Raw genomic sequence first — 205867 nt, 5'->3', positions numbered from 1 at the left:
TCTTGAAAATTAGGTTTTTAGATTACCTTACACCTTACATGTAGAATTTTGTAAAATCTCTCTTGTGGCCTGCTCTAGCCTTCTGAAAACTTTATCTTTGCACAGGATGAATTCTTTTCTGAGTGAGTAATCTGACTCCTTAAAGAACAGTGTAAAACTGATAGTCATTTTGTATTGCTTTTTGGTAAAACATTTACGAGAAATAATATCTGGGAAAGTATTTTAAACTTAAGTGAGGCCTATGTAATTTAGAGTTATGGATTATTTGGTCTGTATATGACACAAGGAACAGGTGAAATTCATCTTACATAAGATAATTCAATCGAAGGTTATATACTATTATATCTATGTAGTTAAAATACTTAAGAAAACATGGCTTATAAGGATATTGAAGCTCACAATACATAAGCAAAATGAAAATGATTTTATCAGTTTATTAAAAGAGATTTCTTAACTATAAGTGCTATTCATTTCATTTGACTATTCAATTTACTTTAGAGAAAACAACTATAATTTCATTAGTTTATCATTAATTAATTAAATATGTTCATACTGATGGAGCACCTTAGTATATGTCAGGCATTATATTAGCTTTGAAAAGACAGAGATAAAAACACACAGTGCCTGTCATCAAGGAACTTACGTATAATGAAGAGAGAAATATAGCGGGTACCGTATTTTTATGCCATGTGCTCAAGGAGTGTTATTTACTTAGCTTTTAAATTCTAGAGCCCATTTTGCCTAATGGTAGAAAAATAAATCCTGTCAATTCCAGGTGGACTGAATCACTTGAGGCTTTCTCCAGTGATTTCAGGTTTATACTCTTCTCACGGGGACTGATCTCAGTCAGGAATACGTATGGAGAAAAGCAGAGTTTGATCCCCAGCCTCCCACTTTTCTATGTGGGAATCCAGTGAGGTGTAGAATTCTGTCTGATCCCTGGGCATTATCATCCCTCCATGCAGACATCTACCAATGTGGCTTCATTCCTGTTTGGCCCCAGAAACACCATCAATTCAGTTTTGCATGGCAGCATCCCCTCTTCATGACCATTAGTTACCTCAGGTTTTGTCAGCTCTTTCTCTCAGGTAACTTTTGTTCCTGTGCTTAGGGCAAAAGGGAAAACAAGCAAGTAGCGACTTTCCAGAGTCATTCTGGGCTGTAATTGGCTGACATAAGTCCCATGTCCCAGGCACCCCACATGGCCATCTCTGTTCTACTGTTTCCATCCCATGGAGCATAATGTGTTCTGTGGGCTTCAGACAAATGAGGCACAATCCCTGCTACATTAGAATATTTCAACTTCTTATCTTTCTGCCTTTTTAGCTACTACTGAGCAGGCAAGCTATGTAGGGGGCCCCTTATTAGAGACCCCAGTTGGGTTGGGTTCCCTTGCTTCTTCACAAGCTTCTGTTCCAGCGCCCAAAGAGTTTAGCTTGGCTCTCTTCCTTTTGTGCCAGTAGTAAACTGGATCCACAAGTTTTCCTCTGAAATCTTTCCTGTCTTATATATAATGTGTTAGTTTGCTTGGGCTGCTATAAGTATCACACTGGGTAGCTCACACCAACAGAAATTTATTGTCTCACAGTTCTGGAGGTTAGAAGTCCTAAATCGAGGTGTCAGCAGGGTCATGCTCCTTCTGAAAACTGTAGGGATCCTCCCTTGTGTCTTTCAAGCTTCTGGTAGCCAAGACATTCCTTGTGACAATATAACTCCAATCTCTGTCTCTGGCCTTTCTGTAGTGTTCTCCCTGCATCTCTTCATATTGTCTTCCCTCTGTGCACACCTGTCTCTGTGTCCAAATTTCTCCTTTTTATAATGACACAAGTCATTTTGGATTAGGGTTGACCCTAATGACTTCATTTTAACTTGCTCACCTATATAAAGACCTCATTTCCCAATGAAGGCATATTTTGGGTCACTGGAGATTAGTATTTCAACATATTTCTTTTCTGAAAGTGTGTGGAAACAATTGAACTATACATTAAGACTCTTTCTTTCTTTCTTTCTTTCTTTTAACATCTTTATTGGAGTATAATTGCTTTACAATGGTGTGTTAGTTTCTGCTTTATAACAAAGTGAATCAGTTATACATATACATATATCCCCATATCTCTTCCCTCTTGCGTCTCCCTCCCTCCCACCCTCCCTATCCCACCCCTCTAGGTGGTCACAAAGCACAGAGCTGATCTCCATGTGCTATGCGGCTGCTTTCCACTAGCTATCTATTTTACATTTGGTAGTGTATATATGTCCATGCCACTCTCTCACTTTCTTACAGCTTACCCTTCCCCCTCCCCATATCCTCAAGTCCATTCTCTAGTAGGTCTGTGCCTTTATTCCTGTCTTACTCCTAGGTTCTTCATGACCATTCTTTTTGTTTGTTTTTTAGATTCCATATATATGTGTTAGCATACGGTATTTGTTTTCCTCTTTCTGAGTTACTTCACTCTGTATGACAGACTCTAGGTCCATCACCTCACTACAAATAACTCAATTTCATTTCGTTTAATGGCTGAGTAATATTCCATTGTATATATGGGCCACATCTTCTTTATCCATTCATCTGTCAGAGGACACTTAGCTTGCTTCCATGTCCTGGCTATTGTAAATAGAGCTGCAATGAACATTGTGGTACATGACTCTTTTTGAATTATGATTTTTTCAGGGTATATGCTCAGTAGTGGGATTGCTGGGTCGTATGGTAGTTCTATTTTTAGTTTTTTAAGGAACCTCCATACGGTTCTCCATAGAGGCTCTATCAATTTACATTCCCACCAACAGTGCAAGAGGGTTCCCTTTTCTCCACACTCTCTCCAGCATTTATTGTTTGTAGATTTTTTGATGATGGCCATTCTGATCGGTGTGAGATGATATCTCATTGTGTTTTTGATTTGCATTTCTCTAATGATTAATGATGTTGAGCATTCTTTCGTGTATTTGTTGACAATCTGTATATCTTTGTTGGAGAAATGTCTATTTAGGTCTTCTGCCCATTTTTGGATTGAGTTGTTTGTTTTTTTGATATTGAGCTGCATGAGCTGCTTGTAAATTTTGGAGATTAATCCTTTGTCAGTTGCTTCATTTGCAAATATTTTCTCCCATTTTGAGTGTTGTCTTTTCGTCTTGTTTATGGTTTCCTTTGCTCTGCAAAAGCTTTTAAGTTTCATTAGGTACCATTTGTTTATTTTTGTTGTTTTTATTTCCATTTCTCTAGGAGGTGGGTCATAAAGGATCTTGCTGTGATTTATGTCATAGAGTGTTCTGCCTATGTTTTCCTCTAAAAGTTTGATAGTGTCTGGCCTTACATTTAGGTCTGTAATCCATTTTGAGTTTATTTTTGTGCATGGTGTTAGGGAGTGTTCTAATTTCATTCTTTTACATGTACCTGTCCAGTTATCCCAGCACCACTTATTGAAGAGGCTGTCTTTTCTCCACTGTATATCCTTGCCTCCTTTATCAAAGATAAGGTGACCATATGTGCGTGGGTTTATCTCTGGGCTTTCTATCCTGTTCCATTAATCTATATTTCTGTTTTTGTACCAGTACCATACTGTCTTGATTACTGTAGCTTTGTAGTATAGTCTGAAGTCAGGGAGCCTGATTCCTCCAGCTCCGTTTTCCTTTCTCAAGATTGCTTTGGCTATTTGGGGTCTTTTTTGTTTCCATACAAACTGTGAAATTTTTTGTTCTAGTTCTGTGAAAAATGCCATTGGTAGTTTGATAGGGATTGCATTGACTCTATAGATTGCTTTGGGTAGTATAGTCATTTTCACAATGTTGATTCTTCCAATCCAAGAACATGGTATATATCCATCTGTTTGTATCATCTTTAATTGCTTTCATCAGTGTCTTATAGTTTCCTGCATACAGGTCTTTTGTCTCCTTAAGTAGGTTTATTCCTAGGTATTTTATTCTTTTTGTTGCATGGTAAATGGGAGTGTTTCCTTAATTTCTCTTTCAGGTTTTTCATCATTAGTGTATAGGAATACAAGAGATTTCTGTGCATTAATTTTGTATCCTGCTACTCTACCACATTCATTGATTAGCTCTAGTAGTTTTCTGGTAGCATCTTTAGGATTTTCTATGTATAGTATCATGTCATCTGCAAACAGTGACAGCTTTACTTCTTCTTTTCCGATTTGGATTCCTTTTATTTCTTATTCTTCTCTGAATGCTGTGGCTAAAACTTCCAAAACTATGTTGAATAATAGTGGTGAGATTGGGCAACCTTGTCTTTTTCCTGATCTTAGTGGAAATGGTTTCAGTTTTTCACCATTGAGGACGATATTGGCTGTGCGTTTGTCATATATGACATTTATTGTGTTGAGGTAAGTTCCCTCTATGCCTACTTTCTAGAGGGTTTTTATCATAAATGGGTATTGAATTTTGTCGAAAGCTTTCTCTGCATCTATTGAGATGATCATATGGTTTTTTGCTTTCAGTTTGTTAACATGGTGTATCACCTTGATTGATATGCATATATTGAAGAATCCTTGCATCTCTGGGATAGACCCCACCTGGTCATGGTGTATGATCCATTTAATGTGCTGTTGGATTCTATTTGCTAGTATTTTGTTGAGGAATTTTGCATCTATGTTCATCAGTGATATTGGCCTGTAGTTTTCTTTCTTTGTGACATCTTTGTCTGGTTTTCGTATCAGGGTGATGGTGGCCTCTTAGAATGAGTTTGGGAGTGTTCCTCCCTCTGCTATATTTTGGAAGAGTTTGAGAAGGATAGATGTGAGCTCTTCTCTAAATGTTTGATAGAATTCACCTGTGAAGCCATGTGGTATGGGACTTTTGTTTGTTGGAAGATTTTTAATCACAGTTTCAATTTCAGTGCTTGTGATTGGTCTGTTCATATTTTCTCTTTCTTCCTGGTTCAGTCTCAGAAGGTTGTGCATTTCTCAGAATTTTTCCATTTCTTCCAGGTTGTCCATTTTATTGGGATAGAGTTGCTTGTAGTAATGTCTCATGATCCTTTGTATTTCTGCAGTGTCAGTTGTTACTTCTCCTTTTTCATTTCTAATTCTATTGATTTGAGTCTTCTCCCTTTTTTTCTTGATGAGTCTGGCTAATGGTTTATCAATTTTGTTTATGTTCTCCAAGAACCAGCTTTTAGTTTTTTTGATCTCTGCTATCGTTTCCTTCATTTCTTTTTCATTTATTTCTGATCTGATCTTTATGATTTCTTTCCTTCTGCTAACTTTGGGGGTTTTTTTTGTTCTTCTTTCTGTAATTGCTTTAGGTGTAAGTTTAGGTTGTTTATTTGAGATATTTTTTATTTCTTAAGGTAGGATTGTTTTGCTATAAATTTCCCTCTTAGAACTGCTTTTGCTGTATCCCATAGGTTTTGGGTCATCGTGTTTTCATTGTCATTTGTTTCTAGGTCTTTTTTGATTTCCTTTTTGATTTCGCCAGTGATCTCTTCATTATTAAATAGTGTATTGTTTAGCCTCCATGTGTTTGTATTTTTTACAGATTTTTTCCTGTAATTGATATCTAGTCTCATAGCGTTGCAGTCAGAAAAGATACTTGATAAGATTTCAGTTTTCTTAAATTTACCAAGGCTTGATTTGTGACCCAAGATATGATCTATCCTGGAGAATGTTCCATGAGCACTTGAGAAGAAAGTGTATTTTGTTGTTTTTGGATGGAATGTCCTATAAATATCAATTAAATCCATCTTGTTTAATGTATCATTTAAAGCTTGTGTTTCCTTTTTTATTTTCATTTTGGATGATCTGGCCATTGTTGAAAGTAGGGTGTTAAAGTCCCCTACTATGATTGTGTTACTGTCGATTTCCCCTTTTATGGCTGTTAGCATTTACCTCATGTATTGAGGTACTCCTATGTTGGGTGCATAAATATTTACAATTGTTATCTTCTTCTTGGATTGATCCCTTGATCATTATGTAGTGTACTTCCTTGTCTCTTGTAATAGTCTTTTTTTTTAAGTCTATTTTGTCTGATATTGCTACTCCAGCTTTCTTTTGAGTTCCATTTGCATGGAATATCTTTTTCCATCCCCTCACTTTCAGTCTGTATGTGTCCCTAGGTCTGAAGTGGGTCTCTTGTAGACAGCATATACACGGGAGATTAAGACCTTTCAAATTTAAAACACAAGAATCTGATGATCCTTTTTTCTGTTTCCCATGACAATTCCACTTAGGGAATAATAGCCTTGATATCTGGCCAGAATTTTGGGGGAGGGCTGCAGGAAGAGGCTCTGGTAATAGTGAAGAAATTTAATAACAACAATAAAAAAATATTTATTTAGTACTATGTGCCAGATGTTGTTTTATGCATTTTGCATATATTCATTTAACCCTCACCCATAGAAGGTATTATTACTTGCATTTTACAGGTGAAACAATGAAATATCGAAGGAAGTAAAAGCACGTCAGTTAGTACTTCACATTTCTTAACCACACAGGCAATTATAAGCTAGTAACATAACTGCTATGATACAAATATGCACCAAGTGCTGGAGGAGCATAAAGGAAATGAACTTCTACTAATTTAGTCCACTGCTACTCACAAATTCAGTTAAAATTCAAGACAATTTACAGTTTTGCTGTGTAAGTTTTCTGTCATGAGATATTTCTATTTTCTAGGAACTTTTACCGTTTTCTCTTGTCACAGCCAAATTATCCCTTCACTAAATGCTCATTAACTCTGCCTGTCCTTAGCGCTCCATACTAATTTCTCCACTAGTAATGATACTTAGAAGCCTTTTCATTCTGATGCCCACTTTTGGGTATCCATATGCTCGAGAAAGTTCCTGGTAGTATTTTCTGGGGAACTGATGTTTTCAGGTGATTCTAGGCTATGTGTGTGTGTGTGTGTGTGTGTGTGTGTTTGTGTGTGTGTGCTTTAAAGTATAAACTTTTCTTAGGACAATGAGGGATAATTATCATGGAATGAAATTGGTGGAAGAAAAAGAAAAGCAATTAAGTTCTATAACAAATAAATGGAATAATAAATTTAACAGAATTATATAATTATAATAAGTATGAATTACAAATATGAATTATACTAAATTTAACAGATAGAATTCATACGTTATCATGGAAATATATATCTTATCTGATTCACATAGTCATTGCTAATATTTTTAATTGTTCCAGTAGATCTGCCAACGAGTAACAATTATTATTCCAAATATCCAAACCTGATTTAGCAATTCTCTTTTAAAGTTTCCTAGATATCTCCCTCTCATTATCTTCCTCCCCTACCTTACTATTTGGAATGGTGGTTCCCTGGGCCTAGACCAAACATAAAAACTAGACCAAACATAAAAACTAATAAATCTGAAAAATCAAGACAATGCATGGAGCTAAGATAAATATGTGATTACTATATTTAATATCCTAGATGCATCTAGGAAGTGAGAGTTGGATACCTTGGGGGAATAATAAAGTATATAAAGATCTCTCATAAATTATATATATCATAGATAAAGCAGGGGAAAATCATTCGACAGTTTGGAAGAAAATAAAGACATCTTTTAGAAAGTTGAACAAAACACAAAGATATAAAATGTGATAGAAAAAAAAAAGTTAGAGTATCAGTCCCTAAAGTAAAATAACAAGTAGATATATAGTACAAGACAAATTTCCAGAAATGAAAAGGCTCACCAAATGTTCACTTGATGAAAAAGAGCACACATTGAGATACATTATAAAATTTCAAAACATCAAAGATAAAAAGAACTAACAAGAATCAGATCACCATCAGACTTATTAACAATAACTCTTGGTAGGAAGCAAGGAAGAAAGGCCATCAAAACATGTAGGGATATAGTTTTATTCCCAGCCAAGCTGGAAAATCAAATAAATCTTGTATGAGAAGCAAAAAAAAGGTATTTCTGATTATCTAAACTCTGAAATTTTAACCGCTCTATATCCTTTTTTAATGTTATTTGAGCATACAATCCAGCCAAGAAAGAAAAAAAAGAGGGAGGGAAGAGAGGAAGGAAGGAAGGAAGGAAGGTCAAGGAAGAGAAAGACATGACATCCAGAAAACATCCATGAATCTACCTAGTTGGGTAAGAATATCCTATCCCAGGATAACATTTTTGTGGAGGCTGAAAATGCTGTTAGTCCACGTTGTAAGATGGAAACAAAGGAACATCCACAAAAGAAACCTAATTTAAGTATCCAACATAAATGGGATGATTAATTCCTTTTTGTTAGGCTGTTGCTGTGATGGATTGCATTATCTGTTTTTTTTAAATGCTTTTTTATTGTGGTAAAAGTCACATAATATAAAACATACTACTTTAACCATATTTAACCGTACAGTTCAGTGGCACTACGTGCATTCGCATTGTTGTGCAACTCTCACCATCATCCATCTCCCGAATTTTTCACTTTCCTAAACTGAAACTCTGTCCCCTTTAAACATTAACTCCCCATTCGCCCTCTCCCCCAGCCCCCACCCCCCAGCCCCTGGCATCTACCCATGTACTTTCTGACTCCATGAATTTGACTATTCTAGGTACCCCGTATAAGTGGAATCAAACAGTATTTGTCTGCACCTAATACATATTGGAATACATTTTGCATTAATTGATTTTTGAATGTTGAACCAATCTGGACCACATTTTAATGACTGATTTGAACAAACTGAGGAAAACAAATGATAAAACAAATTATTGTGGCAATATACCTCATAGCAAAGAGAAAATAAATGAATATCCATGAAGAAACCTTTACCTTTTGTTTCTAAAGAAATTCTTTTATGTGTGCAGGTTTATCATTTTAAATACAAAAAAGAAAAAGGAAAAGTGACCAGAAGGGTGGTATCATTTTCTATAATTCTAAGCTTCATTGTGGCTTTTGGGCTTTCCTTCTGCAGATGGAATGACAGATGAACTTCAGGTCTTCAGGAAGTAGATCTTGAGGTTTAGGTGAAATAGATACTAGCTACAAATATAGGGCTTCTGGAACCTCAATGGTATCTGACCATGCTTTGTAAATATATTATATATGCATATTAACTGTGCATAAATCACAAAAGTTCAGAGTTAGAATAGAGCTATAACCTCCAGTTAGGACCTTTGAGTTGGTCTCTATTCCTTCAGCCTCTAGTTCCTCGAGATCTTTGGAAACTTTGTGGGTAGAACTATAACTTTACTTGGCTCTAATTTGATATCATAAGCATCATAGCCAAATAATGCTTTTTCATAATATCTATAAACTTCATGAAAAAATTCACAGAAACAAGCCTTATTTTCCTGTTTCCTAGACCATTATTTTCAAAACAGTGTTTAGAGGAACACTCTTGTCCTGCTGGTACCACTCTATACCCACCAGAATGGCTAAAATTTTAAAAGGCTGCTAATACTAGTGTATTATAGCAGTATATGGTCCGCAGTATATGAGTGTAAACTCTCATATACTGCTGATCAGAATGTAAATTATTGTAGATTTTTGGCTTGTGTTTCCCATGAGGTTTTGAGATAGCAGTCTGTACATGTACAAGATTGTTTTAAGTTCCTGGTCTCTTAATTTCTAATGCATTCCCAATATCCTACATTTGTACTCTCCTCATGAGTTCTGGTTTTGATATCATATTTATGTGTGGATGATTTCCTACCTTTACTTTATGTTTGCCTTTACTGATGAGCTTTCCCATTCATAATTTTCGTGATTCTAGTTTTGGCCTTTTCTTTTCCACCTAGAGAAATTCCTTTAGGATTTGTTGTAAAGCTGGTTTGGTGATGCTGAAGTCTGTTAGCTTTTTCTTGTCTGTAAAGCTTTTGATTTTCTCCTTCAAATCCGAAGGCAAGCCTTGTGGGGTAGAGTATTCTCGGTTGCAGGTGTTTCCCTTTCATCACTTGAAATGTATCATGCCACTCCCTTCTGGCCTGCAGAGTTTCTGCTGAAAAATCAGCTGATAACTTTATGGGCATTCCCTTGCATGTTATTTGTTGCTTTTCCCTTGCTGCTTTTATTGATTTTTTTATTTTTTTTAACATCTTTATTGGAGTATAATTGCTTTACAATGGTGTGTTAGTTTCTGCTTTATAACAAAGTGAATCAGTTATACATATACATATGTCCCCATATATCTTCCCTCTTGCTCCCTTGCTGCTTTTAATATGTTTTCTTTGTCTTTAATTTTTGTCAGTTTGATTAATATGTGTCTTGGCATGTTCCTCCTTGGGTTTATCTTGTGTGGGACTCTATGCTTCCTGGACTTGAGTGTTTCTTTTCTCACGTTAAGGAAGTTTTCGGCTATAATCTTGTAAAAATACGGAACACTTCACAAATTTACGTGTCATCCTTGCACAGGGGCCATGCTAATCTTCTCTGGATTGTTCCATTTTTAGTATATGTGCTGCCGAAGCAAGCACCAAAATGTAAATTAGTATATCCACTTTGAAAACCTATTTGGCATCATCAGCTAAAGCTGAGCATAAGCATACCCTGCGCACTAATGAGTTCTGCTCTTAGGTATGTACTTGATAGACATGTGTGCAGGTATACAAGAATGTCTGTAGCAACGTGAGTGAAAACAGTTCCAACAAGAAAGAATCCAAAGAGCCATCAATAGGAGAATGGATAAAAGAATTACAGTATGTTCTTGATCTATAATACTGTACAGAGATGAAAATGAAAGAACCACAGCAACTCCCTGAAACCTAATGAATTTCACAAATATAACATTGAGCAGAAAGACGGTAGACACACATAAACAAAACATTTTGATTCTTATTATTACATTTAAAAACAGGTAAAATGAACACTAATATTAGAAGTAAGAATAGTGAATCCTCTTGAGATAACGTAATCTTTGGCAAGGATTAGTTGAGACTGGGGCCATTCTGGAGGCTGGTAGATCCTGTTTTATGACCTGGGTGGCAGTAACACAGGAATTCACTTCATAATAATTCATTGAGCCAGACATTTATGTGTGGTATACTGAAATTTAAAAAAAAAAAAGATACATCAAGGGTTTGACAGCTGTCATGTTTCAGGGGAAGAAGGGAATGAAGGGTAAATGTATGGATATTTCAGGATTTGCTCTGTATATTTCTGTTCTGTTTGAAACTTGTACAATTATATATGTGTGCATTAGTAGTGCAATTTAAAAATACATTTAAAATATTAAAAGTACACTAAATGTGTACCTTCATACTGTTTATATTTATTTATTCCTCAGTTGTTCCCTTTTAAAGTTGAGTTTAGAATAGATCTTTCTGCTATTCAAAGAGATCCTGGAATATGTCTTTTACCAAAAGGTCTTATTCATGCTGATACTCAGCTTCCATGCTTCTGTCTTTAGTCACCTTAATGGTAAAGTTACCTACCACTGTGCTTGCATTTATTTTTATTAATTATTATTTTATCAAAACGTAAATTAATTTACATTTTGTTTTCTGTCCCTTTACACCTCTGTAGTCCATTTTAGATGAGAATCTCCTGCTAATAAATACTGACACAAACTCACTTTTACCAGTGCTTGATATATATAAGGTGTTGTAAATTATACAAAGGAATAATTTCTTTGTTCTGAAAGAAAATAATGAAATACTTTCATCTGGTCCATCTTTTTTTCTTTATAATGTCTCTAAAAGTTGAGAAGTGTAGATATTTTTCACATCTTTTAGCTGAGAAAAATTGGTACAGAAAGACAGAAATTACATGGTGGTAAAAATTGTTCTATAAAACAGGATTATTGTCAGTTTCAAGTCTACTCAGTAGACAATGTGATTTTATATGAAGGACTCAAATATTCCAGATATAACAGCTGTCAAAATATTACTTAGGTGTGCTTCAGTTCAGGAATATTAAAATATTTTTTATCTTTATTATAAAACAATAATGCAATAAAAATTCTCCATTTCCAGGTGGTTTCCAAATATAGATTACCCTTCATGTTGTCGCTATACAGCTGTGTAATTACAGTTTTCTAAAAGTATCTTGGGCCACTATGCCATTTTAATTGCTGTTCCCTCAGCTTGAAATTACTTTCCATTATTGCTTTTCTCATACCCATTTGCCTTCCAACCTGCCTGCCAACCTGCCCAGTTGCTATTTATTCTTGAAGACTCAGTTAGGATAATGAACTTGATATCCTGCTCTGCTCTTCCCAAAAAATGACTTATATACCCTCCTCTGCATTCCCCAGATTATGGGTAGCACTATATTATATGGTTGTACTATGTTATGTCATATTATATGGTAGTATTTTTCATACTACACTATACATTTTGGCTTATTTGTTTCCAATCATCCTCTTCAACACTCTCCTAAATAGACTATGAGTTCCTTGAGAGCAAGTACTCTACTTTTTTATATCCTTTTCTTTGTTACTTAACACAATGCCTGGCAGGGAGTAGGTATTCAATAAGTATCTGTTATGCATAGGATGGTATTGTGTCACTATGTATAAACTGGCGTATCATTTACCTCTTTCATTTAGAAAGCCAGTAATGAGAAAAGCTTTGCCATCTAATACCAGAGTTAGAACAAGAATCTACTCTATTTTTAGAGGGTAAGCAAATTTACTTCACCTCACCAATAGTAGTAACTTGTAGGAACCTATACTTAAGTGCAAAGTATTAACTATAACCTTTCAATATTACCATTCATACTGCTATACACATTGTCAGAAGTGAGAATGTGTCATCCATTCAGATGACTAAATATTCTTAAACGCTTGTAAATGCCCATTATTTACCAGGGGATTTCATTGGGAAAGGACAGATGTGAAGCAGATAAGGTCAGGTATTGGAGATACGCTCTGCTTCTCTCAGGAAAGATCGTTGGATAATCTGTTTAATCATATGCACACATGCTTTCTGCTCTAGGGCTTTGTGACTAAGCAACAGACCTTTTTTTTCCTACACAAACTTTGTTAGTGTGACACTGTCAGACTATGGGATCCCCTAAGCTAAAGGGAAAAATACATTGTTGTTTTTTCCATGAGACCTTAGCATCTGTTGCTGATTATAAGCAAGCAGTTAGACAATTCACTTATACAATTTCTCATTCTATCTTCCAAAATTTGGTACATGTGAGTAACTATGTCCCAATCTATGCAGGATTAGGTTAAGATAAGAAGAATTATATTTTTGATTTAATATACTATTTTTTTATTTTTTGAAAATATTTACTTGAACTTACATTAAATTTTTGCTGTTTGTTTAGCATTATTTAATGCTAACACAATAAGATAGGAAACATGCATAGACGATATGTCTAAGTCTAGAGGGTGTAATCCTTTATAAGCTTGTTTTGTAAGATATATTTTTATTCAGTTTATCTGTTTTAAGAAGTGAATTTAGCTGAAAAAAATAACTCCTCACAGTTTGAAAGTTCACTTTATTAGTGGAGAAAAGAAACTAGAGTTATTTTTTAGTCAAACTAATCACAATTGAAATTATTGTGTTTATATTTCAGAAAATAACTAAGTTTACAAAGATAAATAGGTTAATGAAACTTTCCAATGTGCTGTGGGCAGAAAGAAGGGTCATTGAAAACAATGTGAAGGTCAGGGGGTGTGGGAGGAACTGGGAGATGCTGATGAAGGAGAAACTGCAAAGGAAGCAAGGAGCTGCATTCTTAAGGTACTCCATCTACTAGAAAGAAGCCAAGAGGAAAGGCAGGGAGAAAAATGACGTGTTATTGTTGTAAATCTGGGAAAAAGATGATGATATGCATAAGTCAATGGAAGTGGAGATAGATAAAAGTATACAGATTTGAAATATATTATAAAACTTACATTGTATATATGAATCTTAGTCTATATGCAGGTGTATGAAAACCTAGATTGATAGTAATTTCAACTTCAGTAAGTAATTACTAGGGCACCTCCACTAATCAAAGTTCCAGACTCTTGTATAGGATCAAGGCAGAAGGTAGAGGTGAAGAGTTCAAGGATTCATTTATTCAACAATATTACTGAGCATCTGCTGTTTGCCAGGAAATGTTCTTGGTGCTTGAAACATATCAATCAGTAAACAAAATGAAGATCTCCACTTCATGAAGCTTATATTTTTAGCAATGGAGAAGATATAGGCAATAAACAATTATCATAACAAATTAGTAAATTATAATATGTTAGAAGATGATTAGTGCTAAGTAAAGTAGTTAAAATTAAAACACAGCAGAAGGGATTAAGATGTTGATAGGGTGGTTTCTTGTAGTTTTGAGTTGGGTGTTTTCTCAGAGTCCCTTGTACATCCTCTTCTTTCTCTAGCCTGATGTTTACCTGGGCCAGGTTTCCCTCCTTTGGACTTAGAAGCAAACACCACAATATTCAAGGTGTGGGAATCTACTTTCCTGAATGGCTGCTGAGTGGCTAGATGATGCAACCCAGAAATGCAGGGAGTTAGCTCTCCATGGCATCAACCTTGACTATATGAGTAAGTCTAATTGAGAGTCCACAACCTAGGCAACCTAGGCATTCAGGAAATACCACATTTCCTTACATTCTACAAACCTATTTAGATTTTGATGCCCCATCCCACTGAAGTGGCAGGAAATTCAAACTCTTATTTTCAGGACTTATTTCCTCCTTCCCCCATCACCAGAACTGAAGTTTCCAAGGTCTTATCCAACATTATTAGTCTTCTATCCAAACAGTTTACTTCTCAGTTTTTCATTGGTTTGTCTATCTGTCCTTTCACCTCTCTGATATTTTGGCATACAAATATATAACCATAAAAATGTAATGGCTTATATTTAGTGGGCACAGTAATTGTTACTATATTAAGTGCTTCACATGGATTTTTTTTCATTTGGTTCTCACAACTTTATGAGTTAAGCGTTGGTGTTGTCCTCATTTTAAAGATGTAGAAATTGAGGTTTCAAGAGGTCCAGTAACTCGACCAAGATCATATATCTGGTGAATTTAGGATGGGAATGTCAGTGGTTACTGAGCTTTTATTCTTACAGTAGAGGATTTAGTGGAAGAGCTGATTTGCTCTCTTTTTAGCATTTATTATGTGTAAACATGTAGCATGATTGTTAAATATCTTAGATCACCTAGTAGATTGTAGGTTTCATGAAAGCTTAAATATTTTGCTTATCCTTGTAATCTCTAAATTTTCTGATGTGGTCTTTTGTACACAATAGTTTATGTTTGAAATAACTATGGAAAAAATTGGACAAAACCATACAATAAATTACAATAAAATATCTCAGAGAAATGATTATCTCTTTGATAACAAAAGAGGCAATGTATTTTGTAATGCTGCAGCATTTCTAATCTGAGACCTAATTAAGCAACTTGAAAAAAAGTGCTAAAATTAAGAACCACAGACAGCAGGAGTGCTCATATCAGAAATTTTTAATTGCTAAGTGTGGAGACAAATAATAAACAAAATGGTGGATACACACTTATGAATAATGATTCTCAAAATTGACCCAAATGAAAAAGGGAGCAATGGTACAATTGTTGAGAGTACAAATCCCATAGGGAAATGCTAATTTTGATATAGTGTTTAAGTCTAGAGAATGGAAAAACAGAGAGGTAACTTTAAGCATACAGAGTTTGGTTCTGTGTAAGAAAACTATAATTTACCATAGATCTACTCAGTTGTATGGATGTATCTAAACAATTTTTATCTTGCCCTTGATAAGTATCATTAAGCATCCTTTTAAAAAAATTTTATTGAGGTATAGTTTATACACAATATTATATGTTTCAAGTGTACAACATAGTGATTCACAATTTTTAAAGGTTATATTCCATTTATAGTTATTATAAAATTTTGGCTATATTCCCTGTATTGTACAATATATCCTTGTAGCTTATTTTTTAAAATTTCTTTATTTTATTTTTGGCTGCATTGGGTCTTCGTTGCTGCTCACAGGCTTTCTCTAGTTGTGGCGAGCAGGGGCTACTCTTTGTTGCTGTGAGTGGACTTCTCATTGCGGTGGCTTCTCTTGTTGCGGAGCATGGGCTCTAGGTGCATGGGATTCAGTAATGTGGCATGTGGCCTCAGTAGTTGTGGCCCACGGGCTCTAGAGCACAGGCTCAGTAGTTGTGGCACACGGGCTTAGTTGCTCCGTGGCATGTGGGATCTTCCCGGACCAGGGCTTAAACCTGTGTGCCCCCTGCATTGGCAGGCAGATTCTTAACCACTGCACCACCAGGGAAGCCCTGTAGCTTATTTTATACACAGTAGTTTGTACCTCTTAACCCCTCACCCCTATCTTGCCTCTCCCCCCTCCCTCTCCCCACTGGTAACCACAAGTTTCTCTCTATATCTGTGAGTCTGTTTCTTTTTTGTTACATTCACCAGTTTGTTTTATTTTTTTTAGATTCTACATATAAGTGATATCTTTCTCTGTTTGACTTATTTCACTTAGCATAATATCCTACAAGTGCATCTACGTTGTTGCAAATGGCAAAATTTCATTCATTTTTATGGCCGAATATTATCCCACTATATATATGCCACATCTTCTTTATCCATTCATCTGTTGATAGACACTTAGGTTGCTTCCCTATCTTGGCAAGTGTAAATAATGCTGTTTTATTTTTAGTTTTTTGGGAAGCTCTGTACTGTTTTCCACATTGGCTGTACCACTTTACATTCCCACCAACAGTGTTCCTTTTTCTCCACATCCTAGTCAAAAATTTGTTATTTGTGGTCTTTTTGATGTTAGCCATTCTGACAGGTATGAAGTGATACCTCATTGTGATTTTGATTTGCGTTTCTCTGTTGATTAACAATGTTGAGCATCATTTCATGTGCTGTTGGCCTTCTGTATGTCTTCTTTGGAAAAATGTCTCTTCAGGTCTTCTGAGCATTTTTTATTCAGGTTGTTTGTTTTTTTGCTGTTGAGTTGTAGGAGCTGTTTATATATTTTGGATATTAACCCCTTATTGGTCATATCATTTGCAAATATTTTCTCCCATATTAGTAGGTTGTCTTTGCATTTTGTTGGTGGTTTCCTTTGCTTTGCAAAAGCATTTAAGTTTAATTAGATCCCATCTATTTATTGTTGCTTTTATTGCCTTTGCTTTAGGAGACAGGTCCAAAAAATATTGCTACAATTTATGTCAAAGAGTGTTCTACCTATGTTTTCTTCTAGGAGTTTTATAGTTTCTGGTCTTACATTTAGGTCTTTAATCCATTTTGAGTTTATTTTTGTATATGGTGGTTAACTAACACTAAGTATCTTTTAAAGTCTTTTGGAGGGCAACTGCATTCTTATTTTTCTTGCAATAGGTTATCTCTAGCAACACAAGTTGTTGTTGTTGTTATCTCTATCTGGGAAAGAATAGTACCTTTACTTCCCTTGCAAAATGTTCCTCCAGCTAGAGATGTTAATTTGCCCCAAACTGGCAATGTGTAGTCTTGTAGAAAAATCTTTCCCTCTGGGCTTCCCTGGTGGCACAGTGGTTGAGAGTCCGCCTGCCGATGCAGGAGACACGGGTTCGTGCCCCGGTCTGGGAAGATCCCACATGCCGCGGAGCGGTTGGGCCCGTGAGCCATGGCCGCTGAGCCTGCGCGTCCGGAGCCTGTGCTCCGCAACGGGAGAGGCCATAACAGTGAGAGGCCCGCGTACAGCAAAAAAAAAAAAAAATCTTTCCCTCTGCTACTCAGCAAAACAGGTGGCCTTGGCTTTGGTCCCTGTTGCTATGGGTCACTGCACACCTGGACCCATTTGTTCAGCTTCAAGTGGAGCAGGTGTGATGAGGATTGGCTATCCTGTGGGACAAAAATGGACTCCGCACAGCGCTTTGCTCCTGTGACAGGCAGCCTTGCTGAGTGAGTGGGCTGGAACGGGCTATGGTAGACTCAGGAGGGAGCCAAATAGAAGGGCTGATAATGCAAACACTGACTTTAGAATCTAAAATAATTTGTAGCAGTAAGTAGAGCCTGGCAGCTGTTCACACAGAAGTTAAATGCTGGTTAACACCATGGCAGGTGCTCTGCATGGGCTGGACAATTGCAAGCACTTGGATAAATATTGGCTGTTGATTTATTCTCACTGTTTCAAGAGTGTCAGTTTCCCAGCCTTCAGATAGATACTACTAATTTACTTCATCTAGCCCCTTTATTTATTATTTAATTTATATTTAAGAACACAGCAGAGGAAGTCACAGTCATGTTAGAGCAAGGCTGCAAGTCCCTTGGTCTGGGTAGGTTTGTAAACATAAATAAATAAAAGTGTACAGCCTGATTAGCTCTATCTCTTAGAGGTAGAAGCTTCAAGGTAAGAATTATGTCATTCATCTTGGTAACTGATTATTATGATGGATCAGAGACATGCTCAGTGTGTTTTATGTGAAAATCATGTAATATCACTGTTAAAGGAACATTGAGATAGGGAAACTCACCTTCAAAGTTCAAGGAATTATTTGTGACAGTAATTTTGATGTTTTTAAATATTGAAGTTTGAGTTATTCGTTTGCTTAACAAGTGTTCATTGAAAAGTGGTTGGCGGGACATGAGTAAATAAAACACAGTCCCTGACCTCAAGGAGTTTATGGACTAGGGAGGGAAACTGACAACACAACAGTTTCAACACGATGCACATCTACAGATGGATGTACACACGGGCTGTAGAAAACCTGACTGAAACTGCTCGTCAGAGAAAAATTATTCCTCCATTTTATGTGAAATAGAAAAAAACAGCTTCAAAAGTGGGATAGCTGGGTTTACAATGTGTAAATGTTTTGAAGTCACTCACCTCACACAGAATGGTCTCTGTGAAGTATATTAACGAGTGTTTCTAGAAAACTATTTCAGAAGAAATCATGTGGCTATATTGACACCATGTGCATTTTAGAGCTCTCTGGATTGTAAGTGGCAGAATCCTGATTCAAAAATACTCAAGACAAAAGGAGCAATAACAGGCTCACAAATCAAAACTTGTGGGAGCTAGAGGTGCTTTGGACACATCTGGGTTCACGTCCTGAAGTAATGGCATCTGGAAGCTTTCCCTCCATCTTTAGTTTTCTTCTCTGTGGCCTTCGTTCTTAGGCAGGCTGTCTGCACATGGTGTACTCCTGCAGGACTGGTTCCATCCAGCCAGGTTCAAGAATAGTGAGAATGAGAACACTTCATTACCAAGTGCACCAGCAAAAATCCCAGGATCAGCTCTGATGACCTTTGATTGGGTCAGGTGCCCAACCCTGAACAGTCACAGAGACCAAGAGGATAAGTTGCTCCAAAAGGTCAAACTTGGGCCACGTGCCACCTTTAGAGAAGGGGATAGAGGCAGCTCACCCAAATCAGGTGGGCTGAGAGCAGGTGAGAGGTAGTTACCTGTGGAAAATTGAGGAGTTCTTATTAGAAGTGAGACTGGTTAGGCAAATCAGCCACCGAAACCCATGGATTTCTGTTTAATTAAACTTTTTATTTTGAGATAATTGTAGACCCACATGTTTTTAAGTGTTAAACATTTAAAGATTAAAAAAAATAATGTCTATTTGCTCAAACTTCCTAAGCTACTCTTTCAAAACCCTTTGTTTTAATAAGTTATTAAAGAAAATTTCCAATTTGCATTTGTAATCAACATCTCTATTTTAGAACAGGGAAAGAACCCTAGGTTCCAGGCCTAGCTTTGCTAATAAAAATCTGTGTGGTATTAGGCAAAACACCTGAACTTTTTCAGGCTCCATGTTCTCAACTGTAAATGTAGTAATTTTTGTGGCCTCACTTCCCTCACGGGATTGTTGGCAAGATAAATAAAATGACAATATGGTTTTAAACCGTAAAATATTACTATATTTCTTCACAAAGTTTATTTTTGAAACACATATTTTTACTTGATTTTGTATACAGATTTCTTTCCACTGTATTATTTCTATCTCCTATATACACATGAAAACTTTAGAAAAATTAATGTCTAACGTGATAATTTAGCTTCCTATATTTTCCAGAAAATTAAGACTTGGATTTTTTTCATACTTCTCTAGATTCTTCCAGTGGCTTTTTAGTGCTTGTTTGTTAGTCATCTAAAGTTAGCCATACTTATTTGATTGTTTGGAAGCCTTTGAAATAAGGTAATCATTCTGTTCGTAGCTAAGTGGCTACTAAAATGCCTGAACAAATTAGATGCAACAACTCTCATTCAGGAGCTTTAGAAATAAGTATCCTCATAGGAATTGTGACCATGTAAATACTAGGCCATCAATTTGTGTACAGACTATTCACAGTCAAATAATACATTGAACAGGCCTGGGCTCACAGAGTATGATATCAAAGGCAACTCTATTTTTATCTTCACTGTTTTCAAAAAGGAATACAGTGGAAGAATTTCTTCCCCTGCTCATGGTTAAAATCTTGGGCATGCTCAGTATTTTTTCTTGCCACTCTTAAGTAATACAAAGTCTTATAGACTCATTTTGTCACAAACTTAATCTCAATTTACTAGCTGTATAAATAACCCATTTAGAAAATAAAAATTTGAACTTGATTTAAACTTAAAATTTTCTCTTTCTGGTGCAAATAAAAATGCAGTCCTCTCTCTCCCCTCCTTAAGATTCTACCTCTCCTCCCCCAGCATGCCACTCTTGGGTCCTGACCCTTGCAGAATTAAAGATGGGAGGAGATGGAAAGTGGAAGAAGGAAAGTTCTTACTTGGCTGGTAAGGCTGTAAGACAACTTCATCATCTTGACGTCTTAGGAACTGCCAAATGTTTAGAGGCAATTCTTCTTTCAATAGTGATTCTTAGAGGGGGTATTTGACTACTTTTCCTTTCACAAGGACAATGCATTTTTATTCCCCTTGAAAAATGCTCCTCCCTAGGCTTATGGTTTTCTGGAGACCCACTTCATCCAGGTTATTTGTCCACATCTTATTGCCTTTTCAGATGGACAATTGAAAAGTTTTAAAACTGGTTCCAGATTGATTCTGTCTTCCATGTGGAAACTCTTGCATTTTTCTGCCTAAATTCTACCAAAATTTCTGGAGATGGACTCCAATCCCAGTACAGAAACCACCTCTCTTTTGTTTTGCAAAAGCAGCATGTTAGATTTTCTTGTGTCCTATGCCTGATTAAATGCTGGGGACTTTTATTAAGCTCCATGATTGATGCCTTTGAAAATCTTATTACAGTACTTGAGGTGAAGATGGGCTACCTCCACTCTTCTCTCTTGGTGGAAGGTGTTTTGGGGATTAATTAGTAGAAGTTTAAAAATAATTCCTCTTCAAAAATCCCCTCTAATTTCCACAGACCAAGTTTTGTCCCCTTGAGGTGGGTGCAGGGTTGTGAGAATAATGAAACTTCATTCAGGTATGCATGTCTGGAACCTTCTTTGGAACACAGCATTGCATTTATTAATTCTTGGTTCTTTGGTTGAAATTTCCAATTTAAATATTGTGATTCACCTATTGTTTAATCCACACTCACACTCATTTCACCTCTCGAAATCCTTTGTAGTATGCTGTTGCATCTGTATAAGGCCCCACTGATTCATTTACTTTTCAACATCTCTGTAATCTACTGAATTTTCTACCAACAGAAATGATCAGGCACTACAATGATTTTGTCCTTGCTGGGTTCTTCTGTTTGAAGAGTGTCCTTGTAGATTAATTGAACTAGCATTGTTAATATCATCATTGACAAGCAACATGATGATAACTGTCAAAAATGTAATTTGGGTTTTTTTTCTTTAAAATTGAGTGGCATGAACAATTCTTCTTCACTATTTAGAAATCTGTTCTACAAATTCCAACACTTTTGATAGTAACTTTAAGAACAATTGAAGATTAAGGAAGTAGCTTTTATTTCTTAAATTAGTTGCTAATTATCAGTACTGCATGGTAAAGAGCCTTGAACAACAAATAGGTAACTCGGCAAGCAAGAAACAGCCATAATAATAAACCAGAGTTCTCATCTCCTAAAGTATCACACCCAGAATCTAGAGTCGGACATAACTAAAACCACATAATCAATTAAACTTTTGATCACCCCTAATGATCTAGACAGAGATGATCTGCCAGAAAAAAATATATCTTCTAATTATGATGGGTTGGTGATGTGGAGAAAGATGAATGATTCAACGTATAAACAATCTCTGATCGAATACACATACACAATTTTAACTAGAGAGGAATACTTAAATAATCTCTAGAAATTTCAGTCCTACAGTTCTATGCATCACTACACAATGGCAAGCTAGCTGCTGAAGAAAAAAACATTGAAAAACTCCATTGTATAGGTCATAAATTTGGAGGAAATAAATGAGGTGACAAAGCAAGGTTGCCTGCCATGTCTCTTTTACAAGTTGGAAGCATTGCATTTAGGGAACATGTTATGTCTGTTGGACAACCTTCATGCAGTTTTTAATATGGAGGTCAATTGCAGGAAGCATTGATGGTATTTTCCTGAGGGTTTAATTCACAGGGAGTGTCCTAAGCATTAGCAAAAGCAAAGCCCAGGGCGTGGTAAGAGCAAATAAAATGAGATTGCCATTTAATAAAACAGACTTGTAATTGAGTACAAGAATTTCAAGTGCTAGAACTAAAACTGCTTTCTGAGAGCTATCGCATACCTGATAATGTTTTCCCTGAGCACTGCAAATGAAAAGGTTTCTTTAATATAGTGCTATTCCATTTATGTTTTATGCAGACTTAGATCAATCACATTAATAATCAACATCATTTGGAAAGAAAAGATGTTTACTAAGCGAGCCTTAATTTATTGATTTATTCTTATGTAGGGCCCTTAGCTGCCTATGAAAAAGACTGCCCAGTTGTGTTTTGCCTGCCACGAAGCAGGCATTTTAGAAGCAGCGATGTAAAAATTAGTTGGGATTATTTGACTTCAAGTGACAGAATATTCAACCATAATTGGCTTAAGCGGAAAGAGAGTGTATTGGCTTATAGGATTGGGAAGTCCAGAATGTGATATGGCTTCGGGCAAGCCTGCACCTGGAGATCAAATGAAATCATCTGGACCTGATCTCTCTTCCAGCTGTCGCCTTTTCTTTTCTCACTATTGGCTTTATTCATAGATATTCTCTCCTCTCTTATGCCAAGATAGCCTCTAGGAATTAAATGTTTATATGCTCACAATTCTAGTCCCGTTCCAAAGTTTTGATATTTTGATCCGTTGGTTCTGATTGAGACTAATGTCCAATCTTGGACCAGGCTTGGTGGCCAGAGAAATACAGAAGCCAACGGCAGTGACAGAGTTACATGGACTACAGGTACCAACAGTTTGATCAAGAAGGATCTCTAAAGAGAAATTGGGGTGTGAGTATAAGCAGATGAGGAGAGTGTGCAGAGTTGCAAGTACAGCAAGTATCCACTATAGATTTTTCCCGCTGGTCACTTCTAGAAGAGATTAGTGAAGCAAAAGGAGAGTGTCTTGTGGTGACATCTAAAGGCCACTAAAATTGCTTTCCCCAGAAATGGTTCCTTTAAAGATTCTGTCTTGTAAGGAATATGTCTGTGGCAACTGAAGACCCAAATAAGTGGACAACCCTTCTTTCTAGCCCAAATTCAGATAAATGTTTAGTTAACAGTCACTCAAAGACAATCTCACTCTTGGGCAGTGTCTTCTTAAGTCTTGCTCTACCTCTGATTAAAAACAATAAAACTTAACTTGCAATTTTAAGGTGTTTTCCTATTTATCATGTCATTTGAAATATCCCCCAAGCGTTTTATATTTCATTAGCTAAACTAAATTTGCTTTGCAGAAAAGTGATATACAGAGAGCCAAAGAGAATGATCTCTACAGCGTTTTAGTTTAAAATTTATTCTAAGCAGCCAGAACTCTACATTTTTATTTTTCAGATACAGTTTTATTAAGCCTGATTCACCTTATCCTAAACTTATACCTTTTATATCCAAACCAGAGCTTTATATTTATCTCTATTAACCATTCTGTTTTTGTAATATTTAACTTATTTTTCCAACATACTGAGATAGTTTGTGGTCTAATTTCTCATGTAATAAACTCATTATAACCTCTTCATTCTCCTCTCCTTATTTCTCTGCCCATCCCATCTTCCATGGCTTGGGGTTAAAGAGAAGCTTCAATGGTTTCTTCATCCTATGCCATAGTCCTCTCTACTCTGTTGGTTTCCCCAATGCCAGACTTGAGTGGCATGTACCCCAGCAATTCTGGAGCCAAGATTTATGATCCAGTTTTAAGTTGAAGATGGTGAGTGCAAACTGGGAAAGAACATAGGAAAAAGGCCTGTAAATATTTAACATCTGGGTACAGTGTGACAGAGGAAGGGAAACAAAGATATTAAGTTTGGATAAGAAGGGAAGAAGATTAAGGGTCATCTATATGTTGCACTTGGCCTGTGTATTCTCTTAGTCTACTACCAGAGACAGTAAAAAAAAAAAAAAAAGTGATAAATTCCTTGTTTAATCCTTGACTACTGCAGTTTGAGGCTACTGCTACTATCCCTCAGAAATCAATTTCCCTGCGGTTACCAGTGTCCTAAAATTACCAAATACAAGGACTGTTCTTCCATTACTTGATGTCTCTGTATTGTTTTGTACTCTTGACTTCTTTTGCCACATAATTCTACTCACTGTTGTCTTTGGTGAGATCATTCATCTTAAAGACGCTTCTTCTACTTTGGTAGTCTTTGGTTTCAGTCGTTAGTCATCCAAGCCAGAAACTGATAGACTAAACTTAGACCTCATGTATATTCCTTTCCCAAAGCATTTAATTTAACTTTTAAACAACTTTATTGAGAAATAATTTGAATGTTATACAATTCATCCATTTAAAGTATACAGTGCTATGGGTTTTAGTATATTAACAGAACTGTGCAAGTATCATCACTATCAGTTTCAGAACATTTAATCATCCCAAAAAGAAATCCCATATTCATCAATAGTCACTTTCCATTTCCCCTACCTCTTCATCCCTGCATCCCCAGCCCTAGGTAACCACTAATCTACTCTCTGTCTCTATCGATCTACCTATTCTGGATGTTTCATGTAATACAGTCATACATTATGTGGTCTTTTGTGACTGACTTCTTTCACTTGGCATAATGATTTCAAGATTCATCCATCCTGTGGCATGTGTCAATATTTCATTCATTTTAGTTGTCAAATACCATTTCCTTGTAGAGATAAACTACATTTTATTTATTTAACAGCTGATAGACTGGTTTGTTTCCACTTTTTGGCAATTCTGAATAATCTTGCTGTGAGCATTCATGTACAACGTTTTGTGTGAATGTATTGCTTTTTTCTTCTCTTTAGCATATATGTAGGAGTGAAATTACTGTGTCATATGGTAACTCTCCGTTTAACTTTTTGCGGAACTGCCAGATTGTTTTCCAAGATGGCTGAACCAGTTTACACTCCCATCAACATGCAAAGGTTACAATTTCTCCATATCCTCAACAACACTTGTCTTTTTAACCTGTTGCTATTGTTGTTATTATAATTATTATCATTGCCTTCCTAGTGAATGTGAAGTGATATCTCATTGTGGTTTTGATTTGCATATACCTAATGATTAATGATGTTAAGCATCTTTTCCAGCACTTATTGGCTATTTGTATATTTTCTTTGAAGAAATGTCTATTGAAATCCTTTGCTGGTTTTTAAATTACGTTATTTGTTTTTTAGTTATTTACGTGTGAAAGTTCTTTTCCTTTTTTTAACATCTTTATTGGAGTATAATTGCTTTACAATGGTGTGTTAGTTTCTGCTGTATAACAAAGTGAATCAGCTGTAAGTGTACATATACCCCCATATCCCTTCCCTCTTACATCTCCCTCACTCACTCCCTATCCCACACCTCTAGGTGGTCACAAAGCACTGAGCTGATCTCCCTGTGCGATGCAGCTGCTTCGCACTAGCTATCTATTTTACATTTGGTAGCGTATATTTGTCAGTGCCACTCTCTCATTTCTCTCATTTTGTCCCAGCTTACCCTTCCCCCTCCCCGTGTCCTCAAGTCCATTCTCTATGTATGCATCTTTATTCCTGTCAGAACCATTTTCTGTTTTAGATTCCATATATATATGTTAGCATATGGTATTTTTCTCTTTATAACTTACTTCACTCTGTATGACAGACTCTAGGTCCATCCACCTCACTACAAATAACTCAATTTCATTTCTTTTTATGGCTGAGTAATATTCAATTGTATATATGTGCCACATCTTCTTTATCCATCAATCTGTCGATGGACACTTAAGTTGCTTCCATGTCCTGGCTATTGTAAATAGTGCTGCAATGAACATTGTGGTACATGACTATTTTTGAATTATGGTTTTCTCAGGATATACGCCCAGTAGTGGGACTGCTGGGTCATATGGTAGTTCTATTTTTAGTTTTTTAAGGAACCTCCATACAGTTCTCCATAGGGGCTGTATCAATTTACATTCCCACCAACAGTGCAAGAGGGTTCGCTTTTCTCCACACCCTCTCCAGCATTTATAGTTTGTAGATGTTTTGATGATGGCCATTCTGACTGGTGTGAGGTGATACCTCATTGTAGTTTTGCTTTACATTTCTCTAATGATTAGTGATGTTGAGCATCCTTTCATGTGTTTGTTGGCAATCTATATATCTTCTTTACAGAAATGTCTATTTAGGTCATCTGCCCATTTTTGCATTGGGTTGTTTGTTTTTTCGATATTGAGATGCATGAGCTGCTTGTATATTTTGGAGATTATCCTTTGTCAGTTGCTTTGTTTGCAAATATTTTCTCCCATTTTGAGGGTTGTCTTTTCGTCTTGTTTATGGTTCCCTTTGCATGCAAAAGCTTTTAAGTTTCATTAGGTCCCATTTATTTGTTTTTGTTTCCATTTCTCTAGGAGGTGGGTCAAAAAGGATCTTGCTGTGATTTATGTCATAGAGTGTTCTACCTATGTTTTCCTCTAAGAGTTTTACAGTGTCTGGCCTTACATTTAGGTCTTTAATCCATTTTGAGTTTATTTTTGTGTGTAGTATTTGGGAGTGTTCTAATTTCATTCTCTAGCATGTAGCTGTCCTGTTTTCCCAGCACCACTTATTGAAGAGGCTGTCTTTTCTCCATTGTATATTCTTGCCTCCTTTATCAAACATAAGGTGACCATATGTGCGCAGGTTTATCTCTGGGCTTTCTATCCTGTTCCATTGATCTATATTTCTGTTTTTGTGCCAGTACCATACTGTCTTGATTACTGTAGCTTTGTAGTATAGTCTTTAGTCAGGGAGCCTGATTCCTCCAGCTCCATTTTTCGTTCTCAAGATTGCTTTGGCTATTCGGAATCTCTTGTGTTTCCCTACAAATTGTGAAATTTTTTGGTTCTAGTTCTGTGAAAAATGCCAGTGGTAGTTTGATAGGGATTGCATTGAATCTGTAGATTGCTTTGGGTAGTATAGTCATTTTCACAATGTTGATTCTTCCAATCCAAGAACATGGTTTATCTCTCCATTTGTTTGTATCATCTTTAATTTATTTCATCAGTGTCTTATAATTTTCTGCATACAGGTCTTTTGTCTCCTTAGGTAAGTTTATTCCTAGGTATTTTATTCTTTTTGTTGCAATAGTAAATGGGAATGTTTTCTTAATTTCTCTTTCAGGTTTTTCATCATTAGTGTATAGGAATGCAAGAGATTTCTGTGCATTAATTTTGTATCCTGCTACTTTACCAAATTCATTGATTCACTCTAGTAGTTTTCTGATAGCATCTTTAGGAGTCTCAATGTATAGTATCATGTCATCTTCAAACAGTGACACTTTTACTTCTTCTTTTCTGCTTTGGATTCCTTTTATTTCTTTTTCTTCTCTGATTTCTGTGGCTAAAACTTTCAAAACTATGTTGAATAATTATGGTGAGATTGGGCAACCTTGTCTTTTACCTGATCTTAGTGGAAATGGTTTCAGTTTTTCACCATTGAGAATGATTTTGGCTGTGGGTTTGTGATATGTGGCCTTTATTATGTTGAGGTAAGTTCCCTCTATGCCTACTTTCTTGGAAAGTTTTTTATCATAAATTCGTGTTGAATTTTGTCAAAAGACTTTCCTGCATCTATTGAGATTATCATATGGCTTTTATCCTTTAATTTGTTAATATGGTGTATCACGTTGATTGATTTGTGTATATTGAAGAATCCTTGCATTCCTGGGATAAACCCCACTTGGTCATGGTGTATGATTCTTTTAATGTGCTGTTGGATTCTGTTTGCTAGTATTTTGTTGAGGATTTTTGCATCTATGTTCATCAGTGATATTGGCCTGTAGTTTTCTTTTTCTGTGACATCTTTGTCTGGTTTTGGTTTCAAGGTGACGGTGGCCTTGTGGAATGAGTTTGGGAGTGTTCCTCCCTCTGCTGTTTTTTGGAAGAGTTTGAGAAGGATAGGTGTTAGCTCTTCTCTAGATCTTTGATAGAATGTACCTGTGAAGCTGTGTGGTATGGGACTTTTGTTTGTTGGAAGATTTTAAATCACAGTTTCAATTTCAGTGCTTGTGATTGGTCTGTTTTTATTTTCTCTTTCTTCCTGGGTCAGTCTTGGAAGGTTGTGCTTTTCTAACAATTTGTCCATTTCTTCCAGGTTGTCCATTTTATTGGCATGTAGTTGCTTGTGGTAATCTCTCATGATCCTTTGTATTTCTGCAGTGTCACTTTTTACTTCTCCTTTTTCATTTATAATTTGTCGATTTGAGTCATTTCCCTCTTTTTCTTGATGAGTCTGGTTAATGGTTTCTCAATTTTGTTTATCTTCTCTAACAACCATCTTTTAGTTTTATTGATCTTTGCTATTGTGTCCTTCATTTCTTTTTCATTTATTTCTGATCTGATTTTTATGATTTCTGCTAACTTTGGGGATTTTTTTGTTCTTCTTTCTCTAATTGCTTTAGGTTTAAGGTTAGGTTGTTTATTTGAGATTTTCCTTATTTATTGAGGTAGGATTGTATTGCTATAAACTTTCCTCTTAGAACTGCTTTTGCTGTACCCCATAGGGTTTGGGTCTTTGTGTTTTCATTGTGATTTGTTTCTAGGTATTTTCTCATTTCCTCTGATTTCTTCAGTGATCCTTGGTTATTTAGTAGCATATTGTTTAGCCTCCATTTGTTTGTGTGTTTTACAGTTTTTTCCCTTTAATTGATATCTAGTCTCATAGCACTGTGGTTTGAAAAAAATATTTGATACGATTTCAATTTTCTTAAATTTACCAAGGCTTGACTTGTGACCAAGATATATCTATCCTGGAGAATGTTCCATGAGCACTTGAGAAGAATGTGTATTCTGTTGTTTTTGTATGGAATGTCCTATAAATACCAATTAAGTCCAACTTGTTTAATGTATCATTTAAAGCTTGTGTTTCCTTATTTATTTTCATTTTTCATGATCTGTCCGTTGGTGAAAGTGGGGTGTTAAAGTCCCCTACTCTGATTGTGTTACTGTTGATTTCCCCTTTTATGGCTGTTAGCATTTGCCTTAGGCACTGAGGTGCTCCTATGTTGGGTGCATAAATATTTACAATTGTTATATCTTCTTCTTGGATTGACCCCTTGATCATTATATAGTGTCCTTCCTTGTCTCTTGTGATAGTCTTTATTTTAAAGTCTATTTTGTCTGATACGAGAATTGCTTCTGCAGCTTTCTTTTCATTTCCATTTGCATAGAATATCTTTTTCCATCCCCTCACTTTCAGTCCCTATGTGTCCCTAGGTCTGAAGTGGGTCTCTTGTACACAGCATATATATGAGTCTTGTTTTTGTATCCATTCAGCCGGTCTATGTCTTTTGGTTGGAGCATTTAATCGATTTATATTTAAGGTAATTAGCAATATGTATGTTCCTATTACCATTTTCTTAGTTGTTTTGGGTTTGTTTTTGTAGGTCTTTTCCTTCTCTTGTGTTTTCTGCCTAGAGAAGTTCCTTTAGCATTTGTTTTAAAGCTGGTTTTGTGGTGCTGAATTCTCTTAACTTTTGCTTGTCTGTAAAGGTTTTAATTTCTCCATTGAATCTGAATGAGATCGTTACTGGGTAGAGTAGTCTTGGTTGTAGGTTTTTGCCTTTCATCACTTTAAATATGTCCTACCATTCGCTTCTGGCTTGTAGAGTTTCTGCTGAAATATCAGCTGTTAACCTCATGGGGGTTCCCTTGTATGTTATTTGTTGCTTTTCCCTTGCTGCTTTTAATATTTTTTCTTTGAACTTAATTTTTGTTAGTTTGATTAATATGTGTCTTGGTGTGTTTTTCCTAAGGGTTATCCTGTATGGGACTCTCTGTGCTTCCTGGGGTTGGGTGACCCTTTCCCATATTAAGGAAGTTTCCAACTATAATCTCTTCAAATATTTTCTCAGTCCCTTTCTTTTTCTCTTCTTCTTCTGGGACCCCTATAATTTGAATATTGGTTCATTTAATGTTGTCCCAGAGGTCTCTGATACTTTCCTCAATTCTTTTTATTCTTTTTCTTTATTCTGCTCTGCAGTAGTTATTTCCACTATTTTATATTCCAAGTCTCTTATCCGTTCTTTGCCTCAGTTATTCTGCTATTGATTGCTTCTAGAGAATTTTTAATTTCATTTATTGTGTTGTTCATCATTGTTTGTTTGCTCTTTAGTTCTTATAGGTCCTTATTAAATGTTTCTTGTATTTTCTCCATTCCATTTCCAAGATTTTGCATCATCTTTACTCTCATTACTCTGATTTCTTTTTCAGGTAGACTGCTTATTTCCTCTTCATTTGTTTGGTCAGGTCGGTTTTTATTTTGCTCCTTCATGTGCTGCATATTCCTCTGTCTTGTCATTTTGCTTAACTTACTATGTTTGTGGTCTCGTTTTTGCAGGCTGCAGCTTCATAGTTCCCATTGTTTTTGGTGTCTGCTCACAGTGGGTAAGGTTGGTTCAGTGGGTTGTGTAGGCTTCCTGGTGGAGGGGACTGGTGCCTGTGTTCTGGTGGATGAGGCTGGATCTTGTCTTTCTGGTGGGCAGGACCACGTCCAGTGGTGTGTTTTGGGGCATCTGTGAACTTATTATGATTTTAGGCAGCCTAAAATCATATGGGGATGGGGTTGTATTCCTTTCTTGCTAGTTTCTTGGCATGGGGTGTCCAGCACTGGAGCTTGCTGGTCGTTGTGTGGAGCTAGGTCTTTGTGCTGAGATGGAGATCTCTGGGAGAGCTCTCGCTAATTGATATTATTTGGGGCCAGGAGGTCTCTGGTGGTCCAATGTCCTGAACTTGGCTCTCCCACCTCAGAGGCTCAGGCCTGACACCTGGCTGGAGCACCAAGTCCCTGTCAGCCACACAGCTCAGAATAAAAGGGAGAAAAAAAAAGAAAGAAAAATAAAATAAAATAAATAAAGTTATTAAAATAAAAAAATTATTAAAATAAAAAAATTAATTAAAAAAGAAGAGAGCAATAAACAAATCCACCAATGATAACAAGCTCTAAAAACTATACTAAAATAAACATAAAAATCAGAAACTAGTCTATTGCAGACAGCAAACCCCAAGTCTATAAGTTGCTCCCAAAGTCCACTGCCTCAATTTTAGGATGATTCATTGTCTATTCAGGTATTCCACAGATGCAGGATACATTAAGTTGATTGTGGATATTTAATCTGCTCCTGATGCTGCACGGAGAAGTTTCCCTTTCTCTTCTTTGTTCACACAGCTCCTGGGGTTCAGCTTTGCATTTGGCCCTGCCTCTGCATGTAGGTCACTCTCTGACATCTGCTCTTTGCCCAGACAGGACAGGGTTAAAGGAGCAGCTGATTAGGGGGCTCTGGCTCACTCAGGCTGGGGGGAGGAAGGGGTACGGAATGTGGGGCAAGCCTGCAGCAGCAGAGGCCAACGCGACGTTGCAACAGCTGGAGGCGTGCCGTGTGTTCTGTGGAAGTTGTCTCTGGATCACGGGACCCTGGCAGTGGCGGGCTGCACAGGCTCCCCTGATAGCCACAGCTCGCGCCCCTCTCTGCAGCTCGTTTCGGTGGCGTTTTGAATCTCCTCTCCTGGCACATCCGGAAACAATGGTCTCTTGCCTCTTAGACAGGTCCAGAGTTTTTCCCGGACTCCCTCCCGGCTAGCTGTGGTGCACTATCCCCCTTCAGGCTGTCTTCACGCAGCCAACCCCAGTCCCCTTCCTGGGATCTGACCTCGGAAACCCGAGCCTCAGCTCCCAGCCCCTACCCGCCCTAGCGGGTGAGCAGAGAAGCCTCTCAGGCTAGTGAGTGCTGGTCGGCACCTATCCTCTGTGCGGGAATCTCTACGTTTTGCCCTCTGCACCCCTGTTGCTTCGCTCTCCTCCATGGCTCTGAAACTTCACCCCTGCCCACCCACCGTTTCCACCAGTGAAGGGGCTTCCTGGTGTGTGGAAACTTTCTTCCTTCACAACTCCCTCCCAGAGGTGCAGGTCCCATCCCTATTCTTTTGTCTGTTTTTTCTTTTGCCCTACCCAGGTACGTGGAGAGTTTCTTGCCTTTTGGGAAGTCTGAGGTCTTCTGCCAGCATTCAGTAGGTGTTCTGTAGGGGTTGTTCCACATGTAGATGTATTTTTGATGTATTTGTGGGGTGGAAGGTGATCTCCACATCTTTCTCCTCTGCCATCTTGAAGGTCCTCCATAAAAATTCTTTACTTATACTAGATACAAATTCCTTGTTAGATCTATGACTTTCAAATATTTTCCATTCTGTGGGTTGTGTTTTCATTTTCTTGATGGTATTCTTTGAAGAACAAAGGTTTTTAACTCTGATAAATTTGAATTTATTTGTATTCCTTTGTCACATGGTTTTTTGTGTCATATCTAAGAAATTATTGCCTAACTCAAGGTAATGAAGGTTTACTTCTATGATTTTTTTCTAAGAGTTTTATAATTTTAGTTCTTAAATTTAGGTTTATAATCCATTTTGACTTAATTCTTCTATGTAGTGTAAGGAAAGGGTCCAACCTCATTCTTTTGTATGTGGATATCATCATTTTGTATGTGGATAGCATCATTTGTTGAAAAGACCAGTGAATTTTCTTGGCACCCTTATCTTGTTTTTAAATATTGTACATTATAAAATTTTAATGTCTCTTTTCTACTTTTGTTTCCATTCTGTTGCCTCTGCCTTAGTAGGACCTTATTAGTTCTCATTGGGATTACAGAATATATATAGTTTATTTGTGATTGTATGTATGTGTATGTAACTTCATCCATATATATCACCATGTTTTGTGTGTGGTTCCTAAATTTTTTATTCATGAAACAGACAACTTTATTCCATAAAGATTTATCTGTTATAAAAGAAGGCAGTCTGAAGAACAATTCTTCAGTTGTTCACAAACTGTGAGACTGAATTCTTAGAAACCATCTTCTATATTTGTTCTTTAGGAAACAAGTAAATGATTAGGAGAGGACTGAATATCTGAAATGAGGAAAGTGATCTTATTAAAGGGAAAGAGAGAATCTGGGATATGGAAATGAAATTGTATGAAGCAATGAAGAGTGAGGATGTGGCAAACTTTGATTTTCCTGTATGTATTTTGTTTTCGTTTTAAAGCATTAGATAGTCTTTTGAGTAAGAGGCAAGTACAGTTGACCCTTGAATAGCATGGGGTGGGGTGGGGGGCAGTAGGGGTGCCAATCCTCCCTGCAGTCAAAACTTCCCACATAACTTTACAGTCAGTCCTCCTGCCCTCTGTATTCCCAATTCCACATTTGTGGATTCGACCAACCAGGGACTGTGCGGTATTGCAGTACATATTTGTTGAAAAATTCTGTTCCTAAGTGGACCCATGCAGTTCAAACCCGTGTTGTTCAAGGGTCAACTGTAAATGAATCTGTTAATATTTCAGAAGGGTCTATTTGGGAATATTTAGGATGTAGTCTTGCTGGAGAACTCAGAAATGAATAGATTTTGATCCCAGTTTTGCTAAAAATGTATTTCTTTCTCTAGCCAAAAATATAGTTAATGTGAATAGACCTTCTTTATCATAGTCTATGTATCATTTGTATGAATACCATAATAACATTTATAGAATGTCTACACTGTGCTAAGCATACTACTTTTTTTTTTTAGCTAAATACTCACAATCTTACTAGGTAGTTACAGGTGGTTATCACAGAGGAGCTAAATGATAGTAGAAAGGTTAAGTAAATATTTGAACTGAGATTTCACCCAAGGCTTGTCTTGCACCAAAGCCCACACTTTTCCTAGCCTAGGCATACATCAAAATATTGACCATATACTTGTTCTACTATTACGTGTCAGAATCAATGCAAAAAATGCACTGTTTATAAAAAAGAGGCGATGTGGGCTGAGGTAGTCAGGACAGGTTCAGAAAAAGGTAACTGTGGAGTCGACCCTTAGGAGGAGGATGGAAGAGAAAAGATGAAAAGAAAGGATGAAAGAGAGATGGTGAAGGTGTTCTACCATAAAGAATAGCATGGCATAAGAAAATAGTCTCTTAAAACATTCGGTCTGAGCTTTATAAAAAATTTCTTTTTTGATTCATCTCTTTGGGACAAATGTTCTTGCCTGATTTAATAGAAATGGTATTTTCTCTGCAGATACCTTTGAGCCATACTCTGAGATGCAGAGATATTTCTTGTTGGAACCAGCTCTGCCAGCATGCTTGAATAAGCAGAATTATCCCTCTAAGCTATCTGAAATGGAGCTGAGACACCAATAAGCAAATAACAACACACAAGAATGGAAAAGACAAACACTTATTCCATCCAACTAGTGCTTACATTAATCTGACTAATTAAAGCATGAGTTAGAACTATTTACTTGTGCTTGTTATAAAAGAGAAGATATTAAATCAGCTCTTTACCCTTTGAGACACACTGTGATTGTTGGCATTCATTCTGTTTTTAACCTCATTGCTTTCTTCTTTAAAAGCAATGGCTTACTATGTTTTCTCATGTTTCCTACTAGTTGAAGCCAGTCTAGTGCATAGCCAAAGAGGTTTTGTTCATTTCATTGATGACCAAACTCAAACAAAAGCAGGGTTTTAATATTGAAATTAATCATGAAATTTGCTATCAGACAACCTTATATGCATGCACATAAGACAGCTATCCAAATGACAGCAGCAACATGAGGATCATCCTTTACTTTTTTGAGGACTTTTTTCTGGGGATTTGGGTTTCCATTTGGGTTTTATCTAATCAACTTTCCCCTTAAAATTTTCATAAGCATGAGGTTTATTTCCAATTTCCTATCTGTTTGCTATGGGTTTCAGTGGAGATAAATCATTTTTATCGAATCAGTTCTAAAGAAGGATGCTTCAGGATTCCTTGAAATACATAAGAAGCTTAAGAATCTAGTCAAAATTGCTCATAAAATAGACTTTTGTTCAAGGTCTGATCCTGGCTTAGTTCTGGCTTTGACCTTGCAATGTCTATCTGGAACGGACTTACTGAATTTATGAGTGGGACTTAACATGATCCTCTGTGTTCATAAGTGAGTCTCCAGCCTGTTCAAAGGACTAAAAAGTGTTAATAGTTTTATAGATGCAGAAATGAAAGAAATAGAGTATAGAAGTAACTTAAAATTGAAATCAGTGTAAAATGAAATTTAACTTGTAAAAAATTGATTATGACATTGAGTGCTATAAAGTTGAAAATGTTTGACTAGAAAAGAAATTCTTAGTAAGAAAACAAATATGCAGAGTAGTAGTTTAAATATAACATCAGGTTATGCTTAAATAAACATCAAGTTTATCGAAAATTCAGACTGGATGGAAAGCAAGAGAGAAAAGTGCTTTAACTGGTAATTTAAAATATAGGTTATAGAAGCTATTTTAATTTAGAAGCTATTTGACCAAGTGATAAATTCATAGAGCGTATACTCTAACGGGCTGGGCAAAAAAACCAAAATAGGTCTTGGTGGAAAGTTGTATAAGTATACTGGTAAATATATTTTGTTGGTTTTTCACCTGAGAAATCTTTCTTGATCTCCTTCTTGCTTCCAACCTGGGAAGATTTATTAGCTATGTCATCTGTTATGCTTGCCTGTATTATGAAATGTATCCTACTCTGTGCTAATTTTGGTTTCATTTTTCTCTCATCTATTAGAAGGTGAGCTACTTGAGGCAGAGTTTTTGCCTTGTTCATCTTTGTGTCCCTAGCACCTAACATGGGGCCTGCTAATAAATGTTTGTCCAATTGAATGGGTCTACACAATGGTCTGGATATGCTCAGACATTTGGTATTACCTTTATTTAAAGAGACAGGGTAGGTCTGAATTTTTTATCCTGTCTTTTTAAGTCCACATGAATAACATACCTAGAGGTGCAAAGGAGGTGGAGGAGAGCCCAGGGAGCTATTTGTAGAAAGAAAGCATTTCTCTGATCCTTTGCTTCTGCCCACAGTGTTAATAACACTTTGTTCAGCACCCACACTGTCAATTTCATTCCAGCTGGGACTCTTCTGATTAGCAGTCTGCCTTTGTGTTCCCAGAGACAGACTAAGGGGAGGGACCGAAATGACAAAATTAAATAAATATGATATTACTGTGTGACAGCACCTTATGGCAGTGCCAAGGGAGAAAAACAAAGAAGCTCAAAGGTTCTCCTGGGATTGTTATCCAGCACTGCCTACTGATAATTTCAAAGTAATTTTGTAGCAGTTTGTTGTTTCAGAAGTAATTTCCCAACTTCATTTGATTGGTCTTTATATATAACAACCATGTGAATTGGGTGATAGAGCTATAATACTGTATCTAAGACAAGGGAGAAGGGAGTGATGAATCTACTTTAGATGGTTGGCCAGGTCTGCACAGAACCTGAGCTTTACAAGATTAGTAGATTACCAGGCAGATGATGGAAAACAAAGAAAGTTCTCAGTGGAGGTAACAATGTGCAGGAGGGAACAGAGACATGAAAATGTATATTGTTATTGGGAATATCCAGTAATATAGAAGCTAATGGTACATGGCAGAGAAGAGGAGGCGGTAAGGCTGCAGAGGTAAGGCAGGCATAAATCCCATCATAAAAAGATCTTGCTTGCCATCCTTAGGGGCTGGAACTTCATCCCTGGACAGTAGTGAGCCACTGAATATTTTCTAGCAAGGGACAGTTATGATTAGTTCTGTGCTTAGTAAAAATTATTGAGAAACACAATTGCTTATGATTAGAACAGAGGCATGCAGTATTTTTCTGCTTCAAAATAATGCTGTTCACACCTGAGGCCCAATCCCATAATTCTATTACCAACATGCTAACTGTAAATCTAACTTTCTTCCCTCTTAAGAAAGGCTCTCTGAATGAAAGTTAATGGGACTCATACTATTATGGAGACAATCTCAGATTCACATTAAATTATATAAAAAAGTAACCATTTGTGGACTTCCCTGGTGGCACAGTGGTTGAGAGTCCGCCTGCCGATGCAGGGGACACGGGTTCATGCCCCGGTCCGGGAAGATCCCACCTGCCGCGGAGCGGCTGGGCCCGTGAGCCATGGCCGCTGAGCCTGCGCGTCCGGAGCCTGTGCTCCGCAACGGGAGAGGCCACAGCAGTGAGAGGCCCGCGTACCGCAAAAAAAAAAAAAAAAAGTAACCATTTGCAACTTTTAGCCCATTATCATTATTCACAAATTAACCATAATTCTCTTTACAGTTAAAATACTGTGTCTGATCAGACAGTAGGAGGAAAGCAAAAGAGCAATCAGAGTGCTAGATGGAGAACCAGGAGAGAAACCTGGAATTATTGGCACATGGCAGAAAACCTGAGCTTTGTTGGTGTAGCCACAACTGCCATTAAATTTGTCCCGATAGCAAATCTCCCACTCTTATATTTTAAGCCTTCTTTGCTGGTACTGTGTTCTAAACTTATAAGGCTGGATGACTCCTAGCTAACAAGTGTTAAAAATACAGACTGTAGTCTGTGGATAATTTTTTAATGTGTGGGTAAAACATTTTTCTCCTTCAAAAAATTCAGTTGAAGAAAACCTTTTATGCTATTTCCAAGCACATACACAAATTTGAGAGATGTGAGATAAATTATCTGCAGTTATTCTGATTTGTGTTTTTCTTTCTTTTGGAATCTATGGGTAAAAACTATTATGTTAGGTTCCACATCATTAGTTTATTCCAATAGAACTTTAGAAGTGAGGATGGAGGATTAGAGAAGTAGTCTCTTGCAGAGATCTTTTTATCCCTTCAGGGCAAGTGAGCTAGATTGGTCCCTGCTTTTATAGCTAGAGGAGCTTGATAGGCAAATGTTTCTGATTGTATGTTCTATAGAATACTATCCCCAGAGATAGTCCAAGGAAAAATGGGTTTTGTAGTCCAATGTTATGGCAAATTCTTATTAAAATCTCTATTAAAGAATCATAATGGACATTACTGTTTTAAGTATCTTGAGAAATACTTTAGTAAAGAAATAATTTCTTTAATATTTTTAATCCAGTGTGATAGACTGCTAGTTTCCCCTCCCCCACAAATATGTTCTTGCCTTTTGCCATAATAATAGAGTTTAACCTGGGAATGTGGCCACCCAACACCTTCCATTGAAATTAGACATGGCGATGCAATTGAGTTCTTGCCAGTGGATTGTAACTGAGGGATATATGTACAACTTCTGCATTTGCTCATTCTCCACTTCCTCACTTCTTCCCATGGGCCAGAATGTGGACATGAGTGTCAACCAACCTCAACATGAGGATGAGGACAATACCCTAGGGGAGAACAGAACAGCAGAATGGGTCCCTGATGACCTTACAATGTAGAGCCTGCTTTCATACTCTAGATTCTTATGGGAGAGACAATTTTCTGTCCTGTTTGAACCAGCATATAACTTTGTTATACTATCTCAGCTTATACCTTATTATACTCAACATTACTTAAACTATTTTTGACCCTAGAAACTACCTTCCCTTTTAGGGGGGGAAATCTATTAGCATCTTGAAAAACTAAAATTCTAGGAAACACACTTCAAGCAACACTGGACCATGCCAACAGATTCTTTGATACTGATTTCTTAGTCAATACCACATGCTTTGAGGCATGTCTTGCTCTATGATTTTCCTCACCATTCTCTATTTCCTGATTGGCACTACTCTAATTGATGGCCCAAGACCAAATTCCATCTATCTAATGGCTCTTCAGAATCCTCCACTGGATCCTCTGGACCTGGCCAGGATACAAGGAATAAAAGAGTTTGTCAAGGATCACATGACAAGATTGAGGGGCCAGGCCTGCAAGAGATGAACATCACTCTTGCTTACTTTGTTTTGGTTATAATCACATTGTGCTATAAACTGCCAGGGAACTGAGAACTGTAGCTTAGTTGTGTGTTAAAGAAGAAAATGAAATGGTTTGGTGAACACAGAGAATTGTCTCTGCTACCCTGGAGTTTGAAAAATGTCAGAGACTCACTTCCTAAATTCAGCTCTTCGTAGTTGCATTCTCTTTTGGAAATACATAGAATGCTTCCACATGGAGCAGCAAAAAGAAATGAGACCACTTTTGCTATAATTCTCATGAGGAACTGCACATCCTTTCCATGGTGAAGGACTGTTTGGTTTAGTGGAAAGGAAACTGGTTGGGGGATGAGGTAGGTGAGAGGGCTTCTAGTTCTCTCTTGAAGTGATATCTTTGTTTAGTCATCTGTCTTTTCTGAAATGTAAATCTGAGGTATAAATTGGTTTCCTGATCTCTAAAACGAGAGGTGTTTAGATATATGCCCTGGTAACAACATCTTGTTATTTAAGAGCCAAAGTGGGTTATAGAAACCAGCTATTCCTACATCAGTACAAAAATCCATTTGACAACATTTCTGACAGATGTTCAAATTCTGTGGAACTCAGAGAAATTCCTGTCTCCAAGAAGCTCTTTCCATTGTCATATAGCTATTATTAAGTTCTCTATTATATTGACCAAAGCATAATGGTAAAAGCAGGTAGAACTTAGAGATTTGAGTCCTTCCTCTTCACCCGAGTTACTTGTGAATCTATTGACAATTCCTCTGCATTATTCACCTTTCCATATCACCTGCCTTCTTCATAATTGTTTAAATACTATATATCACCACTAGACTCTCTCATCTGCAAGTGTTTGTTCTTCTTTTTGTCCACTCCTCTAATAACCCTGCCCACCATTCCTGGGGAACATAAAGAATCTGAGCATTTGATATCCTCTGACAGCTTTTTCTTCCTCATGTATAGGTTCACTTTGTATCTCCACATTCATATCTTTTACTTTTGGTTCACCATCCTCATCTGCTCCCTTTGTTCATGATAATGTGAATTCAATCTTTGCTATAAAAATGGTTTAATATGCTGTATCTGACAATTTTGCCCCTTCATGTTCATAGCCGTGTATGGAAACTTCTCCCTGTTCAGGCCCTATTCGCCTTTTATCTAAGAAGGAGAAGTGTTAAATGTCTCCAAATATGCAGACATTTTTCTCCCACATCTTCTATAGACCTCAGTGGGTGAAAAGGTAATGATCAAGATGAGAATTTCACGCCAATCCTGGCAGTACAATAGGACCCTCTTGTGTACATGACCACAAAACATGGAGAAGGCTAGATGAAGTATTTGCTCTGAAAGATCCTGGTTAAATCAATATATCCTGGTCATTTCTAGGGTTTTCTAGTTACCGATGATGGGTTAACTGCTGATTTTCCCACTGTTTGTCACAATTACTGATCTTAAGAAGCCAGAGTTTCCTATAGCCTTGACTAGAACCAAAACCTTCCTTACCTAAAGATCCTCTTGACTTCTGCTCTACAGGCTGGCTTGGAAGTACTGATGACTCCAATAGGCTAAGAGGATTTTACTCCCCCAGGAAAAATTCTTTCCATTCATGTTTTTCCAGGTAACTGATCCTGCTTAAGTAGTAAGATCAACTAACTGGTGAAACTCCTTTGAAGCCTGAGAACTTTCCTTTGAGATCATTTTCTTGAACGCAGCCTGTGTCACTAACTGACCCTAGCTGGTTTGAAGAACAGTTATGACATTATACCCACGCAGTTGCTGAGCATACCTGACTGGCCTATTCAAGGGCCTCTATACCCCTTCCTCCAACACTGACCTTACACTGTTTATCTCGGATTTTGGTGGTGTTGCTTGACTCCTTCAAAGGACAGTTTAAACTACTACTCTGATTTTAATACTCCTTTCTACTTTAGCATCTGAGTGACAGACTACATGTCTAAAACAATGTTTGTCTTCCCAGAGAACTCTGTTGCCAGTTAATTTTTAGAACAAAGAGATACGCACTGTAGACAAATACAAGGAAAGAACGTGCTGGCTGTCTACTGGGTTTATGTGCATTATCCAATGATGCAGGATGCTGGAGGAACACAATGTGTTGCTTAGGTGTCAAAGTTGTTAATTCTGTAGCGTTTAATTTCTAGGTGTTCTTTCTATTCCTGACATCTCTTATCTTCTATGAGTCAGTGATTTGCCTGACTCAAGAAAGCACCTTCCCAGTGAAATACAATGTGATAGAGGTAACTTTAGAAGTAATTGGTACATTACACTGTGATGAGCATGGGTCAAGGGAAAAGATGTGCAGTACATCTCTCATCTCCAGAATCTTACCAGACAGTACTTATCCCCACTGTAAGGTGAACCTGGAAACACTCAGAAATTTCTCCAGACTTCAACATCTTCTGCCCACTCCATCCATAAAACAATCAGCATCTTTTAGGCCCCATCACTCTGAGTTCACTTTTCTTACTTGCCGTGCTGGAATTTTCTTATTTGACTCTGGTCCCTGTAACTTGTTGCAGTGTAGTACATTCAGTAAGGGAGAGGGCTGTTTCTAGTAATTAAAGCTTCTCTTGCCTGCCCTTCCCTAGTTGAGCCTTCATGCTTTATACAGATGAGTAGCAGGGCTCTCTGCCCAACGAAGCCTGCAGAATTCTAATCATCTCTGATCTCTCCACTCTGTCCCATCATCCATCCAAGTGAGTTCTTTCTAAAATTTGTTATTGGACTTAATTAATTGTAGTTCTCTACCTTGTGTTATTTGCCCCACTGAGAGGTGAATTTGTCAGAAAATAAAACTAAGAATTTATCAAATGCAGTTTTTAATAAAAATTTTATGCTGATAATTACCATTATTAGTAGTAATAATAATGATAAGCTTGGGGAAAAAAGCACTGTGAAATGGCTACTATAAGAACCACAAAGAAGGATTTGGAGTTTATGGTCAGTCTTCTGCCTATCAGGCCATTTTTATAGGCACCAAGTAACCATGCTTTGGCTTAGGGTTTGGAGAGTGTCATCATGTCTAAATGGTTCTTCATCGTGTTGGCTGAGTTTTTGCTTCAGGACAAAAGCACACCTTCTGATTAGGGAAGTCAGGACAACCTGATTATACTTTCCTTACTGTCAGCAGGGAGCCACCCACCAGAATTTATGTATTTCTAGTGTCAGTAACAGGATCATGTGAGGCTTTTAGCACATATGAAAACTTCTCGTTCAGTGGATCATGGAAAGCGGCACTCTTTCAGAGAACTATCTTCTAGGAAGAGATGAGACTTTCACAGAATTCCAGGGGTTCTGTACTTTTCTTCTTTTACCACTCTGCCCTCTTCTCCTGCTCATTAATCTCTTGATGATTTATTTTCTTTAATCACTCTTGCTTCTGTTTCTTTTCCTGTCTTTCTGTATTAGTCCTTCCATCTATTATAAACCCATTACTGGCTCTAAAATACAGTAGTAAGGAGAAACACAGCTGAAGATTATCCTTCTTTCCCACTTCCATCTTGCTTTTTTGGCTTGCATAACTGATGAGACCTAGAGCTGAGAACAAAAAGCACATGAATTCTAAAGGTTGCTGGAATAATTTCCTCAGGGTTTCTATCTCCTGAGTCTCAAGAAGGATTCAAATAGAACCCAAACATTGAGAATTGAGGTCTGAGTTGGAGTTCAAGAAACATCTTTTGCCAGCTGAGAGATTTTTAGCTTTATTTTCTTCATCTTTATTAGGGAAAAAAAGAAAACCTAGTTCACAGGCCTGCTGTGGTAATTTAATGAGATAATCTATGCAAAGTGCTTGGCACACTGCTTGGCACATAAAAAGTACTCAATAAACTTTAGCTATTGCTAAATTATTTGTAATACCCCCTTTTTCAAAAGTTTATGGCAAATATTCTATCAGATTTTGTTTATGGAAATTATACGCTTTTGCCAGCCTAATTTTTATCTCCCCTTTATTTATTCATCTATCATTTGATAACATACTAGTAAATGTCAGTTCACACTAATGGAGATTAGTGTGATAAGCTACCCTTTTCATCAGTATTAGAAGTCTTTGAACATGGTGTGAAAAAGTTTCTACCTTTTCTAGCTTGAAGGTCTGTGATGCCCTAATGATAATGCTACAAGAGAAACATTAGATATGGAGCTCAACTTTTTAAAACTGTCCTGACTAAAACTATATAAAGTAAATTGTTTTTTTCAATAGTCTGCTTGGTTGCATTTCTTCAAAGTGGATATTTTACATGGGAAAAAGTGATGCGAGAAAAATATAAAATATTTCTGTACAAACTAGACTCTTAGTCTTCTTAGTCTTCCTTTACTTCTTGAATTGGACAGATGTTTAAAAAAATTGAGTGAGTGAGAAGTGGTAAAGAGTGGCAAAATTAAATCTTAATCGATGTCTGCAACGTAACGGAGTGAAATAAGACTTACCTACTGTAGTAGGGTTTTTCTGAGAAACAGAACATGTATGTGTACATATATATACGATATTATAACATATTATTAAAACAATATTATATATAGGAGCTACATAATATATCATATAATACATATAATTATATAGTATAAGTATAATATATAAATATTTTATATACAATGTACTATATATTTAAATATAAAATATGTAATATATAAATGTAAAAAATATTATACACACATGTAAAGCTGGAGACCCAGAAAAGCCAGTGAAGTACTTCAGTCTGAGTCCTAAGGCCTAAGAACCAAAGGAGCCAAAAGTGAAAATCTCAGTTGAGAGCAGAAAAAGATGAGAAAAGCTGTCTTAGCTCAAGCAGGGAGGCATTTTTAAAAAAGGGAGGAATTCCTTCTTCCTTCACCTTTTGTTCTATTTAGACTCTCAACAGATTGAATGTTGCCCACCCACTCTGAGGAGGACAATCTGCTTTACTGAGTCCACCAATTCAAATGCTAATTTCATCCAGAACCCTAACAGATACACCCATAAATAATGTTCAATCTGGGCTCCTTGTGGCCAGTTAAACTGACACATAAAATTAACCTCCACACTTGTTTTATCCCGTAAAATTTAAAGTAATTTTGAAAATCAAGCCGCCAAAATAAAACTGTAGATTTTATGATTAAAGCAGTGCCAGAGAGATATATCATTAAGAAATTATGTGTTGTTTCTTTGTTGTTGTTAGCCAAATGAACATCAACTCAAGTTGATTTTAGAATATACATGTGTATATATTCTCTCAGACAGATAGGTATAGATACACACACACACACACACACACACACACACACACACACCATGGGAAACATTGCTTATATTTTTACAACTTATTTTTAAGTAGCTAAAACTATTCTAGATGAGAATAAACATTTTTTAATAAAAAATAAAGTTATAATAGTCTTTTCAAAGTCAGTTCAAGGTCTCCTTCAAAGTCTGGGAAAGCATGCTAACATGAAATGAGTTGTTCAATGATATTTTAGCAAGATTTTTTTCAGAACTTATGGAAAATAATTCAAAAGCTTAGTGGTCTAATTTCAACATTTATGTAATTAACTCAATTTATTTATTGAATAACCACTATATTTCCAACTTTCTGTTTAGATCCTGGATGATAGTTTAATCAAAGAACATGCTATTTACCTCATTGATTTCATACTCTGTGACAGACATATTCATAAGAACATAGAAATTCACACATAAATATAAATAACATTTCCGTGATGTATTAATAAAAATGCATATTCTGTGTCTAAGATATTCATTCATTATTAGGGCAGCTTTTATGTTCCAAGTACTGTTTTATGAACCAGGTTTATAGCAGTGAATGAAACAAACATCTCTGCCTTCATGGAGTTTACGTTTTCCATAGACGAGGCAACAGTAAACAAAATGTATAGTATGTCAGCTGCAGGGAAAAATAAAAACAGAAGAAGGGTTAGGGTGTACTGTTAGGGGTCAGGGCTAGCCTCACTGAGGAAGTAGCTCTGAGTCTTGACCCAGAATGAGAGGGAGTGAGCTATGAGGAGCCCATGTAAGAGTATTCCAGGCAAGGAGATCAAAAGTTGGGAATTTCCTGAAGAAGGAGAATTGCTGCCATGTTTAACTGCAACAAAACCAGAAAGGTTGGAGTAGAGTGAGTGAAGGCAAGGGTAACTAGAAAATAAATCAGAGTAGTAAAGAGGCCCATTAGACTGTCCTTGGCTTTATTCTGAGGGAGAATGGTGGCCACTGGAAAATTTTGAGAAGAGTACATTGTACGACTTACAGTTTAGTAGGATTACTCTAGTTTCTGTGTTAAGAAGAGATTGTAGCAAAGGCAAAAGAAGAGGTAGAGAAAGAAATAAGTTAAGAAGAATTTCATAAATACAAAATAGAAATGATGCTAGCTTATGTCAAGATAAACTAGTGAAGTAGTGAATTAGATTCTGGATACATTTTGAAGTTAACAGTACTCACAAACTGATAACGTGGAATATGAAAGTAAGAGTCAAAGGTGACATAAAGTTTTGGTCTAAGTAATTGAAAAGATGGAATTGCTATTAACTGGAGATGGAGAAGCTCATTTTTGACATGTTAAGTTAAAAGGGCATGAAAATGATGAATGGCATTTGAATATACTAAGTCTGAAGTTCAGGAGCCAAGCTAGAACAATAATTTGGGAGTTGTCAGAGATTGTTTTCTGGAGCCTGTCAATGTTCAGAGCTAGGACAATGGAGGGAAAATCAGCAAAGGACAAAGAGAAGAAGCAGCCATATATAGATGAACTACATTATAGGATGCTGCCAAGCAAAAGCAAGGGGAGAAAGTATTTCAAGAAGAAGGAAGTAAGCAAATGTTTCAAATGCTTTTTAATACTATAATTGCAAATGCACCATTGGATTGAACATGAAGAAATTGGATCTAATGCAAACAAACATTTAGTTAGTTCATCGTTTTTTTGGTTTGGCTGACCCTGGCTAGACTCAATTGATCTTAGGCTGGATTTGCTAGTTCACTTGCATCAGCTGCCAGGTCAGCTTGGGACTAGCTCTTCTTAGAAATTCACAACTGGGAAACTGTCTCTGCTCCATGTTGTCTCATGTCCTCCGCTAGGCAGGTGCAGACTTGTTCATATGGTGGTCAGAGAGGGCGCCAAGAGAGGAAGCAGAAGTATGAAAGAAATTTTGAAGATTACACTAGAACAATGTCACTTTCATTACATTTTATTGCCAAATCATGAGATCAGCTCAGATAAAAGAAAAAATTTTGGAGATTAATCCTTTGTCAGTTGCAAATATTTTCTCCCACTCTGAGGGTTGTCTTTTCATCTTGTTTATGGTTTCCTTTGCTCTGCAAAAGCTTTTAACTTTCATTACGTCCCATTTGTTTATTTTTGTTTTTATTTCCATTTCTCTAGGAGGTGGGTCAAAAAGGATCTTGCTGTGATTTATGTCATAGAGTGTTCTGCCTATGTTTTCGGCTAAGAGTTTGATAGTGTCTGGCCTTACATTTAGGTCTTTAATCCATTTTGAGTTTATTTTTGTGCATGGTGTTAGGGAGTGTTCTAATTTCATACTTTTACATGTACCTGTCCAGTTTTCTAAGCACTACTTATTGCAGAGGCTGTCTTTTCTCCACTGTATATTCTTGCCTCCTTTATCAAAGATAAGGTGACCATATGTGCGTGGGTTTATCTCTGGGCTTTCTATCCTGTTCCATTGATCTATCTTTCTGTTTTTGTGCAAGTACCATACTGTCTTGATTACTGTAGCTTTGTAGTATAGTCTGAAGTCAGGGAGCCTGATTCCTCCATCTCCGTTTTTCTTTCTCAAGATCGCTTTGGCTATTCGAGGTCTTTTGTGTTTCCATATAAATTGTGAAATTTTTTTGTTCTAGTTCTGTGAAAAATGCCAGTGGTAGTTTGATAGGGATTGCACTCAATCTGTAGATTGCTTTGGGTAGTAGAGTCATTTTCACAATGTTGATTCTTCCAATCTAAGAACATGGTATATCTCTCTATCTATTTGTATCACCTTTAATTTCTTTCATCAGTGTCTTATAATTTTCTGAATACAGGTCTTTTGTCTCAGGTAGGTTTATTTCTACGTATTTTATTCTTTTTGTTGCAATGGTAAATGGGAGTGTTTCCTTAATTTCACTTTCAGATTTTTCATCATTAGTGTATAGGAATCCAAAAGTGGGCAGAAGACCTAAATAGACATTTCTCCAAAGACAATATACAGATTGCCAACAAACACATGAAAGGATGCTCAACATCATTAATCATTAGAGAAATGCAAATCAAAACTACAATGAGATATCTCACACCGGTCAGAATGGCCATCATCAAAAAATCTACAAGCAATAAATGCTGGAGAGGGTGTGGAGAAGAGGGAAGCCTCTTGCACTGTTGGTGGTAATGTAAATTGATAAAGCCACTATGGAGAAAGTATGGAGGTTCCTTAAAAAACTAAAAATAGAACTACCATATGACCCAGCAATCCCACTACTGGGCATATACCCTGAGAAAACCATAATTCAAAAAGAGTCATGTACCACAATGTTCATTGCAGCTCTGTTTACAATAGCCAGGACATGGAAGCAACCCAAGTGTCCATCAACAGATGAATGGATAAAGAAGATGTGGCACATATATACAATGGAATATTACTCAGCTATAAAAAGAAACGAAATTGAGTTATTTGTAGTGAGGTTGATGGACCTGGAGTCTGTCATATGGAGTGAAGTAAGTCAGAAAGAGAGAAACAAATACCGTATGCTAACACATATATATGGAATCTAAGAGAAAAAGAGAAAAGGTCATGAAGCACCTAGGGGCAAGATAAATTGATTTTATGTCCCATAATCTCATAGTCCTCACACTGGGGGTATTGTGTCCCCAGGAGCATGTGGTGGCATGCCTGGAGGTCCATAAAATCCCAAGATAAGTTAGGCACATCTTCCTAAAGGGTAAACTTTACATTCAAAATAATGGGATAATAATTAATGTTTCAAGAAAAGTGTTTAAATGTTACATAAATTATTATAAAGTTTCCATGATTTTAAAGATAAAGTGAAGCTTCAGTGATATTTCATGTTTGTGGCATCTCAGATTCTAATCTTATGAGTTCAATCTTTTTTGACCATTAGGAGTGCTTTGCTGAAAAATTTAAAAGAAATTATCATAACTTATGTGCCCTGAGGGATTATAACAGTATCCTGTTTTTGCAGGAAACTTATGAGAGGGAATAGTTTGAGTGTACATATTTAAATAATTTGATCTGCCAAGTCACTTTAATTTTTTAGTTGTGCAATGTTATTATGTATTTTTAAAATAATACAAATATATCTTAATGATATTATAGAAATAGAAGTAAGGTAAAATTTAGAGAACGAGGTTTGTTCTTCTGACTTGCTTATTAATTAACTCTGAGCGAATTACTGAAGAGTAGACTTAAGTAATTTCATCTATTCATTGTGGGAAGTTATGCTGGAACAATCTGCATAATATAACATCATCAAGAATAAAATGAAATATTATGTGGAGGATCCAAAGAAAGTGTGACTTATAATCATATTTTTATTGAATAGATTCATCTGCATTATGGCTTCTGGTCAATATGTATACTATATATTCTGTGGATAAAATATTACTTAGACATTTGTATCTTAGATACTGTCACTTATTCTGAATTATATAGTACTGTTAAAATAAAATTTATGTGAAATATTACAAAGACAACATTTCAGACCAGTTTAAGACCGAGAATCTTTGAGTTCTGAAAGTGGTTTTCAGCACCTCGGACAGCGTCACAGTGTTTCTGCGGTGGCAGCGAGTGAAAGGCTTTGGAATATCAGACTAGTAGGGAGAACTTTAGTTCATACATATGTCTTCAAATTTAAATGGTATTGTGAAAATGTTGAAGAAGGACAATCTATATGTTTATTTCAAAATTTAACAATTAACCAGGACTTCACAATTAACCATAGAAAAAATAAACGAATACATATCGAGCACATAATATGCTCAGTATAACTGATGTTATTTACTAAATGCATTCTTATAATAATTTAATTTTTCTCTTATCCTTCTAATAAGATATAACTACACACTATAGGGTACTACAATTATCAAATTTCATGTAGCATGTAATTTGATATTTGTATATTTTGAAATATCTTAAAAAGCTTGAGTCAACTAAAGATCTTCTAGTTTGCCTTTTATTAATTTCACTGTCCTGCGTTAACTTCAATCCTTTAACACCCCCAAATAACATTAATAACAACAACATAATGCCGAATTTCTCTAGTAGCAAAAACTTATATATCTCCACAAAGTGGTGTTCAAGAAATATAAATTTGACATCCAAAATTATTTTGTAGGAGATATATATTATTTTTGCAGATGGCAAATAAAGTTAAATAAGTTTTTAGGTAAGCAGTAAATTTTTGATAATGCTATGACAAGGTTCCATTTAATTTAAATACAATGTAAGTAAATTGAAGTAAATCCCAAAGTAGGACTACAAATTTTAAAAAAAATCATACGCTAATCCTTCTGAAATGTTTACTTTACAATTAATTAAGGTAGTTGATTTCAAATACAGTGAAATTATGGGCTATAACCACATCAAACTTACTAGATGTGGCATTGCCAAGGGATCATTAATGAAAATGATTCCACTTTTGGCCAGGAGATGGAGCTGTCATGTAAGATGCTGCCTTATATTTATTTATTTATTTTTTAAATTTAGCATGCTGCTTTCTAACAGACAGTGGGTACCATTGAGTATGTGTCAGAACAGAAAGCTAAGGCAGAAACAGAGAGGATGCTGCGGTCATTCTTTCTTGTTTTTTCTCCTTCAGTGAGGATGGAACACGTGAGATTTTACTTTCTGCTCTAGTGGAAATTCTGAATAACTGTGTTGGAGAATATTGTATTTAACACATACGTGGATTCTGATCTATGATTTACAATTCCCTTTATTTCAGGTAAGCCAACATGATTCTATCTTTGACCTTTCAATGAATTGTTATTTATGTTAATGATGACATTTAAAATGTGTGCTTTGTGAGCTTAGATTTTGATCTAAGAGATTAAAAAGCTGTAATTCTGGCTGTTCTGCATCTTTAAATCTTCTTAGACTGAAATGAGCTCTGACTCTGACATGCTGTATTTTAATATTTCTTTGGCTTTCTGGCCTTTAGTGTCTATCTGTGGCCATATTTGTGTACCTTTTGAAGGTAAAGCTTTCAAAGTGAAGGATAGATCTTCCTTTCACAAGGCAAACACTGCTCCTTAATGGGGTGAACAAATTGTAGAAATGTAATGAAGCAGATTAACATGGCAGTTCCTTTGCCAAAGCCCAGGGCTGAGCCTTCTAATAGCAGCCTCCGAGGCACGCCAACATCTTGAGCCCAAAGGCCTTCTGAACAATTCCTGCCAGTAATGATGGTACAGATTATTTATGCTTTTTTCCCTTTTAGGAAAAATATGTAAGTCATTTCTCCCACATGAGTGGAAGATTTATGTAATGTGCTTAGTAGACTTGGAATGATGGTACAGACCCTGCCTCCTCCCTCCAGTATGGATGTGAGGAGTAAACTGAAAACAAATTAATTGCTGAGAAAATGAATTTTTCTTAGATTGTGGTGGATTTGTGATGATAGGACTGTGGGCATTTAAAATAGTTGATGTTGTATAAGATGCTCACATTTAAAATTATTTTTCATCATGTGACATTAGCTGTGCTAAAGAGTGGAATGACTCAGGAGCTGGAAATTGCATGCAACTGCCTTGCTTTTCTGCTGCTTCTCATGCTTTCCCCTAAATTCTCTTTTTGTTATTATAAAATTAACAGGAAGAAAGCAATATAGAAATCCTGTATTTAAAAGTCCCAACTGTCATTTAGATGAATTTATAATGAAATTTAAAAATATTTAAAAATTATTTTGGTAAGATTGTTTTTAAATATCTCATTCCTTCCTCTTTCGAAAGAGCAGTGTGTCTGTATGGATGTGTGTGGTGCCGGTGGTGGAGGTGGCAGGTGGAGGGTGCAGAAGGATGTTTCTATCTTACTCATCATTTTTTCTGTAAATTGGTAGTTGTGCTGTGTCAGAGGTTGTGAAAGCTATGGAGAATGATTTTACAGAATGGTTCAAACCACCAAGAAAAAAAAAATTCATTCTTTGACATTTGGAATCTATAAAGAGATTTAAGTTCCATACGATTCTATATACATGAAAAAATTTTAGGAACACAGATTATTAGCATTTATCTATCTCATTATTTAACTAAAAACACTTATGGCTGAGAGATTAAGTGGAATTCCCAGAGCCACATAACTAGAATCATAGGCAAGACTAGAACGCTGATTGGCAGACAGTGTTCAATCTTTCATAGCAGTAACACAATTTACCTCTAGTGTGAATATATCCAAATGGCATATACCAGGTGTGCTGATATTGACTCTGTGTGTGTGTGTGTGTGTGTGTGTGTGTGTGTGTGTGTCTGGGCAAATTTTGTGCTCAATGGTATATTATATACAGTGTTCAATTTTCTCAGGGCTCTTGACAAGGCATCCAAGAAAACTAAAACAACAACTATGGAGATTCTCTGTTTCTTAGTATTTTTCTTTCCCCATTCAATGAGGTATGTTATTCTACTCTATGCCCATGAATGATATGGGTGGTCACATACTAGCTCCTAACTCTATTCCTCCTACCTAATAGAACAGACTATAAGTATGGTCGACCGACCCCTACAAGAACATCCTCTCATGCCCTCGCCTTCCTTTTTTTTTTAACCTCCTGTGCACAGGCTGCACCCTACTTCTTCAATATCTTGAGGGGAAAAAAGGAGATTAAAATATGTCACTTTTACATACAACATTTACAGAGTACCACAGACCTGCCAAGAACTGTCCATGGTACAGATTGAGATATAAACAAAGGTACATAGTTTATCTCATGGAGTTTAACATGGAAATGTGCATGTACAGATAGTACTATAGCTCAAAATATTATAAACATCAGAATGAAAATGAAGAAGGGTGGGAAAGTGAATGGGACAGATATATGAGCACCTATCTGGTGCCAGGCACTATGTACATCCTTAGATTCAGAATAAGCCAACAGTCACAATTTCTGTCCATGAGGAAGTTAGAGCCCAGAGAAAATGATGTTAAGGGGATATGATAGTTAAATTATATCTTTAAGAGTGAGTTGGGTATAATTTAATAAAAATATAAAGTTGTTCTTTCCAGGCACAAAGGTGAGGCAGGCAAATACAAAGAAATAGTGAACTATTGGACATTATATAGGGAAATTATAAAGAATGGTAAATAATCCAATCTGTTGAAGCGTGAGAGTGTTGTATTTTTTTCCCTTGGAGCAGTAAAAGTAAGGATAATGAATCTGGCTTTTGATGTTATGCTTTTACATACTAACACATACTCTCACATAGAGATGTTCTGGAAGAAGGTGAAAATTTTACATCCAAGTATCAGATTAGAAGGTAAAGCTGAATATATGGATGTATGAAGCTCTGGCAAGAATTAGGTCACACATAAATGAACATCAATAGGGAATAAAAGTGGAGTGAAGATGACTGGGATATAACTTTAAGAGTAGGTGGAGTAAAACAAGTTCAGAGAGAATATTAATTGATTGTAAAAAAAAATGGGATAAATTAGAGTAATAACAGTGTCATAGGAGACAAAGCAGTTAAACTGACTACCAATAGCAAACCCATAGAGTGATTAATAAGAGAATAAGGTAGGAGCTGATGGACTTTGTTATTATTAGGTCATGGATGGATTTTAAAAGAAGAGGTTTAGTAGATTTGCATAGACATGGGCTTGGACAGAGGACTAAATGGGAAACAGAAAGCTGAAGAGTGATTTTAGATTTTAAGACATTTATCAGTGAAAGGAAATAAAGATAACATTTTTTAATCCTGAGGGGTAAAGTTCGATTTTAGTTAGGGTTAGAGAAACCTCAGCCCCTTCACAGAGTAAGGATATAAAGTCAGTAGAGAGAAAGTGAAGAAAAAAGAAACAAAAAAATAAATAAAATTCCTACAGGAGACAAGACAGGGAAGGTTCAAGAATGTTTTTTTCTTTGAGACTGGAAGAAGGGGTAGGAGATGATATAAAGGAAAGCTAATATAGCTCACTTTAGATGCCCTGTTCTTGGAAATTAAATCCTTGTCTGTAGGATAAAATATCTCTTCTATTTAAATCAGTTGGTTCCTCAGAAAAGGCTATTTGTGGCATATGGACTTTCTGGAAGAAATAATTAATCCTCAGTATCAAAACACTTTCCATCAGAGAATATTTTAGTCACATTAATTCTTGATTTGGCAACTAATAACATTGTTTCACAGTAAGCTTATTGTACCCGCTTCAGTTATCTGTTTCTTAGTCGGAATGACCTGTTTAAAAACAGGTTCTGGGCTTCCCTGGTGGCGCCTGGTTGAGAGTCCACCTGCCCATGCAGGGGACACGGGTTCGTGCCCCGGTCCGGGAGGATCTCACATGCCGCGGAGCAGCTGGGCCCGTGAGCCATGGCCGCTGAGCCTGCGTGTCCGGAGCCTGTGCTTCGCAACGGGAGAAGCCACAACAGTGAGAGGCCTGCGTACCGCAAAAACAAAAAACAAACAAGAAACAACAGGTTCTATTTTGAACATGCATAAGATTATACCAACACATATCTATTATACGTATCTAGTTAGTTTGATTAGTAAGGGCTGGTTTGCCAACATCTGCATTAAATATTCAAACTCTTGCCTTTTCCTTCCTCCATTTCATAAGTACTCTCACAAGGGTGTGTGTAAAGAGAAAAGAAAGTCAATTTAATTACGTTTCCTTCCCTTAGGGCGAACTAACCTCCTTTATAAAGAAGTTCTTTCTTTCTCCCTTTCTATTGACAGTTCCAGAATCCTCTCACATCTTTCCTAGAGCCCATCTCTTCTAGGCATTCCGTTGCAATCACATGCCATGGGACAGGAATGTGAAGCCTTGAAGAAGGCACAGGCATGATGAAGAATCCCATCCTTCACACTGAAGCCTCTGAAAGAGCTGCTTTCTCGGGTCAGATTAATTCAGTTCAGTTTAGAATTGCTTGGGTAGAATATTACTTCCTTGTTTTAAGACCTGACTCTATTGAGTTATATGGTGAGCCTGACAGGCCATACTGAGAACAGAAGCAGACATTTAGGTGGCAGTACAGACACAGATGACTTACCTTCCCTCAGGGCTGACCTTGGGCAACACTGTAAAGCAGATTTCACCCCTGCCCCTCCTGTGTTCTTTTCTTCCCTCCTGTCTTCTTCTTTCAGGGCTCACCTTTAGATATGTTCCTAACTACCTCATTCAGCTTCTAAGCTTTATAAATGAGAGTATCATTGTCTAGCCTCAAATTTGCAATTATTAAAATATTAAGACAGAATTAAATTTTATTTGTGTTTGCTTTTATTCTTTTGTTACTAAAAAAATTGGGGTTACTATTGCCAGCTGTGGAACTCTTAACCCTTATCCATTTCAGAACTTGATGTTTATTTGTCTCCATATTTTCTTGACCAGCAGCGTGGGCAGTTTGGGGGGCACAGATGGGATAATTGGTGATTTGAAATGGTAACCCTAATTCAAGTTCAATTCCATTAACACCCATTGTCATGGACAATGCTTGGCAGTAGAGGTTCTGAGGAAAGTGCTAACTATGCAGCAGCAAACCTAGTGTAACCAAACTCAGGTTGGGCTGCTTGTCGCTGAAGAATTCAATACTGAGAGACAAGTATTGGGTAAAATGAAAGATAACTATTGAGGAAACCTTCAATCCTGGGGAGAAGGTGGACTCTTGTCTCAGAAAACCAATTCCCCAACTCCCCAGGTTTTGTTCAGAGATTATATAGGGAAAAGAGGAAAGGGTTACCTCCTGGGAAGGGGGTAATCTTTTATTTGTAGAGATGATTGTCTTGATCATGTGGTTCCAAGTAGCCATCATGTCTTGCTTGTGATCTGAGCCACAAATTTCTGGTCAGCTAGTCCTTCTGGTTCCAACCGGTCTGGGGTCTATGGGGTTGTGGTCAGCAAACAGTCAACTTCTTCCACCTGGTGGGGTTTTCAGTATCTGCAAAACAGCTCAAAGGACATGGCTCGGAATATTATCTCTAGCTCTTGAGGAAGAACTAAAGGTCCTTCCTTGACTTTGTTTAATGGCTAAACTGATATTATTTTGTCTTGCTTGACAGTTTTCCTTTCTTTCTGCATTTTCTTACTTCTCTGATTAAATTTATTCTTTGGCTGAAGTTTTTCTACAGACAAGAGGCAGGTGTAAGACATCATAAGGGGCGGTGGTAGTCTGTCCCGGGAAGGCCCCATAGGATCCTGCACAGTTACACTAGGTCATCACTTCTCAACTCAGTGTACTTTCAAGGGATTGAATTCTATCTTTTGTTTGTTGTTAATTCCCTTTGAAAAATACTTATTTTATAATGTTGTAATTTTATAATAAGTCATAGGAAACACAAGGCAGGTCTTAGAATAATATTTTTCAGATTTCTGTTCTAAGCAAACATGCTAAAAGGTACACATCAAGATCTTCTAAAATTTCTATTAAAAAAGCTTTTCTAACAAAGTTCACAAATACTTTTAATATCAACTTCATATCACTTTCAGATGCTTCCAATAGAAAAAAAAAAAGAAAAACCCACTACTTTTCCTATTTGTATCACCTTTTGCTCTATAAATTATTAATGCAATTTGCTCAGTGTGCTTTAAATACTGATGATGGTTACAAACAAGCTTATTTCAAAGGGAAACCAATTTGGAAAATAATTCAAGTGATTTTAATATAAATTTTGTATTTTAAAATACTGTGGATTTGGATTTTGCTGGTACCTACGTCACATGTCTTATGTCTAGAATACAAGTTTAACATGCTTTTCTCTAATGTTTAAATATAACAAAGTAAGATATATGAAAAAAATTATTTGCTATGTTGGGAAAAGTTCTTGCTTTAGGATTCAAAAAAGAAGAAAGGTCATCATTCCAATGAAGGCAACTAAGCTTTTTTTTTTTTTTTTTTTTGCGGTACGCTGGCCCCTCACTGTTGTGGCCTCTCCCGTTGCGGAGCACAGGCTCCGGACGCGCAGGCTCAGCGGCCATGGCTCACGGGCCCAGCTGCTCCGCGGCATGTGGGATCCTCCCAGACCGGGGCACGAACCCGTGTCCCCTGCATCGGCAGGCGGATTCTCAACCACTGAGCCACCAGGGAAGCCCGGCAACTAAGCTTTTAATCATCAAAATGTAATTTCATATTATACTGATTTTAAGAGCATTAGAATTTTATATACATTTTAATGATAATGATGAATACCGTTAGCTATATAGTAGTGCCTACCGAAATATTTCTATGTAGGAAAAGATGGCCTACATCAAGAACATGAAGTGAAATCATATTAAAACTCAAAAGTAAAAGCTGTTCGTTTATCTCCCTGTAATATTAACATATTAGTGTGTTCTTTGCCTTATTGCATTTGGGTTTAGAGAAATTCGAGTGGGTGGAAGCAGAGGTGGAGGTGACTTTGAAAATCAAAAGTATAAATTTTTCCTGGTGATATTACATTAAACTGTAAACTAGGAATGTATCACAAATGATTAACAATTCCATAGCAATGGATATTTAGGGTTATTACCACTTTTTTTTTTCACTATTATAAAGAATGCTGCCCTGAACATCTGGATATATTTGTCTTTATCTACACATGAGTTTGTGTAGGTAGGTCAAACATCCTGTTTGACATTTCCACCCCTTTGATCATATTGGGTTGGCCAAAAAGTTTATTTGGTTAGTGAATACATTGTTCAATAAAGTTCTTGGTGAAAACAAAAAGTGTCTTTTATTTTTACTTAAAACCAAATGAATTTTTTGGCCAACCCAATAGTCCAGATAGTCAGTAGTCCACATTTCCACCACAAACATTGTAATAGCTGTAATCTACTTTCTTTTACAGAAGGTAGACCCACTATAAAATTTTGAAGAAAAGTAAATAGAAAAGTTCTAACACTAGAACAAGATGTTCCAGGCTCATCTTGTATTCCCTGCCCTAGTCTTATAATCAGCCATATCTGTAAGGAGCACTGTTGCTTTTTATTGGAGAGTGGTGTTGGAAACCAAGATCTGGGCACTGGGTGGATTCAACCTTTTTTTTACACAATTAGAGTAAACTGAAAATTGGAAAAACACCAAATGTTTTATAATAGAATTGTGGAAGTGGCTTCAAATTTGCTGGGAAGTTTGGTCATTCTTTTCATCTCTCTTTGTTAAAGGCAATTTCCTATAATTTATATGTCTCCAGTGAATCACCTGCTCTTTTCCAGGCAAAGATCTAGAGACTTGAGATATAATGGAGAACTACACAATACTCCTGTCATCAAATTCCAGTTGATACAGAAAATAAATTATTTTAAAATGTAAATGAACAAGGTAATTTCTGAGTAATAAATGCAATGAACACCAGTAAATAGAACAATATGAAAAAAGGACATGGTTGCAAGAGGGGAGGACAATTAGCTTTGGCTGGTTAAGGAAGGCATCAGTGAGGAGGTGGCATTTGAGTTGAAATAAATTTTCAGCCAGGAGAAGATCCAGGGCTGTGTGTTTCAAAGAGAAGGAACTGTGAGTGCAAATACCCTAAGGAAAGAGAGGCCAAACCTTATAGGAATTTGTAAATTATTATAAAGGTTTAATTATTATTTGAAGTGCAACTAGAAGCCATCAGTAGGATTTAAGTAGAAACTGACATAATCTGATTTGTGATCATTCTGGCTCTTTGTGGAGAATGGATTATAGGGAAACAGGAATGAAATTAGAGAAATCCTTAATGAGATAGTTTACTCTCCAGGTGAGAGGCAGTGCTGGTTTAGACTAGCTGGTAGCAGTGATGATGGAGATGTATGAGCAGAGTTCACGGAATCTTGTGAATATACATAGTAAACCTGACTCTGGGTGATGAAGCTAGAGATGAAAGAGCCAGGGTTAAATTTTTCTGTGGGATTTCAGTGAGAGTGGAAGAAGCCTTCAGGGGAAATCCCCATTTCATGAGCAGTCCCAAGTCGACAAAAGACTCAAGGACTCAAACTTTTTGTTTCTTAAAACTATCGATGCAGCACTAATTGCACAGTTTCAGTTTTTGAGTGTGGTTTCGGTGAAACTTCTGCTGGACCACAGTGTCCATTTCTTCCTCCCATTAAATTTAAACTAATTTGAATTTTCCTTTGCCAGTAAGGGAACATATGCTCATTAGAGTCCATTTAGAAAACACACATGAAAAAACTAAAGGACATATATATTCCTACATTTTATACCATAAATATTTTTATTTGTTACTTGGTTAGTTCTTTTATAAACATGTGCTCATGCTGTACTCCCTTTTTAAAAAACTGCTTTTTGTTTTCTTTGTTCTCGTATGCAGTCATTTTTATGCCTGCATATTATTCTATCATATGACAACATCAAATTTTCTTTAGCAAAAATCCTGTTGTTGAGCACTTGGATTTTTTCAATATTCCATTGTGACAAATATTTCAACAAGCAGTATGTAAGCTAAAATTTTATATACATTTTTAGTGTGTTCTTATGATAAATTTTTAGATATTGAACTGCTTGATTAAATGATATGCACATTTTCAAGGTTCTATTTGTGTAATTGCCACATAGAAAATTTGTGTGATTTACATTTTCCATAAGCGTTGCATACAAATGCCAATTTCTTTGTAAGCATGCTAATACTAGGTTGAAGCATTAATTTTTTTCAAATTTGGTAGTTGAAAATATAATGCCTTTGCTAAATTGAGAGTGAAGTTAAAATTTTTGCCTGATTTTTAAAAAAAATGAGACTTTGTGTCTTTCTTTTATGAATTGTTTTCTCATATCTGTCACCCAGTTTGTCTTTTTTTTTTGGCCGTACCACATGACTTGTGGGATTTTAGTTACCCAGCCAGGGATTGAACCCGGGCCCTTGGCAGTGAGAGTGCAAAGTCCTAACCACTGGACTGCCAGGGAATTCCTGTCCAGTTTGTCTTATTGTGATCATATTTACTGATTTATATGAGGATTTTTAATGTGTTTTAAATACAGCATTTAAAAACAAATTCTCTATCATAGCAATTGTTTTCCAATTCATAGTGCCTTTTATTTATTTTTATTGGGGCATAGTTGCTTTACAATGTTGTGTTAGTTTCTGCTGTACAACGAAGTGAGTCAGCTGTATACATATATCTCCTCTCTCTTGGACCTCCCTCCCACCACCACCACCCCCATCCCACCCTTCTAGGTCATCAAACAGCACCAAGCTGAGGTCCCTGCACCATACAGCAGGTTCCCACTAGCTATCTGTTTTACACATGGTAGTGTATATATGTCAGTCCCAATCTTCCAATTCATTCCCCTTTCCCCCTGTGTCCACATGTCCATTCTCTACGTCTGCATCTCTATTTGTGCCCTGACAATAGCTTCAACTGTACCGTTTATTCTAGATTCCACATATATGCGTTAATATACAATATTTGTTTTTCTCTTTCTGGCTTACTTCACTCTTATGACAGACTCTAGGTCCATCCACATCTCTATAAATGACCCAATTTCATTCCTTTTTATGGCTGAGTAATATTCCATTGTATTTATGTACCACATCTTTATCCATTCATCGTCGATGGACATTTAGGTTGCTTCCATGCCCTGGCTATTGTAAATACTGCTGCAATGAACATTGTGGTTCATGTATCATTTTGAATTATGGTTTTTCTCAGGGTATATGCCCAGTAGTGGGATTGCTGGGTCATATGGTAGTTCTATTTTTAGTTTTTTAAAGGGCATCCATACTGTTCTGCATAGTGGCTGTATCAACTTACAGTCCCACCAACAGTGCAAGAGGGTTCCCTTTTCTCCACACCCTCTCCAGCACTTACTGTTTGTAGATTTTTTGATGGCCATTCTGACTGGTGTGAGGTGATACCTCATTGTAGTTTTGATTTGCATTTCTCTAATAATTAGTGATGTTGAGCATCTTTTCATGTACCTCTTGGCCATCTGTATGTCTTCTTTGGACAAATGTCTATTTAGATCTTCTGCCCATTTTTTAATTGGGTCCTTGTTTGTTTGTTTTTGATATTGAGCTGCATGAGCTCCTTGTATATTTTGGAGATTAATCCTTTCTCAGTTGCTTCATTTGCAAATATTTTCTCCCATTCTGAGTGTTGTCTTTTTGTCTTGTTTATGGTTTTCTTTCCTGTGCAGAAGCTTTTAAGTTTCATTAGGTCCCATTTATTTATAGTTGTTTTTATTTTCATTGTGCTATGAGGTGGATCAAAAAAGAGCTTACTGTGATTTATGTCGAAGAGTGTTCTTCCTATGTTTTCCTCTAAGAGTTTTATAGTGTCCAGTCTTACATTTAGGTCTTTAATCCATTTGGAGCTTATTTTTGGGTATGGTGTTAGCGAGTGTTCTAATTTCATTCTTTTACATGTAGCTGTCCAGTTTTCCCAGCACCACTTACTGAAGAGACTGTCTTTTCTCCATTGTATATTCTTGCCTCCTTTGTCATAGATTAGGTGACCATAGATGTGTGGGTTTATCTCTGGGCTTTCTATCCTGTACCATTGATCTATGTTTCTGTTTTTGTGCCAGTACCATACTGTCTTGACTACTGCAGCTTTGTAGTATAGTCTGAAGTCAGGGAGCCTGATTCCTCCATCTCCATTTTCCTTTCTCAAGATCGCTTTGGCTATTCGGGGTCTTTTGTGTTTCCATACAAATTGTGAAATTTTTTGTTCTACTTCTGTGAAAAATACCATTGGTAGTTTGATAGGGATTGCATTGAATCTGTAGATTGCTTTGGGTAGTATAATCATTCTCACAATGTTGATTCTTCTGATCAGAGAACATGGTATATCTCTCCATCTGTTTGTATCATCTTTGATTTCTTTCATCACTGTCTTATAGTTTTCTGCATACAGGTCTTTTGTCTCCTTAGGTAGGATTATTCCTAAGTATTTTATTCTTTTTGTTGCAGTGGTAAATGGGATTGTTTCCTTAATTTCTCTTTCTGATCTTTCATTGTTAGTGTATAGGAATGCAAGAGATTTCTGTGCATTAATCTTGTATCCTGCAACTTTACCAAATTCATTGATTAGCTCTAGTAGTTTTCTGGTAGCATCTTTAGGATTCTCTATGTACAGTATCATGTCATCTGCAAAGAGTGACAGTTTCACTTCTTTTCCAATTTGGATTCCTTTTATTTCTTTTTCTTCTCTGATTGCTATGGCTAGGACTTCCACAACCATGGTGAATAACAGAAGTGAAGGTGGGCATCCTTGTCTTGTTCCTGATCTTAGAGGAAATGCTTTCAGTTTTTCACCATTGAGAATGTTTGCTGTGAGTTTGTTGTATATGGCCTTTATTATGTTGAGGTAGGTTCCCTCTATGCCTACTTTCTGGAGAGTTTTTATGATAAATGGCTGTTGAATTTTGTCAAAAGTTTTTTCTGTGTCTATTGAGATGATCATATGGTTTTTCTTCTTTAATTTGTTAATATGGTATATTACATTGATTGATTTGTGTATATTGAAGAATCCTTGCATCCCTGGGATAAAGACCACTTGATCATGGTGTATGATCCTTTTAATATGTTGTTGGATTCTGTTTGCTAGTATTTTCTTGAGGATTTTTGTGTCTGATGGGTCTGTACTTTTCTTTTTTTGTGATTTCTTTGTCTGGTTTTGGTATCATGGTGATGGTGGCCTCGTAGAATAAGCCTTGGAAGTGTGCCTTCCTCTGCAATTTTTTGGAAGAGTTTGAGAAGGATAGGTGTTAGTTCTTCTCTAAATGTTTGATAGAATTCACCTGTGAAGCCATCTGGTCCTGTACTCTTGTTTGTTGGAAGATTTTTCATCACAGTTTCAATTGCATTACTTGATAGGTCTGGCTATATTTTCTATTTCTTCCTGGTTCAGTCTTGGAAGGTTGTACCTTTTTAAGAATTTGTCCATTTTTTCCAGGTTGTCCTTTTTATTGGCATGTAGCTGCTTGTAGTAGTCTCTTATGATCCTTTGTATTTCTGCAGTGCCAGTTGTAATTTCTCCTTTTTCATTTGTAATTTTATTGATTTGAATCCTTTCCCTTTTTTTCTTGATGAGTCTGGCTACAGGTTTATCAGTTTTGTTTATCTTCTCAAAGAACCAGCTTTTAGTTTCATTGATTTTTGCTATTGTATTTTTCATTTCTATTTCATTTATTTCTGCTCTGATTTTTATGATTTGCTTCCTTCTAAATTTGGATTTTGTTTGTTCTTCTTTCTCTAGTTGCTTAAGGTGTAAGTTTAGGTTATTTATTTGAGATTTTTCTTGTTTCTTGAGGTACAATTGAATTGCTGTAAAATTCCCTCTTTGCACTAATTTTGCTGCATCCCATAGGTTTTGGGTCATCGTGTTTTCGTTGTCATTTATTTCTATGTATTTTTTGATTTCCTCTTTGATTTTTTCAGTAATATTTTGGTTATTTAGTAGCGTATTGTTTAGCCTCTGTGTGTGTGTTTTTTACAGCTTTCTTCCTGTAATTGATTTCTAATCTCATAGCGTTGTGGCTGGAAAAGATGCTTGATACGATTTCAGTTTTCCTAAATTTATCGAGTCTTGATTTGTGACCCCATGTGTGATCTATAATAGAGAATATTCCGTATGTACTTGAGAAGAAAGTGTATTCTGCTGCTTTCAGGTGGAATGTCCTATAAATTAAGTCTATCTGGTGTGTTGTGTCATTTAAAGCTGTGTTTCCTTATTTATTTTCTGTCTGGATGATCTGTCCACTGGTGTAAGTGGGGTTTTAAAGCCTCCCACTATTATTGTGTTACTATCAATTTCCCCTTTTATGGCTGTTAGCATTCACCTTATGTATTGAGGTGCTCCTATGTTGGGTGCATAAATATTTATAATTGTTATGTCTTCTTCTTGGATTGATCCCTTGATCATTATGTAGTGTCCCTCCTTGTCTCTTGCAACAGTCTTTATTTTAAAGTCTGGTTTATCTGATATGATTATCGCTACTCCAGCTTTCTTTTGATTTCCATTTGCATGGAATATAATTTTCCATCCCCTCACTTTCAGTCTCTATGTGTCTCTAGGTCTGAAGTGGTCTCTTGTAGATAGCATATATATGGGTCTTCTTTTTGTATTCTTTCAGCCAGTCTGTGCCTTTTGGTTGGAGCATTTAATCCATTTACATTTAAGGTAATTATTGATATGTATGTTACTATTACCATTTTCTTTATTGTTTTGGGTTTGTTATTGTAGGTCTTTTCCTTCTCTTGTGTTTCCTGCCTAGAGAAGTTCATTTATCGTTTGTTGTAAAGCTGGTTTGGTGGTGCTGAATTCTCTTAGCTTTTGCTTGTCTGTAAAGCTTTTGATTTCTCTATTGAATCTGAATGAAACTCTTGCTAGGTAGAGTAATCTTGGTTGTAGGGTTTTCCCCTTTCATTATGTTAAATATATCCTGCCACTCGCTTCTGACCTGTGGAGTTTCTGCTGAAAAATCAACTGATAACCTTATGGGGATTCCCTTGTATGTTATTTTTTGCTTTTCGCTTGCTGTTTTTAATATTTTTTCTTTGAACTTAATTTTTGTTAGTTTGATTAATATGTGTCTTTGAATGTTTCTCCTTGGGTTTATCCTATATGGGACTCTCTGCACTTCCTGGACTTTGGTGACTCTTTCCTTTCCCATGTTAGGGAAGTTTTCGTCTATAATCTCTTCAAATATTTTCTCAGACACTTTCTTTTTCTCTTCTTCTTCTGGGACCCCTATAATTTGAATGTTGGTGTGTTTAGTGTTTTCCCAGTGGTCTCTGAGACTGTCCTCATTTCTTTTCATTCTTTATTCTGAAAGAATATGCTATTCTGAAAGAATAGCATTCTTTCATTCTGCTATTGATTCCTTTTAGTGTATTTTTCATTTCACTTATTGTGTTGTTCATCACTGTTTGTATGTTCTTTAGTTCTTCTCGATCCTTGTTAAACATTTCTTGTATTTTGTCTGTCCATGCCTCCATTCTATTTCTGAGATTTTGTATCATCTTTACTATCATTACTCTGCATTCTTTTTCAGGAAGGTTGCCTATTTCCTCTTCATATATTTAGTCTTGTAGGTTTTTACCTTGCTCCTTTGCCTGTAACATATTTTTCTGTCATCTAATTTTTTTGATGCATGGGGCTGTGTTCCTGTCTTGCTGGTTGTTTGGCCTGAGGCATCCAGCACTGGAGTTTTCAGGCAGTTGGGTGAAGCCAGGTCATGGTACTGAGATGAGGACCTGGACTCACGGGATTCCTCCCTTCCCCTGAGGTGTCCAAGGTCCCCCACCAGCACCTAGTAGGTGCCCTAGTTGTGAGGAGATGTGAACTCTATGTCCTCCTACTCTGCCATCTTGACTCTGCCCCTCTGTAGTGTCTTTTAATATTTTATGTATGCAGAAGTTATACATATGCTTTATTTATATATGTTATATATATACTTACCTATATTACACATTATTTATATATGTGTAAAATTTTGATGCTCTCCCATAGTTGGGTAACAGAAATACTACTTATCTGAAGGTTATGTAAATATTCAGCATTTTAAGTGTTCTATTTTTTTAAGTTTTAGCTTATCTAGTGTCTTATGACAATAAGTAGTGTGAGCTAGGGATCCAACTTTTTGTTCTTTCATAATCTTTATATTTTTCTTCCAGTTTTATTGAGATATAATTGACATACAGCACAGTATAAGTTTAAGGTATACAGCATAATGATTTGACTTACATACATCATTCAATGATTACCACAGTAAGTTTAAAGGACCTCTATCATCTAATATAGACACAAACTTAAAGAATAGAAATAAAATATTTTCCCTGGGATTAAAATTCTTAGAATTTACTTTCTTAACAACTTTAATCTATAAGGTACATCTGTGTTAATTATATTTATCAGGTTGTACATCACACCTCTAGTACTTATTTATCTTATAACTGGAAGTTCATACCTTTTTTTTTTTCTTTCTGCGGTACGCGGGCCTCTCACTGTTGTGGCCTCTCCCATTGCAGAGCACAGGCTCCAGATACACAGGCTCAACGGCCATGGCTCACGGGCCTAGCCACTCCGCGGCATGTGGGATCTTCCCGGACCAGGCACGAACACGTGTCCCCTGCATCGGCAGGTGGACTCTCAACCACTGCGCCACCAGGGAAGCCCAGAAGTTCATTAATACCTTTTGACTACCTTTATCCACTTTCCCTTCCCTCCACCCCCTGCCTCTGGTAGCCACAAATCTGACCTCTTTTTCTCTGAGTTTTCTTGTTTGTTGTTTTGGTTGGTTTTGAAGTATAATTGACCTAGAACACTATTTTCGTTCCTGGTACACAACATAGTGATTTGTTATTTGTGTATATTTCAGAATGATCACCATGATAAATCTAGTTACCATCTGTCACCATACAAAAATATTACATAATTATTGACTATATTCCCCATGCTGTACGTTTCATACCTGTGACTCATTTATTTTGTAACTGAAAGTTTATACCTCTTAGTCTCCCTTGCCTATTTCTCTCTTCCCCCCAGCCCCTCTGGCAACCACCTGTTTGTTTTCTGTATCTATGACTCTGTTTCTTTTTAATTATGTTTTTTCAGTTGTTTTGTTTTTAAGATTTCACATATAAATGAAATCATACAGTATTTGTCTTTCTTTGTCTGACTTATTTCACTAAACATAAACCCCTCTAGGTCCATCCATGTTGTTGCAAATGGCAAGATTTCATTCTTTATATGGCTTAGTTATATATATATATATATATATATATATATATGGCACATATTCTTTATCCATTCATCTATTGAGTGAAACCTAGGTTGCTTCCATATTTTGGCTATTGTGAATAATGCTGTAGTGAACATAGGAGTGCACATATCTTTTCAAGTTAGTGTTTTTGTTTTCTTTGGGTAGATTCCCAGGAATGAAATTGCTGGATCTTATGGTAGTTTTATTTTTAGTTATTTGAGGAACCTCCATACTGTTTGCTACAGTGGCTATACCAATTTAGATTCTCACCAGTGGTGCACAAGTGTTCCCTTTTCTTCACATCCTCACCAACACTTGTTATTTGTTGTATTTTTGATAATAGCCCATCTGATAGGTATGAGATGACATCTTGTTTTGGCTTTGATTTGTATTTTCCTGTTGATTAGTGATGTTGAGCATCTTTTCATGTGCCTGTTGGCCATCTGTATGTCTTCTTGGGAAAAATGTCTATTCAGGTCCTCTGTCCACTTTTTAATTGGGTAGTTTGGGTTTTTTTGATGTTTAGTTGTATGAGTTCTTTGTATATTTTGATATTAACCTCCTACTGAATGTGTCATTTGCAAATATCTTCTTTCATTCAGCAAGTAGCCTTTTCATTTTGGTGATAGTTTTCTTCACTGTGCAACAGCTTTTTAGTCTTATGTTATGCCTCATTTGTTTATTTTTGCTTTTGTTTCCCTTGTCAGAGGAGACATAACCCCCCCCAAATATTGCTAAGACTGATGTGAAATAACATACTATGTTTTCTTGTAAAAGTTTTATGGTTTCAAATCCTACATTTAAGTCTTTAATCCATTTTGAGTTTGTTTTCATATATGGTGTGTGAAAGTAGTTCAGTTTTATTCCTTTGCAGGTAGCTGTCCAGTTTTCACAACACCAGTTTTTGAAGAGATTGTCTTTTCCCCCATTGTATATTCTTATCTTCTTTATCATAGACTAATTGCTCATATAAGTGTAGGTTCATTCCTGGACTCTGTATTCTGTTCCATTGATCTATGTGTCTGTTTTTCTGCCAGTACCATACTGTTTTGATGATTGTAGTTTTGTAGTATAGTTTGAAAACAGGGCACATGATAATTCCAGCTTTGTTCTTCTTTCTCAGGAATGTTTTGACTATTTGGGGTCTTTTGTGTTTCCTAAAAATTTTAGAATTATTTGTTCTAGTTCTGTTAAAAATAACATTGGTATTTTGATAAGGATTGCATTGAATCAATAGATCATCTTTGGGTAGTATGGTCATTTTAACAATATTAATTTTTTCAATTCATGAGCATGGCATATCTTTCCAACTGTTTGTGCTGTCTTCAGTTTCTTTCATCAGTATTGAATAGTTTTCTGAGTACAGGTCTTTTACCTCCTTAGTTTTATTCTTTTTGATGTGATCGTAAATGGGATTGTTTTCTTAATTTCTTTTTCTGATACTTTGTTGTTAGTGTATAGAAACACAACAGATTTCTGTGTATTAATTTTGTATCTTGCAGCTTTACTAAATTTATTAATGAGTTCCAGTAGTTTTTTGGTGGCACCTTTAGCATTTTCTATTTATAGTATTATGTCATCTGCAAGCAGTGATAGTTTTACCTTTTCCTTTCCAATTTGGAGTCCATTTATTTGTTTCCTGTCCAACTGCTGTGGCTAGTGGTGAGAGTGGGCATCCTTGTCTTTTTTCTGATCTCAGAGGGAAATGCTTTCAACTTTTCATCCTTGAGTATGATGTTAGTTGTGGGCTAGTCTTATATGGTCCTTATTATGTTGAGATATTTTCCCTCTATACCTACTTTGTTGAGAAATTTTATCACGGATGTTGAATTTTGTGAAAAGCTTTTTCTGCATCTGTTGAGATGATGATATTATCTTTAGTCTCATTTGTTAATTTGGTGTATGACAATGATTGATTTGTGGATATTGGACCATCTCTGCATCCCTGGGATAAATCCTACTTGATATGGTGTATGGGGATCCTACTTTTAAAATTAATGATTAGTCAGTAGTTCCATGACAATCTTTTCCAGTAAGATAACTTTTATCTTTATTTTAAAAAGCCATTGTTATTTTATGTTAGTTTTTAATATCTAGTCTTGAGCCTTGTCATGGGCATTTGATTCCATATCAATGACTAATTTATTTAATTTTACTTAAATATGAAACTTTACAATATATTTTAATATATAATGAGAATGGGTCCCCTGTTATACTTTTTTTCCTCAAAATAGTCTTTGTAAGAAATCATCTTTTATATTATTATATCAATAAAGATTATAAAGTTTACTAGTACCCAGTGTTAGTAAGAGTGCAGAGAAATGAGCACTTTTTGGAAGAAAACTTGACAGTATTTACCAACATTTAAAAGATGCTTATCGGGCTTCCCTGGTGGCACAGTGGTTAAGAATCTGCCTGCCAATGCAGGAGACATGGCTTCGAGCCCTGGCCTGGGAAGATCCCACATGCTGCAGAGCAAGTAAGCCCATGCGCCACAACTACTGAAGCCCGCACGCCTAGAGCCTGTGCTCTGCAACAAGAGAAGTCACGACAGTGAGAAGTCTGCGCACTGCAATGAAGAGTAGCCCCTGCTTGCCACAACTAGAGAAAACCCGCGCCCAGCAATGAAGACCCAACACAGCCAAAAATAAAAACAAATAAATTTATAAAGAAAAAAAAAGATGCTTATCTATTTTTTTTTTTTTGCGATACGTGGGCCTCTCACTGTTGTGGCCTCTCCCCTTGCTGAGCACAGGCTCCGGATGCGCAGGCTCAGCGGCCATGGCTCACGGGCCTAGCCGCTCCACGGCATGTAGGATCTTCGTGGACCGGGGCACGAACCCGTGTCCCCTGCATGGCAGGTGGACTCTCAACCACTGCGCCACCAGGGAAGCCCCAGATGCTTATCTTTTGATCCAACATTTCTACTTCTAAGAATTGGTTTTATAGATATTCTCACACATGGTATTCATTACAGCAATGTTTGTAAAAAGCAAAACCTGGGAATGACCTAAATATCCATTAAGAGGAACACATTTTATCAGTTTTAGTGCATCTATATAATAAGTATTCCATAGACATTTAAAATAATTTTAGGGCTTCCCTGGTGGTGCAGTGGTTGAGAGTCCGCCCGCTGATGCAGGGGACACGGGTTTGTGCCCCGATCCGGGAAGATCTCACATGCCGCGAAGCGGCTGGGCCCATGAGCCATGGCCGCTGAGCCTGCGCGTCTGGAGCCTGTGCTCTGCAACGGGAGAGGCCACAGCAGTGAGAGGCCTGCGTACCACAAAAATAAATAAATAAATAATAGTAATTTTAGACTTTCATATACTGATATGGAAAAATGTTCAAGACTGTAAAGTGAATGATGAATATTGTGCAGTGAAAAAAGCAGGTTTCATAACAGTATGTATGGCATTATCTCATCTGAGGGAAAAAAAGAAAGGAAAAGAAAAGGGTTGTAATTTCATATATATAGGTATATATTTAGAACTATTTTGATGACTCTACAAGGTATGTTTTACAGTGGTTATTTTGAGGGAAGACTTGTCTGGGAAGATTGGTATGTAGGATATTTATTTTTACTTTATTTTCCTTTATTCAGTTTGCATTTTTAATAGTAATCATGCATTTCTTTTGTAGGTTAAAAATACAAATAAAATATTCTTCACTATTTGCATCTGACAAGAAGATAGTATTTCACCTTTGATGTATAAATGTTACAATTCATACAAAAGTATTTTTCGTTGTGCCTCCGTACTGACTGGATATAGATTAATAATCTTTATCCTAAGTGAGGTTCTTCAGAGGTTTTTATTTTGTGTATGCTTTATTCTTTCTCTTTTTAGCATCATAAATCTATTCAAAACTAAAAGCCAATACAGGATAAAATATTGATTCAAAATATTTCTACATGTGGATATACATCTTCTTAGGAGTTTGCACAAGTATATAATCCTTTGAAAATAGGAAATTAGCTCCATCCTCACTGGCACACTTTCCAGCATGACCTCTGCCTAAAATCTTGGTAATTTCAGTTTGCCTACAGATAGCCTTTCAACACATTATCTAGATGCAAACCTAATTACCAACTTAGGTCTCTAAGCTTCCTAAATTCCTTTCCTCCAATGGTTGTGTTCTTTACCCTCCCTCAGGGCCTCACCACTGTGGTTTTATCTTAGATCTCTTCTTTGCCAGTATCTGTGACCTGCCTATAATCTCTACTGCATGCATCTTGTACCATTTATCTTTCTGGCTTGTTTCATCTTTAACCCCAGCTTGAACCATCCTTTAACCCAACCGGGACCCCAACTCATTGATTTTATTACACTTTCACTGTTCACTTATTTAATGTCCTCTTTCCTTTTATTAAATAGATTAAATTCCATGGTCATTCATAATAATCACTCCTTACATACACATGTAACAAACTCCCCCTCCCTCTTTTTTTAATTGTCTGGCAAAATCCCCATCCTATTTATATCCAACTCTCCCCTTACTCCATGCTACAACCATGTAGCTGGACGCAAGCACCCACTTCAAGGGGGCCTTGATGCTGCCTAGCAATCATACCACAATTCCCTGGACCACTCACTGTCCCAGTTTCCTGGACTTGGATTTCATACCGTCTCTTCTCTCCTCAAACCACCAATACTTCCTACTTCATCTTCACTCTCAGTTGACCACGTTTTTTTTCCTACATTACTAAGAAATTTGAAACAATCAGAAGATATTTTTTCCTTCAAGACTTTCATCACTAAATGCACCTCCCTACCAAGTTCTGCACCCACATACTCTGACTTCCCACCTGTTCCCTTAAATCAGCTATTCCTGCTTCTACCTAAGATAATCCCTGCATCTGTGCGCTAGATCCTATTCCTTCTTACACTACACAAGGGCATCACTTCAGCAATTTTTTTCTCTCTCCCCTACACCAGTAATTTTAGCTCCTTACTATATCATCATGCAAGCTTTCATTATTGCTCCTATACTAAAAAATTTTTTCTTCATCAGCTACTTCTCTGTTTCTGTCCTCCCCTTTGCAAAAGTACTTATCGAAAGTGTTTCTGTATTCTGTGTCCATTTTTCTCCTCCCATTCCCTTCTAAATCCACTTTAGTCAAGTTTTCACTCTCACCATTTTACGAAAACAATTCTTGATAGGAATCCAATAACCATCACATTGTCCAATAGTCCATTCTCAGTCTTTGTCTTAGTTCGTCACATCGCAGTATTGGACACAGTGCATCACTGCATTCCCCTTGATACACTTCTTTCCCTTGGATTCCAGGACAGCACACGATCTTGGTTCTTCCCGTCTCATTGTTTACTCCTCCACATCACTTTGCTGTTTACTCTGCCTTTCCAAAGTTCATTATTTGCGAGTATCCCTGATTCAGTCACTGATTCTCTCTTTTTCTCTACCTTCCTCGCTTTCTTGTGATTCATTGAGTCCCACAGCTTTAAACACTATGTAGATAGTCATAACTTCCAAATGTTTACCTCCAGTTTTCTGCTGAACTAAAAACTTATGTGTCCCACTGCATATTTGACATATAGATTTGGATATTTCTTGGATATCTCAAAGTTAACGTGCCCTAAACTACGTTTCTGAACTTCCCTCTCCTTGACCAACCTGCTCTACCGCCAGCCTTCCCTATCTTACTTCTTAGGGAGGTAATGCCAGTCTTACTTATCCTCAGGTTAAAAACTTCAGGGTTACCTTTGAGTATTCTCTTTCTCTCATATCCCATATCCAGTCCCTAAGGAATTCTTGTTGATTTCATCTTCAGAATATATCCAGAGACTGACTACATCCTGGCATCTCCACTGCTACTACCCTGGTCCAAGCCATCACCATATCTCTCCTGGATTTCTGTCTTACTATCTTCAAACTGGACTTTTTTTTTTTTAAGATTTTTTTTTTATTTAAATATTTTAATTTTTTTACATCTTTATTGGAGTATAATTGCTTTACAATGTTGTGTTAGTTTCTGCTGTATAGCAAAGTGAGTCAGCTCTATGTATACATATATCCCCGTATCCCCTCCCTCTTGCATCTCCCTCCCAACCCTCCCTATCCCATCCCTCTAGGTGGCCACAAAGCACCGAGCTGATCTCCCTGTGCTATGTGGCTGCTTCCCACTAGCTACCTATTTTACATTTAGTAGTGTATATATGTCAGTGCCACTCTTTCACTTCGTCCCAGCTTACCCTTCCCCCTCCCCGTGTCCTCAAGTCCATTCTCTACATCTGCGTCTTTATTCCTGTCCTGACCTTAGGTTCTTCAGAACATTTTTTTTTTCAAACTGGACTTTATTCTTCTACTCCTTCTACTCCTTCTCCTTCTATTCTCAGCACAGCAGACAGGAGTAAGCTTATGCCACATCTCTGCTCAAAATCCTCTAAGTAATGCCAATTGCTCTCAGACTAAAAACTACCTTATAATTTCCGATTGAATCTGGTCTCCATTCCATTATTTTTCTGACCTCATCTCTAATTTCTCTTCCCCTTATTCACGTTTACTCTTTCTTGAATATTGCAGGAACATTCACATCTTTATTGAAGGCTTTTGCCTCAGATATTTGCATGACTAACTCCCTCACCTGCTTCAGATCTGTGCTCAAATGGCATCTCTAAATGATGCCTATTCTGATTATACAATTTAATATCTCTTCTCCCTTCCCCTACTCCATTCTTCTGATCCTCCATACTCGGCTGCACTTCCTTTTTGCTTTACTTTTTCCTTTCATTTCCTTTCCTTGCTTCCTTTCCCTTCTTAAAACTGACAACTTCTAGCACCCTGTATAATTTCTATCTCCTTTGTCAATAATATAAGCTTCAAATGGGCAAAGATTATTATCTGTTTGGTGCAGTTTATCACAAGTGCTCAGAATGGTTGCTGACATAGAGAAGTAACAAAAATAGTAACTGTTGAGTAAATGAATGAACCTTAGAAACTTAAATTGTATTCCTTTAAGCATGCTGAAAGGGTAGTGTGTTTCCTCTTTTACTTTTATTGAGCTGATTCACACAAATGCCCAGAACAATCTGCCTGATTTTTCATTCAGTATTTATGTCAGTAAGAGTGAAATGTATGTTAATGTTATAAAATCAGGCCTTCCAGGAGAGTAAACATACCATAAATACTGGCTGATGGACTTTTCCTGATTTATGTAACATTTAATATGTTTCTCAAGGGGCTTTATTCTCTGTTTATTTGCCACTGTTCTAGATTGTGAGCTTCTCAAAGTCAGGAGGTTAATCTTCATTTCCATCTCTCAAGCACATAGTCCAGTGCCTGGCACATAAGACATTTTTAAAACATACTAGATTAATCATAGACTGAAAATACTCAAAATTTAATAATGATCCAGTGTATGCTATGTGTCCTGAACTTTCTTCACGTGGATTCCTTTAATTTTTGCAACAATCCTGAAGAGGAAAGTTTAAGTTTCATTTTTACAGATGAGATAAAACTGTTGTTTGTCCCAGGACTCCATTCTTTCTCAACTATTGCAGTATCCTCATTGTGTAATCTTTAGTGACCATATCATAGAAAGTTAAATATATTCCCTTGTTTAGAGATGACTAGAAGTAATGGTTGCAATGTCAAATGTATTGGGAATGTTTTGTTTTTGTTTTCAGTTGGAAACAAATCTTTAGCTTTGGATAACATATAGTTAATTTTATTTTGCTCTTTTAATAAGTTAGGAAAATTGACTTTATATTTTGTCCTTTGAATTCTGTAACCGTTACAAAATTATTTACTATCTTAATTTATATAAACCACCAGGATTTTTTCCCATCTTATTGTGATATAACTGATATATAACATTGTGTAACTTTAAGGTATACAACATGTCGATTTGATACACACATATATTGCAAAATATTACTAATGTAGTGTTAGCTAACACCTCCATCATGCCACATAATTGCCATTATTATTTTGTGGTGAGAACATTTAAGATGTACTCCCTTAACAATTTTTGACTATATAATACCTTATTGTTAACTGTAATTACAATGGTGTACATTAGATCCCCAGAACTTGTTCATCTTCTAAATGGAAGTTTATACTCTTTGACCAACATCTCTCCATTTTCTTCACCCTCCAGGCCCTGGTAACCACCATTCTACTCTCTGTTTCTAAGAATTTGGCTTTTTTAGATTCCACATATAAGTGATATCATACAGTATTTGTCTTTCTCTGTCTGACTTACTTCACTTAACAGAATCCCCCAAGCCATTCATGTTGTCTCAGACGGCTGGATTTCCTTCTTTCTCATGGCTGAATAATATTCAGTTATATATATGATATATGCAACATCTCCTTTATCCATTCATTCACTAATGGACACTTAAGTTGTTTCTGTGTCTTGGCTATTGTGAACAGTGTTGCAATAAACAAGAGAATGCACATATCTCTACAATATTCTGTTTTCATGTCCTTGGATATATACCCAGAAGTGGGATTGCTAGATTATATAATAGTTCTATTTTTAGTTGTTTGAGGAACCTCCATACTGTTTTCTATTGTGGCTGCACCAATTTACATTCCCATGGATGGTGCATGAGGGTTCCTTTTCTCCACATCCTCACCTATACTTATCTCTTGTCTTTTTGATGATAGCTATTCTAACAGGTGTGAGTGTTATCCCATTGTGGTTTTGATTTACAATTCCCTGGCGATCAGTGATGTCAAGCACCTTTTCATGTACCTGTTAGCCATTTGGATGTCTTCCTTGGAAAAATTCCTATTCATGTCCTTTGACATTTTAAAATCAGATTGTTTGATTTTTCGCTATTGAATTGTATGTGTTCTTTATATTATTTTGAATATTAACCCTTTATCCAATATATGGTTTGCAAATACTTTCTCTCATTCTGAAGGTTGCTGTTTCATTTCGTTGATTGTTTCTCTTGCTATGCAGAAGCTTTTTAGTTTGATGTAGTCCCACTTATTAATGTTTGCTTTTGTTGCTTGTGCTTTTATTGTCATACTGCCTAAAAATTGTTGCCAAGATGACTATCAGAAAGATTTTTCCTATTTTTTTCTAGGAATTTTACAGTTTCAGATCTTTTAAAAAATTTATTTATTTAATTTATTTATTTTTGGCTGCATTGGGTCTGTGGTGCTGCACACAGTCTTTCTCTAGTTGCAGCAAGCAGGGGCTCCTGTTCATTGCGGTGTGTGGGCTTCTCATTGCGGTGGCTTCTCTTGTTGCAGAGCACGGGCTCTATGCATGCTGGCTTCAGTAGTTGTGGCACACAGGCTGAGTAGTTGTGGCTCGCAGGCTCTAGAGCGCAGGCTCAGTAGTTGTGACTCACGGGCTTAGTTGCTCTGCGGCATGTGGGACCTTCCCGGACCAGGGCTTGAACTTGTGTCTCCTGCATTGGAAGGTGGATTCTTAACCACTGCACCACCAGGGAAGCCCACAGTTTCAGATCTTATGTTTAACTCTTCAGTCCATTTCAAGTTAATTTTTGTGTGTGGTGTAAGATAGGGGTTCAATATCTTCTTCTGCATCTGATCATCCAGTTTTCCCAGCACCATTTATTGAAGAGACTATCCTTTTCTCACTGAGTGTTCTTGAGTTTTTTGTCAAATATTAGTTGGCCTTATATGTGAAAGCTTATTCCTGGGCTCTCAATTCTGTTACAGTGGTCTAGTGTGTATTTTTATGCCAGTGTCATACTGTTTTAACCATTGTAGCTTTGTAGTATAGTTTGAAATCAGGAGATGTAATTTTTCCAGCTTTATTCTTCTTTCTCAGGGTTGTTTTAGCTATTCTGGGTCTTTGGCATATGGTGCTTCCAGAGAGGTACTTTTGTTTTTGGATAGATGCAAAATTATTTTTGTTGTGGGGGAAGGGAAATACAAGGGACATCTTATGCTGACATATTGCTGATGGGGCTTCATTAAACCAGTAGGATTTAATTGAAATTACCCAGTTTAGCTCTCCTAAAGTGTCTTCATGCATGTATTCTAAATCTCAGCTTAGGTATTTGTTTTTGTTAAATGCCTAGTATATGTCTTTATTACTTTATTTATAGAAAATTCTAACATAAATATGCCAAATTTCTATTAGAAAATGTATGTTTTTCCACTTAATCATCCTGAAAAATATTTCCACTGAATATATTTCTGTCCTCAATAGATTCCAGGTTTCCATTGAAAAAAACAAATTTATAATATTCCATGCTTCAGAAGATATATGTGAACTCTTGTCCTAATTAGATCTAACTCAAATGTCACTTCCTTTATAATGCTCTCTCTGATGTTTTCACATACAGCATCACATTTTCTTCTGTACTTCCACTGCATCCTGCAGCTATCTTTACACTTGTCATAATGTGGACTAGCCAGATATATGTGCACCTGGGTCATCTCTCATGTAAAATTGTTTACTGTTTAAGGACAGACATGTGTATTATTGATCTTCCTCACACCATGAGGGGTTCCTGCTATCAGCATGACTTGTTACTGATGATGGAAACCTTGATCACTTGGATAAGGTTCAGCCAATAAATTTAATCTCTGGTTCCATGTAGTTCATCATTTTTCCATGAGCTTCTGCTTTCTCAGATTCCTGACCTTGGTTAAGTCTTCAGGAAAATTCTGGTCATTACTAAAGACCAGAAAGAGTTATAAATGAAATAAAATATGATTTAATAAATCAATATAATACATTTTACAACTCGAAACATTCTAAGAAGATTTGAGTTGATTTAGGCTATATTTCAGTAAATACCATCTTAGTTTTTATGACAGTGTTTCTAGCAAATCAAGTGTTCTTTACAACAAGTAACAGAAAAAGACTAACAAAAATGTTAGCAAGGGGAAAAAAGGGAATGTATTGGCTAAGTATAGGGTAGTTCACAGACATAGCATAAGAAAGGACACATACTGGGATGTTCCAATATATAGATGGTAAGAATCAGTGGAACATTAGTAATTCTGGAAGGGGGTAGCAGAAAACAAAATAAAACAAGCTATAACAAGAATAAAAGAAAAAAGCCAATGGGATGTGTATTCTTTTTTTTTTCTTTTCTTTTTTTTTTTTGCAGTACGCGGGCCTCTCACTGTTGTGGCCACTCCCATTGCGGAGCAATGGCTCCGGACGTGCAGGCTTAGCGGCCGTGGCTCACGGGCGCAGCCGCTCCGCGGCATGTGGGATCCTCCCGCACCGGGGCACGAACCCGTGTCCCCTGCATCGGCAGGCGGACTCTCAACCACTGCGCCACCAGGGAAGCCCGGGATGTGTATTTTTACATTTAGATTTTCAAAGAAAGCATGACATTTTGTCTCAGGAATTTTATGCAAAGTGCTGCATGTGTTGGAATGTTTGGTGTCTTCCACCCCAGTGATTCTCTTACCTTGCATTGCGTAAATTAATCCATGACCTCATAGCTTAGGAAATGAAAATTGATCTAGATTGAATAGAGAGATTAACTTCTCTAATGCATTTTTTGAGTTATAATATAAATTAATATGTTATTTTTACAGTTAGTGGTTCCTGGAGAAAAGAGGGCAGATTAAAAGGAGAGAGAGAGAGACAACTTGAAAAGTCCATGGTTTCTAGTATGTGATTTTCAGTTTGTAAGCTACGAACTTTCATAGCCTTTTATGGTACACTGTATAATGACTCCAAAGGTATCCATGTCCTAATCTCAGGATTCTATAAATGTTACCTTATATGGCAAAAGGGATTGCGGATGTGATTAAATTAAGGATCTTGAGGTGGGAAGATTATCCTGAATTTTCTGGATGGACCCTAAATATAATCACAAGAGTTCTTATAAGAGAGAGGCAAAGGGAGATTTGCGTACAGAAGAAGTAGGAGATGTGGGAATAATGCAAGGTAGAGTTCATAGAACCAGGAATGTAGGTGGCCTCCAGAATCTAGAAAAACCTCTGGAGAAAGTGTGGCCCTCCCAGCACCTTGGTGTCAGCCAGGTAAAACTCACATCTGACTTCTGACCTTTAGAACAGTAAAGGTGTAAATTTATGTTGTTTCAAGCCACCAAGTTTGTGGTAATTTGTTACAGCAGCCATAGAAAACTAATACACTTTGTTATTAAGTATGAAATGACTAGGGCATGCAGTAGATTAGAATCCTTAATGCCAATAACCTGTATTTTTTTTTTCTATGTGAGTCAATTTTTGATGATATAAAGGAGGGGAATACATCAAATATTACCAGTGAGCATCTGTTATTTATTCCTTAAGGGCTAATTTGAGATGCATGTTGTCAACTTTATAGACAAAGGAAGACTAATTTTCAACTTTACCAATGGCTATCAGGTGAACTGAAGGCATAGGTTGGGTTATTCATATTCGACTTTCTTACTGTCAAGAAGTAAATTTGGGGCATTTGTGGTTTGCAGTGGCAAATAGACATGGTAATGATAAGTCATAGTCACACTTCTAAACAAAAAAGATTGCTTGAAAAATGATGATGGGATAGTTGCTGTGCTGGATACATATCATTTGTTCCTCTACTCTTCTAAACCATGCTTTGAGACCTGGGAGGTTCTTTGCTGGCACTGTATCAAGAGGCACACTTGGCCTGTGGCTTCTGGCAGGGATGGCCAAAGATGGGCACCAGCAGGGATTGGAGAGTTGGAAGAAAATGAAGTTAGGGTGTTTATTTCTCACATATCTCCCTGTCAGATTGCCATGGTAGAATATGAAGGCCATAGCTCTTGCCAAGAGGCCCCTACTCCCTCTTGATTGCAGGAATCACTTCCTTCTCTTGCTTCCTACTGCCCCTAGCCCTGCGGTGGTGACCATTGCTTTGTTGGTTTTCCTTAACCCTAACATGCCTTTGTGAATAGTCATTTTTTGTTTTAATCTCTTCAATTAAATTCTCTTATGCCATCTATTATTCTGTCAAGAACACAGGCATACCTCAGAGATATTGTGACTTTGGTTCCAGACCACCATAATAAAGTGAACATTGCAGTAAGGAAGTCACATGAATTGTTTGGTTTCCCAGTGCACTTACAAGTTATGTTTACACTACATTGCATTCTACTAAGTGTACAATAGCATTATGTCTAAAAAATGTACATAATTAAAAGCAACTTTATTGCTGAAGAATGCTAACCATCATCTGAGCCTTCAGTGAGTCAAAATGTTTTTGCTGGTTTAGGTCTTGCCTCAGTATTAATGGCTGCTGACTGATCAGGGTGGTTGTTGCTGAAGGCTGGGGTGCCTGTGGCAATTTTTAAAAATAGAGACAAGTTTGCCACAGTGATTGACTCTTCCTTTCACAGCTGACTTCTCTGTAGTAGGCAATGCTGTGTGATAGCTTTTTACTCACAGTAGAACTTCTTTCAAAATGGCAGTCAGTCCTTTCAAACCTTGTTGCTGCTTTATCAATTAAGTTTATGTGATACTCTAAATCCTTTGTTGTCATTGCAACAGTCTTCATAACATCTTTACCAGGAGTAAATTCCATCTCAAGCAACCACTTTCTTTGCTCATCCATAAGAAGCAACTCCTCGTCCACTAAAGTTTTATCATGAGACTGAAGCAATACAGTCACATCTTCAAGCTCCACATTTATTTCTAGTTCTCTGGCTATTTTCACCACACCAGCAGTTATTTTCTCCACTGAAGTGTTGAATCCCTCCAAGTCATCATGTGGCGTGAAATCAACTCTTCCAAACTCTTGGTTATGTTGATATTTTGGCCTCTTCCCATGAATCAGGGATGTTCTTAATGGTATCTAGAATAGTGAATCCTTTCCAGGTTTTCAATTTAGTTTGCTCAGATCCATCAAAGGAATCACTATCTATGGAAGCTGTAGCCTTACAAAATGTATTTCTTAAATAATACGACTTGAAAGTCTAAATTACTGCTTGAGCCATAGGCTGCAGAAAGGATTTTGTGTTAGCAGGCATGAAAACAACATTAATCTCATTGTATATCTCCATCAGAGCTCCTGGGTCACCAGATACATTGTCAAAGAGCAGTAATATTTTGAAAATAATCTTTTTTTCTGAGCAGTAATTCTCAAAAGTGGACTTAAAATATTCAGTAAACCATGTTGTAAGCAGATGTGCTGTCATCCAGGCTTTATTGTTCCATTTCTGGAGCACAGACAGTAAATTTAGCATAATTTTTAAGGGCCCTAGAATTTTTTAAATGGTGAATGAGCATTGGCTTAAAGTCACCAGCTGTATTAGCCCGTAACAAGAGAGTCAGCCTGTCCTTTGAAGCTTTGAAGCCAGGCATTGACTTCTCTTCTCTAACTATGAAAGTCTTAGATGTCCTCTTTCTTCCAATAGAAGGCTGTTTCGTCCACTTTGAAAATCTGTTGTTTAGTGTAGCCACCTTCATTAATAATCTTAGCTAGATCTTCGGGATAAGTTTCTGCTTCATCTTGTAATTTGATGTTGTGATTATAACTTCTTTCCTTAAACCTCATGAACCAACCTTTGCTAGCTTCAGTCTTCTCTTCAGCAGCTTTCTCACCTCTCTCAGCCTTCATAGAATTGAAGAGAGTTAGGACCTTGCTCTGGATTAGGCTTTGGTTTAAGGGACTATTGTGACTGGTTTGATCTATTCAGACCACTAAAACTTTCATCATATCAGAAATAAGGCTGTTTCACTTTCTTGTCATTTGTATATTCACTGAAAAAAAAAACCTTTTAATTTCCTTCAAGAACTTTTCTTCTGCATTTGCGACTTGGCTAGTTGGCACAAGAGGCCTAGCTTTTGGCCTGTCCTGGCTATCAACATGCCTTCCTCACTAAGCTTACTTATTTTTAGCTTTTGTTTAAAGTGAGAAACGTGATTCTTCCTTTCACTTGAACACTTAGAAGCCATTGTAGAGTTATTAACTGGCTTCATCTCAATATTGTTCTGTCCCAGGGAATAAGGAGGCCTGAGGAGAGGGAGAGAGACAGGGAACCATCGATTGGTGGAGCAGTCAGAATACACACAACATTTATCGATTTAATTCATCATCTTATATGGGCGTGTTTCTTGGTGCCCCTAAAAAATTACAATAATAACAGCAAAGATCTCTCATCACAGATCACCTTAACAAATATAATAATAAGGAGACAATCTGAAATATTGCAAGAATTACCAAAATGTGACACAGTGGCACAAAGTGCTGTTGGAAAAATGGTGTCAATAGACTTGTTCAACACAGGGTTGCCACAAACATTCAATTTTTGTAAAAAATGCAATATTTGTGAAGCTCAACACAGCAAAGCATAATAAAATGGGGTATGCTGTATTTACTATAATATAGGCACTAGTGAAACAATTCACATAAATCAGATTATTTTATTCTCACAATGATCCTGTGAGTTAGGCACTATTATGACCACATTTAAAATATAAGGATTCTGAAAAACATAGAGTTTAAATAACTTGATGGTCACATAGATAAGAAATGTGTAAACCAAAATTGAATCTAGGAAATTTGACTCCATAGTTGAACTTAGATGTGGTAGTAAATTAATATGCTTTAAAAGATAATCTCGTATATTTGGTATCTATATAAATCCCATAAACAAGAATAAGTACAGAAAAAAAATAGAATAAATAGAAACAAGACAGGAGATTTAGTTCATAGGTAATAAAACTAAACACATAAGACACAGAGATATGGATTTAGAAATAGTCTGAACACGCTCTGCATATCTGAATGCTTCAGGATGTTATTCAGTATCTTAATTTTTTTGAAGAATGGAACTGGGAAGGACAGCCTTTTTTACAGTACACAAAGAAAACCTCTTATTAATATAAGTGTATCATAAAATTAATTGAAATAATGTATTTGCTGTCTGATTATTTTTTCAGTGATCAAAAGCAGATGAATTAAAGGTGAAAAAAACTACTTAAGTCCCTAAATATTTGTAAATGTAAAATCAGTAAATGCATTTAACTTATTATCTCCCCAAATTCACACTCCCTGTTTATATATACATATACATTTATTTATTTTATTTTATTTTTAATTTTTTTTAATTGACATAGCCTCTGACAGTGCTGTCTGATCCGCATAATACTTATCTGAGTGATTTGTGGTAATACCACTGATAGTCCACTTATAACCTATATCAGGGGTCAGCAAACTACGGCCTTTTATAGCCTCTTTTGTTTAAAACAGTTGGGAAATAGAGAAGAATATTTTGTGATATGTAAAAATGATATGAAATTTGAAGTTTAGTGTCCATTAATAAAATTTTATTGGAATGTCCATGCTTATTTCTTTATATATTTTCCATGGCTGTTTTTCATGCTACAAAGACAGAGTTGCATAGTTGCAGCAGAGACCACATGACCCACAAAGCCTGAAGCATTTACTAAATGGCCCTTATAGGATCTGAGTTGCAGACCTCTTGGCCTATATACTCACATTGCCGTCCAATTGCAAAGTGTAGGTGTTTGATAGTATTTAAACTTTTGGATGAATGATCTTATACAGTGAAATGTGTTGGTATACCTGTATTACAGATATAACCTACTAATTTTACCATTTTTACAGTTGCTTCTTTTAGCCTAAGTATATAATTTTGTCTGTAAATAATTATGATAATTATATCTACTCTTTTCCAATACTTCTAATCAATGGTTGCTCTATTTAATTCTAAATATTGTTTTCTTCTAATTACTATTGGCAGATTATCCTGGCAAAAATTAATAGTGAAAATTTCTAGCTTTTTCCTTACTTTGAAATAAATATTTATAATATTTCATCACTAAAATATATTGACATCAGTATCCATAGTGATGTAATTGTATTGATGCAATTTTGATTTGAGACAGATAGACATTATCATGTAAGGATGTTTATTTCTCTGACAAAAAGAATATATAATAATTTACAAGTAAATGTGAGACATTAAATGCCATTTTAGCATCTGGATATAGTTCATATTCTTTATCCCCTGACATAATATATTTCATGAATATATTTTCTTATATTATTTTTAATTGCTATTTTTGATGTTGTTTTTTGGTGTGTTATGAAGTAGCTGATGAATTTTATTTAAGATTTTTATATCTGTATTCATTAGTGGTGTTGGTTGTAGATTGCATTTTTGGTAAAGTTTTACTATCAAGCTTATATTTGTTTCTTAAATCTTTTGAGTAATTTACTGCTTTTCTATGCTTTGAGTCAATTTAAAAATGTGGAAATAAAATGTTTCTAGATACTGTCAATATTTATTTTCTAGAGGATATCAATAACTCTTCTGTAAAACAACACCTTAATTGTTATTTTAAAGTAGTTTTACATATCTGTTCAATTAATTCCTTTACAATTTGCCTGGTCAAGTTTTCTACTTCTTACCTTATACTATTTTGACAATTTCATTTTCATACATGATAAACATTTCATAGAGGATTTTAACTATTTATAAATTTTAAAATAAGTTTTAAAAGTTTAATGTACTGTAGTCAAGGAATGTGGGTTAGGTCCACAAATTCTACCTTCTAGAGTTTGTTAAGGTCAGATATTTTGGCTTGTATAGTTGCTTGTTTGTTTTTTGTTGCTTTGTTGCTGTGCAACTGATCAGTTTAGGAAATTATAAAAGAAATTTTTCTCTGTACAGTACAAGGTTTGGTACCTAGTTATTAAAATAATTATTTTATTCAAATCTTCAATGCCTTTATCTTGCTTTTATACTTGATCTCTCAAAAACTGAGAAATGAATTGATGTCTTCTAAAATTGTGTTGAATTATGTTGAATTTCTAACAGTTCTGCATAATAACATACTACTATTAACTTTACAAATTTATGACTAGTACAACTTTATTGGAAGATTTACCTTTATAAATATAAAATTACCTTATTTATCCATTTAAGTTATTTTTGCCTTGAAATATATTTTGTCTCAAATAACATTGTAAAACCTACATTTTTGTTTGTATTTGCCTGATATATTTTTGCCTATTTTTTAGTTTTAATTTTGGCAATTTCTTCTATGCTTCTTTTAAATAAACAGCATCTGTTCAACTTTTGCTTTGTGATCTAATTTGGTTCTTTTTGTTATTTAATATGAATAAACCAATTCACAACTTATTATCAAAAGTTTTAGGTATATTTGGTCTTTCTTCTGATAACTTGTTTTGTGATTTCTACTCTTATTCTTTAATATTTTTCCTGATTTGTCTATTGGACTGTATCAGCTATCATTTTTACTTTTTTCTTTTTTTCTCCCTCTTGTTTTTTTTCTAGTTATTTGGAATGCATACATGGCCTTGTTTTCATTCCATTATTTTAAAAGAAATTGCCAGCATCATGAATGAAACAGTATCTATTAGTTACTTCCCTGTATGATAAAAATATTTATTTTTCCTTCCCTGTACAACTATTTCCTAGTGTGTTTTTTAAAGTTAATCTGGTATTTTATACAAATTTACAGAAATGTTCTTAATAAGTGTATTGTTTTATATCCATGTTGACATGGATATACATATAGTGATTTACATATAGCCCTGTGGTTTAACTCTGTGTCCTAACTGAGAGTTCTTTTATACACAATTTTGACATATTTTTCGCATCATCTTCTGTAGAGCTGAAGTGTATCTTAAAATCATCTTTTCATGAAGGATACATTGATGATATATTTTCTTACCTCTCGACGTGTGAGACTGTTTCTCATATAGGCATGACAATTTCAGTTGGTATACAAATATTTTTCCCTATAATATCTTGTTCTTTTATTCTCTGACATCTAATGTGGGGAAGATAAGATACAGCCAGAATTTTGCTAGTGTTTTTCCTCTTCTTGCAAATTAACCATTTTTTCCTACCAGAAATTTGAAAGATTTGTATCTGTATCTTTTAACCTTCTCTAGCCTAACAGAATATGTCTAAATTTGGGTTTATTTTCATTAATGTATGTGTTATTTGCTGGTCCCTTTTAATGTTCGGACGCTTTTTGATATAAAATTTTCATTCTTTCTTGAGATTAGAAATCGTTGCAACTACCATGTTTGCTTTAGTTTCTCCTTCTGAATTGCTAGCTTTAATTATATCATCTTCTGGGCTTTTGTCTTGTACATTTTTTATATTTTTAATAATCATTTCTATCTCATTTTCTCCTCGCTCTTAAATCTGTGGAAATTTTTTGAGTTTGTCTTTTATTTAGTGGATTTAATTTTCAGCATTTTCAAATCTCTTGTTTATTATTCATATTATACATATAAATTTAGCTATTTTTGGAAGTATCCTTGCAGTCTCCAATTGGACTCTCTTGTTGTTGGCTTTACTTTCATATTTAAATTGTCCTCTTAATTATGGCTAATATTCCATTGTATATATGTACCACATCTTCTTTATCCATTCATCTATTATTGGACATTTAGGTTGTTTCCATGTCCTGGCTATTGTAAATAGTTCTGCAATGAACATTGGGGTACATGTGTCCTTTTGACTTATTGTTTTCCAGGGTATATGCCCAGTAGTGGGATTGCTGGGTCATATGTTAATTCTGTTTTTAGTTTTTTAAGGAACCTGCATACTGTTCTCCATAGTGGGTGTTTCAATTTACATTCCCACCAACAGCGCAAGAGGGTCCCCTTTTCTCCACACCCTCTCCAGCATTTATTGTTTGTAGATTTTTTGGTGATGGCCATTCTGACTGGTGTGAGGTGATACCTCATTGTAGTTTTGATTTGCATTTCTCTAATGATTAGTGATGTTGAGCATCCTTTCATGTGTTTGTTGGCCATCTGTACATCTTCTTTGGAGAAATGTCTATTCATATATTCTGCCCATTTTTAGATTGGGTTGTTTGTTTTTTTGATATTGAGCTGCATGACCTGCTTGTGTATTTTGGAGATTAACCCTTTGTCAGTTGCTTCATTTGAAAATATTTTCTCCCAGTCTGAGGATGGTCTTTTCATCTTGTTTACGATTTCCTTTGCTGTGCAAAAGCTTTTAAGTTTCATTAGGTCCCATTTGTTTATTTTTGTTTTTATTTCCATTTCTCTAGGAGATGGGTTAAAAAGGATCTTGCTGTGATTTATGTCACAGAGTGTTTTTCCTATGTTTTCCACTAAGAGTTTTATAGTGTCCGGTCTTACATTTAGGTCTTTAATCCATTTTGAGTTTATTTTTGTGTATGGTGTTAGGAAGTGTTCTAATTTCATTCTTTGACATGTAGCTGTCCAGTTCTCCCAGCACCACTTATTGAAGAGGCTGTCTTTTCTCCATTGTACATTCTTGCCTCCTTTATCAAAGATAAGGTAACCATATGTGCGTGAGTTTATCTCTGGGCTTTCTATTCTGTTCCATTGATCTATATTTCTGTTTTTGTGCCTGTACTATACTGTCTTGATTACTTTAGCTTTGTAGTATAGTCTGAAGTCAGGGAGCCTGATTCCTCCAGCTCCGTTTTTCTTTCTCAAGATTACATTGGCTATACAGGGTCTTTTGTGTTTCCATACAAATTGTGAAATTTTTTGTTCTAGTTCTGTGAAAAATGCCATTGGTAGTTTGATAGGGATTGTATTGAATCTGTAGATTGCTTTGGGTAGAAGAGTCATTTTCACAATGTTCATTCTTCCAATCCAAGAACATGGTATATCTCTCCATCTATTTGTATCATCTTTAATTTCTTTCATCAGTGTCTTATAGTTTTCTGCATACAGTTCTTTTTTCTTCTTAGGTAGGTTTATTCCTAGGTATTTTATTCTTTTTGTTGCAATGGTAAATGGGAGTGTTTCCTTAATTTCACTTTCAGATTTTTCATCATTAGTGTATAGGAATGCAAGAGATTTCTGTGCATTAATTTTGTATCCTGCTACTTTACCAGATTTGTTGATTAGCTCTAGTAGTTTTCTGGTGGCATCTTTAGGGTTCTCTATGTACAGTATCATGTCATCTGCCAACAGTGACAGTTTTACTTCTTTTCCAATTTGGATTCCTTTTATTTCTTTGTCTCCTCTGACTGTCATGGCTAGGACTTCCAAAACTGTGCTGAATAAGAGTGGCAAGAATGGGCATCCTTGTCTTGTTCCTGATCTTGATGGAATATTACTCAGCCATGAAAAGGAACGAGCTTGGGTCATTTATAGAGATGTGGATGGACCTAGAGTCTGTCATACAGAGTGAAGTAAGCCAGAAAGAGAAAAACAAATATTGTATATTAATGCACATATGTGGAAACTTGAAAAATGATACAGATGAACTTATTTGTAGGGCAGGAATAGAGACGTAGACATAGAGAACAGACATGTGGACACAGCAGGGGAAGGGGAACGTGGGGCGAATTGGGAGATTAGGTTTGACATAAATACACTACAATGTGTAAAATAGATAGCTAGTGGGAACCTACTGTATAGCACAGGGAGCTCAGCTCGATGCTCTATGATGACCTAGATGGGTGGGATGGGGGTGGGGTGGGAGGGATGTCCAAGAGGGAGGGGATATAGGTTTACATGTAGCTGATTCACTTCATCGTACAGCAGAAACTAACACAACATTGTAAAGCAATTTTACTCCAATAAAAAAAAATTTGTCCTCTTAATCTTAGAGTATATTTCAACATTAGCATATCCTCTTTTGTAGTAATTTTGTTTCATAAGGAGGTATCTGCACCGATTATTACAAACATACACCTTACTTTAAACAATTATATGTCTGGAGATTTTTCTCTGTTCATTCATCCTTACAGAGAAAATTCTATGCTGTATAGTATTGGAATTTGTGATGGTTCTATCAAGTATTATTGGTTTCCTCTAATTATCTAGAGATCCTTTAGGCAGAAGAGAAAGCTTTAAATTCCCAGTTGTTTTAACTTTGCCATTTGAACGGTCCAGTGGCCCAAGGAAAACAAGAGCTAATCACAGCAGGGACAGTGTAAGCTTGGCAGCCAGGATCGAATCTTGGGAAATAAAGCATTATTTCCTGAATTCAGTTGTCTTCATGGGGAGCAGTATTCCTGTTATTTGTCTGGCATGGCTGCCTGCACCTGTTGTAAGCTGTGCAGAGACTTTGCCATCCAGTGAACATCCCAGAAATATTGGTGAAATCTGCAGTGTCCTATGATTGCTACAAAACCTACTCTTCCTCCAACCTTTGCCACAGGCTCCAGCAGTGATGATGCTGTTCTATGGACACATTTTTCATTTATTTCTGAGTGAAAACTGATCTATCTTATGCCCGCAGTTCTGCATATGTTTGGCTTTCCTTCAGTCTGCTGCTGGTGGTCTATATCTAGAAAGACGCTTATGGCATGTGCAGATCTGTCTTCCTAGTTTCCAGAAATGATACACATTTTCCCTCCTCAACTCGTCTCAGAGTGTGCAACGCTCTTTTCACTTGCATCTGACATTTGAGAGGGTGGTGCATTGAAAGGAGAGGAATTCTGTGTCTGTGATTGAGAGACTGTTTCACCCAAAGTAAGTGCCTTCAAAACCTAAGATTAGTCATGAATAAAGGAAAGAGATATAGTAGAAGTATTCACTGACTCTAATAAATATGTATAGTTTCATTAATAGAAAACAATTCCCATTTTTATTATTCAGTTCAAATAACTTTTGTTCCTTTTCTTTTTAAAAATCTCATAGCTTGTTTCTCTTCTTTAGAGATAACAAATCATTACCAGTGAAAAGAGGACTGGACTGGGAATCAGAAAAACAGAGCTCTGGGCCAGATCTGATACTAACTACCTATACTCTTAAATTCTATAAGCTTCAATTTTACCACCATTAAAGTGAAAAAAAAAATGGACTACATTCTCTCTGAAGTGCTCCATAGTTCTTCTAGTTCATATTAATAGAACCATTGATGATGACATGTTCAAAAAACTATAGAGTTATAGGTGGACAAGGTTATTTCTTGTTTAGAAGACACGAGGTTCCTCTCAACTCCACGTCTGGAATACTAGTAAAACAGAAGTTATGCAGTAGGTAAACAGAGTGCTGTAAATGATTTATACTTGGCTTTCCCCTACTAACTTTCTCGGTCCTATTGATTTTGTATCACTTGCAAAAATAAAGTATGCTGAATTACCTGAAGTAGGGGTACATCTTTGAGGTGAGAGTGATTCGGGGGATACCTCATATGGACCTTTTTTTTGCTGCAAATTATCCTTAATAGAGAATATTGCTATGGTTCCTTCTTCACATGCTTGAGCATCCCATCATTTTATCACTCTGCGTCACTGCGTATGATGTTGAATGTGTTTTAGCTGTTTGAAAAAGAGAAAAGTTATGATCTTTCCATCTTACTAAAGTGTTGATTTGTAATAAATTGTAATTTACTATCACTAATACTGTTTCTTTGGGTATTGCTTAATCTGTACAATGAAAAGTGGCTTTTGAGTACTATAGTTATCTCTCAAACGGAATGGCTTCTGTTTTTTTTTTTTTGCGGTACGCGGGCCTCTCACTGTTGTGGCCTCTCCCGTTGCGGAGCACAGGCTCCGGACATGCAGGCTCAGCGGCCATGGCTCACGGGCCCAGCCGCTCCACGGCATGTGGAATCTTCCCGGATCGGGGCATGAACCCGTGTCGCCTGCATTGGCAGGCGGACTCTCAACCACTGCACCGCCAGGGAAGCCCAGCTTCTATTTTTTTAAACTGATAATGAAAAATATTGCAAGCGAAAAAAAAAGTTGCAGTTCAAAGTCTTAAATCAACTAGTGTTTTATCCAGATGGCTATCCTGTTTGGAAATGGTAAAAATGTACAGACTACGGTTCACAAAATACTGAGGTCTGGATGTTTTGCTTTTCTGTGTGTATGTCTTTTATGTTCATCTCTAATAATGATTGGTACTCTTTTAGCATGCTCTTCCACCTTATCCCTTAATGATGAAGCTGCATTTTGTTGAATTTTTAAGTATTGGTGGCTTTTTTTTGTTTCATTATTGGCCTCTTTGGTGAAGCTTTAACTCAACTTTCCTTTAAATGAAAATTCCTTTATTCACTTTTTATATTGATTGACTGTTTAAAATATTCTTTCTTAATACTATTTTCATGTTCAGCCAGGCTAACAAAATTCAAATAAAGGGAAAGATTATTTTTTTACTTTTTTGTTACATTTCATTCTACTATAATAATTTTTCTAATATTTTATATTAGTAAAAGATAAATCTAATTTTTCAACTCCTTTTTCTGGAAGACTATTATTTTTTTCCTTATTATAGAAAAAACAGTCTATGATAATCTAATGAACTGTGGAAATATCCACTTACTCTTAAAAAACATATGTATCTTATATTAATAAAGGTTATGTTTATTAATCATTCAAACTTCACTCCATTTTTTTTCTTTTATGAAATAATAAGAAATATTCATTCTTCACAGTTCAACATCCAGCTGACTTGGATTTCTTCCTGCAAAAGATTCCGCACTAGTATCCTTGATTTTACTCTTCCTCTTTCTCCAATATCTCAAAGCTGAATAATTTTTCTTTAATAAAGCTTTCATTCTTTTCCCTCTATAAATTTGGGATGGCTTCACGTGCAATTAGACTTTAAAGATGAAGATTAGTGAGGGCTGGGAAAACCAGAGAAGTTGTCTACCTCCTGTGCATCAAGTCCCCTGGACAAGAACCCTGGAGTCATTTTGAGCTTCTGCAGTTCTCCTCCACCAATGTGAAAACTTAAAGCTTTACTGAAGCAACCTCAGAAATGCTCAGATCATCTCCTGATCCCATCGCTTCTGCCTCATTTTGACATTCGTTGTCTTTCATCTGGGCGCTTACAATAGGCTTTTGTCTTACCTTGCGCCCTAAAAGGCTTCACACTCCAGACCTCTTCCACACTATCAGAATAATATCTAAGAAACAAACCTGGTTGGGTTGCTTTTCTGAATAATGTTCCCCAAGAATTCCTGTGCCCTTAGTATAAAGTCCAGATTGCTTAACTTGCACTTGAACTCTACCCCATGGACTTTATACTCCAGTCCATATACATCCAGTTCTACTGGATACAAAGCCTGGGGAGATGGCAATGGTCACAGTCTGACCTGGTATAGTAGACCTAAAATAAAATTTTGAAATCTTAACACTGTAGCAGGAAATAGAGCCATGGCTAACATTTTACAGTTTACATAGATGTTTTTAGTCAGCGTGCATGGTTAAGAACTTGGACTCAGACATTAGGTTGCCCCAGTCCAAATTCTGACTTTTCTAGTTAGTCATCTGTTCTTGGGCAAGAAATAAACCTCTTTGGACTTCCTTGTGTGAAATAGTTGTTCCTACCCCATAGGTTATTGTGAAGATTGAATTAAATAATACAGTGTACATGTAAAACATTTAGAACAGTACTTGTCCTTAGTAAGATTTCAACAAGTATTAGCTTTTTTTGACTAATTTTTTAAAATGTTGGTTATTATGATGTTCCATTGTGTTACATTTCTGGAGAAGTCAGATAGTAAATTTTTCCTAATTTTAAGCTTAAATTCATCTCACACAAGGACATCATATCCTCTTTTATTCAAATGGGGAAAAAATGCTAATATAATAATGACACTATATATGTATGAATTATTACCTAAATTTATGTTTTTTTAAAAGTCTCCTCCATTTCTCTATTTTTATTATTATATCTTATTTCTTTTGTAAATAACCAAAAAATCTGCTTCTTATCAGTGATAATTTAAATGACCTTATTATTCTTTCCTGTATTTTCCAATCCAAATCTTTTCTTCTTTTTTTAAAATCAATATCTGCACAGGACTTTACTCAGAAGATTGAGGTGATCAGATGAATTTGATCTTCTCTGTTGTCAATCTTAATTTAACTGTATTTTCATCCATTTACTTGGACTTTTCCCCATACTTAATGTTATTCTTCTTGATTTCAAAGCTTAATGATTTATTCTTTGTTCTTGACCCTGTCCTATCCTCATATTCCAAGAGAAAGTCCCCTTAAGCAAGTACTCTCTCCATATCTTTAATTTCCTATTCTTCATTAACTCCTTTTGTTCTGCCTTCGAGCAAGCATAGCTCTCTCTTACATTGAAAAATGATGTGCTCTTTGGTTCTATTTTGTCCCTGTTTTTCTTCCCTTGAAAGTGAATTTCTTAAACAAGTTTTGTGTACCAATTTCCTTTATTTCTTTATAATGTACTTGTTGCTTATCTACTCTCACTACTGTACTAAAATTGTAATCTTACATGTGTATTAGTTTAGTATTTTCATATTAATATTTTATAATATTTAAGATATTTTATAATACACACTTTTCTTCTTAATATTTCATTTTCCTTCTTAAAAACTTCAGCAAATTGCACTGACCTTTGGCATTCTATTTGACACCTTCCCTGCTCTCGCCTCTTATATCCTTCCCTGATTAGATCTGCAATTTGATCTAGGCAAGACCTTCCACTTCAGTTCAATTGATCTTTTCATTTGCTATTGCCCTGACCTGTCTTGTTTTCTCTTGTAGGTCAGAGCCAAGCCCTGCTTAGGGCTGAGCCTTTGATTATGATTTCCCTTCCCATAGGAATGTCCTCTTCTTCTGGTACAGCTTTTAAAGCTTAGCCTAAGTTCCACCTCATCTAAGAAGCTTTTGTTGATCACTTCAGCCCTCAATGCCTTTAACCTCTTATAAACAGAGAGGGATATAAAATGAATTCTTTTGGGGTGAGAGTCAAAATATGTAAGTTGCACTCTTGTATCTGTTGTGTATTTGCTGTGGCCAGTGACATAGCTGACTAAAAACTTTAGCTTCTTCATCTATTAGATGAAGTTATTCATACGTCCCTGATCTACCACCTAGGGTTGTTGTAAGTGATAAATACATAACATATATACAAACATTTTGTTAAATTAAAAAAAATCTGTCACAAACAAATCAACTTGTTAGCTGTATTGTTTTTGTACATTTTTCTCTTATACTGTTACTGTACTCAGTACTGTCATTTAAATTTCCATGTGTTTATTTGGACTAAATTAGGTTTCAAATTCTTTGGGCGGGGCTGGGGGGGCAAGGAAGATTGATAGTGATATGATCAAAGACCAAAAAGAGCCAACTCCCAATGATCTTAGAGCTAATTATCTTAGGTGCATAATTGGCTTGTACTTCCCTTTAAAGTGTGAATCCATGTCAGAGGAGCTTATAGTCTTATCTCGACCACATGGAGAGAGTAAATTGAAGATACCTGATAGAAACACTCTATCAACTGAAAGAGGGTCAACAAGAGAGTGAACAAAGATGGTTAGCTTGCCTCAGCTCACCCAGATCTGGCTTGGTGTAGTCACACAGACTTACTGGAAAACAGGAGGTAGAAGAAAGGCAGTAGAACTTGGGCTCATCCCATTTTCTTTAGTTGAAGTATAATTTGCATAAAATAAGATATGAATTAGTTTAAGTCTTGACAAATGTATTCCTTGTGTAACCACCATCTTGATCAAGATGTAGAACATCTCTATGCCCAGAACATCCCCAATGCCCTTTCCTGGTCAATTCCTTCTGCCTCCAGAGACAAACACTGTTCTGATTTCTATCACCATATCTTAGTTTTGCCTGCTCAAAAACTTTACATAAATGAAACCGTGAAGTATGTGGTGTTTTTTTCTTGGCTTCTTTCACGCAACACAGTGTTTTTTTTTAGATTCAGACATTTTGTTGCATATATAAGTAGTTCATAACATTTTGTCAAGTGGTACTCCATTGGATAAATACACCTTTATTTATTTTTTCATTAACCTATTGATGGATATTTGAGTTGTTTCTTAGTTTTAGCTATTATGAAAAAGGTGCTATGAACATTCCTGTATAGGTTTTTTTCACTTCTCTTGAGATTCTCAGCAGACTGGATAAAAAACAAGATCCAATGATATGCTGTTTTTAAGAGACACATTTTAAGTATAAAAATACAGACGGGTTGAAAGTAAAAGAATGGCAAAAGATATAGCCTTTAAACACTAAGGAAAAGAAAGCTGAAATGCCTATATTAATATCAAATAAAGTAGACTTCAAGACAAGGAATATTAATACAGATAAAAATGGTCATTTCATTGGGATAAAAGGTCAGATTTGTAATGAGACATAGCATTCTTAAATGTGTATGACAAAATCATAACATTCTAAAACAGAAGAAAAAAATGACAGAACTAAAGTGAGAAATAGACAAATGCACAATTATTTTTAGAGATTTTAACAGTCTTCTTTCAGTAGTTGATAAAGCAAGTAGAAAAAGCCTGTAAGGACATAGGAGACAAATAGTATTATCAACTACCAAACATGAGGCTCAAATTGACAGTTATAGAATATTACAGTCAACTACAGAATATACATTCTTTTCAAGTGCACATGGAACTTTCACCAAAGATCATATGCTGGGCCATAAAATAAGTCTCAATCTATTTGATTATTTGGCTACAGTGGAATTAAGTTAGAAACCAATAACAATAAGACATCTAGAAAAAGTCCTTTTTTTTGAAAAATTAACTCACTTTTAAGTCAATCCATGAATCAAAGAAATCATAAGGAAAATTAGGAAGTGTTCTATACTGAATGACAGACTACAACATGTTAAAAGTTGTTAACTATAACTATAACTATTAACTATAATGTTGTCTCAGGAACTGATTAATCAAATTTACATTTTCTTCAGAAGAATTGGGGAAGAGAATGGGCAGAAAAGCAGACTAAAGGCTTAGAATTATAGGGATCAACCCACCATCAGCCAGTGTTTTTTTTTTTTTACTACAGTTGTTATTGAGTCACTGTACCTTGATTGAACTAATAGGTAATATCCTTTCAATGTCAATAAAAAGAATGCTAAATAAATGTTTTGGCAATTTCACCCTGATAAATCCCATACTGAGATGTGTATGGTGCTTCCATTTCCATCCAATGAAACACTAGCAGAAATAGTCTGGATAGCGTTAATATTAACAGATTATAACTAAAGAGTAAGTTAGATGGTGATTAAAGAGTTGAATAGACAACCAAGGAAAATTGAGAAATCTCTGTTCTGAGATCTGAGACAAAGCCATCTGTCTCTGATTTTAGTTCAATCCTTAATGAATATAAGTAGTCTGACTAAATGATCTCTTGGGAGGCCCCCTTCCAAACACAAAACCTATGATTTTAATTAGCATTGGTTATGGTGCCAATACAAGGAAAAGAATTTGCTCAGTGCCATAAAGAAAGTAGGGGTTTAATTCTAAATATAAATCATATCTTCTAATTTGCAAATTCTTTTATTTGGAAGAACATTTTCTTTATAGAACTCAAACCATTCTCTCTCTCTCTCTCTCTCTCTCTCTCTCTCTGTATCTTTTATGAGAAACCAAAAGAACATTCAGTTTGTAATTTGTGATCATGATTCGAACTTTTAAAAAAATGTGTGTCGTTTCTTGCCCTTTGATAATTTCCAAGTGATGAGGCTGCTTTTACAGATCGGTCCTTGCTTTTAATGATTTCAGTATATTTTGGTTGGGAGTGAGAAAAATAAATGGGAAATGTCATTCATGAATATGAGCCTGGAAGTGAATATGTAGAAGGCAAATGATCACTTTATTGGGGAGAGGCGGTATGTTTTCCTGAGGCTTTTGCCCTTTTCCCTTTTTAAGCCTGCTATTTTTCCTGTTTTAGTTTGCAGATGAAACTGGTACAGCAATATGGTGGGAGGGAAATCATGTGACCTGACATATGTGGGCTTCTGCATCTATGTGCATGGATAGAGAGCTGTTCAAAATCTAACCATCTTATGAGTTCTAACCATACTTTTATAATTCACATACATGGAGTTATGTAGGGAAACTTTTAAACATAGAACGTAAGTGGTCATTTCTTTTTGTTTAAAATACCCTTTCTCCATTCATTTCTACAGGCAAATTTAATGTTTTAATAATATGAAGAAAAATAATAAAATGAGTAAACAATGTTATAGGGCTCTATAGTTCAAAAAATGGTTTACTTTAAATAATCTAATTTCATCCCAACAGCAACCTTATGGATTTGATCAGGACAGGAATTATCCTTGTTCTAAAGAGAGGGGGAAAAGAAAGAAGAAATAGAAATAAAGAAAGAGAGAGAGAGAAGGGAGGGAGGGAGAGAGGCAGGAAGGAGCCCTTAAGGCTTGAGGGAAGAGTGACTAATTCTCTATTTGTTTTCTCTAAAATGTATTAGGAGTGATTAGAAGCCAGGGAATATGCTAGTGAAGATAGCTGCCACCATGTTGAATAGACAAATGCATTAGCAGCACACTTTTCATACATAAAAACAAACAAACAAAAAGTTTTGTAAGCAATACCTGTTTCACAGCTGTGATTTTAATTGGTGCTATATCTTTTCATTGGTCTATTTTAAAACTGCATCACGGTCCCAAAGGAATATCCCTTTTCTAATCTTTTAAAATTTCAACAAATATTTCTAGGCATTAAGGATAGGCAGCATTTTGCTTTGCCTGCTTCTCTGATGTTGAGCTGTTTCTAGCTGCTAAATTTGGCTCCTGTATACTCCGTATCTATCCATAAGGCGGTTCTTGGGTCCACTCTGCAGACGGCCATCCAGGTTTAGATTTTTCTGAGGCACCGGGCGTGGCTATCCTGCTTTTAACATCCCCATTTTGTGCTCAGGCTAAGGACATTGAGTGGCAGTGAGCTTTCCTTCATTTCTGGTATGATTGTTGCTTCTCAGGTTCTGGCTTGGGCTCTGATCTTGACATTTATGTCACAGGTGTCCCCGGTGAAACTGCTGGGAAAGCAGATGGCAGGCCTAACTGAGGTTGGCAGCATCTGCTGCTATGCTCACTGTCCCTGCTACCTGCTCCACTTTCTTCTTCCTGTTGATATGTGTTGCTTTGCATGGTCATTTCATTCTTTCAATGTTATTTACCTTTCTTTAGGCCTTTCCAAACCTGAATACCTTTTTGCAACTCTCGATGCGTTTGCTTTGCTTGCGACCCTGTCATCCAGGAAGGCTCATGACATGGCTGGCTTCTGTGAGTCCTTCAGGGATTTTGCTTGAATGTTACTTCCTCAGCAAGACTTTCCTTGACCACTCTATTTCAAGTTACAACACACCCTTCTTCTCCCTCACTCTCTACCCTGTCTTTTTTTTCTCTCTCTCTCTTTCCTACATTACCTTTTTCCATAGCAATTACCACCACCTGCTATATTCTATAATTAATTTTCTTGTACATAATCTGTAGTACTAGGATACATAAAATATAAGCTTCATGAGGGCAGAGATTTGTCTGTAAGCATCTGGAAGAATGCTGGGTTTTAGTGAGCGCTTAAAAATTTTTTTGGTAAATGATAAACTGGATTGTAAATTGCAAAAGATCAGACTTCTAGCTTTATATTTAGTCTTATTTATTCTGCTTCATACGGTGTTATTTGTAAGAACTTGAAGGGGTCCTAGCGTCTGTCATACAGAGTGAAGTAAGTCAGAAAGAGAAAAACAAATACCGTATGCTAACACATACATATGGAATCTAAAAAAAAAAAAAATGGTTCTGAAGAACATAGGGGTAGGACAGGAATAAGGACGCAGACGTAGGGAATGGACTTGAGGACACGGGGAGGGGAAAGAGTAAGCTGGGACAAAGTGAGAGAGTGGCATGGACATATATACACTACCAAATGTAAAAGAGTTAGCTAGTGGGAAGCAGCAGCATAGCACAGGGAGATCAGCTTCGTGCTTTGTGACCACCGAGAGGGGTGGGATAGGGAGGGTGGGAGGGAGATGCAAGAGGGCAGGGATATGGGGATATATGTACACATATAGCTGATTCACTTTGTTATACAGCAGAAACTAATACAACATTGTAAAGCAATTATACTCCAATAAAGATGCTTAAAAAAAAAAAAGAACTTGAAGCGTATAGGGAAAAAATGGAATAAGTAGCATCTTGTGTGTGTGCTGGGTAATTTACTTATCATCTTCAATCCTCATTATAATTCAAGTACTTTGTTCAAAGAACCACAGCTAGAAAGTAGCAGAGTAAGGATGCAAACTAGTTCTGTCTGGCTCCAAAGTTACTGCCTTTTCTTCAGAAGCCTGGTATACACCAAATAATAGTAAGTCAGTTAGAGCTCCTCAGAATGAGTGATGTTGCATAAATCAAGAAGATGAGTGCCAAAAAAGTTTGGTGGGAAAAAAAAGAACCTGAAATTAGCTCCCTAGAAAATAAGCAACAACCCCAAAAGAAGGAAATCCCAAACTATTTAGAGCCATAACCCTCTTGGCTTAAGTGCCTGGACCTCCAAGGTAACTAATTTTTAAAAGGAAGACATGTATGTGGACACATATTTGCTGAAAATATATTTTTTACCATGTGAACTCAACAAAGACAAATAGATTCATTCTTTATCCTAAAAAGAGGCAAGAAAAACTTCTACCATTGCTTTTCAGTGTTTTCTTATTGCATTCCAAGAAGCAGTAATTGATTGTATTTTTAAAACAAGCCAGATTTTATGTTAAGATCCTTTTTTACTGTGTCTTCTTTCTGACCTCTTTTGGTCTAGTTATGCAAATGCAAATTAAGTCTCATTTTTAATTCAGTTCCACATATTTATGAAGAAACCACATGATGCAATAAGCACTGGAGAAGAAGGTGGTTAGCAGGTCCAGACAAACTCCCTGCCCTCATGCTGCTCATTACCAAGCAGCGGCAACCACTGATCGGGGAGACAAAATGTTTTTATCACCATCTTCTGGATGTTGTTATCTCTAATCCAGAATTTATGTAAAGTACCATAATAACTAATTTAATTTTGTCTCCATTTTTCTTACTTTAGTAAAAGATAATTTGATGCTCTGGTTTTTAGGCAATCATACAATCTGGAGGTTGGAAATATTTTTGGAATTGTTTATTCCAATTATTTGCCCAGACAAGCATCCTTTCTACAGTATGAGCTTGATATCTCTGGTAACTGAGAATTACTTCTTATTAAAGAGTAGCTGTTTTGCTTTATGCAGGTCTAAGAATTTGAACATTATTATTTATATCGAATCAGTTTTTTTCCTATGACATTCACATGCATCTTAGATCTGTTCTCTTGAGTCACAAGAGCCTGTTGTACATCCAGGCCCCCTTCAACATCACAGCTTGTTCAATACTGTCTCTTTGAGATCTTTTGTTATTCATTTCTTTTATTGGGTATCTACTTTGTGCAAGGTATTGCTTTATGAACTTCAAGAGTTACAAAGAGGAGAACATCATCCACTTATCTCAAGGCAGTTACATAAATATAACAAATAGTGTGTAAAAACCAAGTGTTATTTAGCTCAAAAAAGTGAAGGACATAACAGGATGGAAGGATGTGGAAGTATTTATGGAAAATGCAGTATTTGAGATTTAAAACTGCTATTGTCTCATCAGGTTGAATTGGTAATATAGTGAATGTCAGGTCGTGAAAACGGCGTAATCAATTGCTTGGAAGTGAAGGTTCAGAGATCACAGTGCAAGTTTAGGAAAACTTGAACAAATTATTTTGTCTTTATGACAGGTAGGGGTAGAGGTTGACAGGATGTAAGACTGGAAAGAAAATTCGGAGCGTCCTTTAAATGTCAGGCAGGGGAATTTGTACTTTATGTGGATGGTAATGGAGAACCCTTGACGATACTTGGATGAGGATGACAAATGTAAGGCTCTAGTTTCATTAAAACTGACCTAGAAATAGTAATTTAGGGACAAATTAAAGCAAAGGAAAATGTATATAGAGGTATGCATTAAGAAGTAAATACTGCACTGTTTTTCTACCATAAATATAATGGAAATTCAGAAAATGAAGAAGAAATTTCTTAACGTTTTCCAGAACAATGGCTCGTGAAGAATTGATAAGATTGTGAAAAGTAAATAAATAAATGTTGAACTTCCTGGGCTGATGAAATAAGCTAGAGAAACAGAAACAAACATATCTGTGTATATGTGCACAAGTGTGTGGTGTGTGCATGTGTGATGGAGAGGAGAGGCAGTGACGATAGTAGTCTGACTTTAGGTTAAGGGCACGTATTAGGAAAGGTGAGGTCAGCTCAAACTATAGAGGTGCCATAAATGTATGTGGTCACGTATAAAGTTCTATATAACTGAAACAACGACCACAAAATCAGAAACCTAGAATTAGTTGGTGTCATGAATTATCCCCAAAAGGAAAGAAAGTGTACTCAGTAAAAAGACCAAGAAAGCTCCTGAATAAATATAGGGTTACAACTGTTAATTCGTCAGTGATTTACTGAACGGTTTATCTCAGGTGAGTACTATGCTGGACACTGGAAACCACAAACAAAAATGGGATAAGATAAGGAAGATGGGATAATGGAGAGAGAAGCTTTACAGAAATAACTTTAATAAAAATTTCAAATGACAAACAACAGCACTAAGGTATCTCTGAAAAAAGGAAAAGAAGCCAGCATTTACTAAGCATCTGCTATGTCCCAGTCATAGTGCTTAGTTTGTTCTTATAAATTTATTTCATAAAACTCAAAATGAGCCTTCATGTCTACTGATGAGAACACTGAGGTTCAGAGTTTAAAGCTTATTCCCGCGGAAGTCAAGCGAACCCCACAATAGCAAGATTATGAAGGGGAAACTGAATTACCCTAGTGGGTCACCGGTTTGTTTAATAGCAGTGAGCTTAGTGTACCCTACAAACATCTTAGCTATAGATGGGGATCCAGTGACTTAAAAAAATCAGACTTATTTCACATTATCCTTTTCAATTTGTGTATCAATGGTACATTTCTCACTCCTGAGGCAAAATGGGACAATGAAGTATATTTGAATTTGAAATCAGACACATGTGAGTTTAAATGCTGGCTCTGTGTGACCATGTCAGGTTACACAGCCTATGTAAGCCTGGATCACCATCACATTAGAAAAGTGACCACAATACTACTTCCTTAACAAAATATTACAAGAATTAAATGTGGCAACTAATAGCAAGAACCAGGTAGAGTGCCAGAATTTAGGTCATGCTAACATGATGTGAAGAAACAAATCCATGGTCTCTTACGCACTCATTCTCATTTCCAGTTCTTTGTCTCTCTGAGGCACACACATGTGCGCGCACACACACACACACACACACACACAGGCATGCACAAATTTTGTATCTAGGACACTTTGGAATGTAGCTATCTTTTGAGTATCGTTTTTCATTCCAAAGACCTGCTCCTGGCTCTGCCTGATTGTTCTCTCCTGGGGAAGATGCCCAGACATTCAGATTTACTATCCCACTTACGAGGTTAGAGGCCACTTTTTTCTCCCCTATAAAAAAGGATGAGGGCTGAGGGGGACAGTTTTAGGTAGCAATCCTCAGTGAAACAGAAGGAAGGAAGAAAACTGAGCTGGAAATATTCAAGCCTTTGGAGAACATGGAACTGTCTCACTCTCATGGGGAGGACCATACCTTAGGAAATTTCCTTCCTTAGTTGACTCTTAAGATCCAGAAGTAGAATTCAATGATTCTAGTATGATCAATCCATCAAAAACAAACTAGTATGTAATCAGATTAGAGGTGAACTTCCAGTTGATAAGTCATTTTGGCAGGGTTGAAGTATTTCACGGATGTGAACATGCATTTAATATATCTGAAGATAAAGGATGTAGAAACAAGTTGCCACCCTACCTGCAATAAAATGAAAATGCTTGTATAAAAATGGAGGCATGTTTTCATATATAATTTATTTTTTCCCAGGAAATTTGATGAAAGTGATTATTGTTACCTTGAATGATATTTCCCAGGGATCACGATAGCACTGGAGTACATCTCTGTTAAAGAAAAACAAAATGTGTTTAAAAAGATAACAGTCATTTAAAGGAATATCTATACTTCTATAAAGAGTGTTGCTCAACAAATATCATATGATTATAAAATATTGAAAATAAGGTTTTTAAAAAGTGTTGTAACTAAAACTAGCATTTAAAGAAAAATGACATTTTATCTGAACAGTACGTACTGAGCATATGTCTTTTATTTTCTGTTATGCTCTTTTTCTAATCTGTAGTGAGAAAACATGTAAGTCTGGTAGTTCAGAACTTTCTCACTCTTACGGAAATTGTTAGTTATGGAAATGAGCTAGTGGATCAAGGTTAAAGGAAGAAGGATATGCAAAAACACAGTAAGTGACAATCAAAAAGTTCATGAGAAAATAGACTCAAACCTATAGATTAAGGAAACTAGAAAATACAGAAAATTAATCTCCAGGTAATACTTAGCAAATCTTTCCTTAGCTTATGTTTCCAGTATTACTTTAATGTGCTGAAGAAAATTAAAAATTACAATTTTAAAATAGGATTAAAAGATCACTTTCAGAAAAAGATATTCCTTAGTCTTTCTCAGCTTTCTTAACTCTTAGGTACAAAATCGTCTAAGGTTTTTGAGCACTTATCCACAATCATCAATTATAAACTATTTTATAGTTATTTCCTTATCCATAAAATGTAATAAGCCACTAATTTTCTTAGTATAAATTTAATTTTAGAGTACTTATTAATATAAATGTGAATCTTTGTGGAAAGGAATTGAGTCATATACTATTATTTCTTTGTTTTGTTATTGCTCTTTCATATCACTGTAATACAACTTTTTGTAAATATCAGCATGTGTAATAATATCGTTAATTTTTCTTTTATATTTTAATTTAGAAAATTAATGTTCCTCTTTTATAAGTGAGACAAATTTTAAAAACAAGACATCAAAAGGAAAACAGAAGTGTCATTGGAATTTAGAAATCCAATTCTTAATATTCTTTCTAACCACTTAAAATTATATTGCTTGCCTTTCCCATTATTTATGGGTCTTCCAAATATAGTGTCTGGCCTTAAAAGTTGTACAAAATCTTCTGTCTGAAAAGTAGTACAACTGAATGAAATTTAAAAACCATGTAACATATGTCATTTAGCATTTTCATAAAATGTCAGCATGATGTTAACAAGGGTCAGGGCAAATGCAAGAAAAACTAATATGTTGACTTCTGAAAACATCATCCTGGGAAATCAGAAACAAGAGACCGTGATTCTTATCTATATTTTACAAAAGACATTTTGAGACGGAAAAAATAGTCAGGTGTTGTTCATCGTATGTCTTGGATGTTTTGGTAAAATATTTTGTGTTCACCATTTTAAATATCCTAAGACACATTCACTGGCTAGGATCAATGGGAGAGAAAAGGGTAACCCTACAATTAATGTAAATGCACATAACTTGGTGTGTTCCTGTTACTGAGTGATTCCACAACCCTGACTGTTCATAGGTTTCAAGTAGGATTTCCTCCCTAGTCCAGGATGAGGCATTGGCTTAGGAGAAGCCAATCAAAGCACAAAGCATTGCATCACCCTGGACAGCCTGATTACTTCATAATGAGCATGTGACCCAACTGAAGCCAGTGAGATGCTCTGAGAGTTTTTCTGGGTCTTTGTTCCGATTGGATTTAAATCTGGGAGATTGGGAGGCCAGAGATGCTATAGCATCTTACTACAATGAGGAATGAAAAGCTATCACCATAGAAGTCAGAGCCAAAGGATACAGTATGATTAGGTGCTGGTAACATCAATTGGGCATGCCTATAGCTAGCCCTAAACAATAAACCTTGACAATGAATTCCCATGTTGCTTTCCTTTCTTTCTTTTTTTTTTCTTCCTCCCTTCCTCCTTTTCTTTTTTTCTTCCTTTCTTCCTTTCTTCCTTCCTTCCTTCCTTCCCTCCTTCCTTCCTTCCTTCCTTCCTTCCTTCCTTCCTTTCTTTCTCTCTCTCTCTCTCTCTTTCTTTCTTTCTTTCTTCCTTTCTTCCTTTCTTTCTTTCTCTTACCTAAGCCACTTTGGGTCATTCTTTTGCTTCTATAACCAAAACAGACATGCTAGAATGAATTAAAAAATTCTTTTTGGCTATATCTTATTCTTGCTTGTTTCAATCAAATACCTTTTCTAATGAAAATGGTGAAGCTAGAAAATATGTAATAAATATATTGACTTAATCATTATGACTGTTTCTGATTATAATTGATGCCACTTACTGATTTTTATTTAATCTTTATTTTAGGATTTAGTTCCATGAGGTGTTTTCATTCTTTGTTTTTGTTTTTATTTTGTTTATGGCTGAATAAAGCTCACAGATTTTAAGTTTGAATCCTGCCTGTGTGATCTTAGGTAACTTTTCCTAACCTCAGTGTATTTCCTTTCTTCAGTTTTCAAATAAGGATCATGAAAGCCTTTATCTGATGGAGTTACAGGGAGGATTAAATGATATAGTGCATACAGACTCAGCCTGGTCAGTGACAGGCACATAGTTAGCCTGCAAATCTTAGCTATGTTATTAAACTAAGTATTGGCATCTAGTATCTCACTGGCTTTCATTTTTTTCTGGTTTCTTTTCAGCCGCTTAAATTAGAGATAAAATAATATTGGTGTCCCATTAGTTTAGTTTTATTTCTAGAGAAAGTTAACTTAGATAGCACAAAGGCCACCTCTTTGTTGAACTATCAAAGCCCTTGATTGGATTTCAGATACTCTGGGGCTGAGGCTAATGTTAAAGCTCATGTATGTAAGACTTTCATTAATATAATTGCTGTTTTATGAGTTTTTATTTTTAACCCTTCTTTATTTACTTTCTTTTTACTTTGAGTTATTTGTGTCGATTCAATTTGGCTTAGCAAATAAAAAGCATGAATGGAAGCATTATCAGTTAACAAAATTAGTAATTCAAACCAGCTAAGTCTTAATGTTCTGTTCTAAGAAAAGCTTGTAGAAGATTAGAGCTCCATTACTGAGAGCTTTGGGCTGCTTCAAACATGCTTCTGTGTGTACACTGAGGGGTTTCTCTTCACAGTTCCCCGCCCTCTAGTGGTAGTTATAATAATGCCATTTTGTAGTCCCCGCACAGGAAATGCCTGTTCTTACTTCAGTTACCAGAATCCTTTCACAGGAAGTTAGGTGTGGTCTTTGAAGGAGAATTAAAAAAAAATGAAAAAAAGAAAAAAAGCATGATGGAATTTTAGCTGCAGTCTTCATGGTGCCAGCTTATCAATCCTAAACTCTGGGTGTAAAAGATTCTGCAGGGGTAATGTTTTAATATTCTTATTATGCTTATTCTCTGTGATGCTTCTTTACCTTTACAGTAGAATCCTTGGGGGAATCTGCAGAGGACCACTTTCATTTTGAAGCTGCTGTCTGCATGTTTTAGCATGTCTCTTCTATTAGAGCATCCAGGCATGGCAGGTTCCTCCTTGAAATGTGCAGGGACCTTCTTCATGCCTATGCCTGTCACTAGGCCTAAGGGTCTCTGGGGATGGGTGAGGAAAATGAGGGAGGTATTGGAGGCTCTGTGATACTGAGAAGGCAGTCTTCTAGCTGGTGGCTGAAAGGTCCTGGTCTACTTCAAAAAAAAAAATGTGGAAATGGTACAGTAACTTATGTTATTTTAGATTTCCCTGTTTGATCTAGCATATCTACAGAAATGATCTGGATGTGAATGAATTTTACTTTTAGAAAATGCACCTCATGTAATTAAATGGTAATTCTCATTCCTGTAGGGTAAGGGTTAAAATGGATTGATATTTTAAAAGAAGGAAAAACAGATAAGTGATTGTATATAGATGGCATTCTGGAGTCAAGATTTTGGTTGTATTATTTCAAAAAGCATAGAAACTCTTGCCACTGATTCAGAGATAACGTTTGAAATGATTGGTGTGCTCTCTTGAGCTATATATGTTAGCCCAGTAAAATATGATTAGAATACAGTAAAACTCCATTTATGTTATCACAAAGACCAGCATAATAGGAGTTCATGTAAAAGATAAACTATCTTAAACTTACTATTTTTTTCAAGTCCAAATCTGCTACGTGGATTCTTAAGAAATGGGCACTGTTTGAGAAAATGAGCTATCTCTACAGTATTTCCTAAGGTACTGCAAATTTGTTAATCTAAGAAGCAATTACACTAGCTAGCAGCAGGTTGCTAAACCAGGGGGTCCAAGCTCCAGACCTCTTGACGTGGGTGACTTCCTGCCTGGTTTGGCAGGAGCTGGGTCCCTTCCTGTGCAGCTTCCGAGCAGTTCCAAATGCAATCCGGCATTCCCTGCTCCTTCCCGCTCCCTTGCTTTCAAGCAGTATCTACCTATGTTTCCACAGCCTGGCATTTCAGGATTTCCAGAGCTCTTTACCAGGTGCGTTGATTTTGAATAAGCTCTTTGAGGTGGAAAAGTAGGCCAAAGGGAACATGGAAAAAAATGGAGAGATACATGCAAGATCTTTGCACAGCCCAGGTTCTGCAATTTTTGATAATTATTCATCTCTTGTTATGGATCTCGGATATTTTTTTCAGAAGGGATGCTGAAAAAGATGGCTGCCAAAATATTCACACAAGTGAAACAGCAAGCACAAACCAGTATTCTCCATTTCTGAGCTCTGAGTTGGATATTTTCACTTAAAACATTTTGGGAGTGGGAGATTAGATTACCTCATAGACACCTACTGAATGTGAAAGATAGATCTCCATGCAAGCAGATGAATGCATGCAGGAGAATCCCCCGAGTGCCAAGTGCAGCTTCCTTAGTAAAATATTACAGATAGCTTGGTTTATATATTTTATCTCAGTATCATGTAATTGGCCACAGTCACATTTTATCCTAATGACCGTTGCTTTTTTTCCCTCTCTGTCTCTCTCTCTGTCTCTCTCTCTCTGTCTCTCTCTCTCTCTCTCTCTCTGTCTCTCTCTCTCTCTCTCTCTCTCTCTCTCTCTCTCTCTATCTCTCTCTCGTTTCCATAGCACTTTCTTATGCAAGGAGCTAAACAGTGATTAAAGGAGCAGGATGAAAAGATGGCACAATCAGTGCTGGTACCGCCAGGACCTGACAGCTTCCGCTTCTTTACCAGGGAATCCCTTGCTGCTATTGAGCAACGCATTGCAGAAGAGAAAGCTAAGAGACCCAAACAAGAACGCAAGGATGAAGATGATGAAAATGGCCCAAAGCCAAATAGTGACTTGGAAGCAGGAAAATCCCTTCCATTTATTTATGGAGACATTCCTCCAGAGATGGTGTCAGAGCCCCTGGAGGACCTGGACCCCTACTATATCAATAAGAAAGTGAGTTCTTAGTCAAGTTGCCTTTACTTCCCCTACTTCCTAATTGCTTCCGGGCTAGGGCCAGGGATGTCAGGTGAAGAATGTTGCGCCTCCTCCCCTCTGTCTGAAGTATCATTAGGGTACTAGGTAGGCTTGACCATGTAATGGCCCCATTACCCTAGAAGCCTTTTGGAAGCACTCATTTGAACCCATGTCCAGGACAGGCAGAGAACTGAAGGGGCATCCTGCAGTGGGGGAAATGAGGAAGGGCAAAAGTCTGTTTACCTTACAGTGTGGTGAAGCAGAAAGTTAAGACAAGGAGTATATTTTTTTATGCATTAAAAATATTTCCAGGAGTAGTATCCAAATTCCTCTTTACAATATCTAGCTCTACATAAGGTACTTTGATCTTCAGCAGGTTTATTCCTTCACACCATAAACTTTGCCCATTCCATGGCTCCCCCCAGAAGAAATAAAAGCAGGTGGCTTTTAAGTGCCCAAAAAAGAGTGTGATCAAACAACACCTCTGGAAAACCCTGAAGTTCCTCTGAGAAAATTTTTATCTAACAGAAAAATGAATCAAAGCCTCATTTTTGAGCTCTTTGTGGATTATAATTACAGTTTTAAAATACTGATATTAAAACTTGATAAGGATGCTAAGTATTCCTATGGCAGTGACTACAGATTTTCTTTATGTTCTTAAATCCTCATATCACTTATGAAATTTAGGAGAGTTTATAGAGAAAGTACACAGCATCATGTCATATGTTGGTAATTAGTATATTATTATATTATTTTATAAGACAATATTTCTAAAAAGTTGTCTCACTTTTTTCTTAAAATATTCTTAATTTTAATACTAAGATTCTAAATTCTGTTTTATGTGTTTGTTTTCTTTTTCAGACGTTTATAGTATTGAATAAAGGGAAAGCAATCTCTCGGTTCAGTGCCACCCCTGCCCTGTACATTTTAACTCCCTTCAACCCTATTAGAAAATTAGCTATTAAGATTTTGGTACATTCATATCCTTTTTTCAAATAGTCATTTAATATGATTTTGCTCTTTGACTGACTTATTGAGTTGGGAATTTTTCAGAAATATGCGTGGTTGGCAATGTTATGTGCTCTTTCTTTCTTTTTCCCTCTTACTCAACAGTTCGCATTATTGCAAAATGGGATCATAGGTAAGTGAAACACTTTGCCCCATCTTCCAAGTATTTCTTCTTTCCCTGACTTACTACTTCTTTCTTTCTTCTTTCCTCCTCTTCTCCCTCTGAATTACCTACTACATCCAAGACTTCTTCATTAATTTTGACAGTATTACCAGGCTCTCCTTTTATAAGTCTTCAAATTTTACAAGGTTATCTATGTAATGGGTAAATTCTGTGAGTTAATTTTCTTCACTACTTTACATTTGGAAAATATATGCATAATCTGAATTATACAATTTTATATCTTTTTCATCTGAATTTTACTACTTTCTGCTTTTCATTTTAGCATTTGAAAGCTTTGAGTTATAAATGTTTATAATTGTGATGGAATACACATTAGCCTTTCAAATGTCACTTTTTTGGGTCACTTGTTCCTATGTTTTATTCAAGTCTCAGGTCCTGCTACAATTATCTCTTTCCAAAGGTTTAATTTCTATTTATACATATACATCCTCATTTCATGCTTCATTCTCCTCATGAAGTATCTACTTCCTAGAGATGGGATTGATGACGCCTTGGTGGGAGATGGTGATTTGATTTACTCCTGAAGGTAAATAGAGTAGTTGTGAATGAGAAGTTTTATTCCAGGCCAGGGACAGTGATCTGGCTGACAGCCAGCCCTGCAACAACCAAGGAAGCAAAGGTTTGCAAGACTGGCTGTGCTACGCAGAGGCATTTACAGGAAGCGCACAGAAGCCTTGGGATGAGGAACTGATATATATCAGGACCTAGAGGTAAGGAAGGGGAAACTGAAAGTTAAGCAAAGTCTCAGGTAGGACAACTTTAAATTTTGTTTCCTAATTAGAAAGAGTCATTGCCTGCAATTTACAACATGGTCAGCCCAGGGCTTGGCTTTAAGGCTTACAAAGTAAAAACTTAACTTCCTCTAGCAGGCCCAGAAAATATTTGAATTAGATATGGTAGGGAATTAGAAAAGATAAGGAATTCAAGAGATGGGATAAGCTTGGTACAGGGAAGTCATCTAATTTCTGGGTGGAGGGGCTGTAAAGCATGTCCCCAGACTTGCCTGGCATTGTGGCAAATGATGTCTTTAGAAGCGTGGCATTCTGGAATTAAGTTTCCTTTTAACCTCTAGGTCATTCCTTTTCCACCCCCGCCCCCAGTTTTGCATAGACATCAACATATTTTAATTTCATACGTTAATTTCATGTTTTAACATTTAATAATTTCTTGTGAGTTTTTTTTAAGCAATAATGATTCCTTACTTCTGTTTTTCAAGTAAGAGAACCCAGTTGTACAGGGAGAAAAAATGCTTTGAGTTAGCTTTAGGAATGAATAATGAAATTGAGATTCAGATTTGAGTCTCTTGAACTATAAATTATGGTCCATTATTATGTTTGAGTATTTATAATCTGGGCACTGAATAAATCTTTCCATAAATTATTTATTATATTTGAAAATAATTGTACATCCCTATATAATCACAATTTATACATGAAATTATGTGGAAAATTCAGACTTAGCCCAATGCTCTGTTCATAGTAAATACTGAGAGAGTACATATTGAATAAATAAGTGACAAATGAGTCAAGAGGTTAAATAATTAGATGCAAAACAAGTGACAAAATGGAAGGTTTGAAGAGGTCAGAAAAATCTGTTTTTCTTGAAACTGAATGATGAAATAAAATTAAGAATGCCCAATGTTAAAGGAAAAGGCAGGATTTTTTGTTGTTTTTGTTGTTTTAAAACTTTTGTGGAGAGATAGTATTTTTTTTGAAAATCTATAATCTCCACTCCAAAAAATTCTATATTAGGAGACCCAGGAGCCCTAACTTAATGCCGTTTGGGAAAAGAGACTTCCAGTGGTAGAGGATGAGAGCAGTTTTAGAAGTTCTGATCAGAGACTCTGGGCATTGAGGACCGAGTTTATGGTGGGGGCTATTCAGGAATCAAGATACAATTTAATTTGAAGGTTTGCACTTGCTTCCCAGTAAAAAAGAAAACCTCCAAGGGGCAAAGTTGTTAGGAGACCTGCAGTGGTGCAAGTTGAAATGTGAAGGCAGCCAGGTAAATCTAAGATTTGCCAAACTGAACGGTTGACTCTCCCAGAACCTTACAAATGGCATATAGTTACAGATTTCTTCCAACGTAGAAAAAGTAGATTCTTAAAAATCTCTGATTGCCTGAATTAAAATACTATATTTCAGATATCTCACCTTGGAGTAGAGATATGAGAAAAGGCAGGTAGACTGATAGACACATTCTTCAGTCTTTTGGTGATAAGGCACATTTGCCTAGAGATCCTAGTAAACTTTGATGTAAATAATACTGTACAGTTTGCAGGTGATTTTCCCAGTGATTTTGTCTTATTCCTCACAACGCAAATCCTAAGCTCAAATCCTGGTTTTCTGACTTCAAGTGTCTTTTGCTATAAGATAACAATGCTTGAGGTTGGTAATGGTGGGTCTTGGGCACAGTTAAGAGGTTGTTGTGTATTTATTATCATTAGTTTATAATCCAGAATATGGCCAGTCACAATCAAGAAATTTGTATTTTAAACCTAGATTGGTATCTCTATTTCCACCGAAAATCCTGACTTATTTCTCAAAGAGTTGTTATCTTCATTAGGAGCTGTTGCATATCAAATTAGCTTTGTTTCTTGATTTTGGCAGAAAAATCTTAGCTTACTATATTTTTGTCAGGGTATATTTTGAAAACTGAAAATGCTGTTGATGTGCCCATTACCTTGTTTCAATAGTTAAATAAAATATGGTTATATTTTCTAGATAGTAAACAAGTAAAAAATAATCCATATTCCTAAAATTCCCTATCAGAATTTTCAATGTGTTTCATGTCAGTTTTTATTATTTTACTTTAATAAGCACACTTTCCTTTACTTTGCATTTGTTACTCATTCATTTGTTCATTTGCAAATATTTACTAAGTACCTACTGTGTGGCAGATGTTCTTCTAGACACTGGGATGCAACATAGAGCCACACCTAGTCCCTGCTCGCATGTGGTTACATTCATGTGTATGTGTGTGTTTGAGAGGAGAGAGATAATAAAAATAAATCAGCTAGTGATAAGTGCTATTAAGAAAAATAAAGCAGTGTAAAAAGAGAAGAGTGGCAAGGTCCTGTTTTAAATCATATGATCAGGGAAGTCCTCTCTGAAAAAAATAGCATTTGAATAGAGAGCCAAAGGAAGTGAGGGAGTGAGACATGGAAATCTGAGGGGAAAAGGGAATAGCAAATATGAAGGCAAAGGATAAAAGTGGAAGTGTACCTGGTGTGCTCTAGAATCAGCCATGAGCCCAGAGTGCCTGGAGGAGAGTGGGAAAGGCAGAGAGTAGGAGAGGATGAGGTCAGTGAGAGTGAAGGTCGGAGCTGAAGTTGTAGGCTGTGGTGAAGACACCAAATTTATGCTGCATGAGATGGGGAGAGATGACTGGAGGGTTTTCAGCAGAAGAGTGTCATCACCTGACTCAAATTTGAGAAAGATCACTCTGGCTGCTGCGTGGAGAACAGGCTGCCTGGGGGGAAAGAATGGAAGCAAGAAGATAGATTGGGGGCTTACTGCCATTATGAAGGCAGGGGACACCAGTGGCTTGGCCTTTGGTGGAAACAATGAGGGTAGCAGATGTCATCAAATTCAGATGTGTTTTTCAGAAGAGCTGAACGGGATATGCTGAGCAGTTGGACATGGGGTGTGAGGGAATGAGCAGAGCTAAGGAAGACTCCAAGTGTTTAGTCTGGTCAAGAAAGAAAAATGTAGTTACTTGAGCTTGGGACAACATTAGGTGGAGGGATATGCTGGGTAAAATCAAAAGTGTGGATTTGAACATATATTTTTTTTTTGAGGGGTCTATTAGACATTCAGTGGAGGAGTTGAGAAGTTAAATGGAAATACAAGTCTGGAGTTCAGAAAAGGGTTGGGCTGGAGGTATAACTAGAGATGTCAGTGTATGGATGGTATTTAAAGTGATGGCAAAGACCTGAAACACTCCAAATCACACAATAATGCAGAACTACCTATCATTCATAAGTGGTAGGAAAATACACAGCTTTTGGTTTCAGAAAACCTGGATTCAACCCCCACCTCTGAGATTTACTTACTGGCTCCATGACCTTGGGCCAAGTTACTCCAACTGTTTTGAATCTCAGTTTCTCCATCTATAAAACTGCAATCGTTATTTATACATCAGTAATAATAACTACATAAGTACCTGACACCATGACTAACACTTGGTAGGAACATGATAACTGGTAGCCAGGACAGCTATTGTTGGTAGTAGTAGCTACAATTCTAGGAGCAGCTGCTGCAAGATTAGCAAAGGAGCACTCTCATATTGTTTAAGGAATTCCACAAAGAATTCTGTACAAATCTCTACTGTCTTGAGGCTTGATTTTGCAAACAAAATGTTTATACAGCACCAGAGTTAGGAGCTGTTAATCGACCAAAACATAATGGGGTCAGTTCCAGCCTTCTCATTTTGCAGATGAGTTCATTGAAGCCCACACATGTTTAGTCTTTTTCTAAGACTACATTTTATATAAGTGGCAGAGCTAAAATTTCAGGTTAGGTCTTTTGCAATTTCCATCTAACAGAAGAAAACTGATTTCTGAACCCTCGGGTATAAATAATGTACTAGGGGCATTGCCAGTATCTCTGTCTCTGTGTATTTCAAAGGTTATTTTCAGTGGCTCCAACTTACTATTTCATTAAATAGAAAGCGAGCTTTTTAGCTCATCCCAAAATTATATGGTATCTATGTAGAAATTAAAAAATCACGGTTTTCATCTATGTAGAAATCAAAACCCCAAAATTATATAGGTCTAAGGGAAAGGAGGGTAAACAGCTTATGATTTCTATTTTTTCTGCTTTAATGCTCAAAAGTTATCACATAGTTAGGAATTTGTTAATAACAAAATTAAACAACTCAAGAGTTAACATTATGTGTGTGTCACATATATATGTGACATTTAGTCAATATTTCTGCTGTCTCACAAATACGCATCAATATGTAGAAAGGCCTGTCTTACTTTGCTTTGAATTCTCCATTTTTATGTTAGAAAACCTCTTACATAAAACTATCTTCTACCTCTAGTTCGTATATATTTTAAGTTGAAAATTTCTCTGCAACTTCTCTGGATATTATGTATTATTACAAAGCCCCTGGACAGAACAAACGATGTCTTCTCCTTAAGAATAACAAAGAAAAAAAAGAATAACAAAGAAACGCCCTACATTTTTATGTTAAATAAACAAATGATTAATAGTAATAAAAATGACTGTATCCTCTAAGAAAAGTATTAGTACTCTTATCTGCATTTACACAAGAAAAATGAGCCTTAAAGAATTAACTTGCTGAAGCCCATGTGTTTGGTAAAGGATACATCTGATCCACAGTTCATCACTTTAAAACTCATGCTGCTTCATCCTACCTACATGGATATAGGGGTAGACATCTAGTTTCCATGTCAAAAGTTACATAAACCATTTTCAGTATAAACTTGAAGTCTTTCCTCATCTTACACACATAGGAAATATTTTAGACTTGCCAACTGACAGGTTAGTATCAATCAAAAGTTTAACACATTTTTATTAATACCTGGTATAGAGAAATTAATAGATTTTAAAATCCTTTTTTTCCTGATATTATATGAGGTTAACTACCTCTATTTTATTTTATATACAAAGTCTCTTAAGGAAATACTATTCTAGGATTCATTGTTCTTTCGAAAAATGTACTTTAGTTGATGTCATGGAATATATATTTAGAAAATAAATATATGCATTTTGTTACTAGTTCTAACCCCTTGAAATCTACCTTGACATGGAGTTTCTATACTTTTTCAATGTATGGTATCACCAATACCATGTCTACATTTTTTTCCGTATTTGTATATTTGTTATCATTATCTGAAATCCTACTATTTCAATCACTCACAAACTCGGAGAATCTTAAAGATATGTGACTGATAAAATACATTTATAGTGATTTTAAAAAGTAATGGGTTTTGAAACTCTCTATTTAGAGATTATCTATTAAACTAATAGCATAAAAACCTGACTCTAGTTATCTCTTATTTGGTTTAAAAGCAAAATAGTTTTATTTGCTTTCCTTTTTGAGCATCTGTCAGGATCTTTAACTTAAGCATATTTTTATTATTAAAATGATAGTCATACAATGTGAAAAACATGAGTTTGAGTGTAATGATTTATTAATTTTGACTTACTGGGTAATATTCACTCTTTCTATTATTTATTAATATTTGAACATATTTTTTACGTTATTATATGTACTTAATTTTTACCATTATAAGGAGTAAATATTTTTAAGGGTCATAAAACCATGGCTTAGTCTGTTATGTGACATAAATCTCATGAGGCTATCAATTTCCACTTTATATTTATCCAGTGTTCTCTCTTTCAAAAAAAGTGTAGAAACTTGTGAACTTGATATATGTGAAAACAAATTTCATGCTGTATTTCTGATCCATATTAATAAATATATCATTAAAAAGGGAAAATTTACTTCACTTAGTAATAAACAATCTTCCGAACTGACATCATTCAATAGTCAACGGACACTGCAAAATGGCAAGGGTATGGTGGTGAACAATAGAGACATGGCCCTCGTGAAGGTGACTGCCTAGCAGAAAAAAAATCAGTGTTAAAATTAGTCATTGGAGGAATGGTATCAGGTGCTACAAGTATGTATTACTGATAGACCTAATCAGGAAATGTGCTATTGTGCACAGCATTTTACTGAAAATAACTTTTAATCTGAGTGCTGGAGAAAAAGTTGGAATTGGCTAGGTGAAGTAGAGAGCATGTCCAGGGAAAAGAGGTGATATTTGCTAAGATCCTGACTTGAAAAAGAGCTTATTTAATTCCATGACCTAAAACAATTGCAATAATATTGGACTGGGGAGAGTGGAATGAAGAGTAAAGAAGCTGAAATTGGAGAAGTAGAGAGGAATTAGATCTCCTAGACCCTTCACTCTTTGTAAGATATTTGATCGCCATCCTAAGGTAGTGGAAAGCTATTGAAATTACTTTTACAAAGGTCATTTGGTACAGTATGCAGAAAGGATTGAAAGGAGTCAAACATGGATTCAGAAAGACCAGTTTAGATGAAATTGCAGTAATCTAGGTTAGATTTGATGGACACCTGGGCTATGTAGTGATACGAGGATTGGGGGAAAAGTTCACTGAATCCAGGCATAGCAGGTAGAATTGACAATATTTGGTGTTAAGTTGAATGTGGAGGTTTAAGGAAGAGAAAAATGCAAGATCACTCCTAGGTTCCTGGCTGGATCGTGAGCCATTTTCTGTGATACAGAAATGTCAAAGGGGCAGTATTTTAGAGGAGCAGAGGAATAGGATGAAAAGATTTTTAGTTTAGTTTTAGAACTGAAAAAATTTGAAGTGTCAATGAAATGAGTAAACATAAATGCAGATGTAATATGTACAATTGGGTACCATGGACAGTTGAGTTCAGAAGAGAGGGCTAGTCTGGAGAGAAATACTTGAGATCAGTGGGCATGTAAATGTACTTGGAGCTATGTATGTTGATGAGCTTTACTAGGATAAATATAGCAGGAGAGGGAAAAATGGCTTGGATATCCGATGTCCTTTTCAAAAAGGGAAATATAACTTTTCAAAGGTTACAAAAAAATTGTCCATGAGACATGAAAAATCAAGGGATTGGGACTTCATGAAAGCAAAAATAAGAGAACATAATGAAAGGGGGAAGAATCATGCTTGTCAAATGCTGCTGAGAGAGCAAGTCAAATAAGAGCTCAAAATTATCCTTTTGTTTTCAGGGACAAAACATGAAGATGTTTGTCTTATTTAGAAAGAAAACTGGTAGGCTAAGGAAGTGATAGATAAATGAGGGAAAGTAAAGATAAACATCTCTTCCAAGAAGTTTGGCTGTGAAATGGAAAAGAGAAGTAGTTAGTAGTAAGTAGTTAGAGGATTGTGGGTTATAGGAAAGTATTTTCTTTTTTTCCTCCAAGATGAGAGAGACTTAAGCAAGTTTGTGCTGATAGGAAGAGGTAGATAGAGTGGGAAGTGTTAAAGGTAAGAGAAGGAAGAGATAAGAGATTTCTGAAGTGTTCTGGAAAGGTAGAAGGTGTCCAGAGTATGAGTAGAGGGATTGAAAACTCCCCCCATTGAAACAAGAAGGAGGAAAGGATCTTATTACAGAGAGGTTTGTCAATTTGGGGGTGGGAAGTAAAGATATGGCATTCTGATCCTATCTCTTCTCTCAGTGAAGTAGGAAATAAGGTCATGAGTTTGAAACGGGGAGGGAAGGAAGAAGATTGGAGATCAGAGAAGAGTGGAGAATATTTGGAATTGTCTTTGCAGAGTAGGAGGTGCAGTGAAGTGGAGAAATATTTAGACTGTGTTGAGTGTGGGTGAGGCTGGGAACCATGTATTTTGAATGGCGCCAACCGACCAAGGGGAGTCATTTTCTCCAGTAGAGCCTAGCAGCCTAACAGACACAGAGGATCCTCTAGTTTTATATACTAATAGCAAGTCATCTTTAATTTTGTCTTACTCTTTGTTTCTTTGTAGCAATAAAGGAAAAATGTTTCTTCTTTGAAATGGTGTTTTTCTGTGTTCTCTAGGTTGTAGTGCCCTCATGTGGCTGATCCACACCATTCACTTATGACTGTTTTCATGTGGATGCATTTTAACAAGCTGAGAATCAAGCATGTGCCTTGCATCACTGCCAGTCAAAATGAAAACTCAATGATTGCTTTGACTAAAGTCAGTTGCGGGTGCAAAGAAGCTTCCTTTATAGATTAACACATAATACATAACACAACATATAGATAACACACTATTCTATTTTACTACACTTAAAATCGTGCTGATATTTTACTATGTGTAAGTAATGTGAAGATTTATAATAAAAATAAAGAGTGAGGGCTTCCCTGGTGGCGCAGTGGTTGAGAGTCCGCCTGCCGATGCAGGGGACACAGGTTCGTGCTCTGGTCCGGGAGGATCCCACATGCCGCGGAGCGGCTGTGCCCGTGAGCCGTGGCCGCTGAGCCTGCGCGTCCGGAACCTGTTGCTCCGCAACGGGAGAGGCCACAACAGTGAGAGGCCCGCGTACCACAAAAAAAATAAATAAATAAAAATAAAAATAAAGAGTGAGAAGTGATATTAATAGCATTTATTCACTGGAATTTTTATACAGTTTCTAAATCTATATTGATAAAGCTCTTGTTTTGCATAAGTACAGCTGAATTCTTCTTGTGCTTTTTATTAACTATGAAAGAAAGTTATTTCAAGTATTACTACTGAAAGTTTTCTTAAAGAGCTTTTGTTGCTGTTTTTCAGTATAAAGGAGAGTGAACTGCATTGGCTATGTCTACACAGGCAAAGTGGGGTAGAGTGAAACAAACCACATGTTTCTTATAAGTAGTGTTCTCTATGATTTAGGAAATTAAGAAAGTAATTTATTGAGTATCTACCATGTACAAGGCACATTAAGTTGTAGGAGGTTTAATATATTTTAACTAATTTGATCCTGACAGCAATCCTGTGGAATGGTTATTCTTTCTCCCTTTTATAGCAAAGTGAACCAAGGCTTAGGGAAATTATAAGTAATTTGGCCACAGTTACAAACCCAAGAAATGTCAGTACTAACACCAGCCATCTTCTCTTACTATTCAGAATTTAACGAGCAATCACTGTATATTATATATTCCACTTAGAAAGAATTTTATTGAAGATATTCCACTCAGATGACCCTTAGGATGGAGTTATAATGCATTCAGTTACAGTCGGCCCTCCCCATCCATGGGTTTCATATCCATGGGTTCTACATTCGCAGATTCAACCAACAGTAGGTGGTGTACAGTGTTCAGGATCCATGGTTCCTTGAATCTGAGGATGCAGAAACCATGGATACAGAGGGCCCACTATGGGACTTGAGCATCCGTGGATTCTGGTATCCGCTGCAGGTCCTGGAACCAATCCCCCACGCATACTGTGGGACGACTGTAATTATTGGTATTCTCTTGTTGAATTTTTGTCAGAGTTTTCATACATGCTGAGCTTGCACTTCAGTCGTTGAGTCTGTCATTAAAGAAAGAAAAAAACTTAAATTGATAAATTACTTACCAATGAGCTAATTTCTTTTCATTTAATCTTTTTCATTACTAAAATCACATAAGTAGCCTCCAAATAATTGATGGCTTGGCCTGACATGACTTGGTTATGGAGTTGTTAAAATTACAGAAATGGAAAAAGCAAACTCAATAATAAAATAATAAGGGCATAAAAGTTCTAAACTTCATGGTGGTGAAAGACATAATGGTGTATGAAAGTGAAATTTTCCACTGAATTTTGTCTTCCTTGACGGTATTCTTCTACTTTATTCAATGTGCTCATTATGTGCACTATTCTTACCAACTGTGTATTTATGACCATGAGTAATCCTCCAGACTGGACAAAGAATGTGGAGTAAGTAGAAGATTTTTAAAAAATCTTGCAATATTGTTGTCCCTTTATGTGCATTTAACATCTTGAGACCTCATCAGTTTCTTTAGCAAATCATACTAGCTACTACAAACCAGTTAGACAGTGATTCAAGTTCATTTCAACCACTGATTTTCTGTAGGACAAAGCTTGCACTGGCTCATTAAGTTGCTCCAATTACTGCACTGATTTGACTGCCAATATCTGTAGCTCTTTATCTTCCTTATGAGTCTCACACTCTTTCAAAGGTAATCAGTGATTACTAATATCTGATGATAAAAATTATACCTAGTTTGTATGTTCTTTTCCTCATGGCTATCACCTTTCTATGTTTTATTAGTATATATTTCATTGCTGTTAATGATGCACATTTTATTAGACAAAAAAATCTTCATTTATTTTTGTTAATAACTATTTCCTTAAATTTGACCAAAACTAGTGTATTTCGGGTAATATTTTCATATAGAACCATATTATTTGGGCTTTCAGATGAATTAGTGTAGCAAGTACAATACTCATTTATAGTCAATGAGAATGTCTTTCAGAAGGTAATGTTTCTTTCTTCCTTAAGTACTACCTAAGGTCTACATTATAGGGAGACCAATATAGAACTATATGGAAGCCTCTAATTTGTATTTGTTGTTTTTCTCCTTTAAGATATGTACATGTAAATTACCTACTAGATCTTTAATGTGGGCTTGGCTATTTTCTCTCAGGTACACCTTTACAGGAATTTACACTTTTGAATCACTTATAAAAATACTTGCAAGGGGCTTTTGTTTAGAAGATTTCACATTTCTACGGGATCCGTGGAATTGGTTGGATTTCACAGTCATTACTTTTGCGTAAGTATCTTAATACATTTCCTATCCGGGAAGAGTAAATCATTAGTGGGAGCCTATACTGTATTTCTCCTTGGTGGTTTCCCTTAACAGATCAAGCATTTTTCTTGGTTATTATGTGAATTTAGGATATTTTTCTTCCAATCAGATTGTGCACTTTGGAGAAATTAGGGACTATCATAGTAAATTACATGGCTTTGATTTCAATTAGTGCTGTAAAGCAATAAAATAAATTTCCCAAGTAACAGAGATTATGATTGATGACAATGCCATTTTTCTCTTAATTGGGAAATCTGATGGCAACACTCATTGAAGCTGAAAGATCTTGATGAAAGACCAACTTAGACTTAGATTTCCCTAAATTCTGAATAACTCTGATTTAATTCTACAGGTATGTAACAGAATTTGTAAACCTAGGCAATGTTTCAGCTCTTCGAACTTTCAGAGTCTTGAGAGCTTTGAAAACTATTTCTGTAATTCCAGGTAAGAAGAAACTGGTATAAGGTGGTAGGCCCCTTATATCTCCAACTGTTTCTTGTGTTCTGTTATTGTGTTTGTGTGTGAACTCCCTATTACAGATATGTGACAGAGTTTGTGGACCTGGGCAATGTCTCAGCGTTGAGAACATTCAGAGTTCTCCGAGCACTGAAAACAATTTCAGTCATTCCAGGTGAGAGCTAGCTTAAACACCGAGGCTGACTTTAGCAGCATTGGTGCTACAATCACAACTTTTGTGCGTAAGCCTTGTTGCTTCTCACCTATTGCAAGTAAATTTGTAAAAAAGCAAGAATCAGTACATCATATTTTGGGTGGATTTGATTCTTTGCTTTTACTAGTTGCTTTCTTTAAAATGATCTGTTCTAAATCAGCCTTTGAGTTTAACAAGTTTTTGCATGAGGCATTTGCAGTAACAGGCTACATGGTTTGTGTCCTGTAACATCAAGCTTTCTGCATAGAAGCTAAACTGTAAGGCATTCAAACTGCTGCAGATTTGACCAGTTAGGTCTAAAACTGGTAATTTTCTTAACTTCAGATAAATGAAAGAGCAAGGGATAGCATGAGTGCTGCATGGGGCTCAGTTTTCAGATGTCTTCCTTTTTTAACCCATACTCAAGCTTGCAGAATTCACAAATATATAACCTCATAACTCAGTGACTTCAAGATTTCTTACTACTTTATTCATATAGATTTTTATAAAATCAATAAGAGGTTAGGGAGTAAGACATCTGCAAATAAAGGCAAAAAATTTATACAAGGTTGATGTTTAAGCATGAATAACAAAACCATTTCTTTTGCTCTAAGGAGTATTTGGAAATACACTTTTGGTTTATTTCCATTCACGGTTTTCTAATGAACGTACAAATTCTGCTTTCATTCATTTTCACCGGCTAGCAGGCTTTTCGTGAAAATGTTATTCGATCACAAACATTAAACTAATATTGTTGGCATTCTGCATGACATCTTTATTTTCCAGGACAAGCTCATGATGTTTTTGTCTGTGAAGTAGCTGTCGAATAGTATATTTAAATTCCTCCCTTTGATTTTATGTGTAGGCCTGAAGACCATCGTGGGCGCCCTAATCCAGTCAGTGAAGAAGCTCTCAGATGTAATGATCCTGACTGTGTTCTGTCTGAGCGTGTTTGCACTAATAGGATTACAGCTGTTTATGGGCAACCTGCGAAACAAATGTTTGCAATGGCCCCCAGATAATTCTTCCTTTGAAATAAACATCACTTCCTTCTTTAATAACTCATTGGATGGGAATGGTACCACTTTCAATAGGACAGTGAGCATGTTTAACTGGGATGAATATATTGAAGATAAAAGTAAGATATACTCTTTTGACCATTAAGCTGTTTAGTCCTTTAAATATTAAAATATATACATAGTGAAAATTGTCTCAATTTTGATGTGAACCAAATTACTTAGACCAATTTAAGATAATATATATGATACAGAAATCAAATGGTATCTTACTCCTTTTTCCTTATCTTTCAATCAACGCGATAAAAGTTACCATTTGAAGATGTGTTCTTTTCCTAAACCAGTCTTGACAGCAATACAGTATAATGCTTTATAAACAAAAATATTCATTTGTTGGGGATTGATCAGGAGTTTTCAGTCATCTTAATAAATAAATCAGTAGTTTGAACTATTCAATGTATTTTGCTGAAATGGATTATTAAGAAGACTGAGGAAAAAATAATCTGGCCCTATTTGGTTTGACTCAATGTATGTATTGAGTGCATATGATGTATCTGGAAATGGAGAAACTAAGATGAAATCTGAATTTGTGTACTCATCAGAAAGTTAAGCAACCTCAGTCCAGCAAGTTACTTATTGATGAGAAAGTGTAAACTCAAAGCCTACCTTTATAATATTCTTATTCCAGTTTATCTCTTTGGTATTAATCATTGTGTTAGAGTTGTTTATCAATACAGTTTGATTTTATTTTATAGATGGACATCAGAATATACTTATGATTTAGTATAACTTCTTATCATTGAAGCCTGCCCCTCTGTCATTGGAATGTCCAAGTCCCTCCCTCTCTTTTTTTTTTTTTTAAATTAATTTATTTTATTTATTTATTTTTGGCTGCGTTGGGTCTTCGCCGCTGTGCGGGGCTTTCTCTAATTGTGGAGCACGGGCCCCAGGTATGTGGGCTTCAGTAGTTGTGGCACATAGGCTCAGTAGTTGTGGCTCACGGACTCCAGAGCACAGGCTCAGCAATTGTGGCGTATGGACTTAGTTGCTCCGCGGCATGTGGAATCTTCCCAGACCAGGGCCCGATCCCATGTCTCCTGCATTGGCAGGCGGACTCCCAACCACTGTGTCACCAGGAAAGCCCCCCTCCTTCTCCTTGTGCAATTAGCTAGCCTACTTCCATTGATCTCTTGATTATCAATACTCCATTGGTATACTTAGTCTGAGGTATCCTTCATGGTTTTTAGAACCATGTGAAATTTTATCACTTCTCACATTATATTAATGTTTTATGAATTAGTATTCTCATGAAGATTTTTACTGAAGAGATTAAGATTCTTTGGACAAGTGAATAAATAAAACAAATGATTTCATTATTTATGAAATTTCCCATTTATTAATGTTATAATAACAGCACAGTGACAATCTTTGCACATAAATCTTTTCTCTATTTCTGATTGTTTCCTTCAGATAGATTTCTATTAGTAGAATTTTGGGGGGTTAAAGGGTATGACGACATTAAGGCTAGGGAGACATAGTGTCATATTGCTCTCCAAAGAGGTCAGACCACTATATACCTCCTATAGCAGTGGCCATCTTACTGAATTCTCATTAATATTGATTATTACCATATTTTAACATCTTCTGATAGAAGGAAAAGTGTATCCTCTTTTTAATTATTAATGTAGTAGAATCTAAAATTGTTTATTAGTATCATTAGCAAGTTATATATTTAATGTAATGTGAATTATCTGTTGACATTTTTACCTGTTATTCTATCAGGTGATAGTATATTTTGGGAAATTCATAAGATCTCTATAATTTATCAAGTATGTTAACATTTTGACTTTTTTTGGCGAATATATTCTCCAGCTTGTTTTTTCTTCTTATTGTTTGTTTTTGATCCCTAAGTGATTCTAATTTTTAGGCAATCAAGTCATCAAATTTGTTTTCTTTTTTTCTATAGTTAATATTATAAAATGCTTCTGGATTCAGAAATAATAAAAATTTTTACCTAGATATTCTGCATGTAAAACAGCCACCTATATATTCTGCATTTAAACAGCCACCTGTATAGTCTAGATTGAAAAGAAAACCTACATATTTTTATATTATATTAATGGACTTGTCTTTAAATCTTTAATCCCTAAATATCTAGAATGATTTTTTGATATATGTTATGAGGTAAGGATCTAAAATTTTTTGTGAAACTATGACCCAGATTGACCTACATAATATATTAGGGTATTCCTTGAATATAGGCTTTTAAGTATTCCTGAAAACTATAGTAAAATTTTTTTGTGGGGGTTATGTGTGTGTGTGTTTTTTTAATATATATGTGTCTGTATGTTTTTGTATGTGAATATGTAAATATGTATGTTTATATATGTGTATGTTTCCTGAGATCATCTTTGCAACTTATTAAATTTATATATAACGTATTCCTTAAGAATAAAAAAAAGTATACTTAGAAAATACATATCTCCAAAGAAGCAAATTTATCTTGAAAGACAGTATTCAAGCCAAAACTCAAAGCAAAACACTTACTTACAGTATCATGGAAAGAGCAAACAGCTCAGTCCACTTTTCACAAGAAATTAAGTTAAAATTGGTAGGGAAAACAAAGGTCTGAATCTAGTTTGGGTCCAGGCAAAGCATAGTTGTAAAATAAAATGTTATTTCATGGCAGCATTTAGAAGCAACAGGGCTTTCCTATCTCTCACTTTTTGTGCCAAACAGCCTTAATTTGACAGCTATTTTTTGAATTATCCCAAGCAATTTGAGTTTATATTTGCAATAAATTCTGATAGAGAATGCTATAATAGTTATTCCTTACCAAAAAATTTCTTTCTAAATCAATTTTCTAAACATTTGTTTAATCAAAAATGTTTTTTGATATTTGTTTAATATTCAATTATTATTAAAATATTTTCATTTAGCCCTATATGCATTTATCATTTTATCAATTTCATCATGGTTTAAGAAAAGGTAAGCTTTGTTACCTAGGCACAATGGCTGAAGTGTTTTGAGGTTTTTTTTTTTAATGATTCTTTCTATTCTTTGCTCTTTTAAATAGGTCACTTCTATTTTTTGGAAGGGCAAAATGATGCTCTGCTTTGTGGCAACAGCTCAGATGCAGGGTAAGTGATGTTTTGTGTTGAGTCTCAGTCCACACTGTTGCATCGGCCTTAATAACCTGCTACCTTCCACCCATCCAGCCCCCGCTTGCTCCTCATTCAAAGCCCTGCGTAAATTCCACTTCACGCTGACTCTCATGATAGCTGGGATAAGTGTGGATTCTCACCTCCTTCACACACTCACTCATACGCAGCAATTATTTTTCCATACTAGGTCACAGCTAATCTTGCAAATTAGTTCAATGGAAAATATAGGGAAAAGCAGTACATATACATAAGAAGCTTAAGTTAATAGAATTCATAAGCATGTTCTTTTATAAGTGTGATATTCTATATAAGCTAATGTGGTCTCCATGGCATAAAATGTAAGATATCTGAAGATAATGTCAATATCTGAGGTGTGGTGAGTACATGTTTAGCATATTTCAGCAAAGCGGTTAACAGCATAGACTGGAGAGTTTACATGAATTCAAACCCAGACTTCACCATATAATGTCACCTCTCCTTGCCTTGATTTCCCCATGTGATAAATAGGAATAATTATAGGGTGGCTGTGAGAATTAAATGGATTAATGAATGTTTAGCTATTACAGCATTCAATAAGTACTTTTAATTATTATGATTGGCATCATGTGAATGCTTATTATTAAGAAGTATTGTACCTGGAGCTAAGGCAAGGAGGAAAATTCAGAGAAATAGTTACCTTTCTCTAGTTGACAAGATTTTAGAATCATAGACAGAAATCTAATGTTCTTTCTGTGGAAGATGATATTGTGGACATTAGTAGCTAATACCTGTAGCAAAATTCCCAATGGTATCAGCATCAGGCTTTTTATTTGGCTCATGTGATAAAGATTGTGCTGCCTTTATCTCCAGATCTTATAAGTAAAACAGACTGATTTTAACTCTTTCTCTGTACTATATTAAATGTTTTACATATGATTTCGTATTCAATGATTGTAAGTTTGGGAGGCAGGTTCTGTTATTAGCCCTTTCTTACATATGAGGGTTCTCCAAGACTAGCAAGTGTGGGAAACTTGCCCAAAGTCTCACAGCCCAGAAGTGTCAGGCACAATATTGAGGCCAGATCAGCTTGATCATTAAGGTCATACTATGAAATCTTCACTCTGCAGACTCATTCATTCCTCTCAATGTGCCCCCACCATCTTTTCTTTAGCCCTCTTGCCTACCTCCACATTCAGCACACTTCTGCCTCTAGATATCTTCAGTGAAAATCAAATTTTTCCCTGTAGACTTATTTTTCTGCTCATGTTCACAAATCCCAGAAGATAGTAATCATAATATGATTGCTTTTATATGGAGACATGATAAATATAATAATGACAATCATGAATCACAGAGGAATCCACAAATAGATTTAGCGGATTCTGTTGTTATGTAAATCAGTCCACTTAAGTGCTGGGTTGAGCACTGGCTAAAGTGAGAGAAATCTGCTTTCCCTGGTGTCTCATAAAATGGATATTGGCGTCTATAAAAACAGGAAAGCCAGCCATCCAACTTATAGTTACTGACTTCCTCTCTTTCCTTTAACCTAATAACAGCCAGTGTCCAGAAGGATACATCTGTGTGAAGGCTGGTAGAAACCCCAACTATGGCTACACAAGCTTCGACACCTTTAGCTGGGCTTTCTTGTCCTTATTTCGTCTTATGACTCAAGACTTCTGGGAAAACCTTTATCAACTGGTGAGAACAGATAAAATGATTCTTCTGGGAAGCATGAAATACTGAGATCAAGAGAATTGCTATAATATACTTTATTACTTAGAGTGTGAGCTCATAACATCCTGTATAAAATTTAACAAAATATCTCTTCCATTTTTGCAGACATTACGTGCTGCTGGGAAAACATACATGATATTTTTTGTGCTAGTCATTTTCTTGGGCTCATTCTACCTTATAAATTTAATCCTGGCTGTGGTGGCCATGGCCTATGAGGAACAGAATCAGGCAACGCTGGAAGAGGCTGAACAGAAGGAAGCTGAATTTCAGCAGATGCTTGAACAATTAAAAAAGCAACAAGAAGAAGCTCAGGTATAGTAGCAAACTTCGAGCCTTTTTGTGTTTGTTTATCTCAGCTCTCTGACCACACTGTCGAGATCAGAGTCATTTAACACACAAAATCAGCAGTGGTAACTGATGTTCGAAACAAGTCATATGTATTTGGTAAGTGTTAGGAGCCTGTTTGGTTATTAGGAGATTATTATTTTGTTTTGATGATTATTTACGGTCAATAGTAATGGCATCCAAACATGATGAATTATAATGAACTTTGTTGACCTTTTTTTCTCCCTTGTGACCTTTTATTCACTCAAGCTCACAAAGTAGTTATACCTACATGCCTTCAGTCGAAGTATTAATCTTCTGAGGAAGCAGAATTCAGTTATAATTGCTTCTTCGTTAGTGTTGCTAGAGGTGGGAAAGGTCAGAAAACCAGGGTCAAACTGAGAAGATTACTTCATAGAGTCTGGAAGAAAGACAAAGACCTATTTAATGTTTATTTTCTATTTCAAGTGTTTAAATGCAAGTTTGTGGATTGCATAAGGAAAACACTGGTACATAAACATACTAAATCATTACATTCTTTGCCTACCACTCTGTAAATACTGTAATTTGGACTGTTGAGGCTTCAAAATAAGGCAAGAATTTCTCTAGTTATGTTTGTTTGACTTAATGTCACTAATCCAATTGCCTATATTCGTCTTTTCTTGAATGTAGAGTACAGTTCCCTTTTAACACAGAATATCCTGAATATCAATATGTAATAAAGATCAGATAAATAAAATATACGGGGCTAACAGCAACAATCCTGAGCACTTTATCTTTCCAATAACTGAACTGTTGAAATTTACAATATCAATATGTAATAAAGATCAGATAAAATATACTGGGGTAGCAGCAACAACATTGAGCACTTTTTCTGTCCAGTAACTGTATTGTTGAAATTTACAAATTCATTCAGATGCCATGATCTGGGATTTTCTTATATACAATCTATAATCTGCTTTTGTTGTGCATTTCTTAGTGAAATAATCATTTTAAGTCAAAGAGAAAAAAAGGTTTATTGAAACGAAATACTTGACTGAATTAAATTTAATAATTTAGACTGGCACTAAAAGTCATTGTCAAGTGGAAGTGTGATGGATCAGGTTAAAATAGGAAACCTTTAGGGCTTCCCTGGTGGTGCAGTGGTTGAGAATCCGCCTGCCAATGCAGGAGACACGGGTTCGAGCCCTGATCTGGGAAGATCGCACATGCCGCGGAGCAACTGGCCCCGTGTGCCACAACTACTGAGCCTGCGCTCTAGAGCCTGCGCTCTAGAGCCTGTGCTCCGCAACAAGAGAGGCCGCGATAGTGAGGCCCGCACACCGCGATGAAGAGTGGCCCCCGCTCGCCGCAACTATAGAAAGCCCTCGCACAGAAACGAAGAGCCAACACAGCCATAGATAAATAAATTAATAAATAAATAAAATTTAAAAAAAAAGGAAACCTTTAGTTCTTAAATTCTTTCCTTCTTATGATATTGTTTAAATCACAGAAAAAATCATTATGATATTTGAGTATCGTATTTATCTTATTAGATAATTAGAAAGTGTAGTGTGAGGCTACAGGTTGAAGATCTTCATTAAAGTCACATGTATCATCTTCCACTTTTCTTTTCATTTTAATTCTTTAATCGGTCTAACGACAATGCATTGTTTTACAAATACATACTAGAATGGAAAATCATTTTTCAAAATCACATATTCATGATACCAAAATTAAAGTAAGCAGTAACATAGATAGAGTTTTTCAAAGTGTATATACAACTACCATCTCCCTTGAACCCTTCTAGGCAGCAGCTGCAGCAGCATCTGCTGAATCAAGAGACTTCAGTGGTGCTGGTGGGATAGGGGTTTTCTCAGAAAGTTCTTCAGTAGCATCAAAGTTGAGCTCCAAGAGTGAAAAAGAGCTGAAAAACAGACGGAAGAAAAAGAAACAGAAAGAACAGTCTGGAGAAGAAGAGAAGGAAGATGGGGTCCACAAATCTGAATCTGAAGACAGCATAAGAAGAAAAGGTTTCCGTTTTTCCTTAGAAGGAAGCAGGCTGACATATGAAAAGAGGTTTTCCTCTCCACACCAGGTAAAAATATTAGATTATGTAAATTGCATTGTCATAACAAACACAATTCTTTTAAGATTTGCCAGAATTTGTTTAGATAAAACTGCCTTCTTCCTGGATGGCACAATGCTTTCAGAATGGTAATGATCATTGAGTGTTTTGGTTATTACCTCAAGGAATTTGTGAGTTTTATGACTTTTTGGAATTCAGGAACGCATTTTTAGAGCATAGATCCCACTGGGCTTGGGAAGGCTTGTGATTCTGAGACTTCTCAGGGCAGTTTTCTACATGAGGAATAATCAGCAGATGATTACTGTCCCTTCTTAGCTGTGGTGCCTGGACCCAGTGAATTGTAGGTTTTCTGAGTGACAGGTTCCTAAAAGTGAAGAGTGGATTCTTTCAGACCATCTGTGCAGTTGTTCCCCTGCATGTGTGAACTTCATATGAGGAGTGTATTCTTCGTGTCCTTGTTTCAAGGGAAACCGAAGCAAAATTTTTCTAAAAATGTAATCAAAAATTTTAGGTAGACATGCACTGAAGAAGATTTATGACACTAAGTAAACAGTTGTGCTTAATTGCTCTTGATTATCTTTGTCTCATGTTTAATGAGACTTGCATGAAAAGAATATCTTGGCTTACATAGTGTAGAAAATGATATCTAGATGCTTCTGGCTTATGTACCAACACAAGCTGCTGAAACTTTGAAATTTAGGATCCTTAATTGTCTTTGAAATTACCAAGAGAATTACCAGAAATACAGTTTTTCAGTAGTGAAAGCTTAATATCCATACAGTTAACAGTCACAGTTTGAACAACACCGATAACAGTGATAATAGCTAACACCTAGGTGGTGCATTTCTACTTGAAGCCACTCACTGCAGCCCTAGGGTTGTACTATAATCTTCATCCCCAATCTGCAGATGTGAAGACAGGGGAAGGCTGGTATTCTTCGCTGAGTGCCTGTTTTGTGCTTGGCATTCTTCTTACTCTACCATAATTAATGTTAACAGCTCTGCATAGTACTACTTTCACTATTTTTTAGGCTCAGTGAAGTTAAATAATTGCCCAATGTCATCTGGTTATTAAAGGTTGAAGCGGCATTCAGATTTGGCCTGACACTGATACCCTTGAACTTTCTACTGTATCAGGCTGACTAGAAAGAATATCTTTAAAAAAAAATCTTTTTTTTCCCTGGCAGTCCAGTGGTTAAGACTTCACCTTCCAATGCAGCCAGGTGCAGGTCCGATCCCTGGTCAAGGGACTAAGACACCACATGCCATGTGGCATGGCCAAAAAATTTTTTTAAAATAATAATAATAAAAGAAATTAAAATATTTTTAAAAATCTTAAGAAACTGTTGAGGAAATTTACAATTTGATTTCATTTAAAAGATACGTATATTTAGGATTATACATGCTCTTTGTACATTTTTTAGTATACACAGTCTCACATAGCCTTATGTTTAATACATATAAATTTTTATGTCAGCCTGATTCATTCCAAGTCCAGGTAACATTATAAGATAGGATAAATTAAAGGCTTAGTGAGGTTGAATTCAAATTTGAAGTAGAATTTGTTTTTAAATAAATATCAACATTTACTTACCCCTATTCATGTTGTTGTCACAATCATTATGATTACATTAGTGGAGATACTAATCTTAATAAATGTGAATTTTTAAAAATCAAATCCCCTTTTTAGAGCATTGTTTATTTTGAAGGAAGGGAAAAGGAGAAGGAGGGAAGGAGGAAAGAAGGAAAGTAACTTACCTGAGGAAAAACTACCTAAATCTGAACTGCAAACCAACAGATACCACAGAGTTATTCCAATTTGCTTCATTTCAAGTCCTATAGAACTAATTCTAGGCAAAATAGTAAAGTCTGAAAATGTTAGGCTCTATCCCATCTGTTTCTGTAAATTTTGTCCAAAGACGTAACATTTTCCCCATAGTGTCTTCTTAAAACCTCTGCTTCCTAGTTGGGCATTATAGGTGATCACTCATACAACATGTAATATCTGGCTCAAATTGATATTTGTTTCTGAAGTGGTGTGTGTATAAAAATAGAACTAAAGATTTTTATCTGATAAAGAAGTAGACAAGTAACTAAGAAGATGGAGAGGGCAATGGAGAGGCACAGAGAGAGAGAGGGATAAAGGAAGAAGAAGAAAGGGAGGGATGCTGAAATCATATTAATCCCACTTTGCAAGACCCTGTAAGTACTACTGAAAATAGTGAACCAGGTTCTTAACCTGGGTACAGTGATGAAGGGTCCATAGCTTTTGTTAGATTTTTCAAGGGCCTAAGGCCCCAAAGTATTAAAAACTATTGTTTTGTAGTGACATGATAGGCAACTGTGTTGGTAACCATTTCTACTTTCATATTGAAAAAAATATAATGTATACTTTTATCATAGGATTATAATTTTCTCAGTAGAGTAGGTGGATTGTATGAAATATTTTTTAGACTTCAATATGACTTGTTAGTGTGGGAGAAGGGAAAGAAGAAAGTCAAGATTGCAATCTCTAATGACGTCTCAGGACAACCTGAATATTTTATTTTGAAGCCTTTATAAGATACTGTTGACTTTCTGAAGTTATTATTTCCCTCCATATTTGTGATAAACGAGGAGTTTTTAGAGATCCATTTGGTATGGCAGATTTTTTTCTTACTGTCCATCCTCTATTTGTGGCATAGCATTTGATTGCTATGGATTTATGTAATCAATGTAAACAGTGGAAGTTGATGCTAACGGATGGGAAACAATCATTTTTCATATAGCTGCCATATGTAAACTATGCTCTTGTGTGGCATAATTCACCTTTGAACTTTGAGAAACACTGTGTGCAATTTAATAACATTTCTCTCCAGCCCTTCTATTGGCTCTAATTGAGGGGATTACTTGTAGTTAAAATAAAAACTCTTACTAAGAGTGGTACGTATACATAATTTCTACTTTATTTCTTATTGCCAAGCATTTCTTATCTGGCTTCTTTTTGAGGTAATGATAACCAGTAGGTCAGAAATTCTGTAACTGTTATGTCCTTATAGCTAATTTAAAGTCCCTTGTGAAGGGAGAGAAAGGAGACATGAAAGAAATTGGATAGTGTAGGAGAAGTTTAAAAAATACTCGTATTGGGGACTTCCCTGGTGGTCCAGTGGTTAAGACTCCACACTCCCAATGCACAGGGCCCGGGTTTGATCCCTGGTCAGGGATACTGTGTGCTGCAACTAAGACCCAGCACAGCCAAATAAATAAATAAATATTAAAAAATAGAAAAAAAAATAATACTCATATGGAAACAATAAAAGAAAAGAATAATGAAGTTGATAACAGGATGATAAAACATGGGTATAGGAAAAGAAGAAATAAGTTTTGCTGTGGGAGCAGATCTGTATTCTTAGATGTGTTTCTGTAAATAATGAATAAGATCATATAACATAAGATAGTGTTTAAAGATCATAGACATTTTATAGATGTTTATAGATGTTATTGAGAAAATCATTCTTTAGCTGAAAATAAAATTAAATGTATACTTATTAGTCAGGGAATGTTAAAAATATATAGGTACAAAATAATAATTTTAGTTAGCTTTAAATCCTTTGGAGATAAAAAGATGAAACTAGTAATGGTTAAATGATAAAGTTGGTATTCTATTAATAATCATAGAAATCCAACTTAAGCCAGCTTAAGCAAAAAAGAGGATTAAATTATATAAATGATATCAATGAGTAGCTTTAGGCACAGCTAGATGCAAAGGCTCAAAACATGTTATCAGGGCCAAGTATTACTCCACATCTCCAGGTTCCTCCAATATGCTGATAAGATGCCCACCATGGCTCCAAACTTACATTCAATATTTTTTAGCAACCTCAATCGAAAATGCACCTCTTTCTCAACAATTGTACAAGAAATTGGTGGCTGTCAAGGGACCATGCAGGGTCTCCTTCCCATTTTCAAACCAGGCTCTATGGCCAGAGGCATGGAATACACTCATTGACTAGACCTGGGCCATGGTCTTGCCTGGGGGGCAGTTCTTGGAGATAATCGGGGTACTGTCAACAGAAAAAGAACAAATGGGTATTCGACAAACAGAAACAAGTGCTCACTAGAGTGAGGTTGTAAAAATAGACTAGTAATAAACAGGAAATGATTCGTTGTGCTCAATGGTACTATGTTTGAGAATCAAAGTAAACTGAATGATAACAGTGACATTGTAGTCATCTAGAAAATTGTCAAATGGTTTTGACCAGATACTTAGTGAAGACCAGGTTTGTAAATATGGTGCTCTTTAGATTTCTTGAGACAGAAGAGTGAAAATCAGGGAATGAATCGTACAGTTCTTTCAGCTAGATTTGTTTAAATTATTCATGAGGACTGTTATAAAATATGCAAAGGGAAGGAGAGAAGTTGCTCCTTGTACTATAATTAAACAGACCTACTAGCAAGATTGGTTTTATTTTCCTTGGTGGTGAGATCTGCATCTGGGTGTGGGCACTAGTGAACTCTTACTGGTGTAGTTTTGGCTTCAAAGGATCAAAACTTAGTTGTGTACTTAATTGCTTTCCACTGGATTGTTAAATAAGAATAGTTTCTAGAGAAGGGTCTAGCAAAGATTTCAGTTCTAGGTGCCAGAAATGAGACAAAACAGTCTTTGGGGGGGGTACTTATGACTATCTGAAGTCATGGGTAAAGTAGAAGAAAATGGTAGAAAATGAGAGCTCAGAAGATGAAAATCAAGGAAAGGAGGAAAAGGGAGAGCAAAACAAAAGACCTGTACCTTGTAGAAAGTGCCAGAACCCCACCAGCAGTTGCCACAGGAGCCCTTGCTTCCACCTGTCCAATGCCTTACCTTTGGTGAGTCAACAGCTATGAAATGAAGAGTCCAGGCTCATATTGTTCAGGACACCAGCACTTAATTCTGTTCATCTGTTTTTTGTTTGTTTCCTTTCTTGTTATTGATAGTCTTTATTGAGCATCCGTGGCTCCCTTTTCTCTCCAAGACGCAACAGTAGGGCGAGCCTTTTCAGCTTCAGAGGTCGAGCCAAGGATATTGGCTCTGAGAATGACTTTGCCGATGATGAGCACAGCACCTTCGAAGACAATGACAGCAGAAGAGACTCTCTGTTTGTGCCGCACAGACACGGGGAGCGGCGCCCCAGCAACGTCAGCCAGGCCAGCCGCGCCTCCAGGGTGCTCCCCGTTCTGCCCGTGAACGGGAAGATGCACAGTGCTGTGGATTGCAACGGCGTGGTCTCCCTCGTCGGGGGCCCTTCTGCTCTCACATCTCCCGCTGGACAGCTCCTGCCAGAGGTGAGGCCAGTGAAACCTGCAGCTGTTGGCGAGGGAGCTGTGGCTGGTTGCAGGCAGGAATGGGTTTCGATATCCACACGTGTGAATTTTACGGAGTCTAACGTTCAAAGGCCGAAATAAGTTATGAACTTATTTTGTCAAATTGTTCAATTCAGACTTTTCTCAAATGAATTAAAAACGTAGGTTGGGTCTCATAGACTATAATTAGAAGTATTCCTTCATCATTATTACTACAGAATGAAACTTGCCAAAAAGTATAGCAACAATTTATCATGCATTATGATTAGTTAATATAAGCAAAGTAAATGCAAGAAGTGATATAAATACTTATCTTAAGGATCTTGTTATCTCTGTTCCTTTAAAAGAAGAACTTGATACTTCCACTTGAAGTAGATAGTATTACTAAATACATCTAAATCCTGCAATGCAACATTCTTCCTCTTGGAAGTTCAGAGTGCTGTAACATTTTTAGCACCCAGATGACCATTGTACATCTGTGTGGTAAAGAAGCCACTCGAAGTACCTGGTAAAGTCATGTGTTGTAATTGTTAGGGCAGATTTCAATTTTTATATTACCGTCATGAATTTTTTAATTAACATAGTGGCCCTAAATCATGCATATGAAAAAGGGTTTCAAGTAAATACCAGACACTTACAGGGATATGTTATTGACATTTCCTTTGTAAAACATAGGTGCTTTTTAAGTTTGGTATTAAATAAGATTTCATTTGCCAATATAAATATATTCTAGCAATGTCATTAGTTATACTTTATAGCTTACAGAGTCATATTAAAATCTTCTCAGTATGATTTTTTTTTTTTACACAATTCTACTCATTATAGTTGGACGAGCTCTTTAAGCTACATTAAAATCATATGGAGTCAGCTTTCAGTCACCTAATAGAGGAGATTCTTACCTTGGATTATAGACATAGCCACTGATCTTCACTTTTTTCACATAGCCTCTCCCCACCACTTTCTCCCAGAGAAATGTCCAGGTATCCTGGAGTCAGATCAAATCATGAAAAAAGTAGAACTCTGTTGTGAAAGAAACTGGAAGAATGCAAAGGGAATGTCAACTTCTCTTAAAAAATAATCATGGCTAACTATGTACTAGATACTGTCCAGAACACTTTACATGCATTAATTCATTTAGTCCTCACAACAGCCCTTTATCGTAGTTACTAATATTATCCTCATTTTATAAGGAGGAAACTGAGGCCTGTGCATGGTGGAGCTAGGGTTTGACCCCAGGTATGCTGACTACTGAACCTACATTCTATGCGTATTGCAATATTACCTCCCATTAATTTTCTTAAATGGAAAAGAAGACATGGCCAAGGAAACAAAAACTTTCATTTTAACCCAGTGTATCTCAAAATATATTTCATCCTCAGACTACTTACATCAGAATTCCGTGGGATACTTTTCAAAGTGGAAATTCCTCATTTCCCCCTCCCTCCACCCCTGGCAACCACCATTCTACTCTCTGCTTCTCTGAGTTTGATGACCACAGAGTCCAAAATTTCATTTATGCAAGATAAATAAATTCTGGATATGTTACTATATAGTGTAGGACCTAGAGCTAACAATACTGAATTGTAAATTTAAAATTTGCTAAGAAGGTAGATCTCATGTTAAGTGTTCTTACCCCAAATAGCAACAACAACAATAATAAGAGGAGTAGAAGGAAACTTTAGAAGGTGATGGAAATGTTTATGACCTGACGGTGGTGATGGTTCATGGGTGTATACTTATCCCCAAACTCATCAAGTTGCGTACCTGAAATATATACAGCTTTTTACATGTTGATAATACCTCAATAAAGTGGTTTAAAGAAAGAAATGGAGATTTCTGGGCCCACACTTACTCAGACCAAAAGGCTGAGGAGAGCAAGATCAGGAATTTCTTCTTCCTTGAAAAGTATCTCACATGGTTCTTACACATAATAACGTATGAGTATCACTGATGTTGATAAAGGTTAATTGAACAAACAAAAATAAATCCACAACTTCTTTGCATAAATACAAAGAGAATGTCAGTCTGTCAGAAGATATTTAGCATTTATCAATAATTACCACAAAATCCTGTCATATCAGAGAGGGTGGGATAAATCTCTGAAGGCAAATTGGGGCAGTTTGAAACAAAGCCTAGTGTGATCTCTATTTCCTGCTGCCTTGTGTCCATCCTTCAGTGCTACAGTCAGGTGTGAGGCAGGGCACTGCAACATGAGCTGCAACATATGGTGTCACATGAGCTGAAAGTGCAGGCCAACGAAGGGACTTTGCAAGACTGCAGACAGGAAAAGAGAACAGAAAATAAAGAGCTGCAAACAAATGCCACCCTCCAAAGCACACAATATCCTACACTTTACACATAAATTCAACTGAAGCAATGTAACTTAAGAAAGAATTTCCTTGGTAATATTAGAGATTAGAGATTAGAGATTTTGGAATCTAGCACTAAAAATTAGACAGATATAGGATTACACATATAATTTTATATAGAGCAGAAGTGACTAGATGACCTTTAAGTGACCCTATTTTTTCTTTCTTTCTTTCTTCCTTCCTTCCTTTCTTTCTTTTCGTTTTAACATCTTTATTGGAGTATAATTGCTTTACAATGGTGTGTTAGTTTCTGCTGTATAACAAAGTGAATCAGTTATACATATACATATATCCCCATATCTCTTCCCTGTTGCGTCTCCCTCCCTCCCACCCTCCCTATCCCACCCCTCTAGGTGATCACAAAGCACAGAGCTGATCTCCATGTGCTATGCGGCTGCTTCCCACTAGCTATCTATTTTACATTTGGTAGTGTATATATGTCCATGCCACTCTCTCACTTTGTCCCAGCTTACCCTTCCCCCTCCCCATATCCTCCAGTAGGTCTGCATCTTTATTCCCATCTTGCCCCTAGGTTCTTCATGACCATTTTTTTTTTAGATTCCATATATATGTGTTAGCATACAGTGTTTGTTTTTCTCTTTCTGACTTACTTCACTCTGTGTGACAGACTCTAGGTCCATCCACCTCACTACAAATAACTCAACTTTGTTTCTTTTTATGGCTGAGTAATATTCCATTGTATATATGGGCCACATCTTCTTTATCCATTCATCTGTCAGAGGACACTTAGCTTGCTTCCATGTCCTGGCTATTGTAAATAGAGCTGCAATGAACATTGTGGTACATGACTCTTTTTGAATTATGGTTTTCTCAGGGTATATGCCCAGTAGTGGGATTGCTGGGTTGTATGGTAGTTCTATTTTTAGTTGTTTAAGGAACCTCCATATGGTTCTCCATAGTGGCTCTATCAATTTACATTCCCACCAACAGTGCAAGATGGTTCCCTTTTCTCCACACCCTCTCCAGCATTTATTGTTTGTAGATTTTTTGATGATGGCCATTCTGACCGGTGTGAGGTGGTATCTCATTGTAGTTTTGATTTGCATTTCTCTAATGATTAATGATGTTGAACATTCTTTCATGTGTTTGTTGGCAATCTGTATGTCTTCTTTGGAGAAATGTCTATTTAGGTCTTCTGCCCATTTTTGGATTGGGTTGTTTGTTTTTTTGATATTGAGCTGAATGAGCTGCTTGTAAATTTTGGAGATTAATCCTTTGTCAGTTGCTTCATTTGCAAATATTTTCTCCCAGTCTGAGGGTTGTCTTTTTATCTCGTTTATGGTTTCCTTTGCTGTGCAAAAGCTTTTAAGTTTATTAGGTCCCGTTTGTTTATTTTTGTTTTTATTTCCATTTCTCTAGGAGGTGGGTCAGAAAGGATCTTGCTGTGATTTATGTCATAGAGTGTTCTGCCTATGTTTTCCTCTAAGAGTTTGATAATGTCTGGCCTTACATTTAGGTCTTTAATCCATTTTGAGTTTATTTTTGTGTATGGTGTTAGGGAGTGTTCTAATTGCATTCTTTCACATGTACCTGTCCAGTTTTCCCAGCACCACTTATTGAAGAGGCTGTCTTTTCTCCACTGTATATTCTTGCCTCCTTTATCAAAAATAAGGTGACCATATGTACGTGGGTTTATCTCTGAGCTTTCTATCCTGTTCCAGTTATGAATATTTCTGTTTTTGTGCCAGTACCATACTGTCTTGATTACTGTAGCTTTGTAGTATAGTCTGATTCCTATAAGTCAGGGAGCCTGATTCCTCCAGCTCCGTTTTTCTTTCTCAAGATTGCTTTGGCTATTTGGGGTCTTTTGTGTTTCCGTACAAATTGTGAATTTTTTTGTCTAGTTCTGTGAAAAATGCCAGTGGTAGTTTGATAGGGATTGCATTGAATCTGTAGATTGCTTTGGGTAGTATAGTCATTTTCACAATGTTGAGTCTTCCAGTCCAAGAACATGGTATATCTCTCCATCTATTTGTATCATCTTTAATTGCTTTCATCAGTGTCTTATAATTTTCTGCATACAGGTCTTTTGTCTCCTTAGGTAGGTTTATTCCTAGATATTGTGTTCTTTTTGTTGCAATGGTAAATGGGAGTGTTTTCTTAATTTCACTTTCAGATTTTTCATAATTAGTATACAGGAATGAGAGATTTCTGTGCATTAATTTCATATCCTGCTACTTTACCAAATTCATAAGTGACCCTATTTTTTCCTTCCAACTTTGTCTTTCTCTGACAATGCAAAATATTTTAAATTCTGAGAGGCAACTTTTTGATTTAAAGAGCTTTAGTTTCAGAGAGGGGTTATTTCTTTTCTCATTAATTTTACTTTTCTTTCACAATAAAATTAATTTTAGAGCAACCTAAATGAATGTTTATTCCCATTAATGACAGTCCTATCAATTGAGTGGAAAGTCTGCTTTTGATATGTATGCATTAGAGGCATGCAGGTTAATAAAATAATGTTAAATATTCATAGCACAATGAAGTAGATGAACAGGACTCATATTACTGTTTTAGAAATAAGGAAAATCCTCAGAGAACTAAAAGTGACTTCTTATTTATTATTAGCACTCAGACCCACATTAGGAATGCTTGAGTTTTGCCCTTTTTTCCTGTGACCATTAACTTCATTATTTGAGCTCCTGCCATAGGAATAAATTTCTGCCCATATTGAAATTCTGTTGAGTTTATTTTGGAATAGAAACATGTCAAGTCATTACAACATTGCTAAAAATCAAAGACCCTCCCCCCCCAGTCTGATGTTTTGCCTTAAATTAGAGTTTCAATGCCAAGGATGGGTTGTCTTGTAAGTGTAAGACAAAGTTATAGATAGTTCTAAAAATTAGTTTTATTATTAAGGATGTTGGGAAATGTTACCTGTCTATAATGAACAGAAGCATTTTAAAGTGGAATTCTCATTTTAGGAGAACATATTAGGGAAGCCTTTAAAGTTCTTTTCATACATTAAACCACATGAATGTATATACATAAAGATCTAATAGCTCAACCTGTGAGTAAATCAAGGAGTGATATGCTTCAGTTTGAAGTCCTAGATAGGACTGGCTGAAATGCTAAAAGGTTATCTATCCTGTAATAGGCATGATCCCTCCAGCCCAAAGCTCCAAGATGGAAGAATTAGAAAAGTCCATCTTGATCACAAACCCAGGCATCCCTGAAAGCTGAGAATATCATGGGCTTTTAAACACTTCCAAGAATGATGATTCCAGCAATGTCTTAATGAGCTGTTTACATCTGAGAAAGCATGGTGAATACTTAGTTAAGTAACACCTATTACAGGAACACTTTGGATTTTGCTACCCTTAAAAATAATAGTTATTTCATATGAAATTTTTTTTAGGGCACGACTACTGAAACGGAAATAAGAAAGAGACGGTCCAGTTCTTATCATGTTTCCATGGATCTGTTGGAAGATCCTACAGCAAAGCAAAGAGCAACGAGTATGGCTAGTATTTTGACCAACACCATGGAAGGTATGTCAAAAGTCTTACAGCACAATTACTTTGCGGTGCTCTGGTAATGATGAAAAAAACTCTCATAAGTTCCAAGAAAATTCTTCCTGACTTGACACCAAATCATCATTATGTCTTTTACTAAATAAAAGTAAAATCCATGTACAACACATGGATTCTATTGTCTCATACAGATTTTTACATTTAGCCTCCAGGAATCTACTGCAAATTCAAGGTATACTTGGAATACCACTTTGGTAGATTAAGTTCTAAGTTGTTGAAGCTTCTTATGTGCATGACATAAAAAGGAATGTAATGATAAATGTTTATTTTTATGGTGATGCTAACCCATTTAAATTGTATTAACTGCTTGAGACTCAAGCTATAAACTCTTTTGATTTAACCAGATGTATAAATGAAAAAATGAGAATTAGGGTTTGATATTAACCTCTTTGAAGCAAAGTTTTCAAAATTTTGTAAAACTACTTTTGTCTCTCTCTGATCAGATATTACAATATCTCAGCTTTCTCTTTAGTTGCAGATTATATGTGAGTAGTGAATATATTGTTTAGAGGTCTGGGTCTTATAATTCCAAAATAAAGACTTTGAGGACAGCTTGATTTGCGATCAATCATTGGCTCTGTGTGTTAGCTTGAGACTCTACACTTGTTTCTTCATCAGTAAAGTGTGGATAATGACGTTTAGATTAAAGTTGTTGTAAAGATTAAATAACGCCTCATATATAAAGTACCTATGTATGTAGAAGCACCTGGCATGTAGAAGACAGTCAATAAATATTATTATTGGTTGTTTTATTGTTGTTTTGTTAATTCACATGTTTGTGCCTTTCCATACTGTAAGTGAATTCAAACATCATCAACTTCAGCTACTTGGAAAATACTTTCATGTAAAATGTATTCTATCCTCCTCCCTTGCTGTCCTTGCCCCTTCTCTCCTTTTCTCTTTTATAACCCCTCCCTTTTCTTCCCCTCCGAAGTGTGTGTGTGTGTGTGTGTGTGTGTTTGTGTGTGTGTGTAGATGTGTCAAAGGAAAAAGAAAGATGGAGAATGAAGGAGAGAGCGCGAACATGTGCTTATGCCTTTCTTCCTGTTAGTTATAGTTTCTCTTGACACTGGATAGATTCTTGCAATAATTATTTTCCAGTCTGAAGGCAAAGATCCCGTGATACAAATATCAGTACCAAAAGCCTAAAAGTCACAGCTAGGAAAATCTCACAGTGTAGATGGCCTTACATATCACAGCCATGTCAGTTACTGCAGGACCCAATTTTCATAATATCCTAATGCAATATCAGAAATCTTTTCACTGATTTCTATGGAATATTAAACTCAGTACGTTCTTCCCCAACCTCGCCTGCGTTAGCTTGCACTCCCTCTCCCCCCCCAGCTGCCAGTAGCTTGCTCCTCCCTGTCCCTCCAGGTAAATCTTTTGAAGATTCTCTGGTCTTCTGCTCCTTGCCATAGCAAAACCACTGAGAGGAAGCTGCCAGTGGTTCTGCTACCGATGTCAGCAGCATGTCTGCTCCCTAAAGCGAGAAGTAGAGAAGGAGACAGGGTAAGTCTAAATTAACAGTCCTACTTTGAACTTCTGATAGGATTAAGTTTGGGCTAACTTAAGAAATTACTTAAAAAACATCAACCCACCACCACAAGATTGGACTTGTCCACTAATTAAGATACGGAGTTAAAAATGAGTGCACCCACGTCGCCCTCCATGCAAATGTGTCTCATGGACTTGCTTAGAATGAAAAGGATGTCCTAGAGATAAGTGTAACTTAGGAAGCAGGAGACTGAGTGTTTGGTTTTAATATCTGCAGAGCTTTTAACTTTATATTTATGTGGGGAAAAATGGCTGAGTTTTCATTCTGTTTTTCATTGGTTGTGTAGAATGCAAAGCCTACTTTTTTTTATTTGATTATATCTAAACATTTTGAATCTGACATTAATCAAGGCTTGTTGTTAGCAGTACATAGCATATACATGCAACTAGTGCTGTCTTTAATATAATCCTTTTTTGTTCCTAATAACAGTGGAAAGGTGTCTTAGGTTGACATAATCTGTTTATTTGGAGATCCTTCCTTCTATGTCTAATCATAGTTTAGTTCACCTTTCCTTTTTGGAACCAGGCTTTTTGATCCAGGCTGGCAACTTTTGTTTTCCTTCTTTTGAACTACAGCTAAGTCTCCATTGTCCAGGCAATGAATGAATGGCCTCCTACTTAATGACACTGTAGGAGATAAGGAAAAATGAATTGTTTGCTTTTCAAGTTTTTTAAATGCAAAAACCATATGGAAATGTTTCCAGGTCAAATCCTTGGGAAGGTGGTGGGAGGGTGAGGTACAAGCACTGAGGAATTGAGGGGAGCCAGCAAAAGATCTAAACTGGGCTGTAAATGATTTTCAGTGTGGATAACCCACCCAGGAAAAATGGAGATGTGGCTGTAGTTCTCCCTGAGTGCTTTGTTTTGTTTCAAAGTGTGATATTCTTTTTTATTTTTTAGCATGAATAATTGAACGATTTTATTTTAGAATTTAACAACTCTGCTCCACTTTTTCCTGGTGTCAAGACGAGCAACACTGGCTGCATTTTGAACTTTTCTCTGATTTACTTTTTTCCACACAGTTTCTATTTGCTTCTCTTTATCTGCTAAATTACAAGTAACGTTTTAAAAAATACTTATTCTGACTGTACATAGGCAAAGAGCTTTTTCAATTCTCTTTTGTTATTTACTGTAAGTAGTAAAGCCTTTTTACCTTCAGTATAAATACGAGTTTATTCAGGAGTCTTAAAAGCTTCTACAAAACAGTGCATAATAACTATATTTATATTTTTCTTCTGATTTACAATTCAACTATTGTTTACTGTTTACAAAATTACATTTAAGAGAAAAGGAAATAAGCTGGGTGCTTGAAGAATTTCAGTATATAAAGAGACAATTGAAGAATCTACATCTCATGGAATTCTGTTAAAAATAATGAGGAAATTAATTTACTTTAGGGAAATAGTAAACTTTATAATATTGGTAGTGAATGTTTATCAGCAAAGCAAAAATCACTACCTATGGTCATGTTTGTCCATTGCATAAACTCTCTTGAAAAGTTTAATTCTTAGTAAACTGTACCAGGTTTGGAGGGATATTCCAGTTGCCACAGTAGTAATACTAAAGTGACCAACCAGAGTCATGCTATGGATGAACAAAGAATCTTTTCCTCTATTTTAGTGCTAATCGGTGATGGTCTTACATTTGGCAGAGCAGGTAACAGAGTGCAGCAATGATATTGGCAGAAAACAACAACTTCTGAATTCTTTTCTCACTCAAGAGTTGATTAAGAGAGAAATATACCAAAGGAAAAGAGCAGTCAATTACCCACTTCCTAATTCTCCCAAATTCTTTGCCATTATTTACTAAGTTTCAGTATTTACAGTATCACCTTATAGATCTGTGCATTTCTATCTTTTCTCTCCTATTATTTAGTTGAAATTCTTTTTGAAATCATTGTATTTTTTAAAAATAAATGTATTTTTATATGAAATTTTATATCATAGGTTTGGTGTGATAGTTACACATTTTAATATATTAAAATAAATGCATACCATTAAAATTTATGAATTCTACGTATGTTCTACCTAAGCTCCTCTTGTATTTTACCAGTAGTACATAAGTCCCATTTTGTGAAACAGTGAAGTTCTCAGTTTCTTAGGTTTGATATTTCCTCTTCTTTTGTGCCATCTAGTTAAATTAAGAAATACTGCTGAGTTTAATATACAGGCCTATATCTAATTAGGCTTAACTAGAAACTTTTTAACTAAGACTGGTGACACTGACAAAACTATCTCATTAAAATACACAAAGAACATATCTAATCCAAGAAACTGAGATTCAGCATGACTGATAAAGGTTTTAAAGACATCTCCTGAGAGGTGTTCTTTGATAATATATGTCTTGCTCTATCTGGAACATAGATGAGCTTTAAGTATACTTAACACAAGTTCTACCCATTAATTTCTGATAGCCTTAAAGATAATTAGCAGACTATTTAATATTGTAGATAGAATCTTGGAAACCATGTTTAACCAAGATAAATTTGGAAAGTTTACTAGCCTTTCTGTGCCCACACTTTTTATGACAGCTAATCCATTGTAAGTGCTTTCCTGCTCAACCATCAGATTAACCCATAATGCCTTTTAACAACTTTAGATTTTTTAAAAATCACTTTCAGTTTAAACCAAAGGCTGCTAATAGGAAGGAAGCAGTTTTCATAAGTATTCTAACCTTTTTCTTCCAGAACTTGAAGAATCCAGACAGAAATGCCCACCCTGCTGGTATAAATTTGCTAACATGTGTTTGATTTGGGACTGCTGTAAGCCATGGTTAAAGGTGAAACATCTTGTCAACTTGGTTGTGATGGACCCTTTTGTTGACCTGGCCATCACCATCTGCATTGTCTTAAATACCCTCTTCATGGCCATGGAGCACTATCCCATGACGGAGCAGTTTAGCAGTGTGCTGTCAGTCGGGAACCTGGTAAGGCTCACTGAGGGTTACTCTACCCATTGAAAGAGTTCATGATTGCCTTAATGAATTTCACATATCACTCTCAAATTAAATATGACTTAATTGTCGTATATACCTGAACAGCAAAAGTTCAGCATCACTTTTTATAACAAATATATACTGCTACACTTTAGCAGTGGAAGAGATTCAAAGATTTTATGTATAGTTTGATTTAGAATTAAATATAAATTGCCCATTCATTACAAAGATTATTATGAATTATGGAGGATATTGATTTATGGTAAAATCCTAATGTGTTTCTCAGGTATTTAGAATAGATTCCTTCAGACATGTCTACATTTGCCAAACAAATTATAAAATATGCCAAGTCAGATAATTTTGAAATATCATCTGTTCATAACTGAAGATGGATTTTTAAGAGAGGAAACATCATAGAGGTTATTATTTCTGTTTGAATTTGTCCTATAAACTTAAGAATTTATAAATGATTAATTTTTGCATACATTTTTACTTAAAATTTTGTATTAACATTCATGGATACATGGTAGAATGATAGAAATGAAAGTAAAGTGGTCTTTTACAGAGAAACAAAATGAATAAATTCAGGCAACAAAAGTATATTAATATCAATATGAGGCTTATTAAGTTCTCATGAACCTCCCAACTTGATAAATGAACATATAAACAGGTTCTATATAGATAGTAAATGATATATTCTGAAGTATAATACACAATATTTTTAGACTCTGAAGTAACCACTATTTTTTTATTATAATCCAGATAGCTCTTAACTGATAAAGTTAACATATATATGCTGACCACTTATTTTGTACCAGGCATTGTATTAAATGGTTTATGTAAAATCCCTCTCTCTAGGTTCCCACAAAGTCAGTCCTCAGGTAGATACTATGAATGTCTGCATTTTACAGTGGGAGAAACTATACCCATGAGAAATTCACAGAGCAATGGAAGCTCTGAATACTGTATCAGAGACTCTAAAAGATATTTCGGAGACTATTTTAAGCTCTGGCCAAAAATCACAAAACTTTAGGAAAGAACAATAACATTCCCTAGTCTAAATTTTTTCACATATATAGGAATCACTTCAACATTATCTACAAAAAGTGAGCAAGAGATGAAAGAAGCGTTATGGAGGTGGATATTAGGAAACAACTCAAATGGGCTTAAGCAAAAATAAAGATAATTCATTACTTCAAGTAACTAAAGTCCATTTGGGCATAGATCCACATTTTAATCTGGCTAGATTCAGGTTCTCAGTCAATGTCATTGGGAGTTAGCTTCTTGCCAACTTTTTCCCAGTATGTTTTTTCATCTCTGGCTGGGTATTCTATTGATGGCAACAGTCTACCAAGTTTTATCCTGACACAGCTCTTTAAGCAGAAGGATTGTGCCTCCTAACTAGTGGTTCCAACAAAAGCCCAAGAATTGAATATCATTGGCCTGGTTGGAGTTACATGACCATTTCTAAGTCAGTCAGTTAATCTGATTCTAGGGTTAGAATGCCCTATTTGGCCAAACCAGAACCATGTCTTATCACTGGAAACAGAGTAAATGAATACAATTATGAAGAAGAAAATTAGGTCTACCATTATCAGAAGAAGAGAGAGTGGATGCTGGAAAGACGTAAACAACAAATGGACAGTTCAAAATAGGACTTGTCTTATGTGTTAAGGAAGATAATGAAATAGTAGAAAATATATAGACAGGGTTCACATTCTTCTCAAGTACATATGGAATATTCCCCAGCATAAGCGATAGGTAGGTCATACAACAAGCCTCATTAAACTTAAAAAGATTGAAATCAAAGTATTTTTTCTCACAAAAATAGAATGAAATTAGAAATCAATAAACAGGAATTTGGAAAATTTATAAATATATGGAAATTAAAAGCAGACTTGTAAATAACCGATAGGTTAAAAAAGAAATCACAAGAAAAATTAGAAAATACTTCGTGATGAATGAAAATGAAAACACACCAAACTGAAATAGTGCCTAGAGGGAAATTTATGCTGTAAATGCCTATAGTAAAAAAATAATACTTCAAATCCATAATCTATATTTTCATCTTAGGAAACTAGAAAAAAGAAGAGCAAACTAAATCTTAAACTAGCATAAGAAAGGAAATAATAAAGAATAGAGTGGAAATGAATGAAATAGTGAATAGGAAAACATCAGAAAAAAATCAACAAACCCAAAAGTTGATTTTTTGAAAAGAGCAATAGAAATGACAAATCTTGAGCTATACTTACCAAGAAAAAGAGAGAAAATTCAAATTACTAAAAGCAGGAATGAAGAGGGGACATCACTATTGATCTTACAGAAATAGAAAGGAGTATACAGAGTACTATAAATAATTGTACCAACAAATTAGATAACCTAGAGGAAATGGAAAAATTCCTAGAAAGTAACAAACCACTGAAACTGACTCAAGAAGAAATAGAAAATACGAAAAAACTTATAACAAGTAAAAATTGAATTAGTAATCAAAAAATGTTCCCACAAAGGAAAGCCTAGGCCCAGATGATTTCTTTGGTGAATCCTACCAAATATTTAAAGAATTAACACCAATCCTTCACAAATTGTTCCCCCCAAAAAAAAGAATAGAAGGAAATACTTCCCAAGAGTTTGGAATTTAAAGCTGACCAAGATGGAGAAATTGAACAAAGACTTTGGGCTTGCCTTTAAAACTCCAAAGGGGTTACACTTAAGGAGTAAAGGCTATGTCAGAGAACCAGAAGATTCAACTAGGACAAAGAGCAAACCAAAATAGCTGTGCCCTACTTAAGTATTAAACCTAACTACCATAAGTTCAAAGTGGCCAACCTATAATTTAACTTCCTGCTAGGACAAAAATCAGTACTTTTTAGAGGAAAATAATTGACTCAAAACTCTCTACATTATTCACATCACATAAAAAATTACATGATATATGAAGAAATAGGAAACTGTAACTTGAGTTGAGAGAAAAAAATACTCAATAGAAATAGATCCAGAGATGGCTGAATTACTAAAATTAGCATTAAAGGACTTTATAGGACCTATTATAAATACATTTAACAAATTGAAGGAAAAAAATGGTCATCAAGAATAAACAGATGGAGAATATGAGCAGAAAAAATGGAAACTATATAAAAGAATTATCTAGACATTTTAGAACTGAAAAGTACAAATTCTAAAATGAAAAATTCACTGGATGAGTTTAAAAGAAAATTGCAGATGTCAGAAGAAAGTGTCAAACTTGAAGCAAACCAGTAGAAATTATCCAATTTGAACAGCAGAGAAAAACTTACAGGAAAAATGAACTAAGTCACACTAATCTGCAGAATAACATCAAGTGGTCTAATATTTACATAAGGGAGACTCAGAAGGACAAAAGAGAGAATGGAACAAAACAAATATTTGGAGAAATAATGGCCAAAATGTTCTCAAATTTGATGAAACATATTAACTTAGACACCTTAATATTAAATTGTAAAATTTCAGTGAACATCAACAAGGATAAATATAAAATTAACTACATTGGGCACATCTTAGCCAAGCTGTGAAAGCAAAAGAAACTTTTAGAAGCAGCCAGAAGAAAAATATATATTATATACAAGGAATTAACATCTCGTCAGAAACAGTTCAGGCCATAAGAAAGTGGCCTGATGAAAAAAAGAAGTTAAAACATTATTCTATGGTGAAATTATCTATCAAAAACTAGTGTGAAATAAAGAATTTTAATATAAACAAAACCTTAAAAAAGTTGTTACACCGGAATTATGCTGCAAGAAATGCTAAAGGAAGTTCTTCAGGCTGAACGGGAAGAACGTATTAGATGGAAATTTGAGAATGATGGTCACTAGAAATGAATAAATGTGGGTAAATAGAAAATACTGTTTTTTTCCCCTTATCTTAATTTCTTGAAAAGACAACTGATTATTTAAAGCAAGCATTTATAGCATATGTAAGTATAAAATATATGAAAATATTAGCACATGTGATTGGGGTGGCCAAGATTTCTTGGAAAAGAGACAAAAAGTGCTATACATTATTTAAATATTTATAGAATATTCAAACAATAGAATTCTACTCAACAATAAAAGGAGGAAAAACTGGTAATACATGCATGGGTGAATTTCAACTTGAAGTATTCAAGAGATATTTGGAAAAGTTAGCAAGACTCTCATGTTTCTGAGCTGGCCACCGAGGTAGAGAGCCATTCCATTTACTGAGTTAACAAATATCAGAAGAGAAGCAAGGTTGTGCAGAGAAAGTGATGAAATGAATTTTGGACCTGTTGAATTTGAGGTACCTGTGAGACAGTTATCCAGTGGAGGTGTTGAATAAGGAAATAAGGATGTAGTTCTGGAATTCAGGGGATATGCTTGAATGGGAAAATAGATCTCAAAATGTAAAGTTATTGTAAAAAGAAAATTAGATTAAGAAGGTTGAGGACAGAAAGACCTCTGAAAAAATCCAGTGTTGAATGATTTGTTGGAGAAGGAAAAGCAACTGAGAAGTATCCAGGGAGATGTGGATCACTGAAGCCAGGACAGAAACTATTTTAAGGAACAAGGAACAGACAACGTTGTGAAAAACTCCTAAAGAGGCAAGCAAGATAACTATTAAAAGTTCAATTGAATTTATCAATGGCAGTTTCGGTTATGTTGGTGAAATTGGTTAAAGCAGTTTGTGCTGCTGGCAGGTCAGGGGGGTAAGTTAAAGAAATGGAACTAGTGAGTACAGACAAGTACACAAACTCTTAAGGAAGTTGGGCTATGAAGAGAAGACAGATGGTGGTAGCTAATGGGGGAAGTAGAATGCAAGGAGAGTTTCTTTTATGATGCTGGTGGTAGTTTTAAGGTGGAGAGGGACTGAGTATCTGTTGATACTTGTAAAATCCCAAAAGGAAGCAGTCAGTAGCAGGAAGAGGTTGAAACTACAGGTTAATTGAGAAAGTGAATTCTTCAAGAAGTCCAAAGAAGATACATAATTGCAGCTGCAGAAATTAGAGCAAAGCAGTGACATGTCTTTAATTTTTAACAGGAAAAGAAAAAGCAAAGTAAGGTGTGGTTGTAAGTAGTTTGGTAGATATAAGGAAACTGAGTAAGTTCAGGTTGACTGACTTCCATTACCTCTGAGATGCAGAAGTACTGAGAGTGGAGAATAAAGAAAAATGGTTGAAGACACGTGGAAAATTTAAAATAGTTGTAGAGGAAGAAAATGGAGAATAGAGACTGCTGCTTCTCTTTGGCCAGGAAAATAATTTTTTTTTTAAAGCATCCTTAACATCTATAGGGCTAGTGGTGACCTTGTTTATTACAGCCAATATAAAGCCTTTTTAGCACCAGCCTTGCCTGCAGGGCCAAGGGAGGGAACCAAACTATTAGGTAATTATTTGGTGAGTTTTTGGAGGGCTAGGGAGAAGAATATTAATTTTATTGTCTTAATTCTTGTATTCTTTATCACTTGATAAACCTTAAATATAGTAAACAATTAAATATTGATTTGAATACAAACCATTTGAGGATACTAATTTCCTGGACCCAAACCAATTTGTGTGTGTGTGTGTGGTACGTGACCCTCTCACTGTTGTGGCCTCTCCCGTTGCGGAGCACAGGCTCCGGATGCGCAGGCTCAGCGGCCATGGCTCACGGGCCCAGCCGCTCCGCGGCATGTGGGATCTTCCCGGACCGGGGCACGGTCCCGTGTCCCCTGCATTGGCAGGCGGACTTTTAACCACTGTGCCACCAGGGAAGCCCCCAAACCAATTTTTAAAACTCAGAATTGAATTGTGATTTGTTGGGACTAAATTAAATTGCTCAATAGTTATTTATGTTTTCAAGAGTCTTCACTTGTGTAATAAACATTTCTCCCTTAGGTCTTCACTGGGATCTTCACAGCAGAAATGTTTCTAAAGATAATTGCCATGGATCCATATTATTACTTTCAAGAAGGCTGGAATATTTTTGATGGTTTAATTGTGAGCCTTAGTTTAATGGAACTTGGTTTGGCAAACGTGGAAGGATTGTCAGTTCTCCGATCATTTCGACTGGTAAATTAACTGAGAGTAAACATAATGTTTTTATAAATAATTTAATTAGTAGTCACTCCTTTCTAGAAAAAAATTACAAGATGTCCCATAGCTTTAATATTATTTGAATATACTTCTAACAAAGCAGCTGGTAATTTCTTCTTCCTCATAGTTTTAATGCATAGATTAAGTTTATTCAAATGAACAGGCAATAGTTCTGTCCTTAGTAATTGAATGGCAAGGCTAATGGGGAGAGAGAAAATGGAGGTCATAGATAAACGCATATCAAATTAAACAACAGAATATGTACCTCTCAGCTATATAGGGTTTGCTTACCCATGATAAGGCTTGGTTGGGGCTTTGGGTGGGCTCATCTTTCTACCAGAGGCTAAGGGATCATGGAGTTGCCCACTTTGCCCCCGTAGAAGCCAAGACCCGGGACTGGGTAGAGTGTACAGGGAAAGAAGACAGAGCTCCTATACATCTGCTCCTTCAGCCAGGTCAGGAAGTCACCAAATACACTCTCTGAGAAGAGTTGCCTGTGTTATACTTTAATTTTAAAGAAAGGGTCTTTCATTTGATCTTTATATTTCAAAGTTTATGGATCTTTTACAGATGAGACAAAATATCACTTGACACATTGCCATTTGAAGTTTGGTATGTTTTATTGTGCTGTTTATTTGAGTTGGCTCTAACTTTTTGTGATTTATTTTGAAACAACAGAGGTTGTATATAGTTAGTAAAGACAGATTCTTATAGGCAACTTATCTTAACAGTGATTAGTTTCAAGACTTTGTTGTGAAGTCTGTTTAGAAACTCCCTTACCACTTTCAAATTTGTGTTAAGATCCTTAGAGCTGTGATTTCCTTTCCTAGTCTTCATGGATAGCTGTAGATCTTAATTTGAAGCTAGAAGGATGCAAAAAAAAAAAAAACAAAACAAAATTTAGCAATGATAATATAACAAGTAAATATGGGCAACTACTTTTAAGAAGCTTAGTAAATCTTTGTGATAATGTGATGCAGTTTGGGGAGATAGAAGGCATAATATCATCAGTGTCTTGCTTAGTATATCAGGCCCTTTTGCATTAATTATTCTCTGGGAATAAATTAAAATTTTTGGTTCTTATATCTGCTCCTTTGGGTCACTTAGTTGCCGTTAAATAATGCACTACTCTTGACCTGACATTTACTGAAGCATCGGAAATAAAATGCTGCTGCTATTTAATGGTAAATGGTACTCTAGAGGCTTCTAATACAACCAATGTGTCAGGCACAGTAGTGGAGAGCCATTCCACACTATAATGAGTTGATTAATTAAATCACTGAAGACATAAAGGTTGACAAAATACAGCTTTTTACTCAAGTCCAAGTATTTCTTCCTTGAATATAATAAATCTCCTTTAAAATACAGCCTAATATTACAGCAAGCTACAGATATAGCAGTCCAGAGATTTAAAGAAATTAGTTGGTTTTTCTCTTGTACCTTATATAAATGTTGTTTGCACTTGTGCATTTCAGCATTATATTTCAAGTACACTGAAAAATATATCCACTTTGGGCTTTTAAATAATGAGAGCCTCTACTTTTCTGAAAGAGTCTTTTCTAATTAATCACCACTAATGTTAGATATCCCAGTTCCTTACAGAAAAACAAAAAGAATAGTATAAATGCTTATGTAAGATTCAGGAATATTTAGTGAATCTTATTCTTTGAATGCTGATGAAAAACTGTATAATTATTTTATTTACAATATAAACTATTTCAAAATGAAAAATATCCCATGGTAACAAACTAATACATTTGCCAGATAAGAGTTTGGCACATGAATAATCCATCACCTAAAATTGAGACACTGTAGACTTTTCCTATAAACAAATATGCAGATTCTTCAGAATGCAGAGCAGTAATGGCCTTCTTGCTTTTGTTTCCAGCTCAGAGTTTTCAAATTGGCAAAATCTTGGCCGACTCTGAACATGCTGATAAAGATCATTGGCAATTCAGTGGGGGCTCTGGGTAACCTCACCTTGGTGTTGGCCATCATCGTCTTCATTTTTGCCGTGGTCGGCATGCAGCTCTTTGGTAAGAGCTACAAAGAATGTGTCTGCAAGATTTCCAATGATTGTGAACTCCCGCGCTGGCACATGCATGACTTCTTCCACTCCTTCCTGATTGTGTTCCGAGTGCTGTGTGGAGAGTGGATAGAGACCATGTGGGACTGCATGGAGGTCGCCGGTCAAACCATGTGCCTTACTGTCTTCATGATGGTCATGGTCATTGGAAACCTGGTGGTATGTGGTAAAACATTTTTCTCATTTTCAGTAAAAGACAATGTAACCATGAAAAAGTATGTTCAACTGAGGAATGTTTTGAATGTTTTTTTTTTAAATCAATTCTCAATTTTCATGATGGCAGGAGTCAGGTATAGCTCAGACTATTGAAATCCACATGAACTCTTTTTAAATATTTCCTTATTCATTATTTTTATTTTTTCCAATTTTATTGAGCTATAATTGATATGCAACATAAACTCTTAAAATGTCTTTTGAACCAAAGCTGTTCTTCATCTCTGTACCTCTTACTGATCATGGAGAGGGCCAGTTTTGGCTTTTATATTTCAGTTCTTGTACTAAAGCATGGAAGTGCCATGAAGAGCAGTCATTCATTTTATTTGTAAGTACTAATAATAGTATCACTTGAAAATGTTTCAAATTTGGGTTCTCTACAAGTTGGAGTTTAAAAAAAATAGTGATAATCTCAGTCCATTAAAAGCACATAAGGTAATTGTTGCCTAGAAACTACAGTATGAACAAGTAACACTGACTCAAGAATCACTTGTTTATCATTTCTGTGTGAAATGAACCATGTCCAACACATCTCTGCTGAGTCCTGGAGGCATGGGAAAGATGATAGGAAGATATATATGGCATTGTGATATGACATTTACCTAAACAGGAGTAAAAATAGGAACTAGTAAGTGAAAAAATGTGAAAGTGAAGTGTTATATGTCAAGTTCACAAGATGGAAACTTTCCTTTACAGTGGCAAGGATGATCAGGCAAGGCTTTGTCAAGGAGTTCAGACCTGAAATATCTTTACTGAGATGTAAGATTTAGCTCGGTAAGAAGAAAGGTAGACTGTCCCAAGCCAGGGAACAGTGGACCCAGTGGTTGGGGAAGAAAGGACAGTAGATTCTCTAAGAGGGATCAGGCTCTTATACTTTAAATATAAAGTTATTATACTAAGGTGCTTGATTAGGCCCCAGTCTAGTGGAATAGTCATAACCAATATTTTAAAGTATACAATTTATAGACTTAATTTCCTTTCACATCAAAGCAACTTCCAATTCCCCAGAGGAAAAGAAAAGGGAGGGGGGAAAAAAGCAAAAGATTATCATTTATTTCTATTTATCCCAAGATTTCAACCTTCTCAGTATTAGCTTAGATAATTCTGACCTCTTCTTAAAATAACAACAAACATGAACAGTGTACAATCCAGAAATATGAACAGTGGCCTAAAACAATAAACATTTATTAATTGTTTCATAGTTTCTGTGGGTCTGAAATTTGGGGGCACCTTATCTGGGTGCTTCTGGCTTTGGATCTGTCATAAGGTTGCTGTCAAGATGTTGGCAGGGAACTCAGTTATCTTGACTAAGACAGGAGGATCAGCTTCTAAGAAGGCTGACTCTCATGGCTATTGGCAGGAGGTCCCAATTCCTCTTTGTTGGCTGTTGGTAGAAGGCTTCAGTTTTTCTCCACATGTATCTCACCATAGGGTTGTTGATTATTTCATGACATGGCAACTGGCTTCTCCCAGAGCAGGTGACACAAAACAAAGGGCAAGGAGAAAGCCCTCTTTATGTTCTAATCTTGAAATCACCTACTGTCACTTCTGCCATATTGTATTCATTAGAAGCTAGTCACTAAAAAGAACTCACACTTAAGAAAAAGGGATTAGGCTTTCACTTTTGAAGAGAAGAGTATCAAATAATTTATATACATAAATATATACATATATATATATATTTTGGTTTTGAACATGCTGCGTGGCATGCAGGATTTTAGTTCCCCAACCAGGGATCAAACCCGTGCCCCCTGCAATGGAAGTGTGGAGTCCTAACCACTGGACTGCCAGGGAATTCCCCTGTAGATTTACTTTAAAGCCACCACAATTCCAAATACAACTTGCTTGCTTTCAGAAAAGTGCAATATTGCATAGAACAGAAAGAAATGGTCATAGGGTTAATAGAAAAGAAACAAAGAAAAGGTCATAGGTTTGACTTTAGGTTTGATTTGATTTCATTTATATATTTGGCATACATTGGAAGAAAAGAATAAAAGGCAGAGAACAGAACCCTTTATGACAACAATGAGTGAGCAGATCAGACACAAGCAACAGGGAATTCATAGTGGGAGTAGTAGAAAGTAAATTTGGGGCCAAACTGTGTAGAGTTTAATTTATGAAAAGGCTGACTTTGCATAACAAAATTGGAGTTTTTCTGTAGGCAATTCAGAGCTACAGATGGCTTTTTATCAGGAAAATGACAAAGAGCAAGTGGGATTTTGGTAGAATTCATGTAGCCAGAAAACACAGAGTGAACTTAAAGAGAAGGAAACTCAATATATCACATGTCATCTATTACTTTACTGAAATAAGACACATGTCTCTAACTGTATGGAAGATTCAAGTTGAAAGAGAATTTCAGGAAGTATCCATACCTATGGATGACATTTAATATTAATTTGGATGGCTGGATATGCATAAAAAGATATAGCCTATAAAAGAATAATTTCCATCTATTGGCATAAATTTAAATTCTGTACATTTAAAAAAAATTTTTTTTTATTTTTGGGTGCATTGGGTCTTTGTTGCTGTGCGTGGGCTTTCTCTGGTTGCGGCGAGCCGGGGCTACTCTTTGTTGCAGTGCACGGGCTTCTCATTGTGATGGCTTCTCTTGTTGCGGAGCACGGGCTCTAGGCACACGGGCTTCAGTAATTGTGGCACGTGGGCTCAGTAGTTGTGGCTTGCAAGCTCTAGAGCGCAGGCTTAGTAGTTGTGGCGCATGGGCTTAGTTGCTCCACGGCATGTGGGATCTTCCCAGACCAGGGCTCAAACCCATGTTCCCTGCATTGGCAGGTGGATTCTCAACCACTGTGCCACCAGGGAAGCCCTAAGTTCTGTACATTTTTTTAAAAATTAAAGAACCTCCCTTTTTTTTTTTTACTATAAGTTAAAAAATAGTCCTCCTTTTGTGATATCTTGGATATTTTTTCTGGAGTAACTAGGTAATAATAGTATCTGTCATGTTTACCACTATTAAGGAAATGTGTTCATATCACATTTGCTTAAATAAGACTGACTGAAACTGATGCAGTGCCTCCTACAATCCTTCCTTCTCATCCTCACCAGAAAGGATAATGTCCCCCAAAGACAAGCTGACATAACTTCCTGTTAACACATATAAACTTCTGTATGGTGCTCCACCACGAGAAGTGTGAGTAACCACGGCCTAGTCCACAGACAAGACGGAGGTTTGGCCACAGACTGCTTTTCCCCAGGCTATTATTCTTGGTTTGCTAACACTATGGCCAGAAATCCTTTTATAGGTTCAAGGCAAGTGCTGCAGAAGGAAAATACAATTTTTTGAAGATTACCACTTCTAGAAGTAGCCACCGCAGTCTCGTCTGTGTCTAAGAGAAGGTGGAGCATTAGCACACGGGAGGGATGTGAAAGTTTTGGGTTCTTCTCACCAATTAGGAATCAGGATGGAGGGACTTCCCTGGCGGTCCAGTAGTTAGGACTCCACATTTCCACTGCAGGGGGCACGATCCCTGGTTGGGAACTAAGATCCTGCGTGCCTGTGGTGCGGCCAAAAAAAAAGAAAAATAGAATCAGGATGGAGACAGTATTGATACGTGCAATATATTTCAATCCTGAACCCCAAATGGAAATTATTATTCCAAGAGACTGGGGGACGTGTGAATCATTTTCACTCAATGAGCTATCAGGTCTGCCCATAACCACGTGTGAGACAGGTTTCCAGGTTTCAGTCCCTGAGTAAGCTAGTTGAACTGTATTCTCTTAAATTGCCTTTGATCACAACCAACACCTTGGCCAGTTGTTATGCAGATCAATCCCCTGTGGTAACAAAGGAGCCCTAGAAATGTTTGCTCACACAAACATTTCCAAGAAAAAAGATAAATTGAAAGATAGTATAACAGAGGGTAGGTTGTATCATAGTATTAATAACAGTGATAATAACAGCTAAACTTTCTCAAGGGTTTACCATGTGCCAGTAGCTTTGTGAGAGCCACATGGATTTTCTAATTGAATCCTTACAACAATCTTGTAAGCTTAGCACTGGGAAAATTGACAGAAACTGGATTCTTACCCAACATTATAATTCTAATGAGAAAGGGGAGCAGGCCATATAGATATAACAGTAAATGACACAAGTAGATACCTGTTCCAATGCTTTGAAGAGGAACTATAAGTTGGATCTCACTCTGGGAAGGTTGATTGATATTTGTCAAGAAAAAGTTCCTAATAGAAAAGTTCATTAATAAACCTTAGGAAATCAAATCTAGAAAAAAATTATGGTACCAAAATTGTTTTATAATGGATAAAACCCAAATGTAGCATTTAATTTTTTTCTCTTGCATCTGTTTTTTCATCCAAAAAGTAAATTCAAGGCAAATCACAATAAAATATAACTTTATTGGTAAATTTCTGATGTGAAGGAGCAGGTCTTAGTATGAATACTAGCAGACGTGGTATAGCAATTGAAAGATGTCAATATAGACTCACAGAATTATGTGCAGTCCTTGTTGGGTCTTATAGGTTTTCACCTTTCTTACCACAATTGGTTAGACTAACTCGTACTGGTTAGACAAAGGAACTCTGAGCCTCATTAGCTTATTGGAAAGATAGGAATATAGCAAGAATGCAGCATCCTTTTCACTGGAGTTTTACTTAAAATTTTTTCTAGGATTCCTCTTCTGTACTATTTACTTTTTGTCTTTGGATCCCTTCAGGGCCATATCCTTCTTTTTTGTTCTGTATGCTTGAATAGTCAGGGACTCGTGAACATTATCAATCAAATTCTGAAAAAAATTATATTACTTGGTCTTGTGCCTATGGGAGTACTCTGTTCCTTAGTAAATTACCTCTTTTTGAGTGTACACAGTGGGTTTATGGTCACTAATCTTTTCACTCACTCATATCAGTGGGTCCTATTTTTGGAGACCCAAGTTATAGACTAATTAGTGGTCTCTAACCATTTCTTTATAGTATTTCCAACCACTGTATAAATCTAGTGGCCATTATTTTCTGAACCAAAAACTGGGAACTTTGATCTAGCAGTAGTATATATATTTTTTAAATAGACAAGTTATCCAAAGTGCAAAAATTAGTACAAACACATAAAAATAAAATCATATTTAAATATATTGGAATCATCTTTGGCTTCAGGAATAAAACTATAAAAAATTATCAGTGTCCTGGAAAACCCAAGTTACATGGGGAAAATTCTTAACATCCCAATAAAAGGTTTTTTTCTTTTTCACTATATAGATATCTAGATAGCTAAAATTTTAAATTTGGAATTGAACTTAATATAGAAGTTTTACGCAACAGTGGTTTCAGTAATTTTGCAATGACTAAAAAGGAATTAGTGTTAATAGTATTGTTTTATATTGGCCAGGTGTTTATTTCATTCACCTTTTTTTTTTTTTCCAGGATAGTTTACCATAAACTAGAAAGAATACCTATCAGCAAAAAGTGAGGTGTAAGAACAGTTTTGGAAAATTTGTAGTTCGGAGGAATAGAAACAACAGAATGTTTCGATCACCAATTTTCCTATTGTGTTTTAGGTTCTGAACCTCTTCCTGGCCTTACTCTTGAGTTCATTCAGTTCTGACAATCTTGCCGCCACTGATGATGATAATGAAATGAATAATCTCCAGATTGCTGTGGGAAGGATGCAGAAAGGAATTGATTATGTTAAAAGAAAAATACGTGAATTTATTCAGAAAGCCTTTGTTCGAAAGCAGAAAGCTTTAGATGAAATTAAACCTCTTGAAGATCTAAATAACAAAAAAGACAGCTGTATTTCCAACCATACCACCATAGAAATAGGCAAAGACCTCAATTATCTCAAAGATGGAAATGGAACGACCAGTGGCATAGGCAGCAGTGTAGAAAAATATGTTGTGGATGAAAGTGATTACATGTCCTTTATAAACAACCCCAGCCTCACTGTGACTGTACCAATTGCTGTCGGAGAATCTGACTTTGAAAATTTAAATACTGAAGAATTCAGCAGCGAGTCAGATATGGAGGAAAGCAAAGAGGTAGGAATTTCTACGTCAGAAGATATTTTGGTGTTATGTATGCTTTAAACTATCAGACTTTTAAAAATTATATTTTCTTTCTGTAAGAAAATAGGAAATATCTATTGACACAATTTCTATGGCAAAATTGGCGATAGATAAATTAACAGTACCTTAATATATAACTAGACAAATGATATGTTGACTCATTTTTTCAAATATTCACCATTTTGAATTATTGATAATATGAATATTCAGATTAATATGAATTTTTGCAGATTTTAAATAATTTTTGATTTGTGAACAGTGCCTCAGTTTATACACTTTCTTCCTTATAATTCTCTCACAATGGTGGTTTTTTTGTATGTACTAGAACAATACTTGGTGAGAGGGCAGTTCCAATTCTCATTTTGCTACGTTCTTGGCTCTTATGGAATAATTTATAAACTGTGATCTTATTTAGTTTTCACAGGCATATTTATTAATGGAAGTATGATTGGTATATTGACTTGATATTTACATATAGTTTCATGTTTCCTGAAGTAAATAATTTTTTAAAGGAAGTGAAGGTAGTGATGAAGAATCAGGTTGAAAATGTTTTTAACCCTACTGAACCCGGTACATGCTCTCTAAACAAACAAAAAGCCTTGATACATTATAGAATGTAAAATTCTAAATTTACCAACTACAATTAAGAGTCTTGGTAGTTTAAAGAATTCTTTGATTTACTAGAAGAGTATAAATACCAGGATATGTTCCTGGTTTGTTTATAGGTTAATAAGCACAGAGTTGGGAATAAAGAGAAGGAATTAAAACCTTGATGTTTAACTACACAAAAATGAAGACAGAATTCCCAACAATTAAAGCTTGCATAAACAAATAAAAATAACAATGAAAAACAAAAAGATTCATTCTTTTTTTGTCATTTGAAGTGATTGGCAGGGAACAAAAATACCTCTATTATTATTCTCATCCTAAGAAAGATGATTTGGGGGAGTTTGAGATGCTGAAGGGTACAGTTTAAGTAGTGCAACAAAGTCACAAAAATTAGGGATCAGTTAATAAAATTATGAGCAAAAATATATTTCTAAGAAAGGAACCTTAGATATTTCAATCAGTATTACTATATTTATTCTATAAGATTACTGAAGAAGACGCTATTTCCATTTGTTCTTGTTTGTAAGATAGGTAGTATTGCTAATTCAGTGATTACATAGAAGTAGATGTTAAATGTGAAATTCAGAGAAAGTTTAAATATAGGTACTAAAATTAGCATATAGGTAACAAGGCCATAGCTACTAGTTTCACAAAATAACAGATGAGATTAAAGGGGAAAATTTTAAAACCTTATAGCCTTGGACAAATAATTGCTATAATTAGTTGAACTCAATTGTTCACTAATAAGATCATTATTTTAAAACTGACTAATATCTTAAGATCTAGTTAATAAAATGTTGGATAATAAGCATATTTGATTGGGCTATGCTGAAAGGGTGGGGACTAACTTCTGGCATTGTATATTACTAGAAACTAAAGTCAGCATTTGGAAGATGGAATTTGGTCATTAAATTTTAATATATATTCCCCTCTCATTATTTTGACATTATACCTAATAGCAAATATCTCCCTTACAGTACAGAAGTCAATTTTTATTTTTAGCTAGTAAAAAATATATTAACTAAGAATGAATTATGGAGAATCAAATGTTGAAGCCATCAGTCAATTTAAACTTCCGGCTGAGGATCTTTTGAGGTATGGTTAACTCATCATCCAGTCTTCCTAATTTTCAGAAATTTTAAAGCCTCAGACTTCTCCAAAGGAGCATGTATTTTGCCTCATCTCAAACCATTGTGTTTGACATTAGAGAATTATCTAGTTAAGGTGGGACTTATAGAAGGAAAAATCCAAACTCTTCCCAGTTTCTCTTGTTACCATTGAGCTTTTTCATCTGTTTTCTGTTTGAGTTAGGTACTCCAAAGTAATATATGTGAAGTCAGTACTTTGGAATTGGAGGCAGAGAACTGATCTGCCAGTTGAAAGTAGACAGAATTATTTTATTGCTTTAGCTGTAGAGTCCTTTCAATACTTTCCCATCATAGTGATTGTTACTTGTGTGCTAAAATTTATTATTTGGTGAAATTTTTAATTATGGCTTTATATCAGACTTCCTAAATATAAGCTCACTGACAAATAAAGGATTAGAGCAATAGTCTAGGAAGGGACTATGTGCATGTTTTAATTTTTTGGTATTTTACCTTGTAACTCTATACTAGAAAACAAAAGAGAACTGACATAATTATTCAAGAATTGAAAATATTCCCACCTCAGATATCTTTTTAGTGTTCTGCCTTAAAGTTAGTTTTGTCTGGTCATTTTCTTAACTGGTAGGTTTGGATTGTGCTGTTAAATATCACATGTGGAGTAGTAATAAATGGAATAAGGCTAATTGACATTCTTTTCTAAATGATTTGAAAAATTAAAGGAAAAAAACGGAGCACCTTTTAATTTTTGGAATGCCTAATGAATTCCTTTTTATAGGGCAGACTAACCAAGTGGACCCAGAGGTTGTTTAGGTGTTTGAACTAAATCCTCTTCTATTTTATCTTTGCCAAATTTGTGTGATTCTTTGACAGCTTTCTGTAGATTCTCTAGAGTATATTATTTTAAATTCATATCTTAATTATATGTTTTAACTCATGTTATTTTGACTATATATAATGTAATTCCTTTCATACTTTGTGATTTTGAATGATTGATTTTTCTTATAGAGTTTTAATAATGTTGAAGCCGCAATGATTATTTTTCAAAGTGAAATTTACTAGTGCAATATGGTGACCTTCACTGCTTACCGTTCTTACTTCTCACAGGGGTAAAATCAAGCTGGAGCCATCAAGAATGCAGCTCTGGTGTTTTTTAACCAGCCAGAGGCTCGTGCCACCACTTTTATCCAGGTTACCTAAGCAAGTTGTACATATATAAATATAATTAGTTTCTAAATGAATTTTGACTGGCCTGCATGTTACTCAGCTACATTCCTTGCCCATCCATTGGCAGTAAAATAAAAACATGCACAGCTGCTCTTATGCTGAGTCATAAAGCATGGTCAGGCAAGTCTGGCAACCCTAACTTTTTTAAAAAAATGAGTTAGCTGCTAATTTTCTTACATAGATTTTTATAGAAATTACATTCAGTGAAAAGTAAAAGTGCATGCCTTTATGAATTATTTAGTTACCATTTAACATTACAGAGTTTTGAACGTGCTAAGGGTCTAAAAGGAGAAATATAAGATACTCTTTGAAAAACTCTTGCAGAAAGCTTTCTCTCCCCTGCCCTTTCCTTAAATAAACAAAGCCCCAATGAGTGTACTTTGTTGGTATTTTTTTGTTCAGTGTCATATTAAATTTTTCTGAAGGGTAATCTGCAAATTAAAGCAATCCCTTATTCATGTGCAAACTTCCTAAAGGATGTTTTAATGTGATTAGAATGTAAATGAATTGGAATGTTATGTTTTGGCTGCTACCAGCATGGGTACAATTTTTATCTGCTTCATTTCAGAGAAAATGCCATCTCCCTATTTAGCAATTTACCAAAAGTTCTTTGTATTTAGAATACAATTCCCTTGGAGAATCTGTTGATATTTACCCCTAAAACTCTTGAGAATGAAAGAAAAGGAAATACATTTTATACACCAAAAGAAAGGAAGGAAGCAAGGAAGGAAGGAAGGAAGGAAGGAAGGAAGGAAATAAGTGTTATAGGTGGTATATTCATTCTGAAAAGAGATCTGGAATCCACTTTCTTCATCGTGTTGCTCCTCTGTACTTGGTGTTTTTGTCTCTCTTTTATTTCATCCAGACCTGCTGGGAAACTTTCTCTTGAAGAATATTATTTAAATATATCATGCACTGCAAATTCATATAGGAAGAGAATCAGTGTGAGCTTTTGCTCCTTTCGTGTTTATTAAATGAAGGGACCTCCTAGTCACGCAACTAAGGCAGTGAATGTAACACCTTTCTATGGGCTCCATTTGGAGGACCTTTCATTTCCTGATGTTGAAATCACAGTTTTGTGCTAAAATATGTTAACCAAATTGCTCAACCCAACTTAGTTATTTTCAAGAAATGTTAATTAAATGTTTTGTCACTTAGATGCAGTTTCCTCTCCTTCTACCATTAAAATCATAAAACAACCCTAACATAAGCATATTTGCCTCTTTGGAAGGAGCAATAATCATGTCATTTTGGGAACATTCTTTTATATCTTAGAACAAAATATTCAGTCACTGGCACTCTACATTCATGAAAGATAATGCCTTATATTGGAGGAATGAAACCAATATCATTGGTCATATAAAGTGAGACCCAAGGTAAAAAATGCTCACAACTAAACACAGATACATACTAAAAACATATACACAGGGACTAGAGAGAATTATTTTTTCCTATTATATGTTAATTCTTCAGAAAAGTGTGAGATTTGACTCCTTAGGATAATGGCTTGTTTTTCCTAGTTTCTTAGAAAGAGGTAAGTTAGTTTTCTTATTCTCTGAGTATCATTTTCCAAGTTCCTGTGTAGAGAGGTGTATGAGGGAAAGTGACAATCAGGAATATCATCTACCAGTATTTAAGAGATTTAGCTGGAGTAAGTGTGGTGGAACACAAACTAAGTAGAACTGATGCAAGTGACTTCATTTATTCTCACCCTCACATTATTACACTTTCCAACTTCCTTGAATATGTCTCTGGCCAGAAAACATTGCTCCCTAAAAGAGTAGTATACTGAATTCCAACACAAGGGGTAGGAAGGGAGAGAAGGATGTGTAGAGACGGTTTGGGTAAGCATTGGTAGAGTGGTTTCAATAGAAACCCATCTATAATTTTATACTGGAGAATGTGTAGTCTTCAAGGGAAAGTTTTCCAATGGGATAGTGATTAAAGGATAAAAAAAGCTCTAAATATCCTTAATGTAAGAACAAAATTGACCAAACATGTGTCTTTGGGGCACTGTTAATATGCTGAGGGGTAGGTCAGCACGACATAAGGGTTCCTTTTGCCATCCCAAGACATATTTAAGACCCTGCTATTTATGGATTATAGAATTTTATAATGTATCTATTATAGAGACAAAAATGATTATCTGATAATATAGTATGATGATAATGGTAGTTTTGATTTTGCCTTCTTCCTTATTAAGAAGAGCAGTTCCTTTCTAATATTAATGTATCACTTTGGCCTTAGGCCTATTCCAAAGTAAGCATAACCATCACTTGCATTGTTTCGATGTTAAGATTTTTCATGTAAAATGACCTAGAGTTCTTTAAGTACAGATTAGGATCCATGTGGAACAAAAGATTGCCATTTGTGGTGACCAAAATAGTTAGATATGGAATATTTGATTTAATCTATATTTGAATTATCTCTTTTTTAAAAAAATTCCAATTTCTTTTATTGACTAAGTTAAGAATATACATTTTCCCCAAAATATATACAATATTTACTAATTACGTTTTCTCAAAAATATATCTTAACTTCATAATGAGAAAAAAAAGTGTGCCTTTGAAAAACTTAACAAGAAGTGATGTTTTCCCTCCCTTTTTCTGTTGTGATTAATTATTTTCAAAAATACTTTTACTTTCTGAAAGAAGGACTATGAGTCTGGCATGTAGATGTTTAACAATAGTTTGGAAAGTAAAAGTTAGAAGTATAATGTTTAAAAACGTGAAGTGAAATACTGTGTGTCTTGAAATTTATTTATTACATCATTAAGCAAAATATGATTCTGCCCTGTTTAACTCCTATGATTATAATTCCCCAGCACTTAGAGGAATCCAGCAGATTTTCAATAGTAAGAGCCCTGTAACATGAAGTTTTCACTAAAAAAAAAAGTTCAGCTAATATTTTCATCTGAAAATAAATGATTGTCAATGCCACGCATAGCAAATAACAGTTTGTTATTCCTGTTTGATCTCTTGACTATCCTGACATTGAGGGAACATCCATATTTTCTTAAAGGTTGAGTAAGGAAGGGCTGTTCTAACAACATCATTCAGTCCACTTGTCTTCCAGCAAATAAGCACAAATAATAAAAAAGGAACCTAAAAATCTAAATTTTACCAAAGGGAAGAATAGAACTTGAAAATAAAAAACTGGTTCTATTTCTAAGTAGTTAATATATTGGTCTCTTACTCATGTGGCATTTTACAGTGAATGGTGCCTAGATTGAAGAATTTACAAATAATCTTTATTTGAAAATTCTTCTTTTAAGTATATGAGTACTAATAATTCCATAAAATGATGTGTATTTGATAATTCTAATTGGTGAATTTGCACTGTAGTTAAAATTAATCATAATTATGACCTTATCTGAAGCTGAAGAGTTTTATATTCTTAATTTGATTCATTTGGTTTTTATTGGCTCTTTATACATTTTAACTGTTTTCGTCAACATATTTTATGATATTATGATATTTGCCTCTTATGTGATTTTAAGGAAGTCATTGAATTGATGTTATCAAGAAAGATTTTATAAATCAGAATTTCTTGCCTATATCTCAGGCTTATTGTTTAAAGTAAACTTTTGTTTATAAAATATCCCAACATATGTTTAGCTTCATTCTACATTAATACATATAAAGATATGAATATAAGAAACCAATACTAAGTTCATGGTCATGAAACATGGGAATCAACAGTATCCCAACACTATCTTGAACCTACGATGTTTAATTACATATCACATCTACTAAATGTTTTAAATTGATAAAGATTGGCTTAACTTATGGATCATCAAAGAAATTCTCTAGGGAATCCTAGCAAAGTGGGGTACAGAAGACCTAGAGTCCAGCTACTGACTCGGTATGACTTTTGACAAGATGATTAAAGCCACATTTTCTTCTCTAACTAGACACTGGATTGGTTGGTGTTGAGGATTAATGTGTACCCTAGATTTTTTATTTGTAAACCAAATAAAGTTATTCAAGTAATAAATGTGACAGGTAGATCCTGTGCTGTTCCACATCAGGGAAAAGATGGAGGAGGATGAGATATTGCCTTTCCTTAGAGAGGTTTCATTCTTTGCTGGGATTGTAGATCCATGTACATAGAGTAGAAACAGGAAAAACATTGTCAAAATGAGTCAGTTTTAGTTTTCCTGACTCCAGAGTTAAAGTACAGTTTACTTCGTAGTTTCATCATAGGTCTGGTTAATTGGAAGCCTGATGTTTAGACAGCACTTCAGATTCTAAGGGTTGTTGGTCATTACCTACACAATTTAGAATCTTGAAGGATTTGTGTTTCTCTGTACTTACATGAGAATATTATATGAATTCCATTGAATGTAAAAGTAAGTATTAGATAGGAGGTGTTAGAAGTAGTTAGTGGTAGAATAAAATAGTGCATGCATTGGTCATTCATTCATTTACCCAATAAACATCTATTAAACACAAACATTGTGATGGGTGCTAGGGATGCAGAGGTGGCAAAAGCATGATCTTTGCTTTGAAAGATTGTCTGGTGAGATACATCTTCTAGAAAAGCAGAATACTTTTATGTTGTACGTTTGAAAAAGTAATGATTTGACCTTTAAATATATAAATGTTTGGCTTCAATTAAAAAGATATCTATTAACTCTATGTCAGTACTAAGGCACTGCACTAAATGAAAGGCATTGTAGTTGATGTTACAGAGATCCTCTGGAAACTTTTGAACCAAGATTCCCTGGAATGTGTTGTCTGGTGACTTCTCCCAATCACTGTCAAGGACTAGCCTTCATTCTGTTATGAAGAAGTTCATTCATTCATTCATTTTTTAAAAATTGTTGAGTACCTGACGTGTAATATAGCCAGCACTGATGCAGGCTCTGATGCAGTCATTTGCCAATGTGGAGCACCCTGAATAAGGATTCTCATTTACCCCCAGGTCATCCCCCAATCTGTAATTGCAGTGTTATCCTTTTTCCTAAAAGGAATGTTTTCCATTTGTTATTGTGGGCTGTTTGTAGTTAGATTATATATGACCAAGCTTCACTTATTCTGATTACCTATGTCATGTTTCAATATCCAGTAAATGATAAGATCAGTATTTTCAGGTCCCTAATGTGTAACAGCTTTATGTGAATCAGATGGATGGGACTGATAGGTTAATTTAGCCATTTCTTAGTCAATTACATATTTATAAACACAGCTACACTTATCAAAGAAAGAGTCTAATCAAAAGATCAAGGACAGGAAATGAGAAAAAGTCATATAATATTTCATTTAAAACAAAATATATTCAAATTTTAACAGTAAAGATATTATAATTGAGTGTCTAGTATTGTGATATACTTGGTGAGTAGAAAAAGAAATCAACAAACTTCAGGCACCTTATAATATATAATCCTTGATTTAAGTAGTTTGGTTAGATTTAAAAATAATCCTGAACGAGTTCTAATTGAGGATACATATATATTTATGCTTCTATCATTGGTACTGTTAAATTACACACACAAAAGCATTTTCAATCTTACCTATAGCTTATATAAATATTTTTACTTTATCAGCACCACTATGCCAAGGAAATATTTTATATAAAGAAAATTATTTTCAGGAAATAAAGGAACCAGCTTCCTCCGGAAATCCATAGAATCCTTAGCCCAAATATAATGTTTCCAGTACTGACTACAACATCTATTTTAGAGTGGGTTCAACATATTTCAATGTGCATTTTATCATATGCTTACCTCATCCCCTCTATAAAGTAGCTCCTATCAGCTCAGCCATTTCCTAATGTTATGCACTAATGGTAATAACATTGTAACAGGTCCGAGAATGCTGTGGCCCAAACTACTCTGATTCCATGTGGCACTCATACCTGGCCCTGTGTCATTCCTGCAGCATTTGAAGACCAGGTTAAAGACTGGATCCCTTCATTTATACTGATCCCATGAACGACCTGACCTGGCTAAAGTTTGTTGTATTTCAAGATTTAAAACAACTTCTTTCTATTATATTTTTCTTTTGGTGGTATTTGATTTAACCTAAAGGAAAACAAAACAACAACCAAAGATTCATTTCTGCCTTTATTAACCGGAGAGGTAAGAGTGCCAGAGTAACAAGTAGTTTCCAAATGCACAATGAAACACAGGAGTGCATTGGCCAAAGAGAATGCAAAATATCAGCTCTTGCTATAAAGCTAACAATGTGCTGCTCTCTTCAGAATTAGAAAACTATAGAATATATTTAATAACAACAAGTGGTATATGTTTTCATGTCAATGAAAAGTGGGTAAATTTAGATTGTTGCTGTTTATGTGCATCTGATCAAATCTTTTCTGCATTTGACATGAAAATACACTCATACAGCTTTTGTTGGTTGGGTCACAATTTTAGAATAAAACAAACTAGACCATTTGCAAACTAATTTACAAAAGCAAGATCACAGACCACAATACTACTCTGGCAGCTTATGTAAGCTCTCTGTATGATTTTATTTCAGAATCTCTGTCTATGCAGGAGCTTAATCAAAAATTATTTAAGTTGTTAGCACCATATTTTTAAAGGAAAAAATTTTGTGGTGCTGTATCTAATCTTGTGACCCCCACTTCTACTAAAGCGGACTGGCATTATGTTTAAGATATTCTTAAATTACAGATCAAGGAAATGAATACAGAAGACTTAAGGGCACGCCCTTGAAATTTTTATATTGTAGATTAAAGAAAATATTTTAAAAGCTTTTCTGTGGAATTGATTTTCAGAAGCTAAATGCAACTAGTTCATCTGAAGGCAGCACTGTTGACATAGGAGCTCCCGCTGAGGGAGAACAACCTGAGGTTGAACCTGAAGAATCTCTGGAACCTGAAGCCTGTTTTACGGAAGGTGAGGAAACAATGTGTGTATGCTCATTAGACTTCTCTGATCTAGCCATCTATTCTCTCCCTCCCGGGCTCGCTCTAATCGTCCATATCTATCCAGCAACTGTTCCTTTACTTGTCTGTTCGTTGCTTTTTCTATATCAAAACACAGATGATTTTTGAAAAGGTAAGATTTAATTTATGTAATCAGATATTCTATTTTTGTGAATCCTGTTCAACTTTAAGAAATGCTGTTAACTGTCTGGGTTTTTTGGTGGCCTTCTAGAATCTTTGATAGGAGAGAAAGCCAAATCATACATCTCTCTCTTTAGCTTTAAAAAAAAAAATTTTAAATCAAAGAAGTAATTTATTGTTTACTGTTTTGTCAGGTCATAATGGGTATGAATTGATTAATGTATATTTCAAACTGTCCATGAATAACAATTACCTGTATCTGTCAAGGTCAAATATTTTTTATTAGCTCTGAATGATACTAGATTGTAGATAATGAAATGCCAAAATATACTGAGCCATATAATACCGGGCTTCATGCCATTGGAGTAATACTAAGAGGATTTTGTGAAGAAAACTAAAATTATGTTATTTGAGGTATGCATCAGTTATCTCTTGAACAATAATGTTGTGTATCAAACCACCCAGAACTTCTTATCATATAACAAAAAAACGTATATTTTTGCTCACAAGCCCATGGCTGGCTAGGTGGTTTTGCTGATCTTGGTTAAGATTAGTCATACGGCTGAGTTCTTAGATGAGACTGCTGCCTGACTCAGCTCCATCCACACACTGGCCCAGGCTTGTTCTCATAGCGAAAGCAAAGGAGCAGGAGAGGAAGCCTAAATGCCAAGCACTTAATCCTCCACTTACATCAGGTTTGCTTCTGTCCTGTTCACCAAAGCAGTCACCAATCCAGATTCAATGTGGGAATGCGCTACATACAAAGAGGCGTAAAAAATTAGTGCAATATTACAGAGTATGAAATTCCTTATATTTCTTATATAAATCACTATTGTAGGTACAGAACTTTTTCTCTAAAGCCCTAGGAATCACTTCATTCTTAACTCATTTTTTTAGTTAACAGCTATTTAACAATTCATACTATGTCTTAGACCCAGATTCAAAAGTAATTGCTTAAGCAAAAGTTTATTGTAATAACAATGACTGTAGTAATGCTATTTAATTACAACTAATTCTAAAAGTGTTTCATTCATTTTCATTTTATTTAAGAACGTTAAAGCAGTTTTAATTTAGACTTAAGCTAACTTTAAAAATATGTGATTATACAAAGTTAGAAATCAAAATTGAGGTCAATAGATTCAAGGCTTTTGCAGATGATTATGTTGCATACACCTATTGCTTTTGGACTTAAATGCATTGGAGAAAACAAATATTTATATATTAATTGTCAATTTTTAAATTATTTCAGAGAAAGAGCTATTTGTTCAGCATAAGTTATGAGGGAAGCCACTTTTCTTCACTATTTCCTCCAAAATTCTGCACACATTTCAGTGACGTTGATTATGAAAAAATTATGACTTCACAAAACATTTAAGTGGTATATCACAAAAATAATTTCTGTAGCATTAGTTATTACTCCTTCCCAGACCATTAGCTTATTTTTAGGGTCACAATATATGCATAATAATATTTATGGTAGTATCAGCATTTGTCTTTTGTGAAGTTAAAAAAAAGCATTTAAGTATGAAATGTCACCAACATAACATTATAGAAAACAAAAATAATACATAGACACCCACCAACCAACTTTAACAATTTGAATATTTTTGTAATATTTGCTTCAGACTTTTTATTTAGGAATAAAACAGATACAGATTTGGCCCCTTTTGTACCCTTTCAGTATCCCATTCCCTTGGTTTTCTCTCAGAAGTGAATCAGTATCCCAAATTTGGCATTTATCCTTCCCACTAATGTTGGTCTTTTTATGTTAAACAGTGTTTTTTCATCCCATATCCTCTTTAGGGGAAAAAAACCCCCTTAAATCCAGTTCCATTTAATTCATTACAACAAATATTTTCAGGGCATGTAATTCTTCTTAATCCTTTGGGAGTCAGAAACGTGAGAAAGATCTTGCCTCAAAGAAACAAGAAATACAATGCTATTTCTTTCTTTCTTGAGAAACTAATAACATTTAAGTGGACTTCATTAAATTTTCATGAAACAAAGGATATGATCTGGCTGACATTATAAAGTAGCATCTGTTAAATATTTATGCATTAAAATATTAAGCTCCTTCAAAATGAGGTTTCCATTTTTCTATTCATTGAAGGAGAGCTCTCTGTCATGGTTAAAACTCTATGTCATGACTCCTCTCTCACACCCCAGCTCCCCAATATACTGTGTGCTGCCAGGTCCTGTCAACTCAGCAGTATCTTTTGATTCCTGACCACTATCACTAGCATTACCCTTGCTTTCACTTTCTTTAATGTTAAGTTGATTGAATCTCATAGACTCTGGACTCCTTTTCCATCTTCTCTCTTCTAGTCATCCACTGCCTTGTGCAGGTAAAGATCATTCTAAATCAGTATTCTTATCAGGTAAATCTCCATAACTCCCAAATAAATCCTTCAATGTTTTCCCCATTATATAGCACATAAAATCTAAGTTCTCTAACTGAATCATTCGAGTCCTTTTGAGATTGGCTTTCAAGTGTCTTTTCTAGTCTTGACTCCCAATTCTCTGCTTCATACAATTTCTAGACTTTTCTATCACCAAGGTTTATTAATATCACTTTTTCTGCATTCCTTTACAGCTCCATGTACTAGACCTGATTCTTACACATCCTTCAAAGTCTATCCCCAAGTCCACTTTTTCTGTAAAGCTCAGTATTAGAAATTTATTTTTTAACATCTTTATTGGAGTATAATTGTTTTACAATGGTGTGTTAGTTTCTGCTCTATAACAAAGTGAATCACCTATACGTATACATATATCCCCATATCTCCTCCCTCTTGCGTCTCCCTCCCAACCTCCCTATCCCACCCCTCTAGGTGGTCACAAAGCACCAAACTGAGCTCCCTGCGCTATGCATCTTCTCCCCACTAGCTGTCTGTTTTACATTTGGTAGTGTATATATGTGCATGCCATTCTCTTACTTCATCCCAGCTAACCCTTCCCCCTCCCCGTGTCCTCAAGTCTGTTCTCTACATGTGCATCTTTATTCCCGTCCTGCCCCTAAGTTCTTCAGAACTTTTTTTGTTTTAGACTCTCTCTCTATATATGTTACAATACAGTATTTGTTTTTCTCTTTCTGAGTTACTTCACTGTGTATGACAGATTCTAGGTCTGTCCACCTCACTACAAATAACTCAATTTCATTTCTTTTTATGGCTGAGTAATATTCCATTATATATATATGTGCCACATCTTCTTTACCCATTCATCTGTCGATGGACACTTAGGTTGCTTCCATATCCTGGCTATTGTAAATAGAGATGCGATGAACATTGTGGTACATGACTTTTTTTGAATTATGGTTTTCTCAGGGTATATGCCCAGTAGTGGGATTGCTGGGTTGTATGGTAGTTCTATTTTTAGTTATTTAAGGACCCTCCATACTGTTCTCCATAGTGGCTGTATCAATTTACATTCCTACCAACAGTGCAGGAGTGTTCCCTTTTCTCCATACCCTCTCCAGAATTTATTGTTTGTAGATTTTTTGATGATGGTCATTCTGACCAGTGTGAGGTGATACCTTATTGAAGTTTTGATTTGCATTTCTCTAATGATTACTGATGTTGAGCATCCTTTCATGTGTTGGTTGACAATCTGTATATCTTCTTTGGAGAAATGTCTATTTAGGTCTTCTGCCCATTTTTGGATTGGATTCTTTGTTTTTTTGATATTGAGCTGCATGAGCTGTTTATATATTTTGGAGATTAATCCTTTTTCCATTGATTCATTTGCAAATATCTTCTCCCATTCTGAGGGTTGTTTTTTTGTCTTGTTTATGGTTTCCTTTGCTGTGCAAAAGCTTTTAAGTTTCATTAGGTCCCATTTGATTATTTTTGTTTTTATTTCCATTTCTCTAGGAGGTAGGTCAAAAAGGATCTTGCTGTGATTTATGTCATAGAGTGTTCTGCCTATGTTTTCCTCTAAGAGTTTTATAGTGTCTGGCCTTAGATTTAGGTCTTTAATCCATTTTGAGTTTATTTTTGCACATGGTGTTAGGAAGTGTTCTAATTTCATTCTTTGACATGTAGCTGTCCAGTTTTCCCAGCACCACTTATTGAAGAGGCTGTTGTTTCTCCATTGTATATTCTTGCCTCCTTTATCAAAGGTAAGGTGACCATATGTGCATGGGTTAATTTCTGGGCTTTCTATCCTGTTCCATTGATCTATATTTCTGTTTTTTTTTTTTTCGCCAGTACCATACTGTCTTGATTATTGTAGCTTTGTAGTATAGTTTGAAGTCAGGGAACCTGATTCCTCCAGCTCTGTTTTTCTTTCATAAGATTGCTTTTGCTATTTGGGGTCTTTTGTTTTCCCATACAAATTGTGAAACTTTTTGTTCTAGTTCTGTGGAAAATGCCATTGGTAGTGTGATAGGGATTGCATTGAATCTGTAGATTGCTTTGGGTAGAATAGTCATTTTCACAATATTGATTCTTCCAATCCAAGAACATGGTATATCTCTCCATCTATTTGTATCATCTTTATTTTCTTTCATCAGCGTCTTATAGTTTCCTACATACAGGTCTTTTGTCTCCTTAGGTAGGTTTATTCCTAGGTATTTTATTCTTTTTGTTGCAATGGTAAATGCAAGTGTTTCCATAATTTCTCTTTCAGATTTTTCATCATTAGTGTATAGGAATGCAAGAGATTTCTGTGCATTAATTTTGTATCCTGCTACTTTACCAAATTCATTGATTCGCTCTAGTAGTTTTCTGGTAGCATGTTTAGGATTCTCTATGTATGGGATCATGTCATCTGCAAACAGGGACAGTTTTACTTCTTCTTTAACGTTTTGGATTCCTTTTATTTCTTTTTCCTCTCTGATTGCTGTTTGAAAACTTCCAAAACTATGTTGAATAACAGTGGTGAGAGTGGGCAACCTTGTCTTGTTCCTGATCTTAGTGGAAATGGTTTCAGCTTTTCACCATTGAGAACGATGTTGGCTGTGGGTTTGTCATATATGGCCTTTATTATGTTGAGGTAAGTTCCCGCTATGCCTACTTTCTGGAGGGTTTTTGTCATAAATGGGTGTTGAATTTTGTCAAAAGCTTTTTCTGCATCTATTGAGATGATCATGTGGTTTTTCTCATTCAATTCGTTAATATGGTTTATCACATTGATTGATTAGTGTATATTGAGGAATCCTTGCATTCCTGGGATAAACCCCACTTGATCATGTTGTATGATCCTTTTAATGTGCTGTTGGAGTCTGTTTGCTAGTATTTTATTGAGGATTTTTGCATCTATATTCACCAGTGGTATTGGCCTGTAGTTTTCTTTCTTTGTGACATCTTTATCTGGTTTCGGTATCAGGGTGATGCTGGCCTTGTAGAATGTGTTTGGGAGTGTTCCTCCCTCTGCTATATTTTGGAAGAGTTTGAGAAGGATACATGTTAGCTCTTCTCTTAATGTTTGATAGAATTCGCCTCTGAAGCCATCTGGTCCTGGGCTTTTGTTTGTTGGAAGATTTTTAATCACAGTTTCAGTTTCAGTGCTTGTGATTTGTCTGTTTATATTTTCTGCTTCTTCCTGGTTCAGTCTCAGAATGTTGTGCTTTTCTAAGAATTTGTCCAGTTCTTCCAGGTTGTCCATTTTATTGGCATATAGTTGCTTGTAGTAATCTCTCATGATCCTTTGTATTTCTGCAGTGTCAGTTGTTACTTCTTCTTTTTCATTTCTAATTCTATTGAGTCTTCTCCCTTTTATTCTTGATGATTCTGGCTAATGGTTTGTTGATTTTGTTTATCTTCTCAAGGAACCATCCTTGAGTTTTATTGATCTTTGCTATCGTTTCCTTCATTTCTTTTTCATTTATTTCTGATCTGATCTTTACGATTTCTTTCCTTGTGCTAACTTTGGGGTTTTTTGTTCTTCTTTGTCTAATTGCTTTAGGTGTAAGGTTAGGTTGTTTATTTGAGATTTTTCTTGTTTCTTGAGGTAGGATCGTATTGCTATAAACTTCCTCTTAGAACTTCTTTTGCTGCATCCCATAGATTTTGGGTCATCGGGTTTTCATTGTGATTTGTTTCTAGGTATTTTTTTATTTCCCCTTTGATTTCTTCAGTGATCTCTTGGTTATTTAGTAGCATATTGTTTAGCCTCCATGTGTTTGTATTTTTTACAGATTTTTTCCAGTGACTGATATCTAGTCTCATAGCGTTGTGGTCGGAAAAGATACTTGATAAGATTTCAGTTTTCTTAAATTTACCAAGGCTTGATTTGTGACCCAAGATATGATCTATCCTGAAGAATGTTCCATAAGCACTTGAGAAGAAAGTGTATTCTGTTGATTTTTGATGGAATGTCCTATAAATATCAATTAAGTCCATCTTGTTTAATGTATCATTTAAAGCTTGTGTTTCCTTATTTATTTTCATTTTGGATGATCTGTCCATAGGTGAAAGTGGGGTGTTAAAGTCCCCTACTATGATTGTGTTACTGCCGATGTCCCTTCTTATGGCTGTTAGTATTTGCCTTATGTATTGAGGTGCTCCTATGTTGGGTGCATAAATATTTTCAATTGTTATATCTTCTTCTTGGATTGATCCCTTGATCATTATGTAGTGTCCTTCTTTGTCTCTTGTAATAGTCTTTGTTTTAAAGTGTATTTTGTCTAATATGAGAATTACTACTCCAGCTTTCTTTTGATTTCCATTTGCATGGAATATCTTTTTCCATCCCCTCACTTTCAGTCTGTATGTGTCCCTAGGTCTGAGGTGGGTCTCTTGTAGACAGAATATATACGGGTTTTATTTTTGTATCCATTCAGCCAGTCTGTGTCTTTTGGTGGGAGCATTTAATCCATTTACATTTAAGGTAATTATCAATATGTATGTTCCTATTACCATTTTCTTAATTTTGGGGGTTTATTATTGTAGGTCTTATCCTTCTCTTGTGTTTCTTGCCTAGAGAAGTTCCTTTAGCATTTGTTGTAAAGCTGGTGTCATGGTGCTGAATTCTCTTAGCTTTTGCTTGTCTCTAACGGTTTTAATTTCTCCGTTGAATCTGAATGATATCCTTGCTGGGTAGAGTAATCTTGGTTGTATGTTTTTCCTTTTCATCACTTTCAATATGTCCTGCCACTCCCTTCTGGCTTGCAGAGTTTCTGCTGAAAGATCAGCTGTTAACCTTATGGGGATTCCCTTGTAAAAAATATGGAACACTTCATGAATTTGCCTGTCATCCTTGTGCAGGGGCCATGCTAATCTTCTCTGTATCATTCCAGTGTTTTATATGTGTTGCCAAAGTGAGCGCAGTATTAGAAATTAATCTGCTAGTAAACTCTCACAATACCTATTTTGCTTTCTATAACTGTAATATCTGTGGGCAAATCTCCCCTACTCAAAATACACATTCTTTTTAGAACAAGGCTGTGTTTCACACATTCTAGTTTTATAATTTGTCCAATATAATTCCTTGAATAAACAGTTATTCAATAAATATTTGTTGACAAGCCTTTGATATAGTAGACTGCAAAGGTGTCTATTACATTATTGCTGATAATAGCTAGAGTTAAAGAAACATAAATATTCAATAATAGGTGGTTTGATGACTTGGGAGACTGGGATTGACATATGTACACTAATATGTACAAAATGGATAACTAATAAGAACCTACTGTATAAAAAATAAATAAAATACAAAAAAATATTCAATAATAGTGGAATCTTTATATAAATTTTGTTTATGTCTGGTAATCTTATTTAGAGAAGCATGTGAAACCTTTCAAAATTCTATTTACTTGTAACAAAAAGGGAAATGTTTATATTATACCATTAAGTTAACTAATTAGAAATCAAATATATATAAAGTCTGTATATGAGTGGAATCATACTCATAGGATAAGGATAGGATGGAAATATCAACTTTTGGTGATTTTACTTCTTTCTGTTGTTCTATAATATGTTTTTATAATGCAATATAATTCATTATAATAGTCCCATAAACACTAAAAAATGTTGAATGAATGAGTAAAAAAAGTATAGATGATTTCTATTTCTACAAGTGAAAGCCATATTAACAACTAGTTATTTACAATATATCAGGTAATAATGTAGATGAATCTCACACCAGCACAAATATACATAATCAAAGAGTAATTTTTTTCTTCATTTACTTTGACATATTTTAGACTGTGTGCGGAAGTTTAAGTGTTGTCAGATAAGCATAGAAGAAGGCAAAGGGAAACTCTGGTGGAACTTGAGAAAAACTTGCTATAAGATAGTGGAGCATAACTGGTTTGAAACCTTCATTGTCTTCATGATTCTACTCAGCAGTGGGGCACTGGTAGGTGAAATATGATTTGCTCTTTTACTTTTACCTGAAATCCTTCACCTTTCCCCTTAATGAACCTCCTCTTACATGTTTTTACAGCAAGGTGTTTGTGAATATGAGAGACATTGTATGATATTTTTAGCACAGTACTTAAAGAGCAATTTTCATTGTTCTGGAATAGGCCTCAAACTGAATCAAATTTAGATCAGTATGATTTTTTGTGAATATTTAAGGAAGGATCTTTTTTTTAGTCATCAGAACCAGTTCCTGTTAAGAATGAGTATGTAGACATGATATGGGATTATCAGCTAAATATCAAACTGTTTAACATAAGCTCCATTGCTACATAAAACCCACCTGTCTTGTTCATGCTGATTCACTAGTGCCAATCACATTGAATGGCAAATAGTAAACTAACTTAATTACCAATGAGTAGCAAAGTGAAAGCATTACAAACTTATTTTATATCTGATTTCATTCCACAGAATGGTCAATTTGGTCAAAATATTGATTAATATAATGAAAACAGTGTGTCCCGTTTTCCATTTGTTAATGTAAATGTGGTTACCTTTCTTTTATTTGTTTATTTTTCTATTAGTTGCTAGTGTTTGGTGAGTTGATTTTAGTAGGAGGATCATGGCATTATATCTGGAGGCCTCAAAGCCCACCTCTGATTTGATTAAGGATTCTGCAGCCTGTCATGTACTTGGAGCAAAGAAGGTCAGCTCTGTGTTTTAATGCCAAGTAGAGAGGGAACTGTGACATCTTGTCGGTGACTAGTGCCCTTGCTGTAGCAGCTCACTGTTATCAATTACACCCAGTCAGAGATCACCAAAATGCACCAACATGCACAAAGGCTGGCTTCTGAGGGGCTTCTAGCTTCAGCTATAGATAGAGTTGAAAAGCATTTAGGCCCTTGTATTGAGCCCCACTTACAAGCCCAGATCCCCCTTTTCTCCAAAAAAAAAAAAAATTCTCCTTTCTCCTTGATCCAGACCACCAGGTTACCCTGATAGTTTTTCTTGTAAGAGGACTGAATTAGATAAATGCTCTTTTCATTCCAGAAGGCCTAGGGACTCCGGCAAATGAATTCCCCCTCCCTTTCCAAAGAGCTCTGCAAAATAAGGAGGTTCTAGATATACACCACACACATGCCCAGATTGAGCAAGAGAGATAGAGGAGAAAGCTAGAGATCATAATCCATTCCCCTTTCCCAGGCTAAGGGGGCTCCTTGCCTTACATTTGCATTACTGAAAGGCTACAGTCCACAACTCTGCACTGAACAAAGCAGATCTGCTTGCAGATGATTTTCTGCCTCCTGCTGTAGAGAGAAGCAGCTGGCAATGTCTCAAAAATTTTAAGCTCTTTTGGGGTACCCTGATACCAAAATTTAAAAATTATTTGAATTAATTGGTTGATAAATGCTCAGTCAACAGTCATTTGCATATAGATAACTATAAAGCAAAGTGCAGCTCTGGGAAGCACAAAGTGTTCCACCCTTAAGCACCTGAGAACAGGCTTGCAGCATGTTTTTCTCTAATAAAATACCAATTAGAGACAGTTTATGAAAATGAAATTCAGTGAAGCTTTTTCACTTACAGGCCTTTGAAGATATATATATTGAACAGCGAAAAACCATTAAGACCATGTTAGAATATGCTGACAAAGTTTTCACTTATATATTCATCCTGGAAATGCTTCTCAAGTGGGTTGCATACGGCTTTCAAGTGTATTTTACCAATGCCTGGTGCTGGCTAGATTTCCTGATTGTCGATGTGAGTATTCTGCACATTCTTGATTCATTCTGTTGGCATGTGAATGATATGTGCTAGCAATGGTGCCTGGCATATAAAAGGCACTCAGTAAGTACTGCATGGCCCCAAATATAAATGATGGTTCCCATCTTCCCAATAAGAAAATGCCCCAAAACAATTTTTTTGCTGGTTTAAATGTATATACTTTCAGAGATGAAACAGTCAAATGGAACTTATTGTATGTATTGATTTAGTTTAAATTAATATTTAAGATTCCAAGTTATACAAAATAATATATTACCATAGAAGTTTTGCTTTTATCACTCTCACATTTCATACAATAACTGTATTTAAATTCTTCAAGGGCATCTTTGATGTTACTATATTCATCATCACCAGAGCCTGTTGCAAAGTGTTTGTCCCACAGGTGGATTACTAATTCCAAAAAATTTGAAAGTCCAAATAGCAAGAGACACTTCTTGATTTGTATGATGGCAGAAACAGATTGGCTATTGGACCAATTATTTAAAAGTTTAGTGAAACCACGATGGTGTTGAAAATAAAGATGCAGTATCAGAATATGAAGCTTTAAAAATATGAATATGAGGTTATTCCCTGATTTTTGAGGGAAAATTCTGAGGAAGATCTCACCTTTTTTAATGCATATAATATCTTAACTAAAAAAAAAAAAATTAAATCACTTTCATTTAGTTTTGGAGATTTACTTCTTAAACTCCTTTTAAATTAATAGTCCATTTTGAAAGACTAGAAAGGAACTTAAAGGCCTTTTGTCTAGAAAAGACTAGGCGAGCCAGTGAGAATAGGGGACAGAACACCTGCGGGGAGGGGATGGGTGATGCTCAGAGCTAAGGGAGGAGGAGGGCTCTGGAATTTTCAGGAAAGCACAATGTGTTAAGTAGTGTACTTTAAAGATAATATTCTGTTGATTATAATAATTCCTTGGCAATTAAAGATGTATTTTGAAATATAAAATTTACATATGTTGCTAGCAAAGAAAAAAACGGACCCTTTCATGGAGAAAATTATTTTTTACAACTTCAGGTGAAAAATATATCAACTTTTAATTTAGTAGGAGTTTTCTGATCACCAAACAGAGGAAAAAATTTGTAAGAGACAAAGAGAATTCTTTGAATTTAAGAGACAAAAATATCTTTTTTCCCTTGAATCTGCCTAAAGCAAATCTATTCTTAAATAACATATAGAGCTACATGAAGAATTATATCAAAAGTTTACTGGCAATGAAATAAGACAATAACTAATACTTAAAACCACATCTGTGTGGACATTACAAACAAAGGAAAAATATACCAAGACAGTACCAGTTATTTTATTTGTATAATGAGATTATGGATGATACTTTTCTTTATTTTCTGTATGTGGTTATGATTTTTAATAAAAATATCTGGCATTTAATATATCTATGTGATAATAAAGGCATTAAGTCAACACTACCTAAATATGAAGAAATTCTTAAGAGAAATCTAGTTGAAGTCTATAAGCTGCTACTCATATTACCTAGCATACCCTGATATTTACCTTCTTAGATTTAAGAAAACTATTATTATAATGCATTAAACTAATCCATACTTTGCTTTATGTCAAATATATTTATTGAGCATCTATTTTGTTATGGAAGAGACAAATATGAATGCCATTTTTCTGGGCCTATGGGAGCTTACAGACAACTAGTGAGGACAGACAGTATACAGCGAGAAGATGACATCTATATTAAAAGTGCTATCTGCTTCACTGAGGAAGGAGCAAAGGCTTCATGAGGCCAGGGCAGTGTGAGCTGGCTTTTGAGGGATGACATGTCAGCAGGTACAGATGAGGGGAAGGACACCAAAGTCTTAAAGACACTGATGCATGCCAAGCAGGGCTTGTTCACAAAACAAGTGAGGGAAAGCGTTCTGTAATTGGATGATAAGGTAAGAAAGGTAATTTGGAGAAGAGGTTGAAGGACCTGAGATGCCATACAAAGAGATTTAGATTTATGATTTAGTAATGAAGCCACTAAAGAATTGTCTATGGAAAGTGACAAGAAAAGCTCGCTCTTTCAGGGAGAGAAATTTGGTGGAGGTGTCAGTGATGGAATAGAAGGAGATTACTATTTACAGGCCAAAGACCAATAAAGATCAAAAAGAGAAGAGGGAGCTTCCCAGGTGGCGCAGTGGTTGAGAGTCCGCCTGCCGATGCAGGGGACACGGGTTCGTGCCCCAGTCGGGGAGGATTCCACATGCTGCGGAGCGGCTAGGCCCGTGAGCCATGGCCGCTGAGCCTGCGCATCCAGAGCCTGTGCTCCACAATGGGAGAGGCCACAACAGTGAGAGGCCCGCGTACCGCAAAAAAAAAAAAAAGAGAAGAGGGTCTACAGGTATCTCCTTTTCATATTCAGCTACACAAGACATGTAAATTTGAATATTTTACTACTTCTTTAGCCAATAAATACTGCCCCGGTTCAGAATTTTTTTTCTTATGTCTAACTTTTATCTTTCCTCCTTTAATTTATGCCTATCTCTTTTTCATTTTGTCTTTAGAGAAGATAAAGTACTATAGGTCCTCTTGTTTTATATGTAGAAGATCTTCACAACAAATGATAATTCAGTAACTATTTTTCAGTTATCTGTGAAGAGGAGACTTACAAAGTCTAAAAGTTTAGATTTTAGGAAAAATATAAAAACCACCTCAGAAATTTTTATAGATTAATTTTTTCTAAATTTAAAGGTTTTTCTATCTCAGAGGACATGTGCAAAATTAGTTCGAATAAGTCAAGTTTTGTTGTAAAAATTTTCTCTGTGCTTCACTTATTTTTCTTAAAAAATGTATTTTTTAAATATACACTAACACCATATTCTTAAAACCTATATTACACATCTGTTTTCAGTTTTCTACTTTTGAAATTCAGGTGCACTTTAGGAGAAAATATCTTTTTTTAGTTTATATGGCTTTAATGAGTTTTCTATGTATTTTCAAAGGAAATCAGACATTTCTGTGCCACCTATGGCAGTTGTTCTTTTCCTTTTTAGCTGAGATTTTAGAACTTCTATCAACTGCATTTGTCATCTGTGTAAATGACTAAAGAAAACATTTTTCTGACAATTTCTAATTAGTTATACTAAAATCTCAACATTTTTTTAATGAATTATTTTAATTTTCCCTAATTAATGATCTTATGCCCTCACACTGACATTTACAGGAAGACTAAGACACTGTTTAGAAACCTAGATCTTTCTGAATGTGTTTATATTCAGAGTCAATAGTGGTTTGCGTAGTTTACTTGCATACTTGTACTAAGTTTTAATTTCTCTTTCAGGTCTGCTCAGTAATATGAGGAATGATAAAGTTTTACAGATCTATAGATGAAAATTTCATTTCGGTGTCATTCTTTTTCTTGCTTTACATTTAATTTTTAAAAATTTTCTTGTCAAGAATCTTGAAAAAAAACACATATAGCTTCTTCTTTTTCATAAGTTTATAGCAGTGGTTTTCAAAGTGTGGCTCACAGGCCAGTATCATTAGCCTCACCTGGGAACTCGAAGAAATGCAAATTCTCAGGCCCTACCTCAAACCTTGGCCAGCGATTTGTGTTTACAGCAAGCTGTCCAGGTGATTCTGATACTAAAGTTTGAGAACTACTGGTTTATTACATAGAGCAAGGTTGAATTGTATAAGCATTTTTATTTGTAAATGAGAAAACTGTGTTGCTTTTTCTGTATAGGTCTCATTGGTTAGCTTAACTGCAAATGCTTTGGGTTACTCAGAACTTGGTGCCATCAAATCCCTCAGAACACTAAGAGCTCTGAGGCCATTGAGAGCCTTATCCCGGTTTGAAGGAATGAGGGTAAGACCAAATGCTTTAGAATTTGTTGGAATTAGAATTGAGAACAAACTGCTGCTTTGAACCTTAGACATGACAAATCCATGCTGAATTTGTGTCTTCTACATTCAGACTCACATAGCCAATCAATCAGTAATATTTGCCAGACATCCATAAACTTGACATTGTTGGAGGCACTCACAGAACATAATGCCTGAATGGTTGCTTCTAATTAGAAACAATTAGATTGCTTCTAATTAGATTTGTTCACTCTGTGGGAAATTTCTAGCATGTTGTATAGGCTTCTGATGTGAGTCAAGATTAGTTATATTCCTTCCATTTATAAACGTGCACAAAATCCCACTCACTGTAATTTGAAACCACCACATCGTTCCTCATCATTTTTCTTCCCTGTTCCATATGATGTATTTTGAGCCTTTTAAAGTTCAAATCTGGCCTTTTAGCTTTCAAACGAAGGCTGAGATGGCTAAAAAGTAGGTCAGCTGTGGAAATCTAACACTCATTTAGAAAGGTGGTACAAAAGAACTCAGAGGAATTTGTGCTGCCATTTGTCATCCCCTGGGGCACAAAACCTGAGACCACATACCCTCAGCACTGAGGAAATGGTGATGCCCTGTCTCCCTACATTTAGCTATTCAAAAAAGAACTTTTAGATGCTTTTTTTTGTGATATTTTAAAATAGTTACTTAGGACTTTCTCTGAATGTTGCAAAAACAACCAGAAGCAGATGATGTGTGTAGGTGTGTGTGCTCCTATGTTTGTATGCACATGATTGCATAGAAAGGAATGGCTAGCTCTTAAATTCTTTTCACTTTACCAATTTAAAATCTACTGTTTTTGAAGTAGCTGTTTTAATTTTTTAAAAAGAGAATCAAACTTTCAGTACTAGAATGATTTTCATATTTTCTATATCAAGTTTGCATATATAATGACCTAAATTCCTAGTCCTTCCATAGATCTGACTCTCTTCACTTCTTTTTCCATCTCATTTCTGTGCCAGGTTGTTGTCAATGCTCTTTTAGGAGCCATTCCATCCATAATGAATGTACTTCTGGTTTGTCTGATCTTTTGGTTAATATTCAGTATCATGGGAGTGAATCTTTTTGCTGGCAAGTTTTATCACTGTATTAACTACACCACTGGAGAAATGTTTGATGTCAGCGTGGTCAACAACTACAGTGAGTGTAAGGCCCTCATAGAGAGCAACCAAACTGCCCGGTGGAAGAACGTGAAAGTCAATTTTGATAATGTGGGACTCGGGTATCTTTCTCTACTTCAAGTAGTAAGTAACCACCTTATTATTCACTGTGATGTATTATGAAAAGGAGTCCAAAATTCTTCTCAGTGCTTGCAAATACATACTTCCTCAAGCCCATTTGCCTAGATTCTTCCTCAGTCATGGCCGAACTGTCTTTTCTGTGCCATGTTGAAAACTGGACAGCTCTACAAAGTTTATAGTCTCTCAGACTAAGCCTTAGGTTCCCAGCACAGGTCTTTGTTACTGAGATTTCTGTGTAGGTTCCTACTGTTTTCCCCCATCCCTAATCTGAGCAAAGTAGAGGCAGTGGCCTGAGGGTGGGGTTGGAAAGGTGGTGGGGAGAGGCGTGGTAGATTTCTGTCCTCCTTCTCAGGTACCAGACAGTCTCTAAACCCTCGCCAAGTCTCCACCCGCCCAACCTTCACCAACACCGTAACCAAATGTACCCTCACAGGAACTCTACCTTGATTCCCCTCTTCCTTCCTGCTGCTTGAATGCTTTCAGATAGGGAGATTGCTCTCTTGCAAATGAAAACCTTCCTATCAAGTCTACTATGTCTGCTATAATTTCATAAATATCCATTCAACTTCTCAACTGACCACTCTAAGTCATGTCCACATGCTCCCTGAGATGATCCACCTACACAATACCCAACACTAGGTAAATATTGCAGGGTCCTGTAGCACTAAGGAACTGAAAAAAAATGTACAAGACTTGTCTTCAGGATTACTATGCCCACACAAACACACAAAACCAAAATATTTTAAAAAGTAAATTGCAATTAAATATAATGTTTGCTTCAGATTATAATGCTGCTTTTTATAGAATAACTGCCTCAAAATAGTATATTTAGCAATACTGAGGAGAGTTTCAAGAACAAACCATCATGATTGATGGTTAGTGATAATACCACTTAGAAAGGGATGAGCAGAAAAGAAAGCATTAAGATCAAACAACACAGCATATGTTTTCATTTGTCTGAAGGTAGTACTATATACGTGAAATTATTTCATGTTATATTCTTTAGATACAGCAGAGTCAAAAGTTATTGATAATTGCTTTTATGATAGCATATAGTTGTAATCCATCATGATTTCATTATAGATGTTAAAGTTGCATAAAAAGATGTTATAGAAGAATGCAAAGGAAGAGTTTTCAATGCATATGTTATAAAACTTTGCCCAAAGAGTTTAAATATTAATTCAAAACTATTTTATATACCCGTTTTGAATGAATCTTGGTCAATCAATCTGATATTTAATCTCTTTTCTAGAATTATAATTTGTGAGGGAAAAAATTAAATGATGTGACTTTTTTTACAGGCCACATTTAAGGGATGGATGGATATCATGTATGCAGCTGTTGATTCACGAAATGTAAGTCTGTTTAGAGAGAAAATTGTTTAATTTGATCCAGTGAATATTTCTGAAGTGTTGTTATTTAGTGATATTGTCAATAAAGTGAAATCATAGGTAAATTTATAGATTACATCTATATTAGAAAAATAAAATATTCAACCTTATATTACACTTTCCAAAATTTGATTTAAATGTATTTCTCTACTCACTGTGAATCTTTTAACATATCTTTCCTAGTATCTAGCATGGTGCCTGGCACTTAAAAATTTGTTGACTCTATTTGTAAAATGAGACATCTTATTTTTGGTTCTGATAGTTCTGGCCATGAATTAAAAGCCTGCACAGGCACTTTCTTCATCTGTCACAGATTTCTTCCAGCTTTTGATCTTTCCTCTGATAGGAAGGATCTGACTAGTGGTGAAAAAAGCAAACAGAAAGCAAAATAAACATATAAAAAAAATCCTGGGCTTCCCTGGTGGCGCAGTGGTTGAGAGTCCGCCTGCTGATGCAGGGGACATGGGTTTGTGCCCCAGTCTGGGAAGATCCCACATGCCGCGGAGCGGCTGGGCCCGTGAGCCATGGCTGCTGAGCCTGCGCATCCGGAGTCTGTGCTTCGCAATGTGAGAGGCCTGCGTACCGCAAAAAAAAAAAAAAAAAAAAAAAAAAAAAAAAATCCTAATGGTGTTTCTCTCTGGGAAGTGAGATTTTTGTGGTAGAAAAAGGGGCTTTCATAATCTACCTTATACACATCAGCACTTTTGAAATTTTTTGTATAATCTCCATTAATTTCTCACTAACAATAAGGGAGGAAATCACATTTTGAAAAAGAGATTGGCTTCTGATATATTGCCAGAGTATAGTAATTAAGCTCAAAATATTATATCCCTGACACCAAAAACCAGGTGGTAACTTAGAAAGAATTCCTGATTTTTTTTTCACCTTATTTAAAAAAAAAAAAAAAGAATGAAAGCGCTTAACACCCTGCATTGTATCTATTACTGTCAGGAATCCCAGTTATGGGTTTTTTTGAATAATAGTTACAATTTATTATGTATTACCACTCACTGTGCTGGCTTTCTTACATTACCTCATTTTTTGCAGTGGTTTCCTACCTATTTGATTAATTCATTTAAAATTCTCTCCACCTTTCTCATCAATAACCTACATGACACACAACTTGCTTTCAGTTTCTTCCTTAATAACCTAGCATACACTATCTGCTATGTAACCCCTCAGCATTCAAGCACTTCACAAAAGATGGAGTCCAATTGGCCACTATAATTATGACAGGTTATTCACTCTTACTCTCATTAGTTAATAGAGAAATGCAAATTTAAACCAAAATTAGATATTACCTACAAACCTTCCTGATTGGCAATATTAAAAAGTTTGACAGTACCAAGTGCTGCTAAGAATAAACAGCAGCAAGAACTCTAGTATGCTGATTGGGGGGAAATGGATAAATATTCCTTTAAAAAAGTTGAGTATTACCAACATTATTCATTAAAGTTCAAGATATTCTTTAACCCCACAATTCCATTTTTAGCAATATATTCTATAGAAACTTATGTACATATATAGGAGAATCTATGTATAAGAATGAGCATAACTTTTTTTCATTAGTGAAAAACTGGAAACAACTCAAAAGTAGTAGAAATAGGCAAATATTGAATATTAAACAGTATTGAAAATGATATATGAATCCAGTATACATAATGCAGATGAATCTTAAAATGTAACTGTTATAACAAATGTGTCTACTAGACAAAATGTAGACACAACTAACCTTATTGTTCAAGAATGCATACTTAGGTTCTAACTCTAGAGAAAAAGCAAGGAAATAATTACTGTAAAAGTCAGGATAATGATTACCTTTAGCAGGGATGGTAGAATTTATGTTTGGGAAGGATATACCAAGGGTTTCTGACATCTTGGGTTGTAAAGTTCACTTTAAAAGAGTTTATTACATCTAACACTTATGTACTGTGCACTTTTGTGTTTACATAGCATTTAATTTTAAGACATTTTAAAATATTTTATATCACTGTCCACTACACACATGCATAAATAAAATAGAAGTCTTATCAAAGAATAGGCAGTTTTACAATATTTCCAATATTTTCTATTTTACCCTATTTCATTAGAAAAAAAAATTCCATGTTGGCCATTACCCTCTAAATTGATTTCATGACACAATGTGTCATTACCTGCATTCATTGTCACCTGTGACTAGTTAACTGAGTTGGTTAGAACAATGTCCTGTGAGACCTGAACTACAGATTACAGCCAAAGCTTAAACCAGCCATCATACTTTTTTCATCAGAACTGTGCTGGATGAGAGAGGGCATCATTGTTACAAAAACAATGCCTAAGGCCTGCAGAATAGGATGAATCAATAGACTCATTTTCAGAATGGAAAGATCCTACTGATGTACCTATGTCCACACGTACAGTAATAATTCTAGTCTATCAACAGAAATATGTACTAGAAATCAAACCTTTACTCTTAACCTTTTACTATTGACCAGGTGCTGTTCTAACACCTCTCATATACAATAGTAACATTTAACCTTCCCAACTACCATATGAGGAGTAGGCTCTATATTTTTCCATTTTACAGATGAAGAAGCTGAGTCAGAGAGGGTAAAATTTGAAAGTTTTTAACATAGAACAGTGTGACTACAACACCTCTTCTGTAGGAAGAGGAAATCCTCACTTTGCATGCCCCATTGGGGTCTTGAAACTGCATTGCAAGTGCATTCATAATCTAGGCATTTATTGGGTGAAATTAATTTTAATTATTCAGACTTTTCTATGAGTTGTTTCATTTTCTCAAGTCAGTGAACCTTATTAGAGACTCTTCAATAGGTGTTAGATTTGATGTTTCATAAAATCTGTTTAATTTTTTTAAATTTCCAGTGATAGAGACATGCTTTGAGAATCAAAAATTCACTGATGTCTTTTTATGAAACATGGAGTAGGTCTAATAGTTATCATTTTTCATATTTTGTAGGTAGAATTACAACCCAAGTATGAAGACAATCTGTACATGTATCTTTATTTTGTCATCTTTATTATTTTTGGTTCATTCTTTACTCTGAATCTTTTCATTGGTGTCATCATAGATAACTTCAACCAACAGAAAAAGAAGATAAGTATACTAAAACTTCATCTTTGTTCTAAAATGTGAACTAAACATATCACACCGTTTCCTTTTGGCTCCAAATGCAGTCAACAAAAAGAAAGAATATAAAATTCAGAAATTGTTTTGAGAGACTTAATCATCTATGAGTTTTTAAGTGATTGATAATTCAGATAGCATGTACTGATATTTCCAGTATAGAAATCTGACTAATATGGCATAATTTATGCATTGAATATATGCATCTCTAAAATACATATATTAATTAGTAGCATTAGAATAGAATGTGGAGCCATTTTTCACACAATTACTAAGATGAATTTTGTAGCTAGCAAAGAACGTGATTTTTACAAGTTTTTCTTTCATTTCTTTACTTTGGAGGTCAAGACATTTTTATGACAGAAGAACAGAAGAAATACTACAATGCAATGAAAAAACTGGGTTCAAAGAAACCACAAAAGCCCATACCTCGACCTGCTGTAAGAATAACATACTTTCATCATCAATAAAAGCTATGCTATCTATCACTTTTACAGCCCAAATTGCTAGATACTAATTTTTGTGCATTTGCAAAACAAAGTTTTTGCCTTAGCAATGTGACTAGCTAGCCTAAATAGCCTAAGTATTTGTAATTTATATATACATACTATGTAGAAATTATGTAATATATTTTATATACAGACATAAAATACATATTAATAATAATGTTCAGACTTATATGCCAATATTATTCCATAGGATTGATGTCATTGAGGAGCTTCTAATAATGCAGAGAAGAAAACATATTCATATATACATAGTGTGGGAATATTGAACGTTCTCAGAGTGCAGTGGGGACCAATTGGGATAACTGGTACCTCTTGGATATGCCCCATATTCTGTCCAACTTTGCAGATTGAATGGAATTATTAATGGAAAAAGTCACAGTTCTTGTTTTTTCCTGGTTTTTAAGAAAAATCTATTTCCTCCTAGCATCTTGCCCCTAAATCAGATGACATCATTCTTTAAGACTTTTCATGGCTATTCCAATTGTATATTTGCCAATGGCTACTGGTTCTGTTTGGTTGCTTCAAGGAATTGTTGTCAGGAGAGTTCCTGAGTTTTTCTATGTTTCAGAAGTCCTCCCCCAAGGTATACATGGTACAAGGCAATCCAGTGTTCCCAAGGAATCATGACTCTATGACTCCATTAGTGACGATGTAAAACTGGCCAAGCTAAAACTGGCCATGCCCATGTTTTGTTTGTAAGTTAGCCAAAAGCTCAAAGAAAGTGGATAGTTATATTGGACAAAACATTAGGAATGGACAATTTGAGCCTACTCTTTGAGAAATAATACGACTTGAATGGATGGGGAGTAAAGCAGAGTAATGCCCTATATAAAAAAACATATACTCCAAAGCCATGGAAATAAATATTGCAGTGGAGAATAGTGATATATTTGAAATAGTGAGTAGTAAACACAAGGTTTTCTGGGTTAAATGAGTCAAGGTTACCACTATGAGTCTGAAGAAATCGATCTTAATTAAGCCAAATGAAAATATAATATAGTTAAGTGAACAGCATAGTAATGTGAAGAAAAAGAATTTTAGAGACTGGCGTGAGAAGATGTTAGAGACAAAATAGTGCTGGGCCTTGGACAAGAAGATGAGTCCACAATATGGGGTCATGCCAGTAGGACTGGAACATAGGAAATAAATGAGCCAACAAGAAGACTCAGTGGGATGAGGCAGCTATAAAATATAGGAAAAGAGGGAGGATTATTATTATCTACATTTCATTATGTAGATAATGAAAAATGTAAAACAGTTAATGTTTTGTGAAATTACTGATTGCACTAACATAAAGTCTTATAAAGGCATTTGGAAAAATTAGGTCTTATGAATATGAGACAAAGATTTTAGAGTTGTTATTGTCAGACATAATTCAGTTGAGCTCTGAAGCTTAGATTCATTTTTGAAAGATAATTAGAATATATATTTTAAAAAAAAGACCCAAAAAGTTCTGAGCATGAAGCCTTGGGCACTTCACCATTATAGGAAAAGGTAAATCAGTGAAGGAGTGAGATTTATCAATAGGCAACATATATATGTAGATAAATGATTGAGAAAGAAATTTTTAAATGGCTGTTTAATTACATCAAATGACATAGGTTTACCTAGACAGGGACAGGGATGCACAGGAAACGATCAGTGCACTTAACTAGACTATTATTGGCAACAATTTGGCAAATTAAGAAATGATTTGGTAAAATCCATCCTTTCAGTCATTCATTAACAATGTACTATGCTAAACATTTGGATTTAAATATTGAGCAATAAAGAGTCTATTTGGTAATCAAATAGTCACCCCAACAAATATAGAAATATCCAAGAAGGAAAGATCCATTTGGCTATGAGAGCTGATAAGAAAGAGGGGACTGATGAATCAGGGAAGTTAGGGAAGGCTTCACTGAAGCATGAACTGAGGCATGGAGAATGAGGAAGCGTCAGTAGGCAATGTGGGAAGAGAAGAGGAATGTATATGTGAAGGCCCTGAGGTAGGAAAGCCAGTGAATTGGAGTGCAGAGGGTGGGGGTTCATTTGGGACATGGGGAGAATGAAGAGGTTAGGATGGTCCACACTTTTCTGGGCTTCATAGGCCATGTTCAAGAGTAGTCTTTGTCCTTAGAGCAATGGGAAGTCATTGAAGGGGACCTGGTCCGTTTGGGTTTTGTGAATATCACTCAACCAGCACTGACAGAGGCAGTATGTGCATTGTAGACTTGTTTTGGAACTATTTCAGAGAGGATAGGTAGAGTGGTGTGGAGAAGAATAAAATGGATGGATTTGTAAGCTATCACAGGAATGAAATTAAAAGGTTTATTAATTGAATATGAAAGGTGAAGAAGGAAGCAACAAAGATGACTTATGAGTTTCTGCCTCACACAACTGGATGAATAATGGTGTCACGCAGAATATGAAGTAGGGACATGAATGGAGAAAAAATTGGGGATGCTAGTTTACAGAATTTTACAATCAAAAAGGGAGTCTGAAAGAGAATGAATGTTTAGAAGAAGTAGTAAAATAAAGTTTCTAAAGATTGAGAGATTAGGTGCAGAGCAAAGCAGGAGTTCTGAAGAAGAAGAGATTGAAGAGAAAGGGAATAAATATAGAATAAAGTTGCGCAGGATGTGGCTCAAGAACAGTGTAGTCTAGGTTAGAGAGCAAAAGGGACTGAGTCCTCCAATGAATTTGGAGTAATATATAAAAAAGATAGGTGTGGGAGACAAGATAATATGAAATGAAAAAGGAAGTAGAAGAGTTTCTTTACACCAGTTGACTTTGGTGTTCTCAAAAAAGAAGAATAGAGGGCAAGAGAATGGGAAATTTCTGAGAAGTTTGAAATTATCCTGGGACCAAGTGAGGGACAAAGGATTGCTAATCATTGTCAAGGGCCAAGGTAAAGTGAGAGAACATAAATCTTTGGTGAACAAGGCCTCCAAGGTTATATAGCTTCCTCCAGCATATTCTGGGATTTAAATTGGAGACAGTGATCTATAACTGGGAATTGGAGTTGTATGTTGAGGTAATCCACTGGAAAACTAAATGGACAGGGAATCTAAGGAGCTTTTTATTGATCATGCTGATATGAAAATAAACACCAAGTTTCTGATTTTATGCAATTTTGAATCTACTACACTGTAGGTGCTATATCTGTGGAAGAGAAAAAGGTTTTAATTAAATAAGAGCAATTGATGTCATAAAATGTCATCACTTTTATGACAAATGTAAGCACAAAGTTTTCTGAGATCACAGAGTGCTTAAAACTTAAAACTGAGTTAGGATTCACCAGACTGAGAAGGGCTGTCTGATAATATCCCTTGACAGAGGTGTTAGGACAGAGGAGACAGATAAACAAGATAAAATGATATGGTACAAGAGTGGTAGGAAGTATCAGAAGGGTAGAAATAAGGGGACCATAACTAGCCTTGGAAAAGTAAACTTCAGTACACAAGAGCTAAGAATGAAGTGTTTAGAACTGGAATTAGATGCATTTATTAGGTTGAAGAAGGCCCTAGAAGGACAGACCCAGCTGAAACAATGTAAGTCCAACCCAGCAGGCTAAATATGTATTCAGAGAAAATAGCAAAATATAACAAACAGGTGGTGTTTGATGTCCCAGAATTTCAATAGGGAGTAATGGATGCTTCCACTAGGGAGAGGACAAAACACTAACATAGAGAATCCAGACCAATAAATGTGTCGATCTGGGAAAGCAGACTATGAGCGTAGAGGTAGCAGAACGTCTGTAGTTCTAGTTGAGAAGGTAGAGGACAACCTAGCAGAGGTAAGCCAAGGCCCAAGCTCTAGAGTGCCTCAATACCAAGCAGATAGGGGCAAAAAGGAAGAAAATAGGGTCCAATGGGCTTAATTGGTTTACAAGATGAGGACTTAATTTCATAAACAAGACGTAAGGCCAGTTAGTGCTTGGAATAAGGTCCAAATTGAATAGGGCAGAGTTTGAACATTTGAATTGTGAACTGTAATTTTTTAAAGATAATTTATTCTTATAGAAGAGTTACCTCACAAAATCCTCACCCTACTTTCCTTTATTTTAACCTCTTACATAACCATAGATTGGTTAGCAAAACTAAGAAATTAATCTTGCTGTAATACCATAAAATAAAATGTAGAATTTAACTGGATTTCACCAACTATTCCACTAATGTCCTTTTTCTTGAACTATAATTCTAGAAACATCTTCTCAACTGAACCTTGAGGTAGAATTAAGGTAGAATTTAAGACGCTTTGGCTTTGCCGGGGGTTGGGGGGTATATAAAGGGAGAAGCTAGGGGGGGAAATGACAGGAAAAGCAAGAGAAGTACTTATTCATTAGTTCTTCAAAGTTAATTTTGATGCTCACCCCCAACACAGGCAATAACAAAGACTCATAATAGTGGCAAATATTTACTAACTGTCCATCGTACACATGGTGATGTTCTGGGCACTGAGAACTTAACAGGTGGTTCTTAACATAAAATCAGTTTATAAAATCTGGTATCATGAACAGTATAAATAAAACAAATACATTTGGAAAGAGCTGGATATTCCAATATACACATTTTCTTCCAAGTGTAAAACAAATGTAGTGTTTTTTAATAAAAGCTACATTTTCATATTGCTATATTAAAATCAGATAAGTTGAACTTGATTTTTTTTTTTTCAGTTTCTAAGTGAACTTTACATACTCTTTGTTTCAGAACAAATTTCAAGGGATGGTCTTTGATTTTGTAACCAAACAAGTCTTTGATATCAGCATCATGATCCTCATCTGCCTCAACATGGTCACCATGATGGTAGAAACTGATGACCAGAGTCAAGAAATGACAAACATTCTGTACTGGATTAATCTGGTGTTTATTGTTCTGTTCACTGGAGAATGTGTGCTGAAACTAATCTCTCTTCGTTATTACTATTTCACCATTGGATGGAATATTTTTGATTTTGTGGTGGTCATTCTCTCCATTGTAGGTAAGAAGAGCTGCTTTTACTCAGTTAAGGAAATTAGTGGTGAAAATTTGTGTTTTAAAGCTTTAAAGTTTTTTTCGCTAATCTTACTCATTCACCCCGAAATTTCAAATAAAAGTCTAATTATTAGTCCATTTTCAGCTTGTCATTTCTCTAATTGCATGGTGTGTATGAAATGATGTATAAAAAAAGGAATTTATATTCTGCAGGTTTCATTTATCATCTTGTCTCATTTCAGAAGAAAATAACTGCAACTTTAGCATAATACTCCTGTCCTCAGTCATACTCCTGTAGTATAGACAAGTATTGTTTTGAATAAACAATTCACACACACGTACACATATAAATCCTTACAAGTAGTCAAATAGTCCATAAATAATTGTCCTTGATAATTGGAATATCATGTTGAGTGTTTATATATATTCACACTCATACAAGCTTCATGTTATCTTTGGGTTCAGATAGTTTTCTATGGTGTGTAATATTCTTTTTCACAAGTACATATTTTGTTCAAAAATTCAAAGCAAATTCATTTCATCAATACATATTAAGTGTTTGTGTGTAGGACATTAAATCAGGTGCTAGAAGTAAGGTTCTGCTTGTTTGAGGAAAGAGAACATATACATAGAGAGACAAATAGTATTCCACTATTTATACACTTCTGCTGGTTAAATAGAAAGACAAGGTAGCATTCCATTTGATCCTGACGACTGTGGTATGCAGGATAATACAGTGATTAAGGGATGAGACTCCTGGGTCATACAGACCTGACCGAGCGCTTCCCTATTTTCACTACTTACCAGCTCTGTGACCTATGGCAAGTACCTCACCTTTCCAATCCTTAGTTTTCCAAGGAACATTTTTGTGAAGTGGTGTTATGAAGATTAAATGAGATTATGAAAGTAAATGCACTTAGCACTGTGCCTAGCACAAAGAAAAGACTTAGTAAATGTTAAGCCTAACGACGACAACAAAAGTAGCTATTATCATCATTTAGCAATGCATAAAATCATTGCCAGGATTCAGTCCCAAGTATGTCTGTCTTGAAAGCCTGGATTGTCTCCAGTACGTTGTGCTGCCGCCTCCCAAATAAGATGGATCAAAACCATCTCAGAAGAATAAGAACTCTCATATTCCTGATCCAAAAATCATATGCTTTATCCATTAAATCTTATGCAAACACTAGAACTAGTATTTAAGAAACATAAATTTCTTGGGCTTCCCTGGTGGTGCAGTGGTTGAGAGTCCGCCTGCCGATGCAGGGGACACGGGTTCGTGCCCCGGTTCAGGAAGATCCCAAATGCTGCAGAGCGGCTAGGCCCGTGAGCCATGGCCGCTGAGCCTGCGCGTCCGGAGCCTGTACTCCGCAACGGGAGAGGCCACAACAGTGAGAGGCCCGCGTACCGCAAAAAAAAAAAAAAAAAAAAAGAAACATAAATTTCTGTGCTTGGCTGCCATATACATTGTGTCCTTTATGGATGCTTTTCTTGAACCAGAAAAAATGACCATTAGTACCTTCAGTTAGTATAAAGGTGTTAATGTTATAACACTAAACATACCAGTTTCATTTTGCTAAACAAATATTACAGATTGTGTGTATGTAAGTGTGTATGTGTATACCTAATTCTCATGTCCACATTTTGTAAAACTAGTTAGTGCTTATCTTAGAAATGTAAATTTTCATTTACTGCCATTAAGTATAACCTTATTTTTGTTTTATCTTGGCTTTCCATAGGTATGTTTCTGGCTGAGCTGATAGAGAAATATTTTGTGTCCCCTACCCTGTTCCGAGTGATCCGTCTTGCCAGGATTGGCCGAATCCTGCGTCTGATCAAAGGGGCCAAGGGGATCCGCACGCTGCTCTTTGCTTTGATGATGTCCCTTCCTGCGTTGTTTAACATCGGCCTCCTGCTCTTCCTGGTCATGTTCATCTACGCCATCTTTGGGATGTCCAACTTCGCCTATGTTAAGAGGGAGGTTGGAATTGATGACATGTTCAACTTCGAGACCTTTGGCAACAGCATGATCTGCCTGTTCCAGATTACCACCTCTGCTGGCTGGGATGGATTGCTAGCACCTATTCTTAATAGTGGACCTCCAGACTGTGACCCTGAAAAAGATCACCCTGGCAGCTCAGTTAAGGGAGATTGTGGGAACCCATCTGTGGGGATCTTCTTTTTTGTCAGTTACATCATCATATCATTTCTGGTCGTGGTGAACATGTACATCGCTGTCATCCTGGAGAACTTCAGTGTTGCTACTGAAGAAAGTGCAGAGCCCCTGAGTGAGGATGACTTTGAGATGTTCTATGAGGTTTGGGAGAAGTTTGATCCTGATGCCACCCAGTTCATAGAGTTCTCCAAGCTCTCTGATTTTGCGGCTGCCCTGGATCCTCCTCTTCTCATAGCAAAACCAAACAAAGTCCAGCTCATTGCCATGGATCTGCCCATGGTCAGTGGGGACAGGATCCACTGCCTCGACATTTTATTTGCCTTTACAAAGCGTGTTTTGGGTGAGAGTGGAGAGATGGATGCCCTTCGAATACAGATGGAAGAGAGATTCATGGCATCGAACCCCTCCAAAGTCTCCTATGAGCCCATTACAACCACTTTGAAACGCAAACAAGAGGAGGTGTCTGCTATTGTTATCCAGAGGGCTTATAGACGCTACCTCTTGAAGCAAAAAGTTAAAAAAGTTTCATGTATATATAAGAAGGACAAAGGTAAAGAAGGTGATGGGACACCCATCAAAGAAGATATCCTCACTGATAAACTAAATGAGAATTCAACTCCAGAGAAAACCGATGTGACACCTTCTACCACGTCTCCACCTTCCTATGACAGTGTGACAAAACCAGAAAAAGAAAAATTTGAAAAAGACAAATCAGAAAAGGAAGACAAAGGGAAAGATATCAGGGAAAGTAAAAAGTAAAAAGAAACAAAAAATATTCCATTTTGTGATCAATTGTTTACAGCCTGTGATGGTGATGTGTTTGTGTCAACAGGACTCCCACAGGAGGTCAATGCCAAACTGACTGTTTTTACAACTGTATACTTAAGGTCAGTGCCTATAACAAGACAGGGGCCTCTGGTCAGCAAACTGAGACTCAACAAACCAGAGAAACAACATCGACAGGAGGTTTCTGTGTTCACAACCAGCTGACACTGCTGAAGAGCAGAGAGTAATGGCTACTCAGACTCTAGGAACCAATTTAAAGGGGGGAGGGAAGTTAAATTTTTATGTAAATTCAACACGTGACACTTGATAACAGTAATTGTCACCACTGTTTATGTTCTAACTGCCACACCTGCCATATTTTTATGAAATGTATGCTGTGAATTTATCACTTTCTTTTTAATTCACAGGTTGTTTACTAGTATATGTGACTATTTTTGTAAATGGGTTTATGTTTGGGGAGAGGGAGTAAAGGTAAGAAATTCTATGTTTCTCTACTGTATAACTGGATATATTTTAAATGAAGGCATGCTGCACTTCTCATTCTCACATGAAAAGAAATCACATCACAAAAGGAAAGAGTTTACTTCTTGTGTCAGGATGTTTTCAGATTTTTGAGGTGCTTAAATAGCTATTCATGTTTTTAAGGTGTCTCATCCAGAAAAATTTTACTGTGCCTGTAAATGTTTCATAGAATTCACAAGCATTAAAAAGTTGTTTTATTTTTTCATAATCCATTACATGTACCTGTATATATGTATATATGTATATGTGCGTGTATATACATATATATGTATACACACACCACACACACACACACACACACACACACACACACACACTCCATTACATAGTCATTCAGAGTCCTGGCAGCATGACTTTAACATTTTTGATAAGTGTCCTTTGGCATAAAATAAAAAATATCCTATCAGTCCTTTCTAAAACCTGAATTGACCAAAAAGCATCCCCTCCCATCACTTTATAAAGTTGATTCTGCTTTTTCCTGCAGTATTGTTTAGCCATCTTCTGCTCTTGGTAAGGTTGACATAGTACATGTCAATTTAAAAAATAAAAGTCTGCTTTGTAAATAGTAATTTTACCCAGTGGTGCATGTTTGAGCAAACAAAAATGATGACTTAAGCACAGTATTTATTGCATCAAATATGTACCACAGTAAGTATAGTTTGCAAGCTTTCAACAGGTAATATGATGTAATTGGTTCCATTATAGTTTGAAGCTGTCACTGCTGCATGTTTATCTTGCCTCTGCTGCTGCATCTTATTCCTTCCACTGTTCAAAAGTCTGATATGGGAAGCCATATATGTCAGTGGTAAAGTGAAGCAAATTGCTCTATCAAGACCTCATTCTTCGTGTCATTAAGCAATAGGTTGCAGCAAACAATAAAGAGCTTCTTGGTTTTTATCCTTCCAGTCTTAATTGAATACTCTATGGTAAAAAGCCCGATGTACAAACATGTTGCAAGCTGCTTAATTCTGTTGAAAATATATGGTTAGAGTTTTCTAAGAAAATATAAATACTGTACAAAGTTCATTTTATTTTATTTTTCAGCTTTTTGTACATAAAATGAGAAATTAAAAGTATCTTCAGGTTGATGTCACAGTCACTACTGTTAGTTTCTGTTCCTAGCACTTTTAAATTAAAGCACTTCACAAAATAAGAAACAAAGACTAACATGCAGTGTAGGTTCCTGCTTTTTTTTTATTAGTACAGTAAACTTTGCACACATTTCAATGTGAAACAAATCTCAGACTGAGTTCAGCATTTATTTGCTTTCAAATAGTGATGCCTTATTATCAAAAGAGGCTTAAGGAACGATCAGTTGATATTCTTGGCATCGCTTGAATCAGATGTTTCCACCTAGTCTTTTTATTCAGTAAATCATCAGTCTTTTCCAGTGTTTGTTCACACAGGTAGATCTTATTCTTACTGACCCATATGGCATTAGAACTTTATCAGATATGATATGAGATCCAAGCTTTTCTTTTCAACAAAAATTATATAAGTGAAATTATATTACCAGTTACAGCAAAACACTTTGTGTTTCTTTCACAAGCAACATTAAATGTAGATTCTTTACACTAAGGCTATTGACTTGTAGTATGTTGGTGAAATGCATGCAGGAAAATGCTATTACCATAAAGAACGGTAAACCACATTACAATCAAGCCAAAAGAATAAAGTTTTTGCTTTTGTTTTTGTATTTAATTGTTCTGTCGTTGTTTCTATCTTTGAAATGCCATTTAAAGGTAAATTTCTATCATGTAAAATGATCTGTCAGAAAAAATGTAAAAATACACATTGAATATAATAATTCATCTTTAAATTTTTTCGTTTAATGGAAATTAATTAAGAAGAGTGTACTGGATATCTAGTTTTAATATTGGCCCAAAACCTAGATATGGTATTGGATACAGTAGTGGAAAATTACAAAAATTAATAAAAGATTGACTAGCATTTTAAGTTGTGCATCCTTTCTCCTTCCCGTCTACCTACTGCTTTGTTTTGTTTTATTATTCTCTTTTCCATTTTGGTTCCTTCCCTATGTATTCTTGATGTACTTTCTATATAATTTTCCATCACTTCCTTGGGCTCTCAGTATTTTTCATTAAGGATATTCTCATTTTTTCTTTTCTGTTCACCAAATCTCTTGCTTATTATAGTCTGTAGACAACAGATCTGTACACTTAGGCCCCTAATAATCTGCTGCACTAGAAAAAGTTCATATAATATCTTCATATTCATTTCTATAATTTTGGAAGCAAAAATTCCAAGTGAGCTTAGATCTCACTCTTTATAATATATAAACAAAATTCCCCAAATGACACAGATTTGGTTTTTCCATTTAATTATGAGAAGTTTGAAATGTTTTTGAGTTCTGATTACCTATTAGAAATACCTGAGAAGATTTAATAAATGCCAATGTTTGAACCAAAAGCAGACCAATTGAATTCATATCTCTGGGGATGAAACTTAAGCATCTAATTTTTTTAAGGCTCCCCATTGATTTTGATTTATACTTAGGGTTGAGGACCAATGAGTTAGGGTATCCTTGCTCAATATGAAAAAATGTTCTGCAGAAAATGCACCTGTTCCCTTCAGCACTTTATTGTATAAGTCATCATATACAAGTTCCCAATATGATGGCTTTGGGGGTGTTTATCTTGCAGTGAGAGAGGTGTTTATCTTTTTTTTTAATTTTGTTGAAGTATAGTTGATTTACAATCTTGTGTTTAATTTTTGCCACTTTGCCAGCAAAGTGACTCAGTTATACATATATATTCTTTTTCATATTCTTTTCCATCATGGTTTATCACAGGATATTGAATATTGTTCCCTGTGCTATACAGTAGGAGAGAGGTGTTTATCTTTTTTTTTGTTTGTTTGTTTGTTTTGTTTATCTTTTTTTTAAGCTTTTTTTTTTGTTAAATATTTATTTATTTATTTATTTGGTTGTGCCAGGTCTTAGTTGTAGCAGGCGGGCTCCTTAGTTGCAGCTCCAGGGCTCCTTAGTGGTAGCTCACGGGTTCCTTAGTTGTGGCATGCAAACTCTTAGTTGTGGCACGCATGTGGGATCTAGTTCCCTGACCAGGGATCAAACCCAGGCCCCCTGCATTGGGAGTGTGGAGTCTTACCCACTGCGCCACCAGGGAAGTCCCAAGAGGTGTTTATCTTGAAGTGTGACATTGACCCATTTGTATCAGGGGTTCTTTTCTAGGACTGTAGTTGGTGGAAAGGGAATTCTATCAGAATAGTTTAGAGATCTTCAAATTATACATACACACACATACAAAATGGCACCCCAACTATCCCTAGTGCATATGGGGGTGGTTTAGGAAACAGTATGAATTCATAGAAATAGTCCTCCAGATACCCTGTTGGGTAAGAACCATTAAATCTGGACAATGGGAGGCAGCTTATATAAAACGTTCATTCGATTTGTCATTGTCAAGTCACATCTAAACAGGAAAGGCTTCCATTCTTATCTTGGGCAGCCCTCATCATCACTTGTTTTCCTAAGCTCGGGTATAATACAGATCAATGTACAAAGAGAGGGGAGGAGTGAAAAAAAGAAGGGAGAGGATGAAAAGGGAGAGGAGAAGGAAGAAGAGGGAAGAAAAATGGGAAAGTCGAGGAAAGGAAGGGAGTATAAGAAATAGGAGGGGGTGCTTCATGAATTATCCTCTGAAAAAAAAGTCTTTTGTTGTTAATATGTACAGCAATAGTGGGGGAAGAGGGAAGGAAGAGGTGTGGGTGAAAGAAATTTTGCTTAGTTGTCAATATGTCAGATCCACAATATAAATGTGATTCTCCTCTCTTTTTTTAAAAGAAAAAACACCTACGAAAAAGTTGAAGAGGACATTATGCAAGTAAATGTTATGATTGCATGAATCGTGAGTTTTATTTATTTATTTATTTATGGCTGCGTTGGGTCTTCATTGCTGCACGTGGGCTTTCTCTAGTTGCGGTGAGTGGGGGCTAGTCTTCGTTGCAGTGCACGGGCTTCTCATTGTGGTGGCTTCTCTTGTTGTGGAGCACGGGACCTAGGCACACAGGCTTCAGTAGTTGTGGCGCATGGGATTAGTGCTCCGCGGCATGTTGGATCTTCCCGGACCAGGGCTCAAGCCCGTGTCCCCTGCATTGGCAGGCGGATTCTTAACCACTGCGCCACCAGGGAAGTCCCTCGTGAGTTTTTTTATTTCATCTGAACTAAATAAATATTTGAGTGTCTACTACATATCAGCTTTATGATAGGAGCTGAGAGATCAAACATGAACTTAACTGTCCAAAGGAGGGTTGTAGCCAAAGGTGAAGAAGCTTGAAAGTTATGCTAAAGAGTCTGGAATTTATTCTGTTGGCAATGAGGAGTGATTGATTGCTCCAAGCAGTAGAATGAGCAGTGAAATCAGATACATCTGTACCTATTTAAGCTGATAGTAATAAGGGTAACTTGCCAGTTTTTTGCTAATATTTTACAGAGATCTCATTTTCCCATCTCTTTTTTTTTAAAGGTGTCTGTGTTTTTATCTTTTTAGTACATATTTTTAAAAGAATATACCTAGCTTTTATTTTATAAAACCCAATTTGATATTTTCTATTAATAGCCTATCTTAATCTACTTACATTTATTTTAGGTACAGATGTATTTTATTTTATTTTTATCACTATTTTGTGCTTTCTATTTTTCAAGCTTTTTTCTTTGTTTCTTCCTTCTTTGCTTTGTCCTCTTTTGCATTAATTTTGTTATCATCATTTTCCCCCATCTCTACTATTGTGAAGATGCACATTATCTTCCTTCCTTCCTTCTTCCTTATTTCTTTTTATAAGTGATTACTTTTAAATTTTAACATGTATACTTAATTAGTGAAATATAATCAATAGTTGCACCCTTATCTGGAGCAATGAAGTTCCAAGACTGATTTCATATCATTGCTCACTTGTGTTATTTTTGTCTACTATTTTAATTCTACCTTGTCTGGCACCCAATGAATTAAACAGTATTATTATTGTGGATTTATGTAGGCAGTGCTTTTTTTTTTTTTTTTTTTTTTAGATGTTGGGGGTAGGAGTTTATTAATTAATTTATTTATTTTTGCTGTGTGGGGTCTTCGTTTCTGTGCGAGGGCTTTCTCTAGTTGTGGCAAGCGGGGGCCACTCTTCATCGCGGTGCGCGGGCCTCTCACTATCGCGGTCTCTCTTGTTGTGGAGCACATGCTCCAGATGCGCAGGCTCAGTAGTTGTGGCTCACGGGCCTAGTTGCTCCGCGGCATGTGGGATCCTCCCAGACCAGGGCTCGAACCCGTGTCCCCTGCATTAGCAGGCAGATTCTCAACCACTGCGCCACCAGGGAAGCCCGGCAGTGCTTATTTAGACTTATTTAGATGTTAATTCATTTCTTTCTTTAAATTTGCTTCTTTTGCTTACTTCTTCATTTTGTGTTCTATTTCCTTCTTGAAATAGATGAGGAATTCTGTTAGCAAAGTTTGTAGATAGCAAACTCACTCAGTTTTTCTTTTCCTGAAAATGACTAGTCAGCCACATTTTTAATACATTAGCTTATATTATAATTATTTTTGATGTTTTTTAATTTTTTTGCATCATTATAAAATTACTTTTATTAATCTGACTTAGAATTTATGCTAATGTAATTTGAAGATATTTATTAGTATCTTTAATTAAGACAATTTCAGGAAAACTCTTAGATTTTAGCATTAGAAATATTTTCTCATCCCATACTTTTCTATTCTCTCCATCTGGAACTTTTGAGGATTACATGTTGAAATTTCTAAATCTTTCTCCCATGTCTCTTAATGTCTCTCTCTTATTTTTAGTGCTTTTTCTGGATAATTTGTCAGATTTTTTGTATCAGGATAATGCTGTCTTCATAAAACAAGTTAGGAAGTGTTCATTCATTCCTGAAAGAATTTCTGCAAGAGTGGAATTATTTCTCACTTAAATATTGATAGAATTCACTAGTAAAGCCATCTGTAACTTGAATCTTCCTTGTGCAAAATTTTAACTTAAAGATATTAATTTCTTTAACAGATATGGGGCTACTGAGATTTTTTCCTTTTTTTTTTTTCATTTTGATAAGTTGCATTTTTCTAAGAATTTCCTCATCTAAGTTATTGCATTTACTGCATAAATTATTCAAATCACTCCCTTTTTATTCTTGTAATGTCTGTGGCCTCTCTAGTCATATCCCTTTTTTCATTTCTGATATTGAAAATTTGTAATTTATCTCTTTTTCTTGATTAGCTTATCTAGGGATTTCCTCAATTTTATTAATGTATTCAAAAATACTAACTTTTGGTTTACTGATTTTCTCTACAGTTTTTCAGTTTTCTGTTCCATTGATTTCTGCTCTTTTCAATTCCTCTACCATCATTTTCATTTTCTTTCCTTACTGGACTGACTAGACATCCATTATAACATTTAAGAGGTATGATGATAATGGTTAGCTTGTTTACTTTTGATCTGAGTATGGGGAAGATTTTAATAATTCACTGTTAAGTATGCTGTTTGGTGTAGGTTTTTAAAATAGCTATCCTTTATCATCTTAAAGAGGATCTCTTCAGTTCCTAATTTTCTAAGAAGTTTTAAAACCACTTATAATACTGAATTTTATTAAATTTTTATTGTATTATATTTAGGTATTCATAGTGTTTTTCTCCTTTATTTTTATATTGCAGTAAATAACATTCATTGATTTTAGAATGTTAGATCTAATTATTTTCCTGGAATTGAATTCAGTTTGGTCACTTTCATTATCAATTTCATATATTGCTGTGTTTCTTTTTTTTCATATTTTGTTTCATATTCTTACATCTATTTTTGTGAAAGAGTTTGGCTTGTAATTTTTCTTTCTTTTAATGTACTGGTTAGATTTTGATTTTAAAGTTATGCTAACCTCTTAAAACAAGATGAAAAAGGTTTTCACCTTTTTGTTCTCTGGTAGAGATTAAGATTGGTATTAATTTTCCCTTAACTGTTTGGATAATTTACTAGTGAAGGCTTCTGGGGCTGAGTTGGTTTTGTGTACAAGTTTTTAGTTTTTTTCTTTAATAGAGAACCATTCAGATTTGCTGTTTCTTGTTTCAGTTTCCGTAACAAATTTTTCAAGGAATTTGTCCATTTCAAATGAAATTTCAAATTTATTCACATAAAGTTGTTTATAACTTTGTTATCTTCTACAAATCTGTAGAATCTGTATTAATGACCCTTTTTTGATTCTTGATATTGGTATTTTGTGACTTTTTTCTTCTTACTATTCAATCTTTCAAAGAACCAACTTTTGGCTTTTGACATCTTTTCTACTGTATATCCTTTTTATTTCATTGGGTTTTTTTTTTTTGCATTTATATTTATAACTTACTTTCTTCTATTTCTATGATTTTTATTTTCCATTATTTTCTAAATTATTGAAATTGATTTGTAGCCTTTATTGTTTTTTTAGTAAATGCATTTAGGCTATGTATTTCTCTCTAAGCATGACTTTAATAACATCTACAAATTTTGTTATATTTTATTTTGTTACCATTCAGTTAAAAATATTTTCTAAGTTCTATTGTGATTTCGTCTTATCTTATTGGAAGTTTAGAAGAGTACTGCTAAATTTCCAATACTTCAGGAATATCTAGATATATTTGTTTTGACTTCCAATTTAATTTCTGTTTATTCAGATAATATACCCTGAATAATTTTAACCATTTAACATTTGAGAGGAATTGCCTTTCAGCTCAGCATCTATCAAATGTAACATAAGTTTCATGTGTAGTTGAAAATGAAATGCATTATTTATTTATTAGATGCAGTGTTTTATATGTTTAAAAGATCAAGTTTATTGGCCTTCTCATTCAGAATACATCTTTATTGATTTCTTCTGTCTGTTTCTTCAATCATTTACCAAAAGGGTATGTAAAAATCTCCCAATGTATTTATGAATTTGTTTGTTTCACTGTTAAGTCCTGTTAACTTCTGCTATATATCTTTTGATTTTTATTTGGTTATTTGATATTTATTAGCACCTAAAATTTATAATTGCTACATTTTTGTAGTAGATAGACCCTTTTATCATTATGAAATAGGCTCCTTAATTTCTAGTAATAATAGTCATAATAATTGCTAGTAATAATCTCTAGTAATTGCCCTAAATTCACTTTGTCTGATATTACTATATCTACAGTGGCTTTCACTTAGATGGAGGTTGCATGGTATATCTTTTTTCATTGTTTTACCTTTAATGTTTCTGTAACTTCATATTCAATATTGAATATGGATGTTTTATTTTGTATCCAGTCTGACAATCCTCATCTAACAATCTTTCACACACACACACACACACACACAATACATTTGGATTTAAATTGATGACTTCTTTTGGATTCATTACTGGTATTTTTTTTAACTTTATACATTTTGTTATTATATTGTTTTTAGCTACCCCACCAACTGCCACATGCTTCTGTGACTTATTAAATTCTAAAATAAATTAGGGGGGTACCTTCAAGATGGCAGAGGAGTAAGACGTGGAGATCACCTTCCTCCCCACAAGAACATCAAAAATACATCTACATGTGGAACAACTCCTACAGAACACCTACTGAACGCTGGCAGAAGACCTCAGACCTCCCAAAAGGCAAGAAACTCCCCACGTACCTGGGTAGGGCAAAAGAAAAAAGAAAACATAGAGACAAAAGAATAGGGACTGGACCTGCACGTCTGAGAGGTAGCTGTGAAGGAGGAAAAATTTCCACACACTAGGAAGCCCCTTCGCGGCCAGAGACATGGGCTAGGTGG

At 35.7% G+C, this 205867-nt stretch overlaps 1 protein-coding gene and 2 non-coding genes across 8 annotated transcripts; 1 reads left to right on the top strand and 2 right to left on the bottom strand.

Annotated features, from left to right (window-relative positions):
* Positions 1-10259: 10259 nt before the first annotated feature.
* On the bottom strand, positions 10260-10366 carry LOC137226888 (U6 spliceosomal RNA). Its single transcript, XR_010944582.1, has one exon. It is a non-coding gene; the product is annotated as a U6 spliceosomal RNA (small nuclear RNA).
* A 39427-nt stretch (positions 10367-49793) lies between these two features.
* On the top strand, positions 49794-199024 carry SCN2A (sodium voltage-gated channel alpha subunit 2). 6 transcript variants are annotated; one of them, XM_067741686.1, is made up of 28 exons: positions 104729-104831; positions 105600-105675; positions 106539-106856; positions 107739-107857; positions 118407-118496; positions 119228-119356; positions 119932-120023; positions 120907-121179; positions 124134-124197; positions 125757-125898; positions 126040-126246; positions 128048-128335; positions 133279-133626; positions 139393-139525; positions 143811-144049; positions 149925-150098; positions 152011-152367; positions 157950-158429; positions 168137-168257; positions 176574-176728; positions 178318-178491; positions 182210-182332; positions 183330-183611; positions 184910-184963; positions 187959-188096; positions 188462-188566; positions 193327-193597; positions 195330-199024. In XM_067741686.1, exons 3-28 carry the CDS (start codon positions 106590-106592, stop codon positions 196523-196525), a joined length of 6021 nt encoding a protein of 2006 aa, XP_067597787.1. In that variant the 5' UTR covers positions 104729-104831; positions 105600-105675; positions 106539-106589; the 3' UTR covers positions 196526-199024. The 6 variants fall into 6 exon arrangements, with proteins under 6 accessions (XP_067597789.1, XP_067597786.1, XP_067597785.1 ...); XM_067741688.1 differs by lacking the exons at positions 104729-104831; positions 105600-105675 and adding an exon at positions 49794-50002 and having other exon boundaries at positions 106646-106856; XM_067741685.1 differs by lacking the exons at positions 104729-104831; positions 105600-105675 and adding an exon at positions 49794-50002.
* On the bottom strand, positions 175591-175696 carry LOC137226899 (U6 spliceosomal RNA). The gene has a single exon (XR_010944591.1). It is a non-coding gene; the product is annotated as a U6 spliceosomal RNA (small nuclear RNA).
* Positions 199025-205867: the final 6843 nt, after the last annotated feature.

Source organism: Pseudorca crassidens, chromosome 6 (assembly GCF_039906515.1).
Source record: "Pseudorca crassidens isolate mPseCra1 chromosome 6, mPseCra1.hap1, whole genome shotgun sequence".
In the NCBI taxonomy this organism is placed as follows: Eukaryota; Metazoa; Chordata; class Mammalia; order Artiodactyla; family Delphinidae; genus Pseudorca; species Pseudorca crassidens.
This window is presented reverse-complemented; position numbering and strand designations above follow the sequence as displayed.

What these genes read in the sequence shown, in the direction of transcription:
- SCN2A (XM_067741685.1), top strand. Translation starts at nt 106,590, where the DNA reads ATGGCACAATCAGTGCTGGTACCGCCAGGACCTGACAGCTTCCGCTTC. An exon ending in GGTTTTCCTCTCCACACCAG is followed by an intron (nt 128,336 to 133,278) that starts GTAAAAATATTA and finishes TGTTATTGATAG; the next exon opens with TCTTTATTGAGCATCCGTGG. An exon ending in TAGATTTCCTGATTGTCGAT is followed by an intron (nt 178,492 to 182,209) that starts GTGAGTATTCTG and finishes TTTTCTGTATAG; the next exon opens with GTCTCATTGGTTAGCTTAAC.